Source organism: Lissotriton helveticus, chromosome 3_1 (assembly GCF_964261635.1).
Source record: "Lissotriton helveticus chromosome 3_1, aLisHel1.1, whole genome shotgun sequence".
Classification (NCBI taxonomy): domain Eukaryota; kingdom Metazoa; phylum Chordata; class Amphibia; order Caudata; family Salamandridae; genus Lissotriton; species Lissotriton helveticus.
The window spans coordinates 89,574,956-89,863,313 of NC_136061.1; the positions used below are offsets into that span (position 1 = coordinate 89,574,956).

The window sequence follows — 288,358 nt, forward strand, 5'->3', positions numbered from 1 at the left end:
GAAGCTACAGGCCCCAGTCTGAAGACACTGCATCCTGCAATGAAGGAGTGAGTGAAAGAAAAGAGTTTCAGTTCATGCAGGTGTCCATGTGAAGATCAAGGAAAACAGAGAAATTTCAGAAAGTTGGATGTGTAAAACAGAACTTCACGCAGGAGCAAACTAATACCAAAGGAAAAAAAAAACTTACCTCAGTTGTTTTTTTCAAATTAATTTAGGTGTGATCAGGAGATCAGGTGAACTCATAAGAGAAAACCCTGAGAGCTATTCTTAAAAGAATGGCAATAGTTTTGCAAAACAGAAAAGATGACCTTGTCTGAAGTTCTCTAATATCAGTAGTCATAGTGTAAGAGTGATTGTGCCTTTGAATGCAAAGGCTTTGGCAACTAACTAACTAATGAGACTGGTTTACCTATTGTCTGTGTGCTGTAATTACACTCTAGAACAGAGGTCTTCAAACTTTTTGATGCCAAGACCCCCCTGTTAAAATATTTTCAGAGTAAGGACCCCTCCTGACAAAGATTTCTAGAACTGGTTGGTCCTCATCATTGACAACTATCGACAACCACAAACGCCCCCAATTCCCACAACAAATAATTTTTACAGTGGGTAAATAATATTAAACAGTGTTTAGAATAGCAAAGGTCAGTGATCGGGCAGGCGTGGTCAAAGGTGTGGCTAAAAACAAAGGGCCTGATTTATGAAGAATTGGCGTAGAGCAACGCCTCTTTCTAGGTGTGTTGCAAAATGTAACACACATGGAAAGTGCAAATAATGAGGAGAAATGAAAACATTTCTCCTTGTTATGCCTGCTGTATGGAGGCATAAGGTTTTGGCACTGCTCCAGGTTTACATGGTTTTGTATATCGGAGGCATCGTCAAAATCCATTGGTATTGCATGGGAACGCCCACCGCAATGCCCATGGAACGCCTACTTGACACAGAGTAAGGCAATGCAGCGACTTGCACTGCGTGCCTTACTCCATATCTATGAGGTCATGCAAAGCCACGATGGGTGACTTTGCCTCACCACATAGATATAAAAGAGACGCTTGCGCTGCCGCAGCTTCATCAAGTGATGCTCCAGAGGCACAAGCATCTCATAAATAAGCCCCAAAATATTTTGTTCGTGTTTTAGAACTTTCACAATTTGGTAACTACTTATAAAATAATGGATAGCTTAAATGAGAAATGCATTTTAAAAAGATGTTACTCAGTGGGAAATGCACTGTAGTACACTATGAAACTGCTATTAGTTAATGCACTGCATAGGTCTGTGTCTGGCAGTCCCAGTAACGGGCAGGGTGCACCAGTTCCAATAAGCCTTATTGAACGGTCTGTGAAGGCTAGGACTCTGATATCAGTCAGTCATCTTTACTTAGAACAGACTAAGGCCAGATCAGGGGCTACACCTTGAAGAGTCCACAGTGGGAGCGACAGGAAGATGGCCTAGGTGGGAGGACTGGTCAGCAGGCTAGGGGTCTAGGCAACAGGCAGAGACAATCTCCATACCCAAGGTAAGGTGATGACAGGCCAGCGTGGTGTCTTGTGCTCTTCTTTAACATTCAGAATAAAGTAAACACAGTGTGGGTTTTCTGAAGGTTGTCTGGGTGCCTGGTCTAGGTACACAGGGCCAGGTTGCCAGGTACCAGGCAGAGGAATCTTCCCTACTCAGGGAGGCTGCCTCCATATAAGTTCAAGCCTGCTGCTCCTCTGGGGCGTTCAGTTCAAAGAAGCCCCAGTGAGAAATCTATGAAGGCTTTTTTTGAGACTGGGTCTTTCCTCAAGGCTTTGACTCCATGCACCAAGCAGATCCACTTTCTCTACCTCTACCCAGGGCAGGGTACTGCTAAATCGGGCAGAGGGTGGGGTGGTTCCTGTTCCCCTGGGGGTTTCAGCTTGAAAAAAGCACCAGTAAGAGCTCTGTGAAGGCAACCCGGGGCTTTGGGCCTAGTTCTCCAAGTCAGTGATCCAGTCACCAGGAAGAGGTCTCTCTTCCTTTCTAGGGCAGAGTCTTGCTAACCCTTCCAGGTTTAAAAACTTTAAAAACATTCACTCAATGAGGTCTGCCAGCTTTGAAATCATACTTTGCCAAAAACGATACCGGTGATGTTTCATTTGCATGGTGGATTCAGCCATTTGTCAAGTATGGATTGACAACGCTTTGTCTCATTCATGAAATACGTGTTCCCTTTGTGCAGAAAATGTCACCAACAAATAAGAAGTTATACATTTTGCAAACTCTTAATGGTCAATCACTGCATATGCAAAAGTGATTTACTTTGTTTCAGTAAGCAGATGTTAAACAGGTATTAGACATTGGGTTTCTGGTTGGCAGAGGTATGCAACCTTTCCAGGTAGGATCCCCAGTTCTAGTCAGGGTAGGTCAGATACACTGTTTTAAAGAAGGGCATGAAGTTCCTAAAGGTGAACAAGACATATAAGGTCAAAAGTGAACTAGGTTCTATAAGCAGGATCACAGTGTGAGTCCTGTGATTCAAGGTGAGAGTGAGAGAGGGAGAGACCCCTCTTCGGGACTAGAGCCCTCATACACCCAGCAAGCTAGGTGTCATGCTTCATCATATGGGCTAGCTCCTCGTCAGGCCGGCGCTGCAATGCCCGACGGGCTCCCATAAATGGGGCTCTTTATCGGAGAACTTTTGTCCCTGCCGTTTAGTGCAGTGGAGGTAAGGGGCCCAGTAGTGTAGATGTAGTGTAAGTGAGTTAAAACAGGTCAGTTATTCCTTGAATTGGCTTTTATTCTGGAAGGTAAACTGCCTGATTAAAAAGAAATGGAGTGGCGTAAAACTAGGGGCTATGTGCCTAGATGTCTACGTCCTACTCCCACTAGGTCAACATGTTTCTTGCCTTTGTTGTCAGTGGGATCATTGGCAATTCTTCAGGACCAGGGTATTGAACGGTATCTACACACAATGATAAGGAAACCTACCTCCCACTTCGCAATACAGTGGGCAATGTCCAACAGTTGTCACGGAACCTAGATACAAATGAAATGACAGATATTATATTACCTGTATACATCCTTATATTTTATGATATACTTTATATGCCTTATGACAGATGCACGTTACATATTAGAGAGAGATGTGCATTTCAAAGTGATATCTCACGCAATTAAAGAGTCTAGGTGCAATATAAAGTGAAAGACCAGGCACTTAGTGTTTAAAAACCAAGTAAAAACGTTTAACCACATCGCTGCTAGAGCGATTCCCCTGCTGTGCTGGACAGCAATAAAAACGGTTGTGGTCATGACGAGTTCAGCTCGTCATGAGCACAGGAGCACTGTACTGCATGACGAGCTGAGCTCGTCATGAGCATGGAAGGGGTTAAAATAATGGAAAAGCAGTAGTGAAGCATAGTGTTGTATAATGCTCACTTAAGGGCCTTACTAGTAAATCCTCATCAGTATCCGGCGTGATAAAAATGGACACCAACAGTTAGTGTCCTGTTGAGAACAAAAGAAGAACAAAGGACCGGTAAGAAAATACATTACTACCAATCCGTAGCTGCTCTTCAAGGGAACAGTGATGTAACATGAAGGGTGGAGGAGCTTGTGACAAAAAGGTGTGTCACCCATGTCCCCCACATGTGTCTCGGATTAAGCCTACGTTCCGCAAGAGCACGGATCCACCTAAGCCTCGGCAATGTAGCTGTTATGCCAGTGCACTCCGGTGAGCCCGTAGTCCTGTCTAAGGGGATCAGAGTAATGCAACAACACGCTAGCGGGAATGGAGAGCACAACTAACCGTCCAAAACTTCCAGACTCCAGAGGCCGATGTAAAACATCCCCGAACGTTGTGAGCTGGCGCACAGGCGTAGCCATCACTTACCGGCACTCCAAAGGATGCGCGCAGGTTCACCTAGACTCGCCGCCGGAACCGGGTGGTATTAGGCTGCCATGTTCGTCCTTTCTTATACAACCCGGATGCAGCATGGCGTGGGTGGGCAGGGCTCTGCAACACGTGCAACTCATGGTTGTGATTCAAAGAGGGACTAGTCATTCGTGTATGGGGGCCATCTTAGCCTAGTATTCGTGACTGTTTGAACTATTGCAAGTGGACAGTGGCCATCTGGACTGTTGTCAGGTCAATAAAGTATTCAGTATATCACATCCCTTCCTCATGGCAATGATTGAAAGAGGGACTCATCATACCGAGATGAGGATATCATCAATAAATCGTTTCCATAGTAACAGGTTGTTTATATATGGATTGGTAGGGTTCCTGATTTCTTCTTCCTCAAAGTCCGACATATACAGGCAGGCCACACTAGGGGTGAAGGTACTGCCCATCGAAGTTCCTTGTGATTGGTGATAAAATTGGTCTTTAAATTTAAAAAACTTTTCTGTCAGGGCTAATGTAGCACATTCCATTTTGAAAGGGATCGGGGTCGGGGACGTCCATTCCATTTTACCCAAAGCAGTTTCTATGACCGCTAGTGTTACCTGTTGGGTAATGTTTGTATATAGAGCTTCAACATCAAGAGTCACGAGGAAGTCTGTATCATTACTGTTGGGTACTTCCTTTACGATTTGGAGGATTTCTGTGGTGTCTCTCACATAAGATGGTGTCTGTTTCACTAGAGGCTGAAGAAAGTGATCACAGAATTTGGACAATAGCTCCAGTAGTGAGCAGATGCCGGAAACGATAGGGTGTCCAGGAGCGGGTGTGATGCCTTTGTGTATTTTAGGGAGTGTATAAAAATATGGTATTCTGGGTTCTTTGGCAGTCAAGAAATCAGCCTCTTTTTTATTGATCCATTCATTGGTGACTGCTTCATAAATCATGCTGGTAATTTTAGTTGTCAATCTGTTGGTGGGGTTGTCTGTTATTGCGGTATAGCACCTTGTATTTTGTAGTTATTTGATACATTCTGCATCATAGTCACTTGTTGACTTAATGACAGTGGCACCGCCCTTACTGGCCTGTTTTATGTTAATTGTCATGTCATCAGCCAGAAATCTGGCAGCCGCCAGTCCTGTTGTAGACAAATTTTGATAATGGTTGTTATTAGAGGGAGAGGCCAATTCATTTAGCACAGCTTTTGCGATAGCCAGAACCTCCACAGGGATCATACTGTTGCCATGTGTGAATGTGGAGGGGTTACGTAACCCTGTGTCAACCTGGTCATCGGTGGGTCTGTCTTGAAAAAAGGCTTTTAGGCGAACCTTTCTGAAGAAGTGCTGTAGTTCACACTGATCTATGAATTTGTCAATCTTAGGGGTGGGAACAAAGCCTAGGCCTTTCTTTAGGACCATTTTTTCTGTCTCAGTGAGCAATCTGTGTGATAGGTTTACGATCAATTCTTCTGACCTCTTGTCTTGCTCCTCGTTTCTATGTTGTGCAGGAGTTGTTCCTGCCGTTGCACTTGCTTCTGTCCTCCTCTTATCCGCCCTCTTCCTCTGCCATCTGTCTAAAAGCACAGCAAAAAGAATTGCAGTTGCCCTGCTGGTCAGAATACAGATCGCCGAAGGGGCATTAAAAACGACAGTCCTGACAGAGTCATGGATCCACAGGCAGTGGCAGATATATTTTCTGAATATTTCAAAGAAGTCTATACCTCGATAGGCGGTTATGCAGAGGCCGAAATGCGGAAATTATCAAGGATATCTGCATGCCGAGTCTATCTGAAGACAATAGGGAATACCTAGACTCCTCTTTCACGGATCATGAAGTCGCACAGGCGATTAGAGGCATAAAGTCTGGGAAGGCATCGGGTCCAAATGGGATACCGATCAAATTATACAAACTGAATGCCCATAAGGTCGCTCCGCATATTCAGGCCATGTTTCTAGAGAGTAGGGAGCTGGGGCAGCTTCCGTATGACCAGCAGGTGGCAAACATTGTGGTCATTCACAAGACAGGCAAGACATCTCCTTCCTCATATAGGCCCATATCACTTCTCAATGCTTGAGCCCAAGATTTTGGTGAAATTACTCGCCACCAGATTGGTCAAGGTCATTACGACCCTAATACACCCCAATCAATCCGGCTTTATGCCACGTCGAAGCACGGCCCTGAACCTGGGAAGGCTGCATGGGATCCTGGGTGGTTCCCACAAGATACTGGAGCCGGCAGTCTTGGTTTCCTTGGATGCCACTATGGCATTTGACAGGGTCGAATGGGCCTATCTATTTGCTGTTTTAGCCAAGTTGGGCCTTGCCCTGGTGTTTATTGGATGGGTTCGATTTCTGTATGCCACTCCATTGGCCAGAGTGATTGTAAATAATTGTAAATCTGCAGATTTTTCCCTCGGAAGAGGCATGAGACAGGGGTGCCCGTTGTCCCCACTTCTCTTCACGCTGGCGTTGGAGCCTCTGGCGGCATGAGTCAGGTGGGACTGGTCGATACGTGGCCTGCGGTGGGCACCTGAATGGGAAGACAAAATTTCGCTTTATGCGGATGATATTTTGCTATTCCTCACTAACCCCAAGGCGTCCATGAGTCCGTTTTTGGATATCCTGGCCATTTTTGGCAGATACTCCGGGTTTGTCATTAACCAGTCAAAGTCGGTATTGTTCATTTTGTCGGGAGTGTCGGATGTGATCCCACAGACATGCCCGATAAAGATTGAATTGATTAGATTTAAGTATCTTGGTATCTAGATATCCTTAGACCCGAAGATGAGATATGCTAATAACCTGGGGCCTACTTTGAATAAATTTAAAAAGGATGTGGAGCGGTGGAGGGCTCTCCCCCTCTCGTTACTCGGGAGGGCGGTATTATTCAAGCTGATGGCCTTACCTCGGTTTCTGTACATGCTCCAAAACACAATGGATCCTGTGCCGCTATCGTATTTTAAGGAGATTGAGAAACTTCAACGGCAGCTTCTCTGGGAAGGCAGGCCCCGTACAGCTTTTGTCAAGTTAAACCTCCCGTGGTACGATGGAGGCATCGGTCTCCCAGACTTGAGGTAAAGGTAAGTATACTTGTAAAGCACACTGTTACTCCATCTCGGAGTGTCCTGGCGCTGTATACCTCTGGGGAACCCGTCCTGGCTTTCCCTATGAGATGGTCCCTCCTGGGCACCTCCAAGGTGAAGCTAGGCATCCCCGGCGCTGATGGGGCCGTTGTGGAGATTAAGCAAGCTATTGCCCAGAGTTGCAGAGTGGGACCCATGGTTAGTGTAGGCACCTCGGCGAGAATTATCGAGTCCGCGGACATTGACCCAATACCCTGCCGTGTCGGGAATTGAACCCTGGTATTGGGCCTCCCACCTTGCGGCAGTGAATCACATGGTTTATGGGCCCCCTGGGGATCCAGGATATGCTATGGATCGTGAGCAGGCACCGGGTGGAGATATTATGAAAGCCTTGTATGCCAGACCCGGGAGGTTCACGCTGGCAGTGTGCAGCATTTGAATCTTTAAAACAACAATATAGGTTGAATGATAATGAACACTTTTGGTACCGACAGATTAGACACGCTCTTCTTACCCACATACCCGGAGATGCGGAACTTCCAGAGGCCTCTCCTCTCAAGGACCGAGTGTTAGATGGACACATCCCAGACAAGACTATCGGGCACATGCATCATTCGTTTTTGCATTCGCAAACGGTGCGATTCGCAGAAATTGGCCGTTTGCGAATGCAAAATTGAATTTTGGGATGCATTAATGTTAAAGTCCAAATCGCAAATTTAGGAATCGCAATAGTTTTTGCGATTTCTAAAAATAATCGCAAAAAATAAGGAATCGCATATTCAATACAAAAAAGTGCATGCATGAAAAATCGCAATTTGCGATTTTTGTAGGAATCGCAAATTGCGATTCCTATTTTTAGAAGAGGTCTGAGGTGGTGGTATTTTTTTTCCTAAAAGTGAATCAGGTGAAAGTGATTTGAAAGGCATATAAGGGGAACACCAATGCATCTTACATACATTCACTAGGGCTGCAGTCATTGTAGTTGCACGTAGGATGAGTTTGAGAGCTGCTGCTAGGAGGAGAACGATGATTAGTGAAAGAATTTTTAGATTGCGCATAACATTATTACGGTACAGTATAGGCTCAATGGTGATTCTATTTTAGAGTTGATTGCAGATTTGGTCCCAATTCTGCAGAAGCAGACACGTAGGACCCAAGCCATTCCTACTCATGTTCAGGTACTTTGTTCGCTCCACCTTCTTGCCTCGGGGTCTTTCCAGGGTGTCATAGCCATTGCTGGTGGGGTCTCCCAGAGTTCATTGTCTAGGTTTTTAAATAATTTTCTAGATGCTATGTTGCAAAGGATAAGGCATTACATTACTTTCCCTACAACTGTGCAGGAATTGCTTCAAACCAAGTTAGACTTCTACAACTTGGCACATTTCCCACATGTCATAGGCTGCATAGATGGCACACATATTCCTATTTGTCCTCCTTCTGAAAATGAGTACATTTTCCGCAATAGGAAATGTTACCATTCTCTCAACATTCAAGCTATATGTAACTCCAAAACTATTATCACAGATCTAGTTGCTAGCTTCCCTGGAAGTGCCCATGATTCCTACATTTTTAGACACAGTGCTATTCATGGTAGACTGCTGGCCGGTGAATTTGGTGATGGATATTTGCTTGGTAAGTGATTTTTAAGGAAATAAATTTAATTTGTGAAATAATACTTACCATTAGCACTAATAGATTTTTATTCCACCTTTTCATGTACTGTAGGTGATAGTGCTTATGGTGTCAGATCATTCATACTCACACCTTATCTGACTCCTACTACTCGCAAAGAGCAACAGTACAACCATGCCCATATTTCAACTCGCAATGTAATAGAAAGAACTTTTGGAGTGATGAAATCTAGATTTCGCATATTACATAAAACAGGAGGTGCCTTACAATATCGCACTGAAGTTTGCTGTAAGATAGTTGCAACATGTGCCATGCTGCACAACGTAGCAACTAAGAGAGGACTTGAATTGGATTTTGAGGATGTCTTGCAAAACAATGACAACCAACCCCAACAACCCCAAGCCAGAATACATGGACCAGACGCTGCAGAGGGTAGGAGAAGGAGGACAGAGATCACACAACATTACTTTTAACACAGGTATGACACAATGCTTATATTTTGGTGACATGTTCTGTTTATTAAGTTAAATGTCCAATGTATTTAAAACAAAATGTAGACATCATAATGGCTCTTTGATAAAGTAAATTTACTTGTATTGACTTGTAATAAACTTTTGCAAAGCATAAATCTTATGATGACAAATGTATCATGTCACTTTTTGAAACATGCTATTTCCTTCTACCTCTCACCCCTAAGGCTTTACTTGTGACATTGTCAGTGCCCTTGGTCATGCTGGTTCCTTTGGAACTTTTCCTATTGCTGCAGCGTTCCACTACTTGACTACTACTCCCTTGCTCTGCTATATCTGCCCCACCATAACTGACCTCCTCATCCACAGGCATTTCACTATTTCTCACAACTTGCATGTTATTTGTTAAGGTCATGAGTGAGGACATTCCCCTGGAAACATCATCACAGCACTTTGTCAGGCCCTTCTGCATGGCAAATGCATTCTTGACAAGCTGTGCTGTGCTCATGCACATTCTAGTCATTGCCCTACTACATGTTTGTATAGAGATGTTTGACAGTTTTGACCTTTTAGACTGAAATAAATATTGAGCCTTCATTGTTGCACACATGGAATCAATGGAAGCTGCTATTCGGTCCCTGATGGCCTGTTGGTGACCAGAGGTTGGCTGAAGGAGAGCCGGTCCATGGGTGAGCCTAAGTCCTGAGGGCTAGACCTGTGGTGGATCCGTGGGTACTCCCAATGGTCACTCCTGCTCCCTTTGCTGTACAGAGCCAGTGGCAACCCATTGCGCTGGTGGGGGGAGGGATCTAGGAGTGAGCTCCCTGAATAGTGCCCCTGTTGGGCAATCCTTGAAAGTGGGACTGAACTGGTGCAGGAGAGACCTTACTGGCTGGGGGTGACCGGGTGGCGCCTGCCACAGGGGCCTATCCTGCGGGTGGAGAGTGGGGGTGCACCCTGGCCACTTTGTAATGTAATGTAATGTTATGTAATGTGTCTTGTAAAGCGCACTGCTGCCCTGAGGCGTCCTGGTGCTGTAGACCGCTGGGGAACCCGTCCTGGCTATCCCTGTGAGATGGTCCCTACTGGGTATCTCCAAGGTGAAACCAGGCATCCCCGGCGAATGTGGGGGGCCGTTGTAGAGATAAGGCAAGCTAATGCCCAGAGTTGCTGAGTGTAATCCCTGGTTAGAGTAGGCACCGAGGCGAGAATTATCGAGTCCGCTGACCCTGGTCCACGACCCTGCCGCGTCGTGAATTGAACCCTGGTCCCGGGCCGTTCTCTGCTTCCGGGTCTGCCGCCTCTAACCAGTGAGCCACACCACTCCACTTTGACTAACTACCATATGTATTGCTATTCCTAGGGGTCATAGTGAAACCTAGGGGCCAATGGACAAATACGCGGTTCCCAAGCAGTCTGCGGAGGGGGTTGAGTTGGCCGGGGGATCAGCTATTCATGACCTCAAGACCTCACTGGAACCCAAAATAGACGCAGTCATAATAGATGTCGGCCTTCTGCGGGTGGACCTTCAAAAAAAGTAAGAAAAAGTAGCAACCGCTGAGTCTAATACTCACACCTTGCAATCTACATCCAAGTCATTGGAAGAACAGGTTTGCAGCCTCATGAAACAGCAGGAGATTTTGGCTCCTAAAATCGAGGTCCAGGAGGACAGGGCCCGACAAAATAACATCAGGGTGGTTGGGATCCCGGAGAGGCTGGAGGAACCTAACGTCGACCTCTTTGTGGAAGACCTGATAGTCAATTTTCTTTGTCCTAAGCGCCTTTCAAAGTTCATCTAGGTCGATCGGGCGCACAGGGCGCTGATATCACCACCAAAGCGGGGTGCTCTCACACCCCCTGTTATTGCCGGCATCTTCAACTACAGAGACAGCAACGCTATACTTGGGGACTTGCAATACAAAAACACAACTTTGCTCTTTTTTCCGGACTTTACATTGCAAGTGCAGTGCCACAGATTGAGGAAGTAAAGAGGGCACTCCGCGCTAAAGAATTAAAGTACATGATGTTCTTTCCGACCTAGCTACTCGTTATGGTGAAGGGAAGATCTTGGTTCTTTACATTCCCAGCAGAAGCCTGGGACTGGGTGGAAGACTATCATCTCTCGGAGAGACAGCAACATCAGGGGGGAGGTGAGGGCAGCTCCCAGGTCAACAGGCCAACGATCTCTCAGCACTCAGTAACAGCCAGCAGACCAATGATGTGAAAGAAGAAGAGGTGTCATGAGCAATGTTCCCCCTAATATTTTTCTTCTATGTGCGGCAATAAAGTGCTGTGCACAGCAGACAGGCCTGCTTGCAATGAAGGCATGCAAAAACTCTCAATGAAAGTGATCGCAGTGCATGAGCTTCCAAAATCAGTAGGTTCTGCCATTTAGTTGCATTTAAGAATCATTTTTAGTTCAGACATATTATACACTAACATGATCATACCAGTTCCCCATAACATTTACTTTACCAGAACCTGCATAAATGGGTACAGAAATGACAGAACTAACATGTAGGTACCAAGCTGAACCACCTTCGAGGCCCTGCTGACGCTGTCGCGGCCTGACCAAGCTGAACCACCTTCGAGGCCCTGCTGACGCTGTCGCGGCCCGACCAAGCTGAACCACCTTCGAGGCCCTGCTGACGCTGTCGCGGCCTGACCGAGCTGAACCACCTCCGAGGCCCTGCTGACGTTGTCGCGGCCTGACCAAGCTGAACCACCTTTGAGACCCTGCTGACGCTGTCGCGGCCTGACCAAGCTGAACCACCTTCGAGGCCCTGCTGATGCTGTCGCGGCCCGACCAAGCTGAACCACCTTCGAGGCCCTGCTGATGCTGTCGCGGCCTGACTAAGCTGAACCACCTTCGAGGCCCTGCTGACGCTGTCGCGGCCTGCCCGAACTGAACCATCTTCGAGGCCCCGCTGACACTGTCGCGGCCTGACCGAGCTGAACCATCTGCGAGGCCCTGCTGACGCTGTCGCGGCCTGACCCCTTGAACTATCCACGCACCAGTTGGTGACAAGACTGTCCCGCTACCCCCTATCCCCAAAATCAAGACTTTACGGATCCCTCGATCCTTGCCTGCTAACCTGCAAAGGACTTGCCTTAATTGCTTATTGAAGTATCTCCATAAATAAATCCAAGATGCAGGAAGATGATTTTAAGTGAAGTTTAATCCAAGAATAAAGATCCCATCCACATACAATGCCAGCAGACATCAACTGACTCATATTAGAACATTCTTATGTTAACATGGAGTTACATAACTAGTGACATCCTAAGATTCTATTAAAGTTGTAGTGTTAACTTAAAACCACAGTGTTAATTATCACACTTATATAAAGATTCTTGTGAATATTCCTCCTGTGTGGTGTCCATCTGTAAGTAGTGTGATTGCTCAGCTGTTACGATTGTAGGAGAGGAGCCGCGCCAAGGAGGCCTCCCTACGGCGCTCGGCCTATTCCATACAGAGAGGTGGGTCTCGGGGCGGACAGTCAGACACCTTCTGTCTCCCCTGGGGTCGCCTTTCCAACAACGGTGCTACCCTTGACAACCTGTGAAGTAGAAGTCCAACCAGCTCTTTCCACAATACAGTGCACATGGTGGTGCCAAGGGACGCCATGGACCGAGGCAACAATCCTCCTCTCCAGAACTGTAATCCACTTTAGATTGCCCTCGAGGGAGCACATGTGGCCTGTAAGGGGGGTGGGGAATGCCCTTTCACTTGTTTCATTAGCTGTCCATCACTATGGAACATTGGTTCCTCCAGAGTGTCGAACACTGTACACCCTTTCAGTACATGTCCTCTCCCATTATGCATTTCCTTTGTCCCCTCAAATGACCATGCTTTTACTCTCTCTAACACAAGGCTTTTTTTCCTTTTTGGCACTATCTGCACTTCAAAGAGGGGGGAGAACCATTGGGGGCTCGAGCCAGATGTCTGGCTCTGGCTCACTTTGAGGTCCTCTTGGAATCTTAAGACTAAAACAAGCTGAGCTTTCATGTGGCTACTGCCTGCCACCCTCACTCTAAGCTTCTGCGCCAAGAATTGAAGCCAAACAATCACCCTTGATGTATAGCACGTGAGAGAATAAGATACCCTTCTAGTGCCACAGCTGGACAATGTGAACAAAACTGGGATCAATCTTGGCTTCACTGCTTGACCAAATTGTATGATCTTAAGCAAATATTCTTTTTACATGTGCCTTTTTTTCTTCATTATTGGATATGAGAGCATCTTGGAATATGTTAGGTGAGCATGTGTGCTGTATAAACCATATCTTGTGTTTGATTTAATTGAATATAATGTTGCTCGATTTACAATACAAATATAGGCCATATATAGGGTGTACATGACAACTGACTTACCTCTTCGTTCACGAATGGCATTGTTATTATGGCAGGAGGCATGACTGTTTCTAAATTCATATTTAAAAAAATTCAGTTTTATTAAATGCTGTTCAATGCAGTGAAATATTCTGATATACTAAAGGAAAATGCAACTGTATGTTAAATAAATATGCGTTCTGGGATTTTGAAGGGACTTCCTCAGATTTTTGTATAATAGTTGTTGCATAATTTACACATCAGACATGATGAGAACTTAACTCATGCACAGGCTGTTAGAGCCAAGCAATACCCTTGCCTCAGACCACCCTGTTAATTTGTTGACCCTCACACCTCTTATACTTCACTGTCAATATCAAGATAGCTATGTGTCTCCTTTGTGCCAAATGGCACGAATGCACCTTTGACTCTGTGGTCAAAGATTGCATGAGCATGCTTTCTGAACACCAGAATGACCCAGTGAGAGGCACTAGGAGAAACTCACACTGCTTTCTGACACAAGGAGTGCTCTATCTTGTCCCCATGATAAACCCCATCCACACCCTCAACTCACCCAAACACTTGGAGGAAATTCAGATTGCATGATGCACTGCACACGATTCATAAGCTGAATGAAAAAATAAATTACTGAAACATTTCTGACAAAACAAAATACTCCTAGGAAGCAGGCAGGATTGGATATACCATGCAACACAAAGTCAAATAAGTGAAATGTAACAGGGACTGAATTGCTGATCTGTATTACTTTTAGAGTTCTTGTACATATTCCTGAGAAAAAAGTATTTTACCTGCAGCATTAAGGGCAAGAACATAGTAGCTGGTGGGAGCCCACTTCTGTTTTCACTGGACCTACCCGACATAAACCCATGGCCTCAGCCATTACACCACTGTAGGCTGCTTGAAACCTGAGAGGCCAGTGCCATGTGAATCCTACTTTGATGCCAACATCGACTGCTAAGTGTCCAATTAATTTTAGCAGACCACCCCAGGGCACAAGTCACACAGGGCTGCTTTACTCCTCCTTACCAACACCCAGCGGCCCACCCTCCTCCCTTAAGCACAAGGCCCATCACACAGTGCCCAATTCCTGGTCTCCTACATCTAAAATATTTTCATAAAACACCCCAGCAGCTGTACCAGGCTGGTGGTGTCTGCAAAATATGCTTGTTCCTGCACAAAATGCCCCAGAGTGCCCTCATACTTCTTAGAGACTTCTTAGGGAGCTTGCGTGTCATCCTGTACAAAGAAAAGTTTTCAAGTCGCTGATTTAATTGAGCACTAGACAAAGACTCCCTTTGTGCTTGTTCAGTGTGAGCACTCCACAACAGAACCTGGGCGCTTTTAAATGGAAAGGTGCACAGGCGCACAGGCGCGCACCCTAAAGGGAACATAGGTCATGAGAAACACTGATGGATGTGGGATGAGAACCCAAGTGCACTATACTTAGGGCTGTCCCATGGACCGAGGTCTAGACAGACTGTGGGAAATCCCTTCTGGGGACCAATATTTGGACTTTGTTCCTTCACTACCACACTAGCTTGCATGGAGGACGCAGGGCACTGACTCTCTTTTTTCGAACGGAGGATCCTAGGGGACAGTAATGATAAATATTCACCCTTGAGAGCTCGGGGGCAGGGGATTCAGTAGCATGGGGGACTGTGAGATTGATCAATCTATTGGCAATACATGTATATTACTGCACAGTCGGTCTCACAAGGGTCTGTGAGTGTCTTGAGCAGTTGATAATGTAATGGTGGAGCAGCCAACCCTTGAAATGTGCATTGTTCAGTTTAGGGCGACAGTGCAGGAGAGTAGGGAGGGGGAGGTTATGGAAATGTTATGTTTTTGTTTTACATTCTAGGATTTGCACAGTACATCAAGTATACTTGTGGTTACATGGCAAAACATGGGAGGGGAGCAACCAGACTATGAGGAGGGTGTAGGCACAGTACAGATCCCGTAGTGTCACATCACCTGGGGGCACAGGCTCATGCTGATCTGAAAATCCTGTCACGGCACATGAATCCAGGGTTGTCCTTACAGGCACATTTGCATTCAGGTTGTGGACATAGCACATACACTATTCAGGACTGTTACCACCATGCATTGTGCCATCACAGAAAACATATATTGTAGCCGTTCTGTGTTATGCCATGGTGTGCTACGTGCAAACTCACACTGCCAGTACACACATTCCCCATGCACGCACTGCACAACACTTCACCCTCATGTAGTGTACTTCTCGCAAGCACATCTACATCCTACACCCAGCACAGCACTACATCTCTCATGTAATGTATTCCTCTCCAGTATACATCCACCCAGTACACTCACTCACCATGTATGCACTGCTCAGCACTGCTCTATCCCTGTACTGCACTTGTCCCAGGCGCACATACATTCAGTGCAGTCACCACACCTGCAGCACTCTTCACCTAACTGATGTAGGCCAAGAGTAAGTTTAGCGCACAGCAGCTGAACTTTGAAAGGTGAGTGGGTCTGTAGCCCTCACTCTAGTGACACAGATTAACAAGCATTGGCATAGCCAATAGGTCTCACCTTTGGGACCTTATAAGTGTTTAGTTATCCAGCACAATGGGCCCTATTCACAGAATTAACTTAAGACAAAATGCTAAACTTACTACTTTTGGTATTCACAGAATGCACTTACTACTTTTGGCATTCACAGAATGGATTTACGACTACTGACTTTACGTCTGCACTCGGGCCGGAAATTCCGTCCCAGAGGTGGAGCTTCCAGCCCGGAAGCAGAGCTTCTGGCTCGGAGGTGGTGATTCCGGCCAGTGGCTGAGATTTAGCTATGGCCGAAATCTCCACCTCTGGGCCAGAAGCTCCGCCTCCGGGCCAGAATTTACAGCCCGAGTGCCGACGTAAAGTTAGTAGTCGTAAATCCATTCTGTGAATACCAAAAGTAGTAAGTGCATTCTGTGAATACCAAAAGTAGTAAGTTTAGGATTTTGTCTTAAGTTAGTTCTGTGAATCGGGCCCTCTATCCTTAGTGCAACAACATCAAGTGTTGCATGGCTAAACACTTATAAGGTCCCAAAGGCGAGACCTATTGGCTATGCCAATGCTTGTTTTACATGTAAACACCTCAGAAGGACCAGGTATTCTGATCACCGTTTAAATCTTAGTGTATGAACCACTAAAACACGAGTCGGAGTTGTGACTTTTGGCTCTCGAACACGTCTGCACTTCTTTGCTCCCGGACTAGATTTGTGCTTTACAAATACATATTAAACTTTTTGGCCAGCGCAACTGTAGTGAGCTCTACAAAATCTTAATTTATAAAAATATGAATTCATTAAAATAATATTGTTTGTATTTCTAGTGATGTCACATGATTATTTACTCTGTAAAGAAATATGAAGAATACAGAAGTTGGGTACAAGAAGTAACAAAGGTTTACTTTGAATTGCGCACTCCTACACCAACACTTGCCTTCGGGTGCCAAGTTTTAGGAAAACAGCAGGGAGGTTGATACAGTAAACAAATGAACCTCAGTGGAGAACCAGGTTGCCATGTAAATTGATGGGCTTATGGCCAATGACTAGCACTCCTGAAACCTGTGGTGCAGGTTGTTGAGAGCCCAGGGCACTAATGAAATGGCATCCATTAGCAAAGTGAACCCATGTGACTTTTAACATATGGGTAATTCGAATCCAAGAACTTCAGCTGCCTTGAAATATTGCAACAAAGTTATGAAAATCTAAGGCCACTATGGAGCCGCAAAGATACTCTGCTACAGCAACACCTAAACTGGAAAAAAACAAAAGGAGGGTATAGACATACGAAATAAGAGTACACAGACACCAAGCACAGAATACACAAACTTTTGGCCATGTAAGATAGATAATGGGACCAAGAGGCATAGATACTGATCTTTGGAATGATAGACTTAAAACATACACAAATGCTGATAGTCTTAAAACAACAAGCATTGACAAAGCCAATAGGTTTCGCCAATGCAAGATCTATCGGCTTTGTCAATGTTTGTTTTATTCTGTATTTATAGCTGCACGCCTTGTATGATATAACAGCTGATATGTTTATATTACGAATTATAGGTCTGCACTAGGAGGTTTAATGCATGTTGGATTCGTTTGCTCAAACCATTGGAAAAACAAACGCATACATATTTTATGGTATTTGTTTTGCCTAAGTGCAGTAGTCTTTTAATTCGCCTATTTGAGCTTATGATGCGTCACCAGTGGGCATTGAGAGTTCCTAAAAAGCAGCCAGCAGTGCGTGGCTACACACCTGGAAACAGGGGAATGCGGATCAAGCACAGGGAAGGCCATTCCTGCATCGGGAAGGGCAGTCACGGCACTGGCATGTGGATTGGAGGTTTGGGGATTTTAATTGGAAGCTATGAGATGGGCACACATGGCATACGTATGTGGACAGTGAGCCCTGCAATGGGCATTGGCAGCCCTGGGATTTGCAATGGAAGTCCTGTGACGGGCGATGGCAGTCGAGGGATGTGAACTCAAGGAGAATTCAGCCTTTTGAGTAGGGGGCGCTCCTGTCATGCTCTTGTTCTCCACAATGCCACATTTACTATACTGCAATCAGGGGTGGCTCTAGGCTCATGGCGGCCCTGGGCGGGGAGCATAGGTAGGGGGCCCCCTACCTGTGACCTGCATTGCTGAAAAGTGTATGGCCCTTTTCAAAGGTTGACTGGACACCTTTCTCACTGCTGCATTTCTATGTTGTACTGGTTCTAATAAAGCAAAAAATGTTCAGAGACTGTTAGTATGTGTATGTGGAAGAGGGGGTCCAGGCGGGGCGGAGCCCCCCGTAGCTCAGAAAGGTGTTTTAATAGGGGCGTGGTGGCCCCTGGAGTGTGGCGGCCCTGTGCAGGTGCACAGCTTGCACATGCCAAAGGCCCCCCCTGCTGCATTTAGAGTTGCATTTTGTGTTCCTCTGCATCTGATTCTTCACAGTGTACATCCAGCACAGTACTATCATCTTTCTGGCTGCCTATGGCAAGGAGGAAGTGTTGGTGAGATAGCTCAGTGGGTTAATGTCTCTCTTCCAGAGATTTACATTTAAATTATTGTTTCAATTACAATAAGTAGTTCACTGCATTGATGTGCAATCTGCAGTGATGTGTGTTTGTGTGACCTTGAAGGTCACAGGCCAGTGGCCCTCACTAACTGAGAGAATGTTCAGCAAGTAAGGTACCTGCTTCAGAGGTCAAGGTGTAAACTGCAGGTCAAAATTTTGAACCCCAGTAAAATAAATTGTTAATTGGATTAATCGGCCTGCTGCAGAGATAGAGAAATCTGAACATTAGAAAATGAAATCCCAATAAGATAGCTCGGCGGGTAAAGACACCTTCAGCAAAGATCAGTGGGTAGCAATCGGGGTCAAGTTTCCTCGTATGCTTGTGTGGATCTAAAATTTCAGAGCCTTTCTGAGAGCTACTAAAAAGAAAGAAAATTAGCATGGTGATGCAAAAGCCTCAGCCCTTGTAGCGGATAAATGAGTCAGAAAGCAGGAAAGAAAACAAGCGCACGCGCCTCGTGCTGCAGCGGGAGAGAGAGGCAGAGGGGTGCATCCGCGAGTGGTGTGCGCCCGCTGGAGAGAGCAGTCTGCTCTTTTTCAAAGCACATACTCATGCTTGTGGCGCGCCGCTGCGCACTCCCACAAGCTGTATGCTGCCACAAGCATGAGTATGAGCTTTGAAAACGAGCTGTACGACGGCTAAAGGTCCTTCTATGCAGCGCATGTGGGGTGCGTATGCGAGACCTAAAAAGGACCTGGCCACTCCTACTGATCATTACACAGTATGCATCTACCACCGCACTCGTGCAGCACAACTCTTGGTGAAGATAGTAGTCCTCCACCACTATGAGGGTAGTGTTTTGGGTCCCACCCTGGTCCATAAAGACCTTAATCTATCAGGCGCATGATCCAGGTTTGCCTATAGCAACTAAAATCAGCATTAGGAATTTTATTTTAGGGATTAAGGCAAGGACGTTTGCACCACTATTTAAGTACCACAACTAAGTCCAACGTGAAGGTGCTAGAACCAGGAATGTAATCCCAAACCCAACAAGGGAGATAGGGAAACCCTACTCCCCTGACAAACTAGACTTTAGAAAAATGGACAGCACCCTTCAAAATTAAATACACAATTTTTTGATGAAAGAAGTCTTAGTATTTGTTAAGACACATATGACATTATCAGGACTTCTTCAGGGCTGAATAAACGTATAGTATTCAAATTCATAAATGCTGCATAGTTTTGTCTCAAATAAAGGTCATAAAAATATCAAAAGGAGAGTCCTTTCTTATATATGGAGTTGTGATAATTCAAAGCGACGTCATGATAAGATGTAGCATCGATATTCGAACCAGAGGACCTGTTGCTACGTTTGTCGTTGCGGTTTATTGGCTTACCTTGGCCCATTCAAAATATCGATGCTACATCTTATCATGACGTCGCTTTGAATTATCACAACTCCATATATTCAGCCCTGAAGAAGTCCGGTGACGGACGAAACGCGTTGGCTTTTTGGCTATCAGCAATCATTTTAAAAGAAAATGAAAAACTGAATAAAAGAAAGAAAATTGAAGATCTAAAGTCTTTTGTGTATATATTCATTGGGAAAACAAGCATGATAATGTCATATGTGTCTTAACAAATACTAAGACTTCTTTCATCAAAAAATTGTGTATTTAATTTTGAAGGGTGCTGTCCATTTTTCTAAAGTAAAATCAGCATTAGGGATCCATACATAGTAGAGTTGTGTACTCTAGGCAGGGGTACGCGTCTATAACCTATGTAGATGATTTTCCATCCCCACAGATGAATACTGAAGCATGCATAGTCAGAGTATCACATTTAATCTATAGTGATCACTCATTTCTACCAGATTTAGTGGGATTTGTTCCCACTAAAGACTTCAAGTTTAGAAATGCTGTTAAACAAATTACATTAATTTTCCCCAGAAGACCAATCTTAAAAAGGGAACTGAATTGGAAATATTGTTTGCATATTTCCCAAGGTATTCTCAAACTTCAGCCACCTGGTATCTTTGAGGAAGCTGCTATATGCTTACCAGTTGTGAGATAATTATCAGCTTCATTGGTTCAGCCTTGAGCAACGCTCTTAACCTTCGATGGACCAACTCTGCTAATGTTCTTGTTTCTTTATCTCTTTCGATGGATCAACGGTGCCAATGTTCTTTTTTCTTTATCTCTTTCTCAACACGTAAGCTCCTCTTGAAGGCGGTGTGTTTCTATCACTAAACTGCCACGGCTAAGCTTATATTGTTCATGATTTTTCTTCATATTTTATTTATTCTAGGATTACTTTAGCACTGATCGGTTTACAGCCCTTCTAAGCAGATGAGTTCTAATGTTTGTTTGATCTTATGTTGGTTTAATAATTAGTTTTCTTCTATTCATTTCCTTGTAATAGAATATTATAGTGTGCCCTTCTCTATAAATGACTTATATTATGGCTTTTTTTATCAGTATTTGTTTTTGAAAAAGGTATTTAACAAAAACCATGATTCAAAGATTACAAAGATTCACAGTAATGGTGATCCGGCATGTAATTGTGTACAGTTTTTACAAGACCGTCGCTGTGAGGGACCACAGTGCACTCAAGGAGATCCACACCCAGAACATGGAGTACCCTCCGTCCTCCAAACACTCCCGGCACGATTACATGCCGGATCACCATTACTGTGGTGTATCCTCTGAATTGTGTACTTTTGACCTGGCTGCCATTTAAGTGACGATTACTTTGACCAGCAAGGTCAGAATTATCACCGGAAGAGCAATTAATAAGATGTCTTACCTTCAATGTCAGCCTTGAGGAAGTCGCGGGATTATTTCCATTGGCGACGAAACATGTATTGGCTGGTTTCTCTTGCTTACTTTATAAAAGAATAAAAACAAAGAACTAATTTACCAGAGACGAACTTTGAGATTTATTTTAAAATCCCCTTGAATTGAATCATACATTTTTACTGTAATACTACTTTACGTGTGCCCAGGACTTTGTTATACTATTCAAGATACAGCACCACCTAATAAACGCTGAAGGATGATATGAATTGTGGAGGTGAACTATGAACGCTAGAATGTGAATACCCTTCAACTCCAATCACACAACATTTGTGGACACACTCTCTCCGGAGCTCTTATCAGACCCACAGATGACTGATGAACTATATAAGAGGGCGGATGTGCAAAGCATTCAGACACAGGGGAGTATTCTTTCTGCTTCTCTGTATACACGGTACTCCATGATAGACATGTTACTGTGTGTGCAAAAATTGGGTGAACAAATACAGCACTTGGTGTACCTAGGGTCAGGGCTTTTAGTGGGATGAAAAAAACTGGGGGTCTCTCAAAGGGGAGTGGCCAATGTAATTAAGGGTGTAGCTCAAAAACACATAAGCTAAAAATCTGTATTATGTTCTTTCGGACATTGCGTCTAGATATATGATACAACACGTAACATCATACCTACAACTGGTCAGGACTATTGGCTTTGTCAATGGTTGTTAGTTGCATAAGATAAATAAGCATACATGCCAACATTTAAGAAGAGCAAAGAGGGAGATTAAAAAAAAAAAATCGGGAGAATGGGGCCTTGAATCGTGTTACTGGCGTGTATGGACTTTGGAAGTGTGCTGCTGCAGGATTGGACATTTAAAACACAAATGTACGTTTTATTTCTTACCTTTCAGAAGCATGGAGCGCAATGGTAGGCAGAGAGGGTGATGCAAGTGTTGTACACTGGCCTGGCAGGTTGCTGGCAGTGCGTGCACCCCTCCCGCCCCACCCCCCTGTGTGACACCCCAGCCGAAAACAGCTTCCTGTGCACACACACGCCCCCCCTACTCCACAGGTCTTTAAAAGACCATTCCCTTGTTAATGACCCTTTGTTGTTTTTTCACCCCATCGAGAGCCCCTGCATGGCCCCTCTGACTATTGCTGGAAAAATTAGCACTTAACACAATACTAAGCCCTGTCAGCAAACCCCGAGGAATCGGGTTTTTGCTTGCAGGAATCGGGAGGCGGGAGACTAGCCTTGAAATCGGTAGTCTCACGCCTGAATCGGGAGGGTTGGCATGTCTGAAATAAGCAGCAACTATGGCTTGTATATAATATTGAAAATTCTTCCCCTTGAAGCCCTGGTGACACCACGACAATGTTGCTGCTCCTGAGTTTAAAAAAGAGAAGGGAAATCCAGAGAGAAAATGACTCTCTTTAGAGGATTTCCCTTCCCCTACAACGTTCACCTGGCATGACGTCATGCCGTAACTTCTTCACTAGTCAGAAGTGAACAGTGTGAAGCAGCGCACATCGATGTACCTGCTGTCACTGCAGTCCGGGAAAAAACGGACACAAGACAAGTCCAATAGAGACCCGTTTAGAGGCCTCCTTTAAAAAACTGCCGGTGCCAAGCACCTGTGAGACCCGGCCCACTTGAAGCCCAGCCTAGGGTGAAAATAATTGAAATACACGCACGAAGATGATTAAAGCCCCTTGCTACACCCACTGTGTACCCAAATAGGACCTCTCATGGCCTCACCCCTACTCTTTGCTGTTGTTCCAATCCTTCTTGCCACCTGCTCCTCCCTACTGATGCTCTGCTCTCCTCTACATTCAGGTGCTGTCTCCCCCCCACCTCCTCCGCTGCTGCCCCTGCCCGTCTCCCCCTCTCCGCTGTTGCTGCCCCTGCCCGCGGGTTTCGTCTCTGCCCTTCTCACCAGCCTCTGTTCTCTCCACCCCCTCGGTCAGCCTCCATCTCGCTCCCAGGACTCACATAGGTGGCCAGAGGGGGGCGGGGTCTAACGGGGCGTGGCATTTCCCATTACGTTCATGACCGTTCATGGGCGTGGCCTAGCAGGGCGGGGCGGAGGTGAGAAGTGCTGCTCTCGGAAGTCTAACAGCTGGAAGCGAAGGACCTGTGACCCGACCCAAACAAAGTAAGTAATTTATTCAAGGGTAGCAAGAGACTTTAGGTGTTATTTTAGCTTGGATATTTGCTGATGAAGGCACTTTGTTTATTATGGTCGTGGAACACGCTGTTCGTTGCCGGTGGCAGTTCACAGGTGTCAATGAGTGAAATTTAAAAGAGAGGCCAAAGAATGGAGGGGCGTAGATATAAGAGTGTATTCTAGGGGCTCAGGAACCAGGTGCAGCCATTAGCTACCAGACGCCTAAAGGCTAAAGGGAGGCCACAAGGAAGCTGTTTAGGTTTACACTCTTGGCGAGAAGAGGAGGCCAGGGTCACTGCCAAGACAGCAGCGGAACAAAGGGCCAGGAGCGAAGAGATGGACGCCAGGGGCGGAGAGATGACTGGAGAAGAAAGACGCCCAGCCAAGCACCGGGAGAGCATCAGCACGAGCAGACCGGGAGGCCCAAGAGGAGAGGGAAGAGTGCTTATGATACTCTTGTAGAGCACAGACTGACGCCATAAATGGCCGTTAGGCCGTGGCAACTGAAGGCCATCCCCACTGTCTTGCTGCTACCTAGGCCGGAAGAAAGTTAATTTAAGATTTAGCCTGTTGAGCTGATGTCCAGGTTTAACCAGCAGCGCATAGCAGTGAGCACAGGCACAAAGAAGGAACCCCGAGAATCAGTGCTGCACAAAATGATGGATTAGCATGGACCAATGCACAAGCACATGAGAGTTACTGACCACACCAGTCAGTCTTTTTTTATTTAATCATTGGCACTTGAAGTTAAAAAAAAAAAATGTGAGCCCAAGCGGCGTCCAACTGGTGGGTATGATTTAAAATGGTGGCAAGAAGGGAAGGATCCTGTCCAATCAGATCAGTCAGACTCCAAGAAGATGCTTGGGGACCAGGCGTAGCAAGAAGGCCGGAGAGGGCGAGGGGACCAGGAGGCAAGAGCAAGCTATGGACCAGAGGAGAAGCAGATATTCCACTGGAGTCGCGAGCTGTCCTTCTACAGTCAGATGCCTGAAGACGATAAAGAGTACCAGAGAGTAGATCTCAAGGACAACGGTTAGAGCTGGTAACCAGGGTGCATGTTACCAGGGCAGACGAAGGAAACAAGGACCCATCAGTAGGTATCTGTAGTAACTGCTAGCGTCAAGACCAGCACCTAAGCATTGGTGCCTTGCCCTGTAGCGGGAGAAGCCAAAAATTGAAGGGAGTCTGGAAGAATCACATGGATCCCATATGTGATAACTAATTCGTCAAGAAAAGCAGTGCTTAATTTGAGCCGGTGGTTGTCGGTGGGGCCTACCAACATTCATTTTTCGGTACCAGCGCTTATTATCCAGATCAGACATTGACGGAGAGAAAGGGAGGGAACAATACAGAGAGGACAGACAGAGGAAGAGAAAGGAGGAAAAGCTTTCACAGAAGAAGAAAACAGGGACATTACAAGAGAGAGATAAAGGGCAGAGGGTGTGTGAATTCAAGACCACCCAGCATTGGTATTTGATACGCCAATGTTTAATAGCCCCACCGTGTGTGTTTAAGCAGGGCTGTCATTCTCATTCTATTACGAATCAAGCACAGAAAAGATTGTAAATAAGAACTTCCCGGAGATAGGTGGCTATGCCTACTCCAGGAAACAGTATTGGAAGGCAAATTTGTTTTTAATGTAGAAACACCCCAATACCACTTTGGGGAGTTATTTCTAATAACTGAAATACTGACGGGCAAACTTGACACAGTAGTGGTCTGTTCAGTGGGTGTGTCGTATTGCAAGCCAGGTAAATGGGTCAGAGGGCAACTCTAGCCCCTGGCCACTGGTGCCACGGTACCTGCTGCCTCAATGAGAGCAATACACTACATGCAGTTCTCATTCTCCCTGTCTTTACCCATCCCTCTCTCCTCCTTCCTTCCTCTGATTCCTTCTCCTGCCTTTCCTCTTGGGCTCTGATGAAGAGCAGGGAGGGGAGGTGTCAGTGGGGCAGTAAGTCAAATTCTGCCCCGGGGTGGGATTCCATCCTTCGCCTCTCGACCAGAGTCCCATGGGGATACATTGTCCTCCCCTGCTGCCACCTGGTCCACAAGGGTCAGTTAGGGCAGATCCTTTGGTGCAGCTACTTCTGCAGGTCACAGCCTGGCTTCAGTCCTGTACGGCGGCCCGAAGTCTTTGATGATTTGGCCCTGGCAGCTAATCCCTTTGCATATGGGGTTGCTGCAGTACATTCTGGATTCAACATTGACTGTTCAGATGCAATCGCCCACACCAAGTTGGCCCCTCCTTCCATGGCTCAGGCTTTCACGAGACTTGACAAGCTGTTAGCAAAACCTCTTCACTTGTGGCCCCCTCTGGCATGCAGGGTCATTGCAAAGAGGCATTGTGCCCTGGCCACAGAGCTCAGTACTTGGCACAGTCTACAGTGGCCCTCTCCTGCTCTACAAGGGTTGTTGAAAACAGTCTTGCACATGGGCTATGACCCGATCAGTGCACAGCCGAATCCTCACACATCGCACGGGGAGTCCTCACGGCAGGGCTCTCCACTGGATCTTGCTCCCTTCAAAGCTGTTCCCTTTGTCACAGTAAGTAGGCAGGCATTGGTGCTACAGGCTTTAGTACAGGTGGTCTTGGTTTCCTGGGTGATGTCCCCATACCAAGTCAAGTCAAGTCAAGTCAAAAACCACTTTATTCGATTTAGTTAAAAATCATAAAAGCATTCTACAATCAAAGGGAAAGGGACAGTACATATTCATTTAGAGATTACTTTTAGAAATTACACACTTCAGTAAAAATTTATATATACACAGTTTAAAAACATCAATCATAATTTATATATTCACATTTTAAAAGAAAAACAGTTATAGAGGATTAAATATTTAGCTAAAAAATTACAGGTACAAAAGCATTTTCCATTTCCTTCTTTCGTGCAAAAACCCTTGTATTACGTTTTAAGTCGTCTCCTCCTGATCCTAACAGCAGCAACAAGATAATTGGCCACGCTAAACATGACCAAAGCTGAATCCAACAATTGGAGATACAGGAGGGCAGGTTTTGCCTGATGGAAGGCTTTGTCCTTCAATAGAGGTATCAGATATTTTTGTCTGGGCACAGTAAAAAAAGGACAGAATAACATGAGGTGCATATTGTCTTGCGTTGAGAAATTGTCGCAATTGCAAACAGAAGCATCCTCCTCCTTGTGCCAGCCTTGACTATCACAAAGGACCATGTAAATCTGGCTAAACCGAAATTTTACCAGAAGCCACCTGTGAAAAGGGATGTTAACAATGGCAAGGTACGGTTGTATAGTAAAGCAGGTGATGGTCAGGAAATGGGCTCTGATCGTGGGTTTAGTGAGTTGGCGTTCCTCCCTCTCCATAAATTTCAACTTAACAAAGTTGAGCTTAACCCAATCTAAATCAGATTTCTTTAGACCATGGGGGGCAGAAAAAATCTCTGGTCGACCAAGGTCCAAAGAACATTTTTGAACGTATGATAGCCAAGCTATTTTTTTTTAGTTGTCCAGTTTTAAACAGTCGGCCAATATTTTATGGTTCAAACCTAGATTGTTATTAGCCCAGGTCCTAATCCATAACAAGATAGGAGCCATTAAGAGGGTATCAGTGATATACCCTAAGCCGAGTTCCTGATGAACTGAAAACGAGGCTGTTGATTGGGGAAGCCCTAATATGGAACGAAGGAACTTGTTTTCTTCCCTCTGAATAGCTTCGCCATTCACATAACCCCACAGACCTGAACCATACCTCACTATAGCCACAGATTTTGCCCTGTGCAAGTTTAGTAAAGCACCAGTTGGCTTCCCACCCAGTCTCCTCGAAAAACTTAAAATGGCATTGGCCGAGCTCCTAACTGCTTTGATTTTAGCTGTAATTTGAGGAGCCCAGCTTCCTTTGGTGTCAAAAATTACACCCAGGTAAGTAAAAATTTTGACATTTGTGATCACGTCACCATTGCAATAAAACTGCTTTGTATTATTTTTGGCGGCCCCAAAGGCCATGACGTGAGATTTGGAGTTATTTATCACTAAGTCAAGTGAGGACATAAAATCATTAAAAGCATTTAAAAGTCTTTGCAAACCTAAATGAGTCCGAGCTATCAAAGCTGCGTCATCCGCGTACAGGAGAACAGGGATGCATGTATCCCCTGCACGCGGAGTGTCCAAGGTAGCAGTTAAAAGAGTCTTCTCTAAGGAATTTATATATAGAGTGAACAGCATGGGTGCAAGAATGCAGCCCTGCCGCACACCCCTACTTGATTTGAACCAAGCTGTACGGTTTCGTCATGATCCATTCTAATAGAAGCTTTTAGATCCTTGTGGAGTTCTGCCAAAAAGTATACAAGTGGGGGATCAAGTCCCAATTTTAACAGCATGGTCCACAGCCGAGCTCTATTTACCAAATCAAAGGCCGTGGACAGGTCCATAAATGCTACAAAAATTGACCCTTTTTTTGCAGTAGTGTATTTCGATATTAACAAATGAAGATTTAAGCATTGGTCCTCTGTTCCTCTACCAGCACGAAACCCATACTGGGCATCTGATAAAATATTATTGTCTAGCGACCAATTGTTGATTCTTGCTAACAAAACTTTGCCTAGAATCTTCATGGAAGAATCCAATAAAGAAATTGGACGAAAACACTTGGGGTCACTTCTTAGGCCCTTTTTAAAAATGGGTACTATGATTGAACATGCCCAAGTTTTTGGCAATCCCCCCTCATACACGCAGTTAAAGACATTGGCTAAAATCTCAGCCCACATCTCAGGATTGAGTTTGTATAGGTCCAAAGGTACCCCATCTGGGCCGGGAGCTTTGTTAGCAGCAGAACCTAAAATTGCCAGTTCTACTTCAGGTTTACTAAATTTTAACTTAGTAGGGGGAGTTGGGGAGCCGGGCATTACAAATGCCTCAACTGGTTCATTTGAGCCATATATGTTAGAGAAATGTTTGATCCATTCAGCTTCAGGGATGTTAATTTCAAGATCGGTGTTACTTGTTTGAGCAAACAAAGGATTATTAATTATGGACCAGAATTTGGAACTTTGTTTAAGGGTTACAGAATCCATTAGTGAATCCCATGCTTCATCTTTGATGGCCTTTTTCCGCGCCTTAACCACCAGAGCATATCTTTTTCTCAACTGTGCCACCAAAGACCTATCTCTAGGGGATTGTTTAAGGGCTTTCAGCAAAGCCGAGTGTGCCTTGGAGCAGGAGCGATCAAACCACCCAAAAGCTGGAGCGAAACCCCTCCTTGGTTTAGCTATTAGTTCCTTTTCAACTCCGGCACAAATAGCCTCGAAGGCACTAAGTACCTCCTTCCCCCCCCTCTCTCCGTCCCTACATTTCTCAATTTCTGCGGCCATTTTTTGCTCAATTTGGGCATGAAAATCCTCAGGGCAAACTTTACACCATTTGAGGCGCCTACCCTGGTCTCTACTCTTTACATCCCTCGCCCCAGTAGCCCTCAAATCCCCTTTACTCAAACCCGAAAAAGCATCCAAAACTAACAACATGACGTAAGAGCCCCGGGGATATAAAAAAATAATCAATAATTGATTCACTCCCTCTTGCATTATACGTGACCACACGGTTTGTTGAATCTGAAAACCCTGGTTCATATAGATCATTGGATGATAACAAATTTTCCATTGCCACACCCTTCGGGGTGTGTTCGAAATGTGGCAACGATGTGTGGTCTGGACCGGTATCATTAATGATCTGGCAGTGTAACTCACACAGATGAACATTAAAATCTCCCATCATAATTAACTGAACAAAAGTGGTTTGCGTTGACATGTAATTATTTAAAAAGGAGGATAAACCTTCAAGAACAAAATTAGGGGGACCCCCCTGCACGGAGTTATAACAATTTATAAACACAATCTTATTCTTGTCTGCCAAAAGAATTTCCACCAGCTGGAAAAAGTGTGAGGAACTGGGTATCTCTTTAACTGACCCTGCTAATTTTACTGAAACTAGAAGTAGCAGTCCCCCTCTATCCCTTCCAGCCGTGGAGCTCTGCGCATTGACAAAGAATGAAATATAGCCATCTACCCAGAATCCCTTATCTTTTGACCATGTTTCTTGTAGGGCAACTATATCACGTTCCTTCACTTGTTGTAGCCAAATCGGATCATCCTGTTTGGCCCGTAGGCCCGCGATGTTCCATGATAATAACCTGATGTGCCCCCGATCCAGTTCTGGAGGGTCATTTGTAACAGTGTTAACCGTATCATCTGATGTGGTGGCCTCTGCATTAACTGGGCATGGGACAGTCCGGTTATCGTGCTCAGGCTCTAGTCATTCAATATCTATTCGATCGGCTAGAGCCGAGAACCTATTTGACAACAACAAATCGTTTGAAGGACTGATCCTTACAGAATTAACTAGGCTGCTACCCTTGGGTGGCTTTGTCACCCAGTCATTACCACACATAGGCGAGATAAGTTTGTCCTCTGCCCAAATATTATTGGAAAAATGTGGCTTATTGTTTTCACTATCACCTGGCCTATAGGCTCGAGGGTAGAAAAAGCCAAGGGGCATTGCTCGAACACCTTTTCCTACAGGGTCCAAAGAAGAACCATCCCAGAAGAGGCGACTAGCGACACTTCTAGATTTAAAATTAACAATTACACAATCTCCTTCTATATTTTTCTTACTTGAGCCCACCCAGTTCACCCTTCTACTTGTGACAATATCGTCTGCGATGTTACTCTCTCCCGTGCAATTAGCATTGCACCATTTTTTAACATGCTTAAAAAGAGTGTCCTGATGTTCCACCTCCCCATCTGCAAGTTTGGGCACGTTAACCAGAATAGCTACAAAAGGTGTTTCATCCGGAGGTAGATTTACTGGGGGTACCCTTCTCGCCACAGCCCCCCGCTGGTCTCTAGGCCTTACTGAGGTATTTACACTGGGAACCGCCTCCATCATGGGAATATATATCCCCTCCTCCACTTTCCCTTTTTTTTGTACTGGGTTTTCAGTGACCACATTAGAAGTGACAGTCGATATATTTATGGAAGGACCCCTGACATTAGGGGCAGGAACCTGGACAATTGAAGGACATGGCCCCATAGATGTAAGTGAAACGGGGGCCTGCCTATTAAGAGCGTCATTGATACGCTCACATTTTGCCACAAGAGTCTTGACACAATCCCTCAGAGTCTCAGTGATATCAGAAGCAATCTGGATTAATGCGGCTTCCAGTCTTTCTGTAAACAGTTTTTCCAATAAAGTTGAGATGCCCTCCTCAGTTACGTAAGTTTGCTGTAAAGGCCCAGGCTGGTTGGAAGCATTCTTACATGCAACCCCCGGGGTCGTGGGTAAAGATGGTATCACTGTTTCGGGCAAAACCGGTAAAGGAAGAATTGTGGAGGATTGTGGTAGGGTGGGTCTGCAAGAATCAATGATGACCCTAGGTACCAACGGTATGCAGTTTATGACAGACGCACTAGATATGTTAACTGCCCCAGGGCTAGTTGCAAGATCCAACTCACGTTCTGACTCTGCAATCTGAGTTGATAGCTCCCCCACCTTAGTTGTTAAATACGTAATAATGCTGGTCGTGTACTTTGGCACCTTGGCTTTCACTTCGCCAGGCACCGTTGTTACCAGTTTGCGCTTACCCATGGTGAAAGGGATGTGGCCCGTCCCGTCCCTGGTCGTCCTTGGACGGCCTTAGACGGCCCGCCCTCTGCCCGGGCTCCGCCCGGCACGTCCCGCGCGCGTCCTCGCGGGACGGGAGGCGTACTCGTGTTTAATAGCGCCCCCGGGCGCTGCCTCTGTCGTCACCGGTGCGCCGGTGAGCCCCGGGGCACCTGGGAAATGTAGTTTTCGGCCGTTGCCCTCACGGCGCTGCAAGGGGTGCAGTGATGTCCTCAGCCGTTTCCCTCACGGCGGCCTCGGCGGCAGGTAGGTGCGCAGGTAGGTGCGCTGTTATCAGAGTCAGAATGGCCGTTCCCCTCACGGCGCGGTCTTGACTGGTCCCCATACCAGCTGTGAGACTAACGGGCCATGGCCACAGGCAGAAGTCTTGGTCTTCACCTTCTTATATAGCCCATCTGGCTGGTTGGCAGATGGGGACTCGTCCTATCCTTCTTACAGCCCTTTTGCAGATACCAAAAAAGATTTGGGGTCAGGATGTTTGATGTTTAATGTTGGGGTTCTGCTTCTTTTGAAGTTGACAGTTCTCCTTTTTTATCTTCCATCCTTCATCAGGCACGACTCAAAAGCTGATTGTCCATAACACAATTTATGGGAGTGCACATAGTTTACACCAGGAGGCTAGCCATAGTGATATGTAACTCAAAAGGTTAATCCCAGACCCCCCACCCTACTCTGTATTATTCTCTTATCTTATCAAAGGAATGCAGCAATATTCAGTTCTGTCTGGTTGGCTCATGTTTTTACCAGGCAGGCCTGGGCTTCCCAAAATGGAACCCAGGGTCCTCCATACAATGTATCATTACAGGCACACTCACTAAGTGAACTTTCACAGCACACTTTCAGTCCAGCAGTCTTCCTCCATGCATTGTATGCCAAGGGTGTTAAGCACACACCAGTGGGACTTTTAAAAGGGTGAGCGAGCCAGTAGACCTCACTCTAGTGACATTGGGCTAAAAAGTCCTGTTTGTACTGATCACTTTAAGGTATGCTGCTACCATTGTGCTTGTGCTTCTTAACTCCTAGTGAAGGCAGTAGTCTTCCAATTGTTTTATCTGTATCACTGTGGCGTTTTACCTTTTATGGCAAATCGAGCCGAAATAAAGATGTTTATGATGATGAGTAGTCTTCCACCACTATGAGGGTAGGGATTTGGCCGCCCCTCCTGGTCCAACCAGACCACAATCCATGAGACATGCCTATGTCATGCTGCACATCCGTGATCTGTGTTAGCCTGCGATATAAAATCAGCATTAGTGATCAAGACAACAGTGCATTGGGGTACTCTGGGCAGGGGTTCACGTCTTTACCATGCAGAGGATTTTTTCCGCCCCAACAGAAATCATTACCCGGTGGTATACCAGGCTGACATTTTATAACTCTCCTAGAGTCCCCACATCCCGATTACCAAAGTGCAGCACACCGTGCTCGGTTTAGCAGCTGGAAAACCCAGCCGGTAAAATCACATAAGAACAGGGCTGCAAGCACAGTCCCAACCCTTCTATATCGGGTTCCCCTTTGGATGCCGCTCCGCCATCGGCGCTTAAACAGGTGTCGGGGACTGTCTGTCGTGCTATAATGCATGTTATAAACTCCTCCCTGGCGGCAGGAGTGGTGCCCCCTACCTGGAAGCAGGCAAAAGTCAAGGCTCTTTTAAAAAAATCCAACCTGGACCCTGAAGACCTAGCCAACTATAGGCCCATTTCGTTGCTGCCTGGGCTTAGCAAAATAGCTGAATAACATGTTAACCAGGTACTATCTTCATTTGTAGAGTCCATGGGAGCACCCCACCCTACCCAGATGGGATTTAGAGCTAAGCAAGGGACGGAAACTGCCTTGGTGGCGGTGGTGGAAGCGACCAGGAGCATTGTGGATGCCGGAGGCTGCGCTGCGGTGGTCCTGTTGGACCTCAGCGCAGCCTTCGATACAGTAAATCACCCCCTCCTGTTACACCGTCTGAGCCGGGTGGGAGTTTCCGGAATGGCCTTCAAATGGCTCCAGTCCTTTCTGTCTGAGAGATTTGAGGATGAGGTGTCATCTCAACAACTTCCACTGCATCACGGCGTTCCCCAGGGATCCTCACTGAGCCCTACCATGTTCAACATCTACATGAGACCACATGCTGAGGTGGTTTTTCACTGGGGAATTCAGCTTGTCACCTACGCCGATGATACGCAGTTGGTTGTGTCCCTGGCGAGGGATGACGCCATAGACCAGGGGATTAACAATCTGACCCCTTGCCTCACCAAGGTTTTAGAATGGATGACCGCCTCAGTCCTCAAGCTAAATGGGTTTAAAACCGACATCATGCTGGTGGGTTATAAAGACCCCATCAGCCTCGATCCATGGTGGCCAAATCTCCTGGGCCCTCCTCCCACCCCTAAGAACCAAATTAAGAGCCTGGGGGTTTGGCTTGATTCCACCCTGGGATTTCAAGTTCAGGCCAAAAAAGTTGCTGCAACCTGGTATGGTCTTCTTAGGGTCCTCAGGAAGATCTTGATTCTTCTTCCTTTTGAGGCCAGACGCGTGCTGGTCCAGTCGTTAATTCTCTCTTGGCTGGACTATGCAAATGCTGTCTATCTTGGGGCCCCTGCAGGTTCCATTCAGTTATTGCAATCGGTGCAGAACTGTGCAGCCCTGCTTTTGAATGTACCCAGACGCAATTCGGTGAGGGCCGCATTTCGATCCCTTCACTGGCTGCCGATACAGGAAAGGATCCTGTTCAAAGCCATGTGCATGGCTCATAAGTCCATTGCTAATTCCGGTCCGACTATTCTTAGCCCCCTGTTCTGCCGTCATCAATCTCTTAGGTCTTTGAGATCCAACCAGCGTAATTTGCTGGCAGTGCTGAGGGTGAAGCGGGCACGCATGGTCGGCCGCCAGATTTCCTTCCAAGCAGCTAAGTTCTGGAACCTTCTCCCCGACAACATCAGGCTTGAAACTAATCATCTGGCCTTCAGGAAGCTATTGAAGACATTCCTGTTCCACTCAATGACTTTACCCTGTCCTCAGGTCTTACAGCGCTGGGATGCTCTAGGGTAGCCATGCGCTATAGAAGAGGATATTCATTAATTCATTCATTCAAAGGCATGAGCTGTCCGTCCTCCCAGCCCAGAGGCTGTCCTGGACCCTGAAGCCCTACCTATCTCCCTGCTTCCCATCTTCGCCTGGCACCTCACCTCCACTCCCACTTATCATTTACTCTTTAACAACTGCTCCTAGCAGGTGGTGAATGGGAGCAGTAATTCACATGGACTTGGACATTCTGACCCTCATTACGAGTGGCCCCATAAAAGGTGTGATGTGGTGTTTGTCGTACCTGATAAAATCCAGTTCCCCAGAGTCTGAATTTTTCGGGTGTGATAAATATCACCTGATTACAAATTTCTGGGAATAATTTGTGGATTTTGGTTTTTACAACACAAAAGTTGGCTTGTCCTCGTCAATACAGGGTATTTCTCTCTTTATAAATTTCAGCAGGCTTTACCGCTTGGAATTTAGCAGGGAAAAACTATAAGGGTGTGAAACTTATCGTGCAAATTGTAATTATAATCCCTGTGCAAACACGGGGCTGCACAGGGATCAGAATTTAATGCTGAAAGTCAAGTCCATGTGGTTATTTCCCATTCCATGGGAATTAACTCATAGTGGATATTATGTGCAGGAATACCATCCAGACAAATCTCCAGCCACCAGATATTACTGCACATAAATTGCAGTACGTGTATTCATGACCTCTGTTCCTCCCTTACACAGTGATGTAATGGGGGAGGAGGTCCACCCCGGTCAGCACTCGTGGAGGGCGGCAGAGGTGAGCAAGTTATGCCTGTCTCATACCTCAATCCCCTGCCCCCTAGAACAAGCTCGCTGTCGGCTTCCACTCCCCCCACCCCACGAACAAGGCATGCGTCAGCCGCTGCAAGGAACAAGTCGGCTGTCGGCTGTCGGCCACTAACCCTGCACCGGGCGGCAATCTCAGGGGCTACCTTGTGACAAGCAGGGACCCTCTCCTCTAGTCAGGGCAAGGGAGTTACCGTCTTAAAATAACCCATGCTCACCCTCTAAGTAGCTTGGCGTGAGCAGACAAGATTTATTTCAGAGGCGGTGTAGGTTAAGCATTTGTGAATCCATACAGTAATCAAGAGACACCACAAATGGACGCCACACTAGGATTATATCTTTATATCAGCCTTAGCACAAGACCAAATAACGACAAAGATTATCCACAATACTCTCAGCAATCAAGAGTTCTTACAAATGCGCAATTTATAGTTCTGTGCGCTTCGCACCCTCTGTCCGGCTCTCCCGGTGATGAAAAATGCCCAAAAGAGTCAAACAGGCGCAGCGGCCCCTCGTTCCGATGCGCTTACCAATGCAGTGCGAGTCGTTCACAGTACCTTAGTTCGTGGTGTCCGGCACGGTCAGGGCTACGAAAAACAAAAGCGTTGCACGCAACAATGTCCTCCTTTTACGGTGCAAGCTTCGGCTCGCTGGGGGCACAGAGTCGCGTTGTTCGAGGGAGGGGGCGGTGCCTTGTGCGGTGCGATCGCTGTTCGTTGCGGCGTACGAGCCGTACCTTAAGAGCGGGTGCCTTTCAGTCTACCAGAGCGGTACGAGTCGGGCGGTACGACGTGGATGTGCGTAGCGTACCCCAGCCTCTCGACTCGGTTGCAGCTAGCAGCGGCAGCGTGCGCGTTGGATCAGTGCGGCTCGAAGGGGGTGAAGCGGTGTGGGGTCCTCCTTTCACGGTGTGAGCTACGGCTCGTTGGGGCACAGAGTCACGTTGTTCGAGGCTTACGGCCTGGCACTGGCCTTCCCAGAGTGCGGGTCGATCCTCCGAGGCGCACACAGCTCTCTGCTTCAGCGCTACGGGGAAAACATTGTTTCCAGCGGCTCTCTTCAAGGCGGGTGAAGTCCATTGGTCCTCGACTTCGTTCAGGGGGCAAGCTCGCTCACAAGCCCTTGGAGATCTTTAAGCACAAGTTGAAAATAGAGTCTTTTGAGTCTTTCTCCTCTCCTTCAGCAGCAAGGCAACCACTGCAAGCAAATCCCCCAGGTCAGGGACTGTATTCCGCTTTACAGATTTCCCAGTTCCTTCTGCTTGGGCAGAGGTTTCTTCTTGTCAAAGCAGGATCTAATTTCTTGGGAGCAGGGTCCCAATACTTATACCCCTAAATCCTTTGTTCCTCTGGCGTAGAGGGGCCTCTGCCCAGCCAAAACCAGTTCTTGAGCACTTTGTTTACATGACTCTGACTTTTCATTCAGGGAGTATGCTAGAGAACAAATGGGGCCATGACGTTGCCAGTCTTGATAATGAGGAGTGGCAGATGGCGGTGGCCTCTCCTCGTGAGGTGGCCATCTCCTCTTGACTCCGCCTGGTCTAGCTGAAGCTTCTCCATAGAGTATTCTTGTCGGGTACACTCTTAGTCAGCATGGGATACACTAGCGATGGTAGCAGTGTGCGGAACTGCGGACAGGAGGGCACTTTTATCCATATTCTCTGGGAATGTGCAGTGATACCGAACTATTGGGATCAGGTGGTGTGCAAGATGGAGGCTGCACTAGGGCAGTGGACTCAATGCAATATTAAAATAGTGTTGTTGAATTTTTGGGATCCTACAGACTTAAATTCTAAGGAATGCACATGGGTCACATTGGGGCTCATGGTAGCCAAAAGAAATATTGTACGAATGTGGAGGGCTCAACAACCACCGAAAGTAGAAGACTGGCCCAATGACATGGACTGTTGTATGGTGACCAAAAAATCTATTTTCGAAGCCAGAAGATGTCCGAATATATGGTCACAAATATGGGAATATTGGAATGTTTATAGGCGGGATCTGTGCGCCACCAAGGAGCATGAGCGAGCTGCTACGAGATGTTAATGATGTATGATGTATATTGCTGCCTCAGAAATGTAATACGTACACTCCAGAATGCCAATGTATGAGCCACTTTGAACGGTTGCCAACCAATGCCTTATTAATGTCACATGCCTGTTTTCTTTTTCAATAAAAAGAGTTAATTAAAAAAAAGTTTCCCTATATGCAATAAAGACATAAACAAAATCAGGCCCATGAGGGGCAAATAATAAAATGAATAAAAGTACAGAGACCAATACCAGACCCCACAGCAATAGCAATGTACATCAGTGAAAAACCATCTGCCTGTCTCAAGAGGGATCATGTAATTCAACATTCAGCATTATGTGATCAGTGCAATGGAATGTTACAAGAGAAACGAAAAAAAATACAGGAGCCAACTAAGCGTTAGAGACAAAAAACATGAGGAAACATTATTATAGTCATCTCATCCTCAATCCCTGTAACTGATGACTAGGAGCACGGAACAACAGTGCAGTGGATGACTGCAACCCACCCTGTGCTATAAATGTCATGGGGTATTTAATGGGCAGTCTCAGCACGCTGCCCACCCTGAGGTGGTTGAGTTTCCCCTTTATCAGACTCTTTATCGTTAGTGGCAAGAAAAGTCTTATACAATTCCCAGAAAATGTTAGGGCGGCTGCGGGGGGGGGGGGGAAGAAGTTAGCTGTAGCTTTCTGTTTGCGTGCAACAATACAACATATCTTTGGACCAGCTAGCTACTGTAGGGAGTGGGCCCTGGGACCAACATACCACTATCCTACGTTTCGCAATCAACAGACCCATATCAGCTAATCTCCTGATGGCCTTGGGCAGAAGTTTAGAATATCTCAGCAGTGCGAGCATCAGGTCTGTGGCCAGGGGCACCTCCAATATATCTCCCAGCAATTTAAAGATCTGCGTCCAAAAAGTAGCTATCCCCGGGCACGACCAAGCTAAATGTAGGAAATTTGCCACTTCAGCTCCACATCTCTCACACATTGCAGCGTCACGCAGCCCGTACCTGTGTAGCCGCTGGGCAGTGTAATAGACCCTATTAAGAAATTTAAAATGTATCAGCCGATGTCTCCCATTAAGGGAAATCTGCTTCATACGTTTGCAGCAGTATTTCCACTGCACATCATCTATATCGGACCCCAAATCCCCTTGCTATGCCAGTCTCGCTTTCGTGTATTGGTTAGAGGGAAAGCTCTGGGTGGCCTTGTATAGCTTAGTAATGATATGAGTAGGAGCGTCTGACCTAATGACATACGTGAGCGCGGCTCCCTCAGCCGGCTCGGCCATATCCGGTCCCAGATTCTCAAGGCGTGACTGCCTCATCCTGCGAAACAGAAATCTAGTAAGTGGCCTGTGATGGGGTACCACCGTGGCCACTATGGCCTAGGTTTTAGCTATGCCGCCAGTGAACACATCTCCTAACGTCTCAATATTCAGAGATTGCATCGCATTCGTAACCCCCTTGTCTGTACAAGCTGATAGCCAGAGACACCAATCGAGTGGCATGTGGGAAGAATACAGACAGTGCCGGCTTGCAATTTTAAGAGATGGTGCCAAGCATGTACCATCGTGTTGATAGAATCTATGATGCCTTTCCTGCGATCTGGAGGTTGAAAGAGGAGTGCTGGCAAAGGTTATGGGGCCGCAACAACCCGCTATATCTGTACATGCAGAGGGTCGGCCGGGCCGCGTATCCAGGAATGTGCATGCGCACTTTGTGTCACCCCATAATAGACATCTAGGTCAGGGGTGCCAAGGCCTCTTGTATGATATGGGAGCGTAAGAATTTCCCATTTGACGCACGAATGCTTGCCAGCCCAAGCAAGCCTGATCAATAGGGATGTGAGTGTTCAAAAAAAAGAGCTGGGAAGGACCATCGGGATGTTGGTAAACAGAAACAGAAATCACGGCAGCACCACCATTTTCATTATTGCTATTCTGCCCATGAGGGACAATAGCAGTCGGATCCATCAATCTATATCATCCTCTAATTTGCTCACAGCGATTCAATAATTCTCTCTAAACACCACCTCGAGTCCGTGTGGACCTTGATGCCTAAGTACCTTACTGGGTCTGTAGTCCACCAAAGTGGGAAATCAACGGTGAAGGGAACTGTGGCTGTGGTAAGGGGGAATACAATCGACTTGGCCTAGTTGACCTGTAGGCCGGAAAACACATCAAATCTGACCACCACCCGCAAAACTGAGGAGAAATGGGTTTCAGGGTCTCGGACATAGAGCAGTGTATCATCAGCATAAGTGGAGATGATCAGTTGATATCCTGGGTAGCGAATACCCCGGAACCTATGGTATTCTCTGTGCTCACAGGCTAATGGCTCAGCGACCAGTGCATACAATAGCGGAGAAAGCAGGCACCCCTGTCGTGAGCCCCTAGGGATTGGGATTGTGTCCGTAACCATGTCGCCCAGCTTTATCCTAGCCGCCGGTTCATTGTATAGTACTCAAACCAGATGTAGCAAGACGCTCTCCACCCCCATCCTTGTCAGCACATGATACATAAACTTCCATTCGACCAAATCAAATACCTTCTCCATATTAAGGAATATGGCAGCTGCCCTCACTTCCGGACTCGTTTGTTGGATCGCCCCAAATACCGTACGGATATTGTAAGTCAAGTTTCTGCTCTGGATAAACCCACCTGCTCCGGAGCTACAAGCAGTGGCATGAGAGGAGCTAGTCAGTTTGCCAATATCTTGGTGTATAGCTTGACATCGACATTTAGGAGTGACAAGGGCCTATACGACGCGCATTCAGTAGGAGAATTATCTGATTTTAAAATAGCAACTATCAGTACCTCTCTCATCGAGGGAGGCATCTGGCCACTCTCGCTAATCTCCTCAAAGAGCGTGATCAGGTGTGGAACCAGGACGTCTCTGAATTCCTTATAGAAGGATACTGTGAGGCCGCCCCCCCCCCCTGGTGCACTCCCAGACTTCATTCCAGCTAATGGAACTGTAATCTCCTCCGCGGTTAACGACCGCATCAGAAATTCCCTGTGGGAGTACATCAGCCATGGCAGTTTAATGTGATTCAGGTAGTCAAGCGATCCTCATCGAGACATCCCGCTTTCGACGAATATAACTATGTATAGTACTGCCTAAATCTATCAGCAATATCTGACGAGTCCGTCAGAGGGGCACCTTGGTCATCATTGATAACACCAACCCCTGATGTCTCTCTGCGCCTTTGTAGCAGGGAGGCCAGTACCGAGCCGGGACGGTTCCCCTCGCCATAAACTCGTGCTGACGCATACTTTCCCATAGGCTTAAGCTCTAATTTGGCCGTCTCATGATAGTCGTTTATGAGCACTTCAAATTCCTCCGTAGGTCGGTCATCAGACCCCTAAGTAGATCTCGCTCTACCGCCTGCAGTTTTTTCTCTAGATCCGCCAGGCGTCCCCGGAGAGACCTAAGGACGCCGGAGTGTTTAGACATAGCTATCCCCCTGATATACACTTTAAAGGTCTCCCAAACCACTGAAAATGTGTCTACCGACCAAATATTACACTCAAAGAAGGTATTGATGGCTTCCAACATGTCAGATTTGAAGACCGGGTCAAATAGAGAATATGGGGGGAAGTGCCAAGTAAACGGGGGAATCTGTGTATGTGGGAAATCCATAACTAGCAGAATTCCCGCGTGATCAGATAGCGTGCGAGGCAGAACCATGCAATCTCGTATGTGGTGAAACAATTTTTTAGATGCAAACTAGTAATCGATCCTGGTGTGTAGATCATGGTAGGCGAAGTAGTGCGTACAACCTCCCTTGCCTTTCGATCTCCTTCGCCACACATCTAGCAGTCCAAGCTGCAGCTCCCCGTCCATAATAGCACTCACTGCAGCAGAGGGTCGGCGATCCAGACCACCAGATCTATCCAACTGATGATCGAGTACACAATTGAAGTCTCCCCCCCATAAGAAGAGTGCTCCCCTCAGATATCATAGTTTGTTCATTAGACCTGCGGAAAACGGTGGGCAGTCGTAGTTGGGGCCATATAAATTCACTAATATCAGATCCAGACCCTTCCCTCTACATTGTGAGAGGCGAACCTCCCCTCCGTGTCGGTGTCAAGTTCGATCAGCTGGAGTCCTACGTTAGGGTCAATCCAGGTGACAACCCCACCAGCGTGTGTCGTAAACCCTGCTGCATGTATGTGGCCCTGTAATTCCTTGCATCCTAGCATTCTGCTACTAAGAGGCAGGTGTGACTCCTCAATATCAATCTTGTGTCTATTAAGGTAAAAGATCACTTTTCTGAGCTCACGGAAATCATTCAAACTTCACACATTCCAAGTCAGTATTTTAAATTTACGAGCATGCGGGTCTCCACCTACCACCAGTCCTGCACTGACAGTACATCTCACAAAGCCTACATGCCCTATAGCTGTGAAGATCCCAAGTCGGTCTCTGTACTCCCCGCCCCCCGCCCATGCCATACATACTCCAACTGTGCAATGGCGAGTACTTTCTTCCCTTTTCTCACAACTTAGTAAAACAAAAACAAAAATCAAAATGAACATCATATACGAACAACAATGGAACAAGAGCAGATTGTGGGACACACATGCAGGCAGATATTACCCAAACCCGCAAACAATGTTGGCAGAACCGAAAAGGTGCCCGCCATCCAGAACCTATCGTGCATCTATCTGGCATTACAACAATTGCGTCAGTTTGCCCATTTTCAATAGCATCTTACAAACACTGCTCCACGGCAAGATCTCATTATGTCGACTAAACATTACAGTAAGCAGTCCACTTGAAAGAACTTTGCAAGGACCCCAGGCAAACCCTCCTCTACATCCTACCAACTATGTGTGAAAAAAGACTCAATAGTTAACATTTCCAACAATGTCTCATATAGACTTAGATTCTTATCTTTAAGTATAGCGTCCTGGATCTCAGTCCTGGTCATCAAGACTGCCACCTGTTGCTAATTCAAGGGAGGGAGACACTCTGCCAGAGGGTTTTTCCTTCACCTAGTCTTTCCAAGCCTTCTGCAGGGCCTTAGGGTCGGAGAAAATGTGGTGACTACATAGCCGATTCACTTTAAGGCGCGCCGGATTCAGCATGACGTAATCGAGGTTTTGTTCTCGGAGTTGTTTCTTCAAAGGGGCAAACTGCCTTTGTGCTTCCTGGACCCGCATTGTAAAGTCTGGATATAGGGAGAGGGTTGATCCTTCATAGTGGAGCGTTGTGTTCTCCCGAGATGCCTTCAAGGCTGCATCCCTGTCCCTATAGTTTAATAGCTTGGCAATTATAGGCCTTGGCTGGGCTCCAGGCTGTGGTCTCGGTCCGAGAGATCAATGCGCCCTCTCCACTACAAGCATTGAGAAGATGTCATGGCCCAGCATCGTGGTCAAGGGATGTTTTACAAAGGTCTCCATATTGCCTGTATTTGTGGTCTCCGGCAGGCCAGTGATTCTAATGATGCTTCTGCAGGACCTCGCATCGAGATCCTCCACCTTGTCCTGTAATGTCAATAGGAGTTTGTTTGCCTGCTTTTGCACTGAATCTAGTTCCCTCTGCGCCTCTTCGACCTCTGTGACCCTTCGTTCCGTCATATCCATCCTCTCAACCTGCTTGTCCATGCTCTCCGTCATGCGATCCATACGATAGGACAAAGAGTCAATCTAATTATCTATGGAGGATAAACTTTTTTGCATTACGGCTAAGATGACTCGTATATCCCCTTCCACTGATTCGGGCTCCTCAGAGTGCGTACTCTGGTCGTCATCAGTTGTCTGGTCCCGGAGTCTAGATTTTCTTTGTTTGAATTGCAACTTTGGCTGGGATTTATCTACCTTTCCCATGGCGACACACCAGGACACGTGACTCCAATCCAGAGCAATTAACCGATAGGTGAAGCTGGTCTCCGTGGAACCACCTCACACAGGCAGCTTTCAGCGTGTTTCTTGGGGCTCAGTGCCGGCTCTCGCTGCTGGGCTCAGGTTATGTGGTGCAATAAGATGTTATTTTCTTTAGCACTATGGGAACTCGTCGCAATGCGGGGACCAACACGGAGCACAGGCCGTGTAGCGCAGGCCAAAAACAGGCTTCTCACGGTCCACCCTACTCCCAAATGTGGCTGGCGGAAAAGCTGCCATAACGTAAGCCCCTCTGCAGAGTAATGCGGCCCCCGGGTTTCCCCCCAGCCGGCAGCAGAACTGCTGCGAGGGGCACTAGGCAATCTCTGCGGTCTCTACATTAGCCAGGAAGCTGCAAGGCCGCAATTCATCACCCCACAACACTGGCCCCCAGCTCTGGTCCACACCTCCACCACTCTGGGCAGCGGCGCCTCCGATTTCCAGTCAGGCGTGCCTGGTGTAGCGGATGTTAATCTTAGGAGGGAGTGGGCAATCTAAGGCTCCAGTGAAGGGACCAAGGTAGAGGTTACAACAGCAGACCTCAGCAATGGCGCAGCAGAAGGAGCATCGCCCACCGTCTTGTCATGGGGGGGGTTCACAATCACCCCTTCTCCAGATTACCCTGCCGGGCGCCTGTCTCGATGGAGGAAGAACAGCACAGCAGTGTCTGGCCTCAACCCACTCACCCTATGCCTTGCAGCAACCGACGGTCTGTGTCCCTGGGGAAAATGGTGAGTCTCAATACCTTTACCACAATGGTGGGCCGCAACCCGAACTCCACTCGGTACGCAGCAGCACACAGCGCGTACATGTACCACTCGGGGCTCAGCAGTAACAGCGCTCGGGGCTCAGCAGTAACAGCGCTCGGCGTCCATGCAGAGGTTTCTCCGGCTCCGCGGGTACAGCAGGGCAGATCAGGACGGGCACACCGGTGTCTCACGTCTCACTGCCAGGGCCCCACGTCCCCGCTCTCACTCCAGATGGTGGTCTCCACACCGAACAGCCACACCAGTCGCCTCCGGGAATCACCTCCGGTCATCACTGTGTCACGTGCACAGGGCCGCGGAGGGCGTAGTCATTCTACTGGGAGCTCCGGGTTCAGCCAAAGCCCTGGGCCAGCCTCTGATCGCTGGGTTCTGGTGATCCCTCTTCACACCGCCCGTGTCGCCGTCAATCTCCGCACAGCACCAAGGAACAGCTCAAAATGGGCAAGCCTGGCTTACTGATCCAGCTCGACCTCTGTGTAGCCCTAAGTAGCCAATATTAATGCAGAATTAGTGTCTAATTGATGAATGGTCGGACGGAGCACTCGCTTTAGACTGCCATCTTGAGCTCAGGTAAGCTCCGCCTCGCCAAGCCGTCCGGATTATGGTATTTCCCTAATAGTCGGTACGAATAAAGGCCTCTTTTCTAGGCTTCATGGTGGTGCAGAATACAGCAGCTCACCTTGCCCTCAATCTTCCCCTATGGTCACCATCTGAACCTCAATTGTACCTGCTCCTCTGGCTGCCCATAAAAAAAACGGGCTCTATTTAAACTTTTATGTCTGGTCTTAAAAACCCTGTAGGGAAGGTGACCAGACTATCTGAAAAATAAATTACAGGCACATACTCCCACCCAGCTACTTAGATCCAGTGACCAGTTATTACTGTGTCCCAAACGATAAACAAAACCAGACTGGGTAGTCGTTCTTTTTCTTTCTTGGCACCCCACCACTTGAATAAGCTGCTGTTTCACATTCGCTCCTGTACTAACTTATTTCAGTTCAGAAAACGTATTAAAACTTGGCTGTTCAATCTCTAACCGTACACTGCTTTGCTAATCGTTGACTGATACTGCAGCGCCGAGAGATCTCCTCAGGGATGATACGTTGCACTTAACAAATGATAATAATAATAAACTACTGTAATGTAGTTCCTATATCCCTGATAAGCTCTGTGCATTGGAATAATATACACTATAGATTTGACATAGGACTGAGGTCAGTATGTCTCTATCGAGTCCATTAAACTTAATTACTTGGGTGTGCCAGCTAACTCAGAGGTCACTAGAAACTTTGCGAATGAACAAGAAGGGATTAGTTCCTGACAACCGCATAAACAGGACAATTTTGTTTACCTTGGAGTCGGAACAATCTTAGAATCGTGGAAACAATAGATTGCAGGTTCAGTCAGTCAATCGTGCCTGCTTCGTTTCTACAGAGTTTCACAGAAATAGTGAGACGGGTGTTTCAATAAAAAGGGTTTATTGAACAGTGCTATTTCTCATGCAAGAGATATGAACTGCTACAATTGTAAGACAGAATGCAAAGTATAATACTTACAGCGTTAGCAGCAATATAGAATAATACTGCAATAGCATGGTCTGTAGCTATGACGTATAAAAATACAAACATAAATAACACAGGCTAAAATACTCAACTGGTGCTTCAAAATAATCCTACCCCATTGTACCTAACCTATGTGTAGTACGAGGGAAGAAGTAGTTGCTGTTTTAGCTATAGTCTAGTTTAGCTTAAGTTTAGTTTTGCGAAGAATTGCCTAAAGTTTCTCCAGGTTCTAGTCTGCTCCATACCTTAGAATGAGAGTGGTTGGTATCTCTTTCCCGGGACTCGATCTCTAACACCCTGCAAGGGGAGCCAGAAACACTGGAGCTGGATTCTCAGCAAGGAGGATGACAGCGTCTGGTCAGTGCGTCAGTTGGGGACTTGACTTCCTTTGGGGTTTGCTGTGGTAAGCCGCGTCGTGCAAGTAGGTAGCCGAACCGTACTGTGCCTTGCCATAGCAAGTGAAGGGATATTTATACCTTGAAGGTGTTTAGGAATGCCAGTATTGACGTACAAGTCGGGCATAAGTACGTGATGAATGAACCCCTAAGGAATAGATGTTCATACATAATAAATGAGTTCTTGGAGAAATCAATATCCAGGCAAGGGGAAGTCCTAAATCTAAAGAGTCTGGTTTTCCAAGAACTCGTTGTGACAAACACGTTTGGATGTAGTTGACCATGCCTGTATTTGATTAGCATGAGCAATGCCTAAATAAGGGCTGGATTTTTATGCCTAAATAAGGGCAAAGTAAACTGTACTTATATAAGGGCATGAATCGGGAAATCTATATACGGTATCTAAATCGACACACAACACTACCAAACTTAGAATGCATGGTGTCACACTCCAGACACACCCACTGAAGTTGCACCCTTGCCCAGACTACCTGGGCCTGGTAGTTCTCTCTGGGAACTCAGCACTATGGTCATGCACAATACAAACACATGGAGTACCTGCCTTTAGACCACTTATTATAAATGTATTTTCACGGCACACACTTCATCATTTCTGATGTTAGAGTTGTTAAATCGGTGCATGTGGGCAAGGCTCCATGTTCCTATTCTTCCCCTTTTACAAATCATTGTATCAAGTGACTGGCTGCCCTATGTACTAAGCCTCAGTCACAAATAGAGGAGGTTGCGCAGGCAAATTAATATGGTGGGCGGAGTCATAGCCGAGTCAAAGGTCTGGCTTGACTGCATGAGTCCGTGCACAAGCTGAGCCATGAATACATTTGGTATGGATATCGTGCAATAAACATAATGTCAAAAAATAAAATGATACAATTGCTTCAAAACTCAAAAAAGTGTATTTATGGATAATGTGTAAGCATTTCACCTGAGCACTTCTGATTATATCACTAAATAGACAGACATGTATTAAATGTGAGAGTTTTTAGAAACTTTAATGGCTTGTCCCCCAACAACTAAGAGGCAAGTCAGTAGTCATGTAAATCCTAAACATGGCCTGTATTCTAATTATAAATGGCACAATATTACTATATGTTAAATCAAATGTAAGAGGTGCCTGTACAGCACAGATCCTGAACTCAAGTATTTATAGTGAGCCTGTATATAAGTAGAAAGAAAAAGTAGGCTTTGTGAAATAAAATATTTGGATCACACACTTTGCAGAAACAGGGAGGCTGGTATTGATTCCAGGGTATCTGGTTTAACAATCTGAAATTCAGCCACGAGATTTTATCTCCTATTTACATAAAAAGTCACTGGTTTGTCTTTCATTTTCTGGATGCTGACAAGAAAAACCAACACAGAGTTGGCAGAGCCAACTCGGTGCCTTCATACCAAACTACCAAGCAAAGAATGCATTTATTTGAGGAGTGTCATACCCAAATCTCCCCTGAAGCTATGAGCCTAGACACGCCTTAGATAATTGGGAGTTAGTGTGTGTTTATTACTGTACGATTGGTCTTTGCTGCTTTAATTGACTTGTTCCGTTAACTGTCTTCTTGCTTTTCAGTGTTGTCCGTGGATGAGGACAGCTGCCAATCAGATGTGGTGCTGGTGGAAGTGAGTGTGACACCGGCACTTTCATCTTTGAGACGAAAGAAAGGTAAGGAGGGGTCAAATAGGGGGAAGGAGCAAGAAGACTGTATCATTAGGCATGTCTATCAGATACCAATATTGATGATCTCCAGAATGTGTGTGGGGGTGTTTCTGGTTGGAAATGTGGAGAAACAGGTGTCCAGGTAATGCATGTTGTTATGTTAAGTCTTGTGCATAATGGGCTCATGGGCAACCTCAAAAGCCAATGACCCATGAACAGGGAGTTAGAGGCCAGGAACATCTGGAGCACATAGCAGATTCATAGACACAGTGAGAGACACTCTGAGTGCCAACGATGCTTTAAGCGTGTCAGTAGAAGGACCGGTGCAGTTCTCCCCATTGTGGCACTTCAAGAAGTGTTTCTTCCAGACTGTAGCCACTTCACCGGTGCAGCAGTGTAGAGCCATGTTGGGGGCTGGAGACAGGTGAAAACCTCCCTGTCTTGATTGCAACCTGTGATATGATTTGGAAGGGCTGAATATTTGTACTACAACAACATTAACTTCCCTACATATTTTCTTCTACACCTGTACTTCTTTCATCTGTCTGTTAAAAATTGAAAGGAATATCACTTTGTCCCTACCCAAGCCCTAAACTTTACATTAATGCTGAATCCTTAATATTATTTTCAATTTATTTTATTGACATTGACCTTATTTAATACTAGGCTTTTTAGTAATCACAAATTGAATTAAATTGTTTGAAATTAATTGAAGTAATAAGGTATCTTATTCTAACACTAACCCTAATCCGAACGCTATCCCTAACACCTAATCCTAAATGAAACTCAGTCAATCTTACCCCAGTGATGGCAATAATAATAATAATGATAATAATGTTAACTTATTGTAATTCTAATGCAAGCCATACCATTCAATGAATTTGATGCAAATGATTAAAATCATGTTTAATGTATTAAGTTATCACTTGCCATAATTGAGTCCAATTAATTTACTTATATTACGTATTCTAACCCTAATGCTAACCAAAATATTGCTAACCAAAATATTTTTTTTAATTGTACAGATCACATTAAATTGAAAATTAAAGCAATAGACAAAATACTTTTAAAAGCATATTATTGTGTATTCCGTTACTAATTAATTGAAAAGCACAACATAGAGGGTACAGATTCAATTAAGAGATAAGCTCAGGTTTTAGTTTAACATTTTACTTGAAGTACATTGTGGGCATTTTCAAACCTTTAGTCAGCTAATGTTTCGTCCTCCTGAGCTGGTCAGCCTCTGACTTTCTAAAGGCTGTATATCTGATTCTGATTAGTATAAGGTTCTAGTTTTGTAAAGAACGGTCTGTCTATAATTCATTTTCCAAAGCGTCAGTGCATCTCAAGGTTATAATATATCTATGAAGTTATTGTGTCTATGCTCATATTTTTCAATTGACCATTTATTTGGCTGGGACAAAAGGCCATATCCAGAACTAAGCTAATTTGAGAACCAGAATGTCTTTGGATTTGACTGGATGTCATCCCAGGGCAGCCAAATTGCTTCGCCTTAATTAATTATTTGTATTCAATAACTCTACTACTAATACCAACCATACCTAAAATTATTACTGAATTATTGTAAATTGCATATCATTAAAGTGCTAGTTTAAATGTAATTCTACCAGTAAGTTGCACCACAATTGATTTAGTAATTGAGAAGGGTCACTGGCACAGGGAATAGGGGTAACTTCACCTTCCTCATCTTGAAGCATTGATAAGGCTTTCTACATTTTCTAGGGCTCTAGTGAACCTCTGTAATATTACAGAGATGCAGTCTGGTAAAATTGCAAATGACAAAAGTATTCACTCAGCACCTGGAACTATTTGCATTCATTAGGAAAGCGTTCAAGTGTCAGAGACTAGTTAATATGGAATAGACACATGAGCTGTTAGGTCACTTGTACTATGTGTTATTGTCCCACCACCAGGGTCCCAGCTTGTAGGATGTCTCTCTTGGTTTTGGTTGGTGGTCAGCCTCCCAATCCAGAATCAAAGCATTCAGAGGCTCATGTGTGTCCTTACAGGTTGAGGAATTTGCTGCACGTGGCATGGATACTAACCATTACCCCCCTTACTGGTTAAAGCGGTATTTTGAACCCAATAACAATTCCATGTGTTTGGCTTATTGAGTGGGGTGTGCTTTCCTAGGTATTCTGATGTAGAGGTGGCTGTATGCACCATGGCCATGCTTGATGTTTGGGTCTCATTTTAGTAAGCCCTGTCATGACTGCTGCTTAATGTTGCAACTTTTTTTGGTACAAACAACATGGATTCTTAAGCGCCCACTTGTTTTCTTATCTGAGGCTAATCCAATCCTCAGGAAATGATAGATCACTACAAAACAACAGCTTTAAGTCCAAAAGGGACAAACAACAACTTAATTTGTGACAGTAAACAATTTAGGTGCTCAATAGAAAGAAAAGATACAGTGCGGTGCATGTACAATATTTCAATGGTGATGGTAAACAATAGTGTCAACTCTAGGGGCCCGATGTAGGTAGGATTGATTTACCGAATCTTAATTACCGAATTTTACCGATTCGGTAATTAAGAATCGGTAAATCTGAGGGGTGGGTATGTAGGTATTCCAGATGTGCTGGAATACCGAATCAGAGAAATTCGGTATTGAAGCCCATAGGAATGAATGGGCATTACCGATTCGGTATTTACCGAATCGGTAAATACCGAATTTCACAAGGGTGCAGGGGGTGTGACTTTGACACCCTCTGGCCCCCCCAAAACAGGCTCGGGTGCCATGTTGCAGGCAGACATGCTCCAAGGGCAGGTCTGCCTGTCATATGGCAGAGGTGTGCATGCACACCGGATTTGATGGTAAAATACCAATTTTGTAAGGCTTGTGGGACTCACAAGAGTCCCACCTACATCTCAAATTTACCGAATCGGTAAAAATACCGATTCGGTATTTTACAGAATCGGTAAATTTACCGATCGGTAAATTTACAGATTCTGTAAAATTAAGGGCCCTACATACCATTTCTGGAATACCGGTCGGTAACGGCCGAAAATACCGATTTTCGGCCGTTACCGACCGACCTACATCAGGCCCTAGATTATGAAATAGTAAGCGTTCATAAAAGGACAATGGTATGGATCAACATTTGTCTTGAATGTACAATAGTGATCAAATTTGTACAGTTTAACCCGTTCCGTGCTCATGACGAGCTGAGCTCGTCATGAGTTGCGCCGCTCGCATGCTCATGACGAGCTCAGCTCGTCATGTAACGCGGCTTTTTTTAAAATGCCGCACAGTGCGTAAATCACCGCCGCAAGCATGGGGTTAAGGGACTTATTACGTGTATGGTGGTCCTCAGGACTGCCTACTTGTGGTGGTGGTCTGACCTCCGCAACCACTGCGGGTCCACCTGCAGTATTCTGTGTGGTGGTCGGACCGCTACGAGATCAAGCATCCCGCGGCGCGGCGGGCGGTCTGTAACCAACCTCAATATGCATATCCAATGCCCTTTTCATGGCGGTGAGCCTGACATGAAAAGGGTGGCAGACATGCAGGAAAAGGGGCCCTAATAGGGTTCCCAGCCAGATCTGGGCCTTGGGGTGCATTCAGAGGGCACATGTTGTGCCACCCTGTAATTGCACCCCTATTCCTGCATGGTTTGTCCACACCTTGCAGGAACGTGCTGCAGGCACTGTTATGGCGGCGGTCTGCTGTTAAGGCTCTCCTATGAGTCTTGTCCGCCGCAGCACCGTCTGCCTGCCCTGGATTACACTTATAATCTGGCATGCAGGCTCACACTAGGCTTGGTGGTCCTCCTGCCGGCGTGGTGGTGGGCCAACAGGAGGACTACTAAAATTGTAATGAGGCCTTAAGTTTGCGTAACTTGTTGATGTTTTAAGCTGAAGGCAGAACATTTTTAAAGCTAGTTATTTATCCGGAGGATCTTTTAAATCTTTTAAAGGATGCACGCTTTGTTTCATTTTCTTTCTAGGGAGCACCTTAATTGTATACTGGCTCTAGTTGTATTTAAATGAAGTTGTTGATTGTGTCCTTTGGGTTAAAAGCTGTTGTTATTGAATCATTTATCATTATGTTAGGACTGATTTAGTCTGCCGTAAGAAACCATGGGGCCCATTAGGATGTCAGGTGGATCGCCACCGCCATGCGGGCGGTGGCGATCCACCCGACATCCTTGTCCGCCCACCACCCATTTCCCCCCGCCATATTACTATGGCGGGGGGACCGCGGCGGACGTTAACACCGTCCACCGCTTTTTCGCCCTGGTCGCCTTGCGGCTGGGGCGGAAAAGGGTTTATGTGGTGGCGGTGTCTATCAGACATCGCCAGCCATATTAGGATGGGTTTTGGCAGATGCTTTTCCGTAGTGGCAATGCCGCCACGGAAAGGCAGGCGGTCTTTACTTTGGGGGCACCCTGTGGTCCCCCATGGTGAAGGCGAGGTGGCGGGTGCACATGGCCCTGCATTTGCAAACACAAAGCAGCAGGCACCGCGCGGTGCCTGCCGCTTTGTGTATGCAAATGCATACCATGCATTCATAACATTGCGGCGGGTGCCGGTGTGAACATCGCCCGCCGCAATGATATGAATCCATGATACGCTCGCCAGTGTGGCGGGCGCATCATAATGGCCATGGTGGGACCGCCACTCAGATCACGGGTGGTCCCGTTTTGCATGAGGATGGCGGGCAGGCAAAGTCCGCCCGCAATCCTAATGGGGGCCCATGTGTGGCTCTTAAACAAATCTGTAAGAACCCTTGTTGTTTGTACTGCATACTGCACCATGGTCTAAGGAATACACAGTTACCTCATAAGTAGTTATTGCTACTTGTTTGAGCCTTCCGCTGCAAGGTAGAATCTCTGACATTTACTGTGTGATTTTACATATGCATTTCATGTGTCTCTGGTGCCTGCATTGATGGTTTAAGAGTTTACTGATAGCTATGTCATTGTTTGACCAACCTCAGTTGCCTACATGTGGTACTGTGCCTTGTCAGACTGGTGTTTGAGGTGTGATATTGCATAGTGCTTTTTACAATTTTTTGTTTTCTGGTTCTGTTATGTAAGCCTGCCATGTCTAGCTATATGATAGCAAAGTTTGATGGGGCCTTGGTTGGTGCCATTTAACGTTTTCTCTGCCTTTGATGCCGGGAGTTTAGTTGTGCCTACAGTGTTATCAATACAATTCTTGATTTACTTTAAGTATATTTTATGATGTGTGTCTAGATTTTGGCATTGGAAATGTGGTAAATTCTAGTGATGTTTATGGGCATTAGTCTGTAGTGTCTTCACAATTTATTAATTTCTTTGGTTTTGGATTAGTGGTTTGATAGGGCTTGAGGTCTCTGTCATCAAGTGAAGTCTGCTGGTCATGATGGTCATAGATTGGTTGGATACATTGTGGTTGCTTTGTGATTCATGGTCTTGACCGCTGCATTAGGATGATGGCTGTCGGAGTTTATAAACCCACGGGGTAATCTGACTCAGTTGTTGGTCAGTCGGAACTGCCCCATAATCCCTTAAGAACAGCGTTTCCGACATAGGGATTATGATGCTGGTTTCGGACAGCCAATCCATGTCAGCCTTTCTGACATGGATTGGCTGTCAGAATGACTTTGTGGGCCCCTAGTAGGACCCCTCCCTCCCTGGTGCTGGGGGGCACCAACATCCCTGAAGTGCCTGTCACATGGTGCAGGAATGTGTACAAACTTCCATTTTTCAATGGGAGCTTGTGCTGCGGGCGGTTTCAGCACCCCACACAAGCTCCCGTAGCAAAATGGAAGTTTCCAACCACACCATGTGCGGCTGAATCCTAATTGAGTTGTCGGAACCGCTGACCTAAGGTCAGACAGTTCCTTCCATGAAACGGTGTCACTGACCCACATCGTAATTAGGCCCTAAATAGTGTTGGAATGAGTGAGGAACCCTGGGGATCCCGCATTTCAGAAGTTTGGTCTTGGAGAAAGGAGGTTTTGTCTAGACTGATTTTTCCTCACTCAGAAAGAAATGAGGTCAGACAATCTAAGGACACTCCCCTGACACCAGAGTTAAGTAGGCGTTGTAGGAAGATGTCATGAGGGGACAGTATCAAAGGCCGCTGCTATATCTAAAAGAATGAGTACGGCATTGTGTCTGTGATCTAAGGACATTTTTGGGACTCTGAGATTTCCAGCAACTCAGTTTTAGTCTGTGTGGTGAGTGGAAAGCTGATTGGGAGTGGTGCAAAGGATGGTTGGATCCAAGAATTGAAAGCAGATGTGATTATTGAGGCATGCTGGACAAGTGTTATGTAGTACCTTGAGCCTGTGGGTGAGGAGTTTGAATTGTGCTCATTTGTATATAGGGAGGCTGTAGAGCTCCACCAAGTGTGGTGTGATGTGAGTGCAGAGTGGCAGGTTAAGGTAGATTCTGGCCACCAAGTTTCAAATGGGCTGCCAACTTTGGCGAATTTTCAGCTGATTCTGGCATAGAGGGCATTCCCATAGTCCTACTTGCTTGTGACGAGTACATGCCTGATGGTTTTCCGTGTCCTGATTTAAGCCGTTTCAAAAATCTTCCTCAGCATCTTCAGGGTATGGAAGCATGAGGCAGTGACTGCATTGAGTTGGCAGTCATGTTGAAGTTGCTGTAGATAACAACCCCAAGGTTCTTAGTGTGGACGGTGGATGTGGGTCCTAGCTCTGTTGGCCACCAGGTGCATTCCCATTGTAAAGTGCTCTTCTGGAAGATCACAATTTCAGTCTTGTCGGTGTTCAACTTCTGACAGTTGGCCTTCATTCCGTGGGCAATTTCAGGCATGCAGGCATTAAACTTGATCTGGGTACTATCTGTCTCGTCTGTGTAGGTGAAAATGAGCTAGGTGTGTGTTGGCAGCATAAGAGAGAACATTGATGGTTGGAGGAATCCACCTTTCATTTCAGGTTCTCTATATTTTGTCACACAACTGTTTTATTTTGAATTTGGTGGGGTATGCATTGTCTGGTATGCATTTCTGTAATTGGTCCGCAGATCCCAGGGTCTGATATTGCCAAAGTTGCCTGCCACTTGGGTGTGTTTGACTAGAGATTGAGGAACCCAAAAATAAACAGTCATAACGTCCTACTTCCTGGTTCATGATTTAACACAATAAATATGCTGCTTAAGCGTTAGCATACCAGAAAGGTAAATAACAGCTTTGTCTGTTGTGTCTTGTAGCACGTATTGCACATGAAGTGAACTCCAATCAACGCTCTATTGAAGGTTAGTGTCCAAGAATTTTTTTCAGGAAGTTCTCTGCGGATGGTGTATCTGTGCAACACATCTATCACAATATATTTATTCTGCTCATGTATTAATTAGATTACGCTATAGAATAAAGTGATGGTTTCCCATCCTGCCTGTACCTCAATATTTATGGGTCGCATTGACTATTTTATCTTGTGTGATAATATTGGGTTGTGGCTGACACAATTGGATTTGTTCTGGTTTTAACCCTTTCCATGATCATGACGGCCGCAGGCTGTTATGAGCCACGGGCGGCGTGTGCTCATGACAGCTTGGAGCCGACATGCAGCTGCTGCTCGCACACGCTCCGCCTATGCGGCACTAATTCCCTGCCTGTGCGGGCGATTTAGTGAGTGGGCAGGGTCATGACAGCTATACGCCATCATGAGCACACGCCGCCCGTGACTCAATGACGGCTCCACGCCATCAGGAGTAAGAGAGCGCCACGCCCACCCCAAGCCCCACCCGCGCCGCAGCCGAATTCGCGCAGCGGCGAAAAGGTTAAGGAAGCAGTTCAGGCTGGACTGTTCCCATGAGGTGTAGGGTCAAGTCTGATTTGCTTATGGCTGGGTCCAAACTGAGGTGGCATGGTGAGCAAAAGAATGATGGATTGGGATGCTACACCAAGTGAATGCCAGTGGTTAGACAAATTACAAACATTCATGCCATCACCTTTTGTGTGTTTGATCTACCGCTCTACGTGACAAGGGTATGGGCAGACGTGGGTCCTGTGCTCTCTGTGCCACTAGAAGCAAGCTATACCTGGCTGAAGAAACCTTATGAGAGTGAAACTGGGCCTGGCTCAACAGTTCGGACTGGACTATTCCCATGAGGAGTAGGGTTCAGGCTGATTTGCACATGGCTGGATCCAAACTGAGGTCAATCAATCAATCAATCAATCAAAGCATTTATATAGCGCACTACTCACCCGGAGGGTCTCAAGGCGCTGGGGGAGGGGGGGTCCGCTACTGCTCGAACAGCCAGGTCTTGAGCTGCTTCCTGAAGTCGAGGTGGTCCTGGGTCAGGCGGAGGTGGGTCGGGAGGGAGTTACAAGTCTTGGCGGCGAGGTAGGAGAAGGACCTTCCCCCTGAGGTGGCTCTACGGATGCGGGGGACGGCGGCGAGGGCGTAGCCGGTCGATCGAAGCTGGCGTTTGGGAGCGTAGAAGTTGAGGCGGCTGTTGAGGTATTCTGGGCCTTGGTTGTGCAGGGCTTTGTGTGCGTGGGTGAGGAGACGGAAGGTGATTCTCTTGTTGACCGGGAGCCAGTGCAGGTCTCTCAGGTATCCGGGGATGTGGTTGCGGCGGGGGATGTCCAGGATGAGTCGTGCTGAGGCGTTCTGGATCCGCTGGAGTCTCTTCTGGAGTTTGGCGGTGGTTCCGGCGTAGAGGGAGTTGCCGTAGTCCAGACGGCTGGTGACGAGGGCCTGGGTGACCGTCTTCCTAGTCTCGGTGGGGATCCACCGGAAGATCTTCCGTAGCATGCGCAGGATGTTGAAGCACGACGAGGAGACGGCGTTGACTTGTCTGGTCATGGAGAGGGAGGAGTCCAGGATGAAGCCCAGGTTGCGTGCGTGGTCTGATGGTTTGGGTGCGCTGCCTAAGGCGGGGGGCCAGCAGGAGTCGTCCCAGGCGGAGGGTGAAGATCCTAGGATGAGGACTTCCGTCTTATCTGAGTTCAGTTTCAGGCGGCTGTTCTTCATCCATTCGGCTACCTCTTTCATCCCTTCGTGTAGGTCTGGCGGTGGCGGGGTCGTTGGTGAGGGAGAGGATCAGCTGGGTGTCGTCGGCATAGGAGATGATGTTGAGGTTGTGCTGGCATGCGATGGCTGCGAGGGGGCTCATGTAGACGTTGAAGAGGGTTGGGCTGAGCGAGGAGCCGTGAGGAACGCCGCAGATGACTTCGGTGGCTTCTGATCTGAACGGGGGAGGCGGACTCTCTGTGTCCTTCCGGCGAGGAAGGAGATGATCCAGTCCAGTGCCTTCTCCTTGATTCCGACGTTGCTGAGGCGTTGCACTAGGGTGCGGTGGTAGACAGTGTCGAAGGCCGCGGAGAGGTCCAGGAGGATGAGGGCCGATGTTTCTCCGTTGTCGAGCAGGGCTCGGATGTCATCGGTTGCTGCGATCAGGGCGGTCTCGGTGCTGTGGTTGGCCCAGAAGCCAGACTGCGAGAGGTCGAGGATCCGTTTGTCTCGAGGAAGGCGGCCAGCTGTTTGTTGACGGTCTTCTCGATGACTTTTGCCGGAAACGGGAGCAGCGAGATGGGGCGGTAGTTCTTGAGGTCGGTGGGGTCGGCTGATGGTTTCTTTAGTAGAGCGATGAGTTCGGCATGCTTCCAGCTCTCCGGGAAGGTGGCGGTGTCGAAGGAGGTGTTGATGATGTCCCGCAGGTGGGGTGCGATGACAGCGTCGGCCTTGTTGAAGACGTGGTGAGGGCAGGGGTCGGTCGGAGATCCGGAGTGGATGGAGTTCATCGTGCGGACGGTGTCTTCGGTGCTGATCGGGGTCCAGGCGTGGAGGGTGGTGGTGGGGGGGCGGTGGTTCGGTCATGGTGTGCGTCGGTTGAGTGCTGAAGCTGTTGTGTATTTCCGCGATCTTGTTGTGGAAGTAGGAGGCGAGGGAGTTGCAGAGGTCTTGCGAAGGGGTGATGTCGTGGTTTCTGGCGTTGGGGTTGGAGAGCTCTTTAACGATGTTGAAGAGTTCCTTGCTGTTGTGGGCGTTGTTGTCCAGTCGTTCCTTGAATGCAGTTTTCTTGGTGGCGTGGATCAGTTGGTGGTGTTTCCGGGTGGCGAGCTTGAGGGCAGTCATGTTGTCCGGTGTTGGGTCTCTGCGCCAGGCTTTCTCGAGGGCTCTGCAGTTCTTCTTGGAGCTCTTGAGTTCGTCGGTAAACCATGGGGCTTTCTTGCTGCCGGGTCTGTTGGGCGGGGTCTTCAGAGGGGCGAGGTCGTCTGCGCAGTCGCTGATCCACTTCGTGAGGTTGGTGGCCGCTTGGCTGGGGTTCGTTGCGCTGGTGGGTGGGTTCTTGCTCAGGGAAGTCGCGAGCTGGTCGGCTGTGATCTTGTTCCAGCTTCTGCGTGCGCCCTGTTGCTGGTGGTGGTGGATCGTGGTCCTTCTGAAGCTGAAGTGGACGCAGCTGTGGTCCGTCCAGTGGAGTCCGGTGGCGTGGCTGAAGGCGATGTCCTTGCTGGGTGAGAAGACGGGGTCGAGTGTGTGTCCGGCGTAGTGGGTGGGGGTGGTCACCAGTTGCTTGAGTCCGAGGTTAGCGAGGTTGTCCAGCAGGGTGGTGGTGTTGCGGTCGTTGTTGTTCTCCAGGTGGAAGTTGAGGTCCCCGAGGAGGATGTAGTCAGCGGAGGGGAGGGCGTGCGGGCTGACGAAGTCGGCGATGTCCTCGCTGAATTGAGTGCGTGGTCCCGGGGGTCTGTAGATGAGGGTGCCTCTGAGGGTGGTCTTGGGGTTGGTGTGTATCTGGAAGTGCAGGTGCTCGGCGGGTGCGAGGGTGTCGTCGGTGTTGGTCGTGATGTGGATGGTGTTCCTGTGGATGATGGCGATGCCTCCTCCAGTCTGGTTGATGAGGTGGCATGGTGAGCAAAAGAACGATGAGTTGGGATGCTACCCCGAGAGATTGTCGGTGGGTAGGCAAATCACAAGCATTCCTCCCTTCACCTTTTATGTAATTCACACCTAATGGAATGTTTTGTTGAAACAGCACTGGTTGACTTGCAGGCTTGGTGTTGAGCAAGTCTGTGTTGCCAGTGTTAAGACCAGTCACCATTGCATTACGTCTTCTTTCATTACCTCATCAACCTATTTTACTTCAATACCATCTTCTTGTTTTGGCATTACATTTCCACTACTTCCTATGCCTAACCATAACCATTCTACTTACTATTAATAATAAATAAGTCTTCTTGTATTCATTACGTCATTGCACAATTCTTCACCCAAAATGTGTAATTATTTTAATTTTATTTACACAAATTTGAATATTGTAGAACTTAAAATAAGTCAATTTTGCTTCGGCTTAGATTGTGAATGTAATCTAATCTAATGGTACACATAGTGGTTTTGTTAATTACATTATATTAAACTCTTAATTTGTATAAAGTACAAAACGTTTACCGTGAGCATAATTCTACACGTGACTCTGACAGTCATTCCTGAATTTCATTAATTGAAATAAACTAAATTAGATTACTTGAAAGTAATATTTGAAAATAAAGAAATCTTATCATAATTGTAACAAAAACCCTAGTACAAATCCTAAAACTTAATTCCTACCAATAATGATTTAACCATAACCCAAACCAATTGTAACTATTGTATTGATAATTATTTTGTATTACATTATGTTTACATAGGATTGCATTCAATCAAATTAATTTAAAGTAATCCTTCATCCTGCGACAAGGCACTGGTGCACAATTTAATTGTAAAAAAGGTTATTGTGTAATAAAGATCATTCTATCTGAGGAATTGTTCAATATAGGCAATTTTGAAGAGGCAATGATTTGTTACACAGACCAACTATATTAAGTCAGGTGATTTGTTTTCATAGTAGTCTGTAAGGATCTGCCAGAGTTTCCTTTAGGCAGTATTGTGCTGTTCTGCAAGCAATCAGTTTTTGGGGAGCAGAAGAGGGCCTAAAACAGTTGTCAGAGACGAAATGGCATGCTAGAAAAATATTGGCACCCTCTGAGGCAAAATGTGCAGCCATTAAGGCTTAGGAGGGAGAGGTCCTATATTTCAATGACTCAGGCCAGTGTTTGTATTTTGCAGAAATCTGTCTTGGCTGTGGTTGCTTTGAGACAGATGTACAGCACCCAGTCTTTCAAGGAGGTCTCTGCGCTTCATGCAAGGTGAGGAGCTCTTTAGCAATTAATGCAGCGATTGTGGGTTCGATCACCAAGTAAGGGGTCTATCATAGTCAATTATTTTATTACTTTTTACATTAATATTACAGTGTGCACTTACATGTTACGCTTTACTCCCACTGCTTCCGGGTTGCTACATGCTCTTTTAGCTTCCATTACATCTTCTGATTGTGGCACTTTCTTTCAGTAACAGATATGACAAATGCCAGATGATACACAATTTTGTTGACCTTAATTAAAATCGATTTCCATCTGCATGGTCAAGAACACAGTCAGGTTGTTACATAATTCCATCAAATTAATCGCTAACATTCAATCCCATTTATACTGTGTCAATTTGCTTAGGTTATTAAACATGGATTCCTACTATGAGCCTCTCTTTAAAGAATCTGGGACTACACTAAGTAGTGTTCCAGATCCAATGCACTAGAAACACAACCCTGAGTCCTAGGTCATTGGAAGGTCCTGCTAACCCGGAAGCTTTTGTTGATCACATGGATACTAGGTCTAATTTTTGAAGGGAAGAAGAATGACCTTCCCTTTACTTCCACTTCAGTGCACGAGGAGGTGGCAGTGTACCTAAGAATATATGCAGTGTAAAAACAAGGCAAACCAAGAAAAAAACATCTGCCTAAGCTGCTGTTGCCAAATGCTCATGTGGATCTTTGTGTCCATGGGAGTGTTTGATTACCAGGAATGATCCATAAAAGGGCGCTGGGGTAAGAGAAGAGCTTGAGTTAGGACAACATAAAAAAGAAAGAGAGAGTAAAATAGGATCCATAACAAAAAGTAACCCGAACATACAAGAGTAAATCACAGAAAAACCAATCCCTTACACCTGGGATGGTCTGATTTCTTTCATTGTCAATGACAGAGGAGTAACCTTCTGTGTCTTAAAGGTTTACCCTTACTCCGATCTTCATATTAAAATATTCATAATACCTTTTGTAGTTCTATAAATAACAGGTGGAACTTAAAATCAACTTAAAAGCACTCAGTAAAAACTTGAGTCACTAAACCTGAGCGAAACGTACGGCAGAGTCGCTCCTGCTGGGATACAAACCTGTGATCCACAAGTTACACACAGACCTCATCAGCAACTGCTCAGCTCCTTTGTGTGGCTTTACATTTAATGTAGGGTCTACCATTAGATATTTACTGGCTGATCATGCATTTTTGCATTCTTCATATTGTCTGAACCTTCCTTTCAAGTAGACAATCAGTTTCCCAAAGGTCAGTGTTCGAAGCGGACCTCTACGGCTTGCTGGAGGCCTAAAAAGGGCCTTCTAAGCAGACTTTAGAAAAATGGAAGGCCAATTTCCAGATATAGTCGCAAAAGAACTCCCAGGTGATTGCATAGACATGTAGTAAATTTCACACCTTTTTTTGTGGTAGCGTGACAAAACGAAACATACAAACATTTCTTTGATTTCTTCTCTGGATTTCGTAGACACCTATCCTTTTACTTACACCCCACATACATTTTCCGGGTATACTTTTCCCATTGCAATCCTGAAAATTGAAAGGATTTGCAGATGCCAGAAGTACCAACAAAAGTTTGTTAGATACATGCATGCTTATGAGGGCTCACCAACCTTTGCTGGTGGATTCACCCAGGAATTTCCACACATCTGCCCCTTGCAAAAAAGGTGTTCACAAAGAAATTCGATACTAGCAGAATTTATGCAATAGAAAAACCAATTTGCAATGGCAATATACTCCCATTCCTCTAATTCTGTAGTGAGATGTTGCCATTTTAAATAAAATATTGTAACTAACAACATTATGAGCACCATGCTCCTTAATTTTCACAAGATATAAAACAAGCATGGCACCATAAGGTATGTGTTATATCTTTTAAATTATTTATTTGCTATGGGCATTATTTGGTGGTTGTTACAAATGCATTTCAAGCATGTAGTTCTATGATGAATTCTGCAATGTGAAATCTTGAAGGTCCCCTGCCCTGGAAGCGGAGAGGTGGTTAAGTTACACATTTAATGAATGTATGGAGGAGTCGTTAGCGAAACTTACTGCACTGCATCTTATGATTTGTGCTGCTTGGGATTCCGTTCTCTCTGTGCTGGATCCTGTTGTAAGCAAACCTACATTGCTCTGTATGGAGTAGCTGTGGTGCGGTGCACATCATCATGCTACATTTTACGTGGCGTGCATCAATGTCACCGCCATCGTTGTGCTGCCTGGATTTATCCCAGCTGAGGGTCAGGCAAGGGAGGTTAATGACGCGCACAACTAGTTTACCTCTCATGTAGTAGTTATGCACTACCAGTTACCCTTGATGTGTATATAGCAAGGGAATATTAGTATAAGGGAGCCTCCAGCCAACGTAGACAAATGCTTAATAATTTGGTATATTATTCTTTTCCTTGAAATTATTTGGATGATATGCAGATCGAACCGCCAATAAAAAGTTTACCCTGTGGTAGCTTGGCACAAAAGCAGTCAGGCTTAACTTAGAAGTAATTTGTAAAGATTGCAGTACAAAAACCGTAATTAAGTGGAATCACGCACAAGAAAAATCTCACACCAATCTTAATACATTTTAATAAATAATTTTTAAAGTTTAAGGTAAAAGCTAGCACCTAAAAGATCAAAGAGCCAACCAGGGACATATGGTTGCGCAATACTGTGTCAAAGTCAGACCCGGCCGCTGCAGGTAAGAACGGTGGGGCCAGGTGAGGGGGGATTTCGAGAGACGACTATGAGGAAAAATTAAATAAGCAATCAATGTTCCCTTGTGGTTGTCTCTCAAAATCCCCCCTCACCTGGCCCCACCACCCCACTGCTCTTACCTGCAGCGGCCACAGCTGGTCAAAGTCGAAAAATATGGCCTACATTGATGGCATGCGAGTCAGATACAAGAAGATGATTCGGTTGGTCAGCGCTTACCTTCAAACTTAGAAGAATTTTTAAATCAAATATTCCGAGAAGGTGAAGTTTAGTGGGGAAAGGCTGCAGGCTATGTTCAAGGAGGGAGCATAGTCGTTGGGGAGCCACTGGATGAAGTCGCAGTGAAGATTTCTATGATTGGATTGAGGGCCTGATTACAAGTATGGCGGTGTTGGATCCTGCCGCCACGCTAGTGCCCTGCTCCACTTCGCCAGATTATGAGTTTCCTTGTGATCTGGTGGACGATCCTTTGCCAGTCCCACAGTGTTGCTATTAGAAAGGTACTGCAATAGGAGCGCCAAAGCCAGTTGCTTCATGGCATGGACTATGCCGTCCATGCCATGCAGGAAAGGTGGTGCAATCACACAGAGGGCAAACTATGTACCCTCCTGCATGTATCTCCAGGCCCAGGGGCAAAAGAGGGACCCATAGAATCCCTTAGTTTCTTCACCACCAGCATTTTCATGGTGTGAGCACCGCCATGAGACCCCTGATGGTGAGGAAACTCGTAATATGCTTGGCGGTGCCGCAGCAGCACTACCAAGTATCTTGCGGCCCTCAGACCACCGCGCCACACCAGGGATAGCGAATCCCAGCCGGTTGTGGCAGTCCAATGGTGGTCCGACTGCCATCGTTATAACGGTACGATGGACCACCAAACTCATAATTGGACCGTAAGTCTCTTTTCTGGAAGTCAAAAATCTGCAGCGGGATGAAGCTGGAGGCTGTAGCCAGTGAGAGTGCCAGGCGGCCAGATACCTGTTTGTCAAAGGAATGCTGTACAGGATTTGCTGCTGCTGAGAAGAACTTAGCTGAAGTTGCTGCATAGTCAGGCTGACCTACGATGCACCTTGGGTTAAAAGACAAGATGGTTGGTCCTGGTCTTCCATCAATGCTCAGTGCACTTTTTAGCCAAGCATTTTCTAAGTCTCAAGTTTTGGATTTTGGCTGTCTGGCCACCTTTAGTCCCACCACCAAAGGTCTAGGACTGAGGGGCACCAGTTGAGGGGTTAGAACTTTGGCTAGGACCAGGTGCGGGTTCAAGATGGAGAGAGCCTTTTTTGTCCCTCATCCTCTGAATAGTAGGCCAGCAACCTAACCCTTGGAGTCACGCTAGTAATCCTGGGTGCAGGTGATGCAACAGGGCCCAAGCAGCAAGGCAAGCCTCTGATGGTTCAGGGCAGGTTCCAGGCTGCAAAGTAGTCCTTCCAGCTACAGCAAAGCAGTCTTGTAGAGTACACAGCGGGACACAGCAGACGGCAGTCCTCTGAGAGTCCTTCCGATGTCCAGGAAGTGAACTGAAGAGTGGTCTGAGGGTCCACTTTTTATAAAGGGCCCTACTTTGAAGTAGTAGAACTTTCTAGAAAATTACCTTTGAAGTGCTTGATGTTTACTGACTCCCCTGTCCTGACTCCAAGCTGGCTGCAGGGACAATACAATGGTGAAAAGTCCTTTGTGTGAAATCAGAGCACAGCCTTTTCACTTGCAAGACATGCTGTGCCCAGCTCTGCCCCCCATCTTCCAGTTAATGGGCCCATCCAGGCACACCTAATCCCTCTATCTATTGTGTGGCTTCCTGGGAGGAATAAACATAGTCCAACTGCCAACTACACCCAGTCGTGTGGCCCAAGAGAGGCTGCAGGCACCAAATGTTTAGGTATAGTGAATGTCAACTTCCTCAAAGTGGCATTTTAAAAATTATAACATCAAATCCAACTTTACCATTTAAGGGGATTTTTTATTACAATTTCTCAGGTACCAAACGAAATGCCTAACTGTTCCCAATCAAAAGTTATAACTTATTAAATATAATAAGACAACCCAATGTCATCCTATGGTAGAGGAAGTCCTCACAGTAGTGAAAACCGACTTTAAGATTTTTCCACCACCAGGGCATGTAAAACATAAAAATACATGTCCAACCTTTTAATTGCAATGCACCCTGCCCTATGGGCTACCTATGGCCTACCATAGGAGTGACTTATATGTAATAAAAGGGGAGTTTAAGGCTTGGCAAGGGGGTTATATTGCCAAGATGAATTGCCAGTTTAGAACAGCATTCAGGCTGCAATAGCAGGCCTGAAATATGTTTTAAGGGGCTACGTAAGGGGGTTTCTCAATACGGGCTGCAGGCCCACTAGTAACATTTAATTTACAGACCCTTGTTATATGGTATATCGCTCTACAAGGGACTTATAAGTGTAAGTCAATTGTACCATGTTTATATGAGAGAGCACAACCACTTTAGCACTGATTAGCAGTGGTAAAGTGAACATGGATGGCGGCATCAATACGAAACTCAAGAACGAGTATTAAATAAATCTGTCATGGTGAAATATCTGCTGATCAAGGAAAATTCTAAATACTTTACGAACCAAATAGAATAGTCTAACAACTCTTCTAGGGAACTTTTTTAAAAAAACTAACAAAAGTCCCGTCAGCAAAAGGATGTATCAGCACCCAAATCGTTTGTGGTGATCTCACCTCCCTTTTTTAAGGATAAAGTAGAGCTTATCCACAATACTTGCATTTCAGTTAGTAACACCGCCCCTATGTCATATCAAACCTCAGGAAATGCTACCACCCTGGCTGATACTTTCAGCTTTAGTCCAGTTTCTATAGTGCAAGTCGAACATCTAATCATGGCATCCAAATCTGGATCCCTGAGCGATCCATGTCCTCTTGCAGTGCTCAAACAAACTTACGAGCCCATAGCTAAATGTTTCGCTAACATTTTTAATGCCATATTCCAATCAGGAATTTTTCCTTCAGCCTGGAAGAAGGCGTGTATTCTTCCACTTTTTCAAAAGGCCAATCTCAATCCTGATACTCTGGCCAATTATAGACCCAACTCTAGACTTCTTCTTCCGGCTACACTTGTCGAAAATATCATGAATGTCCAACTAACACACTTTTTAAAGGAACATATCATAAGGACCCTGCACTAATCAAAGCTACAGATGAGATTAAAACTACACTGGATGCAGGGGGAAATGCAGCTTTAATCCTGCTAGATCTATCGGCGGCCTTTGACACGGTGGGTCACTCAATGCTTTGTCTTCGTCTTGAGACCATCAGTGTAAAAGGAGTAGACTTAGACCTATTTCGATCATTCCTGTCTAGCAGGGAAAATATTGTGTTTTTAGACAAGTTTATATCCAAACCCTTGTCTCTTCCGTTTGGAGTTTTACAGGGTTCTTCTCTTAGCCCCTCACTATTGAATCTTTTTGTGGCAGAACTTGCTCCATTGATTCAATCTTTTGGTCATTCACTCACCTCTCATGCAGGTGATACACAAATTGTGGTCTCAGCAGCAAATAAGACCAGCAACACAAGTGTCGCGCTTTATAGCTGTACGAAGGAACTGTGCATCTGGCTGGACAGACATTGCCGTAAGTTGAACTCAGAAATGACTGACGTGATGCTCCTTGGTAATGACCCCCTGCTTTTGGACTCCTGACTACTGGCCGCAAGAAATGGGCCCTCTACCCACTCCCTCCTCTTAGCTCAAAAGCTTAGATGTGAGTCTTGACGTTAAACTTAATTTCATGTCAATACTATCATATCCACCTCTTATAATATGCAAAAAATCATCAGTAAGACTTGGCCCTATATTTCAGTTAAAGCAAGGGAAACTGTAGTCTCATCACTCATTTCTTTCTAGAATAGTCTATACTCAAACTTGCAGAACGAACTTTTAAACAAATAACAGGTGCTCCAGAATTTATCTGCCAGAGTCCTACTAAATGTGCCAAGACATCAGTCCGCTACTTCCGCCATAAAAGAATTACACTGGTTGATGGTCGGAAACCGCATTAAATTTAAAACACTCTGTCTCACCTATAAGGCCCTTCATGGCATTGGTCCAGAATTTCTGAGAACCTAATTTCATGGTATATTCCTAAAAAGAATCTCAGATCCTTGGGTTCATACTCTGTCACCCCATCTAGGTTTAGGAAAGGTAGATGGGGAGGGAGTAGCTTCCAAGTAGGAGCGTCTAAACTCTGGAATGCCCTTCTTTTCCACTTCAGATCTATACCCTCTCTCCTGGCTTTTAGAAAGATCCTCCAGACCTGGCTTTTAATTTGTAATCGCTCAGTACTCCTCTGGTACATTGCCTCCTATCAGCCCCAAGACACCTTTGGGTAAATGCTGCACTTTATACATTTTTCTACCATAACAGACTCCTAAGGCCCACAAAAACGAATTGGGAAAAAATAGGATGGGTGAAGGCAAAATGTTTGGGGGAAAACAACCCTAATCTGACAGGTCTAACACTGGTAAACTTGGTATAGGTCAAATTATTGTTCATGTTAAAAGCAGGTCAATGTAAGAGCAGCTTTGAGTCATGAATGATCCAAAGCTACAGGACGCATAGCTACAGCCAAATCTTTAAAACAGTCTAAGAGGTTGATCTGTCTGTACACAATGGTAGTAAGATGTTCGGTATTGGGAGAGAAGAAGTATGTGCTCTGTAAAGTGGACATTTGTGTAATCTCCAGGGAAGGAAATCTGAGAAGTCATTAGTATGTTTTAGATGTAGTAGTTCTAATCATTTGGCTTTATTTCCACAATAACCTGCAATAGTGAAGGAATGAAGAAATGTAGATAAATGTGAAACTTTGCACATACGTGTAAAGACTTTTAAAAAAATCCTAGCCAAAAGAGTACAATTTCTTATGTAAGTAAAGAATTGTATTCTAAGTGTAAAAGGTGTAAGTATAACCATGGTGTGAAGAAAGGCGGCTGACAAATGTGTAGTTTTGTTAGTTAATAGATTTGTAAGGAAGTTGAGAACTGTGAAGTGAAGTTTTCCTCAAAACTGCAATGTAAATACATGGGTTTCGAATTAATGGGGGACTCTGGTTCACCGTGGACTATAATCACGCAAAGGTATTTCTTAGAGAAATTTGAGTTTCTATGGACTGAATGAGCTGGAGAAATGTGAATGTCTTTGGGTGGAAGGATCAATGGAAATTAGGAAGAATATTGTATCCTAGAAGCAAAGTAACAGCTTTACTCGTCTCAGATGCTTGGGAAGAATTGGATAACCATTGCAATTCAATCTAGGTTTTCACAGAGAAATTGGGTAAACTGGAATTCCCATAGGAAGGATGCTGGACCAGTTAAACAAACGCTCAGAGGTCTACTCATAAATAAGAGACAAGAATGAAAGCAAAAGGTATAATTAAAGAAGTGAAGTTATGTGAAGGCCTAGTATCCATAGTTCTTGCCCATAAGGCTGAAATCAGTTTAAGATTGTGCATCAACCGTAGAGCATTGAAGGCCAGTATAGTGGTGGAGGATCATCTGCTACCTAAAATAAATGCTTGCTATAGGGTGCCAAAATATTTTCTGCCTTGTGTCTAAGATTGGCGTCATAAGATTAAATTGGCAAAAGACTCAAAACACCTCACTGCTTTTCTTAAATCGTAGGGGCAGTTCCAATTCAAAAGAGTACCATTTGAGTTTGTCTCTTTGGCATCTGTGTTTCAAAAAGCAATGTTCCATTTATTCAGGGTGGTCAACAGATTCGTAACATACTTCCAAGATGATATTCTCTCATGGATGTATGACGTTACTCCGCATACCGTTACAACTACCTACCATTACAACGCGACCATTACAACGCATACCATTACAACGCATAGCGCTTTGGGGTGCTGGATAGTGGTAAGTATAATTTACTATTCTAACTCCAGTCCCCGTGGACCCTAGGGAAGGTGTTGGATAGTAAATTATACCATTCCCTATCCTATAGCGCCCCCCAGCGCAATGCGTTGTAATGGTATGCGTTATAAAAGTCGCGTTGTAATGGTAGTGCGGAGTAACTAATGCGTTGTAACAGGTGCATACCTTCTCTCATATTTTAAAAATGAAAAGGAGCATTGGGAGCATATAATCGAAGTGTGTGCAGTATTAGAGGAAAATGGGTTAACATTGACAGAGAACAAATTTAAGTTGCTTTTTCAATTCTGTGTAATATTTAGGTCATACATTGTATGGTGAATGGGTTGTTCTAAAAAATGCCTAAGTAGATTCTATCAGCAAGGCACCTGCTCCAGATAGCAAGGAAAAGGTCCTTTTGTTTACAAAATTATTTTATGGCGATATTCAGTTAATAAAAAATGTTTCCATGGAAATGGAGCCTCCTAGAGAACTAAGCCGGAACAATTTAAAATTGAAATAGTTGGATGCACAACAAAGTGCTTTTGAGTTCATCAAAGCAGAGATTGCTGAAGCACAAACACTGAAACCTTTTAGTATGAACAAGGAATGCATCATTACTCTAGACACCATTATGCATGGGACAGGAGAAGTACTATCGCAAAAGTGTGGAAAGGATATCTGGAATGTAGCTTTTGCCTCTTGGACTCTTAGTGAATCTGAAAATAGGAAATACAGTAATAGTATTGTTGGTGTGTGCCTGACTATTGAACAATTCTGGAATTCTACCTGGGGTTCCCGATTTATTTTGAGATTTATTTTCCTACCGCTAGTAGGAATCTTTTCTCCTGGAGGAGGCTGAAATGCCACCCTGCGCATCGCTAGATTGATGTCAAGGCTTCAAGAGTATAATTGAATTGTTGTTTGTCCATGCTGCCAAGTAATGCTAACAAGTGTGTTGATTTAAGAGTTGAAGTTAGCCACCTTACTTGGATGTTTCGGATACAATTGGTGGTCTCAAAGAAAATTAGTGGAAGGAATGTAAAGAGGGCTATTCCAGTGGTCGTTTAAGAAGAGAAAAATGATGACGTTTCGATAAAAACAAGGGGGCATATTACCAAGATTAAGCGATAATTATCGCTTAACACGGTTAGCAGCAATATTATTATCGCCGAGCTCTGCCAATTTTTATCGCAGATAAACCTTGCTATTATCAAGGTTTATCTCAAAAGCGATACAAATTGGCCGTAATGCATGAATATCGCTGAAAAGTCAGCGATATTCATGCATTACCGAGCTAATGCTCTTAGCCATGTTATCCTCCTACCATTGGATAACATGGCTAAGAACTGCTCTGGGCAGGCGTTAGCTTTTGGAGATATTCGCGCTTAGCGCGAATATTTCCAAAAGTACGCCTTTGTAGGTAATAGGAGATAGCGATGTTAGCGACTGTTTACAGTCGCTAACATCTTGGCACGCCTACTTTGCATGTCATTAGCGATAAATATCGCTGACATGCAAAGTGGGCCCCAAGATTATCGCTATCTCCTACTAGCTGTCGCTAACTGGTGTTAGCGACAGCTAGGTAATAGGGCGATAAAATTATCGCCGCTTTAGCGGGAAAAATTCCCGCTAAAGCGCCGATAAGGCCCTTGGTAATATGCCCCACGATTTGTCTGAGAATAAAGGAAAAACATGAGAAGGTTAAACAAGCATATGATGCTAAGTGGAAAGTGAGAATATGTAACCCCGGCACTTTGGCCAATGGTATTCATTAAATTTGGAAAGCCGTAAGGGTGGTCAAGGTCTTCAATAAAAGTGGGGTCACCCAGGATGGAAAAGAGTGGGATGTGAGGAGGAGTGAAGTGCAAAGGTAGGACGTATTTTGGTAAATCTCGAGGAACCACCCAAAATGAGTGATAGTTATAGTTTAAGGGAACAATGAAAATGATTGATTCTGTGGCTTCAAGAATTAGAGGAACAAGCCGCGATAGGCGTCCACCTGTGAAACATAAAGACTTCCTGTACCATTTTGGGCGAATGTTTGGTTTAATTATTTTTGGTTTCTGTCTTATTCCTTTGTTTTCTTTTTTATTTCAGGAAGTAGATGTTATATTTTTTATGTTAGTTATTTGTTACAGACCTTATTGAGTGTTTCGTTTGGAACATATTAATGCATGTGCTTCTATGATTTCAAGGATATGGATTCTTGAAGGAGCCCTGCTCTATCAATAAATCTTGCTCTTCACCTGTGGCTGGAGTCTTATTTATAATGTGTACATGACATTGTTTACTTGGTACAGCCAAGGGGTAAGATATGCACACCTGACTCTATGTTCTATAATATTTCCTGACCATGCGCTGTTGCCTGTGCTAGTGATTCTCTCAAATAAAAATGTACAATATATTCTCCTGTACCGTCCCCTCAGTCTCGGTAGAGTTCTCTCATACTGACTCGTAGATTTGATCACCCATTTGGAAATGCAGAAAGTCGAATCAGTTCCTGGTTGCACTCAGCAAGTTAAATTGTGTTTGTTCAAAAATGGGAGTTTATGCATTGATCTGAAATCAAAGGAATCCTGCAATTATAACACCCCAAAAGTTTCTGCTTGGAGATCCTGCTAGTAAAAACTCAGGAAAATATATTGAGGGCAAAGGGCCAGAAAAAAGGCAAATATATGTAAAGCTCTGTGGTGAATACCTGTTCTGCACTTTATGCTTCTATTCTGAATAGCAGGTAACCACTTCAGGGATACTACTATGGCATTGCTTCAGTATAGAAATACATTGCTCATGGAAAATGCTGTTAGTGAGATTTTGATCACTCTGTATTGCCATGATCTGTTTGTTATTATGTGTTTGTTTTTGTTTTTTGAATGAAAAGCTTTGACTTTAATGAAAGCAGAGTATGTTGTGCTTCAGTGGGATTCCAGTAAGCCAATGAAACATTTGAATACTTTCCATCCTCACAGGAAATGTTCATGGAGACTTATTTCCTATATGATGACATTGGCTCTGCTTCATACTGCTTGATCTGCTCTGCGGGCAAAACAGTCATCATCTGCGATGAGCCATCCTGCAGCAGGTAAGGGTGGGTCTAGGATGCACGCCACATCCTCTGTCCTGGAATCTCAGAACAAGCTGTTTCCAAGGGTGGATGTCCATTGGTAGTGATATGTTTGTGTATTTGTGCATTTGGTAGAAATGAGAGAAGGAGAGAGAGACCTTCAAGGAGTTATGCTATAGAAATTAGAGAATAATATAGATATGTTCATGTCTTATTCTTTATTGATTCACAACCTGGATCTCATCTAGTGAATCCAAAGTTCTACATTCCAGTCATCAGTGGTTGGGTTGGGTTGTGCTTTTTTTTACTCTGAAGCAGAACTTAATCAAGGAGTTAATTACATTACTTTCAGGTTGGTTGGTGTCTGTCACTGGAAGGTGCTGAGTGAAGATCCTCATCATGCCTCACACCTCTGCTTACTCATTCCAGGTCTTACTGCCTGGATTGCCTTGATAACCTGGTGGGTCCCGGCACATCAAGGCAGGCGATGTCCATGAAGAGCTGGCTGTGCTTTCTGTGTCGCCAAAGAGGCTCGTATGGCCTGATTTTAAGGAGGAAGAAGTGGAGAGCCCGGGTGAAAGCTCTCTACGACCAGGAAAATGTAAGTGTTATGCCTCTGTGACTGCTCCCCAGTTACTCCATGGTCATTGTGCTTTCCATGATGAGCATTGCAGAAGGAACCCCGTGAGGAAGATACAGATGTTGTTCTTAATGTAGCAGCGTCTGGTCTTGTGTAACCAGGTGTTGCGCGTATAACATCTATTTCCTGTTGCTGGATGCAATATTAAAGTTTGGAAGGCCAGACTAAATATTTCCCATCCTCATCGCCAGTGTTGAAATACCAGTCCTAATGTAATTTGAGTCGTTTTTTGTCAAATACCGAGCACCACCAACGTTGACAGCATGCCCGCTCAGCTCAGAGACTCTAACTATCTAACATGGTATTCCTACCATGGAGTCTCTGAGCATTCCTGGCATGCGCTGGCTGTCTCTTAAAGGTACCAAGTACAGGTGATTCCAACACATGCCTACTGAAGAGCTGAGGCTACTGCTATAGTAAACCAGCTCTTGGTGTGACACCCCATGGCCGGGCCTGAGATTGGTAGTGGAGTAGATCGGACCCTTTCAGGTTAAGGAAAGCAAAGTTCCGCAGAAGATGACTTCTTCATTACAGGGGATGCAAGTGTTTCTCATAGCCATTCGATGTATGGACCCCAAGTCTTAGGCAGGATGTTGCAGCTGCTACTTGCCTTGTTGCTACTCTGGTGTCTGACTGAGCATCTTCTCTTCTTTCTCTTGATAGAGCCATCTGAAGGTCTTTAAACCGGTCGCTCCCTGTGAGCGGAAGCCTCTGCAGGTGCTCTCGCTGTTCAATGACATCTCCAGAGGTCAGTACCAGCTGATGTCCATGCATTTTATAGCATTGTGCATGTGTGTTTTATAGGGAATCTCTAATGTCCTACCCAGGGCATCAGTCTTTCCAGCACTACATGGATATCAGAGCAGCGGGGTAGAAATACTTTTAGAATCTGGGGAGTGCAATATACAAGACTGCACTGACAGAATTGTCTCCTCTTGCATGTATTGCATCACTGATTTTCAGGAACAATATTTATAAAGCATGTGTTGAGTTCAATCTTTTAGTTCAGAAGATGTTTATAGCAGAAGATGACATTGTGAATGAAGTATTACTTTAATGTGTATACGTCCTTCAAATATGTATTTATAAATAGCAGAAGTATATGAGTTTAGTAAGCTTAATAGTTACGAGTTGGGTTACCTTACCCTTTCATGCACCAGATTTAAAAAAAAAGAGAAAATACTGCATTTGAAGTGACTGACCATGAAGTGGAAAATAAATAGAAATGGATTGTGCTACTCAGCACTTAAAAGCTAATAAGTAATAAAAGGTGTATGGCCAGAAACAAAGGAAAACAAAATATGTCAAATGCTGTCTATAAGCAGAGGAATTTAGAAAGTCAACAATTAGCCCAGTTCAATCATTAGGTATGTTTCGGAACCAGGACTTATAAGCAAATTATAAAAATGTACTGATTTATTTAGTGCCTTTCGGAATCTTAAATTAGTGCTGGTGCTGTGGCTTCATCAATTGTTGTGTATGATTTGTCCATGTGCAGTAGGTTTCAGTGCACACTTTTACCTACATTTCTTGTGCGCCACGGAATTCAGGGAGATTCCCAGACCAACAGTTGATGATGAAGTCTTTTTGTGTCCCATACAGAGAGGTGTAGATTTGCCACTGAAGTCCATAGGCAGAGGTGGTGCTCTTCAAACATCTGACAGTAGGCTGTGCTGCTTTCGTCTGCCGTGATTGAATAGTCCACTTTAGAAAACAGCTGGGCACTGCTGGGTTGTGTATCCACCCACATGGCCATGGCAAATTTGGTCTTGCCCCCCAAAACCACATTTAATGCTAAGTTGTTTATCTTTTGCCTTAAAAACCAAAGACATGCTAATGTACCATGAAAGTCTGGGGAGTGTCCTATGTTGCCGCAGATATATCTGTCAAAGCGATCCTGCACTGACCCAGGAAAGCAAATACCCTTGAAATGTAGGCAGTAGACATGGAAAAATTGATTCATTTACTCAAGGTTGCAGAAGTTGGTCATTTCCATGCCCAAATAAACCAAACTTCACAAATAAAGAAATGTTTTACCAAAATATATTCTTTCTGAGTAAACCTACAGACATTTAAAAGTGCACATTTTCCTCAGCCTTAGAAGAAGAAGAGAAAAACCAGAGAAAAACAAATCTTGATTGCAATGAAAAACCAAGGGAAATTTGGGGACAAAATCTGGAGAAAGATGAAGTAGCACCCTATCAGGAAAGAACTTCTAATACGCTTAGCATCCAGCTCACCACCCGTTCGTCTGGTCAAATTCTTAAACGGAATAACACGTTGGATGACAGGGACTTTAGTCCACGGACTAAACGGTCTCAAACGGAATGTTTTGCAGACCACAATGAGCAATAATCCCAGGAAGGTAGAACGTGTCACAGTTCTTCACTATGAAAACGTAAAGAAAATGGATTCGCTCCAGCATTTCAAGCATTTTTAGATTAAAATGTTGAAGGTCCTGAGTAGCTGGATTGGAAAACCATCTGTCCAGTGAAAACTTGAAACCTCACTGACTTAGTCTAGAATCTCGGTTTTGTTTGAAATGATATCCACCTTGATCAATAAAGCTATGCACTTACTTCAGTCCACTTAACATTCACCTGGCATTTCACTTGGTTTCTACCAAGTCTTCTGCTTGCTATGATCATAGACATCACTTCATCCTAAACCTTTCTGGAATTTGACTCACTGGCGACGACTTTTCTTTTCGCAGCCCATGGGCGTGTTCTTCCAGTCTTTGCCAAGGTGCACATGAAATATGAGTAAAATTATTACTTTTTCTGCATTGAAGACAGGATATACCCTTGAACATACAGGCATTTATGCAGCATCACTGTCTTGGTCTGTGTTCACTAAACTGACGCTTGTGGAAATTACATGGTCCTGCACGCACATGCTTCACTTCCTGATGTGACTTTCAGTGGTTCTGTGAGAGAGCTCTCAAACTCCTCTGCCCCTTCTCTGTTTAGTATTGTTTTTTTTACCTCCACAAGTGCATTAAAATGCAAGGTTGTTGGCTACATCTTCAGTGTAATAAAAGATAAGGTTATGTATTAACTTATGTAGTGTAATAAAAGTACAAGAGTTGTTTGGTAACTTTTGCTTCAGATTCAATTACAGTGCTGTGTGTATTACAGTGCACCCAAAACAATGTAGTATCATCTCCCTGCTGAAGTGTGATAAATTGAGTTATTACCTGCTATTTGGTATTGGGGGACGAGGTTTACTCATCATGTTTATTAATGTACTAACGAGCAGAGATTGCGTAATGGGTTGTTGGCAGTCTGGGATCTAGTGACAGTTGTGTGCTCTCTGTTCTTAGTTGGAAATCAAACTTTTCTAGGAATGTATTTATATTCCATGGGCATTATTCAGAGAGACCTTCATCTGTATGATCAACTCCACCACTGGTCATGGGTTGTAATAAAGTAAACTACCTTACAATCATGCAATATCCCTTGCTTCAATATAATTTATTTAGAGAAAAGACTACAGTGAAACCTACACACAACTGGTGGCCTGTCTTATAACCTATTCCCACTGAGCCTCTTTGACACCCTCCTCCTAAGGAGCTAAGTCGAGCAGCGACAGGGCGCTCCATTAACGTCTCTGCTGTTTTGTTGATGCTGTACCAGCATTTCATTTGGAAGGTTCATCAGTGCTTGAGATCGGGCATTAGGCAAGCCGAACTGTTGAAATGGACTGCACTGGGGAGCACCAGTCCACCCGTTTCAATTGTTAATCAGGCAGTTTTCAGGCATTTCAAAGGATCGGATTTCTCAAAGATGTTGCAAAGGGACGCAAGTGCACATTGCACCTCACGTGTGGGAGACATCTACAAGATCTGTGCTGCAGAGCATATAGCAACATTAAAGCAGGGTTGCATCTAGTGCAATGTGTCTTATTGCACTGACAGCCATTTAGACCTAGGGCCTTATTATGAGTTTGCCCGTCCGATGGACTGCCAAACCCACAGTGGCGGTGCGGCTACTGCCGCATCGGTGGTCTGACTAACCTGTTACCAGATGAGCAGTTGGACCACCATAGGACCTCTGTTACCACGAGGGAATTCCTGGTGGTCTTGCAGCAGTCTGAGGCTCTCAATAATGGTGGTGCCGTAGTGCCTCCTCCAAGCATATTAGGAGTTTCCTCACTGCCACAGTTTTCAAGGCAGTGACCCTACCATGAGATGTGTGTTGGTGAAAAAAATAAGGGGGCCTATGAGGGGCCCCTGGTGCCTTGGTGCAAGCATAGGGGCACGTTGTGTGCCCCCTGTATGAAAGCACCCCCAGTTTCTGCAGGGCATAGACTACATAGGCCATGCTCTGCATGACAAACATCCTATGTTGTTCCCATTGCGGTGTCTTGCTAAGGCTCACTTATGAGCCTTAGTAAGGCACCACCATGGTCCAACGCCACCGGACCGCCGGACTAAATTCCATTCGGAATCCAGCAGTTTGTTTAATTATGGGTTTGGCGGTGTGGCAGCGGGCTGCTGGTGTGGCGGTCTGCTGCCACACCGCCAAATTCATAATAAGGCCCGTAGACTTTGGGACACTTGCCATTCAATTTCATTGAAGCAGGTGTAGCTTGGTTGTAAAGCCAGGTTTTATTTTGCGGATTGGTTGATAGATTGCTTTTTCTGGGTGTCCTGGTGCTGGCATCTATGTAAAGCAGAGCCATGTAGTCATGGAGTTAATGCATCTTCAAGGATTTGAAAAATGTGCGAACATTTCTGGTCTACAAAATGCAAGAGGTAGAAGGTTTCGTTGCTTGAGTGCATTGTAAGAGAAGTCGCGGCCCCCAGTTCTGGAGTGATATAAATGTGGAATGGAGAGATGATTGAGAAAGGAGGGAAGCAGAAGTATATCATCTGATTTTATTCTAGAGATAAAAAGGACCTAAATAGTAGTAGGCCAAATGGCAGTAATGGAGGAATGTGAACAAGGCACCCTGAAAAATTGGTAGCCAATAAAGCTTGTTTAGAAACTGAAATGTTTTGTGGAAGGTTGTAAATAGGGCATAGTGGTGTTCTGGATAATATGTAGTTGAGAAAAGAAGTTTTCAGGGAGCCCACAGTAAAAGTCATTGCCGTAATTATGTCAGGGGAGGACAACTGCTTGAACCACAGCTTTTCTGAGCTCAAATGGAGGAAAAAGAACAATGTTCTGATGAGCCACATGTGATAAAATCAATTGGTGGATGTTGGACCTGACAGCCTTAGGGTGGTCTTCCCCTACCTTTTTACCCTTGCGCCTCCCATTTTCACCGTACCTTTTTGTTGGACTTAGGACTCTGGGCACCTCACCACTCCTAAACAGTGCTGAGGTGCAGGTGCTCTCCCCTAAAACATTGTGACGCTGGCATATCTGCCACAGGCCCCTGCTACCGCAGTGAGGCCTAACCCTCCATAGGTTAACATTGGGGACCCCCCATTATGGAATAACGTCTGACTGGGACCTAGTAAGTATGTCATGTTGGGTCTTGTTAGAATTGGGGCGGGAAACCCTTTTCAATGATATATGGGGTTTGGGCAGTACTACTTTAGGGATGCCACTTTTAGGAAGTGGACCCTTTCCTGACACTTAGCCTGGGCACTGAAGACTCCCCCCTCCCCTCTGAATACTGATAGCCTGCCTGGGTTGGGAGGTGGGAGTGGTGATTCACACCTTCTCCCCTGGAATGGGCTGTGACCAGTTTCCCACTGCAGCCTTAACAGCCCTGTCTTTCGTCACCGTGACAGCCAACCCAGGGAAGGCAGGGAACCTCCCAGAACTCCCTAGACTCTTCCAGAAGCCCCTGCCCCAGACCCTTCCAGAGACGTCCACCACCTTCTAGCCAATAGACTGTAGGATATATAAGGGAGGGTCCTGGCCTCACCTCTTTGTTACACTGCTGGACCACGACAAAACTCTGCTGGAGTACAGACTGCTGTGCCAGGAGGATTGCCACTCTGCTGGAGCTGACTGTTCCTAGGAACTGCTGCCCTTTGGTTGCTGAGCTGCCCTACTGCCTGCTGATCTGACCCTGCCGCGAGGAGACTAAAGCAACATTTCCGGAGTGTCTACACACCATCCATAAGGACTGATCCCCAGGGCACTGGGATCACCAGAACAGTAAAACCACAAAGGACTGTCCCTACAGCTTGTGGATCTGCTCAGCTGCAGAACGGAACTAAAAAGACAATAGCCATCAGTCACCTTCCCATGAGTCACCCTGCAGCGCTGGAAATCACTGCTGCCGCCTGGGGACCCTAATTGAACCGTAAGCAGAAAGCACTGCCACTGCCCTGGGACCTGTTTGCGCTGGGAGGGCTTTATTTGAACTGAGTAGCGCTGTGGCAAAAGAGCGCTGTGTGTCTGTGACCGGCGACGCTGAAGGGAGAGTTACTAATGTAAATTCGCCACCACTGGCCATGGGGAAGTGTATCCAAACTACGGGCCGTCACATTCCTGGTGCGAAAGGATCACCACGTAAATTGCCTCTCGAAATCACCGCCGTGGGCCCAAGTTCAGGCGCACCACAACTGCTGCTGAAATCACCGCTGCCGGCCTGGGAGACTCGGGAATCCCGTGCCCTGCCCCGCTGACGTCAGAGCAGGGCCGCTCTGGGATTGGTGCTGCCGCTGAGGTTGCCTGGCAACGAGGGGCTCATCACGGAACGAGGTGGTACTACAACTAGGAAGGGCTTCCAACACTCCGCTTCCGTGCAGCCGCGCCAAGGTCCGAGTGCCCTGGAGGAAAGGAGAGTTCCCCGATGGTCCCCGGGCTGAGTCGCGCTACAGCCAGAGAATAAATAGCAGGCCTGACGGGGCGGCCATATGGTAAATCGCGGGCCTACCGGGGACCATCTCTTAGTACTTTTATCGTTACGCCGCCAACCACAGCAACCCACACTTTACAACAGACACAAACACAGTGATGTTTGGATAAAGGAGTTGAAGGTTTATTTGTTACACAAATAAAAGGCGGGTTAAATTACAGGCGATCCCTATCCGCCCCGCAACCCCTAGTTGCTGGGCACCTGAAGTTTAGCCAAAATTCACCAGCGGCCATAGCCCAGTGATGTACCCTGGGAGCACTTACACTCCCACCGGTGAATCTAACGTCCATCATAACTCCGCCCGCTGAACGAGGGAGAGTGACTCACACCTTCTCCAGCCTGGCGGAGCTTCAAATGGCAAGCCCCCGGATGCTCAGGTTTACAACCGCCCTAAGGACTAACAGGGCGCCGCCGTACTCCAAGTTCCCAAGAAGGACCCCTTAGAGCATGTATGACTTATGCACGTGTGTGTTTTATCCTGGAGGCTTCAGATCCTGTTCCTGTGCCTTCCTGTTGTGGGATCGCCCTGTAACTCCTCCTGCAACATAAACAGATGTTATGACAGTCCCCCCCCACTTCACACCCTTACTCCGGGTGAGCGGTAGGGATGGGAATTCGATGTAAGGGGGGGATCCTAGGCCTGATGGGAGAAGGAGGGGGGAAGACTGCCTGTGGGCCTCAACAAAATGGAAGCCTGGGAGCAGCCTGCTTTACGTGACCTTTCTGGAGGGGGCAGCAGCAGCAAAGAGGACGCGGGTGAGGAGGGGGAGCCCCTTATACCTGTAGCAACGCCCCTTCACCGGCGGCCTGCCCGCGCCGCCCCCAGGTTCCTGCTGCCCGGCTCCCTCAAAGGTACTAAGGGGGGCTGCCCTCCTACGGGGTCCCCTGCAGGGACCACGGGCATCCTGCATAGTACTTTTATCATTACGCCGCCACCCACAGCAACCGACACTTTACAAAAGACACAAACACAGTGATGTTTGGATAAAGGAGTTGCATGTTTATTTGTTACACAAATAAAAGGCGGGTTAACTTACAGGTGATCCCTATCCGCCCTGTAACCCCTAGTTGCTGGGCACCTGCAGTTTATCTGAAATTCACCAGCGGCCATAGCCCGGTGATGTACCCTGGGAGCACTTACACTCCCACCGGTGAACCTAACGTCCACCATAACTCCGCCCGCTGAAAGAGGGAGAGTGACTCACACCTTCTCTAGCCTGGTGGAGCTTCAAATGGCAAGCCCCCGGTTGCTCAGGTTTACAACCGCCCTAAGGACTAACGGGGCGCCGTCGTACTCCAAGTTCCCAAGAAGGACCCCTTAGAGCATGTATGACTTATGCACGCGTGTGCTTTATCCTGGAGCCTTCAGATCCTGTTCCTGCGCCTTCCTGTTGTGGGATCGCCCTGTAAATCCTCCACAGCCATGGGTGTGGCCGCCGCTGCACCCAGAGCCCCCACCACTACTTCTACCTACATCCTGCTGCTTCTAGTGCTTTCCCTAGGTCTAGCAAGAATATTGCCATGCCTACCTGGGACCAGTGGACCCCGTCCGAATCCCAGCAACCTATAGATTTCGCATGCAGCAGGCCGTGCCTAATGAAACCCAACCCCCGCATTTCCGTAAATTTCCGCATTGCTGCATTTACTCGCCTGCGGGCTACTTCCAACGCTTCTTGAGATCTAGCTCCGTGCCATATGGGTCTAGATGTTATCTCTGACCACCAGATGCCGCATGAACCCAGCTCGCTGCTTAATGTACTTAAGTCCACCCTCATTTCCTGCAACAGGCGCCTCTTCCCTACCGACGCTAAATCGTTCCCCCCCAGGTGCACCACTAAGATGTTGGGCTGTGGTCTACCCTCCTAAAAAAGTCCTGCGCAGTGTTCCTACTAGATCAGCCCAGTGCATTCCTGGAACTCCAAACCAGGATATGATGGTGTTGCTGAAACCATGATTCCACGGAACTGCTTTCACCCATCTTGTAGTTCTTGCGACATAAGAGTGCCCCATCACCCACACATTTGTGCCTGAAATAAAACACAGTTATTGGCGAAATTAGTTTATTTCACACTTCACACATATTACAGAAGCCCCTTTCGTGGCGGCGCATATTCATATCAACTTCATACCCTGTCTAACTGATCTCTGCATTGCTCCCGGTATAGGGCTGAATCACACTTATTGGTTGTACATAGGCTTTGTAGCAATTGGAGTTCCACCGCCCCGCCTTCTTGATTGCTTTGGCGGGTAACGCTTCCTTGAATGCAGTAGTTGCAGCCTCAATCCTGAATGAGTGTGAGCTGTACTTTGCACCTTCTTTTGTGTACCCTGCCCTGAAAAGGCAGCCCTGCATCACGTGTTCCACCTAGTATTTTGTGACGTGGGATCCATCCAGGTGTAGAAGCAACAGACCATCGGATAGCGGGCGTATGGCCAAGAAAGCGGCCAACAGTGCCACCGGGCAATACCTGTCATTCCCCAAGCGGTGCAGTGAGATCCCTCTCCCCCTGCCCTTTTGATCCATTTTTGAACATCGTAAGAAGACCTCTACAGAATCTGCGGACAGGCGTACGTCCCGCATCAGCAAAGCCTTGGGGGAGGTCTCCGTCTTGGACCTTGCTACAATTTCTCCTATTCTGAAAGCCCCAAAGAACACTAAACTAAAAGTGGCAGCAAAGAGTTTTGCTTCGTACCCGGATTGGGCGACCGATGGGAGGGCTTCTAGCATTCCTTGGAGTGCCTCATAGTCAATGGGAGCCCGAGGGTCAGGAGACTTGGGCACTATTCTGGCACAACCTTTGAGTGCCGCCCTGGTTGTGAATGAAGCGGTGGGGTCTTCCTGTCCTATTAACCTGGCATGATGCCCAATGGCCGATAGGTGCCACGCCATCCATGAATGACTTCTCCCTCCATCTTTGACCCAAATCATAAATGCCTGCACCCTGTCTACCCTGTTGTAAGTTGCTTGCTCCCACCGGCCCATGATTTCACAGAATTTCTCCACGCAAGACTGGTACCTCCTCATTGTCCGGGGTGCCAGTGCCTGCTCACCTAGCTCTCTAATGCGCTGCGCCACCGCAGCAGGTGCCAGAGCCGGGAAATGTGTCATCTCCTCCCTCGCTCTCGGCCATGCCTCCCGGAAACGCTGCCAATGAAAACGGGAGAGAGCGTCAGCAGCTGTGTTTAGTGATCCTGGAATGTGTCTAGCTCTACATTCTACATTGTTGTATAGGCATACCTTCACTAGTTCCCTGAGCAGGTACAATACGAGCACGCACCTAGCTGACTGTGTGTTGATTGCTTGTACTACCGCCAGGTTATCGGACCACAAGACCACCCTCCTGGCTGAGAGCATTGTCTGCCATAGGTGGAAAGCCACCACAATAGGGAATAGTTCCAAGACTGTTATGTTGGCCGTTATCCTTTTCTTCCTCCATGCGTTAGGCCATTTCTCCGCGCACCACTCCTTGTCCAGAATCGCGCCAAATCCCTCCCTGCCTGATGCATCAGTAAACAGTGTCAGTTCCTGGCTGCTGGTCCAGGGGGCTCTCCATATTACAGAGCCATTGAATTGCTCCAAGAATTCCCCCCAGATCCGTAGATCATCTTTCACCCCATTGCTGAGCCTCACTTTATGATGTCTTCTTTTTATCTTGGCAGCTGCCCTGGCTAACCTGCGCGCAAACGCCCTGCCAGCGGGGATCACTTTGGTGGCAAAACTTAGTCTGCCATGTAAACACTGTATGTCCTCTAATGACACTTTTTCTTCTCCCAGCATTGTCCGAATTAGTGCCGCCAGCTTGCTAACCTTGTCTGGTGGGAGACTGGTTTCACCTGCCCTGGTGTCTATCTCGACTCCCAGGAAAGTTAAGACTTGCGCAGGCCCTACCGTCTTCTCAGGGGCCAAAGGCACGCCTAGATGCCTGGTAACCTTTTGGAATTTGGCTAATGCAGTCGCGCAGTCTTGCGAGTCTTTGCTCCCTACAAACAAGAAATCGTCTAGGTAGTGCGTCATGCTTACCACCCCTTCTGTAGCTTGCAGTACCCACTGCAGGAAGGTGCTAAAAGCCTCAAATAATGCACAAGATATGGAGCACCCCATTGGCATGCACCTGTCATAGTAGTACTCCTGTCCTAACCTGAAGCCCAATAGGTGCTGGCTGCTTGGGTGCACCGGCAGTAGGCGGAAGGCCGATTCTATGTCTGCTTTGGCTAACCATGCCCCTGTGCCCGCCCGTCTTACCAAGTCCATTTCTACGTCAAATGAGCAGTATGACACTGAACAAACTCCTTCTGCCAAGTTGTGGTTGACCGAATCACCCTCGGGGTAGGACAGGTGATGTATCAGTCTGAATGCCCCCCGTTCTTTTTTAGGCACTATACCCAGAGGAGAGACTACGAAGTGCCCAAGGGGGGGGGGCTGGGAAGGGGCCAGCTACCGTACCTAATTCGATCTCCTTGTAGACCTCAGCTCTCACCACTTCTGTTTTTTCTTTAGCGGATTTTAGGTTATCCGCATCACATGCTTGCTGGATCCCTATATAAGGTATCACGAAACCTTCAGCAAAGCCCCCCAGTAGCAGCCTCCCGTCAACCCCGTTGGGATATTTGTTCAGCAAGGGGATCAAGTGGCCAATCTAATTGGTGAGGGCCCTTTCACTGCTATAGCCTGTATCGCAAGTGGCAGGGGGGGGGTGATGGGGTGGCGTGTGCCTGGATACGGTCGCGCGGTGTTAAAGGGAGAGCGCCGCAAACCATGTCTGGGTGGGGGGTTGCGCAGGGACGTGCATGTGTGTTAGTTGCCCTGCCCCGGGCCCCCCTTCCCTCATTGTTGCCCTCTCTGGCCCTGTCCTTTGTTGTTCCTGCATGCTCCAGCCTGATGTTGCCCTCCACAATTGCTGCATGCATGTGTGAACTTGCAGGTTCTCCCCCAGTGGCAATGTCCACTGTTGAATAACCTGCAAGTTCCGGGCTGTGTTCTACCGCCTCCCCTTTTCTGCCCCCTCCCCCGGTGTCCACCCCGAAATGTTGTGTTACCTTGCTCATTGTGCCGCTGCTGTTGCGTGTAACTTTTTTCTGTTGCCGCTGCTTGCGCGTACTGCCCCTTGCCACTTGTCCCTGCTCCCTGCAGCGCCCTGGACCCCATATGGTCCATCCAAAGTTGCACCTCTTGTGATCCCAACGCATTTTGGGGCATTTGGACATCTTCTTTCTGAACTCTCTGTCGTAGTTTAACCATCCCACGCCCCCCCCCCACTTTTTAGCCTCGTTGTGAATTAATCTGCCATATTGCACCAGAGCAGGTCCCTGATCTGAACATTTTTCCATTATTACAGACGATAAAATCGCAAAAGCCTCTAACCAATTGTTTTCTCAGGCCATTGTGGAAAATTCACCTTTTTCTCGTCCTCTTTTAGCCCTGCCCTGCGCAGTTCTGTGCCCTGTTGGCCCAGCATGAGCAGTGAAAAAATATCGATGAACTCTCTCTTCCAGATCAGTTCTTTTGCCGCCAGGGGGACTTCCAAGGACAAGGATGAGCGCCCTGACAGCAAGGGTGCATCTAACACCACTTCCTCCTCCTCACTAGTTGGCGTTGTTGGTGTAGGCACAGGTATCGGAGCCGTGAGCGGTGGAGTGGCTGCCGGCAGGGGAGTTAGAGGGGTTGAGGGGGGGGGGGGGCGGGGGGGCAATAGTATTTGCGGGATTGATATAGGTGATGGCACAGGTACCGGAGAATCGGGTACCAATGGAGCCAGCAGGGGTACTGGCCCTGTTAGATCTGGTGTGGAATTGTTATTTGGAACCAGTACCGCAGGAACCAGCGGGACAGGTGGCGGGGGGGGGGGGCACTGTGTCCGGGGTGGTCGGTAATCTAGGGGCTGACCCCCCCCCCCCGACCCCCATACCTTGGCCAGCCCCTCGGCCCCCCTTCCCAAGTTTGATACGCTCGCCTTCATTTCAGTCATAAAAGTTTGCAATGTGAACATGATCTTACCCAGATCACTTAATGTGGCGTAATCAACCGCGGGTTGTGAAGATTTACGATTGCCTGACGTTCCGGGCGCGTCGTGTATCTGAGGATGATCCCGAATCTGGCCCCTCGTCTTGGTAAGTAGAGAAGAGCGATGGAGATCTCTGCTCGGACATCCTGACCCCGTTCCGCCTCTATCTGCAAGGTAAATGTACATTGACTATCCTTCTGCCATAATCGAGAAACGCTCGGACGACGCGGGGGGGGGATTAGGCGGAGACGGATTTTTGGGAGTGAGGGGGGGGAGGAGTATAGGTGGGAGGGGTGTACGAGTTGTGATGGGTGACTACCCCCCTTTTCCTGTGCCCGGTTGACTACCCCTCTTAACAGTGCCCGCTCCCATTGCCCGAGATAAACTTACTTCTTGTTCCTGAGCGTCCAAATGGCGCCCCACTGGGCGTCTCACCGTCCTTTCCTTTGCTATTTAGCGAACGTAATTTCAGCCTGTAGTCCTTCACTCTGCCTCTACTGTGATAAAGGGCACAAATAAAAATTCGCTCTTCCCTGCCCTAGAGCCGTTGAGGCTGGCCGGGGACCCCGTGATCTGCTCGCCGTGCTTTGTGTATTACAGTGCACCCAAAACAATGTAGTATCATCTCCCTGCTGAAGTGTGATAAATTGAGTTATTACCTGCTATTTGGTATTGGGGGACGATGTTTACTCATCATGTTTATTAATGTACTAACGCGCAGAGATTTCGTAATGGGTTGTTGGCAGTCTGGGATCTAGTGACAGTTGTGTGCTCTCTGTTCTTAGTTGGAAGTCAAACTTTTCTAGGAATGTATTTATATTCCATGGGCATTATTCAGAGAGACCTTCATCTGTATGATCAACTCCACCACTGGTCATGGGTTGTAATAAAGTAAACTTCCTTACCATCATGCAATATCCCTTGCTTCAATATAATTTATTTGGAGAAAAGCCTACAGTGAAACCTGCACACATCTGGAGGCCTATCTTATAACCTATTCCCACTGAGCCTCTTTGACACCCTCCACCTAAGGAGCTAAGTCGAGCAGCGACAGGGCGCTCCATTAACGTCTCTGCTGTTTTGTTGATGCTGTACCAGCATTTCATTTGGAAGGTTCATCAGTGCTTGAGATCGGGCATTAGGCAAGCCGAACTGTTGAAATGGACTGCACTGGGGAGCACCAGTCCACCCGTTTCAATTGTTAATCAGGCAGTTTTCAGGCATTTCAAAGGATCGGATTTCTCAAAGATGTTGCAAATGGACGCAAGTGCACATTGCACCTCTCGTGTGAGAGACATCTACAAGATCTGTGCTGCAGAGCATATAGCAACATTAAAGCAGGGTTGCATCTAGTGCAATGTGACTTATTGCACTGACAGCCATTTAGACCTAGGGCCTTATTATGAGTTTGCCCGTCCGATGGACTGCCAAACCCACGGTGGCGGTGCGGCTACTGCCGCATCGGTGGTCTGACTAACCTGTTACAAGATGAGCAGTTGGACCACCATAGGACCTCTGTTACCACGAGGGAATCCCTGGTGGTCTTGCAGCAGTCTGAGGCTGGTGGTGCCGTAGTGGCTCCTCCAAGCATATTAGGAGTTTCCTCACTGCCGCAGTTTTCAAGGCAGTGACCCTACCATGAGATGTGTGTTGGTGAGAAAAATAAGGGGGCCTTAGAGGGGCCCCTGGTGCCTTGGCACCAGGGCATGCAAGCATAGGGGCACGTTGTGTGACCCCTGTATGAAAGCACCCCCAGTTCCTGCAGGGCATGGACTACATAGGCCATGCTCTGCATGACGAACATCCTATGGTGTTCCCATTGCGGTGTCTTGCTAAGGCTCACTTATGAGCCTTAGTAAGGCACCACCATGGTCCAATGCCACCGGACCGCTGGACTAAATTGCAGTCAGAATCCAGCAGTTTGTTTAATTATGGGTTTGGCGGTGTGGCAGCGGGCTGCTGGTGTGGCGGTCTGCTGCCACACCGCCAAATTCATAATAAGGCCCGTAGACTTTGGGACACTTGCCATTCAATTTCATTGAAGCAGTGTAGCTTGGTTGTAAAGCCAGGTTTTATTTTGCGGATTGGTTGATAGATTGCTTTTTCTGGGTGTCCTGGTGCTGGCATCTATGTAAAGCAGAGCCATGTAGTCATAGAGTTAATGCATCTTCAAGGATTTGAAAAATGTGCGAACATTTCTGGTCTACAAAATGCAAGAGGTAGAAGGTTTCATTGCTTGAGTGCATTGTAAGAGAAGTCGCAGCCCCCAGTTCTGGAGTGATATAAATGAGGAATGGAGAGACGATTGAGAGAGGAGGGAAGCAGAAGTATATCACCTGATTTTATTCTAGAGATAAAAAGGACCCAAATAGTAGTAGGCCAAATGGTAGTAATGGAGGAATGTGAACAAGGCACCCTGAAAAATTGGTAGCCAATAAAGCTTGTTTAGAAACTGAAATGTTTTGTGGAAGGTTGTAAATAGGGCATAGTATTGTTCTGGATATTATGTAGTTGAGAAAAGAGGTTTTCAGGGAGCCCACAGTAAAAGTCATTGCCGTAATTATGTCAGGAGAGGACAACTGCTTGAACCACAGCTTTTCTGAGCTCAAATGGAGGAAGAAGAACAATGTTCTGATGAGCCACATGTGATAAAATCAATTGGTGGGTGTTGGACCTGTCAGCCTTAGGGTGGTCTTCCCCTACCTTTTTACCCTTGCGCCTCCCATTTTCACCGTACCTTTTTGGTTGGACTTAGGACTCTGGGCACCCCACCACTCCTAAACAGTGCTGAGGTGCAGGTGCTCGCATATCTGCCACAGGCCCCTGCTACCGCAGTGAGGCCTAACCCTCCATAGGTTAATATTGGGGATCCCCCATTATGGAATAACTTCTGACTGGGACCTAGTAAGTATGTCATGTTGGGTCTTGTTAGAATCGGGGCGGGAAACCCTTTTCAATGATATATGGGGTTTGGGCAGTACTACTTTAGGGATGCCACTTTTAGGAAGTGGACCCTTTCCTGACACTTAGCCTGGGCACTGAAGACTCCCCCCTCCCCTCTGCATACTGATCGCCTGCCTGGGTTGGGAGGAGGGAGTGGTGATTCACACCTTCTCCCCTGGAATGGGCTGTGACCAGCTTCCCACTGCAGCCTTAACAGCCCTGTCTTTCGTCACCGTGACAGCCAACCCAGGGAAGGCAGGGAACCTCCCAGAACTCCCTAGACTCTTCCAGAAGCCCAAGCCCCAGACCCTTCCAGAGACTTCCACCACCTTCTAGCCAATAGACTGTAGGATATATAAGGGAGGGTCCTGGCCTCACCTCTTTGTTACACTGCTGGACCATGACGAAACTCTGCTGGAGTACAGACTGCTGTGCCAGGAGGATTGCCACTCTGCTGGAGATGACTGTTCCTAGGAACTGCTGCCCTTTGGTTGCTGAACTGCCCTACTGCCTGCTGATCTGACCCTGCCGCGAGGAGACTAAAGCAACATTTCCGGAGTGTCTACACACCATCCATAAGGACTGATCCCCAGGGCACTGGGATCACCAGAACAGTAAAACCACAAAGGACTGTCCCTACAGCTTGTGGAACTGCTCAGCTGCAGAACGGAACTAAAAAGACAATAGCCATGAGTCACCTTCCCATGAGTCACCCTGCAGCGCTGGAAATCACTGCTGCCGCCTGGGGACCCTAATTGAACCGTAAGCAGAAAGCACTGCCACTGCCCTGGGACCTGTTTGCGCTGGGAGGGCTTTATTTGAACTGAGTAGCGCTGTGGCAAAAGAGCGCTGTGTGTCCGTGACCGGCGACGCTGAAGGGAGAGTTACTAATGTAAATTCGCCGCCACTGGCCATGGGGAAGTGTATCCAAACTACGGGCCGTCACATTCCTGGTGCGAAAGGATCACCACGTAAATTGCCTCTCGAAATCACCGCCGTGGGCCCAAGTTCAGGCGCACCACAACTGCTGCTGAAATCACGGCCGCCGGCCTGGGAGACTCGGGAATCCCGTGCCCTGCCCCGCTGACGTCAGAGCAGGGCCGCTCTGGGATTGGTGCTGCCGCTGAGGTTGCCCGGCAACGAGGGGCTCATCACGGAACGAGGTGGTACTACAACTAGGAAGGGCTTCCACCACTCCGCTTCCGTGCAGCCGCTCAAGGTCCGAGTGCCCCAGAGGAAAGGAGAGTTCCCCGATGGTCCCCGGGCTGAGTCGCGCTACAGCCAGAGAATAAATAGCAGGCCTGACGGGGCGGCCATATGGTAAATCGCGGGCCTACCGGGGACCATCTCTTAGTACTTTTGTTGTTACGCCGCCAACCACAGCAACCCACACTTTACAACAGACACAAACACAGTGATGTTTGGATAAAGCAGTTGAAGGTTTATTTGTTACACAAATAAAAGGCGGGTTAAATTACAGGCGTCCCTATCCGCCCCGCAACCCCTAGTTGCTGGGCACCTGAAGTTTAGCCAAAATTCACCAGCAGGCCATAGCCCAGTGATGTACCCTGGGAGCACTTACACTCCCACCGGTGAACCTAACGTCCATCATAACTCCGCCCGCTGAACGAGGGAGAGTGACTCACACCTTCTCCAGCCTGGCGGAGCTTCAAATGGCAAGCCCCCGGTTGCTCAGGTGTACAACCGCCCTAAGGACTAACGGGGCGCCGTCGTACTCCAAGTTCCCAAGAAGGACCCCTTAGAGCATGTATGACTTATGCACGTGTGTGTTTTATCCTGGAGGCTTCAGCTCCTGTTCCTGCGCCTTCCTGTTGTGGGATCGCCCTGTAACTCCTCCTGCAACATAAACAGATGTTATGACAGTCCCCCCCACTTCACACCCTTACTCCGGGTGAGCGGTAGGGATGGGAATTCGATGTAAGGGGGGATCCTAGGCCTGATGGGAGAAGGAGGGGGGAAGGCTGCCTGTGGGCCTCAACAAAATGGAAGCCTGGGAGCAACCTGCCTTTACGTGACCTTTCTGGAGGGGGCAGCAGCGGCAAAGAGGACGCGGGTGAGGAGGGGGAGCCCCTTATACCTGTAGCAACGCCCCTTCACCGGCGGCCTGCCCGCGCCGCCCCCAGGTTCCTGCTGCCCGGCTCCCTCAAAGGTACTACGGGGGGCTGCCCTCCTACGGGGTCCCCTGCAGGGACCACGGGCATCCTGCATAGTACTTTTATCGTTACGCCGCCACCTACAGCAACCGACACTTTACAAAAGACACAAACACAGTGATGTTTGGATAAAGGAGTTGCATGTTTATTTGTTACACAAATAAAAGGCGGGTTAACTTACAGGTGATCCCTATCCGCCCTGTAACCCCTAGTTTCTTGGCACCTGAAGTTTATCTGAAATTCACCAGCGGCCATAGCCCGGTGATGTACTCTGGGAGCACTTACACTCCCACCGGTGAACCTAACGTCCACCATAACTCCGCCCGCTTCAAATGGCAAGCCCCCGGTTGCTCAGGTTTACAACCGCCCTAAGGACTAACGGGGCGCCGTCGTACTCCAAGTTCCCAAGAAGGACCCCTTAGAGCATGTATGACTTATGCACGCGTGTGCTTTATCCTGGAGCCTTCAGATCCTGTTCCTGCGCCTTCCTGTTGTGGGATCGCCCTGTAAATCCTCCACAGCCATGGGTGTGGCCGCCGCTGCACCCAGAGCCCCCACCACTACTTCTACCTACATCCTGCTGCTTCTAGTGCTTTCCCTAGGTCTAGCAAGAATATTGCCATGCCTACCTGGGACCAGTGGACCCCGTCCGAATCCCAGCAACCTATAGATTTCGCATGCAGCAGGCCGTGCCTAATGAAACCCAACCCCCGCATTTCCGTAAATTTCCGCATTGCTGCATTTACTCGCCTGCGGGCTACTTCCAACGCTTCTTGAGATTTAGCTCCGTGCCATATGGGTCTAGATGTTATCTCTGACCACCAGATGCCGCATGAACCCAGCTCGCTGCTTAATGTACTTAAGTCCACCCTCATTTCCTGCAACAGGCGCCTCTTCCCTACCGACGCTAATCGTTCCCCCCCAGGTGCACCACTAAGATGTTGGGCTGTGGTCTACCCTCCTAAAAAAGTCCTGCGCAGTGTTCCTACTAGATCAGCCCAGTTCATTCCTGGAACTCCAAACCAGGATATGATGGTGTTGCTGAAACCATGATTCCACGGAACTGCTTTCACCCATCTTGTAGTTCTTGCGACATAAGAGTGCCCCATCACCCACACATTTGTGCCTGAAATAAAACACAGTTATTGGCCAAATTAGTTTATTTCACACTTCACACATATTACAGAAGCCCCTTTCGTGGCGGCGCATATTCATATCAACTTCATACCCTGTCTAACTGATCTCTGCATTGCTCCCGGTATAGGGCTGAATCACACTTATTGGTCGTACATAGGCTTTGTAGCAATTGGAGTTCCACCGCCCCGCCTTCTTGATTGCTTTGGCGGGTAACGCTTCCTTGAATGCAGTAGTTGCAGCCCCAATCCTGAATGAGTGTGAGCTGTACTTAGCACCTTCTTTTGTGTACCCTGCCCTGAAAAGGCAGCCCTGCATCACGTGTTCCACCTGGTATTTTGTGACGTGGGATCCATCCAGGTGTAGAAGCAACAGACCATCGGATAGCGGGCGTATGGCCAAGAAAGCGGCCAACAGTGCCACCGGGCAATACCTGTCATTCCCCAAGCAGTGCAGTGAGATCCCTCTCCCCCTGCCCTTTTGATCCATTTTTGAACATCGTAAGAAGACCTCTACAGAATCTGCGGACAGGCGTACGTCCCGCATCAGCAAAGCCTTGGGGAGGTCTCCATCTTAGACCTTGCTACAATTTCTCCCATTCTGAAAGCCCCAAAGAACGCTAAACTAAAAGTGGCAGCAAAGAGTTTTGCTTCGTACACGGATTGGGCGACCGATGGGAGGGCTTCTAGCATTCCTTGGAGTGCCTCATAGTCAATGGGAGCCCGAGGGTCAGGAGACTTGGGCACTATTCTGGCCCAACCTTTGAGTGCCGCCCTGGTTGTGAATGAAGCGGTGGGGTCTTCCTGTCCTATTAACCTGGCATGATGCCCAATGGCCGATAGGTGCCACGCCATCCATGAATGACTTCTCCCTCCATCTTTGACCCAAATCATAAATGCCTGCACCCTGTCTACCCTGTTGTAAGTTGCTTGCTCCCACGGGCCCATGATTTCACAGAATTTCTCCACGCAAGACTGGTACCTCCTCATTGTCCGGGGTGCCAGTGCCAGCTCACCTAGCTCTCTAATGCGCTGCGCCACCGCAGCAGGTGCCAGAGCCGGGCCGGGAAATGTGTCATCTCCTCCCTCGCTCTCGGCCACGCCTCCCGGAAACGCTGCCAATGAAAACGGGAGAGAGCGTCAGCAGCTGTGTTTAGTGATCCTGGAATGTGTCTAGCTCTACATTCTACATTGTTGTATAGGCATACCTTCACTAGTTCCCTGAGCAGGCACAATACGAGCGCGCACCTAGCTGACTGTGTGTTGATTGCTTGTACTACCGCCAGGTTATCGGACCACAAGACCACCCTCCTGGCTGAGAGCATTGTCTGCCATAGGTGGAAAGCCACCACAATAGGGAATAGTTCCAAGACTGTTATGTTGGCCGTTATCCTTTTCTTCCTCCATGCGTTAGGCCATTTCTCCGCGCACCACTCCCTGTCCAGAATCGCGCCAAATCCCTCCCTGCCTGATGCATCAGTAAACAGTGTCAGTTCCTGGCTGCTGGTCCAGGGGGCTCTCCATATTACAGAGCCATTGAATTGCTCCAAGAATTCCCCCCAGATCCTTAGATCATCTTTCACCCCATTGCTGAGCCTCACTTTATGATGTCTTCTTTTTATCTTGGCAGCTGCCCTGGCTAACCTGCGCGCAAACGCCCTGCCAGCGGGGATCACTTTGATGGCAAAACTTAGTCTGCCATGTAAACACTGTATGTCCTCTAATGACACTTTTTCTTCTCCCAGCATTGTCCGAATTAGTGCCGCCAGCTTGCTAACCTTGTCTGGTGGGAGTCTGGCTTCACCTACCCTGGTGTCTATCTCCACTCCCAGGAAAGTTAAGACTTGCGCTGGCCCTACCGTCTTCTCAGGGGCCAAAGGCACGCCTAGATGCCTGGTAACCTTTTGGAATTTGGCTAATGCAGTCACGCAGTCTTGCGAGTCTTTGCTCCCTACAAACAAGAAATCGTCTAGGTAGTGCGTCATGCTTACCACCCCTTCTGTAGTTTGCAGTACCCACTGCAGGAAGGTGCTAAAAGCCTCAAAAAAATGCACAAGATATGGAGCACCCCATTGGCATGCACCTGTCATAGTAGTACTCCTGTCCTAACCTGAAGCCCAATAGGTGCTGGCTGCTTGGGTGCACCGGCAGTAGGCGGAAGGCCGATTCTATGTCTGCTTTGGCTAACCATGCCCCTGTGCCCGCCCGTCTTACCAAGTCCATTTCTACGTCAAATGAGCAGTATGACACTGAACAAACTCCTTCTGCCAAGTTGTGGTTGACCGAATCACCCTCGGGGTAGGACAGGTGATGTATCAGTCTGAATGCCCCCCGTTCTTTTTTAGGCACTATACCCAGAGGAGAGACTACGAAGTGCCCAAGGGGGGGGGGGCTGGGAAGGGGCCAGCTACCGTACCTAATTCGATCTCCTTGTAGACCTCAGCTCTCACCACTTCTGTTTTTTCTTTAGCGGATTTTAGGTTATCCGCATCACATGCTTGCTGGATCCCTATATAAGGTATCACGAAACCTTCAGCAAAGCCCCCCAGTAGCAGCCTCCCGTCAACCCCGTTGGGATATTTGTTCAGCAAGGGGATCAAGTGGCCAATCTAATTGGTGAGGGCCCTTTCACTGCTATAGCCTGTATCGCAAGTGGCAGGGGGGGGGTGATGGGGTGGCGTGTGCCTGGATACGGTCGCGCGGTGTTAAAGGGAGAGCGCCGCAAACCATGTCTGGGTGGGGGGTTGCGCAGGGACGTGCATGTGTGTTAGTTGCCCTGCCCCGGGCCCCCCTTCCCTCATTGTTGCCCTCTCTGGCCCTGTCCTTTGTTGTTCCTGCATGCTCCAGCCTGATGTTGCCCTCCACAATTGCTGCATGCATGTGTGAACTTGCAGGTTCTCCCCCAGTGGCAATGTCCACTGTTGAATAACCTGCAAGTTCCGGGCTGTGTTCTACCGCCTCCCCTTTTCTGCCCCCTCCCCCGGTGTCCACCCCGAAATGTTGTGTTACCTTGCTCATTGTGCCGCTGCTGTTGCGTGTAACTTTTTTCTGTTGCCGCTGCTTGCGCGTACTGCCCCTTGCCACTTGTCCCTGCTCCCTGCAGCGCCCTGGACCCCATATGGTCCATCCAAAGTTGCACCTCTTGTGATCCCAACGCATTTTGGGGCATTTGGACATCTTCTTTCTGAACTCTCTGTCGTAGTTTAACCATCCCACGCCCCCCCCCCACTTTTTAGCCTCGTTGTGAATTAATCTGCCATATTGCACCAGAGCAGGTCCCTGATCTGAACATTTTTCCATTATTACAGACGATAAAATCGCAAAAGCCTCTAACCAATTGTTTTCTCAGGCCATTGTGGAAAATTCACCTTTTTCTCGTCCTCTTTTAGCCCTGCCCTGCGCAGTTCTGTGCCCTGTTGGCCCAGCATGAGCAGTGAAAAAATATCGATGAACTCTCTCTTCCAGATCAGTTCTTTTGCCGCCAGGGGGACTTCCAAGGACAAGGATGAGCGCCCTGACAGCAAGGGTGCATCTAACACCACTTCCTCCTCCTCACTAGTTGGCGTTGTTGGTGTAGGCACAGGTATCGGAGCCGTGAGCGGTGTAGTGGCTGCCGGCAGGGGAGTTAGAGGGGTTGAGGGGGGGGGGGGGGGGCGGGGGGGCAATAGTATTTGCGGGATTGATATAGGTGATGGCACAGGTACCGGAGAATCGGGTACCAATGGAGCCAGCAGGGGTACTGGCCCTGTTAGATCTGGTGTGGAATTGTTATTTGGAACCAGTACCGCAGGAACCAGCGGGACAGGTGGCGGGGGGGGGGGCACTGTGTCCGGGGTGGTCGGTAATCTAGGGGCTGACCCCCCCCCCCCGACCCCCATACCTTGGCCAGCCCCTCGGCCCCCCTTCCCAAGTTTGATACGCTCGCCTTCATTTCAGTCATAAAAGTTTGCAATGTGAACATGATCTTACCCAGATCACTTAATGTGGCGTAATCAACCGCGGGTTGTGAAGATTTACGATTGCCTGACGTTCCGGGCGCGTCGTGTATCTGAGGATGATCCCGAATCTGGCCCCTCGTCTTGGTAAGTAGAGAAGAGCGATGGAGATCTCTGCTCGGACATCCTGACCCCGTTCCGCCTCTATCTGCAAGGTAAATGTACATTGACTATCCTTCTGCCATAATCGAGAAACGCTCGGACGACGCGGGGGGGGGATTAGGCGGAGACGGATTTTTGGGAGTGAGGGGGGGGAGGAGTATAGGTGGGAGGGGTGTACGAGTTGTGATGGGTGACTACCCCCCTTTTCCTGTGCCCGGTTGACTACCCCTCTTAACAGTGCCCGCTCCCATTGCCCGAGATAAACTTACTTCTTGTTCCTGAGCGTCCAAATGGCGCCCCACTGGGCGTCTCACCGTCCTTTCCTTTGCTATTTAGCGAACGTTATTTCAGCCTGTAGTCCTTCACTCTGCCTCTACTGTGATAAAGGGCACAAATAAAAATTCGCTCTTCCCTGCCCTAGAGCCGTTGAGGCTGGCCGGGGACCCCGTGATCTGCTCGCCGTGCTTTGTGTATTACAGTGCACCCAAAACAATGTAGTATCATCTCCCTGCTGAAGTGTGATAAATTGAGTTATTACCTGCTATTTGGTATTGGGGGACGATGTTTACTCATCATGTTTATTAATGTACTAACGCGCAGAGATTTCGTAATGGGTTGTTGGCAGTCTGGGATCTAGTGACAGTTGTGTGCTCTCTGTTCTTAGTTGGAAGTCAAACTTTTCTAGGAATGTATTTATATTCCATGGGCATTATTCAGAGAGACCTTCATCTGTATGATCAACTCCACCACTGGTCATGGGTTGTAATAAAGTAAACTTCCTTACCATCATGCAATATCCCTTGCTTCAATATAATTTATTTGGAGAAAAGCCTACAGTGAAACCTGCACACATCTGGAGGCCTATCTTATAACCTATTCCCACTGAGCCTCTTTGACACCCTCCACCTAAGGAGCTAAGTCGAGCAGCGACAGGGCGCTCCATTAACGTCTCTGCTGTTTTGTTGATGCTGTACCAGCATTTCATTTGGAAGGTTCATCAGTGCTTGAGATCGGGCATTAGGCAAGCCGAACTGTTGAAATGGACTGCACTGGGGAGCACCAGTCCACCCGTTTCAATTGTTAATCAGGCAGTTTTCAGGCATTTCAAAGGATCGGATTTCTCAAAGATGTTGCAAATGGACGCAAGTGCACATTGCACCTCTCGTGTGAGAGACATCTACAAGATCTGTGCTGCAGAGCATATAGCAACATTAAAGCAGGGTTGCATCTAGTGCAATGTGACTTATTGCACTGACAGCCATTTAGACCTAGGGCCTTATTATGAGTTTGCCCGTCCGATGGACTGCCAAACCCACGGTGGCGGTGCGGCTACTGCCGCATCGGTGGTCTGACTAACCTGTTACAAGATGAGCAGTTGGACCACCATAGGACCTCTGTTACCACGAGGGAATCCCTGGTGGTCTTGCAGCAGTCTGAGGCTGGTGGTGCCGTAGTGGCTCCTCCAAGCATATTAGGAGTTTCCTCACTGCCGCAGTTTTCAAGGCAGTGACCCTACCATGAGATGTGTGTTGGTGAGAAAAATAAGGGGGCCTTAGAGGGGCCCCTGGTGCCTTGGCACCAGGGCATGCAAGCATAGGGGCACGTTGTGTGACCCCTGTATGAAAGCACCCCCAGTTCCTGCAGGGCATGGACTACATAGGCCATGCTCTGCATGACGAACATCCTATGGTGTTCCCATTGCGGTGTCTTGCTAAGGCTCACTTATGAGCCTTAGTAAGGCACCACCATGGTCCAATGCCACCGGACCGCTGGACTAAATTGCAGTCAGAATCCAGCAGTTTGTTTAATTATGGGTTTGGCGGTGTGGCAGCGGGCTGCTGGTGTGGCGGTCTGCTGCCACACCGCCAAATTCATAATAAGGCCCGTAGACTTTGGGACACTTGCCATTCAATTTCATTGAAGCAGTGTAGCTTGGTTGTAAAGCCAGGTTTTATTTTGCGGATTGGTTGATAGATTGCTTTTTCTGGGTGTCCTGGTGCTGGCATCTATGTAAAGCAGAGCCATGTAGTCATAGAGTTAATGCATCTTCAAGGATTTGAAAAATGTGCGAACATTTCTGGTCTACAAAATGCAAGAGGTAGAAGGTTTCATTGCTTGAGTGCATTGTAAGAGAAGTCGCAGCCCCCAGTTCTGGAGTGATATAAATGAGGAATGGAGAGACGATTGAGAGAGGAGGGAAGCAGAAGTATATCACCTGATTTTATTCTAGAGATAAAAAGGACCCAAATAGTAGTAGGCCAAATGGTAGTAATGGAGGAATGTGAACAAGGCACCCTGAAAAATTGGTAGCCAATAAAGCTTGTTTAGAAACTGAAATGTTTTGTGGAAGGTTGTAAATAGGGCATAGTATTGTTCTGGATATTATGTAGTTGAGAAAAGAGGTTTTCAGGGAGCCCACAGTAAAAGTCATTGCCGTAATTATGTCAGGAGAGGACAACTGCTTGAACCACAGCTTTTCTGAGCTCAAATGGAGGAAGAAGAACAATGTTCTGATGAGCCACATGTGATAAAATCAATTGGTGGGTGTTGGACCTGTCAGCCTTAGGGTGGTCTTCCCCTACCTTTTTACCCTTGCGCCTCCCATTTTCACCGTACCTTTTTGGTTGGACTTAGGACTCTGGGCACCCCACCACTCCTAAACAGTGCTGAGGTGCAGGTGCTCGCATATCTGCCACAGGCCCCTGCTACCGCAGTGAGGCCTAACCCTCCATAGGTTAAAATTGGGGATCCCCCATTATGGAATAACTTCTGACTGGGACCTAGTAAGTATGTCATGTTGGGTCTTGTTAGAATCGGGGCGGGAAACCCTTTTCAATGATATATGGGGTTTGGGCAGTACTACTTTAGGGATGCCACTTTTAGGAAGTGGACCCTTTCCTGACACTTAGCCTGGGCACTGAAGACTCCCCCCTCCCCTCTGCATACTGATCGCCTGCCTGGGTTGGGAGGAGGGAGTGGTGATTCACACCTTCTCCCCTGGAATGGGCTGTGACCAGCTTCCCACTGCAGCCTTAACAGCCCTGTCTTTCGTCACCGTGACAGCCAACCCAGGGAAGGCAGGGAACCTCCCAGAACTCCCTAGACTCTTCCAGAAGCCCAAGCCCCAGACCCTTCCAGAGACTTCCACCACCTTCTAGCCAATAGACTGTAGGATATATAAGGGAGGGTCCTGGCCTCACCTCTTTGTTACACTGCTGGACCATGACGAAACTCTGCTGGAGTACAGACTGCTGTGCCAGGAGGATTGCCACTCTGCTGGAGATGACTGTTCCTAGGAACTGCTGCCCTTTGGTTGCTGAACTGCCCTACTGCCTGCTGATCTGACCCTGCCGCGAGGAGACTAAAGCAACATTTCCGGAGTGTCTACACACCATCCATAAGGACTGATCCCCAGGGCACTGGGATCACCAGAACAGTAAAACCACAAAGGACTGTCCCTACAGCTTGTGGAACTGCTCAGCTGCAGAACGGAACTAAAAAGACAATAGCCATCAGTCACCTTCCCATGAGTCACCCTGCAGCGCTGGAAATCACTGCTGCCGCCTGGGGACCCTAATTGAACCGTAAGCAGAAAGCACTGCCACTGCCCTGGGACCTGTTTGCGCTGGGAGGGCTTTATTTGAACTGAGTAGCGCTGTGGCAAAAGAGCGCTGTGTGTCCGTGACCGGCGACGCTGAAGGGAGAGTTACTAATGTAAATTCGCCGCCACTGGCCATGGGGAAGTGTATCCAAACTACGGGCCGTCACATTCCTGGTGCGAAAGGATCACCACGTAAATTGCCTCTCGAAATCACCGCCTTGGGCCCAAGTTCAGGCGCACCACAACTGCTGCTGAAATCACGGCCGCCGGCCTGGGAGACTCGGGAATCCCGTGCCCTGCCCCGCTGACGTCAGAGCAGGGCCGCTCTGGGATTGGTGCTGCCGCTGAGGTTGCCCGGCAACGAGGGGCTCATCACGGAACGAGGTGGTACTACAACTAGGAAGGGCTTCCACCACTCCGCTTCCGTGAAGCCGCTCAAGGTCCGAGTGCCCCAGAGGAAAGGAGAGTTCCCCGATGGTCCCCGGGCTGAGTCGCGCTACAGCCAGAGAATAAATAGCAGGCCTGACGGGGCGGCCATATGGTAAATCGCGGGCCTACCGGGGACCATCTCTTAGTACTTTTGTTGTTACGCCGCCAACCACAGCAACCCACACTTTACAACAGACACAAACACAGTGATGTTTGGATAAAGCAGTTGAAGGTTTATTTGTTACACAAATAAAAGGCGGGTTAAATTACAGGCGTCCCTATCCGCCCCGCAACCCCTAGTTGCTGGGCACCTGAAGTTTAGCCAAAATTCACCAGCAGGCCATAGCCCAGTGATGTACCCTGGGAGCACTTACACTCCCACCGGTGAACCTAACGTCCATCATAACTCCGCCCGCTGAACGAGGGAGAGTGACTCACACCTTCTCCAGCCTGGCGGAGCTTCAAATGGCAAGCCCCCGGTTGCTCAGGTGTACAACCGCCCTAAGGACTAACGGGGCGCCGTCGTACTCCAAGTTCCCAAGAAGGACCCCTTAGAGCATGTATGACTTATGCACGTGTGTGTTTTATCCTGGAGGCTTCAGCTCCTGTTCCTGCGCCTTCCTGTTGTGGGATCGCCCTGTAACTCCTCCTGCAACATAAACAGATGTTATGACAGTCCCCCCCACTTCACACCCTTACTCCGGGTGAGCGGTAGGGATGGGAATTCGATGTAAGGGGGGATCCTAGGCCTGATGGGAGAAGGAGGGGGGAAGGCTGCCTGTGGGCCTCAACAAAATGGAAGCCTGGGAGCAACCTGCCTTTACGTGACCTTTCTGGAGGGGGCAGCAGCGGCAAAGAGGACGCGGGTGAGGAGGGGGAGCCCCTTATACCTGTAGCAACGCCCCTTCACCGGCGGCCTGCCCGCGCCGCCCCCAGGTTCCTGCTGCCCGGCTCCCTCAAAGGTACTACGGGGGGCTGCCCTCCTACGGGGTCCCCTGCAGGGACCACGGGCATCCTGCATAGTACTTTTATCGTTACGCCGCCACCTACAGCAACCGACACTTTACAAAAGACACAAACACAGTGATGTTTGGATAAAGGAGTTGCATGTTTATTTGTTACACAAATAAAAGGCGGGTTAACTTACAGGTGATCCCTATCCGCCCTGTAACCCCTAGTTTCTTGGCACCTGAAGTTTATCTGACATTCACCAGCGGCCATAGCCCGGTGATGTACTCTGGGAGCACTTACACTCCCACCGGTGAACCTAACGTCCACCATAACTCCGCCCGCTTCAAATGGCAAGCCCCCGGTTGCTCAGGTTTACAACCGCCCTAAGGACTAACGGGGCGCCGTCGTACTCCAAGTTCCCAAGAAGGACCCCTTAGAGCATGTATGACTTATGCACGCGTGTGCTTTATCCTGGAGCCTTCAGATCCTGTTCCTGCGCCTTCCTGTTGTGGGATCGCCCTGTAAATCCTCCACAGCCATGGGTGTGGCCGCCGCTGCACCCAGAGCCCCCACCACTACTTCTACCTACATCCTGCTGCTTCTAGTGCTTTCCCTAGGTCTAGCAAGAATATTGCCATGCCTACCTGGGACCAGTGGACCCCGTCCGAATCCCAGCAACCTATAGATTTCGCATGCAGCAGGCCGTGCCTAATGAAACCCAACCCCCGCATTTCCGTAAATTTCCGCATTGCTGCATTTACTCGCCTGCGGGCTACTTCCAACGCTTCTTGAGATCTAGCTCCGTGCCATATGGGTCTAGATGTTATCTCTGACCACCAGATGCCGCATGAACCCAGCTCGCTGCTTAATGTACTTAAGTCCACCCTCATTTCCTGCAACAGGCGCCTCTTCCCTACCGACGCTAATCGTTCCCCCCCAGGTGCACCACTAAGATGTTGGGCTGTGGTCTACCCTCCTAAAAAAGTCCTGCGCAGTGTTCCTACTAGATCAGCCCAGTTCATTCCTGGAACTCCAAACCAGGATATGATGGTGTTGCTGAAACCATGATTCCACGGAACTGCTTTCACCCATCTTGTAGTTCTTGCGACATAAGAGTGCCCCATCACCCACACATTTGTGCCTGAAATAAAACACAGTTATTGGCCAAATTAGTTTATTTCACACTTCACACATATTACAGAAGCCCCTTTCGTGGCGGCGCATATTCATATCAACTTCATACCCTGTCTAACTGATCTCTGCATTGCTCCCGGTATAGGGCTGAATCACACTTATTGGTCGTACATAGGCTTTGTAGCAATTGGAGTTCCACCGCCCCGCCTTCTTGATTGCTTTGGCGGGTAACGCTTCCTTGAATGCAGTAGTTGCAGCCCCAATCCTGAATGAGTGTGAGCTGTACTTAGCACCTTCTTTTGTGTACCCTGCCCTGAAAAGGCAGCCCTGCATCACGTGTTCCACCTGGTATTTTGTGACCTGGGATCCATCCAGGTGTAGAAGCAACAGACCATCGGATAGCGGGCGTATGGCCAAGAAAGCGGCCAACAGTGCCACCGGGCAATACCTGTCATTCCCCAAGCAGTGCAGTGAGATCCCTCTCCCCCTGCCCTTTTGATCCATTTTTGAACATCGTAAGAAGACCTCTACAGAATCTGCGGACAGGCGTACGTCCCGCATCAGCAAAGCCTTGGGGAGGTCTCCATCTTAGACCTTGCTACAATTTCTCCCATTCTGAAAGCCCCAAAGAACGCTAAACTAAAAGTGGCAGCAAAGAGTTTTGCTTCGTACACGGATTGGGCGACCGATGGGAGGGCTTCTAGCATTCCTTGGAGTGCCTCATAGTCAATGGGAGCCCGAGGGTCAGGAGACTTGGGCACTATTCTGGCCCAACCTTTGAGTGCCGCCCTGGTTGTGAATGAAGCGGTGGGGTCTTCCTGTCCTATTAACCTGGCATGATGCCCAATGGCCGATAGGTGCCACGCCATCCATGAATGACTTCTCCCTCCATCTTTGACCCAAATCATAAATGCCTGCACCCTGTCTACCCTGTTGTAAGTTGCTTGCTCCCACGGGCCCATGATTTCACAGAATTTCTCCACGCAAGACTGGTACCTCCTCATTGTCCGGGGTGCCAGTGCCAGCTCACCTAGCTCTCTAATGCGCTGCGCCACCGCAGCAGGTGCCAGAGCCGGGCCGGGAAATGTGTCATCTCCTCCCTCGCTCTCGGCCACGCCTCCCGGAAACGCTGCCAATGAAAACGGGAGAGAGCGTCAGCAGCTGTGTTTAGTGATCCTGGAATGTGTCTAGCTCTACATTCTACATTGTTGTATAGGCATACCTTCACTAGTTCCCTGAGCAGGCACAATACGAGCGCGCACCTAGCTGACTGTGTGTTGATTGCTTGTACTACCGCCAGGTTATCGGACCACAAGACCACCCTCCTGGCTGAGAGCATTGTCTGCCATAGGTGGAAAGCCACCACAATAGGGAATAGTTCCAAGACTGTTATGTTGGCCGTTATCCTTTTCTTCCTCCATGCGTTAGGCCATTTCTCCGCGCACCACTCCCTGTCCAGAATCGCGCCAAATCCCTCCCTGCCTGATGCATCAGTAAACAGTGTCAGTTCCTGGCTGCTGGTCCAGGGGGCTCTCCATATTACAGAGCCATTGAATTGCTCCAAGAATTCCCCCCAGATCCTTAGATCATCTTTCACCCCATTGCTGAGCCTCACTTTATGATGTCTTCTTTTTATCTTGGCAGCTGCCCTGGCTAACCTGCGCGCAAACGCCCTGCCAGCGGGGATCACTTTGATGGCAAAACTTAGTCTGCCATGTAAACACTGTATGTCCTCTAATGACACTTTTTCTTCTCCCAGCATTGTCCGAATTAGTGCCGCCAGCTTGCTAACCTTGTCTGGTGGGAGTCTGGCTTCACCTACCCTGGTGTCTATCTCCACTCCCAGGAAAGTTAAGACTTGCGCTGGCCCTACCGTCTTCTCAGGGGCCAAAGGCACGCCTAGATGCCTGGTAACCTTTTGGAATTTGGCTAATGCAGTCACGCAGTCTTGCGAGTCTTTGCTCCCTACAAACAAGAAATCGTCTAGGTAGTGCGTCATGCTTACCACCCCTTCTGTAGTTTGCAGTACCCACTGCAGGAAGGTGCTAAAAGCCTCAAAAAAATGCACAAGATATGGAGCACCCCATTGGCATGCACCTGTCATAGTAGTACTCCTGTCCTAACCTGAAGCCCAATAGGTGCTGGCTGCTTGGGTGCACCGGCAGTAGGCGGAAGGCCGATTCTATGTCTGCTTTGGCTAACCATGCCCCTGTGCCCGCCCGTCTTGCCAAGTCCATTGCTACAAAGGAGCAGTATGGCACTGAACAAACTCCTTCTGCCAAGTTGTGGTTGACCGAATCACCCTCTGGGTAGGACAGGTGATGTATCAGTCTGAATGCCCCCCGTTCTTTTTTAGGTACTATACCCAGAGGAGAGACTACAAAGTGCCCAAGGGCGGGGGCTGGGAAGGGACCAGCTACCCTACCTAATTCGATCTCCTTGTAGACCTTAGCTCTCATCACTTCTGGTTTTTCTTTAGCGGATTTTAGGTTATCCGCATCACATGCTTGTTGGATCCCTATATAAGGTATCACAAAACCTTCAGCAAAACCCCCCAGTAGCAGCCTCCCGTCAACCCCGTTGGGATATTTGTTCAGCAAGGGGATCAAGTGGTCCAATCTAACTGGTGAGGGCCCTTTCACTGCTATAGCCTGTATCGCAAGTGGCAGGGGGGGGGGGGTGATGGGGTGGCGTGTGCCTGGATACGGTCGCGCGGTGTTAAAGGGAGGGCGCCGCAAACCATGTCCGGGTAGGGGGTTGCGCAGGGACGTGCATGTGTGTTAGTTGCCCTGCCCCGGGTCCCCCTTCCCTCCGTGTTGCCCTCTCTGTGCCTGTCCTTTGTTGTTCCTGCATGCTCCAGCCTGATGTTGCCCTCCACAATTGCTGCATGTGTGAACTTGCAGGTTCTCCCCCAGTGGCAATGTACACTGTTGAATAACCTGCAAGTTCCGGGCTGTGTTCTACCGCCTCCCCTTTTCTGCCCCCTCCCCCGGTGTCCACCCCGAAATGTTGTGTTACCTTGCTCATTGTGCCGCTGCTGTTGCGTGTAACTTTTTTCTGTTGCCGCTGCTTGCGCGTACTGCCCCTTGCCACTTGTCCCTGCTCCCTGCAGCGCCCTGGACCCCATATGGTCCATCCAAAGTTGCACCTCCTTGTGATCCCAACGCATTTTGGGGCATTTGGACATCTTCTTTCTGAACTCTCTGTCGTAGTTTAACCATCCCACGCCCCCCCCCACTTTTTCGCCTCGTTGTGAATTATTCTGCCATATTGCACCAGAGCAGGTCCCTGATCTGAACATTTTTCCATTATTACAGACGATAAAATCGCAAAAGCCTCTAACCAATTGTTTTCTCAGGCCATTGTTGAAAATGCACCTTTTTCTCGTCCTCTTTTAGCCCTGCCCTGCACAGTTCTGTGCCCTGTTGGCCCAGCATGAGCAGTGAAAAAATATCGATAAACTCTCTCTTCCAGATCAGTTCTTTTGCCGCCAGGGGGACTTCCCAGGACAAGGATAAGCGCCCTGACAGCAAGGGTGCATCTAACACCACTTCCTCCTCCTCGCTAGTTGGCGTTGTCGGTGTAGGCACAGGTATCGGAGCCGTGAGCGGTGGAGTGGCTGCCGGCAGGGGAGTTAGAGGGGTTGAGGAGGGGGGGGGGGGGGGGGGGGTAGTACTTTGCGGGATTTATATAGGTGATGGCACAGGTACCGGAGAATCGGGTACCAATGGAGCCAGCGGGGGTACCAGCCCTGTTAGATCTGGTGTGGAATTGTTATCTGGAACCGGTACCGCAGGAACCAGCGGGACCGGTGGCGGGGTGGGCACTGTGTCCGCGGTAGTCGGTAATCTAGGGGCTGACCCCCCCGACCCCCATACCTTGGCCGGCCCCTCGGCCCCCCTTCCCAAGTTTGATACGCTCGCCTTCATTTCAGTCATAAAAGTTTGCAATGTGAACATGATCTTACCCAGATCCCTTGTTGTGGTGTAATCAACCGCGGGTTGTGAAGATTTACGATTGCCTGACGTTCCGGGCGCGTCGTGTATCTGAGGATGATCCCGAATCTAGCCCCTCGTCTTGGTACATAGAGAAGAGCGATGGAGATCTCTGCTCGGACATCCTGACCCCGTTCCGCCTCTATCTGCAAGGTAAAGGTACATTGACTATCCTTCTGTCATAATCGAGGAACGCTCGGACGATGCGGGGGGGGTTAGGCGGAGAGGGATTTTTGGGAGGGGGGGGAGTACAGGTGGGAGGGGTGTGCGAGTTGTGATGGGTGACTACCCCCCTTTTCCTGTGCCCGGTTGACTACCCCTCTTAACAGTGCCCGCTCCCATTGCCCGAGATAAACTTACTACTTGTTCCTGAGCGTCTAAAGGGCGCCCCGCTGGGCGTCTCACCGTCCTTTCCTTTGCTATTTAGCGAACGTTATTTCAGCCTGTAGTCCTTCACTCTGCCTCTACTGTGATAAAGGGCACAAATAAAAATTCGCTCTTCTCTGCCCTAGAGCCATTGAGGCTGGCCGGGGGACCCCGTGATCTGCTCGCCAACCCCCCCCCCCCCCCCACGCCCCCCGGTGTTAATCTTTTTAACGCATCACCCTTTATTGGGGCATCAAAGTGTCTCGGCGTTCTCCTCTCACACTTACCACTTAGCTGCTTAAGTCACCCTTAGCTCCCGTGGTCCTGCTGGTCGCTAGTTCCACCCTGCCTGTAATAAGGAACACTGATTACCGCCTGCGCTCACTCAGGGCGTGAGCGTGGACATTAACTGCGTAATACATTCTATGCATGCATACTTCGATCTTAACGAACATGTTGCCTGTAATACACCTTAGGCATGCATACTTAACGAACGTGTTGCCCTGTATAGTTCCTCTCATGCATTCTGCTGAAAATTGATGGCAGGCTGTTGTTGTACCAGTACCTTAAGTTTGCGGATTGGATTTCGCGGTAATATTTCGGGCACGACGTCGGTCTGAAAGGCAAATGGATGCGTGAGTACAGCTCGGCCTGGGTGCCCAGGAATGTTGTGCATTGTAAGTGCGGCATAGTACTGTGTAGGGAATATGGCGGGAAGCACGGATACAGAACAAGCCAGGCCGGCAACACAGCACAAAGAATATTCAACTGCAGTGCCAGGTGCTAAACGAAACATAGCTGAATAACAAGCAGGTAAATAAAATTGGTTATAAACAGAGAGGTCCACCCCGCATGAGACCGACATGGTACTTAAAACTGTTATGATTGTTGCGAAATTGCTGCGATACCTCGAAAGGAAAACATGTTAAAGTCCCCGCAGCACGGCCGCAAAGCAAGGAAGGCCCATGCCGAGCGTCACAGGCAAGTGCTGTTAATGAGCAAAGGCCGTAGGGAACATGGGCCCCAGCAGTGGAAAAATGCCGCCACCCTACCATGTCCGTGCCGGACCTAGGGGGTATGGCCCATCTGCACCCTCCCCTGGAGTATGCCTTCCACCTAACACAGATGAAATCCAATATGTTGCACGTAGGTACCATGGTGGGTAGCGCCGCCGCTAAAGACACAACCGGGCAATCGGCCGCAAGGCCTGCGCGCACTGGGACTGTGCTGAAGCTGCCGGCCCAGCCGCGCCTGCTCACCGACCAGTGCTCGACGCCCCCGCCCCTCCCGCATTGCCAGGCAGGCAGGGGGGAAGGTTGGATTAACAAACCGGGCAGACTGCAAAGTCGGCAGTGCTCTGTTATCGTTCGCCGCCCCCGCCCCTCTCGCATTGCCAGGCAGGAAGGGGGGGGAGGTTTGATAATCAAAGTCGGCAGTCTCAGCTACCGTCTCGAAGACCCCTGCCCCGACTTGACTGAGGGCACAGCGACAGGGGAATCCCCAGGGCCGTTCAAATCCTGCTGCGGGTGCCCCGGGAAAGCTGCTGTGACTGTGCGGGTGAGGGAGTGTGGGGGGGAGGGATCGAATGACCACAAGCGACCCGCCCGACAGGGGGACACCGCCCGGGGCTCGTGCTACGCCCTGGGAAACGGGCCGGGGATATCAAACGAAACATGCCCCTCAGGGCGCCGACCCGCCCGCACCCGCCCGACAAGTGGAGGGGGGACCGAACGTTGCTCGTGCTACGGCCTGGAAATGGGCCGGGGTAGCAATCGTAACGCGCCCTTCAGGGTGCCGCCCCGCGCGCATTGATGCGGACCACATGCGCCAAAAGCGGGGGGGGCCTTGCCCCCACAAGCGCGTCCGACCCCCAAAGTCGTCTGTAGGGCTCGACGTCGTCTCGCTTACCCCCACCTTCTCAGTGGCCCGTCGATAAGCGGGCCGCCTAGCATGGCTCAACCTCTGAGAAGAGGGAGTAGGCGGAGGGGGGGTACCAGCCCGTAGTCCTAGCGCCGACCCGCATGCAGTAAGGCGGACTGTATGAGTCAAGGGGGGGGGAGTGGCCGGGTCAGCCAGGCCTGCCCAGGCCCCCAGCAAGCGCGACCGGAGAGGTCGGCTGTAGGGGCTAAACGTCCTTTTATTACCCCCACCTCCTCAGCGGCCCGTCGGTAAGCGGGCCGCCTAACCCGGCTCAACCTCCAAGAAGAGGGAGTAGGTGGAGGGGGGTACCAGCCCGTAGGCCTACACTCACCGCCAAATAGTGTCCGCCAAAGCGAGTGTCCGGGATCCTCCGATGTAAGGGAGGGATCCCAGGCCTGATGGGAGAAGGAGGGGGGAAGGCTGCCTGTGGGCCTCAACAAAATCGAAGCCTGGGAGCAACCTTATACCTGTAGCCGCGCCTCTTCACCGGTGCCGCCCCAGGGTCCTGCGGGGGGCTGCCCTCCTACGGGGTCCCCTTCAGGGACCATGGGCATCCTGCATTTTTTTTATATTGCGGGCCGGACAGACTGTCATTCCTGTTGGGGGCATTTGAGAAATACCACCGATAGCGCATCTGCACAGGAGAGAGTTGCGGTACCGGGCTTTCCCGAACCTGACTCTCTTGGCCTCCGGTGAGCACATCGGGACACCTCGCAAGTCTCCTTCATTTATAAACTAAAGTTTAAACACTGAAGCAGCAACTGAACTCTCAGCGCGAGGGGCCCTGCACACCAGGGACTGCAACCGCGTTCAAGGGCCTCACTAATCTAAATCCCCAACTCGTAACTTCTAAGACTGGGAACAGTGTCTAAATCTGCCGCTTCTGGGGGGAACTGTTGGCTTAAGAGGTTCTCCCTCTGAAGGACGAACTGTGCCAAAAACACAGGCTGGCTGATTCTGCTACACGTAACTGAGGAACTGTTTTGCTTTAGTGTTTCCCAGCTAAAAGAGCCGCCCTACGGGAATACTTGTAACCCCTCTTCTGACTGGCATCTTTAATTGGTTATATGTGGATTCTTGCCCTTTTGGATGTTAATGTTAATGTTAATGTTAATGTTATGGTGATTTATATAGCGCACGGCTGCCCCAGCCAAGGGGCGTCCCGGCGCTGCGAATAGACAGTTTACAGGGGGATAGAGGCGCAGAAAAGAACAGTTATTGAAAGAGATGTGTTTTAACAGCCTTTCTGAAGGCTAAAAGGTCCTGTATACCACGGATAGCTTCAGGCAGACTATTCCATAACTTGGCAGCCAGGAAGCTAAAGGAACGGCCGCCTACTCTGGCCAGTCTAGTCCGGGGAATGATCACAAGATGTTGTCCCTCTGAGCGGAGCGATCTCCTAGGAATGTACTCTGACAGGAGCGGGCGCAACATTGGGGGAGAGGTGGTTTTAAGGATTTTAAAGGCTAAGCACAGTGCCTTAAACTGGATCCTTTTGCCCACCGGGAGCCAGTGCAGTTTTTTCAAGGCTCCAGATACCGAAGAATGGCGAGGGAGACCTACCAGAGCCCTGGCAGCCGCATTCTGAACTCTCTGCAATCTGGCGATTTCCGCCAGATTTGCCCCCAAAAAAAGGGAGCTGGCATAGTCCAGTCTAGAAAGGATGGTCGCCTGAACAATTAGCTGGCGAGTACGGCAGTCAAAAAACTTCAAAATGGGTCTGATGTTGCGTAAAATGCCAAAGCACGTGGCAGCTACTTTTTTAGTGTGGTGGGTGAACTTTAGAGCAGAGTCCACCCAGACACCCAGATTTTTGACGCATTCCTTTGGCATGGGAGGGGGCCTAAAACCTCAGGCCACCAGTTGTCTCCCCAGGACGAGGTGTTTTTCCCCAGGAGCAATATCTCTGTTTTCCCAGCGTTTAAATGAAGGAAGTTCGCCGTCATCCAGTTGGTGATGTCAGTAAGTGTCTGTTTAAAGTGATGAGCCTCCAGACCACTGTTGTTATTAAGAGCCACCACCAACTGGGTATCATCTGCGTAGGACACCAGTGTAAGTCCGTTTCTTCTAGCCACCTCCGCCAAAGGGCGGACATAAACATTGAACAGGGTGGGGCTTAGGGAAGAGCCCTGCGGCACTCCCTGTCCAATGCTATGCTCCTTAGAGATGTAAGGGGGGGTAGAGACTCTGAAAGACCTGTTGGAAAGAAAGTCTCTAAACCATCCCAAGGCTATCCCTGTAACTCCAATTTCCTCCAGTCTCGTCAAGAGGACCTCATGTGACACCGTATCGAATGCAGCACTGAGATCCAACAGGACCAGTGCTGCCGTTCCGCCGGTGTCAAGAATGGTACGGAGGTCCTCTGAAACACTGAGCAAGGCTGTCTCGGTGCTGTGACCAGCTCTAAACCCGTGCTGAGAGTCATCCAGGGTGTTATTGGTACGGAGGAAATCGGAAAGAATGTTGTTAACATATGCCTCGATGATTTTGGCAGGCCAGGGAAGCAAGGAGATGGGCCTGAAGTTCTCAGGAAGCGAAGGGTCTAAGGTGGGTTTTTTTAAGATGGGGGAAACCCAAGCCTGCTTCCATTTGAAGGGAACTCTGGCGGTGGAAAGAGACAGATTGATGATGTCTCGGATGTGTTCTGTGATAGATTCATGGGCTTCACAGAAGGTATCCGGTTTTATGGGATCTGCCGGGGAGCCAGGTTTAATCTTTCTGCAGATTTTAAGGAGGCTCTCTCGCTCAAGTGTAGGAAAAGAGGAGAGAGAGGGCCTAGTAGGGTCAACAATGGCCGATGACTGCGGGCGTTTTGGGAAGGTGTCATAGATTTTCTTGATCTTATTGGTGAAAAAATTAGCCATATTATCACAGAGGTCAGGAGAAATGGTAGTAGTATTAATGGGTTTTTTTGCAGAAAGGTCTTTCAAAATTTTGATTTGGCCTAATTTTTATGTAAAGCTACTTTTTAGTTTTATATAAAACTGGTGTAGCGTCCTTTTGTGAGAGTTTTACTGTGTTACTATTGGTGTGTGTTGCACAAATACTTTACACATCGCCTTTGAAGTTAAGCCTTCCTGCTGTGCGCCAAGCTACCCTGTCGGAAGCGGTGGTCCCTACTTGGACAAGGCTGCATACCCCGGCCAACAAGAGACCCCGGTTCTAAAAGGGGATATTTTCCAAATTTAAGGAGCAAGCTGAGGGCACTATCACATTTAAAGCCAGGATATTGAACAGGGGGTGAAAGGAGGCTCTTAAGGAAAAGAGCCCCCCACTATAAGTTCCACTATTATTTCAGTGTTAAATTGAAGCAGATTGGATATTATCCAAGAAGATACATCTAAAAGGCATTACTGGTAATTAGTTTGACAGAGCATGAGGTTATCATCAAGCTTAAGAAGAATTTGTATTTAAAAGCATAGGACATTCATTTAAGACCGTAAGATTTGATGATTTTTGGGGGAGCCTAAGGGCATCTAGAACGAGGCCTGAGTTACCCTACAGGCAGTGATTTTGAAAATGGTTTGATATGGAACCAAGAAAGCAGCTTGTGTGTGGGCAGAAGGAAAAGAAACAAACCATGCCATGGCTTTTCTCTGGATCTCAAGTTCAGTCAAGTGAAAGAGCAGAATAGGACGAGAGGCAGAAGTAAAGGCCACAGACAAAGCCAAAAGGATTAGCGTAGCAGAGCCACCTTGGATAATACCCAGGTTGTTAGAAACTTTATAAAGTGTTCCATACTGGGCCGGAACACTGATTGAGAAGAATCATAAAGAATTGGTGTTTTTCAGAAACAAAGAAAGTTGGCTAATGTCAGGTTTTCTCCAAGATTTTTGACAGGTAAAGTGTGAGAGAGAAAGGGCGGTCACTACTTAAGGTCAAAGAGTCGAGGGGTTGACAGCTGTTATTTTTTTAGTAATGTTAGCACAAGAGTGGATTACCACTTGGATGGTACCGAGCTCGCAGTGATGGAGGAATTACATAATCAAAGTGGTTGGTAAATATGGGTGTTTTGACAATGGGCAGAGAATTGAAGGGAGAACCGGATTTGATTGAAGACATGATTCTGGGAAATAGAGCCAGGGTAAAGTAAGGAAAACTTAGACATAGAAGAAAACCTGGTTATAGAGGAGAGTGAATGATTAGCAATAGCAGGAGGTTGGAGTGTAAGAAGTGCGAAGTTGTTTATTGATGATTGCGATTTTGTTGTGAAAGAAGTCAGAGATAGCATTACAGAGGTGTAGAAAAAGAGTAATGGCTGATTAATTGTAAGGGGTGAATGAGATCCCGCACTGTCCTGAAAACTTCCTTGGTAGAGGTACATGCCTCTTGAATTTTAATACATTAGTAGAGAGAGCATCCTTATGGATTTGTTTCTTATATTGCCTAGGAGAAGATTCTACAGATGAAACAACAGTCAAGACGCCAGACTCTTTCTAAAGATTTGCAGTGTTCCTTGGTGGTAGTGAGCAAAGCAGAGTATATTGTAGGAGGAAGGTGGGCGAGGAAGGAGCATTTAGGCTGATTGGGAATGCTAGAATCCAGAACTGTAGATAACAACTGTTGTAGTTCTGAGTAAAATATCTTTGGGTCATGCTAGGAACACTGAGATGATATTTGACAGCCGCAGAGACTAGAGCGAGCTGTAAGGGGCCTCTCCCTCATGAGAGGCGTATGTTGGAAGAAGGGGGAGGAATTCACAAGACCATCATTCACAAGAGTTCAAACTGGTCAAGGAGGCGGTCTGTCCAGCCATGCAGATAATTATGGAGCTGCTTATGAGCAGTGGTTTGTAAAGTTGATAACATTACTTTTGTTATTGCACTGTTCTTGGTAGCATTTTATAGGATTATATTGCATAAGAGAGGTGATTATGCACAGCAATCCAGTTTTAGAAACACCTAAGGGAAACTATTTGGGTTATCATCAACATCATTACCTACTGGTACCTAATGGTACTGGTACTGATACTGTGACCATATATAGTTTTTCTTAGTTTATCTCATTGTGTTTATTCAGCATGTAAACTATTACAGTGACCATATTCTTTCTGAGACTGTGCTGGAGAACGCCCACCTCAAGCTCATCTATCACGGATGTCTTAGATAATGCTGAACTACACTTGCTAATTTGATGTCTAAAAGCTGTCCTATACATAATCATAACAAGAGTTCCTCCTATGTTCCCACCTCTCACTCCAGTGCAAGCTGGATCCCAACCTCCTGTATCCTCTAAAGCTGTATTTTCTTTCTTCCACGCTGTTGTAAGATGTGAAATGTCCCTTCTTCCCAGCAGACTCTCTCTTAGTGCCCATCAACAATGTGACTAAAGCTTCTAATTTCTTCCTCCGCTGCCTCAGAAAAGTAGAACATCTTGTTCCAAAGGAGCACTTGAAAATTGTGGTCCACCCATGCTGATCTCCAGACTCAATTTTGCCAACTTGGTTATTCTGGATGGTGGTCCTCACTCATATCTTGCTTCAATCAAACCCGTTCTCTCTCTGCAGCTTGAATGGCTTCCTCTTCTAAGAGATGAAGCTACATACATTCTCCAGGAATTACACTGGATTCCTCTATCTACAAGCATCACCTTAATGTGTAACTGCCTCTTCTTTAAAGCAATACCTATGAATAGATGTTGTCACTCTGCTCTCCTACCTATCTCTGGAGAATTAATAAACCTTTGAAGCCAGACTGGCTTTGGATTGAGGCATACACGTTTAAAACTGTGTCTTCCCTTAATTGCTCCTTCACTGAACTCTCTTCCAGCTAGCATCAGAAACCAACCCTCCCCTTTCCCTCAGGAAGTGGCTACTGACATATCTTTTTTGTCCTTTTCTGGACTAATCTAAGGCCTCCCTTCGAGACACCTGTCTCCACTTTTTTGCTGCTTTCTTTTGTCACTTCTGTCTGTCTTCCTTATTCACTGTAACTGCTGTTATACACTTTATGAACTGGTAAGCTTTGATAAATTCTCTCTTTGTAATTCACTCCCATCCTTCTCTAGAGGTGAAAAAATAAAAAGTTGATCATACATTTGTGCTTAGTACAGCATGTAGGTCTCAGTCTGGTGATCCTTATTGCAAGAGAGGTGACAAGGGAATTCAGCTTCATCAAACTAATATCCACAAATCACATTCTGTAAAAAGGTGCCCCAAATGGAGGGACGAGCATGTATTGTTTTTACTTTCATAGTTATTGTTGTTTAAAAAAGGAAGATGTGTTATATAATGGTGCCAGTCTGGGGAAGTCTGTGAGTTTGAGTGTTTTCAGGTATAAATAAAGCTGCTGTGGAAAAGTGTCCTTTTGAATGTATGTATCATATTTCATAGTGAGATTGAGATCCCTATGTCTCTTTGTTATGTTCTTGGGATGTACTTTTATTACCAGGCCTTATTTCTCCCTCATCTTCGCACATTGTTTGTCATCCCCTTCATTGCTTTTAAGTCCAGGAATTATTTGTTATTTAATACTTTGCAAAACATAGAAAGTGTGATGTGTTCCATCCTAAAGTGTGTGAAAATTAGGAATTGCATTGTACGATCTGCCACCAATAAAGTGTTAAAGTGCAGTATGTCTGTGAAATATTAACATTGTCATTTGTTTTCTTCCAAAACAGAACTGACAGAGCTTGGCTTCCTGGGCCCTGGGGCTGGTGAGGGGCGAATCACCTATGTACGTGAAGTCTCCGACATAAAGAGAACAGATGTAAGTGCTGTCTCATCTCCACCGAGATTTCCTGATACACTCACTGATGACCTGATGAAAAGGCAAGAACTCATGTAGATCTAGAAAAGGCCTTGCAGTTCTTTGGCATTTTGTCAATACCATGGCTAATGCTAGAAGAGTAACTAAAGTGGATGTTTGTTGCACAGGAATACCACTGCTGGTGACACCAAATGCATGCTGAGCCGGACTGTTCTTTTATTCTATCAGGCATTTCCCTGGTAGGTCGAAGGCTACCAATACATGCATCTATGTAACTACAGAGCCCACACCTTTTGTTAATGCCATCCATAATGGAAGCTCGGCTAACTGGCAGTGCCCACTGCCAGCATCTGTCGGTCATATGATAGGAACCCTAGATCCAGTGCTGTAAAAAAAATCATTCAGCTTGATAAGAGCAGAATTGAATTTAATTTCACCTTATTAAAGGTCTGTGGGAGAACACAATACTGACTGCTTTTGAGTCCACTACGAGTCTGGATTCTCTCCTAATGTTATGTGGGAGAAACTGGAAAGTATATTGTGTATTTGTTCTTTCGCCTAGGGAACTGGTGCGCAGTATTGGTACTGTCTCTTAGAGCAGATTGCTTTTTGTACCATATTAGAAGAACTGTCTGAGTAAGACAGTGGGATTCAGAAAAATTAATGAGGTTTTTGGTTGACATACTCTGCTGATACTTTGTAAGTGGGACACATTTATTTCTCCATTAATGTAATGTGAGGTGCAAATTGGTAATAGATCTAAGTATATTTGCAGAATAATGAGCACAGAGCATGCCACCTGCTACTGAAGTCCTTAGTCCTCCACTAGTTCTCTGTCAGCCATATGTGTTATATATTCCTGCCTCCAGAGATCAAAACAAGTAGAGACAAGAACTCAGTTCCAGAGCATGTCTTACCTCAGTGGGGTAAAGTGGGTCAGTTCTAAAGAGGGCAGTGGTGTTTTCTTTTGTTGAATTACTGATGTCAGATCACCAAAGACCCTTAGGTTCTTCTCTTTATTGGACAATTGCTGACAAATGTCCCCCTACTGATCCTCCTTCTATGACACCTATTTTTTTTACCTAGAAGAGATCTGTCAGGGTTTTTGTTTTCCATTTTTCCAGTGAAAAAAATGGGTCATTGGATTGTTTTGAACAAAAATTATTCTGGCAGGTCACTCACACGGCTATACTGTGTTGCGAGTAGTCAGCAAATAAAAGTAAACCTATACTAGGTCTGTCAGGTACCCGCACATAAGTGCAACGTTTGATCTGGAGTTGCAGTACTTAACAGGAGAGTGTGGTCCATGATCAGCACAAGGTCCTGCCTTTACTGCTGAGTGTTGCACACACTTTTACAGGAGTCACGCCATTACTTGCAGCCTGCTTGAGGTGAGGTGTTATCCACACACCCTTCCTAGGTGAATGTCTAGTGACTGGCCCTCTTCCCCAAGATACTCTAGACCAGTAGTTCCTAACCTTGGTCCGGGGACTCATGGGGGTCTGTGAAGCCTACTCAGTGAGTCCACAACTGCTTGGAAAATTAAATAATATTAGCAGATGAGCCCATTGTAGTAACATGATTAGTGGCCATACATCAGGGATCTTTTTTAAGTGTAGGTGGCCAAATGATACTTGATATTTTTCTACCCTCCAGCTACCCTTCTACTGCCCGATGATCATTCAAAGTTTTTGAAGTACCAATTTCTGCATTCATACCACTGTGAATGCTTAGCAGTCTGACTTTTTGTGGACAATATTCAACTTACCTCCTGGCCAATTTGTTTTTGCTCAGAATTTCGAACTCGAACCATTCACTTTTTGTATACTATGTGAATGGCTAATGACCTCCTCTTAAAATTCTGAGATAATTCCACGATTATCTCTCCCTTTTTCACTGCTCACCGACAAATCTTGACTCTATAGTTTGTGTTGTTATATAACACGTCTGATCATTTTTTTGCACCAAGTTATCTTTATCCTGATCTTTTGCATCAGCCAACTGTCACTCAGAGGAAAACAGTAGACTTCTTGCATTGTTTTGCAGTGGCTCACCAGTGTGCTCACAGTTGTTTGTTTGTACTTGTACACACACAACATGGTTTATTCTGCACACATATTCTTGTCAATATATAAATTCAAATAAATTAATCCTTGATTTATCTTTATGCTCATGATACTTCCCTGCCTTGAAAACATTACAGGGCAAAACAGGTGTTGGCTTTTATTGCGTGTTCTGTAGAACACTGAAGAGACTTATTTTACTATCTGTCACCTCTTTATTTCCCTATAGCAAAAGAATGTTACTTCTGCCAAATGCTAGACGCATGCTAGCCAATTGGTGGGATCATAGTGACAGTGAATTACATAATTCTGTGGAAACGAATCCCAAGATTTTAAATAACCTTGTTGAATCATATTGTGAGTAGTGGGGGATCCTGCCCACAAGGGGATTGAAACACATCTCTTAGAATACTTCCCTTATACTGCAGTATTTGAGTTCTAGGCTCCGAAGACCCCTTATATAGATTTCTATCCAAAAAAATAATAATAAAATGGGCTTTATGTGTATGGATCTCACAGTATGTCTGGTCCTCCAGCAGATTTATTTTCATGTGTATTGGACACAACATAGGTAAGCCGTTCTCTAAAGCTTTCTTTTCTCACTGGATTAATAACTGCAGCTTGGAGTGTTATTGGATGTCATTCTTCATGCCCCAGAGATCATTGACTCCCCAGCAGCAAAGTCCAAACAGCTTTTTAATTTTCCTTCAGTTTTTTTTCAATAACATGCTCATGAGAACTGCAAACAAACCATAAGTGTGACATTACAATAGTCTTGGAAACAGGGTGAAATATATTGTAGCACTGTGTACTGTGATCTGTGTACTTCTTGTTTTACAGTTGCCTCACCTCTAAAAGATATTACGTCAGCTGTATGCACAACTTATCTATGGACACAGGCCAAGTCAACAATGTGAGGATCTTCCTGGTGGATCCAAACCCTGGCTTGGCCATTCATGTTCCCAGACTTCCAAAGCTGTGCTTACGGCTGCACCAAAAAAAATGCTCTGGTGCTTCTTGAGTATGGAGAAGATGCCTCTCTGGTCTAGATATAGGGTGTAGGATTGGATATGCATGCATTTGTAGAGCTATCTAGCTTGCACATGTTCAGAAAGATCCACAGGGTCAATAGACAAAGCACCCCTGTAGTTCCGTGGTACTCAGGCTGAGGTGAAAGACGTTTGCAGTGTTTTGCCACAGCGATTACCCGAGATTTCTATACTGGAGGGATGGGTGCTACTGTGACATTACTTTTACCAACATTTTCAAACTTTCAAAACTTGGAAATCTTGCCTTTCTCTAAGTACTGTTTGCAAAAATAAGTTAATTTATCAATGTTCAAAGGTCTGTTTAGATGCTGGCATGTTGCCCTCCAAATCTATGCTCACTGCTTCATATTCTGTGCAAAGTGCATCAATCCGCGAACCATGTAAAGTAGTAAGTTACTTACCTGCAACATCTTGTACTTTTTAGGTCTCGCGTGGCGTACTGCGCATCGAGCTCGCGAGATTTTATGATTTTAGCAGTACTTCACTAGCGAGGGTTAAGCCCCGACCCTCTTCTCCATTGGCTGGCCTCCTAAACGGTGGCCAGCCATTGGAGAAGAGGTCCTAGTGACGTTCTCCTTCTGGCTAAGCCCCGTCCTTTTCAGACGGGGCTCCTTGACTTCCTGCTGGCGTAAAAGCTTTCTTATCTTCTTTATGTGGCCAACAGATAGCCCCATAAAGAACATAAGGGACCTTTTATGCCAGCAGGAAGGCACTTTGACTCTAGAAATAAAGGAAAAAGCACACCCGAGTGTGCATGTTTGTAGGAAAAGTTTACTTGGTTTTAAAACGTGGGGCGTCCATTTTGTTTGCTGTTAGCTTGTTTTAGAACTCGGTGGTGTTGATACGGTCTGCCTGAATTTTTCTATCTTTGTTATTGAATATTATCGAATTTGTTTGACTTTGTACTTGTGCTTCTTTTTTTGTACCTGTAGCAGTGCTCTGTGTCCAGGTTTGGCTCCGGTGTATGCGCTCGGCTTCGGTAGTGTTGATACAGTCTGCCTGAATTTTTCTATCTTTGTTATTGAATATTATTGATTTTGTTTGACTTTGTACTTGTGGTTCTTTTTTTGTACCTGTAGCAGTACTCTTTGTCTGCGTTTGGCTCCGGTGTATGCTCGCGGCTTCTTTTGCCACAGCTTGGCTGCTGGGTCGTGCAATCCTGTGGTTCAAACAAAGAACGCCTGCTGTCTGCTAATTGGACGTTGAGCTGACTGACGCGTATCGACCTCGGGCAGGACGGAGTACAATTATGCCCAGGACATCTATCAGACACAGACACTCCCACCTTTCTTGCTATGTGACATATTCTCTAAAATGACTTACTGAAAGTCTAAATTGTTCCTCTTTCCTACTGCCTCATCATTAAATAGTACACAAACTAAAGCTCTTTTTTTATGAGACGGAGGGGGGCTTCATAGTATCCGTCATTTGTCTGCAGCAGCCAATGGAAGAATAATGAGATGGAACTTGGTTCCCAGGGAGCTCCGGGGTCAAACTTCTCTGTGGTTTCCTGTCGAGGAGAAACCTCAGGCTACCTCGGTGCGCCTCCTTTCATCTTGGAATCCGATCGCTGTCTGGAGTTTTTTCTTCTTGATGACAGTTGGACGGCTGCCCTCACCATTCTTAAAGAGGCAGAGCACCTTAGCCACCGATGTTTACAGGGGACCCCACAGCTGACGGAATCAAAAATTTGCTAGCATTCGCGCCAAGAATTTTCAATTCTATTAAGGACACGGGGGCGAGGATTATGCTTCTTTTATCTTTACTGCAAAACACAGCAGCCAATGAAAATATACAATTTAGTGTAAAACAACTACATTGCCCATGATGCACACATATAGGTCACGCCTCCACAGTCTATAAGAGCCTCCTGCGTGTTCCCATCATCCTCTCTCTTTGCAGAGAACACAAATCCAAACGTGAACATGAATAAGTCCAAACTTCCTCCAACGTGGAGTATAAACTGAAATCTTCGAGCGCAAGCTCTTGCCATCCATCTTTTTCTATTCAGATTTCTTGTCTGATCCTGATAATAAAGGAAATGAAACATCCGTAACCACTGTATAATCAAGTATATCATAAAATGCAACATGGGCGGGTAAGCTTTAATACTGTTAATAAAGCCGGGTGGGATATTCCTCGCCTCCGTGTCCTTAATAGAATTGAAAATTCTTGGTGCGAATGCTAGCAAATTTTTTACATTTTTTTTAAAAATATTTTTTATTAACAGAACCATCAGGGCATTGATACATACAGTTGAAGCAATATGCAGTGTGTGGATCGCGAGTACAAAACCATGCGTATTGACACAGCAACCCATTTTCATCCCTACATACCCAATCTGTGTCACTCTGAGGCAATTTCTTCTTCTGCAAGGCTTGGTGGTTCACAAATATATCCACAAAACTTATTCCAAGCCCCCCAGATTTTCTCCCATTTCTTGGGGCACCCACGGTGAATAAACACTGCTTTCTCCGCTGCCATCACTTCATCCATATCACTGCACCATTTGCGGAGTGTAGTACTTCCGAGCCCCACAATAAGGCGATGTTACGTTTTGCCACCATCATGCCTAAAATTACCCAGTCTTGTTGCCGGTGATTTAAATCATTAGGCTCCCACACGTTCAGCAAACAGCGTCGGGGCTCTGGCACCAATGAAACATCTAGAGTTTGGGAAATTGTACGCATAACTGCTGTCCAATACGTTGCCATGTGTCTACAGTCCCAGATGGTATGATAGAACGTCCCCTCCTCCCTGCAGTGTCGTAGACAATATTTATGTGAAGTCGACCCTATTTTGTATAGCGTCGTTCTAGTGTAATATGTACGATGTAATATTTTAAGTTGAACCAGTTTTAACCTGGAGGGTATTGCTGTTTCTCGGGGGGATGAGAGGGCCTCCTGCCACTCGGACTCATCAAAGTCTCCCACGTCTCTGGACCAGGTCTGTTTTAGTGTGGACGTCATGTCAGGAAGATTGTTAATCCATTTCAGGGAAGTGGCCCTATCCGGCATATATTCTGTCAGAAGTCTATCCTCTAGAGGGGAGGATTCCCGCAGTTCGGTACCTGCAGGTATGGCCGACTGAAGTGCATGTCTAATTTGAAGGTATCTGAATATCTCTGTCTGTGCCATTTCGTATTGAGTCTGTAGGTGAGAGAAATCTACCACTTTTACCCCCTTCCAAAGATCACCCACCACAGAAATGCCTATATTGTCCCAGTACTGGAACCCTTTACTTTTACGAAGAAAGCCTAACCTGTATGAGTCCCACAGCGGTGTCATTTGCGTTATAGTCCCAGAGCATTTAAGAAGCCTATTTGCTTTGTACCAAAGCTGTACAGAGTGTTGCGTTGGGCCGAGTAGGTCTGAGGGCATGTGCCGGTTATACAGATTTCTTAACAGCCCTCTACACTCCAAGCACTGTCTGTCAGCAAGGTATGCCGGTTCGGTCTGTGAGACATGCAACCAATAATTTATCTGCTTAAGATGGGCTGCCCAGTAATACAGCTCAACATTTGGAAGCGCTATCCCCCCATCATACCAACTTCTTGTCAACTTATCTTGTGCGATGCGCTCTGGCCTCCCATCCCACAAAAGATTGGAAACAGTTGTAGCTACAGTTCTGAAGTAAGAGTCAGGAACCAGAATCGGCGTATTTTCAAGTACATAAAGAAATCGCGGGAGTGCCATCATTTTGTATAATGCCGCCTTGCCCAACAGTGTAATAGGGAGAGTTTGACCAACTTCTCATCTGAGCTCCTCTAGGGCCAATTCACTTAACTGGTTGGCACCTAGCAAGTGAGCTTCACGTTTTTAACTGCAGCGGGATACCCCCAGAATAAAATAGTTTCCGGCAATCCCCCTACATTTTAAATCACCCCTTAGGCTACTAGCCACAATACCCACACACCCGCACTTCACCATAAGGCTGTTGGATACAAAAGATCTCCGCCAAAGAGCCCCTCATTGAGGTGAGCCCGTCGGGGATTGCACCGCCTCCCCGACGAGGAGCAAACGCCGATGATGAAGCATGACACCCAAATGGGTGTGTGAGGCAAATACATCCAACATAATGGATGCCCAAAGGTGTTACTTCTACACCCTCGGTCACGCCAGATATACACCATCCCCTCTCTAGGAACGTTTCAGCAACTCAGTTTTGTTTACCCATGTCTGCCCAGGGCACTAGCTGATACCGGACCTTCCACTTTTTCGAAGTGGTAAAAAGTGCCTTTCTGATCAATTGATCACCCTCCCTTCTTTGAAATTATTTGCGTGATAGTCCCAGAGCATTTAAGAAGCCTATTTGCTTTGTACCAAAGCTGTACAGAGTGTTGCGTTGGGCCGAGTAGGTTTGAGGGCATGTGCCGGTTATACAGATTTCTTAACAGCCCTCTACACTCCAAGCACTGTCTGTCAGCAAGGTATGCCGGTTCGGTCTGTGAGACATGCAACCAATAATTTATCTGCTTAAGATGGGCTGCCCAGTAATACAGCTCAACATTTGGAAGCGCTATCCCCCCATCATACCAACTTCTTGTCAACTTATCTTGTGCGATGCGCTCTGGCCTCCCATCCCACAAAAGATTGGAAACAGTTGTAGCTACAGTTCTGAAGTAAGAGTCAGGAACCAGAAATGGCGTATTTTCAAGTACATAAAGAAATCGCGGGAGTGCCATCATTTTGTATAATGCCGCCTTGCCCAACAGTGTAAGAGGGAGAGTTTGCCACACCTTAACGTCTCGTTTAAACCGCTCTAGGTGGGGTCTAAGATTTAGATCGTAAAATTCGTTTGGGTCTGGCGTAATGTAAATACCCAGGTGTTTGAATGCTGTCGCGGTAGTTCTCAGGGGGCAACTCACGGGCAGAATAGGAGGGGGGGGGCGGTCAGGACATAGAAAATGGACTTGGACCAGTTAATTCTGTAACCTGACACTCTACCGAACTTCTCACTGACGTTCAGCAATTCTAGAATGGATTTCTTGGGGGAGGTGAGGTACAACAAGATATCATCCGCATATAGGGATATGTGGTCCTCCCACATATCGGTCCAACAGAGTCCTTTGATAGAGGGTTCCCATCTGATCCAGATCGCAAGTGGTTCTAAAATCAGCGCAAAAAGCAGCGGGGACAACGGACATCCCTGCCTTGTGCCTTGGCCAAGTGGGAAGTCTCGTGAGATGTGTCCATTGGCAGCAACGTGTGCCGAAGCCCATATGACGGGGCACTGCGAACAAGTAAGGCCATTCCACTGTATCGAACGCCATGGTGGCGTCCAGGGAAAGGATAACTGCAGGCTCCTGGATATATGGTGTGCGCGCCAGGACCGCGTAAAGCCGACGCAATTTAAGTGCCGTGCTACGATGTGGCATGAATCCAGACTGGTCCTGATTCACTAAGGAGGAGAGGTGGGGAGTCAGCCGCAACGCCAGTAGTTTGGCTAGGATCTTGGGTTCTGTGTTTATCAAGGAGATTGGACGGTAGGAAGCGCTGTCCGTCTCTGGCCTGCCGGGCTTATGGAGTGCGACAATTGTGGCAAGTCGCTGATCTCTCGGTAACTCCCCTGCCTCGAGTCTATCAGCAAACATACTGAGTAAGACGGGAGCAGCCGTCTGCACTGTTCTTTTATACAGTTCTACTGGGAGTCTATTGGACCCCAGTGCCTTACCAGATTCAAGTGAGAAGGTTGTCGTCTGTAACTCTTCTATGTTGATGTCTGCCTCTAGCTGGAGTGCCTCTTCAGGGGAAAGTTGAGGGATCGACAGATCTTTAATATAGTCATACGCCTCCTCAGTCGTGTATGACGCCCGGGGAGCATATAGTTTTTCATAATGATCGGCCAGGATGTCAACTATACCATTTGGATCAGAGATCACGGAGCCTGTGGAGGACAGCAACTGTGCAATGACCCTGTTCGCTCTTTCTTTTATATCCAGCCATGCTAGCATCTTTCCCGCTTTATCCCCCATTTCGTATATTCTATGCCTATTTACTTGGAGTTTGCCTTTCGTAATCTCCCTCTGATATGCCACATACGCAGTTTGTTTAAGGTGAACCTCGTGGGCGGCTCCCAGTGACGGGTGTGCCACCTGTTCTGTTATTGCATTGGCTAGGTCCTCTTCAAGTTTATCTAAATCCGCCCGCTGCGCCCGTTTGTGACCTGTATTTGAGGCTATTGCTTGCCCACGCAGGACTACCTTATAGGCCTCCCAGAGCGTGCTAGGGGAGTCTACCGAACCCGCATTTTCTTGAAAAAATTGTCTGGAAGTGACTGTGAGGTTTTTCATAATGGGGGCCACATGTAGAAAACTAGCATGAACCGGGAACATATGTTTTCTATGAGTCTGGTGATGTGTATACTTTAGCAGCAGTGGAGAATTATCTGATATACCCCTAGGACGGATAGATACTTCCTCTATTCCCTGCAAGCCATCTGCGGATATTAGAAAATAATCAGTGCGTGTGAGACAGTTATGGACCCCGGAGCAGAAAGTGTACTGTTTCTCACCAGGGTGTTTGTATCTCCAACTATCCGTGAGTCCCAGAGCGTCCACTAGACCAAGGAGACGTCGTCCACCCTGTACCTCTGATCTGCTAGGGAATCTGTCTACTGTGCCGTCAATTATGTCATTAAAGTCGCCCCCTATGAGCAGTGTCGCAGCAGGCAGTGTCATTAGGAACGCTGTGAGAGCGGAGTGGGCCTGTGCGTGAAGGGCCGGAGGGATATAAACAGAGACCAAATTAAACAATCGCCCTTCCCATTGACATGTCAGTGCCGCGAAACGGCCTTGGTTGTCAACTCGCTTCTGTTGTATCACCAGTGGGAAATTCTTTCTGACAAGTATCCCCACGCCTCTAGAACCTGAGGAAAACTCTGTATGTGCAATCATTTTATATACCCATCGATCCATAGCTTTGACAGCCGAGCCCATTAGGTGCGTTTCTTGCAATAGAACCACCGCGGGGCCACAACGCTTTAAATGTTGTAGCACCAAGCTTCTCTTCACTTTGTCTCCTAACCCTCGGACATTCCAAGTCAGTATTGTTAAGGCTGCCTGGGCAGCCTTAAGCTCTTGTGAAACATGCTCAGCCATCAGAGATATTAAAAGGCGCCAAATATGCAATGTTGCACTTGCCCCGCAAGGATCCACCATTAAAAGAGAGTGTTGCCCCAGTAACAATGCTTACAACTAACTTAACAAAATTAAACCGAACAGTTACTCCCTAACCCCAGCTCCCACCCCCACTCCCTGACTCCCTGCCTAGCAAGCCTGCAACTGCCCGCCACCCCAACTCAGCAGAGTGCTTCTTCCCACCCAAGACTGCAATACTTGCTTGTCGGGGGGTAATGAGTTCTTTAAGGCGCCAGCCCTTCTCAAACTCCAAGGCTTGCCTCAGTCCGAAACCTCAAAACGGTTCAGTCACAAGAGTCCATATAGCCGCTCAGCGCGACGGGGAACACCGGCGCCTCTGCTCGGTCTATTCCTCCTCCAGCGGCGTCGTCTGGCCAGATCCGTGGCTCCGGGAACCCTGCTTTCCCGGGTCTTCTTCTCCAGCCCTACGGCGGCGAGATCCATTCCCTCGATCAGCGTGGCCCACCGGACTCCATCATTCCAGCCAGTCGTGAGCCAACTCCGGCGTATCAAAGAACCAGGTTCGGCCCCCAGCCACTACTCTAAGTTTTGCAGGGAAGAGCATAGAATACTGCAGTTCCCGTTCTCTGAGCAATTTTTTAATTTCAAAGAAACTTCGTCTGCGTCTCGATACAGCTGCAGTGTAATCAGGGAAGAAGGTGACAGTAGAATTCAGTCAGGCGAGATCTGTGCCGCCTGCAAAATTGCGTCTCTATCTCTGAAATTGAAAAGCCTGGCTAGTACTGGTCTAGGGGGTGCCCCCGGCTTAGGTATTCCTCCTGGCACCCTGTGGGCTCGTTCCACTGAGAAGAAATGAGAGAGTCCCTTAGGTTGTAGTTTAGTTTTTACCAGCTCTTCCACATACAAATCCATTGCTTGGGCGCCTTCAGTTTCTGGAATACCAATAATTCTTACGTTATTCCGTCTTGCACGCCCTTCCTGGTCATCAATCTTATCAGCGAGTATCTTGTTCTCTTTTTCGAGTTGAGCGACCGTTACCTGTACCTCTGAAGTATCCAAAACTAGAGAGTTTGCAACTATTTCAACCTCTTTCACCCTATCCCCCATTTTGTGGAGGTCCGGCCGTAGCAAGAAGACATCGGTGGAGATTGTTTCCACCGTAGTCTGGACGCTTGCGAGAGCTTTCATGATGTCTTCGAGTGTGACTTTTTTGGGTCCTTCTCCATCCGGCACCTTATGTTGTGATGGGCGTCCTTCCGGCGCTGGAGGAGAGCTTTAGTCATACGCAAATTTATCGAGCTTGAGCTGTGCGGCCTGGTTTCTCGGACCCCTGCCCGCCATGGCTCAGCGGATTGAGGAGATATCTGGGGTTGAAGTCTTTCTGGGATATTACTCCCATAGCAGGGTCCGAGGTGGTCAGTGGGCCCGGGGGGGGGGGGCTGAAGGAGCACACAACGCCCCGTAAATCCAACCGTCGGCACAGCACGGAAATGAAGGATCGGTTTTGCTCCTCTCCCTCTGATCTGGCGCGGGAGCTATTATGTCTCCGTGCGGCGACTCTGCACAGTATGCCACAGTCCAATAGCAGGATCTGCCTCTCACCAGCACCTCTGTGGAGCTCACTATTGGATCCCTGCACAGCGTCCTTTTTAAGCAGGTAGTGTCCAATGCCCCAGCACTCGCCAGGACCTCGGCGCCAGGGGGGAGGGTGCAGCTGCACGAGGCTATGTCGCAGTCCGTAGCGGCAAACGAATCTCGGCCCGTGTCACCACTAATCGTATGTTCAAAGCTGTGGCGAGTCGTGGTAACAGGTACGTTGGGGCAGCGTCGCCACAGTTCGCAGCACTTACTGGTGCTTGTCTGCTGTGCACGTGGCAGCCGCAGCCCGGTCCCCAAGTCAGCCGTTCGCACTCGACGGGACTGCTGGCCGTGGATCCCCAGGAAACAGTGTCAGCACAGGCCACGGGGCCCGCGCGGGAGAAGGTGTCGATAGTTCCGCTGAGATGCGCCAGGGAAGGTCGGGCGCAAGTGTCTACCTCCGGATGGTCAGCCGCGCCGTGCACCACTCCGCGTCAGCCCCTGACCCGGGCGTCGCCACTACTCCAGTCCCAGGTTCATCCGCTGCGTGCAGGCCGCTCGTTCTCAGACAGCGATTCCAACCGCAGGCAGCCTCGGATTTTCACCGGAGTCCCTCCGGTCACTGCCGCTTGGGTTCGGACGTCCGCTTCAGCCGTTGGAGCACGTATGGTAACGGATAAGTGAGCGGATCTATGTAAAGGGCTGGATCAACCCCGGAGCTCAAAGACTAAGCAGCCATCTTAGTCGGCCGTCGGCCACGCCCCATGCTAGCAAATTTTTGATTCTATTACAGGACCGGAGGCTTCAGATTATGCTAGTTTAACGCTGTCCAAATACCACAGATGAATATATCACCCACCGGCTTATAATAAAATGTTTTAAAAGTTGACTCTGAAGACCAATCTGCGCAACGCATAATGTCTTGAATGTTAGGACCCAACATATACGATTTTGAGGCCATAGCGCCTCTGACAGAATGTGCACTAAACCTTTGGATGTCAATACCAGCTTCCTGCATGATAAATCGAAGCCATCTGGCAATGGTGGCAGCAACCACCGGTTTATACGGCTTCAGTAAAGCAAGCAACAGTTGAGGACAACCCTGTGGTCTTAGTGCCCTTGTACATTCCTCATATGCCTTTAAACAATTCACTACACATAATTTTTCATTCTCTGGGAAAGCATTGTAGTCAATGTGTCGAGAAAGTGTCTTGGTACATCCTGTAATAGTGAAAGAAACCCCTTCCGTGCTCTCACGTCCGATGAATGTCTGCACGCTGAGAGGCATAGCAGCGTAGCCAATTTGGCCGATAACTGCTTCCTAGATAGAAGAGCATTAACAGACCAATGACTGAACAGAGATATAACTAAAGAGACATCCCACAGACCCGTGTATTTAGGTTTGGGAGGATTAGCAACTCTGATGCCCTTAAGGAGTTTGTATACCACTGGATGCATGCCGACTGGCTTGCCACCCACCATTAAATGACCCGCTGAAATGGCTGACCGGAAATTGTTGACCGAGCAATATGCCAGACACTCCGAAGCTTTTTCGGAAAGGATATTTAACACTTGGGATAATTCCGCCCCCACGGGATCCAAATGTCGTTCCAAGCACCAATCCACCCAGCCTTTCCAGGCCGAGGAATAACGCTTCCTCGTGGAAGGTGCCCAGGCCTGCTTGATAAAGTCAGAAGCCTTGTCCGAAACTCCTGGCATGTGCCACTGTTTCCTGAAAGCCTCCATGCCTTCAGCGTGAGGCGTCCCTCCAGAATCATGGGATGATTCTCCTGAAGAGGGCCCAGGAGCAATGAGTTCGACTTGGGGAGCAACCTGGGAAGGTCGCAACTCCACTGGAGTAACATCGGAAACCACAGCTGTGATGTCCACCACGGTGTCATGAGGACTATCTCTGCCCATTGCCTGATCACCTGTGACATCACCCTGGGGATCAGTAAGAACGGGGGAAATGCATACTGGGTCGTGCCCGACCAATTCTGCAGAAATGCATCGGTCGCCCGAGCCATCGGGTCCGGCCTCCAGCTGAAAAACTGAGGGATCTGGTACGTGAGCCTGGCGGCAAAGAGGTCCAACTGAAAGGGACCCCAAATGTCCTGAAGCCACTGAAAGACTCTGGGAAGCAACTTCCAGTCGCTGAAGTCCCTGAGGTACCTGGAGTTCCAGTCCGCCACCTGATTGGATTGTTCTGGTATATGTACCCTGCAATCACCGTTATCTGTTGGTTGAGGCAATAATGCCTAAAGTCCTTGGCTATTTCGACCAGAAGGGACGATCTCGTGCCTTCCAACTTGTTGATATACCTCACCACGGACACATTGTCCATGCGAAGGAGGATGCAACAAGAGGTCTGCTTCGGGGACAGTGTCCGAATTGCGAAAGACCTGGCAAGTAGTTCTAGACAGTTTATGTGTAACGACAGTTCCTGCTGAGACCATCTTCCGCCTGTGGAGATGCCTCCGCAGCACGCACCCCAGCCCCAACGGCTGGCGTCTGACTCGATAACTACTTCTGGTTGTGAGCCGAAGATTGCTCTGCCATTTCAGGCATCTACGTGGCCCAGCCACCACTGCAGTTCAGTCCTGACTTCCTGAGACAATAGAATGTTGTCCGCGTAGGAGAACTCTTTCTGGATGTGCTGAATCTTCAGACGCTGTAAGGCCCTGTAATGGAGAGGGCCCGGAAATATGGCTTGGATTGAAGAGGCTAGAATCCCTACTACTCTGGCAATGGCCCTGAGCGCAACCGTCGGTCTGCTCAGCAATGCAAGAATCTCTTTCTTGAGATCCATCAATTTTGTCTTGGGAAGGCTCAACTGAGCCGACCTTGAGTCTATCGTGAAACCGAGAAAGTCTATCAACTGCGTCGGGGAAATCACTGACTTTGCGAGGTTGATCACAAAGTCCAAGTTCAGCAGCAGCGTCGTAGTGAACTGAAGGTGCTTTAGAAGGGTGTCCTGGCTTTGAGCCACGATCAGGATATCGTCCAAATAGATTATCAGTCTCACCCCCCACTCTCTCAGATGAGCCACAACTGGCTTCATCACCTTGGTGAAACACCACGGAGCTGATGAAAGCCCGAAAGGAAGGGCCAAATACTCGTACCACTGACTGTTCCACCGTACCTGGAGAAAGCGACGGTGTGGCGGGAAAATCGAAATGGAGAGGTAAGCGTCCTTGAGATCTAACCTCGCCAGCCAATCTCCTTCCTGCAACAAGTCTGCTAACAGATGGTTGTATGTGAGAAACTGATTGAAACCCTTCAGGTTGAGGACAAGTCTGTTTCCACCTACTTTCATCTGCAGTAGGAAAATGTTGCTGCATAAACCGTGAGGCCCCCCATTACAAGGTGCTATCGCGTGTTTCTGCAGTAACTGTGCAATTTCTGCATCTATAAAACTGCGATCTTGTAGGGAAAAATGGAGATTCGCGGGCAGATCATTTTGAAACGGAGGAGAATAAAACTCCAACTGAAAACCCCTGATGGTTTGCAACACCCAAACATCCTGAGTCAGCTTCTGCCATTATTGAAGACAGTGCTGAGTGCGACCCCCCCAAAGAAGATGAGAATGGTCTGTAACACTCACCTGAGGATTGTTGGGCCTTGAAGTTTGCCCTGTTGCCGCCAGTCTGGAAACGTCCTCTGTTGAATCTCTGGCGAGGGGTAGAATGCACCTCCACATGTGGAGTCCCACTCCCCCCCTGCCGCGAACGAAGCCACCTCTCTGGGAGCCTTGCTGGAAATTTCGGCCTGACGAGCGGCCCCTGCCTCGTCCGACCCGATAAAAAACACCCTGCTGGAAGACTCTCTTAATTCCAGTTTGCGCTTTGTCCAGTGATGTAAAAGTGCTGACATATTTCGACACGTCTTTAACGAATCGCTCTCCGAAGAGCTGCCCACTCGCCAAAGGGACCAGGTTCTGCGTCCGCCACTTCCGTTAAGTTGCTATCCATTCTGATCAGCAGCGACTTGCGCCGTTCTGCTGAAATCACGCAATTGGCATTGCCAAGAAGGCATATTGCCCGTTGGGTCCAACCAGCTAGGATTTCAGGGTCTACAGGAGCAGCGCTCTCCTTGGCCACCAAGGCCATCTCTAAGATTTTTGCCCAGGGGCCCACTATGTCTAGCCGCTTATCCTGACATCCGCGCCATGCTCGGTCGATGCCTCGTTTTGGGTCCTTGGGAAATTTCTTTAAGAAGGTGAGGAGACTGGCATCTATTTCTGGTGTCTCGGCCACCTTATCTGGGACTTCTGGACGTGGGCATTCCGACCGTAGTCAGTTACATACCTCCCTGGAAAAACTCTTTCGGAGGTTCTCACGCAAATAATCAGAGACCTCTGGAGGTGGAGTCCAGTCTGAGGACCTGGGATGCATGATGTCTGTCGGGTCGAAGGTGAAAGGCGTATTCGGGGGTTCCGAAGCTGACGGCAGTGAGATTTTCTCTTTCTTTAGAGGAGGAAGATCCTCTGAGGTGTCGGTATCTGTGTCTGTGCACGTTGTGGTAGTATCAGTATCGGGGTGCACCCTTTGTTTAGATTTGGCCTTGCCCCCTGAATAGGAATGGTCTCCAGCCCCGCTGCTGGGCAGCGTTGACAGTGCCTGGGCATGGGGCCATTGCTTAGTAGTAACCGTGCCCTCACTAGAAGCCGAAGCTTCAGACTTTTTTCTTCTGCGACTCTTTGCCATAGCCGTGACGCTTGGCAAAACTCTCCAGTTGCCGTTTTATAGGGCGTAAGGCGGCCGCCAGGGCCTGATGGACGGTCTGAGGAACCGTGGACTCAATTGCCCTATTTACCGAAGATTGGACTGAGGCGTCCAGTGCTTCCACGAGGTTATCCTCCATGACAGTCTCCTGCTGTCCTTCGTAACTCTCATCCTCATCCTCATTGGGGTCTTTAACCCAGTCCTCCGTGACAATAGCTGGATTGAAATAAGTTATCCGTATGTATTTGCCTTTATAGCCACACAAACCACCAGGATCGGTAATGGGGTGGGGGGGGGTCAGCCCACCTGCACACAAGTTCCAGATACTTTTAAATGTACAACCACATCAGCAAAGTTGTATTCACAGGTCAGAGACCTAGGCCAATTATCAGACTAATATATATACAGAGCGTGTGCTCGCTCTATTTGGCCAGGATTTTACAACCAGCAAAGGCGATACTTAAGCAGAGCGGCATCCGATCCTAATGCGTGCGAGAGAAGTTGAGGAATTTTGGCGCTGAGTCGCGCCGCCCAAACGCGCCTAAAAAGAGCCCAAAAACGCCCTAAATGCGCGCGTTGGGGAGCGCGCGTTAACCGAGAGCCACCCGGCACGTTCGTCTTGACAGGGCGATTAAGGAAGCCCAGACGCCGCGCACTGTGCGCAAGAAACGGGGAGAAATTAGGTCGGGAAAACAAAGGCTCCGTGAGTACAGCCGCTGCTGCTGCCTGGTCAATGACCACAATTCAATACGCGACTAGCCTGCGTCGCTTCAAAGGAGAAAGCTTTATCACCTGTGAGCGTGTGAACAGCGCTAAGACGGGCACTACAAACACCGCACTGACGAGCCCTCGGCCACGCGCTGATGACGGAGCGCTCGCTCCTAATTCCCTAAAATTAACCTGAGAGAAAACACTTCACAAATAACCAAAAGAAGGTAACATACACCAATAACTATATCCGTAATTCACAAGAACAGTCAAAAGAACCCCCATGCAAATAGCACAGTGAGGTAACATGAAATGGTGCACTTATCTCTTGCTGTGAGCAGCAAAGAAAGAGGATGATGGGAACACGCAGGAGGCTCTTATACACTTTGGAGGCATGGCCTATATGTGTGCATCATGGGCAATGTAGTTGTTTTACACTAAATTGTATATTTTCATCTGCTGCTGTGTTTTGCAGTAAAGATAAGAGAAGCATAATCTGAAGCCTCCGGTCCTGTAATAGAATCTGTTGGCTCTGCGTACTTTTTATTGTTTCATTACTTTGTTAGAACGTGTAGCCAAAGGATGGCTCTGTGACTTAAACGCTCTCCACTGACAAATGCGGTGAGCAGAAGATCTGGACATTTGAATCCCAGCAAGGCAGACTCATTTTCCTGAGGTCGGTGAACTGAATACTATAAAGTGGGAAATATAAGCAATTAGTATTTCTAGTGTTGAGAAACCGCAGAAGTGTGCTGCGTCCTGTGAATTGCTACATAAACGAAATGAAATGAAATGAAAAAGGAATTTGCTAAAGCGCACTGCGGCCAAGCGGCTTCCTGGCGCTGAGAACTGGGCCTGACTCTGCAAAGAATCCAGAGGGACTAGCAAGGGAATGCCTGGGAAAACAGAAACGTTTTTAAGGCTTTGCGGAAAGAAGTGTAAATAGGAATAGAGCGAATAGAGAAAGGAAGACTGTTCCAGAACTGGGGAGCAAGAACCGAGATCCGGGTGCCCCCAGTTCTGGATTTATGGAAACGGGGAACTTGGAGAAGGGAGAAAGAAGAGGAGCGGAGAGTACGGGTAGGGGTGTAAGGAGTGATCAAAGAAATAATAAAGAGGGGGGCTGAATGAGTGAAGGCCCGGAAGGCCAGGCAAGCCAATTTAAAGAAGGATCTGAAGTGCACAGGGAGCCAATGGAGGGACTTGAGTACGGGCGTGATGTGGGAGAATTTGGGGAGGCGGAAAATAAGGCAGGCTGCCTGATTTTGGATGGCCTGTAGACGTCGGGTTTCGTAAGCAGGTATGCCCACATAGAGACCATTCCCATAGTCAAGGCGGGAGATGATAAGGGCCATGACTATGGATTTGAGGGCATCCGTGGAGAAATACCGGGAGATTTTCCGGATGAGACGGAGGGATAAAAAGCAAGAGGATACGACGGAGCTGACTTGGGCATGAATGGTGAGGTCATGACTGACCTTGATGCCCAAGGTTCGGACGGAGGAGACCGGTAAAGGGGGGGGACCAAAGGAGGAGGGCCAGTGAGTCGGGGACCAGGGATTGGAGGGACCGCCCGTAAGGACAAGCTCCGTCTTATCCGGATTGAGCTTTAGATGGTTAGTGCTCATCCATTCAGAGATGAAAACTAAAGTAGAACTGAGAAAAAGAGGGGAGTCCAGGGAAGAAGAAAGATCAAAGACGAGCTGGAGGTCATCCGCGTAGTTATACACGGAGACCCCCTGCTCGCGAAGGGAAAGAATGAGGGGATAGATATAGAGGTTGAAGAGAAGAGGGGAAAGAGAAAAACCTTGGGGCACCCCGCACACGACTGAGCGGGGAGGAGCGGAGAAGCCCGAAAGATGGACCGCTTGGGACCTGCCTTGGAGGAAGGACGCTAGCCAGGAAAGTGCTGTGCCCCTGATGCCGGCTGCGCTGACACGGTCGAGAAGGATGGCATGGTCGACCGTGTGGAACGCAGCCGACAGGTCAAGGAGCACCAGAGCTTGGGGGAGATTGATGTCTGCTTTCCCATTAAGTTCGTCCAGAACAGCGATGATCACAGTCTCCGTAGAGTGTCCTGGTCGAAAGCCCGACTGATGGGGGGCCAGGAGGCAGTTTTCCTCAACATACGCGGACAGGCAAGATGTTACATAGCTTTCAAGGATCTTCCCCAAGTAGGGGAGAAGAGAAATAGGCCTGAAATTAGAGGGAAGAGAAGGGTCAAGTCCGGGTTTTTTAAGAATAGGGAGGACCATGGCGGTTTTAAATGAAGTAGGGACAGAGCCCATAGCCAGAGAGGTATTAAGCAGGGCTAGGGGGGGGAGCAGGACAGCTAGAAAAAAGAGCTTTAAGAATCCGTGCCGGAGCACAGTCAGCCGGAGAACCGGACTTGACTTTAGAGAGCAAGTTGAGAAAGCTGTCAGTGGAAATGGGGGGGAAGCGGTCCAGTGAAGAGAGAGGCAAATGAAGGGAAAGAGGAGCGCAGGGTTGGCCCACAACAGGAATGTTGGTTTTTATGTTGGCAATCTTATCAATGAAATACTCATTGAGTGTGGAACAGAGGGACTGGTTGGGGCAGGACTGGTGCTCGTGCGACCGGAGGTGGCAAGTTGCTGGACAAGGGAAAAGATTTCTCGGGATTTGTTTGCAGAGAGGGCGACTCTCTCTGTGACATAATTGGTTTTGGCCGTCAAGATTGCTTTTTTATAGTTACTGAGAAGAAGTTTGTATTTAGCCCGAAGTAAGGGGCAGTAGTTGCGTCTCCAATGGCGTTCCGAGCGCCTGAGATTGAGTTTAAGATCTTTGAGTTCCCCAGTGAACCATTTATGTGCGTCATGCGGAAGGACGGATTTGACTTTCTTGAGTGGGGCGACCTGATCACAGGAGGAAGAAAGCCAAGTACTAATGGCGTTAGCCTGTGAATCAAGGGAGCGGCCGGTAAGATCAGGCACTAAGGAGATCAGAGAAGACGAGAGGAGAGTAAGGTCCGTTTGATTCCAACTGCGGGCAAGCACGTTCTTAGGTAAGGGGGGTTTGACGGGAGAAGCAGAAAAAATACAAAACGAAATAAAAAAATGATCAGACCAGATGCACGGAGATATAGAGGGGGAGGAAACATTGCGGCGCAGTGACCAAATTTGGTCAAGAGTGTGGCCCTTATGATGGGTAGGGGGGTGGCAGAAAAGTCTTTAGAAGTGGAGTTTTCCCTAGGGTCATCAGGCCAATAGTTAAAGTCTCCGAGTAGGATGACCGATGAATTATTAACCGCTAAAGTGGCCAGGAGATCCTGTAAGGTTGCTACAAATAGGGGCATGGGTTGGGGAGGGCGGTACATAAGGACAATAGTAATAGGATCAGGAAGATTAAGGGAGCGAGCCACCAGGTAGTCCACATTGGATATGGGAGGGTGGTCAAGGAGCTGAAATTTTAGGGTGGAGCGAATGATCATAGCCACACCGCCCCCGGCCTTACCGACCGGGCGATCCGCTCAGAGAGCATAATAAGTGTCGGGTAGAATGGCCAAAAGGTCTGGAAGAGAGTCGATGGAGAACCAGGTTTCGGTGAGAAATAGGTAGTCAGGAGAATCCGTACTCAGCAGGTTAAAAAGTTCCATCTGGTGCCTGACTGCCGAGCGGGTGTTGAGCAGGCAGGCTGAAGCTGAGGAAAGGGGGGATGGGGGGCAGGGTACCAATATGGGGGCTGGAGGGGGGGAATGAGACCGGGGGATATGGGGTGCGAGAATGCCAGAGGTGTCGAGACGTTGCATCAATGGGTAGGAAAGCGGGCAAGGGACCATGAGTGCAGAGAGTTCAGCAGAAGAGTAGGCCAAAGGACGAACAGGGTCTGTGGCCCCTGGTCCCGGCCGGTCGCGGACGGGCGCAGACGGACTTGCCTTAGGCGCGCCCGCTGCGCCCGTCCGCTGCGCGTACGTGGAAGACACATGATTTGTAGTTGCGTTCAGGGCGTGGCCTGGTGAAGGTGGGCGTGGCTAGAGGGGAGGCTCGCCGATGGCGGCGAGCGAGGAAAGCCTGACCCCAAGCAGCGTTCACCTCGGCTGCGCGGGGGGCGAGAAGGCAGGACTGAAGTCCCAGAGGGAGATGAGAGACAAAGGTGAGTTTAAAAGCACAGGCGCAAGAACACAAAAGTAAAAAAAAATCAGGGAAATGAATAAACTATACTCCCACGGAGGCTTGTGAGAGTCTGGCGATCCGAGCTAGTAGTCGGCTCCTCTCTAAATAGAGAAGTGGGCGTGGCCTGGTGAAGGTGGGCGCGGCTAGAGGGGAGGCTCGCCGATGGCGGCGAGCGAGGAAAGCCTGACCCCAAGCGGCGTTCACCTCGGCTGCGCGGGGGGCGAGAAGGCAGGACTGAAGTCCCAGAGGGAGATGAGAGACAAAAGTGAGTTTAAAAGCACAGGCGCAAGAACACAAAAGTTACAAAAATCAGGGAAATGAATAAACTATACTCCCACGGAGGCTTGGGAGAGTCTGGCGATCCGAGCTAGTAGTCAGCTCCTCTCTAAATAGAGAAGTGGGCGTGGCCTGGTGAAGGTGGGCGTGGCTAGAGGGGAGGCTCGCCGATGGCGGCGAGCGAGGAAAGCCTGACCCCAAACATATATGCATTACATAATAGTGAGTAAAAATATGAAAAGTAAATGCTACAAAGAATGAAAAAAGAAAAATAATAACTAAGTACACTAACCGTACAGTAATTCCCCATACTCCACCAAAAGTATACAATTGCAATAATCTATTAGTAACTCTTATTTTTTATTATTCTCATTAGTCTTTTATTACAAAGGATTGAAGCTGAAAATCGAGAGGAATGTAACGTACCTTCTTGAATCAAATAAACGTTAAACTCGCTTTATCTTCTGCTGTCTAGGCCCATAAATGAACATACCTTGAAATGCAGTTCTGGGGTTCAGGGTAAGTCCAGGGGCAACCAAAAGAAGGAGGGCACGTGCATTATCGAGCAGCAATAACTGGCCTGGGAGGGGCTTGGTACGCTGCTAAGAGAGTTTTTTAAAACCTGCAAATAGTGGAATTATTAGATAGGAGTTGGACAGGATATCATGAAAGCAAAATATAGTAAAATATTAATCGAAAGAACTATAAAAATGGGCATGGGAGAATAATATTACTCAAGTTACAGGTTACTTTGAAGAAGAGCCAGCCTCTTATTTTCAAGTTGGCTGTGAATAGACAGATAAGTAAGTACCAGTAGCGGCCGGTATTGCTTCTGGGTGGGGGGGGCGGGCGTGAGGGGTTGTAGGGGAGATTCGGGGATTTAGGGCAGACTCGGAGACATAAGACTGAACTAAAAGGAGGCCAGTAAGATTAAGAACAGTTGACAACTCAGAAGGAGGAGATGTTGTAAACCCACTGCATCCTGTGGGAGGATCTGAGTTACTGGCTCTTGCTTCACCAAGGTTTTTTTCACTTTTTCTAAAGAAAGGCCACACCTGAAGTATCAGTTATACTTAATGATATTGAACACATACGAAATATCTATGCGATAAAATGTTTGGCAATCCTGATTTTTAAATCATACAGATGTTTAGAAGATACTCACACTGAACAACTATATTTATGGTAAGTAACCTTTTTCAGTTTTTGAGTAGTTGTGTTTCTGTGTGGTAGGCTACATCTGTTTGCCGTATGTATGTATGTGTGAAGAGCAGTGAATGATGACTTTGCAGCGATAAACTGTCTATGACATTTGCATATCCATAGTGTGTTGAACAATAATGTTCATTTTTGTGATAAACAATTTGGTGTCTGTGTACATGCTGGTACAACAGTCACTTTTGTGTGATAGACTGTGCGTCCTATGGCCTAGGTGTTGTGTGTGTGTGTTGCACATGTGTGTACCCACATCTTACTGAAATTATCAGTTACCCAAAATGTATAGCTAATCATCTGTGCTATACAAATACAGTGGAATGTTTATTGATTAGTCACTCAATTCCCTGATTTCTATTATGTGTGTGTTTATATTCACAGGTGCAACATTATGGTCCTGTGGACTTTGTATTTGGTGCCACACCAAGGAATGGCACAATCTTCCCTCACTGCTCGGGTAAGAGATGCCGGTTATCATTCTCTAAACTTCCTCTCCTCTGTCATTTACTAGATTAGACCCTTTAGTGATGGACTAGACTTAGACAATCCTAAATTATTCTGGTAAGTGATGCTTTGCATCACCTTGTATACATTGGCAGTTTTCAGTCATAACTGTGACTGCCAGAGATTCCTAAAATCAAATTCTATGCACAATTTGCAATGGAAATGCTCCTACAGAGGGGATGTGGGCCCTTTTATCGTCCCCTCCAGCCTGATCTTTTTAGGGAGCTTGAAGGATAAAGAGGTGGGTATTAATTCAGGATCACAATTACAATGCAACCCATTTGGCTACACAGTAAAGCTCAGAGTCGAAAGTCAGGTTAAGTATATGTAGATTTATTAAAAATTCAAAGCCAGCGTAATATAAATCAGTCTCAGGAACATCGCATAACAATACAAAATTATCAAAGGACTTCCGGCTCTACGAACAAAGTTAATTCTCAATAACAAATAACCAATGAGAATCTCCGATCTTCCTGTTTTATGATGCATTTAAGTTTCTAATTTCTACTCTAACAAATACTAAACTAATCCCATAAAGATCCATAAGGTAAAGAAATGTGTCAGCTAGAAAACTTTAGTAAACTTTTTCTAAAATAAAGTGTTGCATAGCATATAGCCAAACAACGAGATAAGCATAGAACGTACAGGATTAAACATCTGCTAGCCTAAAGAGTATCAGAAGGAATCATTGTTTCTGTGTTAGAGTCTGCCCCTGAATCTATTCTGAGATCTGTTTCTGAATCTGAGAACAACACCTAGTTATACCCCAGACACCCACCTAAATCAGGACCAGGGTCCCAATTAATTCTTCTACAAACAACATTCTCTCTGGTAAGTGGCCATAATTCTTTGTCCTTCAAAAACAAAGCTATAACTCTTCGCCTTTGATGCACATTCTTGGAGGCAACACTGAATCTTGGTATTTTATTCCACATGGACAGCAGACCTCCCTTCTATCATTAATTTTATTCACACTTGACTCCCTTCACATTCTTATCAATTAGCACACTATGAGCCCTTTTTCAATCTGTTTTCCTGTCTGTCTGTATTTTTTTTAACATTGTATTGGCATTATAATACACATCGAGTAGAGTAGTTCACAGTTAAGACCGTTTTCAGATAATAATCAACATATTGTAACACGCAGTAATTCCGTACATATTAAAGAGGCATGTAGATTCAGGTGTGCCCACCTCACCTCCATACAGTTACCAAAATCCTATTGCCTTACATTGTGAATTTTCTCATGGCATGTTCATTTTCGGGTTATCAGTCACTCAGGCCCGAATCTGAGTCCTCGGGAGGAGGGGCACATGTATTTCCCCAAAAATTGTTCCATTTCTCCCATACTCGTGTCCATTTTCGGGTCATCCCCTATTAATAAAGACTGCCTTTTCTGCCACCATGGCGCTATCAAGATCACTATATAACAAAAAAGAAGGAGTACCACCTGAAAAAAGGCTCGAAGAGCGATTTTGGTGGGATGATTTTCTAATGCAACTAAAAGAAGAAAGTCCTTCTTTGGTTTTAATAAACTATCAAGATCACAACACCACTGCTGGTGGGAGGGTATTACTTGGGCTCCCCAGTGTCTTGCAATGTTCCTTTTGGCTAGTGTGATGCTGAGTGTTGCCCAATCCTGTGCCGCATGGTTAAGATCCGTGGGCTCCTACACATTAAGCAAACACTTCCAAGGCTCAAGGGGGCCTCAAACCCACACACCTGGGTGATCGTCGTCATAACCGACCTCCAGTATTGTGTAATGTGGGGACAGTCCTATTTCGTGTGGTAGGAAGAACCAGTGAGCCCGCAACCCCTCAGGCAAAGGGGCATGTCTGCCCTCCCTATTTTGTGTAGTGTCGACCGTGTGTTATATGTTCTGTGCAGTATTTTAAGTTGCTTCTTGGACTAAGCAATGTGGAACGGTTGAACTAATCCTGTGTTTTGGGTGATTATGCTATTAAGGAAGCTATGGGGAAACAGGAGGGGAGGTATTAATGCATTTGCTGCTTTTTGTAATACTTTTAATTACAGAGCGATTAATACATTTACTTACTTACTTTACTTATTTATTTCAACCTCCCGTATTCCCTACTCTGACATCTTTAGTGCAATAAGTAGTCATAATGTAGCGTCCTCGGATAGAAATTAAATCTGGGTGGGGAACTTTGCTCCGTCAATGGAGTTTGCGGAGTTTTGCTAACACAGAGGGTGCGAAGTTGACAAAAAAACTCTGCCCCGTGGTGGAGTTTCCCCCCTGCCACCCACCCGTAACCCCTGCCCGAGTCCTCCCCTTACCTGGATCTCGGCGTGAGGCGTTGTCCATGCCCGGGCTGCCTTCCCGTCGCAGGAAGATTCTTCTTCTCCTCCAGTGGTCTGTAAAATGGAAACCCCTTCCTGCAGGACTCGCAAGGACCGCGCATGCATGTGTATGCGTCTCAACTCTCCCTGCGCGAGCGTGCGCAGCCCTCACGAGTCCTGCAGGTAGGGGCTTCCATTTTACAGCCCACTGGAGGAGAAGAAGAATCCTCCTTCGCCGTGGAGGCAGCTTGGAGTCAGGAAGGACCGCCGGCAGAGTTAAGTTTGGTGTGGCCTAGGCGGGAGCGGAATTCCACTGAGTTTTTAGGCAACTCTGCAGAATTCCGCGTAGTGCCACTCAGTCAACTCCGCCAACCCTTACATTAAATGCATCCCACTGCAGTTTCTTATCTTTGGCTTTTGCCTCATTTTCAGTAAAATACTATGTATTACATTTACTGATAGTGTCTCTGAATGGGATGTCAAGCAGTGCCTCAATGAGAAGTCTCTATGTGGGAATCTGGGCACGTTCCCTGAACTTCACTATTACTATTCTGAGAGGATTGTGGTTGGAGAGAGTGTGACCTGAGTATTCTGTGTCTATTACTGTTGAACTCAATACCACATTACACAGTAAATCCAGTCTAGTGTGCGATTGATGAACAGGGGAGTGTAATGATCATTCCTTGTTAACTGTGGGGAGAGGCTGTAGCCTTATGGCTAGAGCGGTCAACCTCGAAGCAGGGGAACCGGGTTCTAGTCTCAGCATCAGGGGCGTAACAAAACTCCTCACAGCCCCCGCAGTGCGGGGGGCTCAGTGTCCAGCACATGTAGGGGGCCCCCTCAGCTCATCTGTAGAGTGCTGTGTGAGAGACAGACTCTAAAGCAGCAGCTGCAGTCTGCAGCCTGCTCTGAGCTCCTCGAGCTGACTGAAGAGAAACAAAGTAACAACTCACATTGTTTCTCTTCAGTCAGAACAAAGATGGGGGCCCTCAGCAGGACGCGGGCCAGGCAGGCAGGCAGGCAGGGCAAACTGGAGAGCTGTGTCCTTCTACATTGAATTTGCAGGGATTCAAAATATCCTCATTTCAGCCATATGTTTAATCCCACTCAGAGAGCTAAATGCAATCCTTCTTAAAAGAGTTACCTTCACCATTGTATTCTACAGTAGACAGCAACATTGTCCTGGTGTCACCAGAGCTTTAAGTGGAAGCCTTTTCAATATCATATAGAAGCCATAGTTGATGCTTATTTATTTAATGCAACTAATAGCCATTGACAAAGCCAATAGTCCTGACTTGTAATAGGTATAATATTGCTTCTATCATATATCTGGATGCAATGACAAAAACAGCAAAATACAAGTCGGGCGGCAGACTATGAAAAGCACAGATTTTTAGCTTACATGTTTTAAGCCATGCCCTTAATTACATTGGCCACGCCCCTTTGAGAGACCCCTCAGTTTTTTCATCCCACTTAAAGTCATAATTCTACTTCATCTATCATTCACCCGTCAGTGCCCGTGTGTTAGCTTTGCCAATGCTTGTTTACCCCTGACAGAATTCATGGAGGCAGGAACGTCAATAGAGAGAGGCTAAGAGAGGGATAAGGGTTCAATTCTGATGTCATGGAGGCCAAAGGGCGTGCGATGTCACTTCCTCACACTGTGCATTTTGTTGTATTAAAGATGGGAGATGTCTCTTCAGGCAAAACTGGTGTGACGTAGCCATACCGGATGTGATGTCACTTGTAGTTGCCTTTCAGGAAAAGGGCATTTTAGCAATGCTTGCGAATTTCATGGGAAACAAATGTGTGTTTTGTTCGTGTTTATACGAGTGACGGGGGATTGACGTGGGGTCACGCCCCGTTATGCCCTAGATGATTTAATTGGAGAGTTGGGGAATAACCGACATTAAAGTCCAAGGTCTCTGTTACACTTGGACCGGTAATCCAGGCTCAGGTGTAAAGTAAACTAGTTTCCACAAACAGGAATATTATTTGTGCACAAATTCTGCAAACACCTCTGGGGACAAATTTTTTCAGGTGAAACGCTGTGAAATGTGTGCACGAAAAAAGTGTAAGACGCCAGATCTGCAGGCTTTGAACAGAAGAAATTGCTTGTTACTGTCTTGTTCCACGGTTCGACAGGCAGCACTAGAATGGGGAAGTCGTGTCTCACCGGGGAAAACTTGAACACCGTGATTTTACTGCACGTTATTATATTGAATTAGAGGATGAAGATCCCCAAAAGCGTGCACAATTAATATTGCCAGGCTATCGGTCGGGGTTTGTGTAAAAGGATTAATGCTGCTGCCCTGCACGCGTGGTCAGGGTTCTGTCACTGGCCGCATCTGTTTCACAGCTGGAATTTGGCAGGGTAGGGTGACTGAAAACTTTAGAACGGATTATTTACTTTTTGTGTTATTTGAAGGGAAACCTGTTTTGAAGCTATTTCATTAGTAACTTCTGAAAAAACTGAAAGTGTAGCGGAAAATATATAATATGACAAGTTAGTATCCAACTGAGTGCCTCTTTTTGACGAAGGTGCTTAATAGATGGAAAAATACAGTTTTAATCAGCTATGACCGTAAAGTGCCAACCCAATCAAAAACACATAATTAAAAAAAACATAAGATACTTCAAAGTCATATTCACGTTCACCCAAAATATTTGCAATTCTTAAACCCTCCTCTTCCGCGGCTAATAAAGAGACCCCATGTGTGAAACTTCTAGCCGACCCTCCAATGGGAAATGTGTCCCCTCCGCCCCATCCCCTCAACATCCCTTCCAAGGGAGACAGGAACAAATGTCAGGGTTTAGAAACAGAAGCATATGGCTTTACTTCCCTAGAAGGCACCACTGGTCAAAGGTTCACTAGAGGCCAATGACAACAAGGGTTAGGGGTGCTGAGGAGTTCTTTCAGGGGATACACGTTCTGTAGATTTGCTAAAAAAGTAAAAACATTAATTCTCTATAGGCAGAACTAAAACCCAACCTTAGATCAACGCTGCAGGCTTTTTTGTGCCAGGAGAACAAAATCGTTTGTTAGCGAAATGACACCACCCCTCCCTGGGAGACCCTCTGTTTTGGCTAAAATGCTGGGGGCAGATTTATGAAGGACTTGCGCCGCCGGTGCGTCACTTTTAACATGGGAAAAAGTGACGCACCGGCGGCGCAAAGCCTTCATAAATCTGCCCCCTGGAGTCTTTCACCGCTTTACGTCCTCCCTTCGTCCATATCACATAGTGAATAACGTCCAAGAATAAATGGAGTACCTGACGCTTCTGATATTAAAATGCGCCTCCTAGATGCTTCCACATATGGGCTCCCGGGAGTAGTAACAAAGTTACAATCGAAACCAGCCTATAAGCTCCTTAAACGTTTTGCTAGCGCTTTTATCGAGTGATGTGTTTAAGATACTACTTTCTACTGTAAGCTTGAACTGTGAGCCCCAAGCTACACACATGTTTGTATCATGTTTGTATTCACATGAATATACCCCTTTGAAATGCAGAGGGACTTTGGTGGTGAGCGCACCTCTGCAGCCCTTTGAACCCTTAATGAAGGGGCCCTGGTTATCATGCGAAGCGCTTTGAATGTTTTAGGCGCTTTGCCATGGGAATTGTTTGCATGGAGTTCAACTTGCATCAGGAAAGGGGGCTCTGGGGCAAACAAAACATTCTTAAGTTCCATTGCTTACACCTAGAGCCACAAAGGGAAGCTGTGCACGGAGGCTAGAGAATCCCCTCGCTTGGCTCCATTTTAACTTCAGTTCACTTCTGCTCCCGCAAGAAGCACAATCGATGGAGGGACGGGGCATCGCAGCGGCTGCCCACAGCGCGAGCACGAATTAGCAGCCAATAGCTGCAAATGGTCTTGTGATATCACACGTGGCATCCCCGGTCTTTCCTGGTTGTGCAGAGAATAGCAATCTGGGGCTAAGTGTTTGAGTTTACCTTTATAAGAATTATGAGAACAAAAGATAGAAAGAAGAGTACTTTCAGGTAAAAATCCAGGGCTTGGTGAAGAATTCACAAATGATTTGGGGCTTCTTGGCAGCCACATTTAACGGTAACCAATGACGTTACTAACGCAACTCTACGTTTTCTTTTCTTTTTCGCTTTGCTTTACATCAGTTTATGTCTGTCACAAATCACTGTTTATTAGCATACTGCTGCCTTGAGTTTTTCCCCTCAAATCTATGTAATCACATGGCACTGTTGCCATCACAAGGGTCAAAGTTTATGTCTATATCGATTAGAAGGGGTGCATAGCTCCTGGCGCCATATCACGTGTGACACCTTCAGTCAGTCCTGGCGACAGCACTTTGCACTGTGGAAGGTGAAGTTTCAGAATTGCAGCAGAATACATAGAGCTGTGGGCACGATGACGTTCCAGGCGAAACAGAGCAGACTGATCAAATGATGGCATTATGTCCATGAGAATAGCACTGGGGTTTTGGTGAAATACCTGCACTGGCTGAAAGTGGCAGCTGGCATCATTGGGGAAAGGGGAACGCGCCCGCTCAGATAAAATAAAAAAATCAAACCAAGCTGGTGCACGCAAATATATACTTAAACTATATTAAAAGAAACACTTACCTGACAACTGACCCTCCTGCACAAGACCTCACACTGCAGCCCGGCCACCAGGACACTCCCTTGACAAATCAGGGCGCTGCTCTTACCAGCATGAGAGCAGCGTCCTAATTGGAGGAAGTGGCCTGCCTCGGCTCTCCTCAGTGCTATGGAGGCCTGCAGTTGCTCTAACCCACCTGTCTTAAGACAGCTGGGTTAGATGTTTCAAAGTGCGCATGTGTGCCTGGCTGTCGAAAGACGGATGCTCAAAAACAACTCACCCTCCTCTCAGTCCCTGTTGCTGTCATTCAGCAGCGGCTTCGCCCTCATCCTACCACTAGTACCGTACGGGAGGATGTCAGGATGAAAAATAAAATGGTAATGATGAATTACCATTTTATTTTTCATCTTGGTGCATTTAAGTGGGTTTACACTCCTCCACTCCAACGGAGGAGCCGACCTTGCTGGCACATGTCAATCACCAGGCAAGGATGTGCATGTGCAGAATGGCTTGTCTCCAAGAGCAGAGACAGGGGCACGCTGCACCTTAAGGGTTGCCTGCCTCCCTTTCAAACCCCTGGACCACCATACCCCAGAATATCCAATCAAGAAGCTTTCATTTTCTGGATGCTCCCACTATCTACACTATGAAGGTGAAGACCATTCTCCATCCTACTCTTAGGAAAAAATCCACACTCTGCACCCAGAATAACCAGGTACTCTGACCCACTTTCTGTGAACACACAACATCACCAATGGGAATCCCTGTCATGAAAAGGTTTGTTTTTGCTGCTGCTCCTGTAGTTTGACACATAAAATGCGATGCCACTGTAGCCATCACTCATACTGCTCATCGTTGGAACCAATGCACTTAGTGATAGTCTGACTCTTGTTTGTACCACCCCCAAAGATCCATGCGTGGTGGTTCCAAAAGCCCTACCACCAGGGATCTGGGTACAACCAGCCTTACATCCCCTTGTGTGCAGGACTTCTCTTGACTGTTTTGAGTGTACTGAGTGTGGCTACCAGTGGCGGGCGGCACAGACCTTGAGTGGCAGGGCGGGAGGCAGGGGGAGTGGTGGGGGAGTCTAAAATAATAAAGACAAAAACACTTACCTTATAACACATCTTTCGTCATGTCGGGAACGGAACAGGAAGCACCCAGGCCCCCCTGACCAATCACAATGCTGCAATGCAACATTGTGATTGGTTTGAGCACCATGGTTCGACACTCAGCCAGGGAATGGGAGCCTGGGTATGTTCTCCACCCAGGCTGTAGTGCAGCCCGGCTGGAGAACATGCCAAGTGTGCATGAATATATGGTCGGTCCAAGACGGCAGCCCAAACATTCATGCGCACTTGGAGTGGGCAAACCACTCCACCTCCTGCTCCTCTGTCATTGGAGGAGCCCCGCCCTGCAAAGCTGCAGCACCAGGAACAAATAAAATGATAATAACGTTGAGTTATCATTTTCTTTGACCTTTATTTCACTGCTAAAAAGCAGTGAGGCGACGTTACTCCGCCTTAACGGAGGAGCCGCCACTTGTGCCTACTTTGTCTGTTGCCCTGGACCGGTCCTTATCTTTAGCATTCCCCTTAGGTATCCCTCCCTTGCTCTCGTGCACTCATGATGGAGGGATCTGACACTGTTGCTGCTCGTCCATTAACTGTGCTTCCTCCATTTATGGTCAATGACAAAATTGACCTGAAGGTCCATCATCTATACTGCAAGGATTTCTTGTTCTTTCTGAAGATCGTTGATGGTCCATGATGGACTAACAGAAGCTGTGTTGTAATCTGGTGGATACGTCTGGCATATCATGACTTCCTCTTTCACCATGATAAATCAGAAATGCATGAGTAGCTTGCTTTGAAAGAGCACATGCAAAAAAAGGTCATTGGCCCTTTTCTGGTGTCAGCTACAGCTGTTGATAAGTACTATGTTTCATATCAAAGACTTTTAGTAGATTCCATATTTTCCCCATGCCCTTCAGGTTTTGTTTATGCCTGGGTCTAGTCTACAAGATATGCGGGTAGCCTAGAAAGGTCCCTCTGTCCAGTCAGTACCCAAACAGTCTAACTTCCCAAGTTGCCTGGATTTTTGCCCTCTTGCCCATGTGGTTTCACCCTGCCTAGAATCAAAATTAACAAAAAGGTACCCCCTAATTTAAGTTTAGGTCCAAGAGGAGGGGAAAAGAAAAGACCAAATACTAGTGGACCTATATTTCTTTAACCCCTCCAATGCTGATGACGAGCTGAGCTCGTCATCAGCCACGGTGCTCGTGTGCTGATGACGACCTGAGCTCGTCATGACCTCGCCCGTTCCGTGAAATGCTCGCACGCTGGGCTGATTCCCCTGCTGTGCTGAGCGTTCTAAGGAACGGGCGTACCCGTGACGAGCTCAGCTCGACATCAGCACACGAGCACCGTGGCTGATGATGAGCTGAGCACGTCATCAGCACCGGGGCGCTGTGCGCTCCCCCCCGCCCCCCAGCACAGCGGGGGAATTACCTTCGCTGCGAAGGGGTTAAAACATAGACTATAGCTTATAAGCACCCCACAAGAAAACAGCTAATTATTTCTAAAGAAGAATCATTTAGAAATACCATATTTTATTGAGAAACATTATTTTTTATTTTTTTGTTTTCATCTACGAAAAGTGAGAATTCATGTGTAAAATGTTTAAATTCACAAGTCATAGAAGTACATTATGAAAATAGTTCAACAAAGATTTAGCATTAATGTAAATGTTTGAAATCAAAATCATATCACTTCTTTATCACACTTCCTATCATATCCATCATTCAATCTAGCATACAAAAATGTGCATTAAAAGTACAATTTTGCGACACAAATAGGATCCGACAGTTCAAAAGATCATTTCATTTATGATGTGAAAACATTCCATCAATTTCAACAATGTATATGAATCACTATTATTTCAATTGTTATATGAGAAACAACACCATCTTTCTTTTTTCTCTATATTTCTCTCACTGGCTGGATTCCCACAGGTCAGTGGTCAAAACTGGGGTATGGTGTTGATAAAGAAGTGATATGATTTTGATTTCAAATGTATGCTTTTATGCTAAATCTCTTGTTGAACTATTTTCATAATGTTTTTCAATAAAATATGCCATTTCTAAATGATTCTTTTTTAGAAATAATTAGCTGTTTTCTTGTAGGGTGCTTATAAGCTATAGGCTATGCTTTAAAGAAATATAGGTATGCCAGAGGTCGTTTATTGTATTTACCCTGCCTAGATCCTGATTAACTAGGAACACTCCCTGGAAGTCCTTCTGAAGGTTGGAAGCTTCTGGGTTGCTTTACTCTTGAGATGGTTTCAGAGGAGGAGAGTTTTCCACAACGCGTGGAAGTCGTCCTGGCAGCGCACTCACATACATCCTGCCATTGAAGTCACCAAGCAACAATCAAGATGTCTCTTACCCTCTTCGAATGCAAGTCATCGAAGAGGTCCTTTGGCGTCCCTTGCAGTAGGGCGTCTATGTGGCTCCAGACTGTACGAGACCCTGGACATTTGAATACCTTCTGCTAGTTGTTGCTTTGGTGCCCTCCAGGTGAACTACCTTGCCAGTGATGCTTTGTTTAAGAAAGACTCAGGAATGTCCTCACTTTGAGTCTATCATTATAGTATGTATTTGTTGTGCTTATCTTCATTCTCTTGTAGAGTGACACATAAGACAATCTTACATACCTCAATGTCATTCTCATACACCTAGCACAGCCTGCTCCATGTGCAGGCCACGCTCTGTGACTGCCCACTGTGCCAACATCATGGAGTGCCATTGGGGCTACAAGAGCAGACCTGCCCACACTTTTGGAAGGAACTCGAATATCTCTTCATCCTTCTAGAGTGGGCCCAGTCCTTGTGATGGCTCTGATAAACAGACTATCGCAGGAACTGCATGCTATTTCAGTTGTTTTTCATCCATACCTAATTTTTTGAACTTTGAGAGGAATGCCCCCTGAAATCTAAGGCTTGTTGATCTTAAAATATAACCTACTGTGTATTTTAAATCACATGTGCTCCTGGCGTTTCTTAGGGCAGTGTAGCAGATGTGTACTGCTTCCGAAGTCTCAATTGTACTAATTTTATCAACCTCAAAAGGATGAATGGCTGAGTGGATCCACTGTGGGGTGAAGCTGTGACAGTGGGGTCAAGCAGTAGCATAACAATGGCCCCCACAGTCCACGCGGTGCAGGTGGCCCTGAGTCCCAGGGGCCCCCTCTGCACTATGTACGACCCCAGGCTTGAGAGCCCCTGACTGGGCCCAGAGCATGGGGGGACCCCTCCATGTACTTTGCAAGGGGGGGGGGGGCTAAAGTTTCATTACGCCACTGCACGGCATAGACATTCAACATCCTGTGATTCCGGGCAAATCACTTAATATCCCAAAACCTAACAACAAGGAATGTGTGTCTGTAACAAAACAGGTGCTCATGTAAAGCGTTCTGATGCCTGATACCTTCTGGTCAAGTTCACGCTATATAAAACTCTAAAACAAAAAACGAAACAAAAAAAGTTTTCACACATCTTGCAATTGCCTACTGTCTAACCATTTCTGTAAGGGTTGGCATTCCCTGGTGTACCCTGGTGCCTCTGGATTGTGGGTTGAACACTGCATTTGTGAGTGTGTCCATGAATGTGCTATCATTGCTATTCGAGGCATAGATGGCTGTCAAGGTCATGGGTCCCTAGCTAGTATTTTCCCAAACAACACCTATCTGTCGTCAGGATCAATGCTGCGGTCCAAACAGAACCCGCAAGCCTCACCCATATCAGAATTTCTCTCGCATAACCAAATATAATGGGTCCACCAGATGATCTCTCCATAGTTTGATCAGTTTCTGCAATTCTGTACCCATCAGGTGTAGGTAAGCTTTGTGAGTTTGCCTGCATGTCAAGTTTGCTTAAATCTGGGGTCACGTCATAGGAGTGGACATCCCCCTTTCAATCCGAGTTAAAATGTTACAATTATTGCATGAGCTTCTCCTGCAGTCTACTATAATCTATTTACATATATTCCATTATCAAGTGCACCATGTTTAATGGAGCCACAGCTCGAAACGCGTAATCAAATAAGCACCAAGAATGAAGCCTTGACATGTATCCCTCTCCAAAACAAGCCCAAGGAACAACAATACCATGCCAACACTAACCAACATTGAGATAAGAAACATCTGCCCATTTCAGAAATCCATTCCAATACTGGGGGTATGTGCCATATTTTATGTTGCTCCTGATCGGTCCCCACTGTTCCACTCCACCCTGTTACCCCGGCTCCCACCCAGTCCTGACTCTCATACACAGCCAGGAAATGTATCAAACAGGGATGCTGGCAGTGTTGTACTTGTACTTTGAGCTAAATGATGATGTACAATGCCCCGGGGGTCAGAACAGGGTCAGACCACTGCTCAAAGTCTGAGTCACCAAATCCATATCCCCAGGTCCTGTTGCTACTTCTTGCACAGACATATGGGTGCTTGTCTTCGGGTTGACTCCTGAGCAGCACACCTGCCACCGCCTGTGCTCTTTCTCTAGCTGTCTGTACTGAGATGGGTTTTTCTCGTGCATGTCTACCGTTCTGTCTGGTTTGTTGTTCTCCCAACTCTCCCAGGGGCTGTGTTCATCAGGTGGAATGTTTTTTACATTTGACTGAAGACAACCAAACCTTGTGGAAAGAAAATAAAAGAATTCCTCATTGTCCATGACAAATCAAAGCAGAATACATGAAGGCATTACAAAGACCCTTTTGCTGTAATTATTTATTGACCCCAATGGAGGAGAACCATTGTTTCTGCACCTCATTTGTGTAATCTTGACTGTGATTCTGTTTCGATTCCGAGGTGTTTTAGTTCTGAAGATTTGCATGATTAACTCCCTATCTCTGTAGTTGAAAAATGTGGCTACTATTGGCCTCGGCGCTGTCATGGTGCAGAAGGGGCTCATCGGTACTCATTGCAACCTTTCTATGGGGAAGAACTTAGAAACCTTGCCTTCCATCAATATCATTGTGAACACTCTAAAAGGAACAATTCTACGTTCGATCATTCTGGCACTCCTATGATCCCGATTTTGTAGCACCTAGATAGCCCTTCAGAATCATCCTCTCATCTCTTCTTTCAGGGTGCTAAGTTGAGTTTGCATCTCTAATTTCTTTGTTCTCAGTCATGTAAAAGCTGAAACATTCTGTTCAATCCAGTCGACTAGCTTTCTGTGGTCATACTTTAGATGTCCTACGTTAATTACTACAGAGCCTATTTTTTCTTCTAGAGTATTTTTCATATCTTGAATTGCATGGGTCGATTCTACAGAGGGTCAGTTGTGTCGGACGCATGTGTTAACATTTCCATGGATCCTGTAGATCGTACCAACGTGGCACCTTTGGGTTTCACCATGGTGTGACCCTACTGCATATACTATATCCTGCAGAACCCATTCTGTAGGGACCTCCAGATATTCCGATTCACTCTTCCATCCACAGGTGGGCTTGTTTAGAGACAGCGTTCACAATATAGGGTGACCCCATGACATACAGCCAATCTGTAGTGTGTCTACCATATGCAGAGGTCTCAATTCCTGCAATCCCTCCAGAAAATCGCGCCCCAACAAAATCATCTCTAGAGTGAGGGCAACATCAGACCAGTGGGGTCCCACACAAGTGTGGACAGTCTAGGTGTGCCCCTTCTCACTGCTTAGTGTGTATATAACTTTTGTGGTGTAAAATGCACCCTGTGCCGTTGTCTCTCCGTAAACCTTCACGCAGGTTCAGTCCTCTGTTAGATTTCTCGCCATATTGAGAACTTTTCATAAACTTGTGCAGATAGTCATCAATGTTGGAATTTCAGGTGTTCTCAGTGGCTGATGAACCTGCCCCTCCCCCCCAAGAGATTTCTTCATGTGCAAATACACAACTCAGACAAACTCTGCATCAAGAAGAGAGGCAAGTACTATCCTTAATGGCATGATGGCAGAATAGGTACCCTGGCAGGTGCACATGGGCTATGGCGAGAATCACAGCCACTAAAATTCTTACTCTTGCCTGACGTCTGGGGAAAGCCTACTTGCAGTGCATTTGCAACCAGAGCCAGGTACCTTTGAGCCCCATTGCCTTTCAATAACACTCTGTTTGGCCCAATCCTGGCAGCTTCTCAGGGCGGTTCTCATCTCAAGCAGGCATTTACCTCAATGCAATATGTCACAGACCAGCACCAGGTGCCCTTAAGGCTTAACACAGCATCTGACTCCTTAGGATTATGTTGTAGGCCTCTGTGAATAAAGTAAGTAAAGGTAACCTGCATTATTTTCCAAACACTCCACCAGACAGGGAATCGAAAAGACTTGTTGCCATAAAAGTCATCTCTCCTGCAAGTTTGGCTTTGCACATTCTGAACGCAGTTTGCCTACTGGGTCGGTAAACACATGCCATTTGGAGCGTGTCTTGCGAGGTGTCGCAAGCAATGCCGGAAGAGGTGTGCAGTGCCTCTGCTCACGCAGTGCAAGATGAACAGGATGTTGCACAATATGTTCTGCTTTCTGGCCTTGGCACTTCTGAGCCTGTTGCACTAGCGTCATTATCAGGAGGCGAGCCAGGATGTGTTCACATGCATCTCTGAGGGCGTGCAGACCTCCATCAGGACATGACCTTTGCTGGATCTAGGCTTTTCCTTGTGAAGGCTGATGCAGCATAAGAGAGGTTCAAGAACAGCAGAGCTTCGGCCTGCATGTTCCATCAGCAGTACAGAACCTTTGGAGGATACTAGTGGGGTCCATGGACATCCTTCTCATAGGCAGAGGTGGTGACAAAGGCCAAGGTTAGTACTAAAAAAGCTGGCCAGAAAAGGACCCTCGGAAGCTCTAACACCCCACTTCTCATCCCGCTAAAAACACGAAAACATACAAAAAAACGAGGCCAGGTCCTTCGCTGGTAACGCACCCAAAATCTGGAACTCTATTCCCCCTCACATCAGAACTATTCCTTCTTTCATTAAATTAAAAAATCAGCTCAAAACCCTCTTCCTCGATCGAGCCCTAGCGAACAGATAGGAGCAGCTGGAGTTTTAAGATTGACATCTCACCCCTCTCGGATGCGGTGTTAACAAGTCCTTTAAATGGAACTCTTCGTCATTGTCATTACGATTACTATTGGCTGGAGTGTCTTGCGTTATTGTATTATGTTCTGCTCTCTTTTCCTCTGCTCTGTAACTGATGTGAAGCCCTTCGATACCCTCCGGTCAGGCTATCTCCATATAAAACTTCTTAAATAAAAAGTAAAAAAATATTAAAACTAGCTCCACATATCATTCTTTGCCTGGCACTGCTGCTAAACCTCTTTAATTAGGCCGCCTGCCCACTGTTGCAGCCAGTGGGTGGAAGTATTCGGTGCTGCCTGCCTTGCCGGGATCCACCTCATCCGTCCTGTTGTTCCTCCATATTACGGTACAAAAGGGGGTGGTGATGGAGGGAGCATCTGAACCAATCAAACACTCACACCCAGTCAACAGATCTGGGTTTAATCCATCACCGTTCTTTAGCCCACTCTGCCACACCAGTTCAGACATGGCCATATGCAAATCAGTCTGACCCTGTGCCTCATGGGAACAGTCCAGCCCAAACTGCCAAGCCATGCCTTCCCTGGACCGGAAGCAAGCTTCCTAGGACCGGTTTCTGTCCGTCTTCAGTCAGGCTTACTTGAATCCAGTGGCAAAGTGAGCAAGGGACTCACGTCTGAGCATACCCTGCCAACTTATGGCGAACAAAGCAGTACATAAAGGGGTGGTGATGGACGGAGCATCTGAACCAATCAAACACTCACACCCAGTCAACAGATCTGGGTTTAATCCATCAACGTTCTTTAGTCCACTCAGCCACCCAGGTTCAGACATGGCCATATGCACATCAGCTTGAGAATTGCAATCTTCAAGTGAACAAGTATTGGCATGGAAAGCTTTGTCAGTGGTCCGAGTTAACAAATTGAGTCCTGGCTGTTTTGGCGTTGCCCGTCTCAAGTGCCAATGTTGATAGGGCCTTTTCACAGAAGTTTACATGGGAAAGAAAGAGTGACCGCACATGACCAAAGACTAACTGAAGAAGTATTGTATGGTGCACTACAATACGTTTAATTTGCAGAAATATATTCGGTCCTAATATACACTATACTTACACTATCTATATACCATGCGTAATCAGTGCAGAAAGCACGCAATATAAAAGAAAAACGTTCCATAAACACCGGAAAAACACTATTTCTGTAGTTTTTAATGGCACAAAAACGTGTAACCACTGATAACCACTGTTTTTAAGGTATTGAAATCACTTGAAAACACTGAAAAAAAACACCTGAATTCAACAAAAATAGAAACTGAAAACAGGAAAGCCTAATTATATACAACAAAGCCATAGTTGTTGCTTATTTATCTTAGGCACCAAAACCCACATTGACAGAGCCAATAGTCCTGGCTTGTTGTAGGTATAATGTTACTTGTATTATATATCTGGATGTAACGACAGAAACAGCAAAATACCAGTTGAGCAGCACACTATGCTATGCACAAAATCTTAGCTTACGTGTTTTTAAGGCACACCCTTAATTACATCAGAAACTCCCCTTTGAGAGACAAACCTTCCTTAGTTTTTTCATCCCACTTAAAGCCTGAAGGAGCAATTAAGCCTCAGCCCATTTATAAGCATCCATTAGATGTGATCAACAGACAGTGGTAGGACACTCCTGGCCTCCAGCTCGAGAGGCGCTTAGCTGAAAGAGAAAACATATCACTGAAATTAGCTCAGAACCTCTAAGTTTTGATTTGTCTTGTTCTGATCTCTTAAACATGCCTTCTGCTGACATCTTCTTGCTATCCAAGGTGGTGCCTTGGCTTTATGCCAACACACACTTGTGTTTTTAGATGAGCATGGGCAGCGCATGTACTGCTCTGCAAGCCATATTGGAGTATGGACTTTAAGTCTCGCGCACTCTCCGCCCATATTTGCCAATGGGTTGTGTCATTGTCCTTCATTATTGATGGCTGCTCATTTGTTAATAAGCTTGTTAGTCCCTCCTTAGTACCGCCTTGTCTTCATTTGTAAGGTCCCATGAGGACTGGCCCTTTTACTTTGGTTATTACACATTACGTCTTATTTATTCTGTAAGAACTCATTTATTTATTGGTTTCTCTTACTGCAGGAACTACATGCTTTCCTGCAACATTCAGCGCGCCATGCGGTCTTTCACGGGTGGTTTTACAAAAAGGTATCATTTGTTTGTCAACTTTTTTTTGGTAAAACCACCCCATATCACGATTTCACTCTAATAGCAGCCGCGGACCTTATGTTAGACACAGCTCATCTAAAGAAAGAGGCGTGGCTTGTAGTGAACGTACAGCATGTGGCACTTGTTAACAACAAGTATTTGCAATGCAATAGGTCTCGCATTTTAGAAACTGTGACCTATTGGTATTGTAAATGACAATGCCTTTTATTATTGCTAGTTTTTGTAAACACAAATAAAAGGCATTGTCATTTACAATGCCTGAAGCTAGCTCAAAATATCGCAATGGCGAGATCTATTGCATTGCAAATGCTTGTTTTGTTATTTTCTTTGCAGTTTTATAGAGCGGAACTCAACCCAAAAGTATTGGAGCGCTTTACATAAGCACCAGTTACGTTACACAAGGACACACTCATTTTTGGTAGGCACGGGAGATTACATGATTTGCCCAGAATCAGAGGCTGCTAAGCCGACGACGCGACTCGAACCTGGTTCCCCACATCCTTCCCTTTTCTGGGTGTGTTCCTACAGTGCTGAACAATGGATGAGAGAGGGCTGCAGACAGTCACTCACCTGCTGTACGCAGGGGGGCTGGTGGAGCAGAGAGGGAGCGTGCATGCAACATCATTGGAGAGGAGGCGCTGCCCCGCAAGATGAGGAGGGTACTCATCCCAAGCCCTTTTGTCCATGCGGGATAGGGCAGGAGGAACAGGAAGTGGGACTATGGGCAAGGATACGCAAGATGGCCTGTTCATGCGGGATAGGGCAGGAGGAACAGGCAGTGGGGCTGACGGTTAGGATGTGCAGGCCTGTTGTCCATGCAGGATAGGGCAGGAGAAACAGGCAGTGGGACTGAGGGTGAGGATGCGCAGGCCTTGTTGTCCATGAAGGATAGGGCAGGAGAAACAGGCAGTGGGGCTGAGGACGAGGATACGCATAATGCCCTGGGATCCATGTGGGTTGGGGCAGGAGGAACAGGCAGTGAGGCTGAGGGTGAGGATGCGCAGGATGCCCTGTTGTCCAGACTCCATTGTGAGATGAGATGCATGTAGAACTGGTGCCCGGCACTGGGTGGGCTTGCCTTGGTAGTGAGGGGGAAGAGGCATACCACCCAGATGGCGCAACATTTGGCGACGAGGCCGGTCTGGCCCCGCGTGTCCCCTGGCAGCAGCCTGGCTGTTCCCTGAGGGGGAGAGGAGCGCCCCCCGTTCATGGCATCCCTAATGCCTGCGCGATCCTTAAAGTGGGGTATCTGGACCAGACGGTGAGCCTCTGCTGTGACAGAAAAGGAAGTGAAGGTGCAGTCAGCGCCGGAGGCCGGAGGCACTTCGCCATGGTGGACAGACTGCGAGAAAGCCCACGTGTCCCCAGGTGACCGGAGCAACTGAACCACGCCAAGAGTGCCAGCACCGAACTCCCAGGTCGAGTGTCGCGTGTCCATCCCCTGTGAAGAAGGAAAAGAGGGAGAGAGGGTACGCTCTGACACACCGGTGACGCGGGGATGAGGCGTTTTCCCAGCAGCGGGTATGGTGTACTATGTAGTGCCCCAGGCAACGGCGCATGAAGCATAAGTGCCAGCAACAAGCCTCAACTCTGCTGCAACTCAGAGGACTGACACTGGGTAAGCCGTGCAGGCGTGTGCAGCCCCTGATGCGCCCGCCACACTGATCGGGCCGACAAGAACGGCGGTGGCAAGTCCGAGTGGCAGGTGAGACTCACCCTGCAATCCTTAATGGTCCCGCTGGTGGAGGGTGCTCCCAAAGCCGAGCGCGCAGGGGGAACCATGCCGGAGAGTCACGGGTAGTCGGTGGCCAACAAGAGACTGCCGCTGCAGTGAGGGAGACAGGGATCGCCCACAGCGCCACCTAGTGGCTGCCGAAGTGCACCGCAGCTCAGTGCACACAGAGCAAGAGAGCGTGAGGAGGGACCAAACACCTGTACAAGAAGAGTGGAAAGCCATGCCACAAAGTAGGTCCCGACACCTGCGCCATGCCACAAAGTAGGTCCCTACATCTGCCTCCTCAGCATTTTCCCGCAACAGACCGGTCTGAGCGCTGAGGAACCAGCTAGGCCCATGCAGCGTCAATCAGCTGCCTGCCTCACCACACCAGCACCCTCTGCATGCTACGATGTTGTTAGAGAGAGGCCTGAAGAAGTGGAGCCTTTGAAGATGCCCTACAGGCCGCATTTCGCCCACACATGCCCACCTAATGCAAGGCAACTGCAGCTTGAAAGGAGGAAGGACAGCGCCATCTAGTGGCCAGCGCGGGCACCTACATCATGGGATAGCCTGCAGTGCCGCCTACAAGCCAAGGGTGGCAGTGGGCCAGAGAATGATAGCACTCAGCAAGCAAAGAGCGCCAATCAGACAGAAACTCATGCCACGCGGAGTCCAGCCACACGCAAGAAAGTGGAATCACAGGCCACCCAGCCAGCAAAACCTCCAAAGACATAAAGGGCATAGCAGGCCGCACAGCCCTGGCAGCCATCTACCAACACTGCCATCGACAGGATCCGACTGCATGACTGTTGGAGCGATCACCACCCACTGAAAGCGAAAAGCACAAGCACACAAGGGGTCGGTGATACGTATCAGTCTATCACGGTTTGCATGTACACAACCAATGTGCAGAGACACTGCAAGAGCCCCGGGGCAACTCACGCACATGACGCAGAAGAAAGCGCTGAGCGAAATCCCACAGCACTTTGACGGCCCGCTTAATCCCACAGGGCAAGCATCTGCAGTGCCCACCTCTGCAACGTAGGGAAGAGACCTGACAATCCCCACAGAGAAGTGCAGAGCAACACAGACAGCAATGCCCCAAAGCAGATTCCTCCCACCCAAGAGGAAAGCACAAGAAGGGCTGGTGCATAGAGCACCCCAGTGACTGTCCAATGCCACAGCGTGCGAGGAAATGTGCGCCACACACTCCTGGCATTTAACGACCACCACCGCAGGGAGGAAGAGCAGGCACACCCAGTGCCAGAAGAGGGCACCCTAGAAACAAAGAAGAGTGCGCAGTCCGAGGAGTGCGCTGCGTGCACCCAGAAGGGCGCCAGCATAAGTGCACGCCCAGGAGGAAGAGAGATCATTCTGAAGGAAAGAAACACTGCTGGAATCAGCATGGAGATCCCCTACATCTCCACAGCAGCAACAGCAATGAATCCCGGAAGGGGTCAAACGCAGCAGAGTGTCCTCCCTCACACTGCCACAAGCAAGATTCGTCAGTGACCTCATGTTGACAAGAGGAGAGTCGTACACCACAAGTGGCCAGCCGCCACCAGAGTTTACCACTGACTGTGGAAGCTATTCCCTAGAGAAGGAACACCCAAAGAAGAAGCACCAAAGATGAGTGGCTGCCCGCCACGCAGCCGAGAAGAGCGACTGAAGGTTAGCCGGAATGGTTCAATGACCATTGAAGTTAATAGGCCCGTTGGCCTTGTTAAAGCAAGGTGCATGTCACTGCCTCAGAAGAAGAAGAAGAGTGGAAATCGTTGTAGGAGAGTAGGGTCTGCTTTCCTATGGTCACCCCATTGTTTTGCTTTTTGCTTCACTGGTTTTCGACTTAATGTGACTGTGGGCCTGCTAATCAGACCCACAGCCCTGCTTTTCTCTCTCTAAATTCACACCATGTACTTTAGGTACATCACCAATTGGGATTTGGGTCACTCTTATGAGTCCCTGTACAGTGTACTATAGGTACCCAGGGCATAGGGGCACTCAAGGCCTACCAGGGGCTGCAGCATATCTTTTGCCACCCCTGGCTGGCCATCCAAACTGACACAACTGGCTGATCACTCAGCTGGGGCAAGGTCGTGTAATCACCCCTTGCTTAGATATAGTATTCCTATGTCTAACCTTAAATCTGGACACATATACACCTATAAGTCACTCCTATGGCAGGCCTTAACAATCCTGAACTCAGAGTGCTTGGTTTTATGTGAGATGGTGCTCTAACATGAGCTGAGCCTGTCTGCAGCTTTCGGAACCAAGTCCTTATAGCTGTTCTAGGATATTGCCATACCATATACTCTTAAGTGCATTATGTACCTCGCGGTCAGATGCTAACTTTAGTTTAGCTTTATCAAAACATGTCGTGTAAGGTGTCATACGCTTTGGAATACTACCCCCTCGCCAATTCTGGTGACGGGGGTAGCATTCCACCCTTCTAGAGGGAGAAGACATGTTACTTCATTAATCCCGGTTAAAGATAACCAGAGCCTCAGCATCACAAAATGGATGCTGCTGCCACAGACACAAGTCTGACCTCCTGCTGCTGGGAGTCCTTCCAGTGAGGGAGGCTTGGACAAAAGGTTTCCTGTCACAGGGAGGTGCTAGCACCACCCCAGACAGGCTATAGTGTATTGGGGCAGGGAGGCTGAATGAAAGGAGACACTGCCAGGGGCACACAAGGTGTCCCATGCATAGGCCAGTTCAAACCGGTGCTGGGGCATCCAGGCCCAGCTCTGGCACGAAACTGGACAAAGCGAAAGGGGTGTAACCACCCCCTTCCTGGGTCCCACCCATAGGAGGGACCTAGCAAGTAATCCAGCCCCTAGATTTGGTATATAGGTAGGAGCTGAGTCCCCAGACTTTGGATTTATCCTGACGGAAACTCTGATATGAAACTCTGGACCCTTCAACATCCTACTCGACGTAGAAGCCTGAAGAATCTCCCTTGTGGTCAAGGAGTGACCACCCTGTGCAAGCAGGCACCATCAAGCGCTCAACGGTTTGCTTTGTCGTTGCTCCCGCCGGAGCCTGAACACAGAGCCTGGCAAGATCCAGACTTTCAGACTTCCTTCAGCCCGATCCACAGCCACAGCAAAGCTGAGACCCATGGAGGCGACGCGAGACGTGGGACCGGCCATCTTGGAAAGCCAGCGAGACGCTTTCCGTGCAGCTTCTGAGGCACCCTCGAAGTTGTGCATTGGGGATTGAGAAGCTCCAGCCCTGAGCATCCACTGCACCAAAGATCACCTCTCCACACTCACCAAGTGCTGCGTGGGGCCCTTTTGCATTTTCCTGCTCGGCGCGTCTGTCCGGTCAATTGCCCGTTGGCTAGTGGCCTCTGTGACGACGAAACCCTAAATCTACACGGCTGGTCTGGTAGCTCCAGACTGGCCCTTGCTTCCCTGCGAAGGAGAAGCCCCTCTTCGATCCTGCGTGGGTTGCCTTTGCCAAGGCTTGTTGACTCCAATCCGGAACCCGACACCGCCGACAGCGAGAGCCTTTGTGGGACAGTCCGTGCCCAGCTCCTGGTCATCGTCAACACCTCCTGGTCCACGTGGCAGCAGAGACAAGCTTCACGACATCACCTGATTGCTCCCCGACATCGCCTGGTTCCTTCCTGGTCACTGGATAGTGACCCAGACTCTGTCCCCTCTGCTTTCAGGTACTCTTCATCTTAGATCCGCCCTTGGATCCAACCGGACTCTTCTCTCCTGGTCGCCTGCAGCATCTTTTCTCCAAGGCTCCATAGAACTCCACGACGAAACCCGACACATTGTGGGACCTATGCATCCGCTTCCTGTGGGTGAGGTAACGCGAGTACTGCCAATGGGCCTCTGCAGACGGGAGGGTGAAAAGAGACTTTGCCCCACCGACGGCTCAGTGGTTACAGCCAAAAGGGTCCATAGAGACTAATGATCAGGCAACACCTCCACAAACCGTCACCATGAACTCCGTCCATGCTCATGACGCATCCCATTGAAAGAACTGTTTGAATTCACCACAGACCATGACCAACGTCAACAAAAGGGAAGTCGAGCAAGACATGCCATCACAAGTGAACTGTCGCTATGCAGTGGACGTCTCTAAGCCAGCGGTCGTGTCCTGAACTGTTCAGGTTAAACTACGAGTGGCAACCGAGAAGATCCTGCTGCAGCCCACATCTGGCGTCTTCCTGCCACCTGTCTCAGAAGACTGATGGACCCTGTGGTGTTTTTAGTTAATTGTTTTGTCCCCACAGGTTGGACTAGCATTTTATTTGTTCTTTAATAAAGTTGGAAAGGAATGTAGTGTCCTGCAGGACACGTTTTAGTGTCCCGCAGGAAGCTGTAATTTCAGCCACTCCCTCGTGGGCTGGACACACTGCACCCACCCACCCGTCCATCACGGGTGCCACTTGTGACATGGCCCCTTCAATAAAAGGGCCCGGGTGCACGTGCTCGAGGCCAGTTGAATGATCAGAGCCAGCGTGTCTGTGTCAGTACTTCATTAGCATGTGGGCCTAGGGCCCACAACGCAACACAGGCCTCGGAGGCGGATGAGGCTCTATCCATCCTTCTATAAAAGGATCGATAGAGCATGTCTTAAATTAGTCTATCCCACGTAACAAACATACGCGCCCCCTGAAGCTTGTTGGTTGTGGACAGTGAGAATCGGGCAGACGCTGCTGCCACATGTGGTTGTGCTTTCAAACAACTCCCACGTGCGTGTCTTTTCCGGGCCAGCCCTGACTCAGACCTTCTCTAGCCTGAGCGACATCCTATAGGAGAGCAACATGACCAATGCCAAATGCAGACATCACTGCAATGGCAGTGGGTACTAATAGTAGTGACTTCCAGTGGGGCATTATAAAGCCAGTATTTATGTGTGTGTTTTTATTATGAGTGGGTAAGTTGGTGAACTCAAGAACGAGTCACTGAGTGAATAAAGGAATGAATGCCTGAGTGCAAGGATGAGTGACAGAGTTTTCTTTATGTAAATGTAAATGTAGTTGAGCTTATATAGCGCACAGCTACCCGCAGTGGGTTTCCCGGCGCTTGCTTAGGGAACCCTTCCTGGTATTCCCCTGTGAGATAGCAGGGTATCCACAAGGTGAAAGTCAGGCATCCCGCCGCGAGTGTGAACCCGTGAGTCGAGGAGGCACCGGGGCGAGAATTATCGAGTCCGTGGAATTTTTAGCCCAAGACCCGCCGAGGCGGGGAATTGAACCCTGGTCCAGGACCGATCTCAGCTTCCGGGTCTGCTGCCTCTAACCCCTGAGCCACACTTCTCCACCTACGCAGACTAAAATCTAAAGTGCTTGCTTTTGTTATTCCTCAACACGTTCTCCCATTTTACACCTAGACGTCGTCGGGTCAGGGCAAACTTGACTGGCATTAGATGGAAATAAGCTTCAGGCAACTAGATTTACTTCAGCTGCAGTGCTTAATATGAGCCAGAGGTTTCAGGTGGCGGCTCCTCCGTTAAGGTGGAGGAGCATTGCCCCACTGCCTTGATGCAGCAAAAGAAAGGAAAAAATAAAATGATATAAATGAATGTTATCATTTTTAGGTCGAGCCTATCCCATTCCGCAGGAATGGATAGGGGAGAATTTTAGTGGCCAAAATAGGTTCTCAAACTAAAGGCCGGATTTCCAACAGTTCACGTGAAGACAAGCACGCGCATTTCCCCACATCAAAGCAATCATCCTCCCTCCCACAGGCTTCCCCAACAAGCGCAGTGCGCGCTGGCCTCAATTCTCCTCCCCCCCTAATTGCTTTCACGGCCACATCAAAGGGATCCTTTCCCGGCCGCTTTGCCTCAGGCATTTCTCCTCCCCTAATTATTCACTGCCCACGGCCGGCTTCACTTTCACAGCCGCCAGGCCGTGTCTCGCATTTGTCCTCCCCCCTCCCCACAGCAATGCCAAGAGCTTGTTTCTGTTTACTTTGTTGAATGTTAAGGAGCCTCTCTCATATAATGGTTATCATTTATTATTCCTATGTGCCCTTTAGAGATTTTTTCAAATTCCACCAAACATCAGGGCACAAACACCACGTGTTGAGTTGCAATTTTCATCCAAAGAGCGCCAAGCATGATATGTTATTCGTAGTTCTAAATTAATGTTGAAAACAGTACCCTATTCTAAGGTAGAGCCACTTTAACGGCTTCTTTTTAATCAAGTAACACATCTCAAACTTCATCAGCAATCATAGACCTATTCAATCCTGCTCCTAAATCATAAAGATGGCCTGAAAGAAATTCTATGATCAAAATAATAGTAATTCATTTAATCCTGAGACAAAAATGTAAATCCCAAAAAGGTTGAGACTGTGTAGCCATCTTCGTGCAGACATGCTCATTTCAGAGTTTGTGCATGCGTGCCCGACTAGTGCGACAACCCGTGTATTCACGGCAGGAACCTTTCAGAGGGAGGGCTGGGATTCAATTAAAATAGTTCCTCTCATGTCATGTCATGGGTTTCCTGGACAGGTCACAAAACGATCCTGCCCAGTGCCCGCTCCAGAAGCTTCTGCACGTAGGAACTCCTCATCCTGGAGATGTGTGAGGATAAAATGAGAGTGCCAGTCTCCGAGAACCAGGGCCGGTGCCATCCACCTGCAAGCGGTCGTCCAAAGTAACTCTCTGCTCGGGAGCATTACAAAGGCCCCCAGGCGTACACTTACTGGAGGGTGCCCCCTCAGCACCTGCTTATGTGAGTGTGAGGGCCCCTTCAGCATATCTTGCAGGGGGCCCGCTCACGTTTTGTTATGCCACCTCTCTGCTCGCTGATCCGCACGTCGCTTTACAGTCGTGTGTATGTGTCTGGCCGCCTTGTGTGGATAAGCTTATTATGCAAGTGCTGACTTAATCAATTGAGCAGCTTAGTTACACTAATCCTGTTAGCAAGAGGGAAGCAGCGCGTATGCCAGCAGAAGGCCTTGTAGCCGCCTGAGCGGATGTGCGATGCACTCAGTGCACTGCTATTCGTGACTGCAGCTGGTTTTTAAGTTCAGAGACCAAAGTTATAGCACTTCCGGGGCTATTGTGTGAGAGCAGGACAACCAAACCACCAAGCACTGTTCAGGCTATGCAAGACAAGGTGAGGCCTGTTGTAAGTAGCAAATATCTCATTTGTGTAAGGCTAAGTGGTGTGGTAGCCATACTGCCAACTCTGCATGTTCACGTTGAATGTAATTGTGTGTTCCCTGGAAAGCATGTTTATGCCCCTGATTTCCAGAAACATCGTATGTGAGATGGTAATTTAGATTTAAGTTGCCACACTGTTTGGTCCACCCTCTCGGGCTGCCCAAAACAGTCATGCACACTTTCTCTGTTCTCCATACAGCCTGCATTACAGCCTGCATGGAGAACATGCCCACTCCTCCAGCCCTTGGCTGAGTGTACCAATCACAACACTGGCTTCGGGGAGCATGGAAGCCCTGGTGCTTTCCGTTTCACCCAAATAAGGAAGAGTAGCAAGAGAGGCGGTGGCGGCTGATAAGTGATTTTCTTTTTTTACCCAAACACCCCACCTCATTACCCCCTCTCACCCCTTCTCCCCCACCTGCCCCCCTGCGGGTGGGAGGTAGCAGCCGTGGCTGGTGGTTTCTGGTGCTGGGCACCAGCACTTAATTGTCAACACTAGCACTTACGACAGTCTGCCACATAATGGCAAAGTTTTTCTAATTTTGAGATTAATTAGCAGAACAATAGTAGTTTCTTAATTCGTTATACATAAAAAATAGCGTCCAAGCTATATATGTTGTATCTAAGTGGTATCCTAGCAACATCTGCATCTTGTTGCTATCTCCACTGGATTCTGGAGTGTGGAATTCAGGGGTGAGAGTGCAGGCAGTTTCTGATGAAGGAGGACCTTTGGGGTTGTTGTACCTTGAGAATAAACCTTTCTAACCAACTCTGAGTCCTGTAGACTTAAAAGTGGTGACAAGGATGGGATACACTTCATGAGTGCTGCTGGGACAGGAAATTTAGTTTGATTTGTGAAGGAGCTCAACAACCCCTTGGTCGTGGGGGAATTCAGCGTTTCCCTGGAGTTTTTACAAGAAGGACCTCCCCACTGACTGTAATTTGTTCCTGCCTGTTTCAACCTTGTTCCCTTGAGGTAGGAGTGCCGTGTCTGTGGGAGCCTGCGGGCCTACTGTTTAATTTTAACTGGGTGCGCAAGACCGAACCGGTGTCGACACGTGCCTTCAGCGCCTACCTTGTTGCTCAGCAGTGGCGTCCTCGTGAGGGAGTTCTCTGTCAGTCATTGTCTGCGTGGGCCCCCAGTATGATTGTGGGCTGTGTGCGTGCTCCATGGAAGCCGGAGTTGATGACGTCCTCTAGCCATGTCCCTGAGATGGCTGCACAGTGACGAGGGAATAACTGTGTGTCTTTTGGCATGATTGTGACGTGTCCTGTGTGTCCTGCCTCCAAGTAGTTCCAACAGTTGCCAGAGACACTCCACTGCACGACGCGTCGGAACAGAGTGACACCAGGCAGTGTCCAGTGCTTGCCTGGAAATATTTTAAAAGTGGTTGGCAGCACTGCATGTGGTGGGAGCACTAAGTGAACATCAGTCAAGTGTCATGCAAGTTCTCAAACGCGTAATTGGAGCTCATAAGTAAGAGGGGATGCGCAACTCTGCACAAGTATTATCATTGTTGTTGGGGGAACGGTTCACGGCAATCTCACATGTTTGAGTAACTGTTCAGTGGGAGAAGTCTGCAGAGTTTCTGGTGTCTAGTTCAGTTACTTTAATTTATTGTTTGCCAAGCATTAGCTTTGTGAGAAGTGACTAATCTACTGAGTCTACAGTGGCTACCTTATTTATTTTAACTTATTGTGTTGCCATGCCAGCAAGACATTATAAGGAGTGACTATTGCATAGTTACATACATGTCAACTTAAGATTGTTTTTTTTTTTTTTTGGTTTAAAAAAAAATATTTTTATTGAAAAAGACCTGGTATAAACATGAATAGATACATTTTTCCCAACCACATATCTTACTTAAAATCCATCCAACATATCCCAGAAAAAATGTGTGAGTCAAATCTATAGAAAATCCAAAGTGAAGTAGTGCTTTCTAAAAAAGGACCGATTAAAAAAGGCGACACAGGATAGTTCATTAATACCACTAAGCAGTAAATCACAATTTCATTACAGAGTCATATCTTGATATTCCCAGATAGATTTAACAGAACATAGTCTTTAAATATAAGGGGCCACCCAATCAGTAATCGGTCCCCAAATAGCCCACCCCCAGTCCCTCATCATTCTACCCCTACGTGAGTAGAGGGCGGATTCGATATTATAAATCCCTAAAAGCCGAGCCAACCACATCTGAGAAGACGGGGGTGCTACATCTTTCCAGTCGGAAGCTAACAATAGCCGGAGCACAGCTACACATATAAACACAAAAGCTTTGTTCTCCTTATTGAGACCCAAATTACTGTCCGTTCCTATTACCATTAGGGTAGGGGATAGGTTGATCTTAAAACCTAGCAGCCCCTCCCAGAATTTCTCGATCTCTCCCTTAATTGGAGTTAGTTTATAACATTGATAAAACATATGTAGCAGATTGGCTGGGCCTTCATGACATCTTGGGCATTTGTCATCCTCTCTTTTCCCCCAATCAAAATAATTTAGCAGGGATAAAATACAAATGAAAGAGCATCTTGTAATGTTGGGCTTTCAGGTTTGACGACGAAAATACTCTGCCAGCCAACTGCAAAGATTTATCTAGATCCACATCCGGGTCAGCTAATTTAGTTGCCCAGGTCATTTCACATTTTTCCAGATCGTCCTGTGTACTTGACAATAAGGTACCATAGATCATTTTAATTTTAGTTCCACCTCTTAACAGATAATCGATCATACTGATCCGGGACAAGGGCGGGACCATCTGTGGCCGTCAGGGGGCAGAAGAGGCCGGGCTGGGCAATCCCCCTTTACACCGACACCTGAAGGTACTTTGTGTCCTATTATCTTACGTCTGTTCCTGCTGTTGTATTTACGTAAACATGGGGAAAAGGAAAAACACGGAGGATGCAAATGAGGTCCTGGGTGTGGTGCCCAAGGGAGGGAAAAAAGCTAAGAAGATGAAAGTTAAGCCTCCCAGGAAACGTTTGTCCCATGCGGGTGGAAACTGTGTCATGGACCGTATCGATGGACTCTTGCAGGACTGTGAAGAACGACTGACCCCTAACCCAAAGGAGAGGGGCCAAGAGGGTGGGAGTACTACGGATTTTGATGAAGGAAAGGGGCAAAAGCGGGGCGCAGCGGTTATCCCAGAAATGTTTTTGAGTAACTCTAATGTAGGTGGTGGGGTTAAACCTGTGATTACTGATGGGGGGAAATTTCGCTCTGTCCTTGACTTAGACCTAGCTTAATCCCCTTAATCTCTTACTCCTCGCCCGAATGACTCATTAGCTTTGCCCTGCAGTAACAGGTTTGCTATTTTGGCCCAAATAGAAGACTGTCGCCCCACAACTAGTACAGACGTCCCTCGAAGTGAAGGTGCACTCCATGTGCCTGGAATCCCTGAGATTCTCCAACAATTAGAGTCAAATGGCAACCCACTGTTTGAAGTAGTAAAGCACCTGTGTAATCTGGTAGAGGGATTGCAAGTTAAAATTGACCGATTTACCGTTGCTGTAAATAGCAATAGGACGGTTCCAGGCAATTGCTCAACCGGTACTGCAGCGCTGAAAACCAGTGGCACAAGTAGAACCCAGGTGGGGGAGCCAACTAAGCTTGCCACTTCCCCCTCCATTACACTAGGTGACTCTCCATCTATAGGCACTCCGTTTAGTGAGGTTGTCAGGACAGGGGGGGAGCGCCACAAGCTTCACACGACCACCAGGCTCGTAGTAAAATGATCTCAACCTCAGCTTTAAACCAACCAGGGAATGTGGGTGGTGATTCTACTCTTAGAGGCAGACTTCACAATCAGAAAGCTGTAAGTAGTCACCCAGCAAAAATAATAGCCCCATCGAGCACGAGCGCCCTTCACCCCAACTCCTACCCAAGTAAACCCTCAACGGTTTATCTGGTTAATACCCCCAAGTTGAGCCCCGGTAGAGACCATGAATATACTGAATCCCTAACTAATAAAGCAATCCACTGGATTAGGTACGTCAGGGGTTGCAGGTCTGCCATTAGAGAGGATATCTTTAGTGCTGAGAGGCTCACTTTCCATGGGGATCCATGTGACTGTATTGAATTAACTTTTAAAAACTCAAAGATGGTGGAAGATCTAATAAATCTGGAGTACAGTACTTCTTCACCGGACTACTCTAGGATTCAAATGAGATCCACCCCCCCGTCAGAACTGGCCGACTAAAAATGAAAAACGAGCTAGGGGCCATATCGTAGGAAGCTCTGGATTAGATTGTAATGACTGACTATTGAGAGAAGATGCCCAAGTACCATGTAGAGAAGTAAAGAATGGCGAAAACTTATCTCTGGGTATAACTTCTACCCAGGGTAACGCCCTTCCTACACTACCCCCGATGCCTCTCATGGCTTCTTTAACTACCTTGCCTGTTAGTATTCCAGATAAAAGCCAAAATGACGACTCAATACTTGATTTTGGGGGTACCCAGAACGATCTTGTCCTGGAACATAGCTGGTTTGAAATCTAAAGTAGAAACTCAGGAATGGGCAACATTCATCAACTAGTATGAAATATGTTTATTTCAGGAAACGTGGTTATAGGAAGTATTGCATTTCCCGGGGTATTTCAATTATAGTATCCCTGCTGAAAAGGGAGGGAGAGGTCGTCCATCTGGTGGCCTCTCGATATGGGTCAGACAGGACCTTGACGTTATAATCAAGCCCTTACCCTCTAATCACAGGGATCTACAGATTCTAACTCTAAAGTTTATTAATAAAGAGCCCATCCACATCTATAACTTGTATGCCCGAAGTACTGGGGGTAAGAAATCCGAAGACCTTATAGAATGTCACTCTCTTCATTCTCATATAATTCTAGGGGGAGATTTTAATACAACCTTTGAACCCTTGTTATGTGGCGTTTGGAACATATCGGACGAGGAAGATAGGGAATGGAGTGTACCCAAACTCGATCTCGAGCCAGTTAAAAGGTAGACCGAAATAGCAATCTGTCTAAACAAAGGCTTGAGATCGGTTAACGGCAGGACCGCAGGAGATAAGTCAGGGGCCATCACGTTTAGGAGTGGACCACGCGAGAGCAGAATTGACTATATCCTGATTAGTTTGGGTTTATGGAAATACCTCAAGGACATGTCAATTGTTGACAGGGTTGAGAGCAATCACAACCCCCTATGCATGTCACTTACCTATGGGAAAGAAACCGCTGATGGAGCGGGGCTGGACACCAACTCTCCCCCCGATACAGTTATTTGGAATGATATGCGCCATGTTCGCTGGGCCAAAGTCTCGAATTCCCAAGAGAATGTCGATCTCATATCAAGCAAGCTAGCACAAGCAACGTGTGAACTGGCTGTCCTAGCCAGTAAAGGAGCATTGGCTCCTGCACTAGAAAAGGCAACCAGGATCCATGAATACTTCTTTGGTGATCTAAGAAGTCTATTTGTGAGGCCTTGTAAGCCAAATGAATCCTGCACCCACCAACCACCGCGCTGGTTCACGGGGGAATGCAGACAAGCCCGCTTGGATCTGGGTAGAGCCATTAAAAGCGGTTCAAGCGGGAATATCCTACTTGCTAGGGCCGCGTATAAAAATGCTGTCTCCAAATTCAAACGTGCCTGGGATGAGCAGAGGTGGCAAGATTTAAAAATGGCAGGAGCCCAAAAAGACTCGAGAAGGTTTTGGAATGTTTTTAAATGGGGAAGTGAGGGTAACTCAGAAAAGCCACAGAATTGGGTCCCACAAGAAGAATGGGTAGCCTATTTTAAACCGCAATATGCCAGGGGCGAGGACATAAAACCAATTATGGAGGTCCCACACTTACTTTTTTTGGAAGATCAATTTACCTTAGGCGATGTGCATTGCGCATTAGATTTAGTGGTCCCTGGAAGAGCGCCAGGTATAGATGGTGTACCCGCGGACATATTCTTACAGGATAAAGATTCCTGGGGTAGCTACATACTCCTTCTGGCAAACGCGGTTGCCAAAGGTGCTCCCATACCTCAATCCTAGAATGGGGCCGAAATCATACCTGTATTCAAGAAAGGGGACAAATCACTACCTGGCAATTATCGCCCAATCAGCCTGATCGATACCATCCAAAAAATCCTCGGCAGGCTGATCCTCAACAAGGTACTGGTGTGGGAACAGGACCAGAATATCTTATCCCATCTGCAGGCAGGTTTTAGAACCTCCATTTGCACAGTCGACCAGGTCTTGCACTTTGCTGTGCTGTACTGGAAGACCGAGATAATTGGAGGTGGTAGCCTATATGCTGCCTTTATCGATCTTAGGGCAGCATTTGACCTGGTCCCCCGCCCAACCTTGTGGTGTGTTCTTAATGATATGGGTATGCCCAGGCACCTCCTTTCACTAATCAAAAAACTTCACGAGCATAACTTCGCCCAGATCAGGTGGGGCCGTCCTGGCAATGTCACCACCCAGTTCCCTGTAGAAAGAGGGGTGCGGCAGCTGCGTTTTAGCGCCAACTTTATTTTTCATGTATATTAACGATGTGGCTAAAACATTGATCGACTCCAATGTCAACGCCCCTATTCTCGCAGGAGCCAAAGTCCCCATTTTAATGTTTGCTGACGACTGTCTGATAATAGCAAAAACCCTGAGCGGTTTGCAAAGGGCTTTATCGATTTTCGAAAACTTTTGCACGGCCTGTGGTTTGGAAGTGAACATTTTAAAATCAAAATGTATGTCTTTTAATGAATCAAAATCTTTCAAGGGTACTGTAAGCATGAATAAATTACCTCTTGAGAAGGTTCAAGTTTTTAGTTATCTGGGAGTTTGCATTCAGCATGATCTATCTTGGAAATAGCAGGTTGAGCTGGCTACTCTCAAACACCGACAGCTCGCTGGAGCACTGAGTCTAGGACACTCAAGGTCTCTCACTAAGCCGATAGCCCCGGTATTATCAGTATATAATGGCAAAGTGGTTAGCTCCACCTTATATGGAGTTGAAATATGGGGGTTTGAGAATTTAAGGGGAATGACAGTTTCTGAAAATCGCTTCCTCAGGAATCTAATTAAATTACCCCAGAGCACCCCCATGAGCCCTTTATTTTATGACTTGGGTTTGTGCCCAATATCTCTCATTGCGTCCCTGTGCCCAGTTTTATACTGGAGGCGGATATGGTCTACGCCCAAATTGGAAATATACACCAGGGGGCTGTTGGACGTAATAGGTGTGATACTTCCCATAAGATCAAGTGGTTAACCAATATTCGGGGTGTATTAAGGGATCTAGGCCTTGGGGAACTGTGGGAAGATCCAGTAAATGCTAGGTTTCCTCCCAAAAAAGCCCTAAAAGACTTGTATTGCTAAAACTTTTAGGAACATTGCTCCTCTCTCCCTGACTGGTATGTTTCTGGACTTCAAAGATGGGTCCAACTTTGAAGCCTTCTGGGATGTCATTACAAAACCCCTAGACCGCAAGCTTTATTTTCAAATGAGAATTGGAAGCTTACCGGTCAGAGCGTTTACCAATAGATGGTCCAGTGGGGCCAAGGTTGCCTGTCCGGCTTGCCCGGCCCCTATGGAAACTATTAATCACCTACTGTTTGAATGTCCTGTGTATGCAGCACCCCGTCGGATTTAGTTACGCCCAATGTGCAGACTAGTGGGCACTAGGAATGGGACAGAATAATCCGTACTTGTACCAACCCACCTGTGTTTATAGCTGTAGCCAAATTTTTAGGTTGGGCATGGACAATTAGATGTAAACTGATGGCAGTATAATCTACTCTACAGGGTGCTAAAAGTTCCTGGCCATGCAACATGTGCAATAGTACCTTTTATAGTTGTATTATCAATGAATTTTATGAACTTGTAATTTTAACAATATTTATTAATTTCTATTGATGAATTTTAAATGTATTATATGCTTTTATGACAACCGTCGAATAAAGCTTGTTTGATGATGATGATCTGACCTCCTGGAATAATCCGGGGCCTAATGCCCCTCAGCAGACCAGAGATTTGCTGAAACTTAAAACCCTGACTCGCAGGGATTCCAAATTTCTGCTGTATCTCTTCAAAACTCAAGAGATTATCTCCTTCAAAAATATCTCCTATTCTTTTAACCCCTTGTTGCTCCCATAATGACCCCAGCCTATCATAACTGAATTGCGGGAAGATACTAGAATTCCATAAAGGTGTGTAGTAGTTAATTTTAGGAATTGCTAGCACCGTTCAAACTCGTTTCCATATTTCCCAGAGACTATCGGAAACCTTGTAACGCATCTTCTTATAATAGCGCCTATTGTTTTTGCGTGACAGGAGTCCCAGGGCCTCTCTGCCCAACAGCATCTCATATATAGATGGTATTGCTTGATTGTCGAGTATCGGACATATTCGTCGCAGGCTCAAATAGGATAGCCATCTGGCACAACAAGCAAGCCAATTGATAAAATCTAATGTTAGGCATTGCCAGCCCTCCCCTTTGTTGTGGAAGTGATAGATATTTCATCGATTGCCTGACCTTGCTGTACTGACAGATAAAATTCATGAAGACTGTCTCTATTGATTTTAACATAGCTTCATCAATCAGATATGGAATTGAGTGAAAGAGATACAGTATCTTAGGAAGCATGGCCATTTTGAGTATGTTTACTCTTCCTATTATGAAAAGATAAAGGACATCCATTCTCTTCAGGTCTACTGTAATTGATTTTATCAACGGGTTAAAATTATCTTTAACAATTTTACTTATTACAGAATTTATCCTGACTCCTAGATATACCGCTGAATCTTGATACCTTTGATCCACCCTTAAAATATTATTTGTGCATATTATCTGAGTTTTGCTTTTATTTAAAAGATATCCTGAGTTCCGCCCAAACTCTTTAGCTACACCCGCAATCGCTACCATGGCCTTATCTGGTTCCGAGGTGATAATGGCCAGATCATCCGCATAAGCTAACAGCTTAGTTTCGAAGCTATTGCAAACCACTGGTAAGATTTCCAGACATTCTAATAAATAACGTACCAGCGGGTCTATATACATAGCGAAGAGGATGGGTGAACAGGGACACCCCTGTCGTGTCCCCCTAGAAATGCAAAATGGTTCAGAGGAACCTCCCATTAATTGAATCCTGGCTTTTGGTTTGGAATACATTGCCTTAATAGCTCCCATGATTTTAGGGCCAAAGCCCCTTTGGTCTAATATCCCCCACAGATATTTCCACGCAACACGATCGAAGGCCTTTCCGGCATCCAGGAGGATCATGGCCATCCGGCCCCCCGTGGCAGCCTGGACATCAAATAGCGAGATGGCACATCTGATGTGGTCCGTGGTCCCACGGCCTGGGATAAACCCATGCTGCCACTGGGAAACCAGACTGCCAATGACCCCCCCCCCCCATCCTTCTGGCCAAGACCTTTGCATAGATCTTTGTGTCCATGTTGATGAGGGATATTGGACGATACAAGCCAGGTTTTTCCTTAGGCTTACTCTTTTTATGGAATACGACTATATTTGTTTCCTTCCACGAATGTGGTACCTCACCAGAATAAATAATACCATTAAATAGATCCAGCAGTATAGGAATGATCTCATTCTGTAAACTTTTATACACTTCGAGGGGGATACTATCTGGCCGCGAAGCCTTGCCTGGTGCTAGCTCCTGCAATGCTTCTATCACCTCTTTCATATCCATATCATTATCAAACATTGTTCTATCTGTAGCTGCCAGCTGGGGGCCTTTGTCCCTAAAATCTAAGTTAGGACAATCGTAATGCGTCTCTTCCGTATATAACTTTGGTAAAGGTTTTTAAACGACTTTATGATGTCTTCTGGCTCTGTATAATTCTAGGCGCCTTCTTCTATATCAGTTATTACATTCCTATTGAAGCCCTGTCTAATTCATAGCGCCTTCCCTTGTGAGTCTGGTACTCGTCTGCCGCTTTCTGTGCTATCCCCTTGCATAATTCTGCTTTTATAGCCAGAATCTTCTGCTGACTCTCAGTAGCATCATTGCCCCGAATAATATCCTCTATATGATGTTCTTCTGCCGCTACAAGTTGAGCGATTAATTTCTTATTATCCTCCCTCTCCTTTTTTCGTAGTCTAGCGTCAAAGCTTATCGTTTCTCCTCTCAGGAGACACTATTTCTATTAGCGCTATATCGATTCATGTCTTAATATTATTTTGTCCATTTCCTTAAGTGTTCTACAAATACCGGATTGGCTAATAACTTCCTCTCAAAGGTCCATCTCGAATAAATCCTAGCAGAGATGCCAAAATCATACTGCAAAATTAGCGGGCTATGATCAGAGATGAGTTTAGATAGCTTTTTAATCCCAACCCTATTCAGTTCAGTGGAGGGTATTAGAAAAGAATCCAGTTTAGTATATCTTTTATAGGGGCATGAGAAATAGGTAAATCCATTACTATTAGGCTCCTTATTCCCCCAGACATCCACCAGCCCATGTGATTCCATTAACGAACTCAAGGCCCGAAACACTTTGGGTTTACGACCTCCAAAGACAGTGCTATTAGTCAGATCGGCAGAAATATTAAGATCTCCGCACAGAATAATCAGACTTGGCCAGTTCATTAATTCTATTTCCAAGAAGTTAAACATCTCGGGATCATTTTGGTTAGACCCATAGACTGTGCAGATTGTACATCCCATTTCGAGTACCACCAGCGCCCATCTCCCTTGACCGCCCGTCATCTGGCGCTTCGCTGTACCCCCGGTGGATTTAGCCAATATCGCTACACCTCTAATTGTGGATGTCTGCGAGGAACTAGCCAAGAGATCAAAGCCCCTTAGGCCCAATAGATGTTTTTTTGACCATGGGAGATGGATCTCCTGTAGGCAGATCATATCCATCTGATTTGACCTAACAAAATACCCTAGCCTTTGCCTCTTTCTCCAGTTATTCAAACCCCCTATATTTATTGTGCACATTTTAAGCATCCTCAATTTCTAATCCATTTCCTACTGAGTCATCAAACCATTTCTGAATGAAGTCGATACACTGAACAAAAACAAAAGCATTACTACATAAAAAACACAATCGTACCAGGAATTTTTTTCTTTCTTTTTGTTCGTCCTCCCCCCCACTCCCTCGACTCCTCCCCCCCTCCCGACCTCCCCACATTGCCCTCCTCCCCCTTACACCCCATACTCTAACAAGGCGTTCAGACCTTAGTCTGGGCATGTGATGTATACAGCATTGGCGAGCTGGGACTACAAAAACAAATGTATACTCTTTAATTCACGAACCCCCAGAATCCCATTAAGTCAATTGATTCATAGTAAGCAAACCACCCAACCACCATGTTCTCCTGTTAACCCCTCACCCCTCCCCTTACCAAAACCTTTGAAACCCTTATGACCAGAAATCAACAAAACCCTTATGCCCCAGACCCCTAGAGCTCTTTAACTTCTTCAATAAGTCGAACGTCACATTGAACCTTTGTTATTTAGCAAAAGTGTCCAAGTAATCTTTAGCTTTGATCTCTGAAGAGAAATAACTGGTCTGTCCCTCATGAACTACTTTATATTTTGCCAGGTTTATGAGGTAGACTTGTATTTTCTTGTCGTGAAATGGTTTTATTAGCTGCCTCAATCTCCATTGTCTCTCCACCGTTGAGTGGCAGAAGTCAGGGCGGACAAAGAACGAAACCTCCTCCCTTGACCTCCTTGCTTCTGGTCTGGCCTTCTCTGATATGGCCTGTCTTAAACAGAAGTTGCCCAGAAATATTAGAATTGCCTAGTGTTTATCTCCCTCTTTTACTTGCACTCGGGGCTTAAACGGAATGCGATGGGCCCTCTGAACCTCGACCGCCCAGTTCCATTAGCTCAATTCAGGGAAGGCAGATTTAAAGAGAATAATTATGTATGCTCTTGTATCCTGTACTACGACTCCTTCAGGGACACCCAGTACTCTGAGGTTATTCCTCCTCTGTCAGAATCTAAGTGGCTAGTACCAGGTACTGAACTCTGATCGCACTCCGACCATTCTCCCCCATCTGAGAATGAAACAAAACAGTCACTAGGCTCTTTATCCCCCTCGGGCATATCTTTGTCAATGTGAGCTAGCTCTGTTACAGAACTCATACCTCTTGTTTCATTTTCCAAAGCAGGTCGCAGCATTCCCTTGTTATGTGTAATTCCATTTAACTCCAGCGTCTCACCCGGTGCATCTTGATCTTTATCTACAGTCCCGACAACAGTCTGATCCACCACTAGGGGAGCCGCTTTTTCCTTTGGAATGCCTGCAATACTGCCATGGCCGGTAGACTTTGTCAGTACAATGACCCCCTTTTCACAAGGGATAGAGCAGGGAGTAGGGGGAGCCGCCAATCTCTGGATCCAACCCGAGCACCCCAGCTGCAATTAAGTCCCCTGTGTCCAAAACTATTGGAACCAGGGGCCCCGGGGACTCGGGCACGCTCACCTCATTGTCCTTTCCTCCCGTTGCTCTTTTCTCCGTGCACGAGGGTACCCCGTCTGGGTCTGCGCCGGCGCCTCTTTTCCACGAAGTAGGATATCCGCTACGGACGGTGGTGGCGGTCGACTCTTCAGTGAGGTCCCGCCCTTTGCTCGTCTCGCCTGACCGGGCGAGGGGAGCTGCCCCGGACCAGCCACCGTCTGCTCCAGTACTTCCGATCCCGTTACTGCCTGAGCCTCTCCCGGAGCTTGTGAGCCGCAGTAGCGCTTTTAGTGCCGGCAGAGTTTGCCGCGTTTTTCGGAGCCATTCGCTCTCCGCGACGAGTGCTCCAAGCGATCAGGTGAGTCAGATACATCAGATACCTCAGTACAACACGCTCAATCAGCCGGGGTCCAAACCTCGACCATGACAACCAGAGAGTATTATGAGGGCTTCAAAGTCCCGACATGAGGGGGGGGGGGTTCTTTTATTTCTCCGCCACAGCTCAAAGATGGTTCGCGTACATTAATACAGGGGTTTCTCAGTTAGCTACCAGCCCAGGACTCGCTGATGCTGTTATCGGCCTCCTACATGGCCGCCAACTTGCCTCCTGGTCCCCCTCCCTAAGATTGGGTTTTCAGTGTAGTTTGGGGTATTTATACACACATTTTTGTTGATGTTTTACTCAGGAAGAAAATTATGAATACCACATCAGTTTTAGCCTGCCCAAACTTTTACAGAATCCCGTTGTTTCAACCATGGTGTCGGAGGATAGGCAGGAATCGTGTGAGACTTCCTTGAAGCAATAGGAGGAGGAAACCTTTGTAGCATCTCGAAAATTAGCCTTATTAAAACATAATCTAGGTGTAGATGGTAGAAAGGTATTGAAAACTTTACCCAAACCTATACGTGCCAATACGACCAACCGTGAAGGTGAAAAAGAGGGGTCAGGTGCAGAAGAAGCAGTAATCGATGAGTATATTGATTCTTTAAAAGCTTTAGAGGACAACTATGGAAAGAAAACCAGTATAGTAGTGGAAAGACACAGATTCTCTTCTAGGGCACAACTGGCGAAACGGTGGAGCATTATGTGGCTGTATTAAGAATGTTAGCCGCCGCGTGCAGATTCAGGGACCTCCATGAAGAGATAATTAGGGACCAGTTTATAAACCGAACCAACAACTGTAAAATCAAAGAGAGGCTTATTAGAGTTAAAGGATCCTTCATTGCAAAAAAACATTGACATTGCCAGAAGAGTAGAAAACACTTTTTGTTATGTCAGAGAACTCAATAGTGAACAAGGGAAGGAGAAAAGTAATGTCAGTGTTGGTAACATCATTCGCAAAACTAAAGAGTGAGTGGTTGAAAGTTCAGCTTCGACCAAAACTTTCTACTGAAAAGGCATCAATCATTAATAGTAGTGCATTTGTTTCAGGTGTGGAAGTTTAAGACATACCACTGAAGCGATTAGTTGACCTGCTGCTAAAGTTTACTACTTTCAAATGCAAAAATCGGGGCTATTTTTCAAGAATGCGTAGGTCTGGGAATATTGAAGGTTGGAAACGGTCTGTGAACCTATTGAGGAGTAATGGTGGATCGTCAGAGTCGAAATATGACAGTGATGTGGAGGTGTTAGTAATTTAGGAGAATTAAGTAAATGAAGTGTCTGAAGGGTATCATTCTCCCAAATGTATTTTATCTATAAACGAGGTCAAGATATCATTGTGGGTTGATTCCTGTTCTCTGTACGCCTTAATTTACAAAACGTATGGGAGTCTACAGGCAGGGGCAACCTGTCTCCACCCGACATTGAACTTGAGGGGTATTGTGGTGTCAAACTTCCATTGTTGGGGTATTTTGTGTGCCACATTTTGTACAAGGATAGGAGCAAACAAGGGAAGATGTATGTAGTAAACAAAGGCAGAGCTCTACTTGGCTGGAGAGAGCAAAAAAGTTTAGGCATCATCCTTGATCCCAAAAATCTCGATCAAGTTTTGCTTACACATGACTCTGAGAAATGTAAGTGGCACATGAAATATTCAGAATTGTTTAGCAAGAAACTGGGATGTTTAAATAAATTCGAGCACCGGATTGTGTTGAAGGCAGATTGTCATCCTGTTGTTCACAAAGTCAAGAATGTGCCATTTGCTTTGCGAGCGCAACTCAGGCTGGAATTGGACTGATTATGTGATGCCAAGTTCATTGAACTCATTGAGGCATCGGAGTGTTAAGTCAGATCGTTTTGGCACTCAAATCAAATGGCAAGTTGTGCATGTGTGTGGACTTGAGGGACTTGAACATGTGGGTTGACCGCCACCACTTACCCTGCATTATTGAAATTGTGGTTAGTGTCAAAAGTGCCAAATATTTATCGGCCATTGGCCTTTCCTATGCATACCACCAGGTGAGATTACATCCTGATTCCCGGCATCTGCCGTTGTTTATAATGCCTGAGGGTGCGTTCCAGTTCTTACAAATGCCTTTCGGATTGGCTTCCGCTTCTGAGGTTTTCCAAAGGCTCATGAGCAGTCTTTTGAAGTGGGTTGACAACATGATGGTGTTTCAAGATGATATTTTGGTGTGGGGTAACAACATGGACAATCATGTCTCTGTGTGCTGAATAACGTTTTGAAGAAATTACAAGATGCAGGATTAACTGTGAGCTCTGAAAAGTGCAAATTTGTGTGGGGCAAATCAATTATTTGGGGAACACACTGTCTGGGGATGGTGTTAAACCAAGAGAAAAAATCACTTGAAGCCATTGAGAGTACTCCGGCACCTTCGGACAAGGAACAGTTACGTTCCTTCCTGGGCCTAGCAGAGTATTATTCAAGGTTCGTGCAGCACTTTGCAACAAATTTACACATTTTGAGACTCTTGATGAAGAAAGGTACACTGTTTGTGTGGAATGAGGAATGTCAGATGGCTTTTGATAGCATAAAAGCAGACATAACTAAGGCGGTAGCCCTCAAACCGTATGATCCCCACAACAAACCCATCATGGTAGTGGATGCCAGTACGTATGGTTTGGGCGCAGTACTCATGCAAAGGAAAGATGGAATGGGTGGTAGCTTTTGCTTCACGAACGCTCAAAGGGGCAGAAGCTACTTACTCTGTCATTGAAAAAGAGGCACTAGCTTGTTGGTGGGGTGTCAGTTATATGAAGACGTACATATGGGGAAAACATTTGAGTTGAGAACCAATCATAAACTGTTATTTGACATCTTCACCACAAAGCGACCTGTAAAGGCTACATCTAGGAGAGCAAAATGGTTGTACCGGTTGCAAGAATATAACTTTTAGTTGAGATATGTGCCAAGTCAAAAAAACATCAATGCAGATTGTTTATCTCCATTGCCTTTATTGGGGCATGAGGTATATGATGTTAGGGAAGAGGCAGAAGAGTGTCTGGTGCCTACTGTGGATAAGTCATGCAAGGGTGCTGTGAGCGAGGAAGAATGGAAACAGGAAGTTTCCCAAGAGGTAGCAACTAATCTCATGCTTATCTGATAACATTGGACAGAGCACGTTGATGAAAAAAGAACTCTCTGAGTACAGAATGGTGGGGCTGGAATTATCACTTGAGAGCGGCATTGTCAGGAGAGTAGACAAATTAATAGTATTGGTTGGTCTGCATACCAGGATGTTGGAATTACTACCTGAAGGACACAATGGTATGTCTGATATGAAGAGGAGAGCCAGGTGTGATTTCTGGTGGCCTGGTACGGACTAAGACATAGAGATATGTGTACGCAAGTGTGTGGCATGCATGTGTACCGACAAATCACACAAGTCTCAGGAATCCACCATTTCGCCCACCAGTATGCCTGACAAACCCTGGCAATGGACATATTGCAAGGGGTTTAGATAAGAAGTTTGTCATTGTTACGATGGACTATTTTACCAAAATGGCCAGATGTTGCTTTTGTGAGGAAGACAAAATCTTCCAACATGATAGAGTTTTGTGAGGAGGTGTTTCGTGGGGAAGGTTATCCGGAGTGCATCACAACTGACAATGGGCCGCAGTTTCTTGCAGGGTATTTTAGTAAATGCATGGAAAAGTCAGATGTGTAGCACCTTATCACTGCTGTGTATAATCCCACGGAAAACGGCATGGTAGAACGGTTTAACTGTGCGTTAAAGGAATTTGTGCAGTTGTCTGGTGCAGACGGAGAGGATTGCAAAAGAGCGGTGAAGGAGATGAAATGGAGTTACCGCAATACATCTCACCCAGCCACTCAGGAAACTCCATTCAGCCTTCTTAAAATATATAGCGTTGGGGGCCGGGAATAATGTGAACTGGCACATTTGTAGGAGTATGAAGGTTAGTAGTTGTGGTGGTGCTGATACTGGCAGTGCTGACAGGTGCCATAGGTTGTGAAAGCTGCAGTGGCCTCCTGGCGAGAGCCCTGGCACTTATTTTTATTTTTTTACAAATTAAGCACTATTGAACGGAATCATCTGTAGAGCACGTTAGAGCATTTCTACCTACTGTTAGGGATCAGTTTATCCCAAGCTCAGTAAACATAGATCAGAAACAGAAACCTTCCTTTCCACGGTTTAATGAAATCTGAAAAAGAAGAATTTACAAGTACAACAAGCAGGAAGGAAATGGCACACTCACAAACTGCAAACAATTACTAAAGATTACAAGCTAGAGATCTTTATTGCCAAATCTTATTAAACACGAAAGATAGAGCTTCTTTCAATCCGGGAAAGGATCTCTTTAAGTCATTAAAACGTCTATAGATTCCCAATGTGTAAGCCTTAAAATCTCACCAAATCATGCCATTTTTGATGAGGCATGTCTGAACTGGGGTGGCAGAGTGGGCTAAAGAACGGTGATGGATTAAACCCAGATCTTTTGACTGGATGTGAGTGTTTGATTGATTCAGATTCTCCGTCCATCACCACCTTCTTTTGTACCACTTTTGGCTGCCACAAGTGTGGCAGGGTATGCTCAGACGTGAGTCCCTTGCTCACTTTGCCACTGGATTCAAGCAAGTCGGGCTGAAGACGGCTGGAATGCCAGAAACCGGTCCTCGTAAGCTTGTTTCCGGTCCAGGGAAGACATGGCTTGGCAGTTCGGGCTGGACTGTTCCCATGAGGCACAGGGTCAGACTGATTTGCCTATAGCTATGTCTGAACTGGGGTGGCAGAGTGGGCTAAAGAACGGTGATGGATTAAACCCAGATCTTTTGACTGGATGTGAGTGTTTGATTGATTCAGATTCTCCGTCCATCACCACCCCCTTTTGTACCACTTTTGGCTGCCACAAGTGTGGCAGGGTATGCTCAGACGTGAGTCCCTTGCTCACTTTGCCACTGGATTCAAGCAAGTCGGGCTGAAGACGGCTGTAATGCCAGAAACCGGTCCTCGTAAGCTTGTTTCCGGTCCAGGGAAGACATGGCTTGGCAGTTCGGGCTGGACTGTTCCCATGAGGCACAGGGTCAGACTGATTTGCCTATAGCCATGTCTGAACTGGGGTGGCAGAGTGGGCTAAAGAACGGTGATGGATTAAACCCAGATCTTTTGACTGGGTGTGGGTGTTTGATTGATTCAGATGCTCCGTCCATCACCACCCCCTTTTGTACCACTTTTGGCTGCCACAAGTGTGGCAGGGTATGCTCAGACGTGAGTCCCTTGCTCACTTTGCCACTGGATTCAAGCAAGTCGGGCTGAAGACGGCTGGAATGCCAGAAACCGGTCCTCGTAAGCTTGTTTCCGGTCCAGGGAAGACATGGCTTGGCAGTTCGGGCTGGACTGTTTCCATGAGGCACAGGGTCAGACTGATTTGCCTATAGCCATGTCTGAACTGGGGTGGCAGAGTGGGCTAAAGAACGGTGATGGATTAAACCCAGATCTTTTGACTGGGTGTGGGTGTTTGATTGATTCAGATGCTCCGTCCATCACCACTCCCTTTTGTACCGATTTTTTAATGAGGTGGCAGTTTTTTTTAGTACTAAAACAGAAAAATTATGAGATTAAAAATTGTTGAGGTCTGAATGTTCTCACCTCTCCAGTTGCAACTGAAGGGAAACTAAAAAAACAGATCTGCTCTGATTTTAAACTTCCAGATTGTTAGTATACACAATTCTTTAAAAATGTAAATCTGGTTCGTCAGATGCCTCATCGCTCTAGTACTGACAGAAACATCAATAGCTTCTTATGAAATTTGGAAGTAAGTTGAAAGCAACAAATACTATTCAAAAGAGATGTCCATGTTGGAAATAATGAAATATACCCTATTCACTCTACATACCCATCTGTATGAATTGTAAACTTTTACTCATGCATTTAAATGTATTTTAAACATAAGAGGAGGTGGCAGTTGCTTTCTTGCATGGGTTCCAAAGGTGGAATGCACACTTGCTGAATCTGACAAGAGATTCAGGCATGGCCTTCAACTCTGCACACTTGCTGTTTTTATTTTCCTGTACTGCAACTTAAACAAAATAATTATGATTTAACTTAGTAGAACTAATTTGAACAACGTTATTGCACATATTACATGTCCAATTGTTTGTAAAGTGATTTCTGCGTTAAAAACACCCAGACAACATATCGTTTCTAACATAAAAATGTTGACAGCAAAATGTGCCACCGCATTTTAGAACCACTCATATAACATGAAATCAAAAGCACAACACGGGATCTCTGAGAACAGGCAGCAAAGGTACAATGACAGAGAGCAGTACATGCTTGCCACTGTTGGTGTGCTCGGTTTTACTGTTCTATGTAATTCTGTGGAGAGAATTTGTGTATTTATTGTTGGAATAGAAGGGTGTTACTTGGGTTGTGATAGCCCATTAGCAAAGATGGCTGACCCCATCCTGCAATATTAGGGAATGCTGCAAGTTGAGACTGAGTTGCACTGGAGGTCACAAGAATGTCCTAGTGATATGAGATTAGAGAATGATCAGGCATGAATCAGAAGATGCCTTCTAATGTGCAGGAGAGCTGCTTTGTGGAATGGTGTGGTTTATAGTATGGATTGTGTGCTACAGCGGGATAGATGTGCTCTTGTGCGGTGTTTGTGTCTTAGTTGATAGATGGATCCTGGCGGACATTGTTGAAGCGTATCGTCAAGGGCTATATGAGCGGGGTGCCGCTCGTAGAGGAGTGTTGTGCTGCTTAATCCTGCTCGTTACCCTCGTTACCCTGGGAAGTGCTGTCGGTGAGGAGAAGCTCTGCCGAGGGAAAGTGTGGCTGCAAGGAGGACAGGACTGCGAGGCCCACCAGGCTGTGCGTGTAACACCTGGCACACCTGCCGCCTCTTCCCGGGACTCCTCCCCTCTATCACCGCCTACATTACTCCTCGCGGCCCCCGCTTTGCGGGTGCCGCTCGTAGAGGAGTGTTGTGCTGCTTAATCCTGCTCGTTACCCTGGGAAGTGCTGTCGGTGAGGAGAAGCTCTGCCGAGGGAAAGTGTGGCTGCAAGGAGGACGGGACTGCGAGGCCCACCAGGCTGTGCGTGTAACACCTGGCACACCTGCCGCCTCTTCCCAGGACTCCTCCCCTCTATCACCGCCTACATTACTCCTCGCGGCCCCCGCTTTGCGGGTGCCGCTCGTAGAGGAGTGTTGTGCTGCTTAATCCTGCTCGTTACCCTCGTTACCCTGGGAAGTGCTGTCGGTGAGGAGAAGCTCTGCCGAGGGAAAGTGTGGCTGCAAGGAGGACGGGACTGCGAGGCCCACCAGGCTGTGCGTGTAACACCTGGCACACCTGCCGCCTCTTCCCGGGACTCCTCCCCTCTATCACCGCCTACATTACTCCTCGCGGCCCCCGCTTTGCGGGAGCCGCTCGTAGAGGAGTGTTGTGCTGCTTAATCCTGCTCGTTACCCTCGTTACCCTGGGAAGTGCTGTCAGTGAGGAGAAGCTCTGCCGAGGGAAAGTGTGGCTGCAAGGAGGACGGGACTGCGAGGCCCACCAGGCTGTGCGTGTAACACCTGGCACACCTGCCACCTCTTCCCGGGACTCCTCCCCTCTATCACCGCCTACATTACTCCTCGCGGCCCCTGCTTTGCGGGTGCCGCTCGTAGAGGAGTGTTGTGCTGCTTAATCCTGCTCGTTACCCTCGTTACCCTGGGAAGTGCTGTCGGTGAGGAGAAGCTCTGCCGAGGGAAAGTGTGGCTGCAAGGAGGACGGGACTGCGAGGCCCACCAGGCTGTGCGTGTAACACCTGGCACACCTGCCGCCTCTTCCCGGGACTCCTCCCCTTATCCACCTTCCGGTATAAGATCTGTTACCGCCACGCGTGAGCGGAACGCGTTTGCGGGACGACTCCCGGGACAAAGCCCGGACTAAGGGCGGACCCTCTGAGACCCTCCGAGAACCGAGGAGACCGGACTGGGCGCATCCATTTGCCTTCAGGTACCGACTGTATTTGTTATTGCCCATTACCACTTACGACTTGTTTGCTCCTTCAGTCTATTGCTTACAGATGTCTATTACAAACACAGAGCAACCCATGCATGATAAACAGGGATTGCTGTTAAAAGGAACATTGGACAATTACTTTCCAAAATCTTCACCTGATATTGCTAGGGAGATTGTCATGGCGGAGCGGCGGGCGGATCGACGCCGTTCCGTGGAAAGCATAAAGAATGGGTCTGTTTCATTGCCGCTAACTCCTGTTACTGGATCTATTGATATTGTCACTGGCTCAATAGCTAATGAGTCGGTTAACATACCGGATAGCCAACTCCTGGAAGTGGACATGGTTGTGCACTCACCAAATACTTTACTTAGGATGGACAAGATTGGCTTACCATCAATACCACATGCAAGTTGTTCAATTACACCGAAGGGAGATGTTTTGCCACAAATGCAAACAGCCCGTAATAGGGCAAAAAAACTGTCTCTCACGCAAAAAAACTATGGCCCGCCACCGATAAAAAAACGGCGGAAAAGATGGGATCCGCTACAACCAAAGTTGAGTTGCTCCGATTTTGGTAAAAAGACGGCCAAAATTGTCAGGAATCCCTGTGTATTACAATCAGATATAGTGGGGATTCATACCCTACCTACATCTTCAGTCTTGACAAATTCACCCACAGATAAGGAGAACAGTATGGACACTAGCGTGGTTGTTAACGTACCTACTGAGAATAAGGGTCTTGTGTCATTACCTGATATTGAAAGTTTGATTAAATCTTACTCTTCATCCATCTTGGAGAGGCTGATGGAAGTGGAGTGTAGACTATCTAAAATTGAGGATGCATTGGGTAAAAAGGACCCTGTAATTCATACTGGTTCAAATAATGTATCTAGTTTAGCAACTAACAATGCACCTCAAATTATGTCATCTTCAGTCAAATCACTTTCAACCACTTCCCCCATTATCGCTTCTATCCCTTCCTCAATTGCATCTACCTCCAAACCTATGGGGAACACAGTGACAGCTATTGTTCATCATCATCCATCCCCCAAACCCCCCCAACAAAAAATTCCTGACCAATTGCTGGCTAATGCTACAAATAAAACCATTGGTAACATATCTAATTTACCTTTGGGGAAACCAACAAGGGAGATGGGGGAAACCAGACACACCTGGGGGAAACCCAGAAGGGTTCCGTTGCCCGAACTTCCACCAGAGGCAGTACCCTATGTGGTAGTCCTAACAGGTGTGCCTGTACTTGAACAAAATAAGAGGGAGGGTTTTGCCCAATTAAAAAATAAGATAATGCATTGGCTGAGAATGCATAGGCCAATTGCAAATTATATCAACGGGGAAATTGTCCATGTTCGTCGTCTTGAATGGTTGGGGGGTAGACCTAAAGACATCGATGGTGATGTGGTGGTGGTGAATTTTAGGGACCCCAATGCGGTACAATTTATATTGAACTGGCAGACAGGCAGCTCCAATAATACTATAATTCCAAGACCTTTAACGTATTTTTACCCAAGGTCAGTGGTGTTTCCATCTCAGTATCCCCCTCCACACTACATAACCCAAACCCAGCCACCCAATTACCCTATTGTACAGCATGCTGGGAGTAATCAATATGCTCTGTATCCTCCGACTCTACAGGGTACAAGAAGTTCGTATTATGCTCCTTGCTCTGTGACAGCCCCAGATCCCATGGGATGGAACTATGTTCCAGCTAGAACACAAAATTTTCATAATGGAAAGATGGATCATCTAAAACCTTTCACACCTCTTGAAACGTCAAATAGATTTGATATTTTTAGCGGTCTTGATAATTGTGATTGATGTTCCTTGAACGGGGGGATGAGGGAAGAGATACAGGGAGTCCTGCTGTTGTGGGTGTTGTAAATGGACTTGATGTATTGGCGACTCTTGTGCCCCCGTCTTTGGTCAAAACTGTAACTCATGACACAATTACTCCCGAAGAATTGGTAGTACCAACACGCATTTTGAGTTACTTGCCTTCCGAGAGAACACCTTTGGCAACTCAATTGGTGGCAACCATTAGTGAAGAGACACCAAGGGTCATTACTGCCATGCCATCCGTATTTGGGATGCCGGTAAAATTGGTTTGTTGGAATATAGCTGGAGTCGTAAAAAACCTGAGGGATCCAGAGTGGGCTAATTTCATAGAATCTTTTGATTTTTGCTTACTACAGGAAACATGGGCAGTTGATACTCCCCACAGGGTAGGTTACAAGACTTATGGAATTGGGGCAATCCCTTCCAGAAGTGGAAGGTCGTCGGGGGACTTCTGATTTGGGTAAAAATAAATCTAAAGGTTAATATCGAGGTGATAGACGTAAATACTGTAGATATATTAGTACTAAAAGTTACAACTTGTAATGGGAATAAATTATTCCTAATAAATATCTACAATAGGCCAGCATCATCTTCAAAAGAATCACCAACCCTTTCTAAACTAGATTGTTTTTTGAGTGGGCTGGATCCCAGGGAGGACTTTGTTATTTTGGCTGGCGATCTAAACTGCAATTATGAGCCTGTCTTGGGTCTAAGTGAGATTTTTGAGGCGGAAGACCAGGCGAATAAAATCCCTGTCCTCGAGAATATTAAATCGGTCAAATGTTCCACTTTGGCTCTCCAGCTGATTAAATTATGTACAGAGCATTTCCTGCAACGGCCTGCAACGGTCGGTTACCCTCCGACACCTTAAAGAAACCAACTTTTAGTAGGAACACTTACAAAAGGAATCTGGATTTTGTGATTGCTTCCATTCCCCTTTGGTCGCATCTTGTAGATTTTGAAATAATGGAGAGGGTCAAAAGTGACCATTTTCCCTTAAAATTGACCTTAGATGATGCATTGTTTAATGATCTATCTCAACCACTCCCATTTGAGGAAGGTGGTGGCGATAATATCGAGATCCATATTAGTAACAACAGGAGATCGCTTAAATGGCCATTTATATTGGATTACAGTATCATTCTTAGTGAAATATATTCACTCTTTGCTGGGACCTTTGCATCCTATTTAGGTTTAACTCCTGAGGAGGAAGCCAAAAGCCCCTTTTTGACAATACATCAGGAGTTCTTTCTCAAACTAAAATTATTGGTAACTAAAATGCCTAGAAAAAACCAGCAAAAGGCCCAGAATCTGTCCCATAGTAAGCCTTGGTATGACAGATCCTGTAGAGAGTCAAAGAGGGAATTATTATTTGCGATTAAGTCCAAGTCTCAATTGGATGTACAAAAAGCAAGAAATAATTACAAGTCCGTCCAAAGGGCCTCGAAAATAGCGTGGGAGGAAGATAAATGGGCCGAATTGCTGTTAGCCGCAAGATCACGCGACAATGTAGCTTTTTGGAGGCTAGTAGCAAATGGGAACCACGTAGGTAGGGTGGTTAAGGATACTTTTTTAGACGAGCAAACTTGGGTAACCCATTTTACAAATTTATATAAAAAATATGATGATTCCCATATGGCATCGAATACAGTAATTTATGAAATCCCAGCAGATTTTCTTGTTTTTAGTCTAGGGGAAACAGAGTTGGCAATAAGCCAAATAAAATCTGGGAAAGCCCCAGGTTTGGATAAAATTCCTGGGGATCTTTACAAGCATGACTCAAAAATATGGGCACCTTATATCAATTATCTGTGCAATAAATTATCTTGTAGTTTAGAATTTCCTGAAAGTTGGAAGGGAGCCGAAATTGTTTTAATATATAAAAAAGGAGATAGGAAGGACCCCTGCAACTATCGGCCAATTAGCTTAATGGACATCCTTCAGAAAATTTACTCACGTCATATTTTATTACGTGTGAGTAATTGGTTGGAGGAAAACTCAATTTTAACCAAATTTCAAGCTGGGTTTAGATCAAAAGTCAGCACTATAGATCAGATCTTTCGATTCTGCTGCCTCTACTGGAAGTACGTAAAGATTAAAAAGGCCCATTTATATGTTGCTTTTGTTGATTAAAGGGCAGCATTTGATTTGGTGCCACGTAATCTTCTGTGGAAAACCTTGAGTGCAGCAGGTATGCCAAATAATTTAGTAGTTCAGATTAAAAAACTACATGAAGGGAACTTCGCGAAAATTAGATGGGGCCCAAATGGCGAACTAACACGAAAAATTCCAATCGAACGTGGAGTTCGCCAAGGATGCGTCCTGGCCCCCACGCTTTTTTCCATCTTCGTGAATGACATTCCCTCATATTTAGAGAGATGTAAAAATGACTCTCCCAAACTGAACGGCGAAAGGGTATCATCCCTATTATTTGCTGACGATACCATCTTGATTTCTCAAACAAAAAATGGCTTGCAGACATTATTGAACACTTTTAATGATTATTGCAGTCAAAAGGGGCTGGAGATAAACAGGAAAAAAACAAAATATATGGCCCTAAATCCAACCAAACCAGACAAGGGTTGCCTAACTTTAAAAGGAATAAAGCTGGAATCAGTGCCCCATTTTTCATATTTGGGGGTGACACTAGATTCCAACTCCTGGAAAGCCCAATTGGAAAAAAGCAAACTAATATTTGCCCAGAATGTTAAACCAATACTTAGGGAGCAAAGTCTAAGCACTAGTAAAGCGGTGACACCAGTAATGGAACTATTCAAATTTAAAGTTCAATCATCAGTCCTCTACGGTGCAGAATTATGGGGGTCCGGGTCCAAGGAGACCTTTAGTGTCCTAGATAATAATTTTTTGCGAAGCTTGGTAAGGGTCCCGAGAGGCACCCCATTAGTACCCTTGCAATTGGACCTTAACTTTAAAAGAACTGACCATCAAGTTCTTATTAGACCGTTAATGCTATGGGTTAGATTGTTACTGCAGGGCTGATGAGAGGTGTTACCTCGAAACCGGGCCGGTCCTCGGATGCTTGTTTCCGTTCTGGGAAGGACATGGCTTTTGTAGTTCGGACTGGACTGTTCCCATGGGGCACAGGGTCAGCGCTGATTTGCATATCGCCATTGTCTAACCCAGGGTGGTGTGGAGTGGAAAAACGATGGATTTGGGCCCAGATCTTTGGACTGGGGTGAATGTGTGACATTGATCCACATTCTGTCCATCATTGTTGTGTTTGCAGGTACCGCTCTAAGTGTACTGGGGATGCTCAGACGTGAGTCCCAGGCACTCTACACCACTGGAATCAAGCTAGCCGGGCTGATGAGAGGTGTTACCTCGAAACCGGGCCGGTCCTCGGATGCTTGTTTCCGTTCTGGGAAGGACATGGCTTTTGTAGTTCGGACTGGACTGTTCCCATGGGGCACAGGGTCAGCGCTGATTTGCATATCGCCATTGTCTAACCCAGGGTGGTGTGGAGTGGAAAAACGATGGATTTGGGACCAGATCTTTGGACTGGGGTGAATGTGTGACATTGATCCACATTCTGTCCATCATTGTTGTGTTTGCAGGTACCGCTCTAAGTGTACTGGGGATGCTCAGACGTGAGTCCCAGGCACTCCACACCACTGGAATCAAGCTAGCCGGGCTGATGAGAGGTGTTACCTCGAAACCGGGCCGGTCCTCGGATGCTTGTTTCCGTTCTGGGAAGGACATGGCTTTTGTAGTTCGGACTGGACTGTTCCCATGGGGCACAGGGTCAGCGCTGATTTGCATATCGCCATTGTCTAACCCAGGGTGGTGTGGAGTGGAAAAACGATGGATTTGGGCCCAGATCTTTGGACTGGGGTGAATGTGTGACATTGATCCACATTCTGTCCATCATTGTTGTGTTTGCAGGTACCGCTCTAAGTGTACTGGGGATGCTCAGACGTGAGTCCCAGGCACTCCACACCACTGGAATCAAGCTAGCCGGGCTGATGAGAGGTGTTACCTCGAAACCGGGCCGGTCCTCGGATGCTTGTTTCCGTTCTGGGAAGGACATGGCTTTTGTAGTTCGGACTGGACTGTTCCCATGGGGCACAGGGTCAGCGCTGATTTGCATATCGCCATTGTCTAACCCAGGGTGGTGTGGAGTGGAAAAACGATGGATTTGGGCCCATATCTTTGGACTGGGGTGAATGTGTGACATTGATCCACATTCTGTCCATCATTGTTGTGTTTGCAGGTACCGCTCTAAGTGTACTGGGGATGCTCAGACGTGAGTCCCAGGCACTCCACACCACTGGAATCAAGCCTAGCCAGGCTGATGAGAGGGGTTACCTCGAAACCGGGCCGGTCCTCGGATGCTTGTTTCCGTTCTGGGAAGGACATGGCTTTTGTAGTTCGGACTGGACTGTTCCCATGGGGCACAGGGTCAGCGCTGATTTGCATATCGCCATTGTCTAACCCAGGGTGGTGTGGAGTGGAAAAACGATGGATTTGGGCCCAGATCTTTGGACTGGGGTGAATGTGTGACATTGATCCACATTCTGTCCATCATTGTTGTGTTTGCAGGTACCGCTCTAAGTGTACTGGGGATGCTCAGACGTGAGTCCCAGGCACTCCACACCACTGGAATCAAGCTAGCCGGGCTGATGAGAGGGGTTACCTCGAAACCGGGCCGGTCCTCGGATGCTTGTTTCCGTTCTGGGAAGGACATGGCTTTTGTAGTTCGGACTGGACTGTTCCCATGGGGCACAGGGTCAGCGCTGATTTGCATATCGCCATTGTCTAACCCAGGGTGGTGTGGAGTGGAAAAACGATGGATTTGGGCCCAGATCTTTGGACTGGGGTGAATGTGTGACATTGATCCACATTCTGTCCATCATTGTTGTGTTTGCAGGTACCGCTCTAAGTGTACTGGGGATGCTCAGACGTGAGTCCCAGGCACTCCACACCACTGGAATCAAGCTAGCCGGGCTGATGAGAGGTGTTACCTCGAAACCGGGCCGGTCCTCGGATGCTTGTTTCCGTTCTGGGAAGGACATGGCTTTTGTAGGTCGGACTGGACTGTTCCCATGGGGCACAGGGTCAGCGCTGATTTGCATATCGCCATTGTCTAACCCAGGGTGGTGTGGAGTGGAAAAACGATGGATTTGGGCCCAGATCTTTGGACTGGGGTGAATGTGTGACATTGATCCACATTCTGTCCATCATTGTTGTGTTTGCATGGGTTAGATTGTGGCATGTTCCTGAACTTCAAGCTTATAGAGATGGGCTGAAAGAGATCATGGCGCTGGACAGCCAGAAAACTATTCCATGGCTTAGACATGTTAGGACTTGGTTCAATCATATAGGTCTGAAACAATTCTGGGAGAATCCCGAGCTGTTACCACCCAACCCCAAATTAATCCTAAAAAGGGCCTTTTGGTCCTTCATAGCAAATATGACTGTAAACACCACAATCAGTGGGTCATTAGTTTCAAAATTTTTAAACTTTAAGGATGAACCACTTTATGATATCTTCATGGATGAAATAGAGCCCCCACTTGCCAAAACATTATTTTTAAAATTTAGATATGGTAATCTTTTAATAAAATCAACTTTGGCTCGTTGGGCCAGGAACCGTGATCCATCTTCCCTAGCATTGGATGAAGTTTGCTCATTATGTGAAAACAATCAGATAGAGAATGAGCAACATATCCTTTTTTTCTGCCCCTTGTACGGTCAAGCAAGAATAAGATGGATTAAACCAATATGCCTATTGTTAGGCTGGAGGTCCTGTTCTCAGGCTCTGAGAATCCTAACTACAAATACATCGCAACAGATAACATTTAGTGTTAGTAGATTTTTACTTTCTATCTTCTACCAGAGGAAAAAAATGGGGCATCAGCTGTAATTGAGTTTTTATTCATCCATGGGCCTGAATTTGCTTTTTGATAGTAACACTGAGTTCAATTTGTTCTTGAAAGTTTTGTGGTGTCCTCCAGTGCTTATATGATTTTATTGTCATGCTCCGAATGTCTTCCAACATGTATTGCACAGTTTCAAAGAATGAGTCTAATATTTTAACTGAATGTTTATTTTATCTATTGAACTGTAATGTATGTACTGTTCTTTTATGGCGTGAAGCCGAAATAAAGATTTGAAATGAAATAATTCTAAATAGAAAGAGGAGTGAGTGTTCTAGGTCATTTTGGAAGTGTTGTTAGTAGAGTTGTGCTTATATTTGGAAATGTTTGGGTAGCAGGACGTGCGTGTGATTGCCACTATTTAGCTTGTTGCAGGTGATGTAGATCACCAAGTAGGCCTATCTAGTATCTTTGTGTGTGAGTCTCCATGGATTACAGTAGCAGTGAGGCAGAGGTCACACTGAGGGGTGTGCTTGTTCGATTTGAACTTGACTCCTAATATTTGTGTCATAGTGTATGTGTAGTTACAGGAGAAGATGTCCTTGAATGAGTTGTATTGGATTCACAAAGTGTGCATTGTTGGTGGTAAGTGCAGATCACAGTAATTGTGTTCCACATATGTTTGTCTGGGATTCTCAGTATTTGGGTAGAAGTTGGCGGTGCAGGTTACAGAGGGGATGTAGCAGGTAGACTTGTGTGTGGTTCTTAGTATTTGAATAATACAGGATGATTCAGGTGAGGATGGAGGTGTGTCTAGTAGAGCTGTTTTTTTCTGTAGTAGTTTATTAGTAGAGGGTGGTGTAGATTACAGCAAAGATGTGTGTGGTAAAATAGTGTAAAATTGCCAGTATTTGCACAATGATGGTGGCACAGTCAGAATGAGGGTGTTTGGAGGCAGCATCTGATTCAGTCACTTGGCATGGGGTGCATGTACAGATCTCTGGGTTGAGCTTTTAAACCCTCTGCCCATGCTATGACTGCTCGGCGGTCCCTCACTTGCCACTGATTGCTGCTGCTTGCTTCCAGCTCTCTCTTGTTTTGACCACAGTCCTCCATCTTGTGTTTCCAAAGCTTGGTATTTCTATCAGTACCATCGCCTCCTCAGCTATGCCCGCCCTGCAGGAGGCAGCCAAAAGCCATTCTTCTGGATGTTTGTGGATAACCTGGTGCTGGAAGACGAAGTCTCAGATGCTGCCACCTTCCGCTTCTTCGAGGTAGGTTCCCTCACAATCTGTGTATATGTAGGTATATATGTATGTATATGGTATTTCTATAGAGCGTGAACCTAGCCAAAAGTGAGCGGATAATGGGCTACCAGGACAATGGAGGACATACAGATCTTCTCTTGAAAGATAGAATTGTGGATGAACTATTGAAATAATGCTGTGTGGCAACTTATTCTGCACCCCTTGACTATCCACTGACTGCTGTATTTCAGGTCAGCATCGCCTAACGCTACAAGTATTAACAAATCTGAGAGCACATGAGGAAGTCAACTTTACCCTAACGTCACAAACCAACTTAGCCTGCTTTCTTCATCCACTGACTCTGAGAAGAATATTCGAGAACAAACTTAAATCTTCACTAATGCTCAAGCCCTTCCCGCATTCATGTCATTCAACCCCTCTCCTTTAAAGGATGTTAACTATTTTTCCTTAAATTGGTTTCACCCACCGTGTAATTTTTACTATTCGCCATTCTGCACTCTCCTCAATAACTACTTATTGTTTAGAAAGTTGTTAGCCAGTCTCCCCAACTGCTGTTACATCTCTGCCTACTCTTGACCTAAAGCCTCTTCCATGTCTTGGTAAGTGCCTATGCATCTGCTCTGAAATGTCTCTGTCTATCTCCATTCCTGAAGTCTGCAAGAATGCTCTATGAAAAGAGTCCAATATCATACCTCATGTTATTTAATTGGGAGACAACATCATAAACATTGTATTTTTTTAGAACATTTAGTCCTCTGATGCTCATGAGGTGTGGCTGCGCTTTACAAAACAGTATACATAAATAAATAAATGCATCTCTTGCTATTCTTTTTCAGACAAATCCACTGATTGTGTATGATGTGCAAAATGGAACGGTCGTGAGTGCTGTGCAAGTCTGGGGCAACATACCATCCATCAACAGGTGAGGTTAAGATTGCTTCTCATGTCTATTGTCTGCATGAGGGAGGCATCTTGATCTCCTATTCTGAACGAAAATCTGGAACTCAGATGGCAAAAACCAATAATACATGTTGTTATACTTATCATTTACATATTCACGCCCATGAACCGAAGAGTCAGGCAAGTATTGCTACTCCAGAGTAACACCACCACCATCCACTCAATACCTTCTTTCTTATAAGCACCACTAGACTCTAACACCTCCATCCCAGACTCCTTTGGTGTTATTAAATAAATGTGACTCTGCAAACAAGCCTTCAACCCTTTCTCTTCCTAGGCACCTAGCTACCCATCACCTAAAACAACTCTAAAAAGCACTGCCCATTCCCTAGGGCACACCTTAGATGCCATCTGCAGCTGTGATTGGCTTCCACACCAGGCGAAGGTTGAATAATCCAAGGCTAACAGTTCTTTTCTATTCCACTCAAATCCCCTTGCTCTCTGCTGGTTATGGGGATCTACAGAGCCCAGCTCTCTAGCAGCTGACAAAACGCGTCTCAGCACTATACTCAGTGGTCTGTTAAGAGCAAGAGAAATTGTCTACAAATTGATCATGCTTAAGAAACGTTTCGCTTCTCAAGGGAAAAAATGAAAACAATTCTTTCCCTAAAACCTGTCCATGGGAATGGACCATAATGGCTCCCTCAAAAGTAATGGCATGGGGAATACAAACCCCTCAAGATAGACTTACCAACTAGACAGCTGAGAAACTTTCAAGCCCCAGTTTGCTAGGCGAAAGTCTTCCTACTAAATGATGGCTGCATTAGCAAAGCAGACACTGCACCAGCAAAACCATGTCACCAAAGCAAATCACATATGACAAATTCTACCAGCGTCTCCTATTCAAAGTTGGCAATGTTAGCCAAAAAATACACAAAAATCTTTCCAACCCTCGCAGAGTTAATGGAAGAGCACCAACTAATCCATGCCCACCAGGCAGGTTTTAGTGCCCATCACAGTACGGAACTCGTGTTGCTTTCAATACTGGATGAACTCAGGCTGATGGCTAATGGGAACAAGCCCTCTGTGCTGATCCTATTTGACCTTACAGCCACATTCAACCTGATTGACCATCTAGTGTTGATGGATTGATTACGGGTGCAGGGGATCACTGGTTCCGCCTTTCTGTGGATCGCGTCCTTTTTGAAGGAACGGTCACAGAATGTACAGCTGGGTGACTATGTGTCTAGAGAAAGAGTACTCCCATGTGGGGTTCCCCAGGGATCTGCTCTGTTCCACTTTTATTTAATATATTATCTCCAGCCTTTGGTGGTGGTACTAGCACAGTTGGATTGACAAATGTTTAATTATGCAGTTGATCCGGCTGATTGATAACTCTAAGAAAGAGCAATTGAATGCACAGACTATCCTTAGGTTTACGATGAACTGGATGACAGTTTACTCACTCAAAGTGAACCCAGATAAGACAGAGGCAATCACCACCAATGGTAATGTTATGTTATGTTATGTTAGTATGTATTTGTAGAGCGCACGTTCACCCTGGGGTTTCTTGGCGCTGTGTACCGCTGGGGAACCCGTCCTGGCTTTCCCTGTGAGATTGTCCCTATTGGGCATCCCCAAGGTGAAGCCAGGCATCCCCGGCAGCGAGGGGGCCATTGTGGAGATTAAGCAAGCTATTGCCCAGAGTTGCAGCGTGGGACCCATGGTTAGAGAGGCACCGAGGCGAGATTTATCGGGCCCGCTGACATTGGTCCGGTACCCTGCCGCGTCGGGAATTGAACCCTGGTCCCAGGCCAATCTCTGCTTCTGGGTCTGCCGCCTCTAACCGGTGAGCCACACTTCTCCTTGCTTAGATGGTTTTTGGCCCCAGAAGTGAGATGTTACTCCGACATCTGGGCCTGTTGTGAAGAGCCTGGGGATTAAGTTGGACGAGAAATTCCTTTATTTATTTATTTAAACAGTTTTGTATAGCACTGTCTAGACCTAAAGGTATTAGAGCGCTTAACAGGGGCTTGAAGTCAACACAGATTACAGTATTATATTCATATAAAAAGAAAAAGGGTGTAAAAGACAGTATAATCATAATTCAAAGAACGATAAATACATGGACAAGAGGATCAGAAGTACAGTAAAATTACAAGAAAATACAAGGGGCCTCATTTATGAAAGCCTTGCGCCACAGATGGGTCACTTTTTCCCATGTTAAAAGTGACGCACCGGCGGCGCAAGGCCTTCATAAATAAGGCCCAAGGAACACAAGAAATTGGCAATGCCTGGGCAGGTGACGACAGTGGTGGGAAGCTGGGTGGGCCTAATTAGGCAGCTTCAGAAACTGGTGCCTCTACATCTTTCTCAACGATGCAAACAGTGGTGGCATCACTGATTGTGTCACGTCTAGACTATGACAATGCGTTATACCTTGCGCTCTCGGTCAAGCTGCTGTGTAAGCTCCAAGTAGTTATGAACAACATAGCATGATTAATGTATAATCTACCGAGACGGACGCATGTCTTCCTGCTGCTGCAACCATTGCACTGGCTTCCATTAAAGCAGAGAGCCAGGTGCAAGGGCTTATGCATTGTTCATAATGTATGGGACGGCGCCAGTGTACATTAAGGACCATCTGAAGCGATATGTACTGGGACACTGTCTGAGGCAACTGTGCTGACCTATCAACCTTTTAACAAATCGACCAAGGGTGGTCGTGCTTTCTCAGTCCAGATACCTCAGCTATGGAACAACCTCCTGGAAAGTCTGCAACGAGAAAACACTCTCCTCCTATTTGGGAAGAGATTGAAAACCTTTTTGTTTGAACAGGACTTTGGTAGTGTCTAGTCAAATGTCTCTGCCAAACATTAGTTGGTGCGAGGTGGCTAACCCTTAGACAAGCGCTAAGAGACTGGTGGTAATTAGGCTCTATCTTAGTGTTACTAACATAACATAACTCTTTCAAACTAGTGATATGCCCATGCCTCCATCTGCCAACATTACATTCATACCCAATCCTGCTACCAGCATGAAATCACTTATCCGCAGCTCTTTACTAATCTTCTTTGATTTCTTTCCTCCCTGCCTGTTCCAGAAAACAATAATGAGTTCCAAAAGATGCAGATTGTAGACATACTGACACATCTATTCCTATCCATTGTTAATACATCTCAGTCTCACTGAGCTGCAAACCCTCAACACTCCAGCAGGATGCTAGGCCTCTCACGAAGATTTCTTGCAGAACCCAGCCCCAGACAAAGTATTCTTGCGAATGCGAGACCTAAACAGAAAGAACGATAATTCTTCCATCAGTCTTGGACAACATGAAGGGAGTTGCTGATCAATCAGGAGCTAGGGAATTGCTCCTTTTTACCTCTGAGTAGCATTCAAAATGTTCAGCTGCAACATACTCACAGGCAGACTCCGTACAATGGAAACATGCAACATCACCTTATCATGGGTGATTTACTTCTGTAGAAACTAATCACAATGAGAATTGGTGCCACTTCTTCTCCCAAGCCGCTTCCCTGCAGTGTCCATAAAGATCCATCCTCTCTCCCCTACTTTTCAACCCAGCTGACCCCCTGGCAAACTGGATTAATCCCCTTGGTCTCTCCTTCACAATTTCATAAGCATGATACAGATTATCCTGAAAATGAATAATATACTGACTGAACATACACCAATGCGAAAAAACGGTAAGGGTAAAAGCACAAGCACAGAAAATAAACTTTAAATTTCTTTGTCACTTCTTTGCAATTGTATCTTTTTCTTGCACAGTACGCTCAAAACCTCATAAGGATCTACCGTTAAGGTCCAAATCAGTCCATAATAACATCCAATGAATTGAGGGAGCATCTTAATGTTCAAAGATGTATCACAGGTTCAACGATGTTGATTCCAAACATTTTCTTTAATTGCAGTTCATACAGAAATGGCGACAGCTTATTCATCCAACTCCATTATTTATACATTATCAAAACACATGTTAAACAGCTGACGCGTTTCGTCCTGGAGCAGACATCATCAGGGCTGTTAAAGAAAGAAAAATTCACAATAATCAAATAAATATCTAATACCTATCAAATATTTTCCAAAATCTTGGCTGAACATACATTGAACCTGGGCAAGGGCATCCTACCACCTCTCCTGTGGATGAACTATTGAAATAATGCTGTGTGGCAACTTCTACTGCCCCCTTTACTCTCCACTGGCCCTATTTTAAGTCAACAGCCTTTAACAGCTCCTTGTCATTGCTGCCCGTTCCTCCCAGAGTCTGCATGTAAGGTATTTTCCTATCTGGTGGAGTTTTGAGTGTGAGAGGCCTTGAATGGCGTGTTGTTAGGTGTACCTTTAAGCAAACCCTTATCTGATGGTACAAATTGAAACCGTTGAAAGTTACATATGTTACTTGTCCATAGCTACAGCAGCCTTGAAATCGGTAACTGATTTATTTTCAGACGAAAATATCCTGCTACATCTGTTCCTCTCACTGCCCTTTGCAGCCTGTGGTCAGGGGTTGCAATGGCACCACCAAGGGTTGCAGGGGGCACACTGAACCCTAAATGACGTCCATGTAAGTGAGGAAGGTAGTTAGATTTTAATTTATGTTAAAAAAACAGAGCCATTTTTTAAAAAGCACGACTGTTTAGCAAAAAAAAAGAAAAACACAGGAATTTACCAGTTATACGTAACTGAAATAAGTATAGCTATATCTATTTTTCTCTCTTTCGAGATATATATATATTATTTTTTTCGAATAGTATCAAAACAGGTAAGTAAACATATAAATAAATAGAACAAATTTCGTCGCGTGCACTGCAACGCATTTGGTGATGCAGTGCACGCAACAAAATTTGTTTTATTTATTTATAACATTTATATGTTTACTTACCTTTTAAAGTCCGTAATCCATACATTACTACCCCCCACCCTGCCCCTCCCCCTCCCCACGCCACCGCCCGGCCGGTACTCCAACTACTAAAATGTATTATAAATTTATAACCGTGAACTTGGCAGCATCTATTTGGAGTCAAAGCGCCATTCCAGCCAGTGCAAGGATTTTGAAGACGACGAAGGCTTTTTCAGCAAAATGTGTGTATTATTAGCCAGGAACCTGCTGGTGAGGCCATTAAATTGGTACTGTGCCACATCAACACAGAGCCAAAAGCCATATGGAACATATAAAGCTAAAGGCAGCAACAGCCAGGAACAAAGAGGAGCTAAAAGAAAGAATAGTCAGATGATGAATGATGAATGTTGAGAAAAACGCTCAGTCTGGAGTATGTATTCATGGCTGCAAGAGCCCAGGAACGTGCAGAACGACAAGTTGCTGACATGGATGCCTGAGGAGGCCAGAGTGAGTCAGCACTGACCATGAAAAGTAAGCAAAGGGTTGACGGCCACAAAGTAATGTCTCCAAAGACAAACTGTACTTCAGATGCAGATTTTCTTTTCTACATGAAGGTCAATGTCTAGCCATTGTACAAATATACAAGGGTTGTGGGTAGGAGAAAGGGTTGAGGAAAGGATGTGCCCTAACAGGTAGGGCAATCGACTTCAAATCTGGGGAACCGGGTCCGAGTCTCGGCAACGACACTCAACATCCTGTGATTCTGGACAAATCACTTAATAACAAAAATGAATGTGTCCTTATGTAATGCATCTGGTGCTCATGTAAAGCACTCTGATACCTTCAGGTCAAGTTTGCGCTATTTAAAACTCTGAAAAAAAATAATAAACCATTTTGTAATGGTTTGCAAAGCGAAGGAAAAACTGCATCACGTTGAGAAAACAAATTGGATGCCCAAACGTTCCAAAAGCAACGTTCTACTCACGCCCACAAGGCCAAGCAGTCACATCAGTTGAGGAAAATGGAAACTAAACTAAGTTGATCGACATCTAAATATTCTTCCAAAAGTTCAACATCATTGTCAAGCAATAGTAAAGAAGATGGATGTGCGATGCCGATGTCAACTAAAGAGAAACGTGCGCATGTCGGATTGCCCGCTTGCAAGGGAAAATGCAAGTCAAAGAAATATAGACAAGTGAAGTCCCAAAATTCATTTAGACACTGTCCCAAAATCACACTAAGGCCCTAATTAGGAGTCTGCCGGTCCGAGGACTGCCAAACTCATGGGGTGTGGCATTCTGACCACCTCATTATGAGCTGGGGGGTCAGACCAGTCTAGGACTACCAGCGCTGCCAGGGAACTGCCATTCCCTGGAGGGGGCATGGCAGTCAGTCGGCCTCAATATGCTTGGCGGCAATGCCAGGGTCCCGCCAAGCATATTACGAGTTTCCTCTCCTCTAGGAAACAGGGTTTACATGGAGGTTCTGACTCCATGTAAACCAAGGAGGAGAGGAAATAAAGGGGTCCCGACTGTGGCCTCTGTGCCTCCTATGCTTGTGGATGTACACAAGGGGGCATAACATGTGCCCCCCTCTGTGCATGCACAACAGTTCCTGCACGGCATTAACTTTTGAGTCCATGCCGTACAGTTATTTTGTGAGGCATTCCCATTGTGGTGCGTTTTTCAAAGGCACCACCACCTTTAAATGATACACCGCCCAGGGACCACCATGCCACCTGCCCGACAGAGTACTTAAAAGTCGTAATATGGCAGGTGGTGGCGACTTTTGGTGGAGAGGTGGCGCGGCCGTTTGCACCACCGCTCCACCAAAAGTCATAATCAGGACCTAGAGGGTGAATGGTTGTTCCATACCTTTTATCATAGACAGTGGTGCAGCAATAAACATTATGCTGGAGGAGAAATACAACGAACGTAAAGCATTATGCTGGAGGAGAAGTACAACAAACTGTCTCCAGTGCACCGTCTCTCACCGGCAAAGTCTAAAGTGTATATATGGGCTGCATCGATGCTATTAAAAAGTCAAGGTACATTTGTAACAACCATGAAGCACAAAAAGATGAAAGTACAAGCACCAATATTCATGTACTTCAAGGTAAATCGGTAAGAGCTTGTTTACTCAATTTCAGTACTGCTGCTGAAATAGAACTGATGCTCATCACGAAATAGTGAGCCAGTTGTCATCGTTGTTTCATGGATTAGAAAAAGTCAAGACAGAGAAAATGCAACTGCATATTATTGAGGACATTCGTCATGTTGCTCTGCGACATCGTCTAATTGTATTTCATTTACAGAAAACTGTTGAAAACGAACTTGAGACATTACTAAGGCATTACATCATTGAGCTATCTACTGATCCTACACCATGGGTTTCAACCATAGTGCTAGTGCCTAAAAAGGACAGTGAAGGAGCTGTACACATCTTTGTTGATATACATCAAGCTAACAAGGCAATTGAAAGAAAACATTGAGGTCCACACATTGGCACCATTTGCCAGTCGTCTCTCACCTTGTTTTGAACAAAGGATATCATCAATTGAAACTTGAAAAAATTGCAGGTATGTCACTACCTTTTCTACCCATATTGGAATGCTCAGATATAAAAGATTATGTTTTGACATGTAATCAACTGTAGAAATTTTTCAAGATGTCATTTGCCACATAATACAGCCTGTCATGCATGCTTTCAATGACAGTGATGACATATTGGTCCTTGAGGCCTCACGAAAGGAACATGATAAAGCTCTTACACAAGTGTGCCGTTTACTTGCTGATGCAGGTTTCACTTTGAATCAGAGAAATGTACGTTCCACAAAACAAAACTCATATTTGGCCATATTTTCTCTGATGGGGGAATGACTCTAGATCTTGCGAAAGTATAGGTTTTGTCAGCCACCGGCCCCCCTCAACATGTTTCCATGGTACACTCTTTTCTTGTCATGGCTGACTGCTGTTCTAGGTACATCCCTGATTAAGCCACAGTATGCGCCCCATTGAGGGACTTAATGTAACAAAATGCTTTATTTCAATAAACACATGAATGTGAACAAAGTTTCAATAAAATCAAAGATGGAATTGAGAAAGCCACTGAAATGGCCCACTTTTATCCAAAGCTACATGCAAAGTTGTTGTTGATGCAAGCCTAGTAGGGTTGGGCACAATTCTTGCCCAACACAATGGATATCCAAACGCTCGAACGCATATTGTGGCTTATGCTTGCAGAAGTTTATCACAAACTGAAAGTGCTTATTCAGAAGCTAAAAAAGAAAGCCTGGCTGTGGTGTGGACTTGTGAACATTTCTACATGTTTCCATATGGAAAGCATTTCACTCTTGCCACAGAATCATTGCTTACCGACTTTGGGAATCCCAAAGCCAAGATGCCACTTCACATTGAGAGGTGGGGGTTGCTTGCAACTGCAGGAGTATGACTAACCCATTGCACTGACCAGGTAAAGCTCAAACCCTGTTGACTACTTTTCACGAGTCCCAGTACAGGGTCATAGTACCACTTCCAAAATGGCTGAAGCCTACATTAACTTCATCGTAAAGTCCAGTACACCTGCTGCTATGCCAGTGGAACAAATCATTGCTACCATGATCAAAGACAGTGATATATGTAGTACTCAAAGACATTATTGCACATTAATCCTGGAAAGAGCACACTCAACCTCTTACTAATGACAATGATTAACAGAAATTGAAAGATTAACTTTCCATTACCTAAGACGGTATCATCCTACGATGTTCGCAAATTGTCATACTGGGATGTCTGAGATAGCAAGTCAAGTAAGTGGCGCATGAGGGACAGTGTCGGATTGTCGCCACTAAGCGAGCTCTCTAGGATCGAGTTTTGTTTCCTTATCTTGATGAAAGATTTGAAAGGGAATTAAAGGCCTGTCATTTGCTTACCTCCCAAAACAACCCAGCATCCATTGAACATGTCTGATCTTCCAAAGCATTTTTGTGTTGACTTCTTTGGACCCCTGACAATAATGGTAATAGTTGATAAGTATTCTCATTTTCCCTTGGCAGAGGACCCTTTGTCGATCACCAAGGAAAAAGTTATCGAGATGCTAGATGGTATTTTTGCAATATGGGGCGTTCCTTCAATTCTGAATTCCGACAATGGTCCATCAAGCAACAGTCGAGAAAGACTTTCTTATTCGTCTTAATGTCAAGAAACAGAAAAGCACACCTCTTCAGCCACAAGCCAACGGCTGACCCACTGATTGTTGTGACTAGTGAAGTACACATGGTGACTGCTCACCATCCTGGAAAGTCCATTATGCGAGATTATGCGCATTTCAAACACCTGCCTCGACATTCGCCAACTTCAGATGTCAGAAGTGAGACTTCTCCACCTGAGAATCCTCAGAGCTCAATGACTGCACCGGTATCTGTCTCCAGTGCCGGTCATGAACACCTCTGTATCTCTGCAGCCTCACAACAAGATCGTATGATGTATATACATAATATTTGTATTCTTTATGTAACAAAGGAGGAAATGTAGTATCTTGTGAGTTAGAGAATGATGGGACCCTTTTGTTTCCTGATGGACCTGTAGAACAGTGACATAAGTGCATGAGTGTGGTGATAGAATTCATGATTTAGAATTTTCAGTTAATGATTATACTCTAAAGACTAAGGAAGCGTAATACCAAGCTCTTTGTATGGCGTAATCATTTACATGCTCCAAGTTTGGGGAGGATGCTACCACCAATGTATCACTTGGGATACTAATTGAGATCAGGCCTCTTGCACCCGCATCTGTGTATTGGCAATTGTCAACCAAACACCAATGTGTAATGCCATGCACCACAAATGCAGACACTATCCATAGCTGGCTAAGTTTATCATTACTGTGAGTAAGAATAACCTGGAGTACTCTTTGAGCAAATAAATGCTGTATGTAGTTAAACGCAAATAATCCAAAATGAATTGAAGATTTTACTCCATAAAGTTCATGATTGTTTCAACAGTTTATTTGTTAATAATCATATTATATTCATATGACTAGATAATCACAACGTATATTCCATGAATAGTTCTCGTTAAACAGTGTGTTAGTGGTCCACATAATTTAGAATCCCCAATGCATTTCGCACAAAAGTGCGCTTCCTCAGGGGGTCTGTAAGTAAATAGAAATGACACTAATTGGTACACTAGCAAGTCTCCAGGAGCAAGGCAATATATGAGTGTACGAACCTATTCAGAAAGTGAATGAGGGTTGGGGTCAAAAAAAGTGAACGAGGGTTGGGGTCTAAAAAGTAAATATACCAAGGTCGCCCGTGTGCACATACAAATTAAAAATGTGAAATAAAGAAGGCGGAAGAAAATAGGCAATTGTCAGAAGGTTCGGATTAGCGTTAAATATACTGAACGCAAACCAAAAAACCATCAGTGAGTGGAATGCGGTAAAACGCGAGGAAGCCCAAGTGTTTAAAAACGAAATGTGATAAACACGTGAAAAAAGTGCCAATAACGTCCCAAAGTTATGCCAAAGAGGCGAGGAGTATCCAAAGCGATAGTAGCGAGAGTGTCTTACCGTTGTGAAGAAAAAAAGGGTAGTCAGCGTCTGGTAACCGAGTGTCGGCGAGAACCAGGCTCCGTGGTAAACAGGAACCCGGAAGACGCCACGCATGCGCATACGTGTGTTAAAGTATGCTTTTTAAGAGTAAGCATGGAAAAAAGACGTGTTAAGTACCCGTGATTTGAACAGGAATGGTGAAGTAAATGACACCGATCTAAATGATCAGAATAAATGTAGGTGAACAATAGTGTAAAAGGGAGTGTGGAAAATAAGAAAATAATAAAATTCCGCAATGCAAGATAAATAATGACAAAGGTGTCCAAAAACAGGTGTACTGAAAACCATATAGGAGAATAAATAGATAGATAAATAAACAGTTGGTAGATAGATAAATAAACATTAGGCTATATTTTCTGAGCCCTTAAGTTACATTACTATATAAACAGGAATATGGTAAATCACAGCAAGGTCACAGCTAAATTGAGAGATATCTATGTACAATTAAACAGGTCTCAAATGTCACAAAAATCGTAAATGTATCATAAGTGGCAACTAAATTCAAGACGTTCATTAAGTCCTTTAGGCTGCACCGCCTGCAAGCGGTATATCCAGTACAACTCCCGCTGTAGCAAAAGTTTACTATTGTCCATGTGCGGATGTTTATCGACTGTTTCCAAAATCAAGAATCGTATCTGGCTGGGGTTGTGCGAATGTTGGATATAGTGTGCAGCAAAGTTAGATTTTAGGTTTTTTGTACGGATGTTACTCCGATGTTCGTTTAACCTAATTTTAATTTTGCGTTCAGTTTTACCCACATATGGGAGACCACATGGGCATTTTATCATGTATACCACATTGTTGGTATCACATGTAGCATTGACAAGAAGGTTGATGGTAGTACCTTGAGTAGGGTGAGTCATAGTGGATCCAAGGATTACACTATTGCAATGGCTGCAATTGTGGCATGGGATAGTTCCTTTAAAAATAGTATGACTGGTGATAGTGGGTTGCTTGATCAGTTGTTGAATAGTCTTGGTACGTATGTACGCAAATATGGGGGGCTTTCGAAAACTTAGGTTGAAATCAGCTTCTGATTGTAGTAGTGGCCAGTGCTTGCGAATAACCTCTTTAATTTGTCGTGATTGAGTAGAGTATTTGGATACAAATACAGGTCGAGTATCTTGTTGTTGGACTTTCAATTTAGGTTTGAGTAGTTCAGTTCGGTTCTTGAGATTGACTCTGTTTTCAGCGGTGGTTGTGATATTTTTGCAATAGTGTAATCCTTGGATCCACTATGACTCACCCTACTCAAGGTACTACCATCAACCTTCTTGTCAATGCTACATGTGATACCAACAATGTGGTATACATGATAAAATGCCCATGTGGTCTCCCATATGTGGGTAAAACTGAACGCAAAATTAAAATTAGGTTAAACGAACATCGGAGTAACATCCGTACAAAAAACCTAAAATCTAACTTTGCTGCACACTATATCCAACATTCGCACAACCCCAGCCAGATACGATTCTTGATTTTGGAAACAGTCGATAAACATCTGCACATGGACAATAGTAAACTTTTGCTACAGCGGGAGTTGTACTGGATATACCGCTTGCAGGCGGTGCAGCCTAAAGGACTTAATGAACGTCTTGAATTTAGTTGCCACTTATGATACATTTACGATTTTTGTGACATTTGAGACCTGTTTAATTGTACATAGATATCTCTCGATTTAGCTGTGACCTTGCTGTGATTTACCATATTCCTGTTTATATAGTAATGTAACTTAAGGGCTCAGAAAATATAGCCTAATGTTTATTTATCTATCTACCAACTGTTTATTTATCTATCTATTTATTCTCCTATATGGTTTTCAGTACACCTGTTTTTGGACACCTTTGTCATTATTTATCTTGCATTGCGGAATTTTATTATTTTATTATTTTCCACACTCCCTTTTACACTATTGTTCACCTCCATTTATTCTGATCATTTAGATCGGTGTCATTTACTTCACCATTCCTGTTCAAATCACGGGTACTTAACACGTCTTTTTTCCATGCTTACTCTTAAAAAGCATACTTTAACACACGTATGCGCATGCGTGGCGTCTTCCGGGTTCCTGTTTACCACGGAGCCTGGTTCTCGCCGACACTCGGTTACCAGACGCTGACTACCCTTTTTTTCTTCACAACGGTAAGACACTCTCGCTACTATCGCTTTGGATACTCCTCGCCTCTTTGGCATAACTTTGGGACGTTATTGGCACTTTTTTCACGTGTTTATCACATTTCGTTTTTAAACACTTGGGCTTCCTCGCGTTTTACCGCATTCCACTCACTGATGGTTTTTTGGTTTACGTTCAGTATATTTAACGCTAATCCGAACCTTCTGACAATTGCCTATTTTCTTCCGCCTTCTTTATTTCACATTTTTAATTTGTATGTGCACACGGGCGACCTTGGTATATTTACTTTTTAGACCCCAACCCTCGTTCACTTTTTTTGACCCCAACCCTCATTCACTTTCTGAATAGGTTCGTACACTCATATATTGCCTTGCTCCTGGAGACTTGCTAGTGTACCAATTAGTGTCATTTCTATTTACTTACAGACCCCCTGAGGAAGCGCACTTTTGTGCGAAATGCATTGGGGATTCTAAATTATGTGGACCACTAACACACTGTTTAAGGAGAACTATTCATGGAATATACGTTGTGATTATCTAGTCATGTGAATATAATATGATTATTAACAAATAAACTGTTGAAACAATCATGAACTTTATGGAGTAAAATCTTCAATTCATTTTGGATTATTGCGTTTAACTACATACAGCATTTATTTGCTCAAAGAGTATTCCAGGTTATTCTTACTCACAGTAAGATTTTCTGTATTACGTGTTCATTGCACCTCAGGATCCAGGAGGTGAACACCTGAAGTACCTATAAGACTTGACTATTGTTTAAACTTTCAGTACCTTATATACACTTGGAGTGCAGCGGTACTCAACTGCTTTGTAAGTTTATCATTAGACACGTGTCTTCCTTTAACTAAGAACCAAATTAATCACCACCGGCCTTCGGCTTCTTGGTTTTCAGATAAACTTAAATTAGAAAAAACAAAATGTAAAGGTCTAGTGGGGAAATGGAGAAGACATTATGACCTAATTGAAAAACAGAACTATAAACAAGCTATCAAAAGCTATCAGGCACTATGTAAAGCAACACAGGCAGAACATATAAAGAACAATATAATGTTATCCCAAAACAATGCGAAAACACTGTTTAAAATGGTGCAAGAATTGTCAGGCGCTACACACCAACCAAAACCAGCTAATCTTACAGGAACACAATGTTTTTTAATGAGAAAATAGAGAAAATATATTTAGAATTCGATACGCATGAAACACAAAGTCCGCAGTCTACTAGTCCGCTAACACATTTTACCTCTCCTTCACAAATACCGGTGGATACTAAGGATATGCTGGATAAATGGTCACCTTTTGACATAACTTCATTTAAAGACACCCTGAATAGTATCAAATCAGGCTCGCCTAAGGACTTATTACCAATTTCAATTCTAAAAAAATTGGACCCTCTGATCCTTAAATGGATCATGGACCTTCTCAATGCCTCACTTGCTGAAGCAATAATACCTGCCAATTGGAAACATGCGATGATCCTTCCTTTGTTGAAGAAAGCAAATGCTGATCCGGAGGTTCCTTCTAATTTCCGCCCAGTTTGTTACTTCCTGCTTTCTCAAACATTTTAGAAAATCATGTTAATGGTCAGCTGACCCAATTCGTGAACTCCCGAAATATTTTGCACCCGTCTCAATCGGGTTTCAGATCTGGATTCTCTACGGAATCGACACTTCTGGGAGTCACGGAAACCATTCGCCGGCAACTGGACGGAGGCGATACAGTGGCACTCATCTTGCTAGATTTGAGTGCCGCTTTTGACACTATATCACATGAGACTCTCATCCAAATTCTTAATTCTAAGGGCATTGGCGGTCTTGCGCTGAAATGGCTCGCATGCTTTTTAAACAATCGTACATTCCAAGTGATTTCCTTAACATCTAACTCCAGATCTCATGTCTCATCTTATGGAGTTCCACAGGGATCGATTTTAACTCCTCTACTTTTTAATGTTTACATTAGCCCACTAGCGGACATAGCAGAAGAAGCTGGACTCACGATATTTTCTTACGCAGACGATACCCAGCTTATTTTCTCTCTTTCGACTAATAACAATGCTAAGTCACCATCTCTTAAAATGGGTCTATAAAATATCGCTAGATGGATGCATGCAAACAAACTTAAATTGAATGGAGGAAAAACAGAACTCTTGATTTTAGGCGGCAATAAAGATCTATGGGGACCTCAACATGGGCCTCAACAAATGGGTCCCCCTCCCTCACCTTCTCAAACTGTCCGCAACCTGGGTATTATAATGGATGATCAGTTGACTATGCGTCAACAAGCAACTAAGGTTACGTCGATGTGCTTTACCATTCTAAAATGGTTAAAAAAGATCTTATGGATGCTGCCTTTGACAACTCAGAAAACCGTTGTCCAGGCCCTAATTATATCAAGATTAGATTACGGAAATATCCTGTACTTAGGGGCAAACCAGGATGTAATCCGTAGGCTACAAGTGGTCCAAAACTCGGCAGCCAGACTCTATGTCAGCTACCTCGAATGGCCTCCATTTCGAATCACTCCGGGACTTATATTGGCTAGGAATTGACAATCGTTCTAAATTCAAATCCTTGTGCTATATGCACAAACTCAATGTCGGCGCGGCTCCACATTATTTGAACACTCTGGTTCACAAATACAAGCCAACTCGCACCCTTAAATCCTCGAAGCAAGCAAAATTTGTGACCCCTAGATTTAAACTGACCCGCATAGGGGGCCGTTCCTTTTCTTCTCTCGCTCCTGCTCTGTGGAATTCTATGCCTCTCTCTAATGGCTGAGAGATTTCTCCCAGTGTGATCTGGGACATTGTTCTTTTTTTTCTTGCCCTGGATGAAAATTCACAGTATGCCGGTTCCAGGACAAGAAATGGTGCTGGAAGGCCCACCCTAAAAAGAGGGAGCCTATCAGATCTATTCGGATAGGCGTCCTGTATTGTCTACACTGTTGTAGAGATGTTTCCAACTCAAATAAGGAACCGTAGAGGAGGAGGGTGGTCACACACTGGACTCATGTGTCATCTGCTGCGTTTTTGCTCTGTTGCCACCGCCCTCAAGATCAGTCCCAAATCTTTTCTCCTGTGTGATGCATAAATATTCAGTGCAGTCAATGTTCTCAGGATGACTGTCAAATGTATTACATGAGCCTGACTAAGACTGTATCGGGATGTTGTAGTGAGTTTGAGAGATTAGTAAAAACCCGGGGGCAGATTTACTATCATTTTGTGGTGCAGCCCAACGCCAAATCATATTTTGGCATTTACTAAGCCGTGCAAAACCTCCTTGCATGCCTTTTCATGGTTTAGTAAATACAAAGTTTCTGGTAGGCTTTACATGGGTTGAGCATGGTCATTCCCATGCATCCATCCACATTTTTATGCAAATCCAGATTTACAAAGACTTGTGACAATGAGCTTGTGACAAAATGATGGGCCTACCCGACAGAGGCGTAATGAGGAGAAATATCTTAGTTTCTCCTCGTTACTTTGTTTTTCTATGCATGCTACATTCTGCCTATTCCTCTTATGCATAAAAAGAGTAATATGCCTCTTTGGATGATTGTTGTGCAGGAAAATTGCCTTCCTGCACAAAAACAGTCCTAACCACAACACAATCTCTTTGCACTATGGTGCAAGATGGCTGTGTTGGCACTAGGCAGCCTCAAGCGAACCAGCACAGAGAAAGAGCTAAAGAGCATCATATCTTAGTAGATTTGTGGCTTTTTAGCTCTATCCCATTCACACAACGTAGCACAGCCACTTGCCTTGCTGCACTGCGTTGCATAAATTCTTAATGAATCTCAGTCTTTAGAGGTAGTGTCATGCAATGGAGGGCCATCCATTCCCTTCGCTACTTGAAATGATTGACTTGGCCCAAGCTGTACTAAGCACATACGGCTAGATTCATCAACGACCCGTTTTGCGAGTCTTTAATAGCGATTCATAAGGAATCGCTATTAAGGACTTGCAAAACGGGATTCATGTAGGAATCGCAAAATAAATTGCGATTCCTACAGCTTCCTTACAGGGGCGGTGGGTGACATTTCCAAGCGGTGGGGCGCAAAGTGATTTGCATTCAGCAACGCAGCAAGCGAGCGAGAGCAGCGAGCGAGCCCGAACCTTAAAAGGGGGGTTTGGGGGGATAACCCCCCCAAGAAAATTTAAAAAAAAAAGAATAAAAATCGTGCATTTTCAAGCAAATTTGAGAAAGCAGGAAGGTTAATAAAGCAATTGTGAAAGTGCAGTTATTACATTAATAGATGGCATAACATAGGTAGCTGCTTATTCAGTATAACCACAGAATGACCATGCAAGGTTCTACAGCATATTCTAAAGCAGAACAAAACAAGTGGAACTACCCCTCCCTTAAACCATACAAAAGAGGATGAATGAACTAGTCAAATAGTGTCCACGAGGACACTAAATGAAGCACACCGATGTTAAGAGAAACCTGGAGCCACTACCAAAATGAAACTAGCCGGTGAATGAAAACAAAAAACAAGGAGGGGCCATCACATGCTGTACAGTGTGATGGCCAAACAAAACGTTTTCTGAGTGAAATCGCCTGGGGCGGAATTAAGCAGCAAAGGAGGGGCATTTACACAAATGCAACAGTAACAATTAAGCATTTCTGAATGCCACAGATCGTAACCAATGGCTGTAGGGGGTGTGCCAAACCCCACAGAAGAGATATAACAGGTTGATCGAAGCTCGACTTAAAAATGGTGAGCGAGATAGAAGCACCTGGGAAGAATGGATAAGTAGCGGGTGAGACTGAGCAGATAGAGTGCAGGAGCAAATGATTGTGTGTGAGTTTCTACCTTGAAGGATGCCTACATCCGTGAAGTGCCATTGACAGATGTCAACACTGATGGAAAATCCTGGTAGCCAATGACAAATTTTCACTCAACCACATCAGCCAATGAATGAAATTGGCTGTTCAAAAACCCCTGCCTGTCTATGTATGTTTTATGTTGTGTTCTGTATTGGGTGTTGGGTCTGACAATATCTCTTACCATACAGCTAAAGCTACCTCTAAGTACCACTTGAGGCCCGGGGAGAAAAGATAGCATGATAGCTTTCTCTTCCTCACTTAATGGATCTGTTCTCTGCAGTGTGCAACAAGTCCGGATGTACACTGCCTACAAGTTGGCATTACTGTTCAATACCTTTGACTGCGCGATACCTCATTCACTGCACAAAATGTGCGCAATACAGTCGACTGTGCGTTAACTTGCGCAGTACCTTTGAATGGGCACTGCTATGTGTAAGAGGCCGTGACGCCTGCCTCTGCACAAGCTCTTTAGTATTGAACGGCTCAAACAATGACAGCAGGTATATATCACCCACTCATGACAGGCATATCTCATTCATTCATAGCAGGCGTATCTCACCCATTCATAACAGGCATATCCCATTCACTCATAGCAGTCATATCTCACCCACTCGCAGCAGGCATATCTCGCCCACTCGTAGCCAATATATCTCACCCACTCATAGCAGGCATATCTCATTCACTCATAACAGGCATATCTCACCCACTCATGGCAGCCATATCTCACCCACTCATAGCAGGCATATGCCACCCACTCATAGCAGCCATATCTCACCCACACACAGCATTGAATACACATTTCACCCACTCATAGCAGCCATATGTCACCCGTTCATAACAGACACCTCACGCATTCATCACTGTCACATCTCACCACTCATAGTAGGCACATCTAACCCACTCATAGCAGCCATATGTCACCCATTCATAACAGACACCTCATGCATTCCTCGCTGTCACATCTCAACCACTCGTAGCAGGCACATCTGACCCACCCACATCATAGCAGACACATTTCACCCACTCACAGCAGCCACAGCAGCCTTATGCCGCCCATTCATAACAGACACCTCACTCACTCATTGCAGGCATTTCTCACCCACCCACAGCACTGAATACACATTTCACCCACTCACAGCAGCCATATGCCACCCATTCATAACAGACACCTCACGCATTCATCGCTGTCACATCTCAACTCACCCGCGTCCAGCAGTCTAAAGCCCAGAGAGTTCTCGGCAGCAGTCTCACCCCCTGACACCCCCGAACTCTCCCCCCCCCTCCCACACACACACACACAGGACACTCTCCAAAACCAGTGCACTAACACGGGGCACAACCTGAGGCTATAGAGTAAAAACATGAAAGGGCCGACTCCACCTTTCTTATAAAATCACTCAAACTCTACAATCCATTTAACTAAAAATACAAAATTTACAAGAATAGTTCTAAATTCTAAAAAAACACATTTCAGTTACACTGATTTGTAAAACAGTGAAACCAAAAATCACTAGTCAGGTTATTATCCGATCCTGATTTCCCCTCTCCTGGGGCCTGAATGTCACTTTCATTCTGCACAGTTTTAAATCATGTTTTAAGAATGAGCGCTCAGAGGGGGAGGGGGGGGGGGCTCTGATGCTCCCATTTATCCTAAACACAAAAGCCTGGAATATTAAAGTCAGAAAAAGTAATGGTGTTAATGTGGAAAGTGTCTAGACAGTGGCCATTCAGAAATGAAATTCACAATTTGTAAGATTAAAGAGAAGTCATAAGCACAAAAACACACACATATATATATATATATATATATATATATATATATATATATAAACCACAAATGCCCTTGAGCTTGTGGAGTCTGTGGAGAGTCCTTTTCATCCGGCTCTGCACGCTTTGTAGATCGAAGAAGTTTCAATCCGTAGCCTCGGTTCGGGGAATGGACAGGAGAGGCTACGGATTGAAACTTCTTCGATCTACAAAGCGTGCAGAGCCGGATGAAAAGGACTCTCCACAGACTCACTGTATCCCACTTAGGGTAACAAAACAATGCTCTATCCTTAATGTGAACCAGAGACTCGAACGAAAATACAGGTCCCAGCATGCAACACAACTGAACATGAACGAGGAACCAATAACAAGCATGCGTGTAATAACAATAAAAAGAGCCTCTGAACAGCGCATACTGAGTCGCCTATGAATACGGGGCAGTTGGCCTTGAAACGCGTCAGGCACCTTAATTTAGCTGTGAGCCTTTGAAGAGTAATATCCAGACAGGCCGGAGGGCAGGCCGAGCACGAGTGTGTCCTGGAAAGCTCAAGGGCATTTGTGGTTTATATTTGCAGCGCGGGGTCCTTACCGCGTCAGGATGCACCGTCTTCTGTCACCGAACTGCAGGGAATGGACAGGAGAGGCTACGGATTGAAACTTCTTCGATCTACAAAGCGTGCAGAGCCGGATGAAAAGGACTCTCCACAGACTCACGGTATCCCACTTAGGGTAACAAAACAATGCTCTAACCTTAATGTGAACCAGAGACTCGAACGAAAATACAGGTCCCAGCATGCAACACAACTGAACATTAACGAGGAACCAATAACAAGCATGCGTGTAATAACAATAAAAAGAGCCTCTAAACAGCGCATACTGAGTCGCCTATGAATACGGGGCAGTTGGCCTTGAAACGCGTCAGGCACCTTAATTTAGCTGTGAGCCTTTGAAGAGTAATATCCAGACAGGCCGGAGGGCAGGCCAAGCACGAGTGTGTCCTGGAAAGCTCAAGGGCATTTGTGGTTTATATATATATATATATATATATGTATATATATTTATATATGTACTGTAGCACATAGTAAGGTAAGAGTCGTCAGCCAGACCGTCAATCACAGAGAGAGAATAGTAGAGAGCTGCATTCAAGAGACAGTGAGTTCAGGTGCCTGAAGGTCTGTAGTCTAATACTGGGCTACAGCTGCTGCTTAGGCAATAACATATAGTGTGCACTATTTTAAATAGTTTCTTGCATATGTATTCAACCTGACTTACTTTTCAAAATATGTTGCTGAAGGACACTAATGCATGTTATTATTTTTAGTGCTACAGTGCTTCAGGATTGTGAATGTAAAAGCTAATTAAATATAATACAGATCTTGCTTTAAATTAATTTAGGGAACAGTCACTCTACAGGACCTCTACTCGGGAAAAACAACAAACCTTTCCGTCACAAAGCTCAAGGTTAGCACATCACAGTATGTACGCCACAACATCAATGGAAAAGTTATCTTACCATCATGGGTCAAATCCCTGCTCACGAGACTCTGGGCAGCGTTAGGCAACAGCTTTGTTCCCAGTCTCCCATATCTGTTTTTACGTCTCTTAACCAATTCTGGCCTCCCGCTTTTCGCACTCCATAACGCAAGGCAGCAACCATGGTCTGCAAGGCTGGTTGTAGACGGGCTCAGGCCTTGTTAAGTCACCGCAGGCTGTAGCAATCAAGTTTGCCATCCGGCCCCAGCCTGCCTACAGTGATAGTCCTCCAGGCCGTCCTGACTTCTGCAGGGCCGTCTTGTGACAGAGTGACTTCTCTAAGCTTAAAAATTGCAGTAAGATAGAGAATAAAGTGGGGGAGAGCAGGTATTCACAGCTGATAGCAACCGCACGAGTCCCCCAAACAACAGGGAGACCCTTCCCTACGGCTGTTGATGGCAGGAAGTGTTGAACTCATCCCCTGGAGGAGCTGGCGAGGCCCATGCCGATGTGGGGAGTCTGGCTTAGAGGCCGAGGCCGTACTTGCACTGCTTGTGCCTGGGATTTACGGTTCTGGGAGCCTAACTGCCAAGAGTTGCACAGCAGTTGTCCTGTATTCATCGTTTTGCCCACAGTGATTGCCTGCGGTGCAGGCTGCTTCGCCACCGCATGCAGCCTGCTGACCTGCTGCGATCCGGGCACAGAGCGACAATCAGTAACATGTTACATATTGTTACATCGTTTGCATACATAACCCACTGCTCCAAAATTAGGTTTGAGTAATTGTGTAAATGGCTTGTAAAAATGTCTTCTCTCTATTTTGCAAAAGTTGTGGGAATGGTTTTTCCCAAAAGGAAATCATTTTAATCGTGGATAATGTTTTCTTCAAAAAGTGTAGGTTTTTCCATTGAAATACACCAGATAGTTTCATGCTCCATGTGGATGAAAGCGCTGCTGTTGCACTCGAAGATGTCCAGCACACTGATATCGGATGTAGTCCTGTATGTTACACACCTCCCAGAGTTCTTTTCGGTGTGATTCGACACCTGGTCTTCTAAGTACAGAACAGTGCCTATTTATTATTCATTTAATTTTGAGCGCTGGGTAATGAAGTAAACGTAGAAGGCGTTGCCTTGCCATATACTTGTCAGCAGCTGCTCTTTATGTATTTTAATCTCTATTATTTGCCACTAGTTTTCAGATCACTTGTTTTTGCCTAATGTTATTTATTTTGCTAGCTGTGACTTTGGTGGGCCCAGTGGATGCCAGAAGAGTCCTGGGAAGGCTATGCTTGTCTAACATAATTTGGTATTTGGCCTGCCTATGGAATCTATGCATCTATGGTTGTCGACTGCTCTAATTTATGTGCTTCATTCAGAGGATGAATGTTCTTTACAGAGCATGGATGTGTGTGGTGCTCTCTACTTGTTTGAACGCACGTAGAGGATAGAGATGAATCAATATGTTACAGACTAATGCACAGATCTCGGTGTGGACATGCGCTTGTGTAAATGTGACCAGCTGATTTTTCTTGATTCGTTTGCCTTCATTTGCATTTTTATACTTTTGTAGTTGTATTTGTTTTTTCTAGTCTGCTGAAATATCTTTGCAGGGAGTGAGGTCAGCCAAAAGATCGGTTTGGCAGTAACTTTTGCGTGAGTAAAATTGCACATTGAATATATAGCTGTCAAATAACCCTAGATCAATACTTTGGCCTGCTTTCGAGCTAATACTAAGCATGCTTGGAGGAGTTGTGCCACTTTTTACACGCACTCTTCAGCAAATCACGACTTGAAAGTTGTTTCTACTAAGTCCAATGGAGCAAACCCGGGAAATTACACAACTCATTCACCTTCTGAAAGTCGGAAACACATGGCTGTTAAAGTTTAAGCCCCCTAAGTGTCCCACATTTCTCTACTTGATAATACCAGATTGACTCCTTAATCACAGTAACCTAGTGCACAGTAAGGCACTCCCAAAAAATTATAGTCTCATGCAAATCGACACAGCTTATCTCTGTGCTCCACACCAAGAGCTCAGACCGAAACCACAGACACCATGTTGTGACTCATCAACTAGGTACGTAAATAAATACTGTGTGAAGCGCTCTTTATCCCTTCTTGCATTCCTCTGTAACACCGGGCTTGCATACCAGCAGCGACAAGTTCACCATGTCACAACAAGGCCACACATCTGGGCCCGCATCCTGCATCCGCCTCTTTCCATGCAGATCATACTACTCACCCCCCACTCAAGCCAAAGATTCAGAACTACCTGTATTCACTCCTGACAGTGTGGGTGCTACAATTCCACACTAGTGGCAGTCGCACACTTCACAAATGCTAGATGACAAAACGTGTGTGGGTCTGAAAAGTCCGAGCATGCCTAACTCAAACTCCCACGCGGTCGGTGTGGTACATTCTGTGCCCCCTAGTGGCGGGTCCATTCCCGGGGGAGGTGATGGGTGGTGGACTGCCTCCACAAGGTGTAGGCTGCGGCCTACAGGATGGGACATCGCGTGACATCGGTCCTCGCGCCAATTACCAGCTGGGCCGACAGCCCGATGCCAAATGTCCGAGCCCGCTCAGACAACACGCAAGCATGGTTGTTGAGAGAATTGTGGCGTTCGAAGACACAGTAGAAAAATTAAATTGGATAATTAAATTGCACAGGCAGGCAACAACGCCAGTACGCATGTGAGAATTTCCACTTTCCAGATCCCAATGATCAAATTAAAAGAGTGCATTTGTGTCAGCGTGGAAGGTGGGTGTGTGTCTGGCTCCAGGATTAGGAAAAAAAAACAGCTTCTGCCTCAGTGAATATTTCAGACAGTGGCGGCCAAAAGCAGTACAAAAGGGGGTGGTGATGGACGGAGCATCTGAATCAATCAAACACTCACACCCAGTCAAAAGATCTGGGTTTAATCCATCACCGTTCTTTAGCCCACTCTGCCACCCCAGTTCAGACATGGCTATATGCAAATCAGTCTGACCCTGTGCCTCATGGGAACAGTCCAGCCCGAACTGCCATATTGCGGGCCCAGGGGTGCATATTTTTGCAAAGCTGAAAAGCTCATGATGCTCCCATCAATACCAGCGGATGTATGACGTTACAACGCATACCGTTACAACGCATTTTTTACAACGCAAAAACTTTTACAACGCATACCATTACAACGCATGTTTTTACAACGCAAGTACTTTTACAACGCATGCCATTACAACGTAAGTATTGGTAAGTATATAATATTTTTTTTAAAAATTAATTGTCATTAATATAATTTAATTTATTTAATATAATTTTTTTTACCCTGTACCCCTGTACCCCAAAAACTACAAATTAACCCAGAAACCTAAAAATACCCCTGTACCCCAAAAACCCAAAACTGTCCCTGAACCCTAAAAATACCCCTGTACCCCATAAACCCAAAACTGTCCCTGAACCCTAAAAATACCCCTGTACCCAAAAACTGAAAACTGACCCTGAACCCTAAAAATACCCCTGTACCCAAAAACTGAAAACTGTCCCTGAACCCTAAAAATACCCCTGTACCCAAAAACTGAAAACTGACCCTTAACCCTAAAAATACCCCTTTACCCAAAAACTGAAAACTGACCCTGAACCCTAAAAATACCCCTTTACCCAAAAACTGAAAACTGACCCTAAACCCTAAAAATACCCCTTTACCCAAAAACTGAAAACTGACCCTGAACCCTAAAAATACCCCTTTACCCAAAAACTGAAAACTGACCCTGAACCCTAAAAATACCCCTTTACCCAAAAACTGAAAACTGACCCTAAACCCTGAAAATACCCCTTTACCCAAAAACTGAAAACTGACCCTAAACCCTAAAAATACCCCTTTACCCAAAAACTGAAAACGTAAAAAAAAAAAAAACATATAAAATATTAAATATAATTATATACTTACCAATACTTACGTTGTAATGGCATGCGTTGTAAAAGTACTTGCGTTGTAAAAACATGCGTTGTAATGGTATGCGTTGTAAAAGTTTTTGCGTTGTAAAAGTTTCGTTGTAATGGTAGTGCGTTGTAAAAGTTGCGTTGTAAAGGTTGTTTACCATACCAGCAAGCAATATACAATTCAACCCAGCTCCCTGGACAAAGATGTTCCTTGCTCTTTATTAGAAATGCATGCCCTTTTCTATTCTTTTATAGGGTGGAAAACCATATGTTACAGACCTCTCTGTTTCTCAAAATGTTCGTGAGAATATGTAATGGGAATTACAGATATATAGCATTGTTTATCTAGCTCTTATTTAGTATCACATTGTATATGTAAAAGCAGCAGTAGTGTATTCGAGGAGGAGAAAATCTATTACCGAAAAACGACCACAAGATCAATTTCTATCTAAATACACACAAGTGTATATAACACAAGTATGTCATGTATGAGTGAAAATGCACAGTTGTCTTCGTTAAGGATATTGCAAGTCACTGAGGTGTTTCTTGACCATACAGAGACACGAGGCCGCAATCTGAGTGCTTTTAATGGTCAAGAAACTCCGAGGTGACTTGCAATAACCTTCATAATGCAAATTAAAGGGGCATTTTATTCCATCTACTATGGGAACCTCTTGCCGCCTGCTTCTCTCAATATATATTACATGTGTGACATGCAGCACTATTATGTGTGACACCTTCTGTTGGGACTGATTATTGAGGCTATGACGGCATGACCTGCTGATAGTGTAACATATGAAATGGGCTTCTTGGCAGCTAACTTTAAGCAGCCTCCAATCCGCAATAGCGCTGGCCCATAAAAGAAACAAAAATAATGTATTCCATCAGGGAGAGAAGCCCATTTGCACTCCTAAAACCTTCTTCCACGAAATAAATCATTTTTTTGGTTTGAAAGGGCGAGATTTTGATCGATACCTTATATCTATTGATCCAAACCTCGATCTGGTCGACTGAACCTTTGTTGCCTGTCTGTGAGGAAAGAAAGTGCACCTATTTCCAAGTCAGTTCACCCAATAAAGGACTCTACTCCCAAAGATCACAAACAACTTCTAGCTTTCAAAAGTTTATTGTAAAGATATGATAAGCTGCAAATACAGGCATCTCAGAATGAGATTCACGAGATACACAGGTCCAATTACATACATGTGCTCTCGGAAAGCCCTCAGACGAGCAACAGAAATCACTAACACAAGTTCTAAGAATAATAAAGCTATCAACATAGACGCATATCTCTCCTTCATTTAGGTTGGAGGAAAACGCAAAGGTTAGGCTGTCCCTACCCTGCTCTAGATGGTATCCCTACTTAACCAAATCCCAACCTAACAAAGGTGTCAGCAGTGAATGACCCCCAAGGGAAGTCACTCACTCTAAGTCTCTTGGTGAAAACCTATAGTTCTCCAGTCATGACCCCTCTCTGCCTACCCATCCGCTCTCTAAAGGGTCCTCAGGTCTCTGCTCTAACTCCACCCAGGGGTGCTGTCCCTAATACAAAACAGTCAACAACATTTGAGACGCCCCTTGCGAGACGCCCCTCACGTGGTGTAGCTCCTGGCTTTTTCCATGATGCTTTGTATTGGGCCTCATGCGTTAGAGTTGACCTTGCTTCTCAGACTCTTCTCCGGCCCGCTGATACCCCTCAAACATTCCAGAACCCTCCTCCATGTCTGGGCCGTCTACTGAACAGACCTCTATTCATTCATTTATAATTGGATCCCCCCTTATCCTTTGCAGACAGATATCTGCAGCCAAGAACCCAACTCTCATAGACTTCTAAAAAGGCTTGCAACATTTCTCAGCCCAGACATGTACGTGTAAATCAATGTTAAAACATTTCAGGCCTACAATATTTCTCTTCATGATTATAGCATTCAACTTCTTCATTAATTAAAGCATGTTAATATTCTTATTCTATTATTTAGTAAACATCCCTATATATCATGGCCTATTTAATGCAATGACCAAAACATTAATACAATCTGTGTCGTGAAAAGAAACACCTTCCCTTTTAGCTCTGGCCCTGAGGCCTACCACGTTCTGCGTTTAACCACATACCATCTTATGTTTTAACAGCTACACGACATGGATTCAGAAATAATCACGTCTAATAAAGTCATATAATGTCACACATTTCGGTATTAGTTCCACTTCTACTTAAATCTCTACATTAGCTATACATTCAGAATATAATTGCAGATACTATTAGCACTCATGGCATTTCTCCTCATGATTTGTGCTTACTACAGGTAAGTGTGATGTACTCATACATTTAAGTCAGTTTGCGCTCTCTCAGTTCCCCCCTTTGATGACCTCTCGGGGTCATCACTAACATTTAAACTGACGTTATTGGTAGCATTCTCTGCGCTTCCAGAGCCCTCAGGCTCCTGTACTGATTATCTTGTATGGCAGCCAATCTCTGCAGCTGTTCTCTTTGGGCCCTTTCTGACCTTCTTGCTCTGTACCATTTGAATACCCTCACCAATCCCCACAATATAATCCCACAGATCAATATTATGATGATAGGCTTTAGGATATACCAAACAAAGCTTTTGCCTAAGGTGGAAAACCACCCTCCAACTGTACTCATTCCGTGGCCCACCTTTTCCCAAACATTTTCTCTACTCAAGTCTTCGATCTCCTTGTGAATATTAGTTATGTTCCTAATAACTTTCTCAAGGGGCTTCGAATTGTCTGGAATGTAAGTGCAACATTCCTGGACCTTCAAAGCCTTACAGACTCCGCCCTCTTTTGCTAGTAGGACATCTAATGCAAGACGATTTTGAAGAACCATAGCCCTTATCGATTGCATCTCTCCTTCTACCAGCATTAAGGACTGAGCAGTGCTGGCAGACAACCTGTCGACAACTGTTGCCAGTCGTCTAATTTTAACATCATTAAGGATTACTCCCAAAAGAGGGAACATAGCTCCAAAGACATCTCCAACCATTTCTGCATCGCCTACATCCCTCTTTCCCCTCGATGATGTCTTGCCCTCAATGATCACTAAGTCTTGTGCATGATATATTTTGGGGAAGACAATTGCCAAGTAACATGATCCATACCAGTTATCAGGTAGTCTCACGTAAGCATTTCTTCCACATACAAAATACACATTTGGAATCACTTGCATTCCCTTCAGGAAATCCTTAGTGTAGTACTCTAAATTAAAAGCATGTTCGCAGTCAACTTCTCCAACGTATACATTTTCATAATACGTTTTGGCTCTGTGAAGACATAGCTTTCCTCTCTGCGTTTTATCCAAAGCTATTGGACCACTACTACCCTTTCTCTTGTGTGCCTTTTCTTCCTCGGTCCAATCTGTTTTCCATTGTCCTGATTTTTTCAAAATCTTTTGTCTCCTGTAACGATCATCCACCTGCCCTATGAACTTCTTCTCGACTTCTGACACCTTGCATGTCAGGTTATTTCTACGGGCATGTGAAGTGTCTAAGGTAATCCAAGGAATGAAGAACTTGGCCAATCTGTCTTCACTCTTCCAGTAATCCCATTTGTTCATCTGCTTATAATTTGGGACTTCTGGCAACACTGAATCATAATTAGAGAAATAGTATTCAAAACTATCTCTCTCATAAAATATACTAAGCAATAAGCTACATGTAATGCCATATGTCAGCGGGAGGTGATGGTATCTGATTCCCTCATCTACAGACGCCGGCAACTGCATGCAGACGTAGCAATCCTTAACCTCCATGGCATCCACGTATTCATATAAAAGTTTAGCATAAGCATTCGACCTAAAGTCTCCTTGGGACTCGTCTACGTGTAACCTGCGGGCTTCTGCAGCTAATAACGCTTTCTCTTGAGTGTTTTCCCTTTTCTCACCAGCAACAGTGGGTGTAAGCGTTTCTACAGACTTCACATCAATTACCTTTGCCTCTTCCTCATGTCCCTTTACATAAGAAATTGTTACCACTAAAGCTATTAATATTATCACTCCTACTATTAGTGTACCTATTATACATTTAGCCCTGCGGTTCGGGATGCCGGCCTCCATTTCGTCAGACAATATGGCTCTCTCTTATCTTAGCAAAAAGTTCTTTTCCTCTCGTTCCTTTACAGTCTCTTTTTAATCCTTTTGTCTTTAGAATCCACACAACTGGAGGCTGACAACCTTCTTCGCAAAAGTCCTTTAACAGTTCAAAAAGAAAAGACAACCCTAGCCCTTCTCCATCAACTCAAGGGAAGTTCCCTAAAATTCTCTGCTTCCTGGGCGCTAGGTAATCTTCTTTTTCTGCTTGCTTTATTTACAAAGTCCTTTAACAGTCTACTATCAGGTTTGTTGTGGCAGCTTCAATAGCATAGTTCAGTATTTCCAAACGAAGATTGTGCTCTTCATGTGCTGTTATCGTTGTACCAAAGTCAGGGAATTGCAATTCTGAAAGGAACATGTGTTTTAACTTGCTGAGGCGGGGAGGTCTGGGGAGCATGAATGTTAGGGACCCTTCTTGTTCGACACCGGGTACCAACAGTCGTATTTCCACGGTGATAATGGGCTCAGAACTGGACACCACCACCGCTCGGATCCTCCCTGTCTCCGGTTTCACAGACATTTGACGCCAGATATGTCCACTCAGGTGTGGAGTATCTTCTGTTAGGCACACGCGCTCTTCTTGACCTTCTTCGGTCCGGTGCTTCAGCGCCCTGAGCACCTTCTTCTGGGTCTGAGTCTTCGGATATCGGAGGAAGGGTTACCTCTGGAGTTGACCTCAGGCTAGAGCTCCTTCTTTGCGGCCAATTAGCTTCTCCACGTGCCCTTCTACTCCTTCTCCTTCTTGTCTGTTCTCGCTCTCTCTCAGACCTGTCAGGGTCTGACTCGTACTCCCAGCTACTTTCTCCTTCTGTAGCGTCTTCTGTTTCGCTGTTGTACTGACCGTCCTCAGCTTGGTCAGACTCGTTCCCTGCTTCCGCTGGCACCTCTACAGCTTGGCTAGCCCCCTCTATGGCTTCTCGGTCCTCTGCTGGACGTCTATCTGAGAGAGGAGCTGTTTCTTCCAGAGGTGCTGGAACCCTTCGCGTATGTGACGCGTGGATCCAATTGGGCAGGCCTCCCACCTTCACAGCTGTATTCGTGATCAGGATGATCTGGAAGGGCCCACGCCAACGAATATCCAAGCAGCTTCTTCTCACATGTTTTTTCACCAGGACCCAGTCCCCAGGATACAGGTCATGGCAAGGGCCCTGGCACGCTGGAACCTCGGCAGCCTGCACCTGAAGGGACACAGAACGCATGGCGTCAGACAGCCCCTTACAATAGTCCAGGATCATATCATCTGTGATATTTAACAGTGCAGTAGCTGGGATAGATGGCAGCCTCATTGCTCTTCCCATTAACACCTCATGTGGTGACAACCCTGTTCTTCTGTCTGGGGTACTACGAAGGCTCATGAGAACCAATGGCAGGGCATCAGGCCAACTCAGGGTCGTTGAGGAACAAACTTTTGCTATTCTGGCCTTGATAGTGCCATTAATCTGCTCCACAATTCCTGAGGCTTCTGGTCGGTAACTACAATGCAACTTTTGATCTATGTTTAGTGCTACACAAATCATCTTCACAAGCTCGCTGTTAAAATGTGTTCCCCTATCTGATTCCAAAAAGGCCGGCACCCCGAAGCGAGGAATGAGTTCTCTAAGCAGTAACTTGGCCACTGTGAGGGTGTCGCACCTACGTGTAGGGTATGCCTCAACCCATCTGGAGAACACACAAACAATCACCAGGACATAGCGGAGGCGGTTGCACCTTGGCATTTCAATGAAATCTATCTGCATTCGATTGAATGGACCTCCAGACCTTCCTATGTGACTTAGTGCAACTGGTGTTCTTTTCCCTACGTTCAGCTGCTGGCAGGTCACACAACGCTGGCACACTGCTTCTGCTGCTATTCTAAACTTAGGATTGTACCACGTCTGTCTAAACACTCTCAGCATAGCATCTCTCCCTAAGTGTACGGGACCATGTATGAGTCTAGCCATTGGACTCACCATCTCATTGGGCAACACTGCTCTGCCGTCTGCTGAGACCCAAAAATGGGTCTCACCCATTACACATCCTGCCTTTTCCCATGTTTCTTTTTCAGAATCAGGAGCATTTTCTTGCATGGTTGACAGTTCATCCCAAGTATCAACAGTTTCCAGTATCATGGCTAATTCAGTTCTTACACTTATTCCACCCACTTCCACCTCTGTGAAAGAGTAACCTTGTTCCGCGCAATACCGTGCAACTTCATCTGCATATCTATTGCCTTTTGAAACAAAGTCCTCATTTCTGGTATGTGCGGTGCACTTTACAACTGCGATACTTGCTGGGCATTGCAACGCCTCTAACAACAGGCGCACAAACTCTCCATTGCGAATGGGAGAGCCTGAAGAGGTCATGAACCCTCTTTGAGACCATAACTGCCCGTAATCATGAACTACCCCATAGCCATATTGGCTGTCGGTGTATATGGTAACTCGAATTTGATTGCTTGCCAAGCAAGCACGTGTCAGGGCAATAATCTCGGCTACCTGAGCGGAGTGTACTCCTTCCAGGCACCCAGCTTCCACAACTCCAGCAATTGTACAAACAGCGTAAGCCGCTCTCAACTGCCCAACTTCGTCTCTTACACATGAGCCATCGACAAAGAAAATTTCATCTGGGTCAGTCAGTGGCTCATCTACGATGTCGGGTCTGGGTTTGGTGCATAGTTCAGTCACATCAAGGCAGTCATGGTCTGTATATTCATCATCATCATCGATATCATTTGGAAGTGGCATCAAGGTGGCAGGATTCAAAACAGAGCATCTCTTGAGGGTCACATTCTCCGCAGCAAGAATAACTTGCTCATAGCGCGTGAGCCTGCTATTGGTCAGATGCTGTGTTTTGGTCCTGGTCATCAACAGTTCAACAGAATGGGGCACGCACACCTCTAACGGGTGCCCCATGACGATATTTTCACATCTCTCAATGCTGACACCCGTTGCAGCAACGGATTTGAGACATCCGGGCAACGCTGCGGCTACTGGGTCTAAAGTAGCCGAGAAATAAGCAACTGGTCTACGGGCATTCCCATGGATTTGGACTAACACAGACAACGCGCATCCTTCTCTCTCACAACAGTAAAGAAAAAATTGTTTATTGTAATCAGGCATTCCCAATGCCGGAGCACGACACAGGTCCTCTCGCAACTGTAGGAACGCCATCAAACAGTCTTTGTCCCATGGTACCGGGTCGCTCACCTCTTTGTGCGTCAGTTTTTGCAAGGGCTTTGCTTTCAGTGAAAAGTTCACGATCCACTGTCGGCAATAACCCACCATCCCTAGGAACATCCTGACCTCTCTCTGTGTCTTAGGCGCATTCATTTTCATGATCGCCTCTATCCTGTCTGGTGACACTTTTCGTTTGCCTTTCTCTATTCTGTGTCCCAAGTACTGCACTTCTGTCAGGCAGTACTGTAATTTTCCCGGGGACACCTTGTGCCCATTAGCAGCTAGGTGATTTAACAAAGCAATGGAGTCCTCCCTGCAAGCTTCTTCTGTTTCTGACGCCACAAGGAGGTCGTCTATGTACTGGACCAGAACTGACTTCTGGGGCAGCACTAGACTTTCAAGATTTTTCTTCAAAAGCTGGTTAAAGATCGATGGGCTCTCTGTATACCCTTGAGGGATACGACACCATGTTAGGACGCGATTTTCCAGCTTAAATGCGAAAAGAAAATGGCTTTCTTCGTCTAGAGGGATCGAAAAGAAAGCCTGACAAAGATCGATCACAGTGAACCACTCAGCTTGGAATGGAATCTGAAACAGTATCACTGATGGATTCGGTACCACTGGACAACATGAAACGACTATGTTATTAATCTTTCGAAGGTCCTGCACTATCCGAAATTTCCCATTTGGTTTCTGCAGACCCATAATCGGGGAGTTGCATGGACTACCCACGATTTCTTTCAGTATTCCCTGTTTAATCATGGACTCGATCACGGGTTTTATGCCTGCAATTGTTTCTGGAGTCAATTTATATTGGGGTGTTCTTGGGAACTCAGCATGCGGTTTCACTACAATTTTCACTGGGTCTACCCCTTTGACCAAACCTATCTCTTCCCCAGTGAAATCCCATACTTCTGGTGCCACTGTCTCTCTCAAGTCCCAGGGGAGCTCATCTACTGTCAAAGTAGGGTACAGCTCCACACATATTCTTGAGTTTGCAACTTTGAAATCTGCATCATCATCATTGGTCAATACCTCCACTCCCTGAGGTGTACAATATATAGTACAATTCAATTTACACAACAGATCTCTTCCTAGCAGACACACAGGGCTTGAATCGCAAACCACAAATTGGTGCTCATCGCTGTACTTCCCTATTTTCACCTGTACTGGTTCTGTCAATTGGCTGGTTATTCTCCTATTTGCGACCCCTACCACCTGTATGGTCTCTCCAGACATGGGCAGGTCTGGAACTGCAGCTGATCTGATCGTGGATCTAGTGGCTCCTGTGTCCACCAGAAATGTCGTAGGGCACCCTGCTACTTCTGCTTCCACATAGGGTCCCCTTTGGTCTACCTCCAAGGCTGCCCCGAGGGTGCAGTCTTCTCTTTCCACTCTCTGTCCGGTTAATGGGTCCACATAATAGCACTCTTCCCCTTCCACAAACAGGGGCATTTGTCTATAGGTCTTACCCATACTCCCTACTCGAGGAGGTTGCGGGAACTGGGCTCGGGGAGGAGCCCCCCCCCCTTTGAGCACCTTTCCTTGGTATGGCGTTACCCCTCTTGTAGGCGCGCTCTGGACCTCTTCCTCCTCTATCTCTTGTTCTCCTATCTCTACATTGTAGGGGCACTCGCGTTTCCAATGCCCCACCTCGTTACACTGGTGGCACCTTGTCGTTTTCTTCAAGGCAGCTATATCTATTCTGGGTCTAAAGGTGGAACTCTCCTCATTGCCCTTGTTCTGACTGTACTGCTTCTTTCCTCCTGTACCTGTTCCTTGCTGCTGTTGCTGCGGTCCCCCCTTCCCTGCTGCCTGCATCTGTACCACCATCAACTTTTCTTTTAGTTTCTTAGCCTTGGAATCTATCTCATCACAGCAGTACCTGGCATATCTCAGTATTTCGTCTAGGGGTTTAGTTTGCCAACAAATCGAGTGTTGCTGAATCATTAAACTAATATCCGGTCTCAGTCCCAGGACGAACTTGGACACAAATTGCCCTATGTCTTTTGGATCCATTACATCCAAGCCGCTATACTGTTTAAACGCCTTCAGCAATCTCTCGTAATACTCGTGAACTGTCTCTTTGGGTTCCTGTCTTGTTCGGTCTATTCTGACCCAATCTATGTCTTGCATTGGCACTTTCTCTTTCAGCCAATTCATCACTCTCTCGAATTTTGCCATCACAATCTCGGACGGCCCATTAGTCTTGGCATCTCTCTCTGGCTCCGTTGTGGGCCACTCAGCGCTAACCTTGCATGCTGTCCACAGATCGCCTGGTACTACAATGTCAAACAGCGTGTTCAGATCTATCCAAAGGACCTTTGAGATTTTTACAAATCTCTCCACTTGCTTGTACCACTCCACTGGGTTTTCACGTAATTTGGGGAAAGAGGTGGTAAAAGCAGCTAAATCTCCCCTACTCCAAGGGACATGTACATAGTTCCCATTTGCGACTTCACGCAAAGGGTAAGCTTCTATTCCCTGCTGTCCTGGTGTCATACCAATCATGCTTCTCCTGCCGGTCCCTTTCTTGGACCACCTCTCTTCCCACTTATCTAGTGCCCTCCATGTCCTTATTCCAGCAATCAGTTCCCTTATGTGCGTTTTCAGCCCAATCGTTCTCCTCTCATCTAGGTCTCGATCTGTGTAATGTAGCCTGTGGTTACCCTGTAATGCTTTGGTTCTTGACAAGTCCACCATATATTTGCCTGCTAGTTCGACTAACTTCTCATGGACTGCTCTCGCTTTTCGAGTAATGTCCTTTGCCATGTACAGAATTTCATCCTGTTCATACATTTCCATTCTTTCTAAAGGCAGGGTACCATCTACCATGTCATCCAGATCTGACCTTAAGCTGGCGACATCGAGTCTCTTGGCTTTTATCTCAGCTCGCAATATGTCTTTCGAAGGGGGCTCACTGGTCTCCCTACCATCCCAACTTCGAGCTCTACGTTTGGGCTCGGGAGAGTTAATGGGTGGTCTCCCTCGCTCCCATCTCTCCAGGTCCCATGCTCGGCCATCCGATCTAGGAAGGTGATGGAACACGGGCCTGTTACCCCCACTCTTGCTCTGCCCACTCTCTTCTTCTTCTCTCCTCTCCCCGCACACCTCTCTGTTATTCTCCCTCTGCTCTCTACTCTCTCTTTGCCTAGTATCGCTCAGTATCTGATACGATCCTTCCTGGTTCCCCATATTCCCTGGGCTGCGCTCATTTCCGTCATCACAGGGACTATGGTGCGACCTCTCACAACTCCCATTCAGTTCTCTGGTGCCAGGTACACAGTGTGGACACTTAAAGCTGTTCCTGTACTCTTGCGCTCTCCTCTCCCCTTCACTGAGTATTGGGCGCGCCACCCCTCCACTCCCGGGGCCCCCGTTTTCCAGGTCTGTTCTACCTCCACTCCGGGCCCAATAGGTGACTCCCCTACTCCCTCTACAGTCCCACTCCGGGCTACTCTCCCCAGCCCCGCAGTGAGTCCGTGCTCTGCTGTCCTGACTTTCTCTTTCAGCTTCCGCAGCTATGATGCACTTTTGAGCCTTCACTGCCTCATCCCACTGCTTCATGTACTCATTTAGCTCTTGAAAGGATTTTCGTCCAGATCCCCTCAGATCCATTGGCCATCTAGGACCCCCAGGATCTCCTCCTGGGTCCCCTTCTGTATGCATCGGGGTACTCCACTCTCTGGGTATCGGCATCTGACTTGGGGAATTAATCGTATCGTTCCTCCTTGCCATCTCTGCTCTTTCTCTGTCTTTCCGTACCCGTTCTTCCCCTCTTGCTCTCTCTTGGTCATATATCGATATTATAGGACCTATGGTAACAGGTACCTGTAGTGCATCTGGCAATGGGTAGGATGTGGCGCTTTCCGTTTCCGGCGCTCTTTGTACCACAAACCTCCCGACTACCTGTTGCACCTGACTAGGCTGGGACAGCTCTTTCTTTGGCTCAGGATCCCACTCTGAACTGGGAAGCGGTCTGTGCTCTCCTGCATTGCCCCCCTTTTCTCCTTCAGTATTCTCGACCTCCCCCCCTGCTCTATTATACGGGGGTGGCCTGTCTGTCAATAATCTGTTTATCAGGCTATCCTCTGTTTCGCTCTCCTCATCTTCTTCCAGGGGACTTTTATTTACTGGCGCCTCTAACACTGGGTACAGTTTATTTACTTCCATGTTATGCACTCTCCATCTTTTAGCATCCGCATCCCACCTGGCATCCTGTACTGCCCTTACCGATCGTTTCACCCTTTCTTGTCGTCTGTTCATATTCTTTTCATGCGCTGCCCTAATCCATGCATCAAGAGCTTCAAACTGGGTCGGTCTAGGCAAGGGTCTCATTGAGGTCATGACTGATTTTAATCGATGTAACACCTCTAATCTGAACGTCCCGTACTTCGGGAACGTCAGTTCCTCATTTCCTTCAGTAATCTTACTCCACTCTGATATCCAAAGGATCGTATGCAGCCCAACATTCACTGCCATATAACGAGCTGGCGTACCCTCCGGCGGGGCTTCTTCCCCTTCATACGATCCCCGCTTCTCTTTTTTAAACACCGCTTTCAGCCATTTAAAACACTTCATAATTATGCGCACAATATCCAGCCTCGCTACTCTTGTTTACTTCCTGATGACAATCCACCAATCCTGTCGCGGTTTTGCTGACTTGGCCTATCGCAGCGCGGTCTTTCTCCGGTCGGCCAATCACGTCGCGACCCTGTCTGACGTCTTTGCTAGCTGGCCTATCACAGCGCGGTCTTTCTCCGGTCGGCCAATCACTGCGCGACACTTTCTGACGTCACTTTTCTCCGCTTCGCAGCAGCACCCCTCCTTTCTCAACTCGTCTCCCGGTTATGCATGCGTCCCATTCATACACCGAAAAATGACTACTTCCGACCAAGCGGTCACTTCTCTCGACTGTACGTCCACAGTCTATCTGTAATTGTCAACACAACTGACGAGATGTCTATCGTCTCTCTGATAGGTTGCTTACACACACAGTAACTTCCGACCAGCGTCCGTTACTCACGCACTCACTCTTACGTTCCCCCTATCTCGGTCCCTCGGGTGATCAATGGTACCTCATGACCCCCTTCACACTAGTTGACAATTACTCTGGGTGTCCGATACACCCGAACCACTTAAGCTCTCCTTGAACTTAAGATTTCCACCGGTTGCGCGCGCTCACAACCTGTTCCACAGTCACTCTACAGACATTCAACTCCGCCAGACATTACAACATGGATACAATACAAAACACCGCAATCTAACACGCATAACCCTTTATACTCACTCTCGACCGATACTGCTGCTTTTTCTGTCTCACGTCATCCGGATCTTCTTCAGCGGGCTGTTCTTCCGATCATCGATCTCTAGGGGCCTTGGGGTAAGCTAACCTGGCCTAGGTCACCGTCCTCAAGAAGGCAACCATCCTCTATAGCTACCAACTGAAAGGGCGAGATTTTGATCGATACCTTATATCTATTGATCCAAACCTCGATCTGGTCGACTGAACCTTTGTTGCCTGTCTGTGAGGAAAGAAAGTGCACCTATTTCCAAGTCAGTTCACCCAATAAAGGACTCTACTCCCAAAGATCACAAACAACTTCTAGCTTTCAAAAGTTTATTGTAAAGATATGATAAGCTGCAAATACAGGCATCTCAGAATGAGATTCACGAGATACACAGGTCCAATTACATACATGTGCTCTCGGAAAGCCCTCAGACGAGCAACAGAAATCACTAACACAAGTTCTAAGAATAATAAAGCTATCAACATAGACGCATATCTCTCCTTCATTTAGGTTGGAGGAAAACGCAAAGGTTAGGCTGTCCCTACCCTGCTCTAGATGGTATCCCTACTTAACCAAATCCCAACCTAACAAAGGTGTCAGCAGTGAATGACCCCCAAGGGAAGTCACTCACTCTAAGTCTCTTGGTGAAAACCTATAGTTCTCCAGTCATGACCCCTCTCTGCCTACCCATCCGCTCTCTAAAGGGTCCTCAGGTCTCTGCTCTAACTCCACCCAGGGGTGCTGTCCCTAATACAAAACAGTCAACAACATTTGAGACGCCCCTTGCGAGACGCCCCTCACGTGGTGTAGCTCCTGGCTTTTTCCATGATGCTTTGTATTGGGCCTCATGCGTTAGAGTTGACCTTGCTTCTCAGACTCTTCTCCGGCCCGCTGATACCCCTCAAACATTCCAGAACCCTCCTCCATGTCTGGGCCGTCTACTGAACAGACCTCTATTCATTCATTTATAATTGGATCCCCCCTTATCCTTTGCAGACAGATATCTGCAGCCAAGAACCCAACTCTCATAGACTTCTAAAAAGGCTTGCAACATTTCTCAGCCCAGACATGTACGTGTAAATCAATGTTAAAACATTTCAGGCCTACAATATTTCTCTTCATGATTATAGCATTCAACTTCTTCATTAATTAAAGCATGTTAATATTCTTATTCTATTATTTAGTAAACATCCCTATATATCATGGCCTATTTAATGCAATGACCAAAACATTAATACAATCTGTGTCGTGAAAAGAAACACCTTCCCTTTTAGCTCTGGCCCTGAGGCCTACCACGTTCTGCGTTTAACCACATACCATCTTATGTTTTAACAGCTACACGACATGGATTCAGAAATAATCACGTCTAATAAAGTCATATAATGTCACACATTTCGGTATTAGTTCCACTTCTACTTAAATCTCTACATTAGCTATACATTCAGAATATAATTGCAGATACTATTAGCACTCATGGCATTTCTCCTCATGATTTGTGCTTACTACAGGTAAGTGTGATGTACTCATACATTTAAGTCAGTTTGCGCTCTCTCAGGTTCTTGCAGAGACGGGCGCTGCTCTTTCCTGCAGGCGGCTAAGGTTGTGTTTAAGATGTAAGAGCTAGCTAGGGACGTTGGAATTTGGGCCCTAGTACTGTCTATGTGCCGAGATATATAGTTTTACAAACTGCTCCTGCACACCAACTTCATTCCCCTTAATTTCCCTGGGGCGCTATGATGGCTCGAGTTGCCCGTAATAACTTATTACAAACTAATAAGTGCATCGTTTTCGTATAACACATTCTGATGCTGGAGCGCATTTGTAATAAAGAAATAACATGCAAAGTAATATAGGGAAATTACAGTCTCCACTTGTTAGAAAGATGCCATGCTAAATGCCATCAGGATATAGGAAACAGGTTATAGGTCACACAGGCCATAGTGTTAGCGGGCACATTCCTTATCTAAGTGTCTTCCTGCACAGAGATGGCATTTCTCTCTTTATAACGCGTGGGAACTGTAATTTCGCTATATAAACATTCAGAATTCAGACAGGGATAGAATCACACCGGGAAGGAGAAGAGGATAATTTGTCACGGTATCCCTGTTTCCATGTCAGTCTTTTCCCTTTTTTAGTGACAGTCTGATCTCACTCCCAGAATCTGTTTATTTCCTCTCAGGAAGGATTCGAGTATTCTCTGCCCATCTGTCAATGAGTTATTCCCTGACTCCTTGTCAGTCTGTCATTTGCCCAAGTGCCTGTGTGCCCCATGGCAGGCTCTACAGAAGAGTTCAGAGGAGCAAGAATTGTAACGCGACACAAGGCTTTTTCATTAAACATGCTCGAGTCAGCAGGAAAAAGAAGGCCACGGGAAAGACGCAAAACTGAACGGAGTTAAAAACAGACAGAGAGAGTCCCCGGTGGGTGAATATGAAGCACCTGGACACACTGTACCTGCCATACCGTACCCCGGCACTGGACACACAACAGCTCCTCGGTAGCTCGGCGGGGTGGACCGGTAAGGGAGTCTGTCTCGTGTCTCCTCAGATTTGCTCCCCTCTGTATTTCAGCGCGGCGGGCCCCAGCCAATCCTGGCGCTCCATAAGCGCCAGGATTGGCTAGGGGGGCACACAGTCACTCGCCCTGGCGTTTTCTCTAAAGGACGGAGCCCAGCAAAAGACACACCCCCCTCCCTCTCAGTCAACTTGACGAAGTTGACGGCTAAAGCGCATGCGCTGGGAAGTTTCCTACTGAATTCCTCATGCGCAGCCTGTCAGTCGAGTCAGACACTAACCCAGCCCCACCCCCTGCCAGACACTAACCCAGCCCCACCCCCTGCTCACTCCCTATTCCTTCGGGTCTGTCCCGGTCGGAACACCCGATGAAGCTCTGCATAATTATTTGGTGCTCTCTCTCTGCTGCAGCCGCAGGTGCGTCCACCAGGCTTAGTGGGGCTACGCCCCTACGCCCCAATGGACGCACCGCTGCTGCTTCCTTATTTGAGATTAGCAAATTGCTAATCGCAAATAAGGATGAGATTTCAAGGGTGCAGGGGTGTCCAAAGGACACCCTGTAGCACCCCTGAAATGTGAATTTACACTGATGTTGTGCACACACATGTCCAAAGGACATGTGTGTGTGTAACATGCAACTTAGAAAAATGCATTAAAATGCATTTTTCTAAGTTTTCGCTATTTACCACGAGGTTTGACTTCGTGGTAAATAGCGGTCCTAAATTGCGAATTCGCAATCTTTAAATGTTTCATGAATGGCATTTAAGGAATCTCTAATAGAGATTCCTTAAATGCTAATCCTCGCAAATTTGCGAATTCTTTATTAGCGATTTTTGCATTTGGGATGATGAATCCCAAATGCAAAAATTGCACTCGCAAAGGGCCAGATTCTCAGAATCTGGCCCTTTTGCGAGCGCATTTCGCTTGATGAATCTAGCTGTTAGAGTTACTGGGTTTTTAGTAAATTTTTAGATTTCATTATCCAAGTGCTCCTGTTTTTGAAGAAGCCGTAGGTGAAGAGTGGGTTCTTGAGCTATAGTTTCTGCCTTTGGTATAATTATCATATTTTCACAAAGGAGAAGGTATCCCGGCTTCCGAATCCTGACTCTCCGTAAACACAGGTGCCTCCTGTATCTCATTGAGATTATTTATATGCATTCTTTTTGGTATGTCATAAGTACACTAATGTTTTATCAGCATCCTGTTATCTGTGTTGGATGTTGAGGCCTGAAAGTTCCAAGTGATAGCCGGCATAGACAGCCGGCATGGACTACATCATTACCATCTCCAGTGGAGGCTGGCATAAAAAGAAAAAGCTTTCCAAACTTATTTGGGCACCATAGGCAGATTATCTGAATAGTGTTATATGAACACTGGAGAACTGAGTTACTGCTTGATGTGCAAAAACAGAACAGTGGAGGAGCTACGCTACCAAACAAGATGGCCGCATAAGCTCCCGGCTCCTCCGACCTCCGCCGGCAGCTCGGATATCCTGTATTCTATCCTGTCTTCATGCCGGACTCCCGTGCATATGAGGTGTTCCTGACTCTCACGGTGCAATCCCAGAATTTCCAGCTTCTCGGGTGCCGAAGATATGTCGTGTTCTATTCTTGGCCTACTTCGGGGTTGAAGCCGGGGCCTCGATTTCTAGCCCATCCGGGTTAGAGTTGATCAACATCGGCTGTGGAACCAGGGTTGCGTCCGGTCTCCCGAACTCAGACCATATTTGCTTTTAGGATTTGCTACTCAGTGACCTGTTTACACTAAGGACACGGTACAGTGCCGCAAGTTCACATCGGTAGCTGCGGTTGGGGTCCGACGCCCGGAGACTCTGCTGGGGGGCCCGGGGTGGACGGGCTTGGCCCCAGCAGGCGGCGAAGGTGTTGATATTGCCAGTTTTGAGAGCGCCCACTGTTGTCAGATGTGCCTGGTGCCTCGGAGTAGTCGATCTCCGGGGTTCGAGTCCTGCTTCGTCGCTTCGCGAGAGGGGATGGAGGGGATGGAGGGGACGGAAGGCACGCCATCGCTGAGGTCCGTAATGGCTGCCATTGGGGCGCTCCAGCTACATATCGCCGTCACGTACAATAAGCTGTCTGTATCGTTAGACAACATCTGTCTGAGACCGGACGACGACGCATCGACATGTTATCAGCAAACTGTGGTTCCCGTGGAGTACTTTGCTTGCCATTTTGAGGACCCCGTGCGGAAGCCTGATTTAGATCGCTTTGATGACTCAGGCTCAACAGATGGCCCGCCTGTGATCACCGTCAGCTTTCCCTGCTCGAACCCTACTCGGCCGAACATCGCTGCTAACGGTTTTGATCGCCACAAACAGTTCCTCAGTGACTATTGGAGAGGTTTGCCATTCTTCCTCACTTTTCCTTGCCGGCTTTGTGGATGTCGTGAATTTGAATCCTGTCTTCGTTCCGATTTCATTGACTTGAACTTTAATGGACGATTCGATTTCCTCATGGTGATTGTGGCCTGGGCGACAAGGGCTCTCGTAAGGAACCGTACTGGCCAGGGTTGAATTTGACTCTAAGGGCTTGCTAAATTACAGTGATATATGCTGGGATTGTACCTTATAGCGTGACGGGAGTCGGGTGGTTTTGTTAATGTCCTCCCCCGGTTGGGTTCAATACTTTGCTTCATACAGTGTTTTATTCGTCTTGGGGAGGTCGCTAATGGCGGGGGGTAAGGGAGACCGGGAGTGTGTTTTTTCGATTTCCTCCTCCGCTTTTCTTTCTTCTTTTAGGGCAAGTTTCGGGGTGACAGGCACGCTGTTAGTGGGGTAGGCCGTAGCCATTACAGGGGTGCAGGGTGAGGGGATACGGGGGGGTTTGTTATTTTAATTTGTTTTGTTCTATGGTCCCTTTCTTTTCCTTTCTTTCTTCCTTAGGGTGGTTGGCTGTCTATCCTTCGTTTACTTCCTACTCTACTGGGCGTCTATGCTAGCTTTTACTTTTCTGTCTCCTAAGGGTGGGTTTTCTGGATGGTACTCACACTGGATCGCTTACAAATAGATTATCCTTTAATTCTTCTATGCCTCTGCTAAGGCGATGCGTAAATACGGCTATGTTATATGTCACCTTTTATTGACTCCAGTGCAAGATACATCCCCCCATCTCTTATTGCTCTTTATTTTATGGTGCGACGCCTATTGTAGTGAAGCCACTCTTGCTTCTTCAAAAAAGGAAATACTGAACCTCTGTTTTATCCTGTTGATTGATGGCGCATTCTATCATACGCTGTAACTTACATTGTAGCCGGTACCCAGGGTTGTCGGCTGATAAGTAGTGTCGAACTTGGTTGGATGAGTTTGCGGCCGGCCCCTGTGGTTGTAGGCCTGTTCTTGTATTACTTTTGAATGCATCAATAAAGGTTTTCCAAAAAAAACAAAAAAAAACAGAACAGTACTAATAGACACACTCAGCCCTGCAGACCCTGCACATAGAGCAAGTATGGAATTCAGGAAAAGGAGCTTCACTTGTTTGAGGTAGAAGTCTATGATTGGAGAACTGCAATGAATAAATATTTGATCCTTCATTAGCTCCTGTTAATGGAATGTAATGTTTGCCTCTATGTGTTTCTGAGCATAACACACATTATAAGGTCCCGCTTCCATGCACAGTGTTTTTTTCCATTTCTGCTTCTAATGTGACTCCTTTGTCTCTTTCAGCAAGTACTCAGCCCCTTTGTGGACTGTGGACCTGGTCCAGCTTCGGGAAAATCTCAGGAACAGTAACTTTGTGGGCACCAGGCTGGCCAAACTGCTCAAAAAGTTCTTTGCCCCAATGAAGGAATATTTCAGATGTCTCACTCCCTCCTAAAGTTGAAATCATGGCTTGTGACCCAAGGCCCTAATCTTTTAAGGAAGAAGATGTTCATGTTTTGTTTGGATTTTTACAATTTTAATTACATGTTTTTATATATAACCTTGTTTTGTTGAGAGTTTGCGATTCTGAGTGTTTCTGTATTATCCAAGAATTAAAAACAGGTGTGAATGACTTCTGGATGTAGTGTTTACACATCTATGTGCCATTGTGAGTGCAACAGGGGCAGCGCAGAGCATCATACTGAAGGATGGTGTTAGAGTGCATCTCCCCATGCGATTCTGTTCTAGTTTGATCAGTGTTGCACATTGTGGCCTAATTACATCACTCCTGTGTCTTGTGTGGTTGTTTGACAGAAGCACCCATGGCTAAACCACATGGGCCTTAACAACACGGTCCCAACAACACGCATTCCTTTACCACACATGCCTTTACCACGCAATTTCATTGTAAAGGCATGATTGGTAAAGGAATGCGTGGTTATGGCACATGCGCCCTTAAACTGCCCCAGCCTTGAAAATTGTCCTGACCGTCTTCTGCCCTGAGCCCTATTTTTTTAAAGTTTTATAAAGTGCTTTACGGATATCAGGGAAAACAGGGAAGGCTTGGGTCTATACACTATCTGGCCTAGACCACTCGAACTGAGACAACAAAGAACAATTGGCCAGGTAGGTTATTTTACAACACAGTCTAGTGCCACTTACCCACTTAATCTAAGTGGACACACTTGTGGTTTAGAGTTTTTACTTATTTTTTCTTTTTTTATCATTTCATTCATATATGGCTGAAGAAAGGTACAATTCAGTAGCAAAAAATTCACATAAACTTTACACTTTTCAAACATAAAATGTACAATCACCGTGAATGAGACATATTTACAAATATACAATTGGTACAAACAGAAACAGTAAAAAACAAGAAATGCCTATTCTCAATGAATGTTCAAGGCACCAGTCCTAGTATACAACCTACAAGGAAGCAGGGAACTTTTGAGATGTAATTACTAGCCTGCTCACTTGTCTATACTGGAAATTAACAATTACTAGGGTCAAAAAATCAGGTTGAATTTATCTATAAATAGAACTCCTGATAGAACTCCTGATATGCCCTTCCTGAAACTTCTTCCAGTATCGTGCCAACGCGTTTCGAACCCACGAGATATTAAGGGGTTCTCCTCAGGACCTGGACTGGAGGTCACTCGCGAATAAATCAACGTTGTCGCACCACTTCGACTTCGACGTCAGACGCCGAAGTCGAAGTGGTGCGACAGACAGGGTCGGAGAACGAACATCCGACCGGCTGGATCAGCAAAGTGACAACGTTGATTTATTCGCGAGTGACCTCCGCGAGGAGACATTACACAAGCTTGAAGACTGTGAAAAATCCCTCCCCTAGAGGTACAGTTCCCCTGACAAGAAAGAGAACATTGTCGCCGAAAACACGCTACATTTCAGTACAGGACAGTTTCCAGTCCAGGTCCTGAGGAGAACCCCTTAATATCTCGTGGGTTCGAAACGCGTTGGCACGATACTGGAAGAAGTTTCAGGAAGGGCATATCAGGAGTTCTATTTATAGATAAATTCAACCTGATTTTTTGACCCTAGTAATTGTTAATTTCCAGTATAGACAAGTGAGCAGGCTAGTAATTACATCTAAAAAGTTCCCTGCTTCCTTGTAGGTTGTATACTAGGACTGGTGCCTTGAACATTCATTGAGAATAGGCATTTCTTGTTTTTTACTGTTTCTGTTTGTACCAATTGTATATTTGTAAATATGTCTCATTCGCGGTGATTGTACATTTTATGTTTGAAAAGTGTAAAGTTTATGTGAATTTTTTGCTACTGAATTGTACCTTTCTTCAGCCATATATGAATGAAATGATAAAAAAAGAAAAAATAAGTAAAAACTCTAAACCACAAGTGTGTCCACTTAGATTAATTGGGTAAGTGGCACTAGACTGTGTTACGGATATCAGAGCGCTGTACAGAGTGGCAAAAGCAAGAATAAAACAACACAGTGGAACAAATACATTTGTTCACAAATCACATGGACAAACAGTGGGGTAACAATCGGGGAAGGAGAGTAAGCCCGATCAGTGGGGCCAATACAGTTTCAGCAGGACCATAGAACAAGATAACAAGTAAGAAAGCAAAAATTAAAACAACACACTATAAAAGAAGTATAAAATCCTGGGGAAGGTAAGTCAGGTTAATGCTGTTGATGTTCACTCCTGATTAGCCATTTGACCTGTTTCTTGAAAGCTGCAGTGGATGGGTTTGGGGTAATCTCTGGAGGAAGAGCGTTCCATATTTGTGGAGCAAGACCAGTGAAAGCACTATTGTAAGTTGTTTTCTTTTTTAATTTGGGGGGTTTCAAAAATAGGGTGGTCGAGCTTCTTAAGTTCCGACTCGAGCCAGATAGTTCAAGCATTTTAGCCAAGTAAATCGGGGTGTTGTAATAGATAGCATTGTGCGTCAAGCAAGCTATCTTGAAACTTATCCTATCTTCTATCGACAGCCAATTTAGTTGAATTAGGTCAGGCGTGATGTGGTCATGTTTTCTGGAGCCTGTGATGAGCTTGGCCGATGCATTTAGAGTGGCTCTGAGCGGCACTAAACTGGCTTTAGGAAGCTTTTCAAGGGTAACCAAGCCATATTCCAAATGGGAGATAACCAGGGATTGAACTGCCGGCCGGATGTCCTCAGACGGAAGGAAGGGCTTGATTTTCTTGAGGATGTTGAGCTGGAAATTGGCTTCTATAGTAGTTGCGCTAACGTGTGTTTGCATATTTAGGTATTTTTCCAAGGTTATACCTAATGATTTAGTAGAGTCAACAACATGCTGAGTGCAGTTAAGAGCAGTGAGTTGTTTAAGGCAGTCGAGGGTAGGTGCAGAGTGGTTACGGGGGCTAATCAGAAGGAATTCTGTTTTGAGAGTGAAACTCGCCTCAACCTCTTAAAAACAACCCAGACCCCAGATCCCTGCCCTGAGCCCTAAAACTACCTCAACCCTGAAATCTCTCCCTTCCCCACCTGACCTGAGCCCTAAATCTCGGCCACCAGCCCTATAAACTACCCTGACCCCAGCACCCCAACCAGGTCCCTAAAAACTGACCCGCCACCTCTGAAAACAACCACGTCCCCCAGCTGCGCTTAGCCATAAAACCCAGCCCCAAAAACTACCCTGCATTAAAACCAGCCCCCAGCTTTTAAAAACTATCCCCACGTCCCTCAAAAGCCGCTCCTGCCCCACTTACCAGACTGCATAACGGAGGTTCCTCTCCTGATTCTCTCTGTTACTCTCCTCGCCCATCCGCTCATCTAGACCGTACACTGCCTTAACCATGCATATGCCTGGTTAAGGCAAGTGTGGTTCTGCTTGCGGGGAAACAGCACGCTTTGCTCAGCCCATGTTGTAAAAGCTGTTTCCTGTCCTATGTCACAGATGCCCCTACCATCTAAGTATCTTGGTAGGAGTAGCGACAGGACTGTAGTAATAACTGCGCTGTACACTAGTCTGTCAAATGTAGGTCTCAGCATTCTGACCTACCCGGGAAACAACCTTTACAACGCAGTCATTACATCGCACAACCTTTACAACGCAGTCATTACAACGCAACAACCTTTACATAGCATGCCATGACAACGCAGCAATTAAATCACATGTCACTACAAAGCATGTCATTACAACGCATATCACTACATCGCATGCCATTACAGTGCAATATAAGGTAAGTAATGGGGAACAGTACATTTTACGCCTACACTATGCAACACTTACCCTACTGTTGCACTGACTGGAGTGGAAATAGTAATTGGCAAGGCCAATAGCTCTGGCTAAACACTTATAAGATCCCAAAGGCGAGACCTATTGGCTATGCCAATGCTTGTTTTTACTGAGCCCACTTGTCGGAGGTAATAGGAGTGCGCCTAAGTGATGCCCGCTAGCCTCTCTGCAGCAGATAGCAGGGGTGCCACTGACCATTCACACCACCTTCACAAGGGGGACACCCAGACTTCACTCAGCGCGCTTCACACAACGCCTGTAATCAGCGCTTCTCTTCAAAGTCGGAATTTTAACCTCAGCCAAAGGCAAAAAAAAACACACACACACAACCATCCTTCTTCAATTCTGCCTTTGTGCGAAGCATAAAAAACAAGCACACGCCTAGCGCGATCCCCCAAAACCCCATAAAACGCAAGTGGTGCGCACGTGCGTCACCGCAAGTGCTACCTTGCCGCCCACCAACTTGCTATTACGCTCATGCGCGCGCGCTCTTGTGCACGTTCTAGCAAGCTGGTGGTTGGCAAGGTAGCACTTTTAAAAGCAGCTACTAAATGTCTTGGCCAGACCAGCGCATACGCTGGATCAGGCCGAGACCTAAAAAAACGTATGGCGATAAAAGCTCACAGGGAAATAGGGGGTCCACACCGGGACGACAGTGTCCTGCAATAAAATACATGCAGTCTAAAACAACCTAGAGGCCATCTGTGTGTAACCACTCCCAGGGCAGGGGGCTGAATAAACATTACACAAATAGCTGATTGATTGACAATGAGTGCTGAAGAACGCTAACTAAACTACGAGGCATGTCTCGTACGAATACTTTATCCAGGTTACCAACTACTGTGTATCACTAAAAATGCAGTACTTTGTCCCTTTATTCTATAGCAATGCATGCTGGTACTTGTAGTCTTGCTACTCATCAACGGATTGTATTCCACAAAAGCCACCCGAATTCAAATTACCATTAATTACGTATTTAAATTCAGCAGGTGAAGATTTTAGTCTAGAGCAAACTGGCTTATTACAGCGACCTACTAAAAATGTATTTACAGCCATGTTCATGGCGCGATTAATTAAGCTTGGTGAATGTGTACACCGACTAGTCTGTCTTTTAATTTTGCAGACACATAACTATTTCTGGCTCATGCGGTTGGATTGCCAATATCCTTTGCATTAACTCGTTAAAATAAAATCTAACATTCCTACCACACCCTTTCCCTCCCATTATCCTGTTCCCCCTGTTCCCACTTCCTCCCTTGATTCCTTCCCGTCTATTTCCTTGGACTCTTTCCTTGCCTTGCTTAATAAAATCAAGTCTGGCTCTCCAGCCGATTGTGCTCCTGCTCGCGTGCTGAGAACTCTTTTTACCTCTTGCCCTACTACTCCTCTCTCCCTTCTTAACGCTTCTCTTTCAACTGGTTTGGTCCCCTCCTCATTTAAATCTGCGGTCGTTTTTCCTATTCTCAAAAAACCTGGTCTGGATTCTTCTCTCCTCTCTAATTTCAGACCCATTTCTCTCTTACCCTATCTTGCCAAAATTCTTGAAAGTTATGTTACCTCTTGCCTTTCCTCTTACGTTGAGCAGAACCATCTCCTCGCTTCCCATCAAGCGGGCTTCCGCTCGGGCCACTCTACGGAGTCAGTGGTGCTTGCGGTTCTTGATGAGCTGAAAGCCAAGGCCGATACCAACTCCCCCCATACCATCTTACTTGACCGTGTCGGCGCAGCTGGCATTCGGGGCTCTGCTCTCTCCTGGATTACGTCCTTTCTTACAGGTCGTTCACAAGCTGTTCACCTCTCTGGCTTTTCCGCTTCTCCCCTACCGGTGTCTTGTGGGGTTCCTCAAGGCTCCTCTCTCTCTCCTCTTCTTTTCAATCTTTATATTCGTCCCCTTATTGTTTCTCTTCTTGATCTGGGGGTCTCTGTGTATAATTACGCAGATGACCTCCAGCTCGTCTTTGATCTTTCCTCTCCTTCTCACTCCTTATCATTTTTTCACTCCACTCTGGTTTTTATTTCTGGATGGATGAGCGCCAATCATCTTAAGCTCAATCCAGACAAGACTGGGCTTGTCTTGACTGGTGGCTCATCCAGTCCTTGGTCCTCTGCTTTCTGGCCCCCTATCTTTGGTCCCCCTCCTACCCCGGTTTCCTCTGTTAAAACGCTGGGCATCAAGGTCAGCCAGGACCTGTCAATGCACGGCCAGGTCAGCTCTGTAGTGTCCTCTTGTTTTCTCTCCCTCCGTCTGATTCGAAAAATTTCCCGTTTTTTTACCCTGGATTCCCTTAAAATTATCATTTCGGCCCTTATCACCTCCCGCCTTGATTATGGAAACAGCTTGTTCGTGGGCATCCCTGCCTACGAAACTCGCCGTCTCCAAGCAATCCAAAATCAGGCTGCCCGTCTTATTTTTCATTTTCCCAAAACTCACCACATCACTCCTGTCCTTAAATCACTTTACTGGCTACCTGTTTTGCAGAGATCCCTATTTAAACTAGGGTGCCTAGTCTTCCGGGCTGTTGATCGCTCTGCTCCGGCGTTCATCAATACCCTGATCTCCACTCACACCCCTGCTCGTACCCTCCGTTCTTCTACTTCTGCCCTCCTCACTGTTCCCCACTTCTGCAAAACCCGCACTGGTGGTACCAGATTCTCTGTTCTTGCCCCCCGGTTCTGGAACTCCCTCCCTCTATCTATGCGCTCAATTCCTATTTTCTCACACTTCCGCAAAGCGCTCAAGACCTTCTTGTTTGCCCAGGCATACTCCTGTTAACCTCCTCGGCCCTGTTCTGTTCTGTCCAGTAGAGCTCTCAGCGCCAGGAAGCCGCTTGGCCACCGTGCGCTCAATAAATACCTTATTCATTCATTCATTCATTCATTCATTCATTCATAACTTTGTGACACGCAAACACAGTTACAAAGACATGGCGAAGTGTGCCGCTCCGCCCACTCCCTAAGCTATGACAGTCACTTCAAACATTGCTTCTGTTCAGAATATGGGAGTATTTACAAATTATGATATGGCAGAGTACATGTTCTTTTTACAGAATGTGTGTTCCATGCCAGGGAGGGCCCCTGATCACCTCTGGTGTCCAGGGATTCTCACAGTCTGTCCGAGAGACACGCTGCCATGCACCATCAGGGCCCTGGTTCCGCCCCACATAGCTAAACAGGAAATAATTTCATCATTAAATATCAGCCGGTGCAAGATGAGCACAATAGAACAATTAAAAACTGCTAGCATTCCCAACTCATCTGATGGGAAAAAACAAGACAAGTTAAGGTTTCTTTGTGTATTTTTTATAGCTTTGTTGCCTAAAACGGATCATTAATGTTCATATTTTATCTGACCACGGTCTCCTTGATCTACTTATTGCTCTCTGCGAATGCTGTCCTGTACAGTACTCCCATGCAGCAATGATAAAAGAGCTGGGTGGGGGAGGAGAAAACTGACAGAGACCACGAACCAAAGCAGACAGAACAATTATTGGCATAGCCAATAGGTCTCGCCTTTGGGAGTGTTTAGCCATGCAGGGTGCTGTGCTGCCAGGGATTGAGGAGCTATACAATTACTACACACTGGGTCATGCAGTTTGATAACATTTGAGGGGGTACTTGTGGCTGTGTGTTTTGTGTGCATATTTGTGTGTGTTTACACACACAAACGGCTGTGCGATATAGCAGTGCTAGTGCGTGATTAGGTGTCATTGGGACGCTTGTGATTTGTGTTTTGTGCAACCCAAGGTGCACAGAGTGATTTGCTGCTACATCGGAACATTCAAGGTAAACTGGCTTTTAAAGTTATCTGCAAAGACCCCAGCTTTCTGCTCAGGGCTTGCTTTCAACGCTTTTTTTGTCATCTGCTTAAAGCTGCGAGTGTTGTTAATTAGAAGAGAGGAGTAGCATCACTCGTTTATCTGGGATGGGTTATAGAAGCAAGGTTCCAATGCGGAGGTATTAATTGCATGGCGATCGCAAGCACAACCACACACTGGCTCAGCATTAGAGGATGTGATCAACTAGACAAAAAATACCATCTCAAACGTTGGATCTCACATTTGTCCATCCATCTTTTGTGTGTTGAAGTCTGCAATTTTGTACAGTTCCTCTCATTAGCAGCCCTTGGAGTTGCCTTGCGAACTACACTGTAGGTGGAAAACCCTCACTGATCGCATATTTCAGATAAATAAACAGAACACAATGCAATAACATAATAAATCCGTTACCAAAATGCAAATATTTTTTTCAAAATTAAAGATACTCTCATTTTATGCATACTACAGATTGCTGTATTTACTAGTGGGTGTTGCTTAACGGCCAAAGCAGCCAACCTTGAAGCTGGGGAACCAGATTCAAGTCTGGCTGGATGCTCAAACATCCTGTGATTCTGGGCAAATTACTCAATCTCCCGGTGTCTAAAAATGAATGTGTCCGCCTGTAGTGCAACTGGTGCTAATGTAAAAGCGCACCAAATACCTTTGGGTCGAGTCCTCCCCCGCCCTCCAAATTAATGATAATGACCGCTCCTTAGTAATAAAACTGTATAGCCAAAAGGGGTGTATCTGTGCATTGTCGGGGGGTATGGCACGAAATAAATCAAAGTTTGCTTTTAAAGAGGCAAAAATGGACTCAGACGTCACTGAAAGGGAAATGTGGCTTTCATTCCGAAAGACAGCGAGAGCTTCGTAAAAAAACAACTCTGCGCTTGTTGAAGACTTTGGAAAACACTTTTGAGGATAGCGATTGGTGTTTCAACAAACAGACTTACTGTTTCGGGCCCCTCAAAGCTGGAAAGAGTTTTATTTGATACAAACTTTGGAAGGCTCAAAATTGATCACATTGCAGTATCGGGCTACATTAAAAGTCCCTGAAATTGCTCGAGGGAGAAGCAGGCATGTTGCAGCCCAGAACCAGCTGAGTACAGGGCGGACGGACCCACACTACGGCCTGTATGCTCGGGGGTCAGTGCCGGGCATTATTCCCTAATTCCCTTACATTGGGCTCCCTTTCTAGTCAGCGAGTGGATCAGTGAGCAATGAGGGGCCTGTCTGCAAATGTTTTCCTGTCACCTAACTGTTGCAAAGGCAACCCATGCAATTGGAATACAAATTACCTTGGTTGTACCACAGCAAACGGGCTGCTGACTGACTCTGCATGCAAACTGGAAATGAATCGAAAGGAGGAGGCAGCAGGGGGAGGGGAGAGAGGAGGGGGCCTGTGCCAGTTTCCCTTGCAGGAGCGAGCAGAAAACATCTGTCAATGCTCGCTCCTGCAAGGGAATCGCCAAACGTGCTCGCGTTGCCATTGAAAGCAATGCAAAGCGTGCACGTTCTTGGCTGAAAAGGCTAATCGATTGCTAGAAGTCTCCTTCCTATGCAACACATGCGCGTTGCATAGGCGAGACCTAAAAATGAGTGCAGGGAAACAAAGAGAAATAAACCAACAAGCAATTATAAAAGTAACGAAGACAGTCGCCAGCAGCAAGACCCACCCACAGGAAGGGGGACAACTGTGCACAATTAGCCACAGAAAGGCAAAGAATTTTAAAAAAGCACACACAGGAACAAATGGCAAGCGAGGAGCGTTATCAATGCCCCGAGAGGAGATACTGTCTCTCAGAGCAGTGCATGCGCCCTGACACTAGGCTCGACCTAAAAAGCTGTGCAAGAGATTGAAGAAATAAAAATGAGCTAACAAAGCATGGGGTGCAAAAAAGCATACAATGATTTTATAAGGAGATGCAAAACAGGTTGGAAAAGTGTGGAAAAGGCATCAAAGAGAGGATGGCTTTGAGATATCACAATGATTGTGTTAAGTATAAGATGGCTCGGGTGTAGAGGCGGATAAAGGGTCGTGAATAGATAAGTTACAGATATTATTGTCTCTCAATTCCCAACTTTTTGGAAACGGGGCCATCTGGTGGGTGTACACCGTAAATTCGTGATAAATGTAAGAAAAATTAGAGTGCTCTAACAAAATAAATCTTCACCTTTGAGTACATATAAAAATGCATAATAATAATAATAATAATAATAGGGAGATTTATAGAGCGCCTGGTTACGCGCACCGGCGTGTCCCCGCGCTATGACAAGTGGAAGTGACAGAATCAAGCAGCAAGCATCAGTACCAGTCTACCGGGTAAAGAGGTGAGTTTTAAGTTTACCCCTGAATCTGGACTCGGATGGCTCAAGGTGTAGTTCCAACGGCAGTCCATTCCAGCTTCTAGCTGCCAAATATCTAAAGAACCTACCCCCATGCGAGCCTTTTTTACTTTAGGGATCTTCAGCAGCCCAGCACCTGTGGAACGCAGGGGACGAGGTGGCTCGTAACGAGTGATCAGGTCCTGTAATGGTATAGGCGCCTTACCGCCCATAATGCGGTGGCACGTGCACAATGTCCACAGCAGTCAAAGACAATTGTGAGCTGCATTCTATTCTACTCATTTATTCAGTCCGATTTAAATGATGCACTAATTTGAAACAGTATTTGCCCACTCTGGTCCTTGCTGATGGTGATGCTTGTGTTGTGTGGGTGTTGCTCCCACCAGTGCCCTTGTGTGCACTGAGCATTGGGGATCTGCTTGTGTCGTCATTATTGCATTTGCTGTTTATTATACTTACCACCACTCAAATGCTTGCCTAAAGGGAGGCAGATGTCCTAGAAGGAGCCACTGGCATGGGTGCAAATTCAGGACGGTGAGATTTAAAATTCAGGACAAAGGGTCAAAATTCAGGACAAAACTTAGGGACAAAAGGTATGTTTTACAGACACATCAGTGCCATTGTGAGAAGTAAAGCGGCATGCATAGGATATAGCTAATTGGGACCTGCAGTGCTGCACTAGTGGGCAGTCCTCTGAGTGGCCAGCTTTATGTGTCAGATCGCTACAAGCATTCCATTTCTGTTCAGCTGGTGATGACTTGCATATGGGGCTGGTACAGTACTGAGTGATAGGATAAGACCCCTAGCGGACAGGTCTTGTGTGATGGTAAGAGCAATAAGCAGGAAAAGGAAGTTATTAACCAGCCTGCATTTGATATAATTGGCTGCACACTGCTGAGCAGTATGGTATTAGTGTGGGTCAGAGTGGTTAGATAGGGGTTGACATTACTATATAATGTACCAAAAGGTAGGAGAGTGGTCCTCCAAACCAAAGGGACAGGACACAATACTGACACCAAGTCACAGAAAATTCCCTCTGGGACTCCTCAAAAGCATACAACGGTACTCAAACCTCAATCACACCTCACTCATATATGAACTGTTGAAGATGCCAAAGAGTAGTATATAAATGTTGCATTCACCAAGTGAATGCATAAAAAAGCTCTATTTTATATCTAGCAAGATATATCAAACTAACATATAAACAACAAAGTTTGGCACAATCATAATTAAATATTAAAAATTACTTTGTAAAGCAAGAGGATGACTGTTTCACAGTACAACATTATAATCAATCAACATTAATGTTTAATTCACAATTAAAAACATATCATATATATGTAAACATTTCATTTAAAAGCATCACAAGAAAAACATGACAAATAAAAGCAAAATGGACAAAGGCAACGCGTTTTGGTGGTAGTAACTGGTCCAAACCACCTTCTTCAGACTTTCCTATAAAAATGTGTCCAAGGATCCTAACATCGTTCTGTAAGAATGTGGATTCGATGACAGGGGGACTTCACTCTCTGTCTCCTCCTGCTCGTACCAAATGGACCTTATGGTAGCAGATTTATTACCAATATGGGAATCTCACACGTAAAAACTGGACAGTTTGAACACTTGGTGATCGCAAAATAATCCCACTCAAATGTTCTTCCAGGGGGAATATTCAAATTAAAACGTAAAGTGAGTAAACTAAATCTCCACGGGTTTGTCCTTAGTCGTTCTTTTTGAAGCCACAATATTCTTTATATACTCAAAAGGCAGCCAGGCAACTCTTCCCTTCAGTTTTCAAATATATCTTAATACTGAAAATGGGCATCGGGATATAAAAATCTCCAAAAATACGTGCACGAAACATCACCTTTTCCACTCGCATTTGGAAAAGGTGATGCTACATGCACGTATTTTGGTGCCCAGGTAAACAGCCTTACTTCATCCTGTTTTTTTTACTAAAAACCTTAAGAATTTTTTTCCCAAACATCTCTCAAGAGCTGCAAAAGACGGTGATGGCAGCATTCCTTTTATCCAAGCTGGACTATTGCAATGCCCTATTTCTGGGCATTGACAAATTCCAACCGAGAAAATTGCATTCCCTACAAAATGCCGCAGCAAGACTACTCCTGGGCATATCCAGAGGACAGTCAACCTCTGCAGGAATTAAATCCAATGGCTTCCCATCAAACAGCACGTGAATTTAAATCTCTTACCTTTGTGCACAAGGCAATATATGGCGGTGGTGCTGAGGACATTCAACAACTGTTCCCACCGTACATTCCCCCCACGCGCCCTTAGGTCTGCCAGCCTGGGTCTCATTAAGATCGCAAAGATGGGGGGGGCAGGGCGATATCACAATGTGCGTCAAAGCTCTGGAACAAACTACCACCATCCATGAAGCTCCAGTCCAGCCTGCAGCTCTTCAGAAAGAGCCTGAAAACCTGGCTGTTCACGTCCGCATAGGTTTTGTCAACCCAGTGCACTGTTCCTGTCCACACACCACAGCGCCAAGACGCCACGGCAATCGAGCGCTATATAAGCACATAAACATAGTTCTAAAATGATGAGACTGTGAAAGAATTTTACTCCCTTCTTTTTAATTTCTTTCAGTGGCTTCTTTTCATGAACTGGATTCTGTACAATTCTTGAAAGTTATTCATGATGCACAGTGCCAGGATGTGAGGTGACTAAGACATGGTGTTATTTCCAAGGCTTTAGGTGGATTGAAAAACTTGGGGGTCTCTCCAAAGGGCCTACCCGATGTAATTAATGGCGTGGTTTAAAACACTGTAACTAAAAATCTGTGCTAAGCATAGTGTGCTGCCCGACTGGTATGCTGCTACTTCTGTTATTGCATCCAGATGTATAATACATTACACCTACATCAAGCCTGGACTATTGGCTTTGTCAATGGTTGTTAGTTACATAAAATAAAAAATCAGCAACTATGGCTTCATTGTATATAATATTGAAAATACTTTAGTTCTAAAATTATGAGACTGGGAAAGAATTTTAACCCCTTCTTTTTAACTTCTTTCACTGGCTTCTTTTCATGAACTGGATTCTGTACAATTCTTCCATCTGGTGAGGTGCAACATTTGTCTTAATGTACTAGTAAAACAGAATGCCGCACCCTAAACGAGGCAGGAGGAGGCTGCCATATGATGTAACAAACAGCCTGGCCCATTGTTATTCTGTATGTGACAATCAGCCACATACAGAATGACAAAGGGTGGGATGGGGCTGCTCTTGTGCTCAGAGGATGAGTGTGAGGCAGCCCCATCAGAGAGTTGAGGCTTCTCACAGGGGAGCAGTGCTGTTCCCCAAGGCCCAAAATTACGGACAAAAGAAGTCCGTAAAAGAGATCATCGTGGACAAGGGATGTGAGGTCCAAATCATTGACGGTCCGTAAAATTTACGGATAGTTGGTCACTCTAGATGTAGGGTTGGTGGCAGCTATGTCTGCTGGTTAAAGGGTGTGTGTGAGTCAGAAAGTGTCAGTGCAATGTTTGCAGTTTGAGTGGTGCTGGTGTGTTAAGAGTGTTTTGCTGACATCTGTCAGGTTGCCGTCAGTGGCTGTTTGCTGGTAAAAGTTACATTTTCATGATAATGGACTCTGTGTTAAGTGAGTGCGTGTAATTTGAGTGACGATAGTGCATCGTGCCTGTTGAGACATCTGCACGTCAAGCGGCGTGAGCAATGCCCCCGAGCTGAGAGACATTTGCATGGTCTGGGTTCTCACGTGCAGTCTGCTGCCTGCTGCTGAGGTCTCCCTGTGCTATTGTGCTAGTTTTAACCTTTGCTCCAGAATGTTACCACAAAGGAGAATATAGCAAAAAAAACACTCCCGACACTTTACACATGCCTATTTCAAAGTGGAATGCTGTGCTAAAACAGTTTCCATTGATTTAAGGCTGGAAAGGAATGATCACGAGTAAAATAAAGTGCTGCAATAATGCTGCAAAATTGCTATTTTTGTGCTGCTAAATTTTATTTTATGTGCTGCTAAATTTGCAAATCTATTCCGCAATATCCTGGGGGTCTGACTAGGTCCAAACTACATGCGGTACAATGGATATCCAGGGGTGGGATGCTTGGGCATGGGGATTGCTAAGTCCTTGAAGGGATCCAGCTCCAAGTTAGTGTATCCTCCGAGACTTTGCCTTCTCACCAGCTCTGTGGGTCAAGGAGAAGACCATTGTACTTATTGTTCTGGAAAAGTGCTTTGACAGCTGTATTCAACTAAATCTCTGGTATGACCGTGTATGCTTTATGGACTACTTAAGCAATAATGAAAAGTATTGCTTATTAGTCCGATGCACTATTGTGCGCTACATTTAAAATTCTCATACCCACTGTCTGCTCTCCCAGTTCATCTTTAATGTTCCTTTTCACAGCTGCCTGGAAAGCCCTTCCTCTGACTGTAGTCACCATAGGGCACTTGAGTCCTCATACAATTTACACACAGAACAGCCTGACCATCTATGTCCCACATTTAAGGAGAGGAGCTCCAAGACAGGAAGTCTCTTTCATCTGTACCACTAATGAGGACAATCCCTAAGCTAGAGTCACCAATTGCTCCATCTCACTAAAGACAAGTTAGTCTAATCCTGGGATTACATTCAAGAAACTGTTGCATTCTGGGAAGTTAAAGCAATTATATCAAACTCTTTAAAACAATAACTTGTCAGTAAAAAAGGCCACAACTTTCAAGGACCATCTTGGAGATTTCAGACACTAGGAGTGAGTTTGAGACACTTTGGAACCCTTTGGGGAACTTCAGGAAGAAGTTCCAAGAGTTTGGAGAACTTTGGAGCAACTTTGGAAAAAAGGAAAAAAGTTCCATAAGGGGACCGACTCAACCCGGCCAGCTGCCTTCAAACGCTAGCCGGCCGGGATCGTTGGTGTGTCCCGCTGAAAAGCTCCGGAGGTCGGACTTCCATAATTTTGAGCGGGAGCTCGTTGGAAGGCAATCCGGTGAACCCTCACCAAATCCGGACTGGCTAGGAGCTTCGAGAGACCCCGGGAAGAAAAGCTCCAGAAAAGTTTTTGAGCCCGAAGGTAAAAACTGTGACCGAAACCTACCGCGAGGGGTAGCCTAGCAGGGCTCCCTCAAGGTCGGTCTGAAACTTTGACTTTGACCCGGTCTATCGCGACCAGATGTTCCGATAAGGCGATATAGGCTTCTATGTACTAGAAATTGCAAATTCTTTAAAAATTCATATCTTTGGTTCCCGACATTGGATTTTTGTCGTGTTGGTGTCATTTGAAAGACAAAGGGCCATATGCACCAAACTGTGCATTTGCAATTCCTAAATTGCGATTTTTAAGAAATCGCAATTTAGGAATCGCAAATGCTTATGCATGTAGAAATCCCAATAAATTTAGCGATTCCTACAAATTCTTTATTTGCGATTCGCAAATAAGGAATTACTTCCAATTCATTCCTATGGGGCTAGAGGTCCATAGGAATCAATTGGAGTTGCATGTGCAATTTGCAAGTACCAAATAGGTTCTCGCAAATTGCGCATGCAATTTCAAGGGTGTAAGTGTGCCAAAATGACACCCTAATGTACCCCTGAATTTGCACATTTGTAGAGCGCACTACTCACCTGCGAGGGTATCAAGGCGCTGAGGGGCAGGGGTGCTGCTACTTCTCGAATAGCCAGGTCTTGAGTAGCCTCCTGAAGGTTAGAAGGTCCTGGGTCGGAGGAGGATGGGGAGGGTGCTCCAGGACTTGGCGGAAAGGTGGGAGAACGATCTGCCGCTGGTGGTCGCTCTTCGGGTAAGGGGGACGGTGGCGAGGTCAGCGGAGCGGAGCTGGCCATTCAGGGTGTAGAAGGTGAGTCGTCTTGAGGTATGCCGATCCGGTGTTGTGGAGTGCCTTGTGTGCGTGGGTGAGGAGCTTGAAGGTGATCCTCTTGTTGACGGGAAGCCCGTGCAGGTCTCTCAGGTGGGGTGTGATGTGGCTGTGGCGAGGGATGTCGAGGATCAGGCGTGCAGAGGCATTCTGTATGCGTTGTAGTCGTTTCAGGGGTTTGGCCGAGGCTCCAGTCCAAGGGCATGTATGTGTGCAACATGGAACTTTGCAAAATGCACTTTTGTGCATTTTTCAAAGTACTCGTAAATTACCATCAATTTAAATTGATGGTATTTTGCATTTCTTAATTGCAAAATCGCAATTTTGTTGTTGTTGCATTGCATTCAGGGAATCACAATTTGCGATTTCCTAATTGCAATCGCAAATTAAGTAATCACAAGTTTTGCGATTACTTAAATAGTGATTTTTGCATTTGGGATGATGCAACCCAAATGCAAAAATAGCGGTCACAAAGGGGCATATTCTGTGAATCTGCCCCTTTGCAACCACTATTTCCAATGATGCATGTAGCCCAAAAATATTTCCTATTTATATAAATTTGTGTTCGATTTTTATTGTGCATTGTGTCTTAAGTATTTACTGAAATGCTATTTTTAATTGCTTTACATACCTGTCTTTAAAGTTAAGCCTGCCTGCCCGCAGACAAGCTACCAAGGGTTGAGAATAGGAAATAATCTTCTAAGAGATATTCTGAGCCCTATACTGTGTTAGTGGCCTTGTTGCCCGTGGCAGATGTACATTTGCCCCGACTAAAAACCACTTTCGAACATTTGGTGCACAGCGATGTGGATGAGGACTTGTGTTTAAAAAGTACACCTTTCAGTAAAGTGAATCAAGATTGTAAAAATCCTCCCAATTGAGTTAGAACAACATGTTGAGTTTAATTTTTGGAATTTGGACTAAACAGTTTTTAATCCATTGTTTTGATTTTGCCAAATAGTTCTAAGTCTGTTGTGCCTAGTTAGTGTGACCCAAAACTAAGGAACCATGGAGCTAGACCTTGCAATACTGTCCCAGTGTAGGAAGGCTGATCTTTGGGTACAGTGTAGGTTGAGGTGGCTGCATGCTGCCCACAAGATTAGGAAGGCAGGGTTGCTTAAGTCCCTGAAGGTCTGGGCTGGGGTAGCTGAGGAGATTTTACGAGGGATGGAGGGTGTTCCCCCAACCTCACCCAAGAAGAGGGTTAAGATGTTACCTCTTCCATTTTCTCTAGTGTCAGCCATATGATTCCAGATGGTGGGAAGGGTCCCATACTCGGGAACCACCACTGTCCCTTCCAGAGAGAGACAGCTTGAAGCTCAATTAGCTTTGATATCCTTGGAAAATAGGAAATTGGAATTAGCTAAGAAGAAATGGGAGGGGGAGGAAGAGAAAAGAAATGGTGGCAGTGAAGACTATGGAGATTTTGAGATGTCAAGGGGTGGTGGCCTTGATCGCAAACTTTCCAAAGGTATAGTACCCAAGTACACCGAGGGGGATGACATTGACAAGTGGCTAGCAGCCTTTGGCAGGGCCCTTCGAATGAGTATGGTCCACTATAAGTATTGGGGTGCACTCCTGTGGGAGTTGATTCCTGTATCTGGGAAGGATAGGCTTCTGTCCCTGAAGGGGGAGGATGCAGATTCGTACCAGCAGATGAAGGCATGCTTAGTCAAGAAATTTGCTCTGACTCTGGAGCAGTACAGGGTGAAGTTTAGAGACACCTAGAAATTGAGTTCAAAGTCTTGGATAGACTTTGTGGACATTTCAGTGAAGGCACTGGAAGGCTGGATTGTTGGTAACAAAGTTGACACATATGAGGGATTGTATAATTTGTTTTTGAAAAAACATATTTTTACTCATTTTGCAGAAGAGATTTTATGCCAGTATCTAATGTACTCTAAGCTGACAGACACCAAGGAGCTGGAGGAAGCGGCTGATGAGTGGGTGAGGACCCGGGTTTCCATTCAGCACCAGGGGGGATGACCAGAAGAAAGGAGGACAGGTCCCTCCCCAAGAGAAAGCCCAGGGAAAAGAAGGTCAAAACCAGAAGGAGTCCTTCAAAGATCAACAAAAACCTGCACAAGGAGGGGGGCCCGAGCCAACCCAAATTCAAAGGGATAGGGTATCAGGGAAAGAATGGTAGGTTACTTGAGCCCTCAAAGGTGGGTAAGTGCTTTGACCGTAACAACTCGCCAGGGCAAAAGCAGGGAGATACATGTCTGTGCCAAGAAGCTCCTCCCTAAGGGGCCATCCACAGGGGTTGCAAGTGTAAGTGTAGGGGTGGAAAGTGGTGCCCCAGAGAAGGGTAGTCAGGTAGTGGAAGCAACCATAGTGTACCTGGGTGGTGAGGAAAATTGAATTTTGCCCTGTCGTGTCCCTACGTGTTCCCCATTATATGTTATATGTGCATGATCGATATGCATATGTTCCCCTTGACCGAATAAAGACGCAATTATAGTTGTGTCCAACGTTAGTATGCCAGTTATCCAGTCCTCGTGAAAGCAACGAGTATTAGGCCTATGTTGCCAACGTCTTTCTATTGTGCACGTTAATTCATCGAGTTGTCCCCGTTTCTAGGCCTCGTAGGGCCCGGACACCAGATTCAAGCTCAAGTCTCCTGAAACCACTCCGAGGAGCGATGTAGCCCCTCCCGCATCCCTGACCCTTCACTTACACTCTGCCAAGCAACGCGGTGCCCGGCCTGGCCTGCCTGCCTGTCTGCCAAGAATATGTTATGCTTCCAGTTATCAGTTCAGCTCCCCGGCTTCACATTCCTAAGCTAACGAACCGCATAAACATCTTCATCTATAGTCTAGTCTTTCTGTCTCCATGCAAGAGAATTACTGAATTAGTATCCATAGAAGATTCATAGCACACGCAATACATGTAGAATATATGCATGCACCAGCCTTAGTGTCAAGTAGCCTTTGCCCTGATGACTTTTAGATTCTAGCAACATGTACTCCAAACACAAGATACCAGATATGCTATAGGTACATGTCGTCCTGACATCCCAGACTTTAGTCTCCTCTTCTAGTGCCAGAAGTCAGAGCCCCCAGCTCTCCCCAGTTACACGTCATGGCCCGTTTGCGCGCACCAGTAGGTTAAAGGTTCCAGCTGCCCAGGTAGCCCCCTCCATGTATCCACCCATTTATGACACTTCTGTGACGTTTACATCACATGTTTCCGTGCACGCCCTGTGCACGCCTTCTTGTCACACCCATATGTTCTTATCTTTCGTTTGTCACTTGTTACGCCTACTGTATGCAATGCAATTGTACTGTTTTACTATATATACTGTAAGATGTTGATGAGACGTTGCAGCTGCCATTCCCCTTTTCCTTGTGTCTGTCCCTTCCTGAACCTTTGCAGGTGATGGAACCCGATGGTCCATTGGCTCGAGCCATCTGATTAAAACCCGTAATACTCAGATACCACGGATCCTGCCTCTTATTTATTGAGCTATCCTTTTCAGTTAATGTATAGAAAAATAGTACCGGTAATTAATTATTTATTTACCACATAATGGCGCCCGAACAGCGACGAGCCCCTTCCCCACGCGCCGGCGATGTAACGCAGGCCCCCCTGACCCTTCTACAGCCGTGACGGAACCCTACTGTGCACGTGCAGATATTTCTGCTTCAAGTCTCCCTCAGGCCCACGGAGGAGACGGAGACTGCGGTCCGGCATCCAGACGAGGCGGTGAGGAAGGCGGGTCGTCCCGACCAGAGCCCAAGCCGAGAGAGCAAGGTCCGAGGTATCCGGAGGCCCACCTGTTTCCGAAGCCCGAAGCCCGAGGCGCATGCGTAGTGCGTAGCAGTAACCAGACGTCGTAGCAGTCCAGTCCAGTCCGAGGCCTTCAGTTTGCTTCCCGGTGAGTACCGTTGCTGGGACGTATCTAGACGGGTTCATTAATTTGTGCCCGGTCCGACGGGTTTGGGTACACAGATCCGGTCCGACGTGTTCACCTAGGTGGATACGGTATGACGTGTCTCTTTAGGAGACCGGTATGTTCTGTACTGTTTTAGCAGTGCATCCAGTAATTCTAGTAAGTCTGTTCTCGAGAAGTTCAAGTATTGTGTTTTCAATGTACTAGGTAGTATCTGTTCGAACTGTTATTAATGTGTTCTTGATGTCGTGGTATGAATGATTGTTTTGCTATTCATTACTGTGTTCATTGTGTATTGTATTGTGTTCAAGTACGGTTCAAATATGCCGCTGTTTTCGAAACTACGTCAGATAAAAACCAGAAAAGGGTTACTCGAAGAATCAGTTCCTGTCCCTCCCAGGGACAGTCCTGGACATTTCATGTATCATAAGCATGGCTTAGATGCCATACTGAATCTAGATTTATGGGTTGATTACACGAAGGACCTCGAAGAGAAATATAGATGGCCTGTTTCAGGAACATGGGATGCCGAGTGCATCATGAGAGTAGAAGAAGCATTATGGAAAAAGAAAGCCAGACAATCCCAGAAAGATGCCATAGAATTATGGCGTAAAGAATCCCATAAAAGAACAGAGAAAGAATTCAGAAAAGCAGAATTAAGTAGAGAATCTTCAGAAAAAGCCCAAGAAAGGGAATTACTAGAAGAAGGTGAACGAGTTAGAGCAGAACAATCAGACAGACAGAGAAATGCCCTTATTAAAGGTATGTATCCTCTTCTCGCCGAGGGTTTGCCTAAAGCGACCCCGGAAACACCCTGTAATTTACCGCCACCATTGGTCCCGACTAAGCTACGTCATAAACCGACCGCGGCTGAAATTTTTCTTTCTTCTTATTTAGACGACACTGTCCCAGAATATGCTAATACGAATCCTGCACCGGTTCAACTTCCACCTCCTGTTAATGTAATTACTGTGCCTCCAGTCGTTGGTCCTGTTAATGTGCCAGCACCCCAGGACCAACCCACATTACGTACTCCTACTTTGCCAGTCACGTTACCAGCAGCCGCACATTCAGTATTAACTAATGATTCCAGTTCAGGAGGAGCAAGGGGAGGTATTCCTATCACCCCGCCTCAAACAAAGCGACTAACGCTGAGAGATGCAGCGTTACAGCGTACGCCAAAAGTGACTACGTACGAAGCTCTTAAAAAGTATTTTAATGAGTGCGGATCTGATTGTAGATATGACCCAGTGCCAGGCGAAGATAGCATGTTAATATATTCCATACGTTTACGACGAGTTGCAAGTTTCTTGGTTACCATATCAAATATGGAACAACATCTAGACAGAATATATCACTTCATTCGTACAGGGGAGAAACCAGAAAGTATTCACGAAGCTATGGTACACAGGAAAGTCGAGATTCAAGGCATGATTTTACAATTTCTAATAAATTGTTTAATAAGAGAACAGGATTATCCTGATAAAAACAAAGAAGATATGAAAGTCCTGACAAGATGGAGTGACAATATAGCAGAAGGAAAACACAGAACACAAAATTGTATAGAAACCATGTACAGAAAGATTCGTAAAGAAATTATAAGTATACACCAAAAGGAGGAAGCGCTGAGAGTAGCCGAGAAAGAGAATGACTCTTCAGACGAAGAGGTAGACAACGAGAATCCCACCAGAATAGCGTATGTAGGTAGAACGAGACCTTCGGATAGACACACACGCCTAGATTACAAGAAAGTTTTTCCTCCTCCCGTACCAGAACAGTGTTCTCTTGAACAATTATTCCAGGCTACCGATAAGGTTCTGAAATTACGAATAGGTTACAGTGAGCTTAGTACCATGCATGAACAAGAATTAGCCCGATCAGCAGTCCGATGGGCTAGTGATTCTACCACGTTTTCAGACGAAGTAGTGGCTCAAATGTTTCTGAAGCTGCCCCCAGCCGAGCAGCGACTGGTGGGTATGTACATGATCCACCACCTCATTACACTGTACGAGAGTCAGCATTCTGATCCAGGTCCCTTATATAATGTATTAAACGAGTTACTCCTAAACAGATGGAAAGGTCTAGGTACCGATTTAATTAGTGTCATTTTAGAACAGCGCCACAAATACAGAACGTTCCTGACTCCGCATTTTGTTCCTGTTTCACCCCCATTCTACATAGACAGACAGAATCCGTTGCGAGAAGTGCATCCTGTTAAGGGAACGGGGGGTAATCTCGAACGAGTATTTGTTTACACCCCTATAACGAAAATAGAACTACTAGAAATGAAAAAGTTAGTGCCCTGTCACGATAAAGATCCAGCAGGGTTCCACCGTGAATTAAAAGACATGCTCCGGATGGGAGAATACACGTATCCAGATATCATCAAAATGTTAAAGGTCCTGTTGCCTGCGGGCATATATGAAAAACTGAAAGAAAAAGAATGGGAGGTGGGAGAGAAAAAGATTGACTGGACCGCGTTAGAGAACGAAGATAATGCACGGGTCCCAGGTACTGGTCTTGGGGATAGAGCCAAAGAGTTGCCCGAACTGTTAATACAAGTCTTGCCAAGATTACTAGCCACGAAAAAGGAAGATTGGGATGCCATCTCTGCCTGTAAACAGAAACAAGACGAAGACACTAGTGATTTTTATTCCAGATTTGAGAAATGTTTCATTATTAATGGCGGTCTGAAAACGAGTAGTGAATCGTATCCACATCTTTTTGTTACCAAATTGGTTGAGAATTCCTTACCGCAAGTTAAAAATCGAGTATTGAAGGTCGAGAGTACATGGCAAGCTAATACTCCGTCACAAATGCTCCAGATGTTACAGTATCACCAGAACCGAATCAGGGAAGAGCAAGAACACGAAAGGAGACGTATGAAAGAACGAAAATGAAAGTACTAGTTGCACAGTCTGTTTCACCAGATAGTCAGAAGAGGGGTCCGAATCAGACTACTCATTCGGCAGCTCCCGTTAAAGGGACATGCAATTACTGTAAACAGCCAGGTCATTATATAAACGAATGTGCAGTTCTGAAACACAACATAGCTACAGGTAGGACGAAAGAGAGACCGCGTCCTCCTAGACAGGAACATGTTCCGCAGAATTCGCAGCAACCGCCGCAGAACGCACAACAGACAACTACAGTACCGCAGCCTATAGCTGCCACACAACACGTTACACAACAGATATACCAGTACGCACAGTCAGATTATCCAGAATATCAGCAGTATTCATGAAACAGCCTAGAGAGGGAGGTTGGCTTGCCTCTCATCGAGATTCCTGTAGATCAAGAGGGTCCCTATGTACACAGTCAAGTATTAGGGAAAGACAGAAAGTTTCTGATTGATACAGGGGCAAGTAGGACTACCATCAGTCATGACGAGGTTCCAGGGGCTCCACTCTCAGGCTCAAGAAATGTTTCCCTGGGATTTTCAGGAAAGCCTATTGTTAATGAAATATCGAAACCAGTTTCCCTAGAAGTGGGTCCATTGTCCCGAACTACAGACTTGTTACTTACGAAATCCTGTCCTGAAAATTTACTTGGTATTAAAACATTGAAAGAATTAGGGGCGGTTATATGCTGCTCTACGGAAGGAGTGAGATTGTTTTTACGTGACTTTAAAGGTCATTATGTGTTACGTGATTTTGATCCAAGATTATTGAATGTACCACAGCATTTATGGGTGCAAGGTCCAACTGATGTAGGTTGTATGCACATTACACCATATCGTGTCACTCTGAAACAAGGTGTTGTATTACCACGAATCCGACAGTACAAATTGCCACCTGAGGCTGTAGCAGCCTTATCGAAAATCATTGACGAGCTCATTGCTCAAGGAGTGGTTGTAGAAACTGACTCCAATGTATGTAATTCTCCTATCATTCCGATTCTTAAACGTACTGTTCCAAATGCACCCCCAGTTTATCGATTAGTGATTGACCTTCGAGAACTTAATAAATGTATCATACCCCAGTACCCTGTGGTTCCAGATATCTCTTCCCTATTGACTGCCATTGATTCTGAAGCTACGTTCTTTACTGTTATTGATCTCAAGAACGCATTCTTTAGTGTCCCCATTCATCCAGACAGCCAGTTTCTTTTCGGATTCTGTTTAAATGGAAGAAGCTATAAATTCACACGAGCTCCTCAAGGTTTCACAGAAAGTCCTAGTATTTACAGTCAAGCACTTAAAAGACAACTAGACAGTATTCACATGCCAACTGACACTGCCCTGCTCCAGTATGTTGATGATCTATTGATCACAGCCCGTACAGAACGTGACTGCGAACGTGCGTCACTGACAGTCTTGTATTTTCTGGCAGAGATGGGGCACAAGGTGTCCCCTTCGAAACTGCAATTCTGTGTCCAGCAAGTGGTATACCTTGGACACTTACTGTCCAAGAGGGGTAGACAGTTGACACCTGACCGTATCCAGTTAATAGCACATCTTCCACAACCCAAGACACAGAAGGAGGTACGAGCTTTTATCGGCCTCACTTCTTACTGCAGACAATGGATTCCTCAGTATGCATATCTAGCCAAACCACTGATACAGTTAACGACACAGGAGGCAGCCACATCGACTGTCCTCCCTTGGACCCAGGAACATACACTTGTTTTTAATGAGTTAAAGAAAGCTTTATGTAATGCACCTGTATTAGCGACACCGAACTACAGCAAGCCTTTTACACTTTTTGTCACTGAACGTGATGGTACAGCATTGTCTGTTCTCACGCAAGATCAAGCAGGACAACACAAGCCTTGTGCTTATTTTTCTAGCACATTAGATCCAGTAGCCCAGGCTCTGCCTGCGTGCCTCAAGTCAGTAGCAGCCACAGCTCTAGCTATCAGACAAAGTGATTCCATAGTGTTAGGACACTCCCTGACAGTACAAGTTCCACACTCCGTGGAAGTTCTTTTAAACCGAACACAGACTCAGCACTTGACAATTGCACGTTTAACAGGATATGAACTGACACTGTTTCAGCCACACATAGAAATCAGACGCTGCAACATTTTAAATCCTGCTACACTGTTACCCTCGATTACATCAAACCCTGCCACACATGACTGTGTGGAAGTTATTAACACCATGACAAAGCCAAGACAAGACTTGACGGACATTGCATTACCTGATCCCGACCTGACACTTTTCGTGGATGGTTCATGTATGAGAACAAGTACAGGAGAACTAGTAGCCGCGTATGCAGTGACTACTGAAACTGAAGTCATAGAAACACATCGTATTGACACCCTGTCTGCTCAAGCAGCAGAGCTCATCGCTCTGACCCAAGCCTGCATACTAGCCAAGAACCTGAAAGTAAACATATATACAGATTCACGTTATGCATTTGGAGTCGTTCACGACTTTGGAGTACTCTGGCAAGAAAGAGGTTTCCTGACCTCTCATGGAGCCAAGATTCAGCATGGCCCCCTCATTCAAGCTCTGTTAGAAGCAATACATTTACCGAAAGCCATTGCCATTATGAAGTGCAAAGCACATACGAAAGCCACTGATACCATTTCTCAAGGTAACGATCTAGCAGACCGAACAGCCAAGCTTACAGCTCAGACTCCAGACATTCCAGTTAACACGACAAAGACAGATGTTCCAGATCAGACGACTTGTATGACAGTGAAGGACCCTACACAAGACGTACTAGACATACAGACACATGCTACCCCAGACGAAATCAAGAAATGGTCTGAACAAGGAGGGGTTCAGACAGATCAGGGATGGTTGACGAAGGGAAAAGCCACATGGTTTCTCCCCGACTCGATGGTTCAAGTCATTATTAACACCGCACATAGTCCAGCACATTTAGGAGAAAAAGCCATGTTAGACAGCATCCAGAACCTTTGGTTTAACAAGCATTTACGAGCAGCAGCAAAGCAGAAAGTGCGTACCTGCATGATCTGTTGTCAGTTCAATCCAGGTAAAGGTGTTCCGGTGGAACAAGGTGGATTCCATCCTCCTGACCACCCTTTTGAAGTCCTCCAGATGGATTATATTCAGATGGATCGATGTCGAGGTTTCAAGTATGTCCTCGTAGTTGTATGCGCTTTGTCCAGATGGACAGAAGCATATCCATTCCCAGATTACACTGCCACGACCACTGCCAGGCAGTTGGTTCGTGAGTTTTTCCCCCGCTATGGTTTACCCAGGGTCGTGTATTCAGACAACGGCCAGCCATTCTCATCTGAACTCATGAAACAAGTATCTCTTCTGTTAGGGTACCAGTGGAAGTTCCACTGTGTGCGACATCCCGAGGTAGCTGGCCTCGTCGAGAGACATAATCAGACTCTGAAAATCCGCATTGCAAAGGTTTGCGCAGAGAAAGGCGTAGATTGGATGGTAGCCCTGCCAGTCGCCCTTTTTTACATGAGAATGGTCGCTCACTCCCGTTCAGGTCTGTCACCTTTCGAGGTTGTTTTCGGTCGTCCCCCGAACATGTGGGGTACACCGATGCCACGTAAAATTACCGATGTTGATAGTAATACGCTGACAGATTACCTAGCTTCCTTGCTGTCTGCACTACTCTCTTGTCGTTCACAGGTCGCGGCTGCCTTTCCAGACAACACCCAAGTGAAACCGCACAAGGTCATTCCTGGCGACCTCGTACTAGTGAGGAATTTCGATCGTTCAAGTCCGCTGGAGCCCCGCTGGAAAGAGCCAAAACTTGTTCTGATGACCACAAGGACCGCCGTAAAGCTAGAAGGAAGAAAAGGCTGGCTACTCTCCAGCCACATCAAGCGTTTTCATGGACTCCGTCCAAAGACTTTTCTCAAGGACTGCCCCGATACTGACTCTAAACTCCCCCTGTTAGAGAAAACTCCGCAGCAGGAGTATAAAAACAAATTACGGTCTAGCAAGTCAGACAGTTTAATTGTTTAAGTCCCTCTCGGGTGAAGCGGTTAGACAGGTTCCTGACATGTATGAGATAGACCCCCATAGTGAGAGAGTTAGACGAAACTCAAAGAGAATACGTTACTGTAAAAATTTGCGCAGCAGATGCGTGGTTACGTTATTGTTTATGTTATTTCTGAGTCTTACGATTACATGCATAAGTTATGTTTTACATGTATTTTTTCCTCCTATTGATTCGCATGTACATTTTTCCTCTAATGATACAGTAGAGCACACCTTTAGTGAACTACCCCCTCACGAGTTATCTTACCGACTTGCCATGCGTAACAATACTTTTATACGAATGTTACACTATTCACACCAGACTAGCAATGCCACTAATTGTTGGGTGTGTGGTCGACTCCCCCCTTTCCAGACACCGAAGGGAGTTCTGCCACTCTTTCCCTATCCGTTTTCACACAATGGTTCGTGTGGAGCATGGTTTACGATAACATCATCCTCAGACGATAAGTCCCTTCTGAATAGAACATGTTTCCCAGACAAGGAAGGTCTTTCCCATAGAACAGGGTTAGATCTAGAAAATGAAGTATATGATCTAGGTAATTATTCCTCGAATTTCATGGTTTTGAATGTTCAGTCCGAGACTACTCCAGACTTGCCTGCTATTACAGTCCTACCAGTGAAAGGCGAATTATGTGTTAGAAAGAATGGTTCAGTACATCTAGGACACAGTGATTGTACTACTGTGGTCGAGTATAGTGACAGTGGGAAGTCTACTTTCAAAGCCTCACGTCATTCGTATTTTGTATGTGGTCAGACCGCATATGTACGTCTGCCCCTCGATTGGGATGGAACATGTTACATTGCCTTCCTACTGCCACCAGTTTTCCTAGCCCCATCCGATTATCACAGGAATACACATCTAGTACACGTCAGACATAGAAGGGAAATCGAGTCCCCAATTGTCGATCAGACTGAAACTGCCTTAGAACAGTATACAGACTTCAATAAAGGTTTCTTTTTCTTCATAGGACCTGTCCAGAATAGTAAGCTAATACGTAGGTTAACCAGAACCCTTGAAGCAGTAGTGAATGAGACTACTTCCGCTCTAGGTAACTTAACAGAAGAACAATCTGCTATGAGATTTGTCGTTCTTCAGAACCGCCTTGTTCTTGACGTCATACTGGCCGATAGGGGCGGAGCTTGTAGAGTCATCGGATCTAGTTGTTGCATTTTCATTCCTAATAACGCACCGTCTGTATATTCAGCTATAACAAGACTTCATAAAATAGCCCATCAGTTACACCAGAATCCAGGCACCTGGACATGGTCCGGTTGGCTCTGGAATATAATATCTGCCTGGGGATGGAAAGTATTGTCATTCCTAGGAATAGTAGTAATGATCATATTCAGTTGTTGCCTATGTTTACAATGTGGCCCTGCGATTTTCGGCTTGAGCGCTACCTCTTGTATTCCAAGTCCAAAGTCCCATTCCCAGAAGATAAGAAACGAGCAAATGATGCTATATGAACAGATAGATGGTATCATGAATATTGATGTTTCCTGAAGGAAACGTAGGGAACAAGGAGGGAATGAGGAAAATTGAATTTTGCCCTGTCATGTGTCCCTACGTGTTCCCCATTATATGTTATATGTGCATGATCGATATGCATATGTTCCCCTTGACCGAATAAAGACGCAATTATAGTTGTGTCCAACGTTAGTATGCCAGTTATCCAGTCCTCGTGAAAGCAACGAGTATTAGGCCTATGTTGCCAACGTCTTTCTATTGTGCACGTTAATTCATCGAGTTGTCCCCGTTTCTAGGCCTCGTAGGGCCCGGACACCAGATTCAAGCTCAAGTCTCCTGAAACCACTCCGAGGAGCGATGTAGCCCCTCCCGCATCCCTGACCCTTCACTTACACTCTGCCAAGCAACGCGGTGCCTGGCCTGGCCTGCCTGCCTGTCTGCCAAGAATATGTTATGCTTCCAGTTATCAGTTCAGCTCCCCGGCTTCACATTCCTAAGCTAACGAACCGCATAAACATCTTCATCTATAGTCTAGTCTTTCTGTCTCCATGCAAGAGAATTACTGAATTAGTATCCATAGAAGATTCATAGCACACGCAATACATGTAGAATATATGCATGCACCAGCCTTAGTGTCAAGTAGCCTTTGCCCTGATGACTTTTAGATTCTAGCAACATGTACTCCAAACACAAGATACCAGATATGCTATAGGTACATGTCGTCCTGACATCCCAGACTTTAGTCTCCTCTTCTAGTGCCAGAAGTCAGAGCCCCCAGCTCTCCCCAGTTACACGTCATGGCCCGTTTGCGCGCACCAGTAGGTTAAAGGTTCCAGCTGCCCAGGTAGCCCCCTCCATGTATCCACCCATTTATGACACTTCTGTGACGTTTACATCACATGTTTCCATGCACGCCCTGTGCACGCCTTCTTGTCACACCCATATGTTCTTATCTTTCGTTTGTCACTTGTTACGCCTACTGTATGCAATGCAATTGTACTGTTTTACTATATATACTGTAAGATGTTGATGAGACGTTGCAGCTGCCATTCCCCTTTTCCTTGTGTCTGTCCCTTCCTGAACCTTTGCAGGTGATGGAACCCGATGGTCCATTGGCTCGAGCCATCTGATTAAAACCCGTAATACTCAGATACCACGGATCCTGCCTCTTATTTATTGAGCTATCCTTTTCAGTTAATGTATAGAAAAATAGTACCGGTAATTAATTATTTATTTACCACAGTGGGATGAATATTGCAACCCTTGCTGCCTTACCTCAAAACAACATGGACAAGTACAGGCAGAGGCCTAAAGTGAATGGGACTGTGGTTGAGGCTATCAGAGACACAAGGGCTAGTATAACTATGGTCCTGGAAGGGCTGGTGTCCCCAGGAAGGTAGCTACCCAGTGAGTTTCACCAGGTGTCGTATGGAGTCAGCACTACCAAACTTCATCCTATGGCTGTGGTGGATTTGGAATGGGGAGGTGCGACAGGTCCTATGAAGGTAGCTGTGTCAAAAGTGCTCCCAGCCCAGTGTTTACTGGGCAATGATCTTGAAGCCTCTGTGTGGTCAGAGGTGGAAAGAGGACACAATAAGAAAATATTGGAGCTCCCCGAGTGAGTATGTGCTGTGACTAGGTCACAGACTAGCCAGAAGGAGAGGCTGGACACTTGGACTCTGGAACAAAGGGTCCAGAATCCAAGGACAAGGGTACTGTACCTGGTGAGCCAGCCTAGGGAACTCCAGAGGTGCAGATAGAATATAACCCTGATAGGGATGATCTGGCCTCTGAAGAAGGGACTCCACACCCCTGCCAGAGCTGTCAGATTTGGCAGCACTGTCAGGAGTAGGTGGATCCTCCAGAGAGTAGTTTAGTAAGGGACAGAGAGACTGTCCCACCCTAGAGAACTTAAGGTGGATTGCCTCTAAGCAAGAGCAGGGGGGTGACGGTGGGTTTCACAAAATCTACTGGGAAGATGGACTGCGTTATACTGAGGCCAGAAACCTCAAGGAGGGGGCCACCAGGAGGTTGGTTGTGCACCAGAAGTATAGAGTTCATCCTGACTTTGGGTCATGATTTCCCCTTAGGTGGGGCGACGGTAATACTTGACACTGAGACCTACAGAGCTGGATGCCTACGACAACTCAGCAACAATTCCTCCTATCAGCGCCTAGAGAAAGACCCAACCCAAAGTATCACTGAGACTACCTTACGCATTGATGTAATATGAAAATGTGTCTCAATATAGTACTGAATGAAGAGTATCTATACAATTTGTACTCACGCTTGACTGTGTGCCTGTTTTTATTGTTAAACAATGGTTCACGATTCTTGATATGATATTTTTTGTCTCCATCATAGGTTGTGCGTTGAACATACTGAACAGGCAAAAAATGTTTACTGGTTCAGTATTATACTATTATTTGTCGCACATGTTTTTCTATTTTTTTTTCACGTAGCTCACACTTTTTCTATTGCAGTTAGCTAAATCATTGATCCTGAAGAAGCCCGTGACACTTCTATAGGTCTATTGGCCGAAACATGTTCGCCTTGATACAACACAGAAACCTCTAATGTCTGCACCTGTGTTATCAGCAAGATTCTGTTTTTAATCCTGACACCGAGTAGCTGAATAAAAGTTGTAGCATAGCTAACCACGCAGTTAGTTTTAAATCACTCACACCACAGCACTGCACGATCTCACAACACACCAGGCTAACATGGGGGTTTAGTACACCCGCTGACCTCATAAAAAACATCCCTGAGCTCCTGCCCTGTAGCAAGGGGCTGTAGCCCGCGTAGAGACTAGCGGGTCTATTACGATGTCGGGTGGATAGCCACAGCCCGAATGGCAGTGGCGATCCACCCGACATTAACTCCAACCCGCCTCCCATTTCCCCCGCCATATTATGATGGCGAAGGGTACCACGGCAGACAGGAAGACCGTCTGCCCGGTCGATGAGTTGACTGGACGGAAAAGGGTTGAATATGGTGGCTGTGTCTGCTAGACACCGCCATCCATATTAGTATGCATGCGGGATTCAGCCTTTCCGTGGTGGAAGGCATGCAGAATTTGCAGTTGGGGGCCTGTTGTGGGCCCCCAGGATGTTGGGGAGGTGGGGGACACATGGGGGTACCTATGGTACCCCCCTGCATTTGCATGCACAACATGGCAGGCACCGCACGGTGCCTGCCATGTTGTGCATGCAAATGCACAATGTGCAGCCACAGCATTGTGGCGGGCGGTGCTGTGTGCATCGCCCACCACAATGATGTGGATGGGGGATGCCACGGGGGATGCCACTGCCAGTGGTTGGGGTCCCTTTTGAAAGGGTGGGGATGGACATTGTTGGTCCCCTGGACCCACCTAATGCATCAGGGAATAGGTATATCTTAGTGGTAGTGGACCATGCCACTAGGTACCCTGAAGCAATACCTCTTAGAACCATTGATGCTCCTGCAGTGGCTAGAGCACTGCTTGATGTGTTCACTTGAGTGGGTATTCCAAAAGAGGTGGTCTCCGATAGGGGCATGAACTTTTGGTCCAGCTATCTGACTGCTATATGGGATGAGTGTGGTGTCAACTACAGGTTCACCACTCCCTATCACCCACAAGCAAATGGTCTAACCGAGAGATTCAACAAAACCCTGAGGGCATGATAAATGGGTTGCCAGAGAAACTCAGGAGGAGATGGGAGTTTCTCCTTCCATGCCTGCTGTTTGCCTACAGAGAGGTGCCACAGAAAGGATTGGTTTCAGTCCCTTTGAGTTGTTGTTTGAACACCATGTGAGGGGGCCATTGAGCTTGCTGAGAGAGTCTTTAGAGAAGCCTCTTAAAGAAGCAAAGGATAATGGGCTTGACTATGTGCTAGGCCTGAGATCTAGAATGGCAGAGTACATGTACAAGGCAGGCAAGAAACTGGAGGCCAGCCAGGAGCTCACGAAGCACTGGTATGATCAAAATGCTACTATGCCTAAGTATTCTCCAGGACAATTGGTGTGGGTGTTGGAACCTGTGGCTCCCAGGGCCCTCCATGACAAACGGAGTGGGCCCTATCCAATCTTAGAAAAGAAGGGTGAGGTTACCTATTTGGTTGACTTTGGCACTCTCATAGGGTCCTGCATGTGAATAGATTGGAACCCCCCCATTACAGGGCAGAAATGATCATGTTACTGGTCACTGATGAGGTATCGGAGAAGGAAACTGAGCCTGTGCCTGACCTCTTACCACTAATGTGCAAGATGGGTTGGTGGAGGGAGTGGTACTCTCTCCCAAGTTGACAGACCAGCAGCACAGAGACTGTAAGCAAGTGCTGGAGCAGTTTGCTGGTCTGTTCTCTAAGATCCCGGGCATCACTGAGTGGTGTGTGCACCACATTGACACTGGTGACAGCCTACCTGTCAAAAATAAACTGTGGAGATTGTCTGACCATGTCAGAGCCATCATTGATTCTGAGGTTGCTAAAATACTGGATTTGGGGGTAGTTGAACTGTCTGAGAGTCCATGGGCCTGTCCAGTGGTGCTGATTCCCAAACCTAGTCCACAGGGGAACCCAAAGAGTTAAGGTTCCTTGTGGACTACAGAGGATTGAATGCAGTCACAAAAACTGACGCTCACCCTATACCTAGAGCTGATGAGCTCATTGATAGGTTAGGGGCTGCTAAGTACCTGAGCACTTTTAATTTGACTTCAGTTTACTGGCAGATTGCCTTCACTGATGGAGCAAAGGAGAGGTCAGCATTCTCCACATCAGAGGGACATTATCAGTTCGAGGTAATGCCCTTTGGCTTAAAGAATGCACCTGCCACCGTCCAAAGGTTGGTGAACAGGGTCTTGTCTGGGTTGCAACTGTTCAGTGCAGCTTATCTGGATGATATGGCTCAATACAGTTCTACCTGGGTTGATAATTTAAGCCTCCTAAAGGAAGTGCTTCAGGCAATGCAGCAGGCAGGCATGACTATCGAGGCAAGTAAGGGGCAAATAGGGCAGCGTTCTGTAGTGTACCTGGGCCACCTGGTAGGTTGGGGCCATGTACAGCCTCTTCAAGCTAAAATACAAACTATTTTGGAGTGGACAGCTCCTGTTACCCAGTCTCAGGTCATGGCATTCCTTGGATTGACAGGGTATTATAAAAGGTTTGTTCAAAGTTATAGGACCATTGTGGGGCCCCTAACAGAACTAACTTCTAAGAAGAGGCCCAAAAAGGTGTATTGGACCCCAGAGTTTCAGAAGTCTTTTGACCCTCTGAAAGCTGTTATGTGTTCAGCACCAGTGTTGCTGGCCCCTGACTACACAAAATAATGTGTGGTTCAGACAGATGCTTCAGAACAAGGGATTGAGACAGTGTTGTCACAACTAAATGAAGAAGGCCTTGATCAGCCGGTGGCCTTTATTATCAGGTGACTTCTTCCCAGAGAGCAGAGGTCTAGTGCCATAGAGAAAGAGGCTTTTGCTGTGGTTAGGTCCCTGAAAAAGTTGAGACCATATTTGTTTGGGACTCGCTTTCCTGTTCAGACTGACCACAGGCCTCATGCAAATGAGAGGGGAGAATCCCAAGCTGTTGAGGTGGTCCATTTCCCTACAGGGAATGGACTTTACAGTGGGACACAGACCTGAGGTTGGCCATGGAAATGCATATGGACTTTCCAGGTTTTTCCAATTAGCTGATGAGGACTTCCAGGGTGTATGTTAGTAACCCATCACCTTTCGTTTGAGGGGAGCAATGTTGGAAAGTCAATCTGTGCCATGGGCACCCCCCAACTTTTTAGCCTGGCCCAGTGCCAGTGCTATGCTGAAAGAGACACATATAGAATACAGTGAAAATACCTACATACACCAGGGGAAACTATGGGTTGGGGTATACCTATGATTGGCATGACTACCCTATAAAACCCTAGTACATAATAGGACAGGGGGATTGAAACTACCTATCAGTCCCTAGTATATAATAGGGCATGGCAGTTTAGAGGCCAGCAGCCGTTTCTACACTTGCATGTGTGCACTGCTGAAGCCTGAGTTCAGTTTAAAAGTGGCTCTGTATTGCATGTCTGCTTTTAAAAAGTAATTTGTGCCCAAACTCGACTTTGGTGTTTGGGGCACTTAAAAATGTTTGGGCATATTCGGTACCCCAGGGTCTCCACCAGGGGTCCCAGGGGTTAGTGGATCAGGTATTTATTAGGAGGACCCTTAAAAAATGAGTTTTATATGCCCTGGGTTTAGTGAAATTGCACATTTCACTCCCCACGTTCTCATAAAGTGCTGCCCAATATCGACTTTGGTGGTAGGAGCACTGTGGAGAGAGGATCTGCAATATGTTTACATATTCAGAACCTCTAAAGTCTCCCCTAGGTGTTCCTAGGGTGGGGGTCCTGTAGATATATGTGGAGTACTTATAAAATATGTTTTTATAAGCCCTGGTCCTGGAAAAATGGCCCAAGTAATTTTTCCCATTGCAAATCCCCTGCCACATAGGTTAACATGGCAGGCAGGTATTAACTAATAACTCTTGATAGGAGACGGCTGAAAGTACCATTCAAAGACTTCCCAGAATGGTATTAATAAACTCAACAATATGATAGTGTTGAATTTCTCCTAAAATGTACATAGAAGAAGTTATAAGACTTTCTTGTTTGTAAGCCCAGATTCAGCCATCCAGTGGTCTGTCCTGATTGGTCACAGGAATGCCTGAGCAGGGGCAGGAGTCATAAACGATGGACTTCAAGGGAAGGGAAAGACACCAGTGTTGTTTACAACTCCACTTTTTTGACCCCAGCCAGATGCTAGGATTAGGGATGAAATGAGCAGATGCAAGGGGGAGGGACTATGGACATTGGCCATCCCAGGGGTGTTTTCAGCCAGCTTTTCTTTCCCTGCTAGAAAATCAGCCATTATGAATTTGGAAGAATTGGTGCACTCTGGTACAAAATAGTGCTTCACTCGGCAGGAAGTGGTCAGACCTTTGGGTGGTACCCTGCAGCTCATTGGACATGAGTGACCTCCTGCTTGACACAGAGACATTGGAATAAGAATCTGAGAAGGGTGGAGCCCCTCAGATCTGCTGCTTGAAACTTAAGAAAGCAAGACGGGCCATGCTGGAAGTTTGATGTGCATTTTCTAAGGCATGCACTCTGAAGACTGCACCTTCTGCGCCATCTGAAACTACAGCCTGTGGATTACCTTTCTCTAAAAGGACTCCCTGTAAGCAACAGGTTAACAGAGCACACCAGGAACATCACCTGGAACATCACCACCAAGAATCCTCAACCTGGAGAACTACCAGTGGATGTGTAAGGGTTTTGTCCAAGTGGATTGTGGGAACTTAAGTCCTCAGATTTCAAGGACCATATTGGAGATTCCAGACCCTTGGAGTGAGTTTGTGACACTTTGGGACCCTGTGGGTAACTTCAGGGAGAAGTTCCAGGAGTTTGGAGAACTCTGAAGCAAGTTTGGAAAAAAGCTCCATAAGAGGACCGACTCAACCTGGCCAGCCAACCGCCTGCCTTCAACAGCGAGCCGGCCTGCAGGCCAGGTTTGTCCCGCTGAAAAGCTCAGTAGGTCCTACTTTCAGAGTTCGAACAGGAGTAGTCAAAATCCGAGACCGGCCAACCGTCACCGAACCTGGCCTGGTGAAGAGCATTTAGGGACCCCACGAGAAAAAGCTCTGTGAAAGTCCCAACGAAGAAAAGGTGACCGGGAGCAACCGCGAGAGCGAAGCCGCCTGCCTACAACGGCGTGTCAGACTTTATTCTTGGTTTGTCCCGCTGGATCATTTCAGAGGTCAGACTTCCACAAGTTTGACCGGGAGCTTGTCGCAAGGCAATCTGTAAAACCCGCACCAAACCCGGACTGGCTGAGAGCTTCGAGAGCCAGTCCGAGGAAGAAAAGCCCCAGAAACGTATCTTTTTCTTTTTTTTTTTTATATATTTTTTTTTTATTTAACAGTAAGACAAGAGGAGGCAGTACAAATATCAGGTGTCAGACAATAAAGTGTGGAGCGGGGACAAGCGGGGGAGTAATAGAGACAAAATAGCAATGTAAGGAACACATAGTGTATCACGATTACGGATATTGGAGATAGGGGAATAGACAGTCTATCTTACGATCCAAAACCCTCCCACCCGTGAGACCCCGTCTTCAAGGATACAGGATAAATAAAGCCAGTATGGACACCCAGACAAGAAAGGATCCGTGGAGAATAAACAGCCCACCTCTCGTAGAAAAGAAAAAGGAGAAAACAAAGGGGCCATAGAAAAAAACAAAGGCAAAATAAAAAAACCCTCCCCGAACCCCCCACCCTGCACCCCTGCAATGGCTACGGCCTAACCCCACTAGCAGCGTGCCTGTCACCCAAGAACTACCCTAAAGGAAGGGAAAAAGATAAAGTGGAGGAGGAGAAAGCAAACACTCCCGGTCTCCCGTACCCCCCGCCAATAGCGACCACCCCGAGACGTAGTAAAATCAATATTCAGTAAAAGATACAAACCAGTCGGGGGAGTTTAGTTAAAAACCACCCGACTCCCGTCACAATATAGGCACAACCCCAGCCTTGCATAAAGCTATTGTATCACGCCCAAGCAATCAAGTTCAGCCCTGGCCAGTACAGTCTTTCACAAGAGTCTTTCTCACTCGAGTCGCCATCTTGATGGGAAAGGCAAAGCGTTCACAAAAGTTCATGTCGGTGCTGCAGGATCGAAAAAAGGATAAAAGTTCACACAGTCCACCAATCGAACGAGGAAAGGTGTCCAAGAACAGCGAGTATCTCCAACAGTCACTGAGGAACTTGTCACCAAACAGAAGATATACATTTGCCCCTACTAATAATCCACTTTTCAACAATCCCCATCACCCCTGGAGCTCCACAAGGCTTCATACTGTCCCCTGTTATCTTCAGCCTTTACATGGAGTTGAGCACAGGCGGGGAATTAATCACGTGTGGGCGGCGCGGGGCCATTATGACGAGACCAGCTTGTCATGAGCACAGCTCCACCGTGACTCATGACGAGCTGGTCTCGTCACGAGCACTGAAGGTGTTATTATTATTGGCCAAGAAAAACAAACAAGATACAGTACACATCTGGCTCAATGACATAAACCTTGACAAGTTGAAATCCCATTTCTCATTGAATGCTAAAGCATTTCGATTAACCCTGGATGCCAGTCTCTCTCTCAGGGAACATATTACCAAAAAAAAAGAAAAAACAAGACAGCCTGGTTGTTATCTCTCTCTTCTAATGAAAGTCAAACTGTTTCTTACATGAAACATCTTCAAAAGTGCTGATTAAGTCCTTGTACTCTTGCACCTGGGTAGTGGTAGTGCCCCACTCAATGGCCTCACACTGTCCACACTGGCACCACTTAGGGGTAGCCTATACGCCGCAGCACATCAGATTCAGGGCCTAAAGAAATATGATCACATCCCCTTCATCCTGATCGAATCCATTGGTTCCCCTTGCCAGCCCACACCATCTCCAAAACTAGCTGCATAATTCACAAAGACATAAACAATCAGCAACTCAGCCATTCTTGCAGATAAACTCAGGGGCCTATTTACAAGCCGGTTTGCCTCGAATTTGATCCACGCTACGTGGTACATAAGTGACGCAAACCTTAAATGCGATCTATGAAGACTTGCCTTACTCGGCGCAAGAGAGGTGTTCAATGGGCGTTGCGTGGGTGTTCCCATGCAGCTCCCATGGTCTTTATAGCATTCCCAGATTTTCGAGAACTTGTAAACTTGGGATGCACCAAAAATATACGCCTCCCCCTAGAGGCATAACAAGGAAAAATATCTTAATTTCTCCTTGCTACTTCCTATTTCTATGTGTTCTGCATTCTTCAGCACACATAGATAGAGAAATGTACCTCTCAGTATTGTTTTTGTGCAGGAAGATATCCCTAACTTTACAAAAAATAATCCTGAATGCAACGCTGGCACCCCTGCACCATGGTGCAAGGGTGCCTTCATTGTCACTAAGCTTCCAAAAGTGTACTAGTGCAGGAGAAAAGGCAGGAATAAGCCATATTGCCTTAGATATGGCACATTCCTGCCCTTATCCTGTCACGCAAGGCAGCAAGGTAACTTGCTGGGCTGCACTGCGTGACATGCCATTAGACTGCCTACTAAAAAGTGTAAAAAAGACACAATAGGCCTCTTCCATCTGTGCGTCCAAGATCTTGAACAAAATCCCCGTATCCATCAGGATTAGAAGAGTTTCAGACTCAGCTCTTTATAGAACACTATATGACAGTATTAACCATCCACAACTCAGCATCCTCACCTGTTACTCCACCATTAAGTTTGCCTTTTGACCATATACAACGATCCACTGCAGTTTGGTTAGGTTTGAGTTACAGAAATACTGTATGTATACATACATTAATTTGTATAACTTTTAATTTTTTATCGATTTTTAACATAAAGGTGTATTATATATACTTGAGGCCTGATTACAAGTTTGGCTGTCTGCACCCCTCGACATAGCGACCGTTAAAATACCGCAGCCGTGGCGGTCTTCTGACCGCCGTATTACAAGTTGATTGAAGAAACCATGGTGTGGCTACTGCAGTCTTGCGTCGCAGGGCAATGGTTAACCGTATCTATTGATGCATGTGTGTACATTTCAACTGCATGTGTTGAATATACACATATGAATGTTTCATGTGGAAAAATACCACCTACCCATTGCTGGAGTCCTGCCCATATGTGGCCAATCCAGGCAATGGGAATATGGTACAAAAAGGACTTGCCTGCAGATCGCCACAAACAGGGTCATAATCTTCAGGGTGAAGCTGCTGTTGTGAAGGGGGGACACTTTGAGCTGATGGGAAGAACAGGGAAGGGGTAAGTATGCGCCCCAAATCCTTTGGTTCTGCTGAACTGCTGAAGCGCGGTCAGCTCATTGGAAAGCCAACTCGTAATACGGACGGCTGTGTACCTCTTCTGTACCACCCTATGGCAGCTGCTTTCCCTTGACCGTGACCCTAGTGGCCAGAGTTTTAGCCGTGGTCTGTGCAATCGCAATCCGCCCATCTCGTAATATGGTGGTTGGACTGGCGAGTATGTGGTGGTCGCACCGCCGGTTCTACTTTAGACCACTGAACTCGTAATAAGGCCCTTGGTGTTTTTAAAGTGTTTTAGTTATTATTTCTTGTAATGTCTATAAAAGACTCAGGAACTGGCTCTGAGCTCATAACAAGGGCAAAAGCATATTCTCTATTGGACATGTACTGTGATCGGTGATGGGAGCATAGCGTTTTTGAATCCACAGTATGGGACTGGCCTTTCTAATGTGTTAAAGTGAATAAACATGCCTACGGGCCTGCATCATTAAAGTTCTGTTTACCTGTCATGCACAAACCGTGCCATTATATCCCTGTGAATATGTTGTGTATGTGTGTATGTATGGTGATGGTAGCACGACTTGATGGTGTTTGCAAGTGTGTGAATGCTAAAGCCAGTCATATCCATGTGGATTGTCCCTGGCAATGCAAGAAGGCTGTGATGCAGCCTTCTTAGTCAGTGGAAGGTTATTGCCTCCATTCCTGACCTGGATATTGTAGCTCTAATCCCCAAACATTGGCGTCAATCCACCAAAATGCCTGGTGTAGCAAGCATGACATCACATGCCTCTTGATTTTTACTTTGACTCACCCGCACATGCTTACCTGTATACAAACATTCACACACACTTCTCACATAAATACACTCTAGTCCACATACATCATACATTTAAAAGCATTCTGACTTAACTGCCATATATGGCCGTATTCAGCTAATTGTACTACTACACTAATAGTGAATAATATTATTTACTATTTGTGTGATACAAAACTGACAGAAAAATAGGGAAGTGGAGCCCCAACTGGCATCCATAAGGAGGATTTTGCCACCTCTCAGAACAGGTGGTTACAAAGGCAGTGCCAAGCGTCGCAAGGGAAACGCCAGGGGTCGCTAGTGTGACCCCTAGCAACGCCTAAATGTCACCCATGTCCCTGAACTGAGGCAGGATGGTTACAAGGCTTCCTTTAGAACATCATGGTATTCATTGTAGCAGGGATTCTGATTGGTTCTTCCTGAGCATTGGTTGATGGTGTGGTAATTGGGCTGAGTCAACTTATTCATTTGTAAGAGGCAGAGAAATTTCTGGGCAGGGCCTGGTCCTTTTGACTTCCTTTGAGTGATCAATCGAGGAAGGCTGGTGACAGTCAGGTGCACAGGTTCACTCTTAATTTGCTAAAGTTATGAGTACTTCTACTTGCATTCACTATCATCACTACCCGCTGGGATGATCATCGCCTTACACGTGGAATGTGTCTGTACTGCACCCAGAAAATGAAAAGGGAACCACACAAAGTCTGTTCTTGGATTTTACATCCCCTGTCTGGAAATTCTGCATAAAAGTGGCACCCAAACCATTCCACTTTCTTCCAGTTCCAATCTTCTACACTGATCAAGGACGGAGTTACTCTGGAAACTACTCTGTAAGCTGATGTAATCCACAGATAACTGTCTCCTGCAGGTGACTGGACATCACCTAAATTCTGTGCATCATGCTGGAGAACTGTGAGTCTGCCTGAGAACTGGAAGCCTGCCTGACTGCTGATAAGGAGGATCTTGTCTCACAGTAGTGCAAATTGCTTGAGGAGCCGAAGCCCACGGAAAGTGGATTGTTGTGGGAGTGTTTCCAGAGTTGATCCGAGTGTCCTTGACGGTCTCCCAAACTCCTTGTTACCCTAGAAAAGACAACATCAACCTATAAATCAACAATGTACCTATTACAGTGACCAACACAGGGGTTGAGTAGAGGACCTATCCTGGCTCTGTCTTTGCTGCATCCTGAGGACTGTGACCCTGCACATTGGATCAGACAAAGGAATCCCCCAGCTGCTAGAGCTAAACATGTCTGATTGGAGCGCCTTTGCCCACGTTGCTCCAGCTTCCATCAGCCCAGCATGGAGAAAAGGAGGTTGCGGCTGCCAGAATGAGCCCCTGAAACCATGACCGCGACTGCTCACGCCATGTGTTAGGGGATTGTACACCCACACTTGAAGATCCTGAGGGCATACTTCCTCAGGTAACTTCTAAATCAAACATTGACTAAGAACTTGGGCAACAGATTTAGGTGGGACCTTGTTGAGATTATTGCAACCCACTTAAGAGAACTGCCTTGTCAAAGGATATCGACGGGTCTATGCATCACAGAACTCAGATAAGCAGTTTCATTTCACCATAGTCTGACAGCACTTATGCTTAAATCGAAAGCTTCTGTTTGTCTGTATAGTAACCCCCATAGCATCTGAAGGATACTTCCCTTTAGTGCTACATATTCCTTATGTATAGTATCGAGTTGTTTTGTGTAATACAAGTGATTAGGTTGTATTTGTTCCAACCTTCTCGAGTGTTTCTCTGAAGTAGTTGTACATTGTAGTATTTCTTTCATATACATGCAGTAGCAATTAAGTAGTGGTCCTGAAGAAGGCATTGGACCAAATATGGTCCGCAGGTGCTGAAACATGTTGACCCTCTAGTTTTGAACAGACAGCTATTTGTTAAAACTGCCATCTTGCACTGTTTTTAGGTTTGATTTGTGAGAGACAATAATAAAATAGAGTCTCCCATAGATTAATTTTAAACTCACTGTTATTATTTTCTTTTGCATGCACTGCATTTCTTTTCCCATTACACACTCGTAGAACTTACTTGTTCTCTTCTGTTAGCACAGGTAGTGACCCGTACAAAACATCCTCGGGCTCCCTCAGCCCTCTGAAGAGGTTGTAGCCCTTAACGTCACCAGTGTAACATGAATGAGGAGATCCAGATGATGAAGCATGTCACCCAAGGGTGAGTGATGGGAATCCGTAAAATTGAGAATTATTTTCAAAAGGAGTAACTCTCACAAAGGTAGTTAGCGCATATATCCTGGTCTGTTCAGGTGATCATATCATTCATAGCTGTATTTCCTAGACCCTTGGATATTGTTTGTGTATAGGTGTTATAACGGGGCTATATATCCAGGCTTGGTCTTTAAACATTGCCTCAGACCCTCCTTCAAAGTGTGTTTATAATATTCCTATTGAGGGTCGCCTTTGTTTCTTTTGGGCTCCCCTGATTGCTCGGGGCCTGCCATGACTCCCCTGCTTGTGGTGAGTCCCCTGGACCTTGCTGGTGTACTTCTGCATTGGTTGCATTTGCTAAGGCTTGTTGGTGCTCCTGCTGGACACTGACCCCTCTGCACTTGACATCCAATGTGGGACAGTTTGTGCACAACTCCTGTTCTTCCTCTGCGTCGCCAGGTCCTCACAGCTGCAGAGTCAAGGTCCATCGTCATCTCTCCTGCAACACCCGACATTGGAGGGCATTTGTCTTCAAAGTTTCCTGGTTACTCCTGAGTGGCATAGACTCTGTCCCTTCTGCTTACAGGTACATCTTAACTAGAATCCACCTTTGAATTCCACCGGACACTTTCTCCTTTGTCGTCAGCAGCACTTTCCTGGAGTCCTCCATTGGGTTTGACGGCAGTTTCTGACACCACTTCACATCTATGCACCCGGCTTCCCTGGTGTAGGTAGCGTGGGTACTAGGATATCCATGGGTGAGGTGGCTCTCCAACCTTCTGTCTTCCATGGGGTTTCTTCAGGGTCCACTGGGAAGGGTCCTAAATCTTTAGAAATCCAACCAGGACTTACACGTAGACTTGTACAAGCATGCGATCATATTCCCACATCGCACACGCTCTCTGTGGAGTTCCTAGTCACTCACTTTGGGCGTTTTCTTGGTATCCCAGCACTTCTACGTCCTCTCGACATTGTCTTGACCTGAGTCGTGGTTCTTATATCACTTTTTTAGTATATGGTTCAGTCCCCACCTGGAGTCTACTGTGTATTCTGTGCTAATTACTGTATTTCTTTGCAAAGACTGTGTGCATTGTGCATATCTCCGGGTAGGAGATATATGTAGGTGTTAGAGAGTATAATATAATAAATGCATATTTTTATAAATACCTTGTGTGGTTCTTTTTCACTTAATCCATACTATAAGATTGCATTCTTGGAAAACAAGCTGCTTTACACTCCCACTGGACTAATGCTGAAGGCTGCTCTCCACAGCTACCAGTTATAGAGTTTTCTAAGGTTGTCTAAGATCTCTTAAATAACCATAAGGGTTGTTTGGACTGGTGCAGTGTGCCCATTTACATATGTGGACATAATATATAAGGCCAGCTTCTCACAGTGACCCAGACTCACTGTACATGTATAGCAAGATGCCTGTGAGGACAAACCATACATGACCTGGATTGACTGAACATGTATAGTAAGAAACCTGCGAGGACAGAGTATCTGTGACCTGGAGTCACTGTACATGTATAGTAAGATGCCTGTGTGGACGGGCTGTCTGTGATCTGGAGTCACTGTACATCTATAGTAAGACGCCGGTGTGAAGACCCTGGATGGGACCTGGACTCAATGCATCTGTATGTCTGGATGGGACAACCATCTTGAGCAATGGATTCAGTGTTACGATATCTGGGTTTCAGGGAGATAAGGTAGCTTGCCCAGGACAACACTTTGCGCTCACGTAGGTGTGCTGAGATTGAGTGCTCTGGGACCTGCAGTGGTAGTCATAGGGCAGCAATTATCTAATTGCAAAGGTTTGAGCTCACGTCCTTAGCGGTACAAATCCATTCCTGTTTGGTGCTCTTCCATCCTGCAGACCTGGTCCTTAACCTTAATTAAGTGTGACCATCACCCAGGCATGCTGCAGGTGGGACGGAGGTTGTGAAGTTATGCTCAATATTTTAACCAGTGGTTTTATAAGATCATGTTTGTAAAAGCTGTGAAGTGTCACTGGAGGCTCCAGGGTGAAAGTTATCGGGCGATCGATCGCTAGAGGTGGGGACAATATTTTAAATGGATATATACTGACACTTGAGACTTTATCTGAACTCTCAGTTGTAACATGACCGATCTTCTAGGCTTCTAAGAAGCACGCACATAGGAAACATATCTTCAGGGATTAGTCGATGGGTGCAGTTTTTATCCTGAAATGATCCTCATAAAGGACTCATCGTGTATTCCTTCCTACTTTTCCTCGCCTTACTACATCCCCACAAACACTCTTGCTTATCCTGCAGACAAGCTCACAATCTCTAGTGGTTCTCTGCAAAGCAGCCAATTTTTCCAGGCCCATGCGTGATGTGTTGTTCCAGTCCAGGTTTTTTCTATGAATTCTGGGACTTCTAGTCTTGCTTACTCCATTATAAAACAGAACTACAAGAACTACAAGCCCATCACACATTGGCCTCAGACACTTGGCATCTATCGATGACCCCCGTATTCATCAGGGCCCCACCCCCACCCTGCAAATCTGCTCCATATTAGTCAAAGAGTTGGAGACTGTCCTCTTTAAAACCACTACATCACGATGTATTAACCATCTTCAAACCAGCCACCTGTCCTATTACTTGCTTTTATGCAAGCCTTTGACCCTATGAAGTGCCCCGATGCCCACTCAGTCGTTTGCGTCCTCAGGAACGCCCTAGAACAGTGATACTCCAAATGCAGCCTGGGGGTTGTGTGTGTCCTTCCTGACCTTTACATGCGTTCCCCCGGTCAACAAAAGCACTGGGCTGCTGGGTACTCGACACTAACATTTAAAAGAGGTTCAATAAACAGGCAAACATTTAATTAAAGGTTCATTGCAGTTAAAGAAAGGAAGTAACCGGGGTGTCCTGACCGTTTAATTTTAAGAACACCTTCATTTTCAAAGACATCTTGCGGTAAACGTGTAAAAATATGGCAAAGTCTCTTCAAAATGTCAAAAGTATATTTCATTAACAAGCAGACCCATGTAACCTTAATAAATCAGATTATATCAGTGCATTGTATTTTTTTTAAGTGAACGTTTTCAAACATTAATTTAGAAGCATTCCTTCTTTCTCCCATCTCTCTCCTCACCCAACAACAATGTGAATAATGAGCTTCTCTTATATGCGATGATGAAGAAAAAGGAGGGAAAGTGAAATAAAACAATTGTCTAGGATCACACAATTTGGTCAAGTGGGAAAGCTGGGATTAATCCTAGGTTTTCTGGTTCCCTAATATGGAATTCAATTCAGCCACTAGATGCAGATGCTTCACTTTCCCTACATACACCTTGCATTCACCCCCATTCAGGGGCAACTCTTCTGTTAGAAAGGAGGAGCGTCGCCCCACTAAAATATTTCCCAAAACCCCCCAAGATGAAAAATAAAATGGTAATTCATTGGCATTTTATTTTTCATGCCCGTCCCAGAGTGTCAGGACGGGGGTGGGGCCGATGCAGAGTGACAGCAGCATGTCCCTCAGCAGGGAGGAGGATGGGCTGGCAAAGCACTGTTTATAGTACGCACGTCTTTTTGGCCGGCCGTCTTATGACAGCCAGACACACATGCTCTAACCCGCTTGTCTTAAGACAGTGGGTTACAGCAAGTCTCCAGTGCACTGTGGAACGCCAAGTGAGGCCGCCCCCACCTATCCTAGCGTTGGACCAGAGGAGTGTCACACCACGTAAATTCTTCCTAAGCCCCCTGAGATGAAAAATAAAACGTTTATTCATTTCCATTTTATTTTCATTGTCCCTTCCTGAACGGAGAATCAGGACAGGGTAGGGCCTGCTGAGTGACAGCAGGAAGGAGTGGTGGGCAAAGGGCTGCCCTGCACTGTTCAAAGTGCGCGTGTCTTTTTGGCAGGCCATCTTGCAACGGCCAGCCACACATGTGCACTTTAAAACTCTCTATCCAGCTGTCTAAAAACAGCTGGGTTGAGAGTCAGTGTAGGCCTCCAGTGCACTGTGGAACACCGACAGAAACCGCTCCCTCCAATCAGGCCACTGCTCACAGCGGAGCAGCGTGTGGGGTAAGACGGAGGACGAGTAATCCTGAGTCCATTGCACACAGCAATCACCCCCCAGACGTTTTTGAATGCTCATGAAGCAAGCAAAGAATACTTGACAAGTGATACAATTTGCATTTACTTGAATAAATCCGCTGTAGGCACATAGTAGCCTTTAATTACATACACATGTATATATAGTTTTTTCACTTTTTGTTAAATAACATAAAATACACTTTTTTTCTATAACTAGTGAAACGTGAGTAAGGTGGGGAAGTTGTGCCCCTGTCCTGAAGAAGGAGCTTTGCCTCCGAAACATGTTGACGCACACCTGAGGTACTGTCCATAATCACGACAGGTTCACCTCGCACTGCACCTCTTTTAATAGTACCAGCCCGGGGTCTTGAATAAACTTTTTTCTAGTCAACCCACGAGCCAGGTGCTTTTTAATTTTTTCACCTCAACCCACCACTCACATATATAATATACCCACTCACATGCACCACATATAGTCATTACTATAAGTGCTCCCGCGTAGTCGTAGGTCGCAGCACGCCGCATCCCGTTAGAAGGGTGCGAAGACCCTAATGATGAAGCATGACACCAAGGGGCCTTTTGGTGTGTGAGGGGTATTTTATCAAACACTGAGTGCTCCCACACCACTGTGACGAACACTCTTTCCTTACCCCAGTAGGATACCTTTTGTTTATATGAATATGTTTGTGGAGTAAGAATCCTTCTGTGTTACTCTGCATCCCTCCTTTGTTAATTTATCTACACTGCTCATGGGAGCAGCACCAGGATTGGGCAAGAGAGTTTGCTCATGCCTGGAGCCCCACACTCGAAAATGAAGAGGTCCGGAGCACAGGACATGTAAGGTAAGTCTAACTTTTCTTAATTTATCATTTTATTTTCTAGTGCCCACCGCCCATGGGCCCACCGCCCCAGCAGTCACCCCCACCATTTGCGGCGGCCTCCCTCCCCATAGATGCCAGCCACCACTGAGCATTCCTCTCATGGGAGAGCAGATCCAGGATTAGTCAAGGGAGCTTCCTGGTGGCCAGACTGCCGAGGAAGAAAGAAGAGGAAGGAAGAGGTCTGGTGTGTTTCTGTAATTGTTTTTTTTTTTTTTTATATATTTTTTATTTGCTCTTGCTCACGTGCGCCAGCCTCCCTCCCGGTAGATGCCAGCCGCCACTGCCGCCACTGCCCCCATTGACCACCATCCTGCTGACATAATTGCGGCCCGCGGTCACACCACAGACCAAACTTTTTGGCCCTTGGGAAAATGTTTGCGAGTCCCTGTACACTAGAACTAATGTCCCATAATGCTTTTTGTTGATAGAGGGCGGCACAAACGCAGGCAGAAAGTTGACAGCTATTCTAAACAAAATATTAGTTCTAAGAACATGCAAATTGCTGGAGGTAACAGGAGGGGTGGGCAAACCTTAACGACAGGCGCAGCGAGAACTCAGTTGCCCAACCGTCAGCAAGATGGCAAATCAAAATACAGTGGTCTAGTAAACCATGTTGAATGCTGCTAATAGAGCTAGCAAAACCACCAATGGGTGGCAAGTATGCAGTTTTATAAAAATAAATGGACCAATCACCAATTCCATTGCTGCCAGGAACTGATGAGCACCAAAATGCCCATAGAGATTGGACGAAAAAAGTGACCACCTTCATTCAGCGTTTCATCAGCAATTGGGCCCTTTTACTGACTCTTGGAAAAAACGCTTAGTTAGTGTTGACGTCTCTTCCTGAGCTGTGAACTGCCCCAACGCATGGGTGGTAATTACCACAGCATTTTCAGCTACCAGCATTGACAGTCAGAGCTTCATTACAACATGGCCGGTATAAGTGTGGTAATTATTACCACGCATCAGTGGCGTAACGAAATGTGAGGGGGCCCCCCTGCAAGATGCATGGAGGGGGCCCCCCTCCTAATTTTGTCAGGAACCCTCAGGCGAAATTACTGTACTGAGGGGGCCCCCTGGTATTAACCAGCTGATATAACTCCGTGTGTGCGCCTCAGCACCACCATGCCTGGTACTTGCGGCTTCCCATGTCTTCAGTACCCCGTGTCTACCTGTTTACTCAGTACCCGTGCCTTCCTGTGTCATCGGTACCCGTGCCTTCCTGTGTCCTGTCTACCTGTCTGTTTTCCTGTATGCTCAGTACCTATGCCCGCTGTACCCTTGTCTTCATGTGTCCACAGCACCCCATGTCTTCCTGTGTCCTCTGTATCTGTGTCTCCCTGTGCCATCAGTACCTGTGTCTTCCTGTGTCCTCAGTACATGTGTCTCTCAGGGGCGTAACAAACGCCCCCGCAGCCCCCGCGGTGCGGGGGGCCCACTCTCTTCAGCAAATGAAGGGGGCCACCAGGGGGCCCCGGCCCCCCCTCAGCTCTTCTGAGTGCTGTGAGAGGCTTGCGCTGCAGCAAGCCTCTCTCCCTCCAAAGCAGCTGCTGTCTGCAGCCTGCTCCGAGCCCCGAGTCCCCTCCCTCTGATTGAAGAGAAACAAAGTATCAAGTTAACCTTGATTCTCTTCAGTCAAAGGCGCCAGGCCCCTGATTGGGGGTGCAGCCACTTCCGCAGCGAGATGGTCCAGTCCACCTCAGATTTGGAGGGGAGTAGAGCTGAGCAAATGAGGGGGGGGGGAGGGAGGGGACGCCCTGCAGCAGCAATGAGGGGGCAGCCTGGAGAGGGGGGTGGGAGGGGAGGACGTGCTCGAGTTGTATCCCTCCACCTACACATGTATTAAAACCCCGGTGGCTGCAGATTCCCACCCATCCCACAGCTCCCACGAGGGACCAGGGGACGCCCCCACCAAGGGGGGGGGGGGGGGGGGGGCTCCGTGCCCCGGCAGTCTGACTAAGTGTCTGCACACTGGCCCCCCTGGGACAGATAATACACACTCCCCACTCAGGCACAGTGAGCCACCCCCTCACTTGCCTCGACAGCAGAGCTCAAGCAGCAGAGCTATCCCTCGCTTCTGACAGACATCAGCTATCCATTCATTCATCCGCTGACTGCACCCTCACTCTCTGCTGACAGCAGAGCTATCCCTCGCTTGTGACAGACATCAGCTACCCATTCATTCATCCTCTGACTGCACCCTCACTCGCTGCTGACAGCAGAGCTATCCCTTGCTTCTTACAGACATCAGCTATCCATTCATTTATCCGCTGACTGCACCCTCACTCGCTGCTGACAGCAGAGCTATCCCTCACTTGTGACAGACATCAGCTATCCATTCATTCCTCCGCTGACTGCACCCTCGCTCGCTGCTGACAGCAGAGCTATCCCTCGCTTCTGACAGACATCAGCTATCCATTCATTCATCCGCTGACTGCACCCTCACTCGCTGCTGACAGCAGAGCTATCCCTCGCTTGTGACAGACATCAGCTATCCATTCATTCCTCCGCTGACTGCACCCTCGCTCGCTGCTGACAGCAGAGCTATCCCTCACTTGTGACAGGCATCAGCTATCCATTCATTAATCCGCTGACTGCACCCTCGCTCGCTGCTGACAGCAGAGCTATCCCTCGCTTGTGACAGACATCAGCTATCCATTCATTCCTCCGCTGACTGCACCCTCGCTCCCTGCTGACAGCAGAGCTATCCCTCACTTGTGACAGGCATCAGCTATCCATTCATTCATCCGCTGACTGCACCCTCGCTCGCTGCTGACAGCAGAGCTATCCCTCGCTTCTGACAGACATCAGCTATCCATTCATTCATCCGCTGACTGCACCCTCACTCGCTGCTGACAGCAGAGCTATCCCTCGCTTGTGACAGACATCAGGTATCCATTCATCCGCTGACTGCACCCTCGCTCGCTGCTGACAGCAGAGCTATCCCTCGCTTCTGACAGACATCAGCTATCCATTGATTCGCTGACTGCACTCTCGCTCGCTGCTGACAGCAGAGCTATCCCTCGCTTGTGACAGACATCAGCTATCCATTCATTCATCCGCTGACTGCACCCTCACTCGCTGCTGACAGCAGAGCTATCCCTCGCTTCTGACAGATATCAGCTATCCATTCATTCATCCGCTGACTGCACCCTCACTCGCTGCTGACAGCAGAGCTATCCCTCGCTTCTGACAGACATCAGCTATCCATTAATTCATCCGCTGACTGCACCCTCACTCGCTGCTGACAGCAGAGCTATCCCTCGCTTGTGACAGACATCAGCTATCCATTCATTCCTCCGCTGACTGCACCCTCGCTCGCTGCTGACAGCAGAGCTATCCCTCACTTGTGACAGACATCAGCTATCCATTCATTCATCCGCTGACTGCACCCTCGCTCGCTGCTGACAGCAGAGCTATCCCTCGCTTCTGACAGACATCAGCTATCCATTCATTCATCCGCTGACTGCACCCTCGCTCGCTGCTGACAGCAGAGCTATCCCTCGCTTCTGACAGACATCAGGTATCCATTCATCCGCTGACTGCACCCTCGCTCGCTGCTGACCGCAGAGCTATCCCTCGCTTCTGACAGACATCAGCTATCCATTCATTCGCTGACTGCACTCTCGCTCGCTGCTGACAGCAGAGCTATCCCTCGCTTGGCCACAGACAGCAGAACTATGTCTTGCTCCATTGATATACCCCTAGTGAGGCACGTTCATGTGCTCATGAACTGAGGACACAGGGAGACACAGATATAGAGGACACAAGAAGACACAGATACAGAGGACACAGGAGGACATGGGGTGCTGTGGACACAGGGAGACAGGGGTACAGCGGCATAGGTACTGAGCATACAGGAAGACAGGTAGCGAGGACACAGAAGACACGGGTACCGATGACACAGGAAGACAAGGGTACTGAGGACACAGTGAGATACATGTACCGAGGACACAGAGAGACACATGTACCGAGGACACAGCAAGACACAGGTACTGATGGCACAGGGAGACACAGATACAGAGGACACAGGAAGACATGGGGTGCTGTGGACACAGGAAGACACAGGGAGACACTGGTA

The 288,358-nt window shown here is 46.5% G+C and overlaps 1 protein-coding gene across 1 annotated transcript; it reads left to right on the forward strand.

Annotated features, from left to right (window-relative positions):
- The first annotated feature begins 23,313 nt into the window (after positions 1-23,313).
- Positions 23,314-237,555, forward strand: DNMT3L (DNA methyltransferase 3 like). Its single transcript, XM_078679281.1, has 12 exons — positions 23,314-23,374; positions 47,107-47,199; positions 54,384-54,428; positions 59,225-59,304; positions 70,869-70,981; positions 71,393-71,564; positions 72,267-72,351; positions 113,789-113,877; positions 137,101-137,176; positions 192,831-192,973; positions 193,804-193,889; positions 237,228-237,555. Coding segments are annotated over exons 1-12 (1,134 nt in total). The 5' UTR covers positions 23,314-23,373; the 3' UTR covers positions 237,379-237,555.
- Positions 237,556-288,358: the final 50,803 nt, after the last annotated feature.

Coding starts and splice junctions, on each gene's coding strand:
- DNMT3L (XM_078679281.1), top strand. Junction 70,982..71,392: donor GATGAGCCATCCTGCAGCAG/GTAAGGGTGGGT, acceptor TACTCATTCCAG/GTCTTACTGCCTGGATTGCC. Junction 71,565..72,266: donor CTCTCTACGACCAGGAAAAT/GTAAGTGTTATG, acceptor TTCTCTTGATAG/AGCCATCTGAAGGTCTTTAA.